General features: G+C 40.7%; 3 protein-coding genes and 1 pseudogene across 8 annotated transcripts; 1 reads left to right on the forward strand and 3 right to left on the reverse strand.

Moving 5' to 3' along the window:
* Positions 1-9,706: 9,706 nt before the first annotated feature.
* Positions 9,707-147,530, reverse strand: LOC121524180 (triple functional domain protein). 6 transcript variants are annotated; one of them, XM_041809452.1, is made up of 63 exons: positions 147,196-147,530; positions 115,063-115,113; positions 90,448-90,522; positions 84,152-84,266; positions 82,374-82,566; positions 76,655-76,759; positions 76,121-76,317; positions 73,516-73,768; positions 72,685-72,807; positions 72,002-72,193; positions 67,066-67,197; positions 66,232-66,462; positions 65,439-65,561; positions 62,599-62,790; positions 62,137-62,306; positions 55,504-55,678; positions 55,217-55,412; positions 54,375-54,541; positions 53,209-53,328; positions 52,925-53,116; positions 52,663-52,812; positions 52,462-52,576; positions 50,371-50,486; positions 50,138-50,260; positions 49,856-50,050; positions 49,652-49,767; positions 47,190-47,256; positions 46,951-47,060; positions 46,747-46,816; positions 46,441-46,530; positions 46,265-46,357; positions 46,068-46,179; positions 45,759-45,949; positions 43,698-43,799; positions 42,600-42,629; positions 40,410-40,552; positions 40,224-40,323; positions 39,888-40,131; positions 39,669-39,776; positions 39,165-39,358; positions 38,913-39,083; positions 30,525-30,620; positions 30,194-30,342; positions 30,037-30,103; positions 26,200-26,303; positions 26,046-26,115; positions 25,873-25,962; positions 25,682-25,774; positions 25,416-25,466; positions 25,249-25,326; positions 24,895-25,086; positions 21,968-22,148; positions 21,606-21,854; positions 21,000-21,508; positions 19,954-20,201; positions 18,007-18,148; positions 17,873-17,900; positions 17,592-17,754; positions 16,739-16,860; positions 16,574-16,652; positions 15,295-15,495; positions 14,938-15,076; positions 9,707-12,224 (listed from the first exon to the last, which is right to left on the reverse strand). In XM_041809452.1, exons 1-63 carry the CDS (start codon positions 147,263-147,265, stop codon positions 11,670-11,672), a joined length of 9,318 nt encoding a protein of 3,105 aa, XP_041665386.1. In that variant the 5' UTR covers positions 147,266-147,530; the 3' UTR covers positions 9,707-11,669. The 6 variants fall into 6 exon arrangements, with proteins under 6 accessions (XP_041665386.1, XP_041665385.1, XP_041665384.1 ...); XM_041809451.1 differs by having other exon boundaries at positions 18,007-18,145; positions 21,606-21,872; XM_041809450.1 differs by having other exon boundaries at positions 21,606-21,872.
* A 23,976-nt stretch (positions 147,531-171,506) lies between these two features.
* Positions 171,507-173,590, reverse strand: LOC121524214 (annotated as a pseudogene).
* An 8,947-nt stretch (positions 173,591-182,537) lies between these two features.
* LOC121524215 (interaptin-like) lies at positions 182,538-187,136 on the reverse strand. The gene has a single exon (XM_041809490.1). It carries the CDS (start codon positions 187,134-187,136, stop codon positions 182,538-182,540), a length of 4,599 nt encoding a protein of 1,532 aa, XP_041665424.1.
* A 12,555-nt stretch (positions 187,137-199,691) lies between these two features.
* c16h5orf49 (chromosome 16 C5orf49 homolog) lies at positions 199,692-205,515 on the forward strand. Its single transcript, XM_041809846.1, has 3 exons — positions 199,692-199,908; positions 201,036-201,152; positions 205,261-205,515. The coding sequence occupies exons 1-3, from the start codon at positions 199,807-199,809 to the stop codon at positions 205,438-205,440; spliced, it is 399 nt and encodes a 132-aa protein (XP_041665780.1). The 5' UTR covers positions 199,692-199,806; the 3' UTR covers positions 205,441-205,515.
* Positions 205,516-206,502: the final 987 nt, after the last annotated feature.

Raw genomic sequence — 206,502 nt, forward strand, 5'->3', positions numbered from 1 at the left:
AGTACAGGTGATGCATCATTTCCAGATGTTTCATGCAGCTGTACGGGAATTCTCCAGCCTCAGTGGTGAACAGCAGGTTTTGATGTCGGTCACAATCAAACACATGAGGAATTAATTATTCAAAAGCCATTTTGCAGCAATCTGACGGGAAATAAGCGCTACTAGCTTTAAAGGAAGCCACGCCCACACCAACAGTAGCCTCAGTTAACCAGCATGCCTTGCAGCCATTAGGCGTTTAGTCAGGAATGGACAGGAGGGTTGGCATTCAAATCATTAAACAATGGAAACTAAGTGGCAACTGTGGGGAATAAAAATGATTATTATTTCTGATATTGAACTGAATGCAAAGGTTTTGGGCTGTTGGTTGGACTAAAAGAGTTGGTGTATTTCCTGGCAGATCCATTTCCTGCTTGAAACCAAACTAAAACTTGGGAGAAATTCTTGTTATTCTTCATTCTTTTTTCATTTTTGGCAGAAAATGGAAAAAGCAGGAAAATGAGCCATTTTATAGGGTATTTTTTTCATTTTCTAAAAAAAAAACAATTAAAACACAAGTATCAAAATGGGGCTCCAAGTTTTCTTTTTTTTCAATTCCTGTATTTTGTTGTCTTGTTTTGATGATATACTTGAGGAAAAGGTATGGAAAGGTGAGCATTTCAAAATAAAAGCCTCCATGTCAAACACGAGCCATCTACAGTGTTTTACAGTAAGATAATGGGCCAAACTGAACAATGTATAATCAATGATGTCAATTAGAAATGTATTGGAAACATATAGAATAATTAGAACAATAAGCTGAGGCTCTTGTTTTGACATGGAGGCTTTTATTTTGAAATGCTCACCTTTCCCAATGGGTCACATGAGTATTTCATTAAAACAAGAAAACAAAATCATGGAATTGAAAAAAAAATTTGAGCCCTTTTTTGACATTTTGTTGTTCAAAATGAAAAAACATGAACATGATTTTTGAGTCAGGTTTCAACCAGGAAATGGATCTGCCAAAATACCCTGACACTGAAAGGATAAAGAAGCAATAAAATTGGTTTTATAATGTGGAAATTTTGGAATGTTTTTCCAATATCCTATCATTTTGTAGACCCAACATTCAGTTCACAACAACATTAAGTTCAGGCCTGCCTAGCTAGTGCAGCCATGTAACAATCGGCCTGTGTTTCACTGAATTAAGTGTCCATTTGGAATGCATTTGGGAACATGGAACTGCAGCGGACACGGGGGCAATTTTCAGCAGTGAGGGCTGTCAATAAACGGTTTTAGCTTTAGTGCCCCCTGGTGGCAGCAGAAAAAATGTCCCTCAGAGCCTTCAAGTATAAGTCATTATCTGTAGCAATGTCCAAAGGAAAGGTCAGTCTCTTCCTGTCAGGTGACCAGCAAATGAAAAACGTGCGACAAAGCAGCTGCTTCTCCCACACTCTCAGCCATCCTCACCTTAACTCCCTCTCATCCCGGGTCTGCAGGAGGCCGTCAGACTCCCTGCCAGGCTCAACCAAATCACGTGACTAACAAGCTGTGTGCTCCACCAATCAAGTCTCTGGAGTCAGCATGGACTCTCCAGGGACTGGATAATGCTTGAACCCCCACCCCCTTTCTCACCTGCGTCCAGCCTGTAAGCTATGACCCTGTGAATGGCCAGACTGTTAAATTCAAGACTGCTAAGTCTGCTGGTTAACATAATGCCTTCTCATTACCAGGTCAAATGGGTGCTCCGTTTGTGAGTTTAGAGGAGACAGGGCTTTAGCTGGAGGTATCCCAGTATTCCCGTTTCTCTGCTGAGGGTTTTTCCTGTTTGTCAGAGAGGGACACAAAACCACAATAAGGTTGGTCTGTGGGGACAAACCACCGTCCTCTATTTCCCCCTCCATTTAAATCACTGTGTTGCAATGCAATCCTACACACACGCCCACGTATATGAGTATACCCAGTGGTGTAGTGCAGGGTAGACTTGTTTTTATGTCTCTGTCTCTGATTGGCTAGTTCTTTTTATGAGCTTCGTGGGATGGATTGCTAAAAATGTGGGGTGTAAATTTAGAGCACTGGTTCTAAACCTTTTCAGCCCGCGACCCCCAAAATTAAGGTTCCAGAGACCGGGGACCCCCACTGGACCTGAAGGTGGTTGAACACAGCCATGCATATTCAGAGAACAGTCATGTGCAGACAAGGCCGTCCATGAGGGGGATAAAGGGGAGAGCTTTCTGGCACCCAACCCAACTGGACAGTTGGTCAGCAAAATGTTATGATGTCATTTAGTAGACACTTTTACCCAAAGTGACGTATGTCTGAGAGCAAGAACAACAAAAAAAAATCATTGTCAAGTTCAGCAGTGATATCCATATATGTAACCTGAAAAAATAACCACTCTTACCAAAGAAACAAATATCTTTTTTGATAATTTGTGTAGTAAATAGCCTCTGAAAAATGTAAATCCCTTTGTTAAAAAATAATTAGAATGGGTTAAAAATGCTAAAATGGGTTAATAATGGCAAAAAATGGTGGAAAAGGTGGTAACATTGGATTTTAAAAGTAGCACAAATGGGTTAGAAGTGGCAAACATGAGATAAAAATGGCAAAAAAAAAAAAAAATAGAAAAAAGGCAAAAATGGGCTAAAGTGGTAAAAATGGGCATAAATAGTGGTAAAATAGAGTTTAAAAAGTGGCTGTTATGGCTTTAAATTGGCAAAAATGTGTAAATTTGGTGAGTGGGATGAAAAAATGATAGAAACTGGCAATAAAGGGTTAACTGAGAAAGAGAAAATAGGCAGATAGTGGCAGAAACTGGTTAAACTATCAAAAATGGCATACCAGGCAGTGAAATGTGGTTAAAATGGGACAAATTGATGTAAAAAGTGGGAAAAAGGGGTTAATAGTGGAAATAATGGGTCAACCATTAGTGTTAAGTGTCAAGAATTGGTTCAGAAGGCAAAACAGGCAGAAAAAAAGTGGTGGAAAAGGTTTAAAATTGACAAAAACAGGTGTTAAAAGGCAAAAATGTGTTAACATTGGTGGGAAAAAAATGATGAAAAGGGGTTACAATTTGGCTGAATCAGTGTAGAGTGGCAGCAGTGTAATTTAAAAATATTCTTAGTTTTTGTAGAGCATTTGGAGACCCCCTCTTAGTGTCTTGTGACCTCAAATGGGGTCCCGACCCCAAGGTTGAGAACCACTGCTCTAGAGTATACCAACTTCTGCAGGCCCACTACACCACTGTGTATAGCGATATACAGCATCATTGTTGTCGAAGTATGTGAAGCTATGGAGAAAACGTAGATCTAACACTGTACCTAGGTCACAGATCACTATATATGGGGTGTTATGCTTTTGCTCATAACTCCGTATAAAATGAAGAATGATTTATTTTGTCCTTTTTTCCATTATTTGATTGTGTGTATATTGACATTATAGTGTATTTTCTTTGGTTTGCCACAAAATGACCTTTTATATATACATATATATATAAAAAGAATATACCACATTATATACAGTATTAAATTAAGCTGTTTTTTATTTTTAAAGAATCAAACTGGATTTTTGGCATGTGTCAAATTTCTGAACATCACTTTTGTGTATAAGCTGACAGGCTGACAGTCTTGAACGTGCCAGTGTCCAATTCTAATGCCAAGCACCATCCTGAATATCCCCTCGCTGTTTATCTATCACGCCTGACTCCACTCACTGACTCTCAGTTACAAAACTCTAGTATTAACCTTACACACACACACACACACACACACACACACCTACTGAGAGCACACCAATGCTTCATCCTTGGGGATATTCTTAGCAGCTATTTTACAGCTTTTACTAAAGTAGTGCAATGATATGCTGTAGCTCACACATTCATCATGTCCATTTACTCTGGTTAAAGGTGCATAACAAAGTTTTTTACATTCTTACTGAAGCCTCTTCTTGCAGCAGGTGCCTCTTGTTTAGGACTAGTCCTTAGCTGCCATCCGTCCACTCACATACAGTTATAGCAGTAACCCTACTGGAACTAAACCCTAACATCAGGTCAACATGGCAGACCCATCGACATTGATGACTCACGGTGTAGGCTGAGGCGTTCGTTGTTGTTGGATCTATTTTGGGTTAAAGTCATCATAAGCTGAAGTTTAAAAAATCAGGGAAAGACAAAAAGAGAAAATGAGCAGTCATCATTTTACAGAGAACCCCGTTGTGCTTTGCTTTATTCTGTCTGCACGGCTCTTGGATCTACATTTTATCCTGTTCAGGTATTTTTGTACAAATAAGGGACTGATATATTCTCTGTTTATTGGAAGTTAGAATAAAAGACAACGTTGCTATAAACCAAGTTTGGCTGTCTGACTGCTTTTTTCTGTACCATCTTCACTCACTCGGTTGGTTGGTTTAGTTCTGTTGTCTTAAACGTTTTCTGACTTTATTTCTTTTCTTACCCTTTTTTAGACTGGCCTCTTTATCACTTTCTGGTAAACCATTAAGCCTGATTCACTGACCGCTCTAGGAGAAAATGGATCCTAAAACCTTTGTACACAATTTTAAGGAGATTTTTCATACACCCAAGTTTTTTTTTTTTTTTTTTTAATCTGTGATTTGTTCTTGGCTATGACTAAAATCTAAGAACACTAGAGCAGTGTTTTGAACCTTTTCTTGGCCAAGGCACACCTGAAGTTAAGCCAGAATTATAAGGGCACACCATATTCATATGGATATAAAATAGACTCTTTAGATAATGTTACAGTCTGGGCCGCCCATAGGGGGGACTCTCTGAGCCCCAGACAGCTGGGGGAATAATAAACACTTATCAAAGCAACAAAAAGTTGTATTGTATTTATTGGTGCTTTGGTGGGATACAGCTTACTTAACAATGTAATCCTCTAAAAAGAGAATTACCTTGTAGCACCACATTATGTAATAATATCACATTATGTAATAATGTAATACATTTAATTCATAATGTAATAATGCCACTAAGCGGTTAGGGTTAGGGCAAGGTAGTAGGGTATACCCTGGAGCCCACCTTAAGTCCTAGGGTTAAGGTTAGGTGTTTAGTCTAGAGCCCTGAAGGGGGGTTAGGTTTAGGCATAAGTCACTAAGCGGTTAGAGTTAGGGCAAGGTAGTTGGGTAGGGCATACCTTGGAGCCAACACTAAGTCCTATGGTTAGGGTTATAACATAATGTGGCTCTACAGACCTTTTTATTGGTAATGTTGAGAATGTGGACGAGCAGACTGGGCTAGATGATGAGGAAAGTACTGCTGACTTCATAGCTAGGCCATAATGTGCACAGACATCAGGATGCTCGGAAATAAAGCACAATTTCAGACATCTTTAATTAAGAAGGACTGAAAAGAGACAGCACATGGGTGAAAAGTGGCAAAAATGGTTAGAAGTGATTAAAAAATGTGGAAAAATAGAGGAAAAAAGTGGCCACGCATTGGCAAAAATGGGTTTAAAGTGAAAGTGAAAAAATGTTGCAAAACTTGGCAGAAAGTAGCAATTTGGGTTGACATCGGTTGGATTGGGGTAAAAATGGGTAAAAATTGGCAGATTAGGGTAAAAAAAGGGTTAAAATTGGCAGATTGGGGTTAAAAAGGGTTAAAATTGGCAGATTAGGGTAAAAATAGGTTAAAAATGGCAGATTAGGGTAAAAAGTGTTAAAAATAGCAGATTAGGGGGGAAAAAAAAGGTTAAAAGTGGCAAAGAGGCAAAAATGGGCCACAATTGGCAAAAAAGGGGGAAAGACAGAAAATGAGTCAAATGCAACTAAAAGAAGTAGCAAAAAGCAGCAAAAATGGCTTAAAGATGTCAAAGAATTGGCAAAAATTGTTAGTAAAAGTGTTTAAATTGGTTAAAAGGAGTATGAATAAAGAATTTCAACATCAATCAACCACACTTTTCAACCCTATTATGAAGGAACTGTTAGCCAGGACGCTAGCACCAGTGCTACTGATCCAGCATAAATGCACTGATATCAATCACCAATCACAGCTGGGGACAGACCCAGAGGGACCCATTCTCTGGGTTTATCAGGGTCCATTCTCTGGGTTTATCAGGGGCCATTCTCTGGATTTATCAGGGGCCATTCTCTGGATTTATCAGGGGCCATTCTCTGGATTTATCAGGGGCCCATTCTCTGGGTTTTTCAGGTTCCATTCTCTGGGTTTATCAGGGGCCATTCTCTGGGTTTATCAGGGGCCATTCTCTGGATTTATCAGGGGCCCATTCTCTGGGTTTTTCAGGTTCCATTCTCTGGGTTTATCAGGGGCCATTCTCTGGGTTTATCAGGGGCCATTCTCTGGATTTATCAGGGGCCCATTCTCTGGGTTTTTCAGGTTCCATTCTCTGGGTTTATCAGGGGCCATTCTCTGGGTTTATCAGGGCCCATTCTCTGGGTTTATCAGGGGCCATTCTCTGGGTTTATCAGGGTCCATTCTCTGGGTTTATCAGGGACCCATTCTCTGGGTTTATCAGGGGCCGTTCTCTGGGTTTATCAGGGTCCCTTCTCTGGGTTTATCAGGGGCCACTCTCTGGGTTTATCAGGGTCCCTTCTCTGGGTTTATCAGGGGCCACTCTCTGGGTTTATCAGGGTCCCTTCTCTGGGTTTATCAGGGGCCACTCTCTGGGTTTATCAGGGTCCCTTCTCTGGGTTTATCAGGGTCCATTCTCTGGGTTTATCAGGTCCACTCTCTGGGTTCATCAGGGCCCATTCTCTGGGTTTATCGGGGTCCACTCTCTGGGTTTATCAGGGGCCACTCTCTGGGTTTATCAGGGTCCATTCTCTGGGTTTATCAGGTCCACTCTCTGGGTTCATCAGGGCCCATTCTCTGGGTTTATCGGGGTCCATTCTCTGGGTTTATCAGGGTCCATTCTCTGGGTTTATCAGGGGCCATTCTCTGGGTTTATCAGGTCCACTCTCTGGGTTCATCAGGGCCCATTCTCTGGGTTTATCGGGGTCCATTCTCTGGGTTAATCGTGGCCTATTCTCTGGGTTTATCAGGGGGCATTCTCTGGGTTTATCAGGGTCCCTTCTCTGGGTTTAACAGGGTCCATTCTCTGGGTTTATCAGGGCCCATTCTCTGGGTTTATCAGGGGCCGTTCTCTGGGTTTAACAGGGTCCATTCTCTGGGTTTGTCAGGGTCCATTCTCTGGGTTTATCAGGGCCCATTCTCTGGGTTTATCAGGGGCCGTTCTCTGGGTTTATCAGGGCCCATTCTCTGGGTTTGTCAGGGTCCATTCTCTGGGTTTATCAGGGCCCATTCTCTGGGTTCATCAGGGTCCATTCTCTTGGTTTGTCAGGGTCCATTCTCTGGGTTCATCAGGGTCCATTCTCTTGGTTTATCAGGGGCCATTCTCTGGTTTTATCGGGGCCCATTCACTGGGTTTATCAGGGGCCATTCTCTGGGTTCATCAGGGTCCATTCTCTTGGTTTATCAGGGGCCATTCTCTGGTTTTATCGGGGCCCATTCACTGGGTTTATCAGGGGCCATTCTCTGGGTTTATCAGGGGCCAATAAAAAAAATTTATTCCACAATAAAAATGATATCATAAGTCTGTATGTTATTATAAAAATACAGGACAAGCACCATGTTTTAGAAACCCTAAAGTAATATGCTCACACTGGTATTTCATTCCATTTCCCATGATAGGAGTAAAATGGTTGTTTTGGAGAGATTGTAGGAAACTAAAATGAGGAGGGTCCTGGAGGATGAGAGGATGGAGGAGAGAGGAGGCTCCTGGAGGAGGATATGATGGAGGAGAGAGGAGGCTCCTAGAGGATGAGAGGATGGAGGAGAGAGGAGGCTCCTGGAGGATGAGAGGATGGAGGAGAGAGGAGGCTCCTTGAGGATGAGAGGATGGAGGAGAGAGGAGGCTCCTTGAGGATGAGAGGATGGAGGAGAGAGGAGGCTCCTGGAGGAGGATACGATGGAGGAGAGAGGAGGCTCCTAGAGGATGAGAGGATGGAGGAGAGAGGAGGCTCCTGGAGGATGAGAGGATGGAGGAGAGAGGAGGCTCCTGGAGGATGAGAGGATGGAGGAGAGAGGAGGCTCCTTGAGGATGAGAGGATGGAGGAGAGAGGAGGCTCCTGGGGGAGCTCAGCATGGGGAAACCGGAAGCCTATTAACCAATGGCGTAATGTGATGTGATGTGTGACTGTTGTCTTATTCCCACAGCTCTGATCTCTTTACATAAAATCCTTCAACAAAAATAGATAATAAACAGACTTATGCAGTTAAAAACTTTATACAGGATGATCTAATCTGACAGAATTATGGCCTCACTAAAGCAGGAGTTTGTTTATTGTTCCTTTCCTACTGAACATCAGTATAAACTCACTGTGGAGGATTACTGATCAGATTACAAGAATGTGAGAGAGCGTCAGTTATCAGCTGATTACTGTAGGCTCCATAGATGAGGATATTAACGATGACTGAGTTTATCAACCAAAGTAATTCCACTGATAATCTGATATTAAAAATAAAGAATGCTTTTCTTAAGGCATTTTGTGACTAATTTTTATAGCGAGTCATCTAAAAGATTTACTGATTATTTTAAACAAGGGTCTGTTTGAGGTTTGGACTATGAGGTGAATCAGCTGATCATTTGTGCTGTTTGAAGATTTTTCTGCAGCTATTATGATACGATGGTTATGGTTAATGGACTTCTCTAGTCATCAGACTACTCAAAGCGCTTTTACACCACAGGTCACACCTACCCAATCACACCACACACTCCACATTCACACACTGAAGGCAACGGTTGCTATGGAGACCATCAGTATGAGCTAACCCCATTCGAATACATCCATACCCAATTACGCACCGCCGAAGAAGCAGTGGGAGCAACCTGGGGTGTCTGAGGACAAATCTGCCTACTGAGCCAGTCGCCCCATTACCCACAACTCCTGCACTCAGTGATGATGGTTGCAGGACCATCTCATCAACAACTAGCCTTTCTTCATGTAGCTATGATTAAAGGGGACATATTTTACCCTTTTAAGACAAGTTTATATTGATCTCAGAGCTCCCCAAAACATGCCTGTGAAGTTTGTTGCTGAAAAAACACTTTAGTATTGAATTTCTGCATGTTGAAAAACTCCTCTGTTTCAGCCCTGCTCAGAACCAGCTGTTTCTGTGTCTGTAAATGTTAATGAGCTGTCTGACTCCGCCCCTGACCACACCCCTATCGGGAAATGGATGTGGCACTCCTGATGTTACAATGTTCACATGTCTATCCAAAGTTATGGACCTGACTGGGATTTGAACCATAAATCTCCAAGACCAGAGTCAGCAGGGTAACCCACTGAGCTATCAGCATCTCAGCTGGCATCTGAGAGGAAGACCAGGAGAGGAGGGCGGAACTTTCCTCCAAGTGTGGAGGGCCAACCAAACCTGGGGGCGGGGCTCACTCCCCACATGAAATCATGAGGGGAAATCTGAGAACGCTTGTTCAGCACACATTTTCTGAAAGGTGGAGAAAGAGAGAGTGGGAAGAGAATGGTTTTTTTTGGTATCTGAGGGGATTGTGGACAGGCCAGGGGCACATATTTCTAATAGAAAAGCCTGAAAAAGTGATTTTTGCATAATATGTCCGGTCAACATCACTCTGTGGGAAAGACTGTATGGCTGCTCATATCATTAGAAACAAACAAAAAATTAAGAAGCGAAATGTTAAACAGGATACATGATTTCATTGTTTAATTTTCAAATAGCTGATGGCAGAATGAGAATATTTACAAGAGAAAATATGATCTGTACAAAGAAATATACATGCAGATAGAAAACATAAAAACAAACATGAAACAAATGAAATTAGAAACAAACATGACAAAAAAGACAATGATAAAAACCCTAAACTGAGGTATACAGTCCGAGTGTCCTTGTTTTTCATGGCCTCATATCTCTAATAAATACAGATATCAGAGGAGCTGCTCCTCTGAATGTACTGGATAAAAGAGTTTTTCTCTAACCGTAACTTAAATCTACAGAGAAGAGAACTAGTCAGGCTGGAACCCATTGGTTAGTCTCTGTTTCAGGGTAGTTTTATTTTCTTTTTACGCAAAAGGAATTCATTGATAAATATTTTGGCAACAAGTATCTGTACATAACATTAAAACACCATTTACTAAATGATGTCCAAACCCTCAAACTCATTTAATCTAATGGAACTGTCTTCCTTTTTTTATAAAGAAGTGTCTCCCACCTTCCTCCAGTTTTGAGTTTAACTAGTGTAAACAATCATGTCACATGGTCATAGATCGCCTAACTCAACCACGATCACAATTCAACAGTTCATTAAGTACTAGAAAGCTAGCGCCACTTTGGTGTACCAATTCTACAAAGGCATACAGTACAAAAAGTGTTAATTTGATCAAAGGATTGTAGGTGTGACCTCTGACCTGGCCGGGCCTGGAGGTCGCCTGGAACACTCAAAGAGCAAATAAACACAAACTACCAGCAGTGCTTGCAGTACCAAGTACATGCTTTTCTCTAGATTTATTACAGATACAACAGATGTCTTCATAAATAGTTGCATAAAATGTTAAAGCCGCAACATTGCACATGATAATCAAACGTAACATACAATGAGTGCATTTTACAGTCGTTTGTCTTCCGCTCTCCGAAATTCACTCCCGTATATTTGGCAGTCACTGCTGCCACAGAAGTTGGGACAGTCTGGTCTCCTGCCATCCAGAAGCAGGAGTCCCATGTGAATATCAGAGGACAGAAGGCAGAAGTCTATTTACAAGGTAAGGCTTAAACATCTCATATCTGCGCAACACAAGTTTGTTCTAGAAAAAGCAAACAATGGATGTCTTGTCTCTTCTCAGAGTGGACAGTGCAGCATTGTTACTCGCAACATGGTCATCATGGTATCTTAGATAAGGTACATTATAGAAGCGCTGCCATCAAAAAGCTCTGATCCATGTAGAAATGTCTCCATAAAGTTACTGCTTCCTGCTTATGTGTCTACACAGTCCAAAGTAGCACAGCAACTTTTAAATGATGAGCATTTTCTACAGTTATTTTTTTCCTTGGAAACATAGAGACAGACTTTTCCTTTTACATTGTTTCTATAAGAAAGGGCTGCTTCTCAAAAGTCTTTGAGTTACAGTTTCTGTGTAAAAGAGCAAAAAGAAAACATAATCTAGCAACAAGTGGGAGGGCAGTGAGCTCTCAGCACGCTCACCAAGCATCGTTGGCATCACTTTGTCCTGAAAGCTCTGTGCCTGTGCAGTGGTGTCAAGGCTCAATCGATCAGCTCTTAATGATCAGCTTTAACTCTTGAAAGGAAAATAAATTACTTCATTATGTTTTTATATATATTTTTGTTCACTTAACTACAAAATCTCTTATGAGTTGAAACCAGCAAGCAGCAGTAGACAAGGGCATCCAATAATTTACGTGATTGGTGAGAACTCTGTTCTCTAGGGCTCTGATTGGCTTAGGACCTGAACAGGTCTCAATTTAATCTGGGGAGAGGACTACTGAAGGGAAATCAGCATTCTGTGAAGGAGGATAGAATCAGCATTCAGTCTTTTTATCTTAACCATTAACTAACTCCTTTCTAGAGGAACCTGCAGTCCCTACAGCCTCAGCTCTGACAACAAACTGTGAAGGATGTCCCACTTTTCCTCTTTCAGATGGGCAGTAGGAGTTGAATTTGTGCATCCTTTCCTTAAGCTTGGGACTGAAGGCGACTTTGGATGAAGCTCCTGACTCCTCCCATGGCCCGGGCATCAGTCTGATGTTTCCTCCTGTCTATGAAGGAGATGAGGCGGGAGGTATCCAGGCAGCCCTCTGCTCTGGCCCTGCCGTCAGCCGTACCGGCCTGCAGCCACGGCTCCTGGAGGCAGAGCCCAGCCGGGGACCTCTTGCCCGGGTCGGTCCTCAGGAGCAGACAGATGAAGTCTCGAGCTGCCTGGCTAACGCCCTGGAAGTAATCCCTGGGGAAGCTGAAGTCTAACTGGCAGATGTTCAGGCAGGTCTCCTCCGCGCTCTCATCGAGGAAGGGGGAGGCACCGCTCAGCAGCACGTAGGTCACCACGCCCAGACTCCACATGTCAGAGGTCACCGACACGGGCTCTCCAAGGACCAACTCTGGAGATGCAAACTCAGGGCTGCCCAGCAAAGGGTGAACGTGGTGGGCGCTGTTGAGCAGGACAGCATCACCAAAGTCTGCGAGCTTGACCCTCGGCTGGCCGTTATAACTAGACACGAGCAAGTTCTCAGGCTGGAAGAGAAGGAATGAAGGATTAGTGTTGTCGCTGTTATTACAGCTATGCATATTTGTTCTTCACACGCAGCAACTCTAACTCTGTGGATAACTTCACTATGGCAGAGAGGCGCAGCAGGCAGCAGCTGCATGCTAGAGACCGCAGGATTGTTTCAAGAGAGAGAGATGGAGAGAACTACATATTTTGTCTCATTGTTTTTCAACAAGTTATAAAGATATTATCAGAGCTGAAGAATTTAACTTCGCACAGCTCCACTATGACCTCGTTCTAATGGATCCCAGTCCAGTCCACATTTCTGACCAGTTTCAAGCAAAGTTAGGCTTTATCTATGAGAGGTTTATTTGGTTTGGGAAATAAAGCTTCTTCTCTCAATTGAGCCACAAACTGGATCTCACAGGATAACAAACACCTTTCATCCTCCGTGTGTAAAGGAGAGTCTGACAAATACGTGGACAAGTGTGTGCCAGGGTTAATAACACGGCTGATTTAACCTCTCTTATTATAAAATTATAATGCTAAATTTTATAATAAGAAACTATGATCTTGATCGCTGACGTTTGAATGGAACATCGTTCATTAATCCTATGGCGAATTCACCTCCAGCTCTCATCAGAGGGTTAAAATTGCTCTCGTCATGGTTAAAAAAAACTTTTAACTGAGCATTTCATCCTGCTCTAGACACAGGTTGTCCTGTGACAGGAGAGCTTGTTTGGTGAAGCAGCCATCCAGAATTACGCTGAGAGATGGCACAGTTCATGGCGCATAAAGGAGTGCCACAGGGATTCAGATATGGACACGCAGAGGAATGACTGTAGGGGCTCATACGAGTTAAAAAGTCGGGTTTGCATTCAGCAGAAGTGCTTGGAACTCTGATCAGGCTCAAGATTATGTGCTGGAGCGATAACTCTCTGCTATGGACCGCTTTCTCTCTCTTCTCTGTGCTCTGTATAGTTAACGTAGCTGCTGATCCCAGGTCAGGTGAAATAACTCCAATGTCAGATCAGATATCGTATAAATCTGTTGCTATTTTACAGCCTAAATAACAACACTTATGTATCATGAGTCATCAACACGTATAAAATCATCAATGGTGTGATGACGTCAGTGTGTGATGTATCCGTGCCCAGGCCTGGATGTGTTGAGCAGTGTGAGAGTGGGCCAAAGGGGGGACAGGGGAGGGGGTGAAATGGGCTTCAGCATGGTTAGAATACAGCACGGTACGGATGGCCAAGTGTGAGTGCACCCTTAGCCTGGACTGAGCCTCAGATATTGAACACTTCTGGCTCATTCTCTATTCAGGGTTCAGTGGATTTATTTTATGTTTTGAATATCTAAGACAAGCTAAACACAACTTTAAAGTTGATTTGTTTTTTATTCTAATTATACTGCACTGAGTGGATTTGCTAATTATTTTGTGACTAGGTTATCAAACTCACACTCAGGTATCACACCATTTAGAGAAGAGTTGTGAGATTTACACCGCGTTCCAAATTGTTATGCTAATGATATTTTCTTCTGATTTTCTCTGACATCACCTTCACTATTCTTGCATCCATTGAACTTGTGAGTTTTTGGAGAGTTTCTGCTTGAATTTCTTTGCAGGATGTCAGAATATCCTCCCAGAGCTGCTGTTTTGATGTGAACTGCCTCCCACCCTCATAGATCTTTAGCTTGAGGATGCTCCAAAGGTTCTCAACAGGGTTAAAGGTCAGGGGAGGATGGGGGCCACACCATGAGTTTCTCTCCTTTTATGCAAACATGACCCTGCCCAATCCTTGCTGACATCACAGCCTTGTTGGGACACAGTGGCCATCCACCAACCATCCACTACTCCTCCATCTGGACCATCCAGGGTTGCACGGCACTCATCAGTCAACAAGACTGTTTGAAAATGAGTCTTCATGTATTTCTGGGCCCACTGCAACCGTTTCTGCTTGTGGGCATTGGTTGGGGGGGGCTGAATAGTAGGTTTATACACGACTGCAAGCCTCTGGAGGATCCTACACCTTGAGGTTGGTGGGACTCCAGAGGCACCAGCAGCTCCAAATACCTGTTTGCTGCTTTGTAATGGCATTTTAGCAGCTGCTCTCTTAATCTGATGAATTTGTCTGTCAGAAACCTTCCTCATTATGTCTTTATCTGCACGAACCTGTCTGTGCTCTGAATCAACCTCAAATTTCTTCACAGTACGATGATCACGCTTCATTTTTTGTGAAATATCTAATGTTTTCATTTCTTGTCCAAGGCATTACACTATTTGAGTCTTTTCAGCAAAAAGAGCCTTTTTCTTTCCTATATTGCTGAAACCTGTGGCCTGCTTAATAATGTGGAACAGGGCATTTTGAGGTTTTATATTTAAAAAAAAAACTGTTATCATTATGAAGTTTGTTCACAAACATTTGAATTATGCTCTAACAGCTGATGACTTGAAAAATATTCTGTCATTTGCATAAATATTCAGGAAAATCAGAGAAAAATATCAGTTGCATAATAATTTGGAACGCGGTGTAGTTTGAGAAATAAGAATTATTGCAGTTATCTTGTATATTTAATTTATTGATTGAGCTCTATAATATAGGCAAATTTAAGTATTGGTAGTTACTCAGTATTTTTAAAAGTCTGTTTGGGGTTGCAGGCCAAAAACGCTGAGAAGAACGACCCTAACATTAGGCACAGTAATAAACACAGCACCAAAGTGAAAGTACTCACTTTTACATCCAAATGTACTATCCTTCTGTTGTGCAGGTAATGTAAAGCCTCTAAAACATCCCGAAGGTAGCACGCCACTTTCTCCTCTGTCAGATTCCCCCAGCTCACGATGTAGTCCAGCAGACGCCCTTGGTGAGCCCTGAAACACAAACATCACAGGCTGTCAGCTTTATATATCTCTTTATATCCTGACACATTCATACTGATAGTATGATGCTATGATATTATGTCTCTCTGTAAATCCACGGTGCACTTCAGTGGCAGCTCAACATCTACATACAGACAACACAATGCTGGCTCTGCTGATCCTGTTTATGCCTCTGTTACATCCATGTAGAGTCTGATCTCAGAACTCACATCTCCATGACGAGGGCATAGCTGACGGGGGTCTCATACGTTTCTATCAGACAGATTATATGGGGATGTTGGAGTCTCATGTGCACATTGAGTTCCTGAGTCACCCTGTCCCTCCTCATCAGCTTCTTGTTCACATGTTTGACGGCCAGCGTTCGTTTGGTGCCTCGCAGGTCGCAACACTTCACAACAGAAAAACGACCCCTGGAGAAAGAAAGGGGAAGGTCATTCGGAGGTCACATGCATGGTGGATAAACACAGATTTCTTTCTTTCCAGACTTTTATTTTTCTGCTTTTACTATGTTTTAGCCATTTAATGAGTGAAATACATTTAAAATTGACTAGACTAAACGTCAAATAATAACTGTCGGGTCAGATCCACCAATGAACAAAGCTGCTTTCTGCACATTTTGAAGCTGTGCAAATGGAAAAAAAGATTGCATCTTATCCACAGATCATGCACAAAGGGGAAATCCACACTAAATGCACACAGAGTTTACAAAAGTGCACAGCCAGGCAAACAGCACCCTCTGCCAATGCAGGCATGAAAATTAGTAAATATTATACAAATTGTCACAAAATTCCTCTTCTTATGTCGAGAAGTGCCACAGACAGTAAAAGCTATGCAGTTTAACACCAAAAAAAACCCAGGTATTATAACAGTACTGCTGATACACATGGTAAAAAATTCTGGACATTCACATTAATAACCTGATAAAATATCGATTTAGGCAGCAGGAAGTTTAACACCGTACAGAATGACTTCTCTCAGCTGTAACTGATTTCCAAACATATTAGTTTGTCTGATGATAATGTGTTTTATGTAATATTATAAGGTCAACACAGGCACAAGTGTGTGTTCACTATGCTTTCCTTAATTCCCAGTCTGAGTCGCTCTTATTAATCTTATTTCATAATCCAACACGTGTTGCCCTGCACTTCTCTGTATGAAAGAGTTCTCGCTCTGAAATTTATATTTTTCAGTTTTTCTGTCTTATTCTGCCTCTGTAACGTCGCTCATCTACGTGCACAGCCATGCACTGAATGCTCTGCTTGGAAACCTCGTGGTCGTGTCAGCACCAACATATGATCAAAGAAAGGTTTTTTGTGAATCCGGTGCAAAAACGGAGCTACTAGCAGGCGCACATGTCGAGCAAATCCTTGTGCTGTTAGTGCAGCGTAATAATTCTAAGTGCATCTGCCCCTCAGTTTTTCATTTCATAACCAAACAGCAACATTGGTGCATTCTTAGGTTTGTTGGGGTGTGAGTTAAGTCCCTTACCTGCCCAGTTCATTCACCTCAGCGTAGTCAGACTCAAAGTTGTCCTTCCAGCTCACTCTGATCCCGTCACTGGACACGGCTGTAAAAAAGGACACAGTTAAGGTCTAAACCAAGCACCTGCATCGCCTTGTGTCCTGAGGCTGTGAATGTTATTTGCTCACTTACCCAACACTCTGAGGCTAGCTGATGACGCTACGCTGCCCAGCTCGTTTGTGGCAACACAAGTGTAAACACCATCATCCTCAGAGGCTACACCGATAATCCGCAGAGTTGCTTCACCCGTATCACTGAAATAAAGAGACGCACGCTCATTTTATACGCTGATCTTTAAAACTGACTGCCTTCTTTATAGATTTGTCTTTATGGGTAGAATTCCACTGGTGGCAGAATGCTAGCTAGCAGATGGTCAGCTCACAAAATAAAATGACGAACCACCTGAATGACATCTCCAAATACTTCGATTGTTTGGCAGCAGAAGAGAAGCTGAAATCTAACCCTTAGCTATGGGGGTGTCACTGTCAGCTCCATGGTTCTACCATCTTACTTATGTAACATTTTCATATTCTGTATGGAACCAAGGCGTTTAGATCCAAGGAAAATCTCAACGCAAACAACCATTTCATTATATTTAATTTTTAAAATGAACCTGTATGTCTGCTTTTACTTCAGAGGGTGTCATAGATGATGTTAGAAATGAAAATCTGAATTTTTTACTCTTCTTATATTGATATTTGACACCAAAACAAGATATTTTTTTCTCTTATACAGAGTTCTGCTCTGTTCTCTGTGTTTCTCTTCACTTGCTTCCACCTCTGTGTACATGCAACGGCTGCGATGTTATTGTAATGTGTACTCCAAATGGGTGTTGGCAAAACACAGCCAAGAGTCTAATGACGAATGTGACAGATGAAATACCAAAAAGCCAATCTAAAACATCTAAAACGCAGCTTGACAGCACAATAAAAAATACACCCAACACAAAAGTCAACTGTGGTCAAATGTGACCATGTCTGTTTACCTGTAGGCGATACTGAAGTGCCCGTTGTTGGTGAGGTTGCTCTGGTTGGGTCCCTTCCATGTGACAGCTGCCCGTGGTCGACCACAGACCTTACACCTGAGCGTGACACTCTCTCCGCTGTCACATGTCACATCACTCAGAGGTACAAGGAACTCTGGGGGAACTGAATAAGGGAGGAAAAAGAGTTTTAATCCTGTAAATGATCAGCGGAAATAAAAACCAGCTGTTTTTAAATTGTTCTTAATGTTCCCAATAACAGAAACTCACAAATCAACACTCACCATCGTAGATGTAGTTCGGGTTTAGAAGCTGAAAAAAAGGAAAGAAGTTAAGCTCAAAGATGATGCCGTGGTGCAGAAGCTCTTTCAGTAGAGGATTATTTTCTGAAAGTTCAGCCTTTTCCGTTAAAACTCACCTTTACAGAAACTTTATTAGCTAGGCCATCTCTGGACTTCCTGTAACCATTTTCCAGTTTGCTCTCTTTTTTTGCCTCCTTCTCCTTTTTCTCAGATTTTTTACGGATTCGCAGGGATGTGTGCCAGGATGACGATTTTCTACTAGGACGAAAAAATGTGCAAAATCAAATCAAAGTGGATTTTGACAAAAACAACTTGCTAACAGCAAGCTACCAAATCAGACTGACAACAAATGATGTTTTTATGCAGTTAAAATAACAGTTCAGGGGGAAAGCCCTTTCCAACACTGATCTGGATAAAGCTTAGATATACACTATTTTGCCAAAAGTATTTGCTCATTGACTGGCATATGAACTTCAGTGACATCTCATTCTTAATCCATAGGGTTTAATATGACATCGGTCCACCCTTTGCAGCTATAACAGCTTCAACTCTTCTGGGAAGGCTTTCCAAAAGGTTTAGGAGTGTGTTTATGGGAATTTTTTACCATTCTTCCAAAAGCACATTTGTGAGGTTATACACTGATGTTGGACCAGAAGGCCTGGCTCTCAGTCTCCACTCTAATTCATCCCAAAGGTGTTCAGTGGGGTTGAGGTCAGGACTCTGTGCAGGCCAGTCAAGTTGATCCACACCAAACTCTCTCATCCATGTCTTTATGGACCTTGCTTTGTGCACTGGTGCACAGTCATGTTGGAACAGGAAGGGGCCATCCCCAAACTGTTCCCACAAAGTTGGGAGCATGGAATTGTCCAGAATCTCTTGGTATGCTGAAGCATTCAGAGTTCCTTTGACTGGAACTAAGGGGCCAAGCCCAGCTCCTGAAAAACAAGCCCACACCATAATCCCCCCTCCACCAAACTTTACACTTGGCACAGTGCAGTCAGACAAGTACCATTCTCCTGGCAACCACCAAACCCAGACTGGTCCATCAGATTGCCAGATGGAGAAGCGTGATTGGTCACTCCAGAGAAGGCGTCTCCACTGCTCTAGAGTCCAGTGGCGGTGTGCTTTACACCACTGCATCCGACGCTTTGCATTGCACTTGGTGATGTATGGCTTGGATGCAGCGGTTACCATGGAAACCCATTCCATGAAGCTCTCTGCCACTGTTCTTGAGCTAATCTGAAGGCCACATGAAGTTTGGAGGTCTGTAGCCATTGACTCTGCAGAAAGTTGGCCACCTCTGCGCACTATGACCTCAGCATCCTTTGACCCCGCTCCGTCATTTTACGTGGCCTACCACTTGGTGGCTGAGTTGCTGTGGTTCCCCATGGCTTCCACTTTGTTATAATACCACTGACAGTTGACTGTGGAATATTTAGGAGCCAGGAAATTTCACCACTGGACTTGTTGCACAGGTGGCATCCTATCACAGTACCACGCTGGAATTCACTGAGCTCCTGAGAGCGAGCCATTCTTTCACTAATGTTTGTAGAAACAGTCTGCATGCCTAGGTGATGATTTTATACACCTGTGGAAGTGATTGGAATGCCTGATTTATATTATTTGAATGTGTGAGTGAATACTTTTGGCAATATAGTGTAGGGGACACTCAATGGTGTAATCAATCAGCAGTATCGATCAACATGATGATTTAATGATCAACGTTTTTATATAAACAATACATAGTCACATCTATTGAGCCTTTATCCTGTTTGGATAATTCATGTTTCATGTCTGCTGCCATCAAAGTATCAGGTAGAGAACAGCAAGCAGGACACATGTAGCAAAGACACGCTATTGTTCTAAGGTTCAGCAGTTCATCATGAGAAATGGCACTTTATAAGAAATACGATTTGTATTTTCATAACAAGAAGTAAACTGTTTTGTTACTTGTGAGGCAGAGATCAGTAGTTAAACTTTCAGATCATATTTAGCTGTTAAAACACAGCGATTTTAGTACCATAGTTAAAACATTATATCTTACATTATTTAACAGTTCTTACTTGATGGTTCCCTCAGGACAATCGGGAACGACGGCTGAGGTGTGTCCAAGCACAAAGCCGGGGATCCAGCCCTCGGCGGCGGGGCCCTGCTCGGTAGCTGCCCTGAACACCAGGAACATGTTTTGCTGGTTGCTGGCCAAGATCTGGACCACCTCCCCCTGAATTACGCTGATTTCATCCTCCTTCACGGCCATGTAGTCCTGGGTCACCAACATGGTGGATACGCTACTGCTGCTGCTACTTTCACTCTGTGGACAAATAATAGATATGTAAAAATCATAAGTACCCATTAGCATTAGCACTGTTTCTTTTAAATCAATATAAAATCTTAACATGCACATATGTTTCGTTATTCTTTAACTTACTACTATGACCAAACATTGAATATAATTTACTAAAGATAGAGAATGTCGAGGCAAAGACTTTGATTAACATCTTCCTGATTAAGTCAAGAATAAAGTACAAGAAAGACAAAAAACTGCATTTTTATGTCCTTCTTGGGAAAAAAGAACAGAGTGAAGAGAGACAGGAAAAAAGATCGAGAATCTCTTTTCACTCATCTTTGCTCTGCAGCTCAAGTCAAAGACAAGAAACGTTAGACTGAATGAGAGGATCTCTAACAAGTACGTTTGTAGGTAAACCACAAACGTGAGAGGTTAGTTGCAGGAACGCACATTTCAGTAACACACCATGAAGACAGCAGGAAGTGAAGGACGGCCAAAAGGAAGTCAAGGGTTAGTATAAGCTTTGTCAGAATCAGAAATGTAGAGGCAGCCTTGAAAGAGTTGATTTAGGTCCACTAATCAGCTTTTGAGTCTGAAAACATGTTGAAAGGGAATTTATTTGCTAGAGATTGTCTTCAGGAATGAGCTAAAGCCAGAGATGATGTTGGAGAGCAGTGAAGGTTGTCAGAGATGTGTAGTAGGGGACAGATTAGTAGAGCTGGCTGCAGCAGGACAGAGGACAGCAGGCAGACGGGACGGACCAGGCCTCCCTCTGCCTTGGTGTTAGTTGGTGCTACACTGGGCAGCAGGTAGAAGTCTTACCCCGTTACTCTGGGTGGACTGGATGGACTGCTCACTGGCCGATGAGCACGTACTCATGCGGTCGGCTTCCTTGCTGTGCGTGGAGTGTCTGTGGGATTGGCTCCCAGATCCAGAGCCAGTCTGGATCTGGTTTGAGTTCTGACGGACCGGAGACTCTCCTGCCTCCCCCGGGAAAGTGAATGAGCCAGGCCGGCTGGCCGGAGAGCCCGGCATGGAGCTCCAGAATCCAGATCCAGACTTGTGGCCTGGACTGGGAGGGGGAGGAGGAAGGCCGTCTTTGCCAAAGGCAGGCATGGCCACGGGGGCTGCCATGGGGGACACGGCTCCAGGCCGTGGTTTGGAAGTGGGTGTGGAGGGCAGGGGCCCTACAGTGGCACGGGGAATTGGGACTACAGTGCTGGCAGGGGTTGGGGCCTGTGCTTGGTCCTCTGGGATCTGGAAAGGGCGCTTGCCCTTTGGGCTACCCCCTGGAGGCAGTAGGGAAGGGGTAACAGGACGAGGGGATGAACCTGGATCACAAGTGAGCAAAACTCAAAACTCAATCACTCATTCAATTTGGCTTTTCAAAACACTTATCATCAAAAAAGACAAACAGACGTGTCATACCTGACATCTTGCTGGGGCCATCGGCCTCGGCCCCTGGGTGGTGGCGTAGGGGTTGGGGCAGACGGGAGGGCTGGGGAATCCTGGAGGGACGACGGGACCCACCCTGGGGTGCTGAAGGTACAGTATTACCATGGGAGTTTCCACCACCAACTCCAAGAGGAGCACCAGAGCCACTGCTGCCTCCAGCTGGAGCTCCATGACTGGGCACACAGGACCCCCCGCTGGCCCCCACGTGGTTCCTCTGGTATTCTATTGGTGAGGTTAGAGCTGTGATAAGGTACACAAGAGACGAGGGCGTCCATATTGCAAATGATTTCTTCTCTGAGACACACCCACTAGTGTGTGATTGTAGGTGACCCTACCGTTGAGGAAATTGCGCTGGCTCTCAAGTATCTGGCCAATCTGAAGGGTCCAGACCTCACGAACCCCTGGGTGTGAGGAGTGCAGCACAAAGGACTCCAAGGTGCCGTTTGCTGACCGAGAAGTGAGCATGAACTTGCAGGGATCTCCTTCTACATTCTCCTCTAGACCCAAACAGCTCACCTGTAGAAGGGCAAACCAAAGGGTGGATAATGACTTATTATAAACCGCTGTTTAAGGTCAGCACTGAGCTTTAATGTTGTGTTAGTAAAGGTATATTATTTCTTTTCAGTTATAGTGTCATAACATTATCCCCAAACATGCCACTTAAGATTTAACCAAAAACTTCAAATAGTAATGGATAAACATTTTAGTCTTTTTTTTTTTTTTTTTTTTTTTTTTTTTTTTTACAACCCGCCTCAAAAAAGTTGGGATGCTGCTTGGGGCATAACAAATGTAAGATACAACAGGGAACGCCTCGACCCTGTATCAAGATCAAGAATCAAGAATCAAGAATGGTAAAGCCTCACGTTCAAAACTCTGGAGACAGGTCTCCAAAACTAGAGATCAGTTTTATTTACAGAATCTACAAGTACCAGTGTTAGTGCTGGCAGTAGGGCCAGCTAAATGACTGCAGTCTCTGGCAAAAAGAGAAAAACTAGCATGCATTATCAGCTGTTGCAAAATTAGAATACGCAAGACAGAGTTCCTGATAAATGGCTTGAGTATGGGAAATAGAATTAAATCATACAATCATGATTTAATCATTGGACTTTAAGTCTAATTTTATCATAGGCCTGCCCAAAGTGAGAAACTATGTGATTTGAAACAACATTTTTAATTTTACATGACAAAATTTAGTGTTATAAAGTAATAATATAGTATCAGGAATAGCTTTAGCTCATGTTTTAGCTGCACGTTTCTTCCATATCTAAAATAAACTCTAAATAATTCCAAAAAGCTTTTATAATTTGACCAATAAATCTGCAAAAAACAAATCTGAGGTCAGCTCATCTGACTAGATAACAGTGTGAGAGCTTCCACACACAAGCCTCTGGTCAAGTGTGTTTCATGTCTGCATAAAATTCTCTTCTGATTTAATTCAAAACACTTTATTTGTCACTGGTGGGCAATTCAAAGGCACAGAGAGCAGCAACATGGACAGAAACACAACATCCAAAACACAACATGTGCAAACTGCACAAACTAAAATAAAATAAAAAGGTATGGGAAGTATTGCCCGATGACGCTTAGCACTCAAGTGCCATGTGCAGCCAGGACAGGAGGAAAACTGTCTATTGTGGGACAGAGCATCAATGTGATGCTGGAGTAAAGAGAGGTTAGAGTTCAGGAGCTGAACTGCTGTGGGGACAAAAAAAACTTCTTTCGCTCATATTTTTTACTGAACTAAAAAATCACTAGATATCTGCATTTTAAGTCATTTGAGTTTAAAAACTCACCAAGAGGATGCCATGTAACTGATTTTCCAGACTGGCAGTATGTTTTGCTGTTGCACGTGCCACTATGGCACGCACTGTCACAGCTTTCACACCAGACACGAGTTTGCTGCGTGTTGACTTAGTCTCCCTACTGACGAAGCTCTGTCATTCCTCCTAAGTTTTACCTCAACTAACCTCCCTACAAGTGACTGCAATCAGTGTATAGCGGAAGTGTGCCGGTAGCTTTACAAAATAAAATCATTATGTACCAAGGGAGACTCACCTAAGGAATGCTAAAGTGGGCTTTTACTTTGAAAAGCACAAACCAGAAGTGTTTTCGTACTGTGTTTATCTTTACCTGCAACATTTTGAATCGTGTGGAAACAGAAAGCTTCATAAATAGTAGAAGTTTGGGGAACAACTTTATTAAACATCTGGTTCATCAAGAAACAGATTTCAAACATATTCTACCGATGTCGGCGTACAAACAGTACTGTGTGGAAGTTTTAGGCATGTAGAGCGCTAACGGTTCTTCACAGTCCTGATGTTCCACAAACCTGGGCTGAAGAGAGGAGGGAGGGCGGCCAGAGTCAATGTCCACACATTTGACATGTACGTGTGTCGCTCGGCAGCCAAGGTCGAGCTTAACAGCATTTCTTTGCACCCTGGTAATACACCCAGCATCCATCAACAGTTTTCAGGTGCCTAGAACATACACACGACAACCAGGGGGGTGTGGCCACCCTCCTACCTGCCCTAACAGGACCCTAGGCTATGTTTAAGTGCCACATCTACCCATAACTCCACCCTAAAGCTGTAGTTTTTGTTTTGTTTTCATCAGATTATTTTCCCATGCCCCAAAGACATCCAGAGCATGGCCTGGGTTGTGTCAATCCTCCTTCCCACCCCCATGGGGCCCTCAGGTGGGCGTACTCGCTGTTACATGACAACAAGACTGATCATGCAGGGTTCATTTTAAAGCTTTTGATTCAGATTTCTGCAGTATGTTTGTTGTAAAAGCTCATATATAATATATAATGATGGTTTTATTAGCATTGCACAGCAATAATTGGGCAGTATCATCAAGCCTCCTCCTATCCACTGTACTGATACACATAAAAGGAAAATACATACAAATAAGGTTTTTCTGATCTAGAAGACTTTACTATGGCTAAAAATAAACTTTAATAGCGACTGTGGTTTTGTCCATGTATTTACATGAAAACCTTCTTGGTTGTCATGTAAATAGTTAGTTGTTGTAAATAGTTGCAAAACTTATTTTTTAAGTATTTCTTTAATGTTATTTGATCCTACCTTTTTAGATGTAAATCTACTGCTCTACTGATCATCTAATTCTTGTTCACAGGCTTTAGTTTGTCCACCAGAGGGAGCTAAAGACATTGTAATTGACTGCTATCTACACACCCTTATTTCCACTGATAATGCAGCAGCACTCATCCTTGCTCCACATACTCCTGCACATGTGTTACCTTGATGCTGTGCTTGTAGAGAAAGCCTGGTGAGGAGAAACCTTTCTTTTTGTCCAGGGGTTCGCTAAAGATAACCAGCTGCTCAAACAGAAACACTCTCCTCTCCTTCATCCGGCCGAGCAGGCTGCCCTCGGGGTCGGACACCATGAACGTGTCTTGCAACAAAAGGCGGCCCTGAGCCACGATCTTCCCCTGAAGAAGAAGAAAACAGATGAAGGACGAAAGAAGGATGGCATTAGGAGAAAAATCTACTGATATTAGAGTTTCTGTAAACAAGCAAAGCGTGCTGTGAAGAGTGTGTTTAGCTGATGAGTGTACTGGCTCGCTCATTTACAATGCAGTGTGATTTCTTACATCAAATCCCTGAAGCCGGCCAACATTCATCATATCGTTACACCTTTTTGGCACGATGCACATGACCTCCACTGCCTTCTGCAAGAATCAGAAATGACCAGAGGGTTAATGCTACAGCTCCAAATGTCTTTTTTAAGGAATTCAGAAGCATGTTATCATCATCTCACCTCCAGCTCCACAGACTCCTGCCCAGCCTTTTTAGAGTGTTTCAGGAAATCCTGTGACAGGAAAAACAACCAGCTTAACTTTCTACACTTTTCTATATCTATGCAAGTTATGAGTAGTTATTATTTTCATATGAAGAAAGCAAATACAGTGATGTTTTCTGAATTAGCATGCCATTATAGTTGTTCAGATGGTAAGACTAAAATAAAGGGGGTGTTAGCAGCAGTCAAAGTTCTGAGACCCCTTGCTGTCAAGTACACAGGCCAACCTTTAGCAGCAGCTGGTACTTCATGATCCTCTGGACTGGCTTAATGAGCAGGTCTGTGATCTGTAGCCGGTGTCCCAGCCGCTGCTTCAGGTCCTACAATGTTCAAAGGTCAGAGTCACTTAAAAGGCCGATTCTTAAAATAAGATTTGTAGTATCTGATGGGGGAGATCTTAAAAATGATAGCCTCATACTTCAAAGTATGTGTCGATGTACTCTGAGACGATGTGCTCTGACTTAGGCTTGTTCTGACAGTACACCACATACATGTTGAGTCTCCGTTCCTGCATAATAAGAACACGATTATAACAGGATCTGATGTAGGCAAATTCCTACAGAGAAGAAGCTGGTATAACTACGGACAAACCTGCTTGAGAAAGAGCGGCCCCAGTCTGTCAGGGTCTTCTAGACATTTCTCCAACTCCCCTAGAAAGAAACTGAGCAAGACAAAAAACAAAGATTAAAGTTCAGAGACCAGTCGATCTAAACAGGACGTACCCTGTGATTTTTTTCCCACATACTCTTTGTGCCAGTCGTAGATCTGGTGGATGTTCCCAAAAACGATTTTGTCTTTTCCTTTCATGTCATCAGGGACACCCTCCTCCTTCATCCGGCACATGTAGCCCTTATGATTGAGACACAAATACAAATAAACACAAATGTACAACAGCAACTTTTGAAATTCAGCAAATTCATATTAATACAGTTGTGAAATTTTATAATACATAAATAAATCAGGTGTACCATGAAAACTACTCCGCTAGACTCCACAGTCAGTAACTCACCATGTGAAAACAGAACTTTAAAAATGTTTGCAAAAAAAAAAAATCACATTAACATCAGTATTCAGAGCTTTTGCAACAACTCAGTAAATGTAGCTCAGGTTGTTCATGTCTCTTGATCATTGCTGAGATGTTAACACCTTTACTGAAGTACACCTGTGGTAAATTCAGTTGATAGGACATTATCTGGAAAGGCACAGCCATAGAGCCCAGATCAGTGGAGGGCTGCAGTGACATCTGTCCTCCTGGAACTGTGTCCCATCTCCACACAGGATCTCTAGAGGTGCAACAGATCTGTGCCTGTCAACAGTCTTGTCTCTGAGCTCTGCAGGCAGTTCCTTTGACCTTGTGCCTTGGTTTTTGCTCTGAGGCCTTCTATAGAGAGGTGTGAGCCTTCAGAATCATGTCCAATTGGTTTAATTTAGCAAAGGTGGACTCCAGGGAAGGTGTAGAAACATCTTAGCAATGATCAGAGAACTGGGAGGAACTGGAGCTAGATTTAGTGTTTTGATTAACCTATGTCAAAGCGATATTTCAATGATTCATTTGAATAAATTTGCAAAAACTTCTACAATGCCTTTTCACTTTGCCATTATGGGGAACTAATGATTAATGAGAATAAAAAGTTAGTTTTTTTTTCGACTGAAGCATCAGGCTGCAACAAAACAAAACTGACAATATGCAGATGACACCGCACTTCTGGGCCTTCTCACGGACATTCACTCCAGAAATATCAGAACTCAACCCTGCAGTTTAATCAGTGGTGCAAACAAAACCATCTCCACCTGAACCTTAATAAAACAAAAGAAATAGTCTTCGGGACTCACACACACCAACATCCAACCATCAATCGTTTTTTTCAATTAATTCGTATTTTTTTTTGTTAGGACGAACAAAAACATAGAAATCTAGATTTTCCGATATTCCTCCACGCTCGTCTTTCTCTCCCCCTGGGACACCCGTCGTTTACACCCTCCCCCTCCATCACCACAGAGACGCACACACAACAGCACGGCTACCGGCGCAAATGCTGAGTGTAAATGCATACTTTCGTCTGCTGTTTGGACCTGGTTAAGGTTTGCATCTTTGGACAGTGATAAAACACTACTTCCAGCAATTCCCTCACAATAAAAGTCTGGAGATGTTGATATTTATTGAGGGCTTTTATTGTGAACGCCCCAATAGAAAATAAGCTGTAGTCAACTGTGGCAGCGTTACAGAAGTGAAACCGAAAACTATAGGAGCAATAGCACAATATTGAACATACAGAGATTTTCAAAAAAATCTTTTTTTTTGTCCCTGTTATGCTGAGACATGAATTCTGTATGCCATCACAAGTTTCTGCAAATAATGGCACCCTTCTGTGTTGATGTAAACAAATCTCCTTGCAGTAAAAAGTGCATTTTTTAGACCAAATTACAACTTGCTCTTACCCAAGAGGAAAATTCAGTCGGTATTTGTTACCTTTTTTTCATAAAATAAAACATGCTTTTATTATTTTTGGTCATTTGTGTGTGTTTTTAAACAAGGATAAGAAAAAATCGTTTAAAATTGTGAATCGAATTTTTAAAAAGAAAATCGGGGATTAGATTTTTAGGCCATATTGCCCAGGCTTGCCTTCTACTCTATAAAAGCATTGTTCAACCTGTTCTCATGTACTGATCCACATGCTTTTACAATATGCTCACAATCAAAAACCAGAATGTCCTCACAAAAACAACCAATATTGCCTCAAAGCTTATCGGCCTCCTGACTCCCAGTCTCACTCAGTTAAACACCAAAGCCACTGGATGCATCACAAACGCAATAACACAAGATCACACCCACCCACTCCACCAGTACTTTACATTACTGCCTTCTGGATGCAGATACAGGACATTCAGATACAACAGAGCTCGGCTTAAAAACACTGATTTGGAATTGGAATTCACTGCTGGAAGCGAATGCTATGTGTTCTTCTTCTAATGCGTTCTTATACCTGTATGTACAGAATCTGTGTAAAAGAATTTCCCAGAAGGGACAATAAACTAACCAACAAAGGGAAGGGGGTATGAATACTCTTTAATGGACTATACAGACAAATATAATCATACTTTAAGGATCTCTAAAGCCTGTTTTATACTTAAAAATCAAATCTACGGTGTAGCAACACTGTAGGGGGCTACGCCATTGTGAGCACTACATGCTTGAGGATTGGTGTGGCTGAGCAATACTTCCCTCAAACACTAGTTTCTAAACCAGTTCCAGGTTCTGCCACCATATTTCCTGCTTGACTGCACACAGGAAAGCATGGCATCTTAAACCAAACATATTAAATAGGAGCTAGAAGTAATAAATAATGAGCAGCAGTTGATTATACTGCAGTTACTGCATAGAATAAAAAAGAGGGGACACTGACAGAGATGGAAAATGCTGCTAAATCAGCTGAGGGAGAGGACAGGGAATTTTGTTCATCCAATGAGAGAGATGTGGATACCAGCAAGACAGTGTGACTGGTTGTACTGTCGCCTGCAGCCATTTATCTCACTGTAGAGTTCACAGGGACTGGCAGATACCCAGCAGACAATCAGAAGGCTTGTTCTCTGTGTTGTTTTCATATGTAGTTACATTTTTGAGGAGTTTCACATTAGCTATGTCAGGGGTGTCAAACATAATCACAGCAGGGGCCGGATTCTGGATTAAGGTTGAACCCGAGAGCCTAAGAGAGTCAGCATTTAACCATAAACTGTCATTCTCATTTTGACCAGCAATTAATTACAGGGGGAAAAATGAGCACTTATGATAAATGATTTTGAGATAAAACAGAAGTCAAAATGATAAGTTAAGTCAAACTTATTTGTTCAAAAGGTCAAAACACAAAAATTAAAAGTTAAAAATGTTTTTAAAAGATAACTGTATGAGAGATAAAGTCAAAATCATGAGTTTTAGAGGTCAAAATATGAGTCAGATTTGTAATTTGTGGGTCTAAAAGGTCAGAATATGGCCTTAAAAGTCAAAGTTAGGATTTAGGAAGGTCAAAACATGACATAAAATGTGAAATTATGTGTTTAAAGAGGTCAAAATATGACTTAAATTTTAAAATTGTGAATTTCAAAGGTCAAAAATTACATAAAAAGTCAAAATTATGAGTTGAAAAGTTAAAATATTACATTAAAAGTCACAGTCATAAGCTTAAGTCATAATTGTGAGGTGCAAAATTGAAAATATGACATGAAATCAAAAATAATTTTGTTTGCAACATTTATGACTTTTTGTAATTATTTGTACTCTTCACTTAAAAAAAAGACTTAACAAGGATATTTTGAATCATCGGGTAAGTTTACATTTTTGTACTGGAAGAAATCTGCAGACCTTAAACCGCTGGACCAGTCTTAATAGGAATATGGCGGGCTGAGTGTAACTGTACTAGGGGCCAGATTTGGCCCCCGGGCCTTGAGTTTGACACCCCTGAGCTACGTGAATATGCCTCTGAGTAGGGTTCAGGGCTATGGGTATAGATATGAAGAGGAATTAATCAGGCTAACAAGAATGTAGTGATGTACTACCAAACAAGCAGCTCCTAACACATCCACTCACCTCCACCACCAGGCCCAGGTCTCTGACGTAATCTCTCTCCGTCTCCACCAAATCCAGCAGAATGTAACTAACACAATAAAGAAAAACGTTACGTGAAAACACAAGAGTAAAGTCATCAAGATTTTCCAAACATATCTTTGAGATGAAGCGGACATACTGTCTTTTCTTGAGGATGCTGGTCCTGCGTTCATCCATCTCTTCCATCGGGGAGGAGGAGGAGAGGAGGGAGTTATCAGAGGGGTTGAAGGAAGGAGAACTGCTGTCTCCCTGCTCTACAGACAGTGAGCTTGGTCTGTCCTCTAAAGCCTGCACCAGAGAAAAGCAACACATTAAACTGAGCATGTGCATGACGAGCACGTGGTTAGAAGCTGTGAGAATGCAGTGAAACACTTCAGATGTTTTAACTGCACCCATGTCTTTGAAGTACACTCTTTATACCCATCAAAGCAAAAGCTCTACATCAGTTTCAGAGGGTTTCTGTCTCCTACCATCTTGCTTTTGACCAGCTCCTCGATGGCGCTCACCAACTCAGCAGCACTGGGTGTCTCTGAACTGGACGGCCGGACGGACAGACGAGAAGAGGTCTGGATGGTAACAGAGATTAGAGGAGTGAGGAGGAAGGAGAGCATTAGAGGTGGATCCATGCTTAGATCAGACAAGAACTTCTGAGCTGGGTCAGCTTTTAGCACAGTTTTTAAAGTAGGGCTGTCAAAAGATTAACAGTTTTAACTGCGATTAATCTCAGGATTTCTCTGGTCAATTCTGATTAATCAAACCCTTTTGATCACATCCTAAAATTCCATTATTTTGCATTTAAATCTGTTTTGTGTCATGTTGGATTTTTCTAGTGTCTTAAATGAAGGGTAACTGACTTCCATTTTCAATCAGACCTGCGTTTATGGGTAACATGAACTCAACAAGGACTCAACGATCTGGGAAAATTATCTTATTGTGAATTTTTGACCCAATATTGGGATTTAATATGTCACTATTTCTTAAGTTCCTCGCCTCCTGTATTCTAACAAAAACAAGCTATTATTTATTCTATATTATAACCAACACAATATCAAATCAAACTAGAAAAGCACTCGGAGAGCACAGACCTCCACCATTAGCCCTACCTCCCAATAGTGAAGAATCCTTTAAAAACTTCCTGGATCCAGACAGTGATCCGGATCACTCACAAAATCTAATCACTTCTTCCTTATGCCATTTCTGACATTTAATGAAAATTTCATCAAAATGTGTCCACAACTTTTTGAGTCATGTTGCAAACAAACAAACTAACTAACCAATGAACGAACCCACCCGATCACATAACCTCCTTGGCGGAGGTAACTAGGGCTGAACAATTTTGAAAAATATCTAACTGTTATGATTTCAACTTATTTTGCTAATTAGATATGAACCGTTGCATTAAAGGGAATGATAATTTTTATGAAATTCTCATATAAAAAAGAAAAAATCAGAAAAATTAAGAAAATAGGATTTTTTTTTTACACTTTTCTAAAAAATATGGCAATAAAGTGATTGCATGACATTTAATGCATAACATCTCTGCTGCAAAAAAGTTTGAGTTCAACTGGTATTTCGACACAAATTTCAGGTAAAAGAAATATTGCACCCTCTGTGATTTGAAAATTGCTGCAGGCCATTTTAGGATTTCATCTAATTTGCGATTAATTGCCCAGGCCTGAACTCAACCACAGAAAAAAAGGAGGTTGTTATGAACTGAAAAGGAAATATGTGAACAGTAAAAAAGTATATATTTGATGAATCTGCTGATTTCTGACTCGTCCACTGAGATTTTTTAAACTGAAATTAAATATTCTTCTAGGGCTGGGCAATTAATCGATAATTAGATTCAACAGCAATATCCCCAGCTGTAATTTTCAAATCGTAGAAGCTGCAATATTTCTTTAACCTGAAATTTGAGTCAAAATACCGGTTTAAAACTTTCTTTTGCAGCAGAGATGTTATACATTACATACCATGCAATCATTCAAGATCCATCTTTTTTAGAATAGACGACAAAAAAATCCTACTTTCTTCATTTTTGTTCATTTTTCTGATTAAATATGATGAGGATGACATTACAATGATCATTCCCTTTAATACAATAATTCATATCCAATCTGCAATATGAGTCAAAATCATCACAGCTAGGTATTTTTTTCAAAATTATTCAGCCCTAGTTTAATCTAATATTGTGTTGTTATAATATACCATGATTTATTGCTTATGTTTGTTGGAAAATACATAAGATCAGGAGCTTAAGGAATAATTGCATATCAAATTGCAAAAAAATTGAAATAAGATTATTTATTATTTATTTATTATTATGTTCCCAAATCATTCAGCCTTATATTCTACTAATTTGACGTCACTGTAGCTGCAGGGAGATGTTGATGTTGCTAAACCAAAGCTTGTTGAAGATGAAAATAAAGCATGCAAAACATATTAGTGCACTAATTGTAGATCGTAGTTAATTGCATGTAATGCATTTTCCCTTGACAGCCCTAATTTAAAGTTTTCAGACAATAGTTGTCATTGATACAATCTCATTTAAAAAGACCTTTGAATTAATCTTTTTACAACAGCTTTTTAAAATGTCTTAAATACTGAATAAATCATTTATTTTCTATGGTACTTTAAAGTTTCAGGGATTAAACCCTGTGTGTGTGGACCTATATGTAATACGTTGGAAACAATGGAAAGCAAAAGATATCGCTTCATATAAGTTTATGGTTTAAAGCATGGGTGTCAAACTCAAGGCCCGGGGGCCAAATCCGGCCTGTGGAACAGTTAAATCCGGCCCACAAGATGATCTCATATTTCTAACTGTCCCATCAGTCTGAGGTCTGCAGATTTACTCAAGCATAAAAATGTGAACTTATCCTGATGATTTAAGATATCCTTGTTAATATATCTATAGATATAGATATCCTTTCACAAAATCTGAAAAAGTAAGGAGTAAAAATATTTAGATAAGAAGTCAGGGATGTGGGAAAAATAATCAATTTGTGTTTTAATTTCACATTTTTAATTTAGCATCTCACAATTAGGACTCAAACTTAAGATTCTGACTTTTTATTTCATACTTTGAGCATTTCAACTCATAATTTTGACTTCTCATATAATATTTTGAGCTATAAGATTCATAATTCTGATTTTTTAATTCATATTTTGACCTTTTAAACCAATTATTTTGTATTTTACCTTGTACTTTTAACTCCAAACTTTGACTTCATAATCTCATAGTTTGACCTTTTAGACTCACAATTTGAAATGTGGAATCATATTTTGACTTTTAATTTCATGATTACAAATTTATTTCATATTTTGATAAGCTCATGATTTTGACTTTCTAATATATTTGCCATTAAAAAACAGTATTTTTCATTTTCATGTTTTGATCTTTTTGACCTAATAAATGTACTTTTCTCAGATTGTGAGCCTTTAAACTTAACTTTTTAATTTTTAAATGTCAAAATCATTTACCATCAGTGCTAAGTTTTTATTTCATATTTAATCACTGGTGAAATGAGGTTGACAGTTTCTGGTTAAAAAGGTGACCCTGTTAGGCCCTCAGGTTAGACCTGAATCCAGAATCCGGCCCCTGCTGTGATTGAGTCTGACACCCCTGGTTTAAAGTCATGCCTAAGATCAAAATTAGCTTGTGAAGCTTAAATCTTTAGTAGTTTTATCAAAGTGAAATGTTTCATTTTCCTTGTTTGCATGAATAATGACTCAGTGAAAAGTGTTAAATGTTCAATGCTTTAATTTGAAGCGAAATCCCAAAGATGTTTCCAGTAGAAAACCCCAGTGCTTGGGATTTCTGATCTTAAGGTTGAAAGAAAGAGAAAAGATTAAGTAAATGAGATTAACTCTAAAAAATGAAAAATAAAAGAGAATTGTGGTTGAATGAAGATATGAGAAAAAGCAATCAGAAGATGATGGAGATGGGAGTTCTGGGGAGAAAAAGAAACTGTATGGAGAATGTTTCTCTCTGAGATGATGGTGTACAGCCTTAGAAATAAAAGGATGCTAAGTGAAAAGGAAAGAAAGAGGTCATTGAGTATGTGTATATACAGTCGAGGAGACTCTCACCCTTGCTGTGCTGTGCTTCAAGACTTTCCCCAATTAGGAATCTGGGTGAGGCTGTGTGCCCTTCTGGCCTCGCCAGCGTTTTGAGATGCCAATTACTCGCATGGTTAATGAGGTTAACGCACAGAGGGTAAAAGGGAGATGAGGACGAGCGAGCAGGGCGGGTGAGGGAGGGGGTTGGAGGATGATGGGAACAAGGGGGGCTTTTGAATTTTCACCTCAGTGTGGGCTCAGATTTAGAGTATTGTCCAGGGGAGCTGCCTGCTCAGCTGTAGAGAATCTAACAGACTTCACCTTCTGTATTCATACCGACACTTTTTTAAGCAACCGACCTTTTCCTTCTATGACAAACATGCTGAAAAAGTTTGGTGTTATTCCAACAGGCTCAAGGCATTTCAAAACAAAAAGTGGATGTAAATGAGCTATTTTAGAAATCTGATCTGCACTTACACTTGCAGAGAGCACCATAAGATTTCACTCCAGATGGAGGAAAGACCCACATGCACCCTCTTCCTTTTCTCTACATTTTCATGTAGCGCCCTTATAAAGATGCAAGGGGTTTGATGTAGAGACAGGGCAGAAAGCGCTGGTCAGTTTTAAGGAAATAAAAATGTGGAAAGAGGAAAATATTAACTCTTAAAGAAACACTGGAAGGTTTAGTGAGAGCTTAAATAATAAAAAAGTTAGGAAGAGTGACTTGTAGAGTTCTTAAAGGGTCGTTTACGAAGAAGAAACTCAAGTCTAAAGCTGCTAACTTAATTTCTGCTGAATTTACAGACTGATGTAAAAACTAAAGAAAAAGCCTGTAGCAGGGAGCATTTAAAGCTGAGAAGAGGGAAAATAGAGAGGTTTGAAGAACTGACTGAGGTAAAAGACAGAAGGGGGAAGAACGGGGCATTTCAGATGGAGAGGTATGGAAACTGAGACAAAGCAAAGACAGGACATAAATCAAGGTAATGCTACAGAATGGCAAACAGTAAACAATACAACCAGGAAACAAAACAAAAGAGAAACAGAAATTAGTGTCAGAGGAGCCTCCGCTTTTATCGAGGAGGAGACTTGACGTGCCTGAAATGTGTCATTGCTTTTCTGCTTTAGAACAGAAGAAAAAATTTGATGCAACATGCCGAGATAAAATGTTATGCAGAACGGAAACTAAAGAGTCACTTAAAACCGTGTCAGGAAATGCCCTTTTGGAGAGAAGTGAAGGACTGAAATGAGAGAAAAGTAACCTACGAGAACTAAAAACACAACATCAATGAGAGGGAAAAGAACCAGTGAAGAAAGGTATCATCTAACTGGAATCAGATCATCTTAGCTCATGGTGTTGGCTTGTTCCTCTTTCTAAAAATACACAATAAATGTCTGATAACTTCTGCAGTATAACCTCAAACTGTGAGCAGTCTTGATGGTTCAGTTTAAGGCTTTGATTTTAAAAACAAATACCTAGAGCTAGAGCTAGTAGAAGCATTGCTGTTTTAGACATTCACGTAAGCAGAAAACACTGCACATGCCAACACTGTACGTTTCTACAGAAACAGGAACAATGCACTATGTCAGCAGTTCAATGAAGTAGGAACAAGTAGTGCCGTCCTCTAGAGCAGGGGTTTTCAACCTTTTCAGCCCACAACCCCCAAAATTAAGGTTCCAGAGACTGGGGACCCCCACTGTACCTAAGGGTGGTTGAACACAGCCATGCACAATTAAGAACAGTCATGTGCAGACAAGGTGGTCCATGAGGGGGGTAAAGGGGAGAGCTTTCTGGCACCCAACCCAACTGGAGGCCCATGGAGGTCAGCAAAATGTTATGATGTCATTTAGCAGACACTTTTATCCAAAGTGACGTACGTTTGAGAGCAAGAACAAAAAAAAAAAAAAATAGTCGACTGTAAAGTTAAGCAGTGATATCCATATTTTGTATTTAACCTGAAAAAATAACCACTCTTATCAAAAAAACAAAAATCTTTTTTGATCATTTGTGTGGTAAATAGCCTCTAAAAAATGTAAATCTCTTTGTTAAAAAATTACTAAAATGGGTTAAAAATGCTACAACGGTTTAATAATGGCAAAAAATGGTGGAAAAGGTGGTGACATTGGATTTCAAAAGTAGCACAAATGGGTTAGAAGTGGCAAAAATTAGATAAAAATGGCAAAAAAAAAAACCCAGAAAGAAAGGCAAGAATGGGTTAAAGTGGTAAAAATAGACATAAATGGTGGTAAAATGGAGTTAAAAAGTGGCTGTTAAGGCTTTAAATTGGCAAAAATGGTTGGAAATTTGGTGAAATGGGATGAAAAAATGATATAAACTGGCAATAAAGGTTTAACTGAGAAAGAGAAAATTGGCAGATAATGGCAGAAATTGGTTAAACTACCAAAATTGGCAGATCAGGCAGTGAAATGTGGTTAAAATGGGAAAAATTGTGTGTAAAAAGTAGAAAAAAGGGGTTAATAGTGGCCATAATGGGTCAACCATTAGTTTTAAGTGTCAAGAATTAGTTCAGAAGGCAAAACAGGCAGAAAAAAAGGAAAAAGTTTAAAATTGACAAAAACAGGTGTTAAAAGGCAAAATTTTATTAAAATTGGTGGGAAAAAATGATGAAAAGGGGTTACAATTTGGCTGAATCTGTGTAGACTGGCAGCAGTGTAATTTAAAAATATTCTTAGTTTTTTTTAGGGCTTTTGGAGACCCCCTCTCAGTGTCTCACAACCCCAGATGGGGTCCCAACTCCAAGGCTGAGAACCACTGCTCTAGAGCCGTGGTTCAGAAGTAGTAGGTCAGGAGCCAAAAGTGGGTTAAGGAGGTGCTGTCGGTTGGCCATGATTGTATGTCTGAGAAAAACAATGTGGCAAAAAGTCTACTACATACAGAAGCCTGAAGTGGACATGTATACGTATTATTTTAGCTTTGTTTTGATTTATAAAAGATCAATTTTAGTTGTGTCTTTAGATTTCAACATATTTAACTCATTTTCTTCTAATAGCAAAGCTGTTTCTCATGATAATGACTTAATTTCTCCAATTCCCATTGCTGTGACAACATGCAAATCAAAATGTACATGTTATCATGGGAGACAGGGTGTAATGATGAGCTTTTTAACACGTTGGTTTGGTCCTGTCTTCTGTTGTCAGTAATAGCATGAACAGGTAGTAGTTGGCCAGACTGGGAAGAAACGGTTAGGAAATCAGAACAGGCCAACTGAACTGGAGTTGGTGCACCAGTAGTGCTGAGGCTAGCCCAGCAGAGAACCACTACTCTAGAGCAGTGGTTCTCAAATGGTGTGGCAAGGCACACTGGTGTGCTTAAAGGCAAGTCTAGGTTTGCCCAAAATGTTATTACTACAACTTTATGGCAAGTACTGTACCCAGACCTGCCCACAGAGCTGGCTGGACACCTGAAAGACCCCAGATAATGGGACCCACCCAGTTGGGATTTATTGATGATATCAGTGCATGTGAGTTGGATCAGTAGCATTGGTGCTAGCATCCTAGCTAACAGTTACCTCAAAGCGTGGCAAGCTATTATTGGGTTGAAATTGGTGTTGAAATTATCAATTCATGCTATTTCTAACCAAGTCAACCAATTTTTCCACCAATTTTTGCCACTTCTTTTGACAACTTAAACCATTTTGCTTCGGGTTTTTTTTTAGCATTTTTGCCACTTCAATTTGCTACTTCAGATCCATTTCTGCCACATTTAACCCACTTTTGCTACCCTTTTGCTACTTTTCGCCCCATTTTGTTCTTGTTTGGCCATTTTTCCCTATCACTTTTAACCCCTTTTTACCACCTTTTAGCAACTTTAACCCCTTTTCCACTTTTTTGCCACTTGTAATCTATTTATGCCACCTTTTTGGTCATTTTAGCCCAATTTTGCCTTTGTTTGACCACTTTTTGCCGAATTTTGCCCTTTTTTTCCTTTTAACAGGTCTTTACCACCTTTTTACAACATTTAACCATTTTAGGCCACTCGTAACCCATTTCTGCCACTATTTTGACATTTTCAACAAGTTTTTGCCAGTTTCAACCCATTGTTTGCTTACTTTTTTTTTAACCAATTTTTGACCATTTCTGACTTTGTTTTGCCACTTTTTTGCCCAATTTTGCCATCTCCATGATCCCACAGTTGGCTGGGCTCCAGAAAGCTCTCCCCTTTATCTCCCCTTATAGGCCATCTTGACTGTAACATAATCAAAAACTCTATTTTGTATCGATTTAAATATGGTGTGCATTGAGATTCTGGCTTAACCTTAGGTGTACCTTGGGCAAAAAAAATTGGAGAACTACCGCTCTAGAGTCTCTTTGAAAGCTAAAACAGCCAGCTAATGACAAAACACTTTGTATAGAAGCAGGAAAATCAGGGGGTAACAGTTCAAGGGTTTTAAAATCCTAAAATTCTGAAAAACAAATGTCTTGTATGAATCTATGAGAAGGTCTAACAGTCAAATAACCCTATTGTTCACCTTTCAACAAAGGCATAAAAGCCATCAAAACATAAAAATGACAACTATTTTCCATTTTAATGAATACCCTCATAAAGGTCATGCTTATAAAGAGATTCTTCCTGGCAAACCCTAAAAACAGGATATAACTTGGTTCTTTTCTGTCTGAAATAAATAAACAGATGCAGCTTTTCAGCTGGTATCAGTTCTGAGTACAGTCCCCATCACAAATTATACACTCAGTTTTCTAAAAGTCCCATCTCCCTGACTCTGTCCCATTTCTTTGACCCCTCTCTTCTGCTCCCACTGCTATCCCCTCCCTCTCCTCACCTTGTCGTCCTGTGAGTCCGGCTGCAGCAGGCTGTGCTGCTGGATGGCCATGGGTGGAGGCAGAGGTACCGAATCTGCCCCCTCCTCTCCCTCCTCCTCTCCACAGCTCTGCATCCCTGAAGAACTGGATTTGGACAACGTGCCGCTGGACAAGCCTTCATTACGAACCCTCTGCAACACACAAGGGGGGAATAACGTGAACGACATCCCACAAAACAACTATATCAAGAGTGTATGTTTTAAAGTTCCCACCTCCTCCAAAGTTTCATCCTGAGGAGTAGCAGCACTGTCGTCTGAGTCTTTCTGGGACCCAATTGTCATCTCTCCGCTCTTCCTGATGTCACGGCTCTTCTTGTGCTTGTGGGCCAGCTTCTTCACGTGTCCGTCTGCCTTTCCGCTGCTTAGCCGACGCACTGGGCTGGTGAGCCACTTCCGCAGGGTGTTACCTTAGAAACCATCCAAACACAACAAATTCAGTTTGCCCCTTTATGGAGGATTATTTAAGCACTAAAGAAACAAAGAAAAGTAAACCTCCGTTAACCTTTTAGTTTGAATACTCAATAAATCATCAGCATAGAGCAAAATCACATGATTTTGTTCTAATAGACATGGCAGAAAGACAACCTACTCCAAACATAGTTCTCTATTTTTCGGACACTGCTCTGATGTTACTTGCTGTTTTTAAGTTTTTCTGGGAATTTCGAGAGCAGAGATACAACACAAAGTTTGGGCAACTATGCACGTGAGTGACTGTACCTGGTCTTTTAGGCCCCGGGGAAGTGTGGGAGCCAAGGCCATGGCCAGGCTGGAGAGTGGCAGATGATCCTGGCATGATTGAGTCATTGCTGCATACCGACAGAGTATCTGTGGAGATAAAGTGAGTTTTATAGTACATTTGCTCATCAAACCATTTGAAGATTTTTCAGCTTTAGTTCGTAAAATTCCCTAAACTGATTAGCGGCGGAAGGGATGCACCTTTGTGGTTGAAGATGCCCTCCATCTCCATGGATGACCTGGAGTGGGCAATGCAGAGCATGGAGCAGGGCACCAGGCCCTCCATGGCAGGGGAGCGGTCTGTGGTCCTGACCAGGCACCAGTCAGGTCTGTCGTGGCAGCGCTCCAATACCTCCACTGTCTGGCAGCGCCGCACCGACAGCTCGTTGCTGTTGCTGGCCACAAAGTCATGGATCACGACCGTCAGCTCACAGCCACCGGAAAGCTGAAGGAGCAAAGATTATTCTGTGAGCTTAGCTCTTCTCGTAACATGTGAGGACATCATTTCTGATCACCAGTGTGTCTGTGCAGGCTGACCTTGTCGCTGTCCAGTGTGTTCTGTGAAGTCCTGGATGCCAGAGAGATGGTGTCTGGTTGACTGCTTCCTTCACCCTGACTGTCCAGGTCTTCGCCATCCCTGAAACACAGAAGATCAATAAAAGCTCAGAGTTTGAGCCAAAGTAATTGGGTAGGACATCCTGTAGTAGTAGGTGTCTCACTTACCTTCGCCCCTTGTGGTGCTTGGCTGTGGTCGCCTTGGGAATATGAATGGGCTCCTTCAGCGCTCCTCTCAGGTGAATGGTGCGCTCCTGAATGACCTCCCTGATGTGTTTGATCCAGTCCTGCTTGTTCTCTATGCTTGACGCCTGTAATAAATAAATCATGGAACAAGTTCAAGAAGTCAAAAGATGTCCAGAAATCAACTTTCCTTGGAATTCTTGTTTCACTCTGTGCATTTCACACAAGTCTGAATGTACTTCTCGTCATCTCTTTTCAACTGAAACCATGTTTTCTGATAACTGCATTTTGTATGAGACCATTTCAGCAGCGTCCTGCAGCGTCCTGTATCAGCTGCATCACCAAAGCCCTGTCCAAAGAAACTCAACACTAGGGGTGTGTATTCGCAAGAATCTGACATGCATATCCTGATACAGGGGTGCCGATATCAATATATTGTGATACTATGAGCAGGGCGATATATTGCGATATTTATATATATTTGTATGTATATGGGTGTATATGTGTGTTACATATACAGTATATATATATATATATATATATATATATACACACACACACACACACACACACACACACACACACACACACAGTTCTTAACAAATTTATTAGACCACCTGTCATATTTGTCTCAGAGACCATCCAGCATCATGAAGTGCTTTGTGGACTCTTTCATTTTCACTGAGCTCTCCACGTTTTACCATTTTGAACAGGAATGAGGAATTTCAAACTGAATTCACCCAAATTTGAGCCGGCTCACTGGGCTTCTCTGAGAAGTCCGAAATAATCAAGCACAACATTCGAACACTAAAACTCGTTTTTCTGTTCAGGAATGACAGTAAATAACTATAATTTGACATATTAATCAAAAAATATTAATGTGCTTTACTATTTTTTCAGTTTTTTTGTAAAGCAGTAACTTTAAAAATTAATGGATAACAATAAAAACTATATTTTAGCATTAAAAATATCATTTGGGTTAAAGAGCTTCTACACATTGGTGTATTAACCATTGCAGAAACTTAAAAAATGATTTTGGTAATTACCAATGCTGTTAATTTAGGGCAGCTGTGGCATAAACCTTACTTTGGGTGGAGGTCTAATAAATTTGTTAAGCATTGTATATATATAACAACTATGCCATTTTAAGTTAACATGGAATATAACAGAATTAATCTATTAATAAAAATGTATTAAATTTATGTGAATAGTATATAAATAAAAAATAGTGCATTATAAAATACATGTTCCTGTATGAAATCTGAAGAAGAGGATTTTTCCCATTTGTTTTAGTAAATTAAAATGCTTTCAGGATTTTTATGAGAAAATTATAAAAATAAATCAATATAGATAAATATATATCAATTTAGAGTAAATGTACTCAAATCTTTTATATTTCAGAGATACCAGCTTGTATGTCTTTGCCTAATGACAAGGTGCTTGTGGAGGAAGACTGATCCTCATGTCCAGCTCTTGGACTGATGGCGTGAGGAGGGCATTATGTGACGGGCCAGTGTTTTGATCATATTACGGAAGCCGTCATTACTAACGTTCACTACACGGCGCAGGTCCTTACAAGTAAAACAGAGTATTGACTGTAATTAAGAGTAAAAACCAGCGGTAGCTTCAGCAGGCTTCTTTCACGTTACCTGTTAGCCGCTAAGCTATCGCTATGTTGTCAGGTCTGTCTTGTTGTCTGAGTACCGTCTTTAATGTTTTGGAAGCCAAACTAAGTCCACATATCCGCTATGAATGCAGCAGAAGCATCACTGCTGGTTAGGCACGAGCAACCGGCTAGCTTGGTAAGACAATGTGGCTGCTGTGTAGAATAAGGTGTTGGATGACTTAACTACAGTATTCAGACTTCTCTTCTCACTTGTTCATCATTTTTCACAGGCTCTAAATTGCACCACGAAGTGTTTGGCTATTGCATCCAACTGTTTCCCACCTATCCCTTGCCAGCTGTTAGAACAGGTAGTCAGGAATCACTGCCCAAGAAAAGTTCTCACTCTAGTCTTTCAGCCTCGTAACTCAGGCATTTTGATCTCCTTTGGATCAGATGAACAACAGAAATGTGAGCCACTGTTCAAGAAGAAGAGAGAGGATAAGAGGTGCGTGTTCTTCAGACTTGTGGGAAGTGGCTGAGGGCTGTGTTGTAGGATAGTTTGTACTCACCATCGCTCCATGTTTGGATCCCTGACTTAGCTTTGAATTTGAAATATAAAATAGAAAATTTCACTGGTTTTGTTTAAGAAGATGTACATGACATTTTTATGCTGACAGAATAGTTTGACATGAATAAACATACAACACTGATAATCTGCCTCAACCGCAGGCCAATTCAATGTTAAGCATGTTGTAATGGATGCTAAGTGTGTGACAGGGTGTGTGTATCTGTGAGAGAGCATGTGTAGTTATTCCAGAGACACACTTCATTTACAATACACTCACTGCAGGACTGGTGGTTAGTTTGCTAGTTGACGTGTTCTACAATTGTAGTGCTCACAGTTAAAAGTGTTAGGATTCATGCTGTTCCAACTGCTGACTCAAATTCTAATCCATCTGTGACAGTTTTTCAACAGGAAAACACAAGATGTTTCAACACGGGGACTAGAAAAATCCGCCCGTAGACCCAAGTGAAAGGCTGTCATGCTTTAATTCTGCAGCAACATTAAAAAGTTTGTTTTCCTGGTAGAGAAACGTGGCTACTTGTCCCTTCAATAAAGTGGCTCACAGCCAGGACGGGAGATTGTGGGCGTCAAGGGGTTGAATCAGTGTCAGCAGCGTTGGTGGAAGCATGTCAGCCCACAGAGAGAATTAGAGATACAAACATCCACAAAAAAACACAGCCCCAGAAATACAAATGTGCTTGTGTTTGTTAACAGATGGAATAAAGCAGAAACAGAGGCTGGCAGGGAGAGACAGACAGAAGACGGAGGGAAAGAAGAAAGACAGAGTTGGAAGTTTTTGGCCACCTTGAAGCTGCTCATGCAATCAAACAAAACATCAGAGGGAAAAGTGTGAGAGAAGAAAAGTGGAAGAGGTTAAGTATAAAGACAACTGGGTTAGACCGATATTGAGGTTTTCCCACAATAAGCCGTATTTGATCAGGTGTTCATCCAACATTCTAGCATAGATTTGTTTCTGTTAATGATTTACCTATGATTTAAATGCCACAACATTTAATGTTACCACAGTACTTGTTTTTAAAACCTATATCAGTCAAACCCAAAGTTAGATTAAGAGGGAGCAGAGTAAAGGAATGGATTTTACCTTGAGTACAATCTTATTGTCAGACGTTGGAGTGCGGCCCACCCATAGAGCGAACTTACAGGGGTCTCCTTCAACATGCTCCGTCACCCCCAACTCTGATGTCTAGAAGAACGGAAGAATAAAGAGGACAATTAATTAACTCAGCTTTAAGGTTCACTCTGTGGCTGTGGATCAATGTCTGTAAGAATTACTCATCATGAACTGGGACTCCCTGAGACACACCAGACTGGCTTCAGGAATCATTTCAGTGGTCAAGTAAGATTCACTTGTTTGCATAACTGTTGTAGTTAAAGATAGGAAGCAGTAAAGGTCTTTGCATACAGAGTCTTAGTTTTTATTTATCACTAATCAGGAAAAAAGACATCACACACTCTGAATGTGGCAAAATTTTGTTTTTTTACTGTGATGGGAAATATCAGTGAGGATGAGCCTCCCTCTGGATCCACCTGTCCTGACACAGAGCTTCATACAGCACCAGCTCGCACGTCACAGCTGTGTCAGGTTGGAGAGAAGGAGAGCAGCTTCTAATTCAGTCCCTGTTAGGTGGCTGTGAGAATAAACGCATGCCTTATCTCTAACATTTCCATGGTCGATATCCACATCATACACGGGCAAACCACGGGGTTTAAAGTGAGGTTATGGTGCAATAGAGAGAGAGAGAGAGCAGAGCTGAGCAAGCGGGAGAGAAGGAAGCAGCAGACGCTGTTTTGAATCATCCATAACCACCCTCTTCTTATTTTTTACCTCGTACAGTAAAAGTATATTTTCTCTTTTTTACCTCCTCCATTCATTACCTCTGCCAAGGACGTTATGTGATCGGCAGGGTTTGTTAGTTTGTTAGCAATGTAACTCAAAAAGTTATGGACGGATTTTGATGATGTTTTCAGGAAATGTCAGAAATGGCATAAGGAAGAAGTGATTAGATTTTGGGAGTGATCCGGATCACCGTCCAGGTGCTCTCTGTGTGCTTTTCTAGTTTCATAATGTGTTCATTCTTCTCCTTCTTCTACTATTATAAATGTGGCTGCTACTGTTATTATTATGATTATTATCATCATCATTCTTATTATTATTATTAATAATATCAATATCATTCTTATTATCATTATTATATTACTATTATAATTGTTATTATTATTGTCATCATTATTATTGCTAATATTATTATTGTTATTATCATTATTAACATTATTATTATCATTATTATTATTATTGTTATCATCATCATTATCATTATTATTGTTATCATCATCATTATTATTATTATTATTATTGTTATCGCTATTATTTTGTTGTTTGGTTTATTCATAAATTCATGTAAGGTATTTGTGCTTTATGTATTTCTTTGTTAAATTTTGTCCTTTCTACTTTTATTGCATTTTATTTGGTTTTTATTTTTGTGTTTTATTTTATTTTCCATTATAATTTTTGTCCCCACATATTAATGAACATAACTCTCAAATTTCACAAGTTATGCTTCTGAAAATCTCTGCTTTAGGGCTCCAGTAGACTGTACTGCTGTCTTAACTATGCATACCTTGATGTAGTTTTATTTATTTTTTACCAATATTATATTTCCATTCCCCATGACCCCCCAGCGGGATGAGCGATATAGAAAATGGACGGATGTGTATATATACACATTTTTGTACTATTATTTTTCATCATTATCAATATTAATGCATATTTTTAACCCCCCACCCCCATGCACACTTGCATATCACTCGTCTGTCTTGTTATTTCTTACAATAAAAATAAAAATCAATCACCATCTCAATGACTTAGACTGATACAAAAATTTTAGTAAAACTGATTAAAATGACGGCTGAAAGTTTTGGCATCAGTGAGCAAACATGGTTAGAACAACACAAGACTGGTTTTCTTTTTCACCGTGCAAAAAATTGAGACAAATAAATGGACTCAGTGTGCAAAGGCCTTTAGAGTTGATTAAAAAAAGCCAACATAGGCACCCTCAAATCAGAGATCTTCTCCGAAACGGGTTGGTTTAGTAAAAACTGTTTTAGTTAAATATCCCTTCACACATCAAAAAAATACACTTACGAAGAGTTTGCTCTTATAGATGTATTTGCTCCTGCCGTTCGAGTCTTTGACCTCCTTGCTGAAGACAAGAGACATTTCAAAGAGGAAGAGGTGGCGCTCGCGACCCTTCCGGATCAGAGTTTTGGGATCCCAAACCTGGAATGACTCCTGGAGGATGAGTTCACCCTGGGACTCGATGTTTTCATCAAAACCTGGAAGAATGGGATAAAGGTATGAGAAATATGAAACAAAATAAGCATTTTTCTATTAAGATTTCTCACAAAGGGAAGAGTAAAAGATACAGGAGCTTAAACAACAGCAGTGTGTCACCTTCCAGCATAGACAGGTGCATGGCATCATTGGCTCTCTTAGGAACGCTGAGCATCACCTCCAGGCCATCTTTGATTTCACCTTTACCTTCTTCACAGCACGTTAGCAGCTCCTAAACAAACACACGCAGAAACCATGACAACAAGAACATGTAGGCGCAGCCACCTGAGCGGTGAGACTGAGTTTTTATGCGTCACCTTCAGCAGGAGCTGATACTTGGTTATTCTCTGCACAGGCTTGATCAGGTAGGAAGAGATGGAGTTGGCCAGTCGGTGTCTCTGCTGAATTTCCTGCAAAGAGAGGAGCAGTCATGTGATCAGAAAATGAAAATGAACTGAATCATTTCACTTTAACTGCTGCAGGCAATACTCACATCAAAGTAGTTCCCAGCATGCTCTAAGATGAGCTGGGTGGAGTCAGGTTTGTTCTTACAGTAGTTCACATACATCTGGAACTTGTCAGCCTAGATGAAGAGAGAAAGTTCTTCCAATGAATGTGATCAGAACTTTTTAGGTTGATTTTTACAGCTAAGAGGCAAACAGTCAAGATTAGCTAATACGTATGATATTGTTTGCCAATTTCAAAAAACTCGGGAATGAAAATGTTCATCCTTAAAGTAAGGTAAAAGTTAAATGGAAGGCTGGAAACATAGCTAAAGCTGCTCAACAATCACACTTACCCATGTGACAAAGCAATGACCCACATCCTCTGGGAGCTGCTCGTATTTCTCCAACTCTTTGAGAAAGATGCTGAAAAAACAAAGAATGAGAAATCACAATCCATAGAAACAGTAACACAGTAAGTGAGGATCTGACCTGGCTGCTGGGTACCAACTGGTCTAATTTAAATAACAATAAAAAGAGAAACAAAAGCGGTGTCTTACTTATGATGGAATTCATAAAGGTCCTGCATGTTGCCAAAGATGATGTGCTCCTTGTTGATGATTCCAGGAGGAATCTCTTCCACGCCGCTGGTCATCTCCCACAGGTAGGTCTTTGGGCAGGAAGGAATACCAGATTAAACAACAGAGCTATTAAACATTTTCAAACATTGTGTGGAAAGTTGTTGCACGACTCTGGCATGAAACAGGTTAAAAGTGGTGGGTTGGAAAGTTGGACTTACATCCATGCACTCCCGCAGGTCTCGCACGTAGGCTTTTTCTGTCTGAATCAGCTCTGCCATGATGAACCTAGACTCACACAGAGACACACACACAACACACACAATTAGCAATAGTCTTACAGTCTTCATCCACAGAATGATTTATCCCCAAGTCAATGGCTCATTTTCAGCCTTTCTACTCCATTTGTTGTACTGAATAATGAACGAGTCACAGGCTGTAAAACATGCTCATAAAACCAGCCGTGAAAAACTGAAATCATGCTCTGGATTTACGCTGCTTGTGTGAAATGATGCTGCCTCCTTTTCCTGAGTATGACACGTAGATTCATTTGCTTCATTTTGGACTGTTGTGTATGCAGGTGTTCTGGCGCTGCTAATGTGGAGAGGACATTAAATCCTCCATTTTTTCTAACACTAAATTCACTGTCTCACACAGAACCTCCCTCAACTACTGCACAAGTCTGCATCCATGTTGACGGGGACCCTAATGGGTGCAGAAACTGAACCTGTGACCTCCTTATGACAGCCCATCATGGTTACCATTAAACTGCTCTGCAGTGCAGTTTAGGCACTGAGCCGATGATTTAATTACTCATCCTGTGGGGTGATAAAACATCTTTCCAGCAGGGGGGGATCCAGTGAAAGTGCTGACTTGCTACTATGTTTTAGTCTGTAGGAACAGTGTGTGCAGCTTTAGCTAAGCAGGCCAAACTTTAATGAATCCTCGTCTGAATATGGCGAATAATAGCACATTGAGAAGAGAACTGATTCTCTTAAGCTTCTCTTAAGAGCTGTTCTCCACACTAGAGGGACCTTGTTTTAATAGTTCCTGTTCTCTTCAGTGGAAAGTGTTATACACTAGGGCTGGGCAATTAATTGCAAATTAGATTAAATTGCAATTGCCTGCTGCAATTTTCAAATCGCAGAAGGTGCAATATTTCTTTTACCAGTAATGTGTCAAAATACCAGTTTAACCCTTAGAGCTCACAACATCTTGGTAACGTTTGAACCATATGTTGTAGGCACTTAATTGTTTTTTTTCATCTGAAAGCTCTTCATTGTGCCTTTCTGATTATGTCCTCCATGCATTTGTAGCTCTTACAGAACATTTTCTAGTGAGCCCTGAACTGGGCTGACTTTCTGGGGTCTCTGAGGACGGTGTTGTTGTAAATAACAACATGGGACAAGTTTAAAAAAACATTGATAACTTTGAACCATAAGTAACTCTTTTTTCTTCTGAAACTTGACTTTCTCACTGTCCTCGATGTCTCTGTAGCCCTAAACGCCGCCGTTCTAGCGAGCCTGGAACTTCTGTGACTTTTTGGGGTCTTTAAACCCACATTGTTAGATCCGATAATAAGCGTCTTTTTATCCATTTTTAATCCATTTTCAATCACTTACTTTGGCTTTCTGCCCAGGGCATCGCCATGTTGTTTACCGCAATGCATTGTGGGAGTTGCAGTTGAATAGTTGCTGCTTTGAGGAATGGGACAAATGAATCTAACTGCAAAAAGGTGCACAGACTTTCCTATGTATATCTCTAGATAGTTTAAGAAATGTTAGTCACAGAATGTTTATTTTTTCACTGTTGTGTCCCCAAGAGATGGAGAACAAGTCCGCAAAGAAAAGGCTCAGTCACTGATGTTTACTGTATGTTATAAATAAAAATTTGAGTTTCAAATTAAGATTTTCTTTTTTCTTTTGTCTTTCAAGTCCAGTAACTTTTTAAAAAATCAAGTGACATTACTGTAGTAGATATATTCTTAAAGCCCACGTTGTCCTGAAAAAAAGCATGTTTATATGCTTAAAAGCTTGACTGTACACCACAGGGTTGATGTTTTACAAGATTTTTAAAACAAAAAGTCCAGACGAGACATGATTGTGAAAAAAATAGCTGTGAGCTCTAAGGGTTAATAAATCAATTTTTTGCAGCAGCAGACATTTTAAGCACATTATGCAAACATTCAAGTGTCATTTTTTATAATGGTTTACAAAAATCCTCCTTTTCGTGTTTTATGTATGTTTTTCTTCATCAAAATGAGTGACATAAAAATGATAATGCCCTTAAACAAAGCAAATGACATTACATTTGCAATATGAGCAAAAATAGTTAGCTCATTCTGTCTGAAACATATGAAGCCTAGTGTTACTTCACAAAAGTCATACCCCATACCAATCAGCTGGTAGCCAGCCTCACCTCCTCCACCCAGCCTCCTCCTTTATAGGTTAAAATAACACTCCCATATTCAGATTCATGCTACTATGGATTCATTGCTTCAGAATTAATTTCATTGTGTTCAATGCACATGGTCTTATTTATGAAATTATTTATAGCTTGAATTTGTTGAAAAATAGATAAGATTAACCCAAGAATAATCGCATATTAAATCGCAATAAAAAATCGCAATAAGATTATTTTTGCAAATTGTTCAGCCCTATTATACACAGAAGCAGTGACATACTCTTTTCTGCGTGCTGACTTGCGTTTCTCCTCGTTCAGCTCATGAGCAGCATCACGCAGCTTGACCTCTGACCCCGGTGCTGTGGCTGGGATGATGTCCAGCTGAAGATCCTTACTCTGCCACAGACAGATTTAAAGATTAAGACAGAGAAGGTGGCAATGTGAGTTAGCTTCTGCACCATATCGAAACCACATGAGCACTCACAGCCTTGTTAGAGTCGGAGGAGATCCCCAGGGCTTTCTCCAGGCTGCAGCGGTACTTGTCCATGCGTAGCGAGAAGTCTCTGTAGCGTTTATCTACAGCAGTCACCCATTTTTTGATCTCCCCAGCGTGACTGTGGCCTTTCTCACAGAAACCGTCCGCCAGCTGGATCAGAAGCTTCACGCGTTCCTTAGTTTGCTGTAGAAGAGGGGAAGAGAGTGTTAAATGTACACACATCACACATTTAGTGATATGTTGTGAACGTATAGCGTGTGTGTGACCAACCTTGGCTGTGATGTGGAAGTCTTCATGCTCCTTCAGCAGTTCCTGTGTGTGATGGATACTGGAGCCGGTGGAGGTGTGTGTGGACAGGTAAAACTCGCCGGTGTCATGAATCCACTCCAGAGCCTGAAAACATGGCATACATGTGTTTACGTGTGTGGTTTTATCATCCTAGCTGCATCAATGCTTTTACAGCCGTTATCCTTCACTACTCTTTGATTCTGAGTTTCACTCACCTGTTTGGCACTGCGCTCAAACACCACATACTGCTGACACTGGTCCAGCCGTCGTTTCCTCATGGTCCAGAAGTGGAGAACGCGGTTTTCTCTCTGGAGCAGCTCATTGAGGATGTCTTTAGAAAACAAAGAAGATATGAAGATAACGCCCATGGGGATACATCCCTGTCCACACAGAGCTTTGTTACAGAGCTTTTCTGACTTTAAATACGGGCTGTCAGCATGAATGCATTCCTCTCCATTAACTGAGGCCCATACTAAGGGCATATTCTATTAATCACAAGCTTAACTGTTCCTTGGTTAAGCCACTGCAACATCTCCCTGCAGCCACAGTGATGTAAAATTAGTCCACCACTGCTCCTTAAATGTTTACTTCACTTAAAACTAGCACTGAACGATTTGGGAAAATAATCTGATTGCGATTTTTTCCCCCCAATATTGCAATTGCAATTTGATATGCGTTCCTCATCTTTCGTATTTTCCAATAAACACAAGCCGTAAATAATTCTATATTATAATCAACACAATATTAGACTAAACCAGGATTAAACAATTTAGGAAAAGAAAGCTGTAATTGTGTTGCTCTAAAGACTGAAACTAAGGACATTTATCTCTAACTTTGCTTTCTTCTAGTTAGTTTTTTAAACCCAGAATTAAGTCTTAGTTCATTTTTGTTTTTCTGTAAATTTTAGTCTTTGTTTAAGTTAAATTAAATGATTTTACATTTTAGTTGTAGTTATTTAGTTACTTTTAGTTAACTGTAATAACTTTGGTTTGTACCACACACCCAGGCTAGTTTTGGTCCGACTGAGGCTCACAGACAGTCAGAGCATTCAGAAAGTATTCAGACCCCTTTCATTTCTTTAGTTTCATTATGCTGCAGTATGATGCTATAATCATTCAAACTATTCTTTTATTCTCATGAATCTACACTCAGTGCCCCACAATGACAAAGTGAAAAATGATTTTAAGAAATATTAGCAAATATATGAGGAAAAAAAGACAAAAGAAATATCAAAGATCTGGTCTTAATGGCAGAGACACTTGAACCCCCTTGAGTTTGTAAAAAAAAATCCACATGAAAGGTGGGTGGGCTTTCATGTGTTTTGCACTGAGGAGAGTCTTCCATCGAGCCACTCTACCTAAAGCTCAGACCAGTGGAGAGCTGCAGTGATGGTTGTCCTTCTGGAACTTTGACCCATCTCCACGCAGGATATCTGCAGCTCAGTCAGAGTGACCATCAGGTTCTTGGTCTCCTCTCTTACTAAGGCCCTTCTCCCTGATTGCTCAGTTTGGCCAGGTGACTGGCTCTTGGAGGAATCCTGGTTGTGCCAAACTTCGTCCATGTGAGAATTGTGGAGGCCACTGTGCTCTCAGGAACCTTCAGAGCAGCAGAACTCTTTTGTAGCCTTCCCCAGATCTGTGCCTTGCAGCAATCTTGTCTCTGCAGCTCTGCAGCTCCTTGGCCTCAACGCTTGGTTTTTGTTCTGATGCTCAGCTGTGAGGCATTCTAATAAGAGTGTGTGCTGCTTCAAATCATGTCCAATCAACTGAACTGACCACATGTTAAAAGATCCAGAGAAATGTGAGGTACCTGAGCTACAGTTCCAGTGGTGTAGCATCAGACTGCAACATAACACCACTGAAAAAGTGAAGGGGTCTGAATATTTTCTAAATGCACTGCATGCAAAAATACATATGTCCCTAATTGCATTATCTAGGTTTGTTATTTTGAGAAATTTGACTTGGTACATTTTCAGTCAGATGAACATCTTACCGTTTATTCTAAAAGCTCAGTTTCAGTTGGACTAACACGATACACTGACTTTTCTTGACTGTATATAAACATAGTGGATATCTCATTTCTTTAACCTTAGTATTTTAACTACTGCTCCATAATTTTTACATTATTTTCACAGTTTTATCCATTTCTGTAATCCATAATTTTTCACATCACATGTCCACCTGCTTCTCTGACTTGTAGCCAATCATTTCAACCCTTGGATGCCAATAATTACTGTTCGTGTATTTCTCTTTGCAGTGTTAAAGTACAATAGTTTTTTAGTGCACACTGTTCTTTCTAATACTTACTTTTAACCTGTTGTTCTGGCGCTTTCACGTGGCTTAGCATCCCCGGCATATTTACGCTGTTCCTGTGCATGTACTTGAGGAAGACGTCTGCGTTTCTCCTGGCCAGAGTGCAGGCCTGGTGGACGGTAAACAAACACACTGAGATCAGAAATATAAATTCATATCATGATTAGGGTGTGTCTTTATTTTCTCATACATTACCTTAAGGAAGGCTTCTTTCTGCTCCAGATGTTTACTGATCATTGGCGTGACATGGTCAGTTTCACAGTTGGGTCCCAGTTTGTCAGCTCCTCCACACCAGTCCTCCTCTCTCTTATACTCCTGCTCCAGGCTCTCCAAAACACTGCAGACCTGTTGGCACGGTTATTTTTAGACTGTTGTCTGGAAAAACTGAGGTAAACTCTTTTTAATCAAAGAAATATTTGAGTTATGAAACAGAGCACTCTTCTGGGGGGTCTCCTACCTGTTCAGAGGTCTTGTAAAAGGCCACTGAGGCATTAACTAGCTTGAGTCGGTCCTCCATTTTCAGCATAAGCTGCTGCCAGTGGGAGGCCACGCTCTCTGCACAGTCTCTGATCAGGTCCATATCATAATGGTTTGCCTGGAGCAGAGCCTCTGCCTTCTGCTGAACCTGCAGGGCATTCTGGTGGGTTTTCTGTTGAAAGACAGAGGAGTGTGACTTTAACTAAGTAGAGTTTCAGACTTTAGACAGAAAACTCATTTACCAGGCTGAACAAACACTCTCACCTCAATGGCATGTTGAAACTGCTCATGTTCTCTCTGCAGTTGTTCAGCCTCCTGCAGGGAGCTGGCTGTTATTAGACCAGCGTTCAACATTGACTCGCCGTTACGTATCCAACCAAGAACCTGAGAGTAAAAAAACAAAAAATACTGCAGTGTTAGGATTGCATGCCCCTGATCCAACAGTTTCAGACCTCTGCATGCTCTAGTGCAGGGGTGTCAAAGTCAACCACAGCAGGGGCCGAAATCTGAATTTAAGGTCTAACCTGAGGGCCTAACAGGGTCAACATTTAACCAGAAAATGTAAACCTTATTTTCACAGGTAATTCAAAGGTTTAAAGGTTAAAATCTGAGATAAAAAGTCAAAATATAAGTTAAAAAGTTCAGAACACAAAATCAGAAGTCAAAACAATGTTTTCAAAAGCAAAATATATGAGATAGAAAGTAAAAATCTCAAGTTCAAAGGTTAAAATATGAGATACAAAACAAAATTTTAAGTTTAAAAGGTCGAAATATGGGATTACAAATCAAAATTAGGGGTTGAAAAGGTCACAATATGAGACAAAAAAAACAAAATTTTGACTTTAAAAGGCTGAGATATGACATAAATAATTAAGACTGTAAATCTAAAAGGTAAAAATATGAGATGAAATTCTAAATTGTGAGTTTAAAAAGTCAAAATATGGGATTAAAAATCGAAGCTAGGACTTTAAAAGTGCAAAATATGAGATTAAATTTGAAATCATGTTCTTGAAATTTTAAAATTGGAATCTAAAAGTTCACAATATGAAATAAAAAGTCTAAATGCTAAGTTTAAGTCAGAATTTTCAGATGCACATTGAAAATATTAAATGAAAACACAAATTAATTTCTCTCCCTCATTCCTTATTTTCTACCTCATTATTGCTACTCTTTACTTCTTCACATTTTTATGACTCAAAGGATATTTTAAATCTTCAAGGTTAATTTTCATTTCTATACTGGAGGAAATCTGCAGACCTCAGACCTGCGGGCCAGGTCTAATCAAAATATGATGTGATCCTGCGGGCCGGGTATAACTGCACCACGGGCCGGATTTGGCCCCAAGGCCTTGAGTTTGACACTCCTGCTGTAGTGGCGAATTCTCCGCCTGCAGATGGCGCCTTTAGCAGACATGTAGCTGCAGGCTCTACCTGTTTGACTTCAGCCTGTAGATGTCTCAGCTGGACACACTGCTCCAGGTGTCTGCGGTGCTGCTCAGCAGCCAAGTCCAGCTCTTGCTGCTTCTCATGGAGAAATTCAAGCAGGTCCTGAACCCGTGTTGCCATGTCAACATCTCTGTCACACAGCAGCTCCACGCCTGGAGGCAAAAACACTGAGGTTAACTTTGAATGGCTACAGAAGAAGCTGTAATGTCGTTTAAAACTGTCGCTCTGACACTAAGATTCAATTCTTCCTCCTTCTGAAAGTCTAAAACATTAATCAAACTCATGTTTGTCATTTAAGAAATACCTGTATCTATTTGATAACTTCGATGTTTCAATACACGTGACATGATGTAACAATACTTTGTGCTGCTTTAGAGAGCACCTATTAGCATGTGAGATCACAGGTGAGTTATTATAGTTTGTGAGTGGGTGCCTCTTATCACAAACACTGACCGAATCTGACCCACGACTCCTACACAGTATCAATATTAAACTAATGCAGCCAGCCAGCAGAGAAATCTGTAGAGCAACAGGAGCTGAATTCTGCTTTAACTCTTCACTGAATGATGTCTAATATCTGCTATGGTAGCAAGGTAACAGTCAAATATCTCTTCACTTCTACTTCAAAGCATTTCAGATATAATAGCTTATAATAGCCGGGTTCCAAGTAGGACAGATATCGAAGAGTCAACTGTTGGGAGATTTTCCTATTATTGAAGATGTTTGAGAACCTTGGAGCATTTGAAGAAAGTCAACAACAAAAACAAAGGGAAACGACAAGGATTCATCAACAGTTACCACAGGCAGTGTCTGATTAGCAGACTCACCTGAGGCCTGGACTTCATTGACGTACTGCAGCAGCTCCTGCCCCTGATGGATGACATCAAACGTGAGGTTATTCATGGTCAGGGCCTTGTCAGCGTGGTGCTGCAGTCTTTGCTCCGCCACTGTTAAGTCCTCCGTGTCAAAATCGTTCATCTGACCCGTCAACTCCTCGTTCCAAGACTCCAGGTCAGAGATGATCTGAGGGGGGCGGAGAGTAAAAATCAACATGTAAGATACAAATACAGCCCGTATATTCAACAACCATGGTCCTCCATCCAAACAGACTCACATCAATGGCATCCCTCTCAAAGATACGGAGCTGCAGGAAGAGCTCCAGTTTGATCTTCCTCTCCTGGAAGAGCTCCTCCATCTGGGCCTGGGCCTCATCCAGCTGCTGCAGGACGCTCTCAATGTGGTTAATGGAGCTGTTGTGGGGCGTCTTGTTGCTTGAGATGGCCGAGTCCCTAGAACCGAAGCAGTGAACACAAGCAGTGAGTGGTGAGAGGCCGTATACGAAGACACAGTTGGGCATGCCACCATGAAAACGACTGAATATTGCTGCATTGCTCTTGTTCATAAAGCAAATCTGAAGACTGACTCAGCTTTTTAATTTATTTTAAATACTTGTACATTTTTTAAACCTGTGTTTTGCGTCAGATACAAATAGTTTGTTCTTTTCTTGGAAAAAAAATTCATAGAGTAAAATTATGTCAAAATCTGATTTAAAATGTTATAAAAAGCCACAAAAGAAATAAATAAATTAAATAAAAGTGTATATCTGTTAATATATATTCATAATATTAGAATATATTAATAAAAAATGTATACATAATAATACAAATGAATAATAATACAAAAATGAAAATTAAATATACAAGAAACACACTGTTAAGACAGAATTACAGACTATCGACTACTTTTTCTTTCGTTCTTTTTCTTTCCCTCCCCCTCTTCATCTCTCACTGTCCCTCATGTACCACCTGAATATCTCTCGTCTGTCATGTTATTTCTCACCAACAAAAAAATTAATAAAAAGCCACAAAATTATTTTATGAGCAGTTCAGAAAATGTGAACGTCTTTGGATCAGTGGTAGTCAGTTGATTCTCAAGGTTGGAGGTTTGATCTTTTTAGTCTTATAACTTTATCATCTATTTAGCGTAGGTTAAGTCATTGGCTTATCCTTATTTATAAGGCTTTATTAAACCTGCTTCCATCTTACTTGTGTGATTTTAATCATGTGAAAAGGTCTGGAAGCTACAGTCTTCGCTTTGCGAATCAGTCATGGGATTTTGTTTTGCTCTCTGTGCCCAAAGGTCCGTGTTGAACTGGGTAAAAGGAGTTTCAAGTTTGCTGCTCCTGCAGCCTGGAATCTCCTGCAGGAAAGTTTTGGGGAGCTGGATTCTTTAAATTGTTTTAAAAGTAGAACGAAGGCATTGGAGGAAGATGCATCAGGTTGTAGATGTTTTGACTGATGACTCCTGGTTGGTTGATCTGTGTTTTGTGGTGTTTTTATGTTTAGGCTGAACAATTTTGAGAAATAATCTTATTGCGATGTTTACCCCCAATATTGCAATTGCAATTTCATATGTGACTATTCCCTAACTTTCTTTTATAGATAAACTAGGGCCAAACAATTCATTAAAAGTGTCTGATTCTGATGATTTTGACTCGTACTGCAAATTGGATATGAATTATTGCATTGAAGGTTTTTTGTCATTCTTACATCCATTAAGAAAAAAGTACAAAAATGAAGAAGGTAGGATGTTTTTGTAGACTATTCTAAAAAATGACATCTGAAAGATTGCACAATATGTCATGCATAAAATCTGTTGTAATAAATAAATAAATAAAAGTGCTATTTTGACACAAAATTTCAGGTCAAAGAAATATTGCAACTTCTGCAATCTGAAAATTGCAGCAGGCGATTTAATCTAATTTTTGATTAATTGCCCAGCCCTAATTGTGAAGCTGCCTGTCTTGGCCAGGACAGTCTTGTAAATGAGATTCGTAATCACTAACTGGCTTATCTGGTTAAATAAATTATAGCTAATCAGTCTATTCTAAATGTTCAATGATTTTGCTGTACAGTGATTTCTCCTCATCTTTAAAGTTACAATTTTTATTTTATTTTATTTAACCTTTATTCAACCAGGAGAAAACCTTACTGAGATTAAAAAACTCTTATACAGATTAGCAACACAGAAAAAACAAAATCTAAACAAAGACAGCAATGCAGACAATCACATCAATCTTCCTGGGAATATTTTACCAAGAATGCAAGCTACAATAATTTTAGCAGTTGTTTCACACCTTTCAAAATGTGTGAAAGGTGGGAGAATTAATAAGAGTCAAAGTGAAGCAGTTTATATAGATCCTGACTCTTAAATCTGACATGCATGATGCACAAAGCAGCAGAGATATTACTGAGAGTCTAACATGACTCGGCAGTGACAGAGGAGGTCAGACATATCCTGATTGGCTTTAAGTTGATTTATCAGTTTGACCGATGCACTTCCTACACTCGAATGCACATTCGTTCTCACATGTGTTCACACAGTTTCGCTCACGCAGGCAAAAGGTGTAGACTCACAGTTGCCTCCTGGGGAGAGCGCAACACAATTATACACACGCTTATAAAATCAGAATTATGTAAGAATTTACTTCAGAGCCAATACACCAGGGAGAGAGGGATGGAGAGAACGAGAGAAGCTGAGTGAGGAAGGGAGAACAAAGGGGGTGGATGAAGAGGGACTGGAACATCCTCTGTATTAAAATAGAGTTAGACAATGACAGTCATCCACCTCTCCAACACCTCCCGTCCTCTCAGCAGTCTATTTTGGTTTTATGCAGCTTTTGGACCAAATTACACAATCTGAATTTTCCACTGCAAATGTTTACATATTCATAAGAATTTCTATTTCCAAAACAACCCTTGACTAAATAAACCTGCCAGAGCTTTATTGAAAAGAGACCAGAACAGGGCCATTATGTAAGTGGACCTCTAAAAGCGTTTGCTTTGTTTTTTATTGTTACTAATTGGCTCAGTGGATTACTGCATTATTGCTGAGCATAGCATGTGCCCTGCACACTTGTTTTCTTCACTGCTGCTCCTTCCTTGGCATTTAAACTGAGAGGTCAAAGGATGCTTAGGCTCAGTGCATTGGTTTCACTTTGAAGCTCTGGAATAAACCAATTTTAACTGAAATTTAGGATTGTTTCATCTCACTGTAACAGGTTTCTTTTCATGTTAAATCAAAAAGTTTCCATTAAGTTAGATATTTTGGTTCCAGTTTAACACTTAGAGCAGTGGTTCTCTAATGGTGTGGCAAGGCACACTGGAGTGGAGGAGCTGGGGTGGAGGAGGGTTGTAAACAGTGGCTTGGAAAGGGAGCAGCAAAGCATAGCCAGGTCAGAGCTGTTTAAATATGGCAGCATGAGTGCAATTAGCCACTAAAGTGCTTAAAAGCAAATCAGCTGGCCATCAGCTGATGAGGGCTTGCTTGAGATCAGCTGATCTCAATTACATAGCAGTGCCTGAACTAACACGACACACTCGTTTTACTGTAACATGTTTTAAATAGGCAATTTTGCATGGATATGGATTTGGTGTGCCTTGACATTTTGGCTTGATCTAATGCGTGCCTTGGGCAAAAAAGGTTGAAAACCACTGATTTAGAGAGCTTTTGAGCAATGACAGAAAGGGTTAGAAGAAAACTGTCACTGAGTGTCCACTTGTTGTAATACTGTACAGCAGGGGTTCTCAACCTTTTCAGCCCGTGACCCCCAAAATAAAGACACCAGAGACCGGGGACCCCCACTGTACATGAAGATGATTTGAACAGCCATGCATATTCAAGAATGCTGTGAAAACCATATTTTATATTTGGACTGAATAATAACCACTCTTATCAAAGAAACACATATCTTTATTTATTCATTTGTGTAGTGAATAACCGTCTTTAAATGAAAATAACTTTTGTTAAAAACGAAATTTAAATGGGTTAAAAATTGCTCACATTGGTTAATAATTGCAAAAACTGGTGGAAAACATGGTGAAATTAGATTTCTAAAGAATATATTTGGGTTAAAGTGTTAAAAACAGGCACATAAAGTGGTAAGGGGATTAAAAAGTGGCTGAAATGGCTTTTAAGTGCAAAACATTGGTGGAAATTAGGTGGAATAGGATGAAAATTTGATATAAACTGGCAAAAATGGTTAACTGTTTAAAATGGGCAAAAAAGGGTTGTAAAAAGTAATTGATAGAGGCAATTATGGGGCAACAGGGGAAACAATAGGCAGAAAGTGGCAAGAATTGGTTTAGAAGTGACAAAAACAGGCAAAAAAAGTGATGGAAAGGGTTTAAAAATGGACAAAAATAGGTTTGAAGTGGCAAAAATGTTCTAAAATTGGCAAACTTGGTGTTAAAAAGTGATGAAAAATGGGTTAACATTTGGTAAAGTTGGTTTCAAGTGGCAACAGGGTTACTTTAAAAATATTGTTAGTTTTTTAAGGCATCTGGTGACCCCCTCTCAGTGACTTGAGACTCCCAAGGGGGTCTAAACCCCAAGGTTGAGAACCACTGCTATACAGTACATGGTCTGTCAGGGAGAAGGGCTGGGCAGCTTTTGATCATGACAATGCAGAGTTTAGTTTGTTCTTGAGTCAGAGAGGACGTGTGTAGCGTAGCGAAATGCCTACATGCATTCTTTAGTTATCACATTCAGGCAGAGAATGACCTCCTTTACCTTGACCTTTAACCTCCAAAATCTAATGTAGTCACCCTTGAGTGACGAGTACGATAGCCAATGCAAAGTTGTCAAAAAGAGCTGTGCAGTGTGACTACATGAAGGCTGACCGTAGGAGCCACATCAAAGTTTGCATTATATAAATTTGGAATTTTTTCACTCTTTGTTTGCTTTTAACGACATATCTTGGCTGGATCCCAAGTCGCTTATAGATCCTCGGTCCTACGGATTCGCTTGAACCGGAAGTAGTTTCCGATATGCCATCTTGACGGCCGTGCCAAAGCCCTTAGAGGGTTTTAAGACTCAAGCCATAAGACCGAGGACTGAGATTTGAAGACCGATGAGCAAAGACACATGAGAGCAGGCTTCCCGGAACTCTTTTTACTCAGAGGCCCGCCCCCTTATTGGATATCTCTCTCTGATTGGACGCTGCTACACAGTGGATGTCAGTGAAGCTTTACAGCACCAGAGATAAATAATGGAGGAGAAACAGAGTTTATAACAGACGATAAACGGACTCTAAACAGAATATAAACATCAGAAGTTTTAAAAGGCTCAATAACTGATGGGCTGGGATTTTCTAAAGTGTTTAAAATAAGAATTTACAGTGAAATATTGAGAATATATTTAATAAAATCAATAATAAAGAGTGAATCAGTGGAGTTTAGTATTTGATTCGTTTTGTGATTCACCTTCAAACATGTTAAAAAATGATAAAATCAACAGAATCAGATATAAATCCTCCCTTTCCACCAAACACTGACATCATTTAGACATTTTTTTTTTTTTACATTCGGTCCATCATAGCATTAATTTTGACAGAAGATAGTCATAGAAAATTGAGCCACGTTTAGTCTGTCTGATTTAGTCCAAATTTAGCCCAATAATAGTTGTGTAATATATGACAATATCACAGCCACGTCTTTATAGAGACATCTTTTCAACGACATGAAAATTACTGCATTTCACCCTTCACTTTTCAGTTAAATCTACACGTTGTTTACACAAAGTGGAAACATTTTTAATGTCTTTGCGACTATTTTTTGCCGGGTGTCTATTTAGTAATTTCTATTTATAGATCATGAAGAGAATTAAAATCAGACAGCAGCAGACTGTCTGTCAGGAAGAAACACGTTTAAATCATCGCAGGGTTAAAAGTGTCTATCAGTCTGATAGTGAGCGTCAGGTTTGATCATTAACCCTCACACTGAATAATTATGATAATAAATAATTCTGTAATATAGCATTTGCTGGTAGAAAGAGTCCGCATGGTTTTTGATATTTAAAAAAATAGTAACAAAGACATTATAAAATGTCTAAACAACGTCTAGATTTAATAGAAAAGTGAAAAGTGAAAAGATGTCATTTTCAGCTCGTTGTAAAGATGTCTCTATAAAGATGTCGCTGTATGGTCATATTTTTAACGACTATTATTAGGCTAAATTTGGACTAAATGAGATGGACAGAAAAATTTAATAATTTTCTTTGACTATCTTCTGTCTAAATTCAGGGTTATGATGGACCGAATGTAGAAAAAAATCCTCTAAATGAAGTTGGTGTTTAGTGGGAAAGGGAGGATTTATATCTGATTCTGTTGATTTTATGAGCTTTAACATGTTTGATGTTTGTGGGTGAATCAGAAAACGAATCAAATATTAAACTCCATACTGATTCACTCTTTATTATTGATTTTATTAAATATATTCTCAATATCCCACTATAAATCCTTATTTCAAACACTCTGAAATCCCAGCCCATCAGTTGTTGAGCCTTTAAAACTTCTAATGTTTACTGCAGGTTTCTCTTCATGCAGGTGTTTTCTGATCCCACAGTGAGACCAAACACTGTAAATGTGGATATTTGTTTAGAATAAATACAGGACAGATTATGCAGACACAGCTGTTTATGCCTCCTGACAGCTGATTGATGATCAGCCGGCATCGTCATCATACACTGACGTTGCTTCACGTGACGCTGCAGAGGTAAGGACATCCCATGGACCGTTAATCATCGGTCTTATGGCTTCAGTCTTCCCTTTCGATTCCTTGGTCTGTCCATGAGTCTTTGGTGGGTGGAACTAAGACTCAAGGAAAAGACTCACGCCAAAGACTCAAGCCTTATAACTAGAGATGTGAGACGCACCCCTTGTCTCTGTAGTCAGATTTATTGTCCTTACCTGAGCTGCTGGATCAGATCCTCCCCCTCTTTGATGACATTGACGGTGACCTGTAGCGTGGTCTGCTGCTGCTGTCCGAAGCGTTTAATCAGATCCTGTACAGCTTCCACCGACTCGGCGTAGACGTCGTCCAGCAGCTCTTTCTGAAGCTCCTCCAGCCATGTCCACAGCTACAGAAGAACATTTATCAGCATGGCACAGTAAAGTCCTCTCAGTATAGTGGACAAAGAGGGACCGGATCAGTTACTACCATCTATTCTGAAACTTTCACCGAAACCTGACAAGAATGCTAAACTCATCTTTAAAGCTTCCTTTTCTGGAAGTGTGACCTAAATAATGCCCCCAGACGAAAAAAACATGATATCTACGTGGACACCGGGGAGAAGAAAACAAAGAAAACACACTGAACTCATCTACACAAACAAACAACCCACCATCCTCTTCAGCGCTACGTCATCCTACCTCTTTGACATGCGTGTGGAAGGCGACAGACATGTCCAGCAAGACTTTGCGCTGCTCCACGCGGCGGACAAAGTCTTGAATCCTGTCTTCTAGCTGGTGCGCGGCCTGGTAGATCTCTTCTGGGTCGCACTCCCCTGTCTGGGCCAGCTGCTCGGCCGCCTCCAGCAGCTTGTCTGCATTGGTGTAGGTATTCTACAGCGAGGTAACAGACAGAGCAAACGAGGGTGTCATTCAGCCTTCTGAAACATATTTGTCAGAAGAGCTTAGAAAAACAAAAGCACAGGCAGAGAGAAAAACGACAAACAGGATATGCACGCAGCATACTCAGTGATTAGAGTCTGATAGTAGAGCTGCAGAGATGAATAGTGAGAGGAAATACAGACAGAGTGGGTGAAGGTGAAATAAAGAGGAAGAGAAAGATGCTACAGAAACAAATGGAAACAATTATGTAAAAAATTGATAGGCTGATATTAATATTCCTGGCAAGCTGACATTCTGAGTAAATATCCTACACAATATTTGTGTTCAAAATTAGTAAATTTATTCTGTAAAAAACACAAACAGTGCTGTACAAAACTCATTAATAAGCAAGGAGCTATATTTTAGTACATGTAGACCCATAAACAACACGGGACATGCACACAAACGCCATGTTAATTATTAATGCAGTATGTTAGATGGTTTGTGGCTCTTTTAAATATCTATTTTTTGGGGGCTTTTTAATGCCTTTATTTGACAGAGAAAGGACAGTGGATAGATTTGGAAACAGGGAAGAGAGTGGGGAGAGACATGCGGTAAAGGGCCAAAGGCCGGATTTGAACCCGGGCCGCCAGCGTACATGGGTAGCGCCGTAAACCACTCGTCCATCTGCACTCCCCAATTTGTGGCTTTTTTTATGTCTTAATTTGAAATATTATTCCCTCACTAATAAGTTTGTTTCCTACACTTATACTAAAGGCTGTAATTGTCAACCTTTTATTTTTTGTCCACATATTTCCATTGCCCTTATTTGCAACTTTGCAAATTTTTTTGAATCAATTCCTGCTTTTTTTAACCAATGTTTTGCCACTTCTTTTTGCAAATTTTTGCCTATTTTATCATAATTTTTGCAATTTTCCCCCTTCCTTGCCATATTTATTTGCCACCTTTCACCCATTTAAGCTGCCCTCTGCCATTAAATGCCACTTTTTATCCATTTTTGCTACTCGTTTAAGCTTTTTGCCCATTTTAGTCACTTTTCACTCATTCTTTTGCCAAGTTTTTGCAGATTTTTGACCATTTTTGACACATGTAACTAATTTCTCTGCACTCTCTACCCATTTTTGCCACTTTTCAATCAGTTTTTGCCATTTTGTGCCTATTTTGTCCCTTTTCACTCATTTTTTCCCCTTTTTTGACAATTTTTGCTTCTTTTTAACTTATTTTAGTTGCCCTTTAACCCATTTTTCATCACTTAGATTGGGACTCTTGCAAAGGTATTTTCTAAGAATTTGGCTCTTAAGTTACGCAGGGTTGAGCAACACTGACCTAGACAGTAGCCGTCTATTACATGCAGCGCAACTGAAGCGAAATACATCCCTTTGAGTTAGAGTTTGATTTAGATGTAATCATTCATAAACAGTGAAACAAAGTGCAGTTCAGCTACCTTACATTGTGTTTCAGAGGAAATGTGCACATCATTCAGATATGATGTGAAACTAGAAACTCATGAGTTCATGGTGAGCTGGCTGGTATTTTTAGGTGACTTCAGTGTAAACAGCTGCACCAATTTTCAAAAGCAAGACGGTGTGTTTTTCTGAACAGCAGCTGCAGTAGCCAAAACATGCAAGCTGCTGGTTTAAGTGGCATAAATGAACAGACTGAATTCAATATAGTGGGCTAAACTTCATCTGTCATACAGTTCTCTCTACCTAAAGGTCGCAGTTATTATCACACTAGAGCTTGTTTGTTAAATTTAGCTTATCAGTTTATCTTAAACTGGTACAAAATGCCACAGGCTGCTTCTGAGAAAGTTTTTTTTTATTTTGAATCTCAGACAAGAACATCCATGTTCTGAAAATACTAAATTCTAAAATGAATATTCAGCACATAAGTGAAGGCTGTACAGCTGTTTTAGGAGAGAAAACCTCCCTATCAACACATGGGCACGCTGGCTGAGACCAGTGATACTCAACGTGTGGCTCTTTTGTGATGATTTGTGGCTCTTTTAAGTCTTAATTTCAAATATTATTCCCCAGGAAACCTCAAACTATGGAAACTTTGGCCTCAGAAATGATCCATTAACCAGTTTGTTTTCTACACTTATATAGCAGGCTTTAATTGTCGACTTTTAATTTTGTCTGTATATTTCCATCGCCCTTATTTGCAGTTTTTTGCCCCCTTTCCCCCTTTGTGCCACTATGAATCCACTGTTGTCCAGTTTTGCCCTTTTCACCAGTTTTGCCTCTTTTATCCTGCTTTTTGCAAATTTGCCATTTTCGCCCATTTAAGCTGCCTTTGCCCTTAAATGACACTTTTTTTTCCCATCTTTGCATAATTTTGCCACTTTTTTGTCCATTTTAGTCACTTGTCAACCATTTTGTTTTTGCTGCCTTTTGACCATTTTTGCCTCCTTTAATTCATTTTTTTTGTCACTTCTCATCCATTTCAGCCACTTTTCTCCCCATTTTTGTCACTTTTCACCCAGTTTGACACTTTTTTGCTGTTTTTTCTTATTTTTATTGCCAACCCATTTTCACCACTTTGATTGTGGCTTTTGCAAAGGTATTTTTCAACAATTTGGCTCTTTGGTTGAGCGGGGTTGAGTAACACTGGCTCAGACAAATAGAAACAGAACATACCTGTGCCACTTCCTCAAAGTCCTCATGCCGTTTCTGTAAAGCTCGGGCTCGATGGAGGGACTTTCCCACACCTGTGTGTTTGCTGAGGAAGGCCTCGCCGTGGTTTTCTATCCAATCTAGCACCTGAACAAAAGACCACACATTTCATGATGTCAGCCAAGCAGATCAACCACAGGGGGGCGCTGTAAGGTGTTTGATAACAACTGTTGATGACCACTGAAGAGGAATGACAGAAATGGTGATCAGTATTTTACTAGGCGTCTACACAGAGCTCTTCTCTGTTCACACTCAGGGTCCGACTGTGTGTCCTTCATAGTGTTAACAGATGAACAGCATCTGCATGGACACATGACCCAATTCAGTTGCCATAGCAACAGCTGCCTGCGATTTTTGTTTGCATGCAACTTCAGGATCCTATTGGACCATATTACCATCAGGCACATTCATATGACTTTTTCATGCCTTCATTCTGCAGAGAAAATATCTTTATTTCAGAGATTTCTCCAATTTTCCTTTCCACTGAAAGGCATGATGACTAAAAAAGCAAGGTCCCAGCACAGTCAAGGACATTTGATAGGAAACATTGCTGATGCTAATATCAAACCCTCTATTAAGAGGAGCGTTTTTCTTACCAGTGCACTACCCTACAATTTTCTAATTACTAACTCACCCTCAAATTATACAGAAACAAAAGGAAGCCACGTTTGTCCATAAAGACTATATTTAAAACAACATGTGCATGCATATGAACCAAAGTAAAAACGTGTATGTTTGTATTAAAGTTCACGTTTACCTGCTGCACATCCTGTTGAAATACACAAAGCTGCAGACGCTGGTGCAGGCGGACTTTGCGGTGCTGCCAGATGTTTTCCAGCTGTCTCTGATGATGCAGCACCTCATGGATAATGTCCAAGACATGGTGCACTGCTTTGGAGTAGTTTGCCGACGCTGTCAGTGAGTCGGCACTGCCTGGGGTCAAAGGTCGCTGCAGCTTGTCTAACAGGGCTTTGCCATCTTGGCTCACCTGTGGTACAGTTTGAATATGAAATATGGTGATAATGCATTACTAAGTCATGACAGTTTAAATACAACCAGCGTCAAAATGCAAACTATCAGTGAACTGTGAACACAGCTGCACCTGTAATTTGACATATGGATACTTAAAAAGGACGAATGGTAAATAAAAGGGCCAAAAAACCGAGCTGGTGATACTGAGAGGGTATTTAACGTGCTGTAGCTTCTGTAGCGATGTAGCTTTGACTTCTTAAATTGACTGCTGCAAAAATAGCCTTCCATATAAATTAAATTTGAGAAACAGAGTTTTCCTGTTAAGAAGTCAGCTGAAAAAAGCTTTCATGTGGACCTTATCTAAAATGCTGTTGGAGTGAATGGGCATTAACTTAATTTAAAGTTAATTTTACACCAACACAGAAGAGCTTCTAAACATACTGCATGTGAATAACCCTCTCGTTACAGAGAAAAGCATCTTAAAGGTTTACTGAAGCAAAATTCTGTTGGACTGATGAATCATTTCATTTTTAAAGAAAAGGACTGGTTGGAAACTATTCACGCTTATGTGGCCACCATATGGCTTAAGGGTTAAACAGGTGGATAAAAGTGACATTACCTCAGAGTAAGCAGCAGTGATGTGTTCATAGAGGCCTTGGTGGTGATGGATGGCATCTTCAAGGTCTTGCAGCTCAGAAGGCAAATCTACCTCCCCACATGCTTTGCACCACGAGTCCACATTACCCATGTACTGCAGGGGGAGAAATGCATGCATCGATTTACATGAAGCATTCACTAGACACGGTGTGAGACACTGATGCTCCTCTTTGGAGTCACATGTTAGTCAGACGCACCAGACTGCAGCAGAAAATGCCTGAGGAGCATTTCTTTTCTCATTACTTAGCTTAAACACGCAGAAACTTCCTTTAAGGATTGCTAGAAGATCTTAGAGTTTCTCAGAAAAATTATCCATGGCTGACTTTTCTGTTTATTGGCCTGTGCTTACTTCCTAAAGTTGCTGTGGTCCACCGTGGAAGAAGGAAAACAAACAGCAAAAGTGCCTTTCAGGAAACTTCAAATGCAGTGATCCCGTTATTCCCTTTAAAACCCGTCTCCCATGATAGTTGCATTACAGGAGTAGAGAGAAGAGTGAAAACGGGCCTCTTATTATACACGGGGCAGGAAAGGTTGGAGTGGAAAATAAAGCTGTTTCTATTTCAGCTAACAAACATGAAAGGCTGCTCTGAAGATGGCAATATTCCAGGTCGGAAAAGTCGTACCACCCATGTTCCCTAGTTGGGATTTTGTTAATGTGCTCTTTCAGACCATGAATCATTCCATAGTGCCACAGCTAATGAGCTCAGACGAAAATAACACCAGATAACAAACACTTCCCTTACATTCTGAATATGTCTATGTAAATATATGTTAATTTAATGTATATGTACGACTGCAGATTTAATGAGGCCAAATGGGCATTTTAAACCTGAGCTGGAGTATGCATTCATGTCCCTGCACAGTTATTAGAATAGTGAAGGTCAACACATCTGCGTTACATAATGTGAGTTTCACTGAGCCTACATTCAACTGAACTTGACTTAAAGGTGGTTTTTAAAGATTTATCTTGGGATTTTTGTGCCTTTATTGATAGATACATTCGACAACAGGGCTGACAGAGTTTGGGAGAGACATACGGGAACAGATTCAAACCCAGGCCACCCTACACGAGGCGCGCCTTAAACCATTAGGCCAGTAGTGCCCAAGGTGGGCAGTGGGCCCCCCAGGGAGGGTGCGAGGTCATGTTGGGGGGTTGCAGCAAGGCAGGGCTAAAAAGCACCAGCTGATGACTTGAGCCCTGCAGAATAGGAGCAATTCATTGATGCCACCTCAAATTCAACAACGCCATTGAGAGCCTTGGCAAAACTCTTTTCTTTTGCAGCATCCTACCTGTGTGGAATAGTTGTTTTTTTCTGCTGTTGCTTCAATTAAGACAAAAAAAACAAAGCTGGGCTTTGAAAACGGCCTGAGATTGTCTCTCACAGCAGGATCCAAGACTCAAGAGATCTGCAGCAGCAAAAAAGCCCACAGTAGTCACTGAAACTATTGCAGGACTTATAAATCTCAAAGATGTTTAAGTTTGTATTTAAAGCAAACTGTTCATCTTCAGAGAATCCGAATTTTAAAACTTAAATTTTTAGGTTTTATGTTGTGGTAAATTCTAAAAAAAAAAAGGAATATGCATGCAAAAGCTGTGAATGTTATTGTGTTTGTCTTTAAATTACATGTTTTTACATGTTGATATACAGGTACATCTCAAAAAATTAGAATACCATGAAAAAGTTCAATATTTTGTTGTCACTCATTTCAGAAAGAAAAACCCATATATATAGACTCATTACACATAGAGTGAAATATTTCAAGCCTTTATTTCTTGAAATGTTGATGATTATGGCTTATCGATAATAAAAACCCAAAATTCAGTGTCTCAGAAAATTAAAGTATTGTAAAAAAAGTTCAATATTGGAAAGTCATGGTGTCACACCCTTATCAGCTGATGAACCTGCAAAGGTTTCCTGAGCCTTTAAATGGTCTCTCAGTCTGGGTCAGTAGGATCCACAATCATGGGAAAGACTGCAGACTGGACAGATGTCCAGAAGACAGTCATTGACACCCTCCACAAGGAGGGTAAGCCACAAAAGGTCGTTGCTAAAGAAGCTGCTTGTTCACAGAGTGCTGTATCCAAGCACATTCATAGAAAGTAGAGTGGAAGGAAAAAGTTTGGTAGAAAGGTGCACCAGCATAAGGGAGAACCGCAGCCTTGAGAGGATTGTCAAGCAAAATCCATTCAAGAATTTGGGGGAACTTCACAAGGAGTGGACTGAGGCTGGAGTCAGAGCATCAAGAGCCACTACCAGAATCCACGTTGCTTGAAGTCCAGTGTGAAGTTTCCATAGTCAGTGATGATTTGGGCTGCCATGGCATCTGCTGGTGTTGGTCCACTGTGTTTTCTGAAGTCCACAGTCCACGCAACCATCTACCAGGACATTTTAGAGACCTTCATGCTTCCTTCTGCTGACAAGCACCATGGAGATGCTGATTTCATTTTCCAGCAGGACTTGGCACCTGCCCACACTGCCAAAGGTACCAAAAGCTGCTTCAATGACCATGGTGTTACTGTGCTTGATTCTGACCTGAACCCCATAGAGAATCTATGGAAGATGAGAGACACCAGACCCAACAATGCAGATGACCTGAAGGCCGCTATCAAAGCAACCTGGGCTTCCATTACACCTGAGCAGTGCCACAGGCTGATCGCCTCCATGCCACGCTGCATTGATGCAGTAATTCATGCAAAAGGAGACCCAACCAAGTATTGAGGGCATAGAAATGAACATACCTTTCAGAAGCCTGACATTTCTCTTTAAAATATCCTTTTTTTATTGATCTTATGAAATATTCTAATTTTCTGAGACACTGATTTTTGGGTTTTTATTATATGTAAGCCATAATCATCAACATTTCAAGAAATAAAGGCTTGAAATATTTCACTCTATGTATAATGAGTCTATTTAATCTATGCGTTTCACTTTCTGAAATGAGTGACAACAAATATTGAACTTTTTCATGATATTCTAATTTTTGAGATGTACCTGTATACAGTGAAGAGAAAAATATTTTCATCTGCCAATGGAGGACTCCACAAAAAAGTCTGGGTATCACTGTAATGGGCCATCAACACCCCAGCTATTAAAGGAGTATTTTTGAACAACAGGAAATACATTTTGCCACTATTTATCACATATTTTTTGTCCAATCAATTAGGTGAAACAGAATGAATTGGTTAAAATAAAATATTGCCAAGAAATTAGAGTAAAGGAAAGTGTGTCTCTGGCAAATCACCCTGTTTTAAATTTGACTGTTTCTGTTATAAAAACTAAGACCCATAAAAATAGCTTTAAAAAAACAGATTTTTAATTTTCACCCCATTTAAAGTCAAAACTGAAAGGCTCCTTTTTAAAAATGCAGCTCAGAAACTCCTGTCCTGTTTCACAGCTAATCACAAAGATGGTAAACGTCACAACAAAAATCATAACAACGTGAAAATTCAACTGTTTTCCACTAAGGCTGGGCGATTAATCGCAAATTAGATTAAACTGCAATATGGCCTGCTGCAATTTTCAAATCGCAGAGGGTGCAATATTTGTTTTACCTGAAATTTCTGTCAAAAAAACAGTTTAAAAATGTTTTTTTTGCAGCAGAGACATTATGCATAACCTATCCTGCAATCATTCTCGTGGCATATTTTTTAAATAGTCTGCAAAAAATCCTTTTTGTATGTTTTTCTTGTTAAATATGAGAATTATACAAAATTCCCTTTAATACAACAGGTTATATCCAATTTGCAAAATGAGTCTAAATCATCACAATTAGATATTTTTCCAAAATTGTCCAGCCCTTGTTTAATCTATTATGTTGGCTATAGTTAGAATGAACTATTTGTTTTTGTTGGAAAATACATGAGATAAGGAACTTAAGAAATAATCGAGTATTTTATTGTAATATTGAGTGCAAAAAAACACAAATTAGATTATTTTCCCAAATCATTCAGCCCTATATTCCACTTTTTTATTTACTTGCAAACTCTTCTGAGCCTGTTTGTAAACAATAACCTTAACAAATAATTAAAAAATACAACTAGCATCTTGTGATAAGCATGTTTTGCAGTATTTCTCGCTTCATAGTTTTATCAGATGGGCCGTCCATGCATTATGGATATGGCTAATACCAAAGGGGTCTGGGGCTTTGGCCAGCAGAGGTGGAAAAAGTTCCAGACTACTGCACTCAAGTAAAGAAAAGTAAGTCATTTAAAATTTACTCAAAATACTGAGTAGCTACTTTTGATAGCCAAGGGGCTTTCGCAGGGAAATATGAGCTGTCCTTAATGTGCAATAACAGGAAAACATGGACCTCCAATCAGGTGACCAAAGCTAAAGTACAATGCAGCAGCTGGTTTAGGAAGAAATATGGAATCATTCTCTTGCTGTTTGAATGTACTGACCATGTGTTGTTAAAGCCAAACGACAAGTCATTTTCATGTTGGCAGAAAGCTTGAACCTCCTTGCTGTGGCTTTTAGTGTTTATTTTTTTATTCAGTACTCGGTGTTTTTTAAAATGGAATGAATAATTCACTCAAAATATACTTAAGAAAAAATAATCAAAAAAGGACAGGAACACAGTGCTCTGAGTTACTCCCCACCCCTGATGGCCGGTATCAGGTTGGTCATGAGCCAATGACAGGGCAGACACATACAAGATTCAGCCAACCTTAAACTCACACCTACTGGCAATATATCAACACTGATTATCTTAATGGCTCGTTTGTGGTCAGCTGGAGGAAGCCCAGCACCCAGAAGGAGCCCGTGCATGCATGAAGACACGATGTAAACTCCACACAGACCTGGGGGTTTGACCTGAGAACCTTCTTGCTGTGAGACAACTATCAGGCAGCCTCAAGATTAGCCAAAAAGATTAGCCAAAAAAATCTTCTGACTCACCTGGTCACATTTTTGATGGAAGCTGGCTGACATCTCCAGTAACGTGCTGCGCTCATCCAAAGCTGCTGCGAAAGCCTTCCACTCCTTCTCCAGCTGACCTGAGATCTGTTTGATCTGTTGGGAGGCGTAGTGACCTGACTCCAGGAGCCGGTTGCCGACTGACATGATGCGGTTGATGTTTACATACACGTTCTGGACAACAAAAGAAAGATATGTTTAAGAAAAAGGAGTGTGGGTTTCTAAATCGCCAGGCATTGGGTGAAGAAAAAAGTTGAGGGGAAAGAAAAAGCATGAGGGGAGATGAAGTACTGAAAAAGAAAAAGGGACTGAGACTGAGGTGAGAGCTGTTGAATGAGCGTCATCGTTTCTCATCTGAGTGCTCTAGCGGCTCGATTGATTCCTCCTCTAAACAGTTTTATAATGGTTACATAAGGCCGATTGTGGATAAAGAATAGGATTATTCAATACCTAGTTGTGTTGCTGCTTACCCGCGGAAAATGTGCAAGTGCACAAAAGCAGAGGCTGCTCCAAACAAACAGTCAAACACAGTAGTAGAGGTTGATGCTAAATGCAATAACTACATGATTATACAGTGTAGGGCACGGACCTGTTAGTCCAAGTGGGCGTACAAGTATTACCTCCTGCTGCGAAGGAGTGTGCATGTGTTCAGATGTGTGTCTTACCATGCAGTTCATAGCAAAGTGGTTGTGCTGGGTTTGCAGCTCAACGGCGTGGGGGTGGTTGTTGCCAATCTCTGTATAGCCTGCCAGGAACAAACCCTTGTTGTGCATGATCCAGTCAAACATCTGAGCCATGGAGGATGACAGGAGAGACAGAAAAAAATATATAAGCCATCCAAATGAAAACATACACATAAGGTACACGTTCAGTGACAACTTTCACAGATCATTGCAAGGGAAGGTAAAAACAAACAGCTGGCACTTGGCCGATGTGGAGAGACCTGAGTGTGTTTATGTACTGCTGCAGCGGGCAGATACTTGTCATCTTTCCAGGCCAGTATACAGAGACATGGACCGCCTCTATTAAGAGTATCCTCTCTATCCTCTCAGGCTCTCCAAGAGAACAACTCGTGGCCTATGGTGTCCTAGCAACAAGCTCCTACTACTGCAGCGTATCCAAGACTGCAGCTCTCCCTGATGCTGCAACCTGCTATTTTATTCTCCTCGCTCAAACATGGATCTCTGAATTTCTCTCCCTGTCTCTTTTCACTTTGTGCTGCAGCTGTCATCACCTGAGCTGTCAGGGTGGCAGCAGAGGAGGTTGCTTAGTGCCTGCAGAAGCTCTGAGTAGTATCCATTGGAGGGGGAAGCATTAACGTCAAGGTGTGAAAAATAACAGGTTTATTATCACTAATCAATGCTTCTCTGTGGCTCTCATAATGATATTGCTCATATTGGCAGTTGCATGCCCCACAGTGTTCACCAGCTGTGCTCATAGATTATCGCTACATCACTCCTCATGCTTAATGACCCCGACACCAGCCACCGACCGACCTTCTCTGCATCCTGTTCGAACAGGCGGAGCTGGAAGCACTGGTCCAGCTGAAGCTTGCGGACGTGCCAGGCCTGTTGGAGGTGCTGTCTGGTGGAGTGCAGTTTGTCCAGCAGCTGGGTGATCCTCGGCACCAGTCCCTGGGTGTCGGCATTACAAACCCCACTGCTGCTACTGCTGCTGCCTCCGCTGCCACCGCCGCTGCTGCCGTTGCGGTTGGAGAAGGACTCGCTGCTTTGGATTCTCTGAAGCAACCTGGAGATGGATTTGATACGTGTTTGAATGGCAAGGCGGGATTACTCATGCTTGTGATCTGCTGTGTTTATTTGTCTCACTAAAAAGACTCAGTGTTTGTGTGAAATGGATACTTCTGCTGATGTGTTAAATAACACATCAACAGAAGTAAAATAACAATTCCATTCATAATGTTACATTTTATGGACAAGACTTGTATTATATTTAGATTCAAGGACATTTAGCAGTTCAGTGAGGGCTAGGATTTACTCAGTCAGGACTATTACAGGAACACCGTCCCGCTCATTAAAATATGCAAAGAGGGCTGAGTATTAAGGGGGAATAAAAAAGGAAATTATTTTGCTTTTTCTTATGCAAGTACACTCAAAAATGTCAGAATGGTTTAAAAGCCCTTCCTAGTGTCAGTGTAACTCAGTGGATACACAGAGGCAGTGTCTCTGCTGACTTTGATCCTCAGGCCTTTGGTGAATGTCATCCCCAGTTTACCTTCCCATATTTTACTACTAGGGCTGGGCAATTGATTCCAAATTAGTTTAAATTGCAACACGGCCTGCTGCAATTTATATATTTCTTTAACTTGAAATTAGGGCTGTTAACATTAACACGTTAACGTTTGTAATCAATCTTGAAACCTTAATGCATTAAAAAAATAATATTGCATTTTAATCATATGACTAGGTTTGACCACAACTTGCTCCCGTAGTCCTCCAGCGTGGATATTTCCGTGCCTGGGGGTGAAGAGGTGAGAGGGTCAGACACAGCCAGCAGTGATGAGAGAGGAGACAGACCCAGGTCTGATTCACGGTGATTTTCTTTTTAAAAAGCTGGAGAATGTTAGTGAAGATAAAACCAAAACTGTGGGTACATGCTGCAGTGATGAACTGTCTTTACAGTGAAGCACAACGAGTCTGAAGTTCCACCTTCAGGTAAAGCACATCTGTGCTAATGTTAGCAAAGACGCTAACAACAACACGGGATCACGCCATGGTCGTACCACTCTGTTCAGCTGCTTCAGGACAGTTTTCTTCTTCAGCTGCTCAGATAAATGATGGAAAGTGCTCCAGAACTCTGAGACAGTCCTGTTTGTGAACAATATTAATCCAGTGTAGAAATCCACGCTGGAATCGGCAAAATTGAACTTAATTAGCGAACTTTACCAGCTGAAGACGGAAATATGATGCGTTCAGGTAACCTCAGTAAATTAGATGACTGTACTCTATGTGTTTTGGTGTGTTCAAATGTTACATAAAAATGGGAAAATGTAGTTTTTGATGAGAAACTTCAAAAAATCCAGTGTGAATCTGTGTTTATATTTGAGGGATCTACAATAGATGTGGCAGACTGAATCACAGCTTTCTAACTCAAGCTCTACTCAGCTAAGACCACTTTAGTTTAAATATTTGCCCTTATTTTGTCTTTCCACCAAACTATAAAAAGTATTGATAGTGGTATTGATAAGGACTCAGATCAGCACATTAATGTGCTGTACATAGAATTAAAAGAATAAAAATAAAACACTTGACAATAACAACCTTTAAAAATTTAAAAACATAAAAATGTACTTAAACTATTAAAAAAATGCTGTGATTAATCATGATTAATCACAAGATAGTGATGTGATTTACTTTTATTTTTTTTAACTGAGTAACGGCACTAGTGAAAATACCAGTTTAATATTTTTTTTGCAGCAGATTTTATACACATAATGCAAATATGCATGGTTTTGCAGAATAAAATTTCCTGCTTAACTACTGTACATGCTTTTCTATTTAAAATGAGATTGACATAAAAATTACAATCCCCTTCAATAAAGCAATTGACATCAAATTTGCAATATGAGCCAAAAGAAATCACAATAGATATTCGTTTTAAGTCGTTTGTCCCTAGTATATAATTTCTAATTATTGTGTACATCATTATTTAGAATGATTCATTGCTTGTATTTATTGAAAAATATAAAGTGAGTAACCTAAAAATAGTTGCATTTTAAATTGCAAGTGCAAAAATCGCACTTACTTTATTTTGCAAATCGTTCTGCCCTATTTACTACTGTCACATTGATAAAAGGCAAAGGCCAAAAATAAAGCACGAAACCTGATTTTCTCTCCATCCCTCTTTACAAGATGTTGCTTTTTCTTCACATCTACCTGTAAAACTGCTTCGGTACCCCCCTGATGTGGCAAATTAAGTACTCAAGATTAAACTGAATTAAGGCTTTTAAGAAGTGTACTACTGCAATAATTTAAGCAGAAGTTCATTAAACACAAACAGGAAATGATCTAATAACGCGTAATGGATGGTGGATGTTGTCACTAAATCTAAAATAAATCCAAACAAAGTGTGTGTGCTCACCTCTGCCCCTCTGTGTCCAGCTCCTCTATCGGAGCTTTGATGACTTTCTTCTTCAGCGTGGCGTGTTCTTCTATCATCCGCCGCGCTCCTTCCAGGTCTTGGGGAAAGTCTTTTCTTGAAACAGTTTCTTGCATCTCCTCCAGTCGAGCCAACATCTGGGTGGCGTGACCAGAGAACTCCTCAAACGCCACACGCACCTGAACAACAACACATCAGAACATCTCAGCTATGAGGCAGTGCTTTCCACTGGATAATAGGTGGAGCATGACTATGTTCAAAATACTCAGACTGAATGATGCACACTAGATGTAATAAGGTTCCATTTTTCCCTGCTTCCGCTGCAGCTTCAAACACCACACCATCAGCTACTCTCCACTTTAATACCATGCATCCACTTGGTTTCTTGCCCTGTTCTCTGCTCACTGAATAAAGCACTTCTGCATTTAAAGTCAGCAAGGCTTGGAGGGATTTACACATAGTTTTTTCTGACCAGACTATTTGGTTTAAGTGGCAGGATGAGTGCACCGCTCTCACCTCTATCCATTCTTCGTGGTTGTAGTCCAAGCTGCCATCAAAGTCCGACGTCAGCTGGGAGGGGTCGACAACCTTCGTGAGGCCCTCTAGCGACACCATGGTGGTCTGGTGGGATAAAGAACAAGTGCTTTAAGGGAGTTTATTGGCCTTCAAGTGTATTTTCATCGGCCCTTTTTCTCTCACCACATTTTTCCCTTGCAATGAAAACACAATGTCAATACCAAAGGATGGGTTGTATATCATTTCTGATGAAAGCATGGCTACACATACTTCCCTTTAGCAAAGCCACATACTGTGTAAACAAGATGATATATTACTGTAAAACTAAAGCACACTTTTTGACACAACTTCATCATATTGCTAACTTAGCACACCGCAGCTTCACTTTATCAGTGGCGCAAAAATAACACCTTAGCATCAACTGTCCTATCACCATTAAAACAGTCGGTGTGTTAACATGCAGTTAGATTAAGTTGAATTGGATTTTTCCAAATACTCAGAAACGTGTTAGTCCGACTGAAAGAGAACTAAATCTAATATCTTGAAGTCGGACTAGCACACCTAAATGATGAAGATGGAGATCCACTCGTGCTTAAACCTCTATTGGACCCAAACTGGACTGGGTGCTCTGCACATTCAATGGCTTTCACCTGGAAGTGGAACAGCATTTAGACTGAGCAGAGCAGATATGGGGATAATATGCATCGCATTAGTGCCAGAAGTAAAACAGAAGGCACAACATGCAGTAAATTTGTTTGTTTTTGCCATTTTAAACACAAGTGGTTAGCTGCTTGCTTGCTTTTTTAGCAAGGTCAGCCGTAATAATTTCATTGCTAAAGTACGACTAAAAAATGGAGAAATGTTGGAGCCGAGGCTAAAAGTCTGACATTTTCTTTCTCCGGGTCCACAATCTGATAGAAAACATACACTTAAACCTTACACACTGAGTTTTCTGCATTTTATTTGTATTAACTGTAAAAATCCATAGAATGTTGCAATGGTTTCATACTTTAAAGGAAAAAAAAGCAGTGAAAGTGGTTCTGGGGCTTCCAGTGGGTGTGTCCATCCTGACAGAGATCTTCACATGGCATAAGGTGGTGCCTCGTGTCAATGTCAGAGATGGAGCGCAACTTTTCAATTCAGTCTTTGTTACACGGCTGTGAGTTTGCATTTTGGCCTTTATTTAAGATGATTAATGGTTGATATCCACATAATACATCTGTAAAGATACGGCGTTTAAAGTGAGGTTTCAATGCGAAGAGAGAGAGAGCGATAAGAGAGCTGCAGCCATAGTTCTGACTAATAAACCCCTCACTGAAATGTCCTGGATGCATGCAAAAAATGAAAAATACAGGAATGAAAATTTGGTCAGTGTGCACTGATAATTTCGTCGACTAAAACTATGACTAAAAATGTTCAACAGCCTTTTTTTCTATGACAAAAACTAGACTGAGACTAATAAAATAGATCTGTTGTGACTAAAACTGCCTAAAACTATGTTTACTTTTCGTCAAGATGACTAAAACTAGACTAAAATGTAGTTTAGTTTTCATCTCACATTCAAAATCCATGATATTTCAAGAGATTAAAACGTTTCTGCTCAGAGCTGCAGTCAGATCTCTGCTCCTGTGTGTTTGTCTGTCAATTCATTCCAGGTTGACATGACAGGTAGGGTACACCTCCACTGGGATTTTCAAAGTAAAAGCCCTATCAGTTTGTTTCTGTGGTCAGATGACTCTCTTTTCATACGGTATTTTAATTCTGAAGTGTTTCTGGAACGGTTCCTCGGTTGTTGCAGTAACATGCAAAGTTGCTTCGGTGTTCAACTTTCCTTTCGTTTCTAATCGATGTAAATGTTTAAAAACATCGGATTATAAGAACCAGTCCAGGGTGTACACCGCCTCTTGCCCAATGACAGCTGGGATAGGCTCCAGCCCCCCGCAACCCCCAACGTAAAAAGCAATATAGAACATGGCTGGATGAATAATTATATCCTCCTGAGACCCTGCGTGCACAATAGCGGACATCATTGCAATTTGACTTGCCTAAAAAAACGGTAACAATTTCTGCTATTTGAACTTTAGATGGAATTTTTCAATGATTTTTCATAAAAGTTTAAAGTTATTTGCTTGGAATATCTGAGGAATTAATACCGGATACTTTTATGGTAGTTTTAGTAATTTATTTGGAAAATTTGGAAATTTTGATTGGAAAGGTGTGGAGGGGATATTCTTTGAAATTTTCCTGAATTTTTATTGAACTTTTAGGGAATTTGCTTGAATTATGGAGGGAACATGTTTGGATTTTTTCCTTGGAAATGTAGGTGGAACTTATTTGTAAATTTCTGTTAATTTGATTAGATATTTTTGGGCAATTTTCTAGATTTTTTCAGGAATTTTCTTTGTGTAACTTCATTTAAATATTTAGGCCTTTTCAGAAAAGTTAGTTGAAACATCTGGGGAATATTTGAGGAGATTTGGGGGAATTTTGAAAGAATTTTAAAATTTTACAGAAATTTGTGGTAATTTAGGGGATATTTTTTATTTTTTGAGAATCTCTCTTATTTTAAAGGGAATTTTTTCCAGGATTTCCAGAACTTTTATTCAAAATTTAGTTATAGCCAGGTATCAGGTCCATTATCAGAAAAAGGACTTTATTGTATGTCTCTGAATGACTGATACCATTTCTTACTGACTGAACAATCTCCTATCAACTGGCCAAAACACAGTCATAATGTACACACAATTTTAAAAACTTATTTTCTTCGAGTGTTACCCTGTAAGGTAAGCCTGTTGCCCTCATTTGCAGACATAATTTTTTGGTAAAAACCTTCCTGTTTAAAGACAAGACTTAATACTAGTCAGACCACCCGACTGATTAATCAGAAATGGGTGAAACTAAAAATGCATTCCGAATAAAAGCTCAGGTCTCAGGAGGATATCTTATTATGAGAAAAATGTCATCTCCATCTTGTTCTCTGCTCAGAATCTCAGTCTGAGACTAAAAACTCAACAGTTTGCTGACAAACTGTCTTTAGATGTGAGAGGGTCTCAGATGTCAGACTTTTGAGAGTCTTTTAAGAGTTTTAGCAAAGTCCTCTGGTGTAAGCCTGGCATAAAAACTGCATTATGATCTAAAAACTAAGATGAAGACTTATTTCTCTGCCAAAATTAACACTGGCCTGAACGAGGACCGACAGTAGCTAGCTAAACGTTCCTAACTAGCATATCAGAGTCAGAATCAGTTTCCTCCTTAGTGCTTACAGACCAGGACAAAGACAGTAGTGAAATATCCTAAGAGATCCCTAGTTTGACTTAACAGTGCAGGTAACTGATGCACATTAAAAATGTATTTTAGACTCCTGATGTCATATAATATGTTTTTAAAAATCTCTCTGACCACCTGTGGCCCTCCCTCACTCTATAGTGAAGTGTAACTTGATGCTGTCCACACAACAGCTGCATAATACAATATCAATTTCAGAGAAACAGTAAGGAAATGTCTCTCTGCTTGGTCTCAGTACCTCTGTTTTTCTGCAAAGCCACCTCCGCACAACACCCCCACACACATGGCTAGAGATGGATGGAGACAGAACGATAGCTAGATAGCTGTGTAGGCCAAACAAAGTAGAAATGAAACGTTGTCCTTGGGTAAAAAGCACAGTGGCCCTGCACAGGGGAAAGGACTGTTACTGCTATGTTTGCTATTGTTGGTCAAGTTAATTGATTTGTACTCCTCAATAGTGAGAGGGGTTGGTGGTCAGGGCTACTGAGGAGCATTTACTCCCAACACAGAAGCAAACGATTCATCAACAGTAGAGTCAAGGCTGAAGCCAGCTCTCTATCTGGATCGCTGCTTCCTTTCTCCACCTAAATCCTAGCTAGGAGTGCAGTTAGAGATGTATCCTACACAAACAAAATCCACTGACTCCAACATGGTGTAACACACTTCCCTCATTAACAATCAATACTGTGTGTTAAATATTTGAAAAGACTTGCTTACTCTGACATGTAAGTCACAAAAATCCTGGGATTAAACGTAGAGTATAAAGTCAACAAGGCAGGGACGATAAAAATCCGCACGGCTCTGCTGCATGGCAGGACAGCTTGTACAGAACTGTAACCTGCCCTGTGGCATCTGCCTATTCCTCTCTCAGATCATCAATACGGTGTCATCAGACCTGTGTGTACAGCCATGTGAGCAATCAGTGCTACTTCCACTCCACTGCTTCAGAAACACACGTCGCAGAAATCCAAGCACAGGCTGTACAGAGAGTCAGGAGTTTGCATGATATGGGTTTATAACGACGCACGGCCTCGTGTCTGAAACAGAGCCGCTCATCATTACCACAGTCAGCAGCGGCCCTTAAAGACAGATCAGACACAAGGAGGGAAGTTGTTATCAAGTCCTCATTAGAGAGCATTAAGTAATCCAGTTTCTAATCACATAAAGCATCACTGATTAGACCAGTGATACTCAACGCGTGGCTCTTGAGCCACATGTGGCTCTTTTGGGATGATTTGTGGCTCTTTAATGTCTTAGTTTGAAATATGATTCCCCCAGAAAACCTTCAAAAAGGGAAACTTTGACATGAGAAATTATCCATTGCAAGTCTCTTCAATCAGTTTGTTTCCCACACCCATACAGTAGGCTTCATTTGTCAAACTTGATTGTCAACCTATATTTTCTGTAGATTTCCATTGCCCTTATTTGCTATTTTTGCCCCTTTTATCAATTTTTTGCCCATTTTTAAACAATTTATACTGTTTTTAGCCCATTTTACCCCTTTTTGTGCCACTTTTCACCCATTTAAGCTGACTTTTGCCATTAAATACCAAGTTTTTCCATTTTGCCACTCTCTGCTAATTTTTCCCAGCTTTTTGCTAATTTCGCAGATATATTTTTTTTCCCATTACTTGTCCTGATTTTTGCTGCTCTTTGACCATTTTTACCACCTCTAACTAATTTTTTGTCCCTATTCACTCATTTTTACAGCTTTTGCCACCTTGAACCTATTTTCATTGCCACGTCAACTCATTTTTGCCACTCTTCACCACTTAGATTGTGGCTCTTGCAAATGTATTTTTCTAAGATTTGGCTCATTGGTTGAGATGGGCTGAGTAACACTGGATTAGACCATACAGCCTTATTTTCACACTTGCTCTAGCTTGTAAGAGTGTGCTGGGGCACAGCTATGTGTCAATTTAAAAACAAGACACAGTCTGGGCATAAAAATAAATCCATTCTAGTGGATTTGTCATTAAATAAGCCATGATAATGTGCTCTGATGCTCAACAGTTGGCATTACAAATACTGGTACTCGTGATCTGCAGGCAGGAGACGCACACATCCAAAACAGTGGGGAGGAAAATAATGAAATGCGCCGACAATGAGCAGCTCAGCTGACGGCAAATTAGAGGAAATGTGGTTCACTTTAGTTCTACACTTATTCTTTAAAATAGAAAATATCAATCTGAGGCACTTGACAGAGAATCCTGATAGAATTACATAAATGACATGTAGCCTCAAATCTGAACTGCAGCAGTTTGAATCATCTACAGTTCTAACTTTTCATGCTCTGTGATATAAGAAAACTTAAAATAAAATATACTCTGGCTCACTCTGGCATTTGGAATGAAATGATCACAGAAATATTTTGAAAATAATTGAAAATAAATAAACGACTGCGTGGTACAGAATCTGAAGGTTTTCTTCCTACCTCAAACTCGAACTTGGAGCTGCCAAAATTGGTCCTCTGCTTCTGCCAGAAGTTGTCTGGTTTGATGATGAGGGCGACGTGGATGCAGGATGGGAAGGACTCCTGCAGGATCTTCAGCAGAGGCTTGATGCTATCCCACTTGGAGCCGCGCATATCAACGATGACCGTGAAGCCATGTTTACACACCTCCTCGCTAGGATGGATGGAGGTCGGTGAGAGTGGGAGGAATTAAAGAGGCGAGAGGGAGGGGAGGATGTGAGGGAGGGAGGGGCGGAGAGGGATTGGAAAGAGGATAATCCAGAGAGAGAGGAGACAGATGACAGGCGTGGGAAAGGATGAGAGAGGGATGGAGGGAAAAGATGAGAGGAAAAGGAGATGAAGATTGAAGAAGAAAAGGGATCAAAAATGAATCAAAACAAACAGAAAGATGACGCACTTTCTATACAGTGAGAAACCTACGCAGCAAACACGCATCCCCCACAACCACCCACGCACCCACCCACGCACAAACCTGTGACGAATGAGTCACATATGTAGTTCATAATGATAAAAATACAAATCAGCACATTTTTGCATCAGCAGCCTGATCTCCTGGTGAGGCTGACTTTAATATCGCATCACCTGAAATACATCTGCTGCACACCTGAAACTCAAATCTGCTCAATTATGTAAGATTTCACAAAAATACCTTGTTTCATTTGGAACATTTCACACTAACATCCACAAAACTGTTTACAACACACTCTTTTACTTCAACCTTTGCTCCTGTTGTGCATTTAAGATCCTCCATCTGGTTCGTCATTTATTAAACAGCTAATGGTACTGGGAAAAATATCCATCATTGCATGTTTAAAACCTCCATCCTTATCCAAACTCTCTCTCCCTCTGTAACAGGCTGGCTGTCAATGGAGAGCCGGTGTACAGCTGTCTGCAGATGTTGCCTCTCCAAAAATAGAACACCAATGCTCACCAAAAATCAACACTGTGTAGGAGCTAATAAAGATGCAAAGCATGGCATGATGATGAGCGTCTTAAAATATTAGACAGTAAATAAATATATATAACTAAAAGTAAATGTACTCTAATTGAACCATGCAAAGATGATGTGGTGGCTGAAATGGAGCAGAGTGTAGACAGACTCAGGATGGATGGATTAGGGCAGATGGAAGGATGAGACATGTGCCAGATTAAAGAGACAGAGAAGTAAACAGAGAGCTGGAACAGAGAGATGTTCTACCTTTAAGCGAGGAGCTTCTGGTAACTACGGCTGCTGCTGCACTGCCTCGGCTACTGCGACACTTTGTTTTGCTTTCACACACGGAGAACTGCTCACTCCCTCGCTCGCACACACCTCCTCACACATGCGCTCTCCTTCTCTGTCAGTTTTAACCCCCCCCTCCCCTCCCTCTCCCCACTGCTTTCTCTCTATCGATGCCTTCCTCCTCCCCTCGTTTGTTTGCTGTCATACATCTCCCTCTTAGCTTAGGCTTTCCCTCTCTGTCTCAGCATCTTACCATGTCACTAAAACTGGTTTTTGGCAGCAAAGAAGCTGCGGCAAGCTAACTGCTCTTGAATTATTTCTCTCTCTAGTCCTCCCTCGCCCCATCACATGCTCATCTCCACTCTCTCACGTGTCTAACGGAGGCCCGTCCACTTGCTACGGGTGTTGGCTTGGTTTTGTGTCATTGCTTCCCCTTCCCTTCAGATAGATAGCACGCATGCACAAGCGGAGAGTGTGGAGCGTACACTAACAGAGCGGATGTATAAAAGGGTCTTACCTGGGGATGCCAGCCAGGTAGGCGATCAGCCTCCTCAGGTCGTCGGTTCGTATTCTATCGTGGTTGCTGCGTGATGGAAATGTTAACACCGGACCTCCACGTCTGTCTCTGCCACCTGAGGCAAAACAAAATATGCAGCGCACAAAGGCGTGCACACAAGAACACAAAGAGTCAGAGGAAAGCTGGAACATGACAGATCACATTTTAGTAGCTATGTAAACTTCACAACACTGACAGCAACATCAAACCAATCATTTTATTCCTACAGCATCATGCAGCACTTAAAAACAACCCTCCTTATAGCATTTCTATTATTTTACATCAATATAACTGGAGTTATCACAGCAACAAGTGAGATAATCCAGAAAATGACTGATTGGCTGAATAAATATAAGACACTCAGCTGCTAAATTGAACCGCCTAGCAACAGATTGACAATCGATTTTTCTGCCTTCTTAACAAAAAGAAAACACTAGTGAGAAAGAAACAAGCCCATTACATAATTAAGACAATAACATTTAGAGAAAATCATTTTAGATCGAAATAGACGATGAAGAATATTTCTTATTAAACACTAAATCCTGTGTTAAAGGGGACATATTATGCAAGAATCACTTTTTCAGGCTTTTCTAACAAAAACATGTGCCCCTGGCCTGTCCACAATCCCCTCCAGAACCAGAAAAATCCCTCCCCCCACTTTTCAGAAAAAGCCGTTCTCAGACTTTCCCCTCATGATGCCATGTGGGGAGTCAGCCCCACCCCCAGTTTCAGTTGGCCCTCCCCGCTAGGAAGAAAGTTTCGCCCTCATTAAGCCACATCCATTTCCTGAGAGGGGCGGAGTCAGACAGCTCTGTAACATTTAAAGCCACAGACACAGAAACAGCTGGTTCTGAGCAGGGCTGAAACAGAGGGGTTTTTAGACATGCAAACATCCAATACTGGAGTGTTTTTTCACCAACAAACTTCACAGGCATGTTTTAGGGACCTCTGAGACCGATATAAGCTTGTCTAAAAAGGGTAAAATATGTCCCCTTTAAGATTATCTCTGGTCTATGCAAAATCGTTCATATGCTCCCAACATAAAAATGAATGATTTGTTCCTTATAATATTCTACCAGTCTTCATTTTACCCATCTGTTCTATTAGTTCACAGATTTTCTGCTTTTATAGTCTAGCACAGTGATGGAAAACTGGTAGAAGCTGCATGTAGCCGCCTCCTCCCTCAGTGTGGCCAACAGGTCGATTTAAAAATCAATGAACTGTAAACATGAGGAAAGCATGATCAGATCTGCCATGAAAATATGAAGATTTTCTAGAACTATCTTCGATCACTTTTATATGTTTGGTCCTTTGTGAGAAATTACAGACACGGTGTCTATAAAAAGTATTCAACCTCTTTGATGTTTTTCCCTTTTAGTGATTTTACAAATCAAACATGGCTGATATAATTTGGGGGTTTGTTTTGACAAAAAAATACCCAACGACCCCTTAATGTCAATGTGAAAACAGATTTCTGTGAAGTAATGTCAATTAAATAAAAATATTTCACGTAAAACAAGTGACTACATAAATATTCACCCCCTTTAAAGTGACTGACCTAATTCAACAGAGGTGCTAGTAGTCTCAGTTAGTGAAAGGGGGATCACCCGAGTGCAGTAACTATATCTCAGTGACTGTGGTATAAACACACCTTGTCACTGGTTATCCGTATTCATGGCTATCATTACACCATGAAGTCAAAAGAACACTCCAAGCAACTCAGAGAAAAGGTTATGGACAAGTATGAGTCAGGGGATGGATACAAAAAAAATTCCAAGTCTCTGAACATCCTCCAGAGTTCAGTTAGATCATCATGAAGAAATGAAGGAATAAGTCACATGTGTAAATCTGCCTAGATCAGACCGTCTTCACAAACTGAGTGGGCGTGCAAGAAGAAGACTAGTGAGAGAGGCCACCAAGACACCTATGACTACTCTGAAGGAGCTCCAAGCTTCAGCAGCTGAGATGGAGAGACTCTGCAGACAACAACTGTTGGCCGGGTTCTTCACCAGTCAGAGCTTTATGGGAGAGTGGCAAAGAGAAAGACACTGATGAAGAAAACTCAGATTCATGGTAACAGCATCATGCTGTGGGGATGCTTCTCAGCAGCCGGCCCTGGAGGGCTTGTAAAAGTAGAGGGTAAAATAATATTGCAAAATATATGAAAATCCTGGAGGGCAATCTTATTCAGTCAAACTACAGACTGGGAGAAGACGCATTTTCTAGTAAGTCAATGACCTGAAGCATCCAGAGAAAGCTACACAGAAATGGTTTAAAGACAACAAGGAGAGTATTGTAGAGTGGCCGAGTCAAAGCCCAGACCTCAATCCAACAGAGAATTTTGCGGCTGGACTTAGAAAAAGGGCTGCTCACACCTGATCCCTGTGTAACCTGACAGAGCTTGAGCAGTTTAGTAAAGAAGTATGGAGTAAAATTTCCGTGTCCAGATGTTTGATCCTGACTGAGACCTAACCACACAGACTCAGAGCTGTGACTGCAGACAGAGGTGGCTCTACTAAATACTGACCTGAAGAGGGGATATGTATGCAGTCACTTATGTAACCTTACATATTCTTATTTAATTGTTTTGTAATCTGTTTTCACTTTGACATTAAAGAGGTACTTTTTGTATTTGTTTGTCAAATAGTCAAATTATATCGACCATGGTTGATTTATGAAGAGGTGTAAGGCTTTGTCTGAGGTTGTCAGAATTAGATTAGCAAATATTAACTAAAAACACTAATTGAATAGGTTGTAAAAAGGTCTACTAGTGAGAGTAGCATAAGTAGGCCTATTTTTTTTTTTAGAGTTTCAGCAACGAAACAACTAACACTGATATGGAGGGGGCTTTGAGGAAAAAAGTTGGGAAGCAGTGCTTTAGAACATTATTATTGTGTCATTTTAATTGGTGGCTGCTGTTTACATATTTATAACAATGAGACTGGTGTATGAATAATGAAAATCTGGTTTTATAACCAGGATATTCCGCTTTAGTTCTGACCGGCTGCAGAAGCCGAGCGCTGCTCTGCTCACGTGCTAACTCATAAACACAGGCTGACTGCACTCAGCACACAAATTAGTAAGTTCAGTCGGGCTGCTGTGTGCCTGTGGGCCCGGCCCGGCTGCTCCGAGAGGAAAATCAAACGCTCACGTGGCAAACAGGCCAACATGAGTGAGGGCAAACATGGATGTTTTATTAAGGGGCCAGATTCAGGATAATAGGCTTAGCTCATTTACCCTCCTTCACCAATGGTCCATCCTCTGCCTCCCTCCCTCCTTTATTTCAAAGCCAATTACTCCACAAGCGTCTACTATGGGATGCAGCAGCAGAGAGTAAGTCATCTCCATGGCAACATGGCCCTGCCTCTCTCTCTTTCCCCCTGAAATTCAGTGTTTGTCTGAGTCATGGCTCTCATCAGTGTGTTACTTCATATAACCTTCTCTGCACACAGGAGGAACTACAGAGGAGTTAGCATACATTAATAATCTGCCGTTTGGTCCGCATAGATAAATGTAATGATAGAACATTCTCTCTCTCACATATGCATGGGCTGAATAATGTTTTGTGTGTTTTACAAATAATCCTGCTGGATGTTCTTGGCAGTCATCATCTCAAGCTCGGCCTCCTGTGAGTTTTCCTGGCAGGGCTCAGTGTGTGTGTTCTACCCACCAGTGTGTGTGTTTGAGTGTGTATTTGAGTGTAGATGTGTGTGTGTCAGACATGGCCATACTTTCCTAGTAAGAGACAAAGACAGCAGTTGTTTTCTATTCTCTATTTCTGCTGATATTTAACAGTCAAGGGATGCTAGTGTGTGTTATGAACCATTGTCTAAAGTAACCACATTAACTCAGGTTACTGTAATTGAGAAGCTTTTTGTGTGTGCTTGTTCTTTGAGTAGTTTTTAAAATCAGTAATTTCATTTTAAGGGAAACTTTACTACATTTTAAACAGCATCAGTTAAAAAAGGTAAAACTGCAATTTCAAGTCGACTCTACAACTGTCAAGGTGAAATGAAGCTGGACGGGCTGTGGTAAACATCAGATGAATTGCCATTGAAAAGTCTTACAGTTTAAGTCAGATCTAATGTCTCCAAAAAGCTATAATAAGAATAATAAGAATACGATGAGACCTGGCAGGCCGGGTGTAACTGTACCATGGGCCGGATTTGGCCCCCGGCCTTGAGTTTGACACCCCTGTAGTGTATTGCTGTGGGTTTTTTTGTATTTTGTATTCTTCTTTAGTGTCGAAGTGAGTCCTCTGTTCGTCCCATGTCCTTGTGATTGAGTGTGCTGTCTGTCATGTGTGTGGATCTTTGTCATAGGTGGTGCTGGGCAGTGAGCAAGAGGCTGATTGGTCGGCAGTATTTTAAATACGGAGGCCTGCAGTTGATGGTGGCACCCCTGACAGCAGCATCTTTGTTTGTTTCCATCCTCCAAAACATTGAATTATTGATAACTGTGATTTTGTTAGTGTTTTGGTTTGGGACTCGTTGACTTTAGCTCTGATCTTGTTTTCAATCATGATTTTGGATTATTTTTATTTTTTAGTGCTATATCAACTCTTTAGTTTGCATCCGGCTTTTTGTTTGAACTTATTAAGAGTAATCTGTTAAATCTGAATTATTATAAATACATTTTCTTAAATTTGTACTCTGACCCTGACTGTGAGTTTGGGGACTGGGAATAAGCATTCTTCAACAAATTATTATGTTATGTGCCTTCCCCCTAGACGAGTGAGTAAAATAGAAAGGATTTTTTGTAGACAATTCTAAAAAAAAAAAAAAAAAACACCTGAATGATTGCGTGAAATGTCATGCATAACATCTTTGCTGCAAAAAAAAGTTAAAAACTGGTATTTTGACACAAATTTCAGGTCAAAGAAATATTGCACCTTTTGCGATTTATAAACTACAGCAGGCCATATTGTGATTTAATTTCATTTTTGATTAACTGCCCAGCCCTAGTCCTGACTCCTCTTGGAATGGAGGGGTAGGGTGCTAGGCTAGGACTACATGGAACTTCTAATGGAGAATTCCAGAGGCAGACTCCAAACTAAGTCTTAAGGGAATTTCACAGAATGCTTTGCAAATCATCAGTAAGGTATGAGAATTATATAATAAAGACAATTTAATGTTGTTTAAATGCATTATGGTCCTTTTGATTATTACCTCTGCCAAGGAGATTATGTGATCGGATGTCAAGTCAAAAAGTTGTGGACAGATTTTGATGAAATTTTCAGGAAATGTCAGAAATGGCATAAGGAAGAACTGATTAGATTTTGGGACTGAGCCGGATCACCGTCTGGATCGAGGAATTTTTTAAAGGATTCTGTACTATTGGGAGATAGGGCTAATGGTGGAGGTCTGCGCTGTTACCACTTTACACCAGGAGATGGCGGACATGAGTAACTTTAATCCCAGCAGCATTTTGGGGTTTGTTTCTATTCAAAGTTTCGGAGTTTACAGAGTTTGAAAGACGCACGCCTGGTCAAGGAGATGAGTCAGAGCCTAGCAGAGAGAAAGAAGGCGAATTGCGAGGATACTCACAATGCTGGGAGGAATAGAGAATATTCACCCTCTGCCATGACTTCTAGTCGTCCAGTGAGATCATGGGTGCACCTGTTGGCACCCGTAGTGAAGCCAGTAGGGTTAGGGTTACCCCTAACCCCTAAGCCAACAGATCCAGGGATTGTTTTAAGGATTCTTCACTATTGGGAGATAGGGCTAAGGGTGGAGGTCTGCACTCTCTGAGTGCTTTTCTAGTTTTGAACAATCATTTAATAAAGGTTCAAAGTAGAAATGTCTGGTATTGTTGCATCTGTTTATGTAAATGCCATCAACTCTTTTTTAGCATAACGGTTAAAATCCTATTTTACTTTTTAACCCTTTCAGATAAAAACATAACTACTCAGTGTGTGAGTAAACACGAGTGCAATATTCTTGAACTCTTTCCACCCGTGATATGTAGTCCATGTGTGCATGTTGTGTAAGTGTGCCAAGAAGAGTCGAGGGTGAAGAGTCTGGGCCTCAGTCTGACCCCATGAGAATTTACAGGTCAAGTATAGGGCTCATAATTATGTTCATAGGGAGTGTGTGCGTATTAAAGAGTCAGAGCTAAAGAGAAAAAGCAGAGTACCTGCAGGCTGTGCATATATGCAAAGTAAGGTTTATACTTCACGTTCCATTAGCCACGTCTACCATGATTAGACAGTCTGGGGTCACAGACAAGAGAAACACAAGAAGCATGCATAATCTTACCAGACAGAAAGGCAACTTTTTCTTTGAGGATGGGGAGAACCTCCATAGCTCTCATTTCCTCATTTCTCCTGAAACCTGCGAGGAAAAAGAGAGAAGTGTGAATGAAAGGATAAGTGAAGGTTTGTCTCCCACTTCTGTTCCAGTGGATCAGCGGTGATTTGTTTTCAGAGGGCAGATTATTCGGAACAACACAGAGTTTGTCGCCTTGTAATCTGGGTTTAAGAAGAGTCCACAGAGATTGAGTCTTGTTTCAGATTGGTTGCATCATGAGGAAACAGTAGGAAGCTCAAACACCAAAACACACATATCTGCAATAAAAGCCGTCAGATACAAACCAGGAGGAAGCAGAGCAGCTGTAGCTAGAGTAACAGTAGTGGGGAGACAGTGAGGCCAAACAGAGGGGAAGTTAAGGAGAAACAAAGAGCTGTTGTAGTTCTCGCTGTAGCCGAGGTGAAACAGGGTAAAGCAACATCAAACACCATAGGCCACTCCAGCTCGGGTAAAAACTAAACACAGCCGGTGAGTTTCTAATAGTACCAGCAGGTGATCATCGTGTCAGAGTGTAAACAACAACAGTACGAGCAGAGGATGGGGAGGATTCATCTGATCCATACTCCTTATAAATCCAGGTCCACCACCATTCCTAAGTTCATACTAAAGACCAAACAACCACACATTCTTAACTGGAGAGATATCAGCCGAGCAGCGCCGAGTTCAAGGTCAAAAAGGTCATAATTACATCTATTACATAACGTTAAAAACATGTCCTCAATTTAACACATTTACATTTTTATTTACATTCCTTAATAGCAGTTTGGCTGAGCTGCCCTTCAACACTTCATAACATGACCTGTCGGCAGCTTAACTCTTATTTCTCTGATTTTAACTCAAATTTCATATCTAACTAACATTTAAGGACTGTGGAGTTGTAGCTGTGCCTCAACTCTGAGTGAGCGACGGGAAACTTTGAGCTCATAAAAATACACTGTGCCAGCACACTGATCGTATTCTGAGGAAAAATTAAACAGGAAAGAAAAATGTTCAGGATGAGCCGATAATCTGCTCTGTGCTCAGTTTCATTCTAAACCCTTCCTCTGTGCGCTGGCATGTTAGCTCCAACCGTCTCTCCCCTACGTCCACGCTCCACCTCCCCTGTGCACAGCGTCACAAAGTCAACCAATCAGAGAACTCGCAGGGCGTTAAACTGTGATTGGCTGCTTCGGCTCCAATTGGATTGCAGCATCCCGGAGGTATGTCTAACCAACGAGGAAGAAAAAGGAGGGACACACATTTTTTCTTTACCACCTTATTCCTGTGAATGTGGGTGGAACTTCCCGTGCAGTAAAGAGCTAAAACGCCATTCTTCCAGTGGCTGACTAAAGGGAGTTAGTGTCAACAGAAGAAATCATTCACTGTTGTAAATATGGCTTCATTTTTGTTAAATCAAACATCGAACTAAATGTTATTGTAAGCTGAGAGTTATAAATGATATTTTCTGTAATGCTCAGTAGCTGTCGCTCCGTTTGTGGAACAAATAATGTGACAAAGTTAAATATCTCTTTAACATCAGTGTTTTAGTCTTAATGCATCAGAGATTGATTCTTTGAGTTATTACTCATTCTGAATACAAAATTTAAGAGTTACCAAACTGAAGAGCTGACAACTTGAGCCGTGGACAGTAATATCAGTATAATTCCCACATTGTAAGAGGGATTAGTTGGTGAAATAGGAATTTCAGCAACTCCGCAGACTAAAGAGAGAAATGTTATCTGACGCTGGTGTCCAAAGTCCTTTAAAGAAACGTGATAATCTGTTACTATACTGATACAAAGCTAATAAAGTTAGCTAAAAATGTTTCTCTGGTTTAGCTGAGGTCATAAAAATATTATCCTGTTTGAGGTGTAAGAGATGAAGCTTACATATTTTTATCTCCAAATCGCTCTGATAATCACGTTTAGCATCTTGTTTCTATGCTAAATCCTGTTTAGACAGAAAGGACTAGAAGTTGCGCCCACCTTTCATGCAAAGCATCATGGGGGCTAGAATAAGGTGAATATTGTAAATATTACAATCCTGGCTGCTAACTACACATTTCTTCTCACACTGCACACGTTTGTGCTCTGGTCTTGCTTTGGAAGCGTTTCTCACTGAAGGTTTGAGCAGATGTAGAGGATAACTGTCCTGCACCGTGAGAGCGTGCTACTAGAGCAGCCACAGACAACAGAAGGTACTGCGGTGGCGGTTTAACGTGATGTGCTGACTGCTGACTTTCTTGCTTTACCACATTGTTCTGCATCTCTCGTAACAGTATGACATTCAATTTAGTCTGGAACACAAACTAAAGATACTTCCATAAAACAACTTCAGGACAAAGAGTGACCTTCTCAAAGCGCCTGATCGCTGGTTCCCTGCCACCCCCCCTCACTTACAGTTAAAAAATAAATAAATAAAAGCAGAGCCTTACAATTCAATTTCATTCTAACCTCTAAATAGGAATGATAGAAGGTTTCACATACATTTTTACACAATTTTATCTCCATATCCTTAAACAATAGGCAAGGCATGTTACCATTATATTAACGATCATTAGGGCTGAACAATTTGGGAAAATAATCTAATTGTGACTTTTTTCTCCCAATATTGTGAATTGATATGTGATTACGTCTCAAGTTCCTCATGTTATGTGTTTTCTATTATACAAAAGCAAAAAATAACTCTGTATTATAACACAATGTCAGATTAAACAAGGCCTGATGAATTTTGAAAAAATGATCTAATTGAGATGATTATGACTTGTTTTGCAAATTGGACATGGATTTTGTCTCAAAGGGAGTGATTTTTTATGTCATTCATAAGAAAAAAGTACAAAAAGATTTTTTTGTAGACTATTCGTAAAAAAATGGCAATAGAATAATTGCATGGTATGTCATGCATAATGTCTCTGCTGCAAAAAAAGTTTTTAACTGGAATTCTGACACAAATTTCAGGTTAAGGAAATATTGCCCCTTCTGTGATTTGCAGGCCATATTGCAATTGAATCTAATTTTCGATTAATTCCCAGCCCTAGTAATTATGTTAAAGAACAGAACTTCAGAGCAGACAAAGTCTTCTGCCTCCCTGAAATCTTTGTTAACCACCAGACAGGAAACCGAGCCTCACAGCCATTAGAATTCAGCCCCTGTTTAACACACACACACATTTCCTTACAAACTTCTATTAAAACTGATCCAATAGTTTTTGGACCAACTGGCACACAAACACAACACCCTAGAGAGAAACAGCACCAGCATGGTTTATGAATATTACCCAGCAGCAACGTCTGCAGATGAAAAATGAAATCAAACTGAAAACTACAGGACTCTTAGTGTAAGCTGGTTGTTACAGTCCCAGAAGACCTTTCAACACCCTCCCCCCAGTCAAATTAATCATTTTGAAAGCAGAACTAAACATGTTTACAAAATTAAAACATAAAAAGTCAACTAAAATATATGCCACACCTCATGTGTTCATGGATTTATGCCGTACAGGGCCATGATTTTAGAACTCATCCTTCTGACTGTGAACGATTTGCAACAATAATTGAACTGTGATTTTTTTTTTTTTTTTGAATCAAATATGCAATTATTTTTAGGTTCCTCTTCTTATGTATTGTTCAACAAAAACAAGCAATAAATGACTCTATACTACAAGCAGCACAGTATTATATTAGGGCTGAATGATTTGCAGAAATAATCTAATTGCAATTTTTCCCCCAATATTGCGATTTAACATGCGATTATTCTTAGGTCAATCCTTAGTATTTTTCGACAAATTCAAGCAATAAATAATTCCAGAAATAAGACCATGTGCATTCAAAACAATGAAATTATTTCAGAAGCAATAAATCCATATTAGCATGATTCTGAATATGGGGGTGTAACAAGCTTTAAGCTATGAAGGAGGCAGCTGGGGTGGAGGTGAGGCTGGCTACCAGCTGATCACAGCTGGTAGCCAGCTGTCCTGACTTTCATGAAGTAATGCTAGGCTTCATCAGTTTTATTTAGAATGAACTATTTTTGCTAATATTGCAAATGTGATTTCATTTGCTTTGTTTAAGGGCATTAGAATTTTTATGTCACTCATTTTTACTAAGAAAAACATACAAACACAAAAAGGAGGATTTTTGTAAACCATTATAAAAAATGACACTTTAATGTTTGCATAATGTGTATAAAATCACTGCTGCTGCAAAAAAGATTTATTAAACTGGTATTTTGATACATTTCAGGATAAGGAAATACAGCAGGGTCTGTGATTTGAAAACTGCAGTGGGCTGCATTCATTTTATCTAATTAGCGATGAATTGCCCAGCCCTAGTGCTGACCATGTTAAATTTACATTATCATGAGAAGGCTGAGAGGAAGACTGTAGTAGCAGTCCGGCAGGAGGATTCATGCCAGCCTCATTCTCTGATGTTCAGCTGTTTAGTTTGACCAGAGGTTCCAATATGGCGACTGCTAAACTCAGTTTCATGAGCCGATGGATGACGCTGCTCAGACTATGTCCATGTTGTATACAGTTTGTGTCTATTAGTATTACCCTGGTTAAAAGCTCTTTTAAACAGCACTCATCCTTAGTGCTAATTCTGTGGCATGTTTTTATTTTCTATCTTGAGTTTTGTCTTCACCTTAGTCAGAAATTGTGGCTCAGAGATCTATTTAAAAGACACTGGAAGAGGATCCAAAAGCAGTGTGAGTAAAAATGAACACAAATGAAATATCTTTAACCACTTTGGCTCTGTCTGCCTTCTTCTACACTACTAATCCCTGACACTTGCCTCTAAAGAGGTGTCTGCTAGTGTTTGCTCATATTCAGGGATGAATCACAACAGCAGCATGAAGTGAGGAGCTTGATTACTTTAACATTTCTTAATGCCAGCTCACTGATAAATGCAGCTCAGGAAAATATACTGTTAGCGAGCACAGGGACTGGCGTGTTTGACAGACGGGTTTGGAATAAATGTAAGAAGCAGTAGATGGCTAGCTTGAGAATTGGTGCACCAAAAAAGCCCCAGAGCAATAATCTCAACTATAAATTGACAGCCTATAAATGTCAAGCTTGATCTCCTGGGTGTGATTGTGCCAAACGTCCCCCTGCTGTACCGCTAATATTCTGCCAGGAGTGAATGGATGGCTGCCAGGGGATGTTCACCTAGTGAAAACCTGTTCAAACAACTCCTGTATATAGACACACAACTCCCTAAAGTGATTAAACTCACATCTCAACACACACAGGTGGATAAATGAAGTCGGAGCTGTCCTTCAGGCAGAGCAGAGGTCTGCTGTCTGTGACTGATGACACAGAAGACTTTTCAACCTACAACCCAAAAGGCTCTCTTTTCTATTGCTCTGGCTGTCTTTGAAAATCTGCCAGCCAGCCAGCCAGCTGGTGGCTTTATTTTCTGTTTGTCCTCAACCTTGGTGAGAGGATGGCGAGCATTCTGTTGTCTTTAGTGAGGCTGAAGAGATGCACAGGAAGTCATTTTTGCTGCAAGTTTGACAAAAAGAAAACTAGTGATGCCTCGATGACATTTTTACTGCTCGTTCTAACAGTGTTTACTTATGAGTAAGATCAGTCAGAATGATCCAACCAACCAACCAACCATCCAACCAACCATCCATCCAACCAACCAACCAACCAACCATCCAACCATCCATCCATCCAACCAACCAACCAACCAACCATCCAACCATCCATCCATCCAACCAACCAACCACCCATCCAACCATCCATCCATCCAACCAACCAACCAACCAACCATCCAACCAACCATCCAACCACCCATCCATCCAACCAACCAACCAACCATCCATCCATCCAACCAACCATCCGACCACCCATCCATCCAACCAACCAACCAACCAACCATCCAACCAACCATCCAACCACCCATCCATCCAACCAACCAACCAACCAACCAACCATCCAACCAACCATCCATCCATCCAACCAACCATCCGACCACCCATCCATCCAACCAACCATCCGACCACCCATCCATCCAACCAACCAACCAACCAACCATCCAACCAACCATCCGACCGACCATCCATCCATCCAAAATCCATCCATCCATCAATCCATCATCCAATCATCCATCCATAATTCCTTCCAACCATCCATCCATCCATCCAACCATCCATCCATCCAACCAACCATCAATCCATCCATCCAACCAACCATCTATCCATCCAACCATCCATCCATCCATCCATCCATCTATCCACCCATCCATCCAACCAACCATCCATCCACCCATCCCTTTATCCATCCATCCATCCATCCACCCATCCATCCATCTAACCATCCATCCATCCATCCACCCATCCAACCAACCAACCAACCATCCATCCATCCATCCATCCAACCAACCAACCCACCAACCATCCATCAATCCATCCATCCACCCATCCATCCAACCAACCAACTAACCAACCAACCAACCAACCGACCAACCAACCAACCATCCATCCATCCATCCATCCTTCTATCCATCCATCCATCCATCTTCTTTTAGGGCTGGGAAATTAATTGCAAATTAGATTAAATCGCAGTTTCTTAATATGACCATTTCTTAAACATGACATATGTCAAAACAGCAGTTTAATACATTCTTTTTTTTGAAGCAGCTTTACAAGCTTCACCTCCTCCACCCCAGCCTCCTCCTTTGTAGCTTAAAGCTTGTTGCACCCTCATATTCAGATTCATGCTGCTATGGATTAACCGCTTCTGAAACAGTTTCTTTTTTAATACACATTGTCATTAATATGTCCATCCTTATGAGGGTTTTTATGGTTAAAAAAGACTAGGCTACACAGTGTAACAGATGGGTACAGTTTCTCCATGGAATTTAGAGACTTTTTGGTAAAAATGAGCCAAAAAAACACTCTTGACTCAAATATATGCACTATTGAAAACTTTTGAAGCATTTTATTATTTACCAAAAAGGCTTGGTGTTTTTGTCACTATTTGGCACCGCAGGCATTAGCTGCTGGTTACTGCTGCTTCTCCTGTAGTCAAAACAGTGACAAAAACAGAATGTGTTTCTGGGTAGAAAATAAAACGCTTAAAAAACTTTTGATAGTATGTCCATTAGAGCCAGTAATGTTTAGTGGCCTGTTTTTATTAAAAGCCCATCTGTTCTGCTGTTCAGCCTAACGTCCCAGTACAACCAGCGAGTCCTTCTTAAAGGAGCAGTGCTCAGTGAAATCACAGAAGACTGCTACATACCTCATATGACTCAACTTCAAAAATACCGAAATATCCCTTTAAATCAGGGAGTAGGGGAGGGAAGAGAAAGGAAAAGAGCGCATGTATACGCCATAGAGGGAAAGGGGAAAAAGGAAAATAAACTTTGCTCCTCAGCTAACTTATTAAAAGTTTAAGAACAATTTTTCAACTATAAATCAGTGACAGGGAACACTGATCTTTAAGAGAGTCGGCTGCTGATCAGTTGGGGCATCTCTATCCCGAGCAGTAAAAAGAGGCTGTTATTGAAGGATGCACTGTGGAGAAGAGAGGCCCATGTATTACATAATGATTATACTGTAAAGAGAACGCTATCCCTGCTAGCTTTCTACTATTGTTATGATGCAGAGCCACACAAACACTCAGACACACACACACTCCTCTCAGCCACTCGCAGTGTATTGTTCTCAAGCCTCAGATCTCAGCATGGTGCCGTAATTGTGACTGTATGCTAATGAGGATGCTAATTATTCTCCGCCAACAGAGGAGATGGATGAGAATCAGGACTTGTCTCTATTTTTACTCTTTCCTCCTCTCATTTGTCTCCCAACTACCCTTAGGGTGCCACAAAATACAAATTAACATGATCAACTACATTTCCCACTGCGCCCCTGAAGAGAGAGTGTATTTCTTTATAGATGATGTATGACAGGAGGAGAATGCAGACGGAGGGCTTTAGCTGGGTCTGGATCTCTTATAGACAATCATTATGGTAAAATCAGCACTGTCCAATCAGTCTAAATAAATGGTTTTATCAGTCATACCTGTATCAACAGTTATTTTTTTTAGTTTTTCTTGCCATTAGCATTAGTTGGCCAAGCACACAAAGAGAGAGAGGGAGAGAGAGAGAGAAGTCCCTATAGACCATAAACAAACTGATTTTTTTGAATATCACTAATGTAGCAGCAACCAGCACACATTCTTCTGTTTTGAAAACAATTTAAACCAATAACAAAAGCTGAAAAGCTCATCATCTTCTATCTGCTATCTTGTTTTTTATGGTTCTTGGCTGCAGGGCCAAAAGTATTCTGGTTTTCATTTTAAACAAATCATATGAAGTATTTTTTTCTTTCTTTTCTGAAGATGTTTTTTGGGGTCTTTAACCTTTATTTAGACAAGACAGCTGAGGACAGACAGGAAACATGAGGGGCGGGGCATGTTCCAGGAACCGATCCTACGACCAGTGCGCTGAGGAGCAGCCTCCGTACATGGGTGCCTGCTCCACCCACTGAGCCAAACCGGCGCCCATATTCAGCATTTGTTTTCAGTGAATTTGCTGCACAAACACATCCAGATAAAAGTTTCCAAGCACCAACCTCTGGTCTCCATAAATAAAGCCGATGCAATCTTTGTTTTTAAGACTTGTTAAATGCATGAATGAGATGAAGATTAGGCGCATGCTGCTCTCCAGGCTTGCATGTGCACGCTCACCAGAACTACCTTTTTCAAGACTTTACATTTTGAGTTCTACAAGTCACCAATGTGCATGCACTGTAAAATCCAATAGTTATCCCAACTCAGAAAAATAAGTTGAAGTAACTAATTTTCAAAAATGTGTACTTCTTACAAAGTTATATTGAGTACCACTAGATTACAGGGTAGAAAAATCATCCATACTCCTGTTTTGAGTGCTGCCAACTAAAAAGAATCAAGAAAAGCCAAAGATGGGTTTCAAACCTGCTGCCTAACACCCACAGGCCAGTAGGTGGCAGTAACTACATGGAGTTAGGACTGGGGGATAAAGAAGAAGAAGAACTGCATTTGTTTAAAAACTGGAAAAAAGAAGATACCCTACGTGTGTTTGAGCTTGCACAGAAGCCAAGCTGAAGTTTGCCCACGCTTTGGCAACACAAGCAGCTTGTATTTTTACCTCAGAGGAAGCTTTTATTTTTGACGACAGACCACAGTGGAAGTTGTTTAGCAGGTAACAAGTATTTCTTTATTAATTGTTTCAACTGAGAGCAGTGAGCTTTTAACATGGCTTTTTAAGTAAAGAACAATTGCACCTCAGTTCAAATAACTAAAATTCCTTTGTGTAGAGTACTTAGATAAGGAAGTTATCAGTGCTCAAGGTTTAGCACAGACTACACTATAAACCCGGATTTTGTTTCTACTTAAACTTTTTAGCAATCATTACTTATTCTTTTATGTTTTGTCAAAAAACGTTGACATTACTAAATGAAATTAGTCGTTTGTACTACTCAGCTGAAAGATGCAATGCAATGATCATGTTAAGCTGAGATATCTTAGTATGTTTAGCTCTTTAAGGGGAGGGGCTATTTCAGAATTTTCAAGAACCATGGGTGAGACTGTCAGTGCATCTGTTGGCACCTGCAGGCAATGCTTCCATCATGACTTCCACACGTGGCGAAGCCAATGCTTTGCCTCACCGTGTCTCCATCCCACCAGGGAGGGAGTAATGGGCCGATCTGGATCACCGTCTGGATCCTGTAATGTTTATAAAGGACTACTGACTATTGGGAGATGGGGCTAATGGTGGAAGTCTGCTTTTTCTGAGTGCTTTTCTGATTGTGTTGAGCAGTCATGGGGAATGGCTCCCAGACAAGTTGAATGAGTTTGACAAGCTCTAACACAGGAGGTGTGAGCAGCTCTTATTTATTCTGAACCACAGATACAGTCACATACAGATAGGGTGGTCTGCAACATTGACCCCCTCACTCATGGTGTCACACGTCAAAAAACATTTCTCACTAAAACATGAACTAATAGACTCTACTCTACACAAAGGAATTTCAGTTATTTGAACTGAAGTGCAATTGTTTTTTTACATAAAAAGCCTGAAGTACAATGCAAAAATCTCTATTTTACTCTACTAGGGTCATAAAGTTAAAGTTACTTGTTTTTTTTTCAAGGCAATTGGTGTGCATGATTTTTCTAAGTAAGGTTAACAACTTGGATTTTACAGTGTATACGGAAGGTCGGCGTTGATTCCAGTAAAGCTTTTGTTTGTAATCTTTTCAATATGATTTAATTTTCTGAAGTCCATGTGACTTATCTTCATTGAGTTTCTGTCAACTTTATTGAAGTGGATTACACTTAGATACATTAAGTGTCGTTTATTACTAATGTGAAGTAATGCCCACTTGTTTGGTGGAATATATCAAGTTAATTTGACTCAAAGAATTTTAGTTGTAATAGCTTGATTTGAAGTTAACCATACTGAGATACTTTCAGTGCTCACGACTTTAAAAGAGGTACAGCTTACTCAGATATAATCATTTCACTCTACTTGACACAATTAAGTTCTTTTATTTACTTTCCCAAGGTAATTGGTTTACTAAATTCTCTTAAGTAAACTTAACTTGTTAGAATTTACAGTGTGGGCACATGGCAAAAGCTTAAAAATATGACAATTATTGTTGACCAGTTGCATAAACTCATCACCCTCTGCACACCTGGCTCAGAGACTAATACTTGCAAGAACAGAGTACACATATTCATGGTCACAATATAATATCGTTCATCCCTATAGCTCAGTTTAGTATGACGTTTGCTTCTGCAGAAAAGAGAAGTTTTCCTTAAAGCGTCAGCTCTGCAGTGGTCAGTACCTGATGTTTTATAATCTCTGTCTGAGCAGCCATCAAACATGAGACTGATCAGAGCAAATAAACGCATGTGGACAAAATGACAAGCAGAGAAGCACTGTGTGTGCGTGCGTGTGTGAAGGGTGTGTGTGTGAAAGAGGGAGGGTGAGCACACAGAAGGCACTTTGTGGCTCTGCATCAGTCCACTACTGTGCACTCTAATAAAACTGTCACTAGTTTGAGCTTCTGCAAAGATACACTGCAGCCTCAATAAACCTCCAAACACAGACACACTCAGACACAGCCAAACAAGACCTCTAACTTAGAAATAAAACCACATCTAAAAAAGCATCCTCCTTTTTCAGACTGTCAAAACTCAGTGATTATGTGGAAGGATCTGTCATCCCTCTTCTGTTCTTTATGCTCTTTCTTTGCCTTCAGTCGTTCCACATCCTAAAAAAGAAAATGCAGAAATGCAGTGAAGGTGTTGCCATCAGTAAAATGTATTATGGCGTTTGTACAATGGTCATGTGTCTCATGGGTAACTGGATGCTGGTGTATAATTGCTTCTCTAAATGTAATTCCTGCATGACAGATGTGATCTAGATCACCGACACTTACCTGCTGATAAATGAGAGAATCTGGGAGGATCAAAACATGTTGACCTAATTTCCATAAAAAGTGTGATTAATAAGAGTGAAAACACATCCTCCTCCAGCACTGAAGTTTCTGCTGGGTTCAAGTATTTTGTTCATCTTTGGTCAAACTGAAAGGCAAGTTTAGACACTCAGACACATTCTGTACCCTGAGCTCTGCAGTGCTTAGGCACTGGAAAGTGGCACAGCTGCTAAATATAGAGTAGCCGGGTCACACTCTCTCCCATGCACACACACACACACACCCACACCCACCCACACACACACGCTGGGTAAGGATGGGTTTGTGGATTTTTGATCAGCTAAAAACAAACAGAGAAAAAGAAAATAAGAAAACATGAACACACTGAGAAGAGAGTGGTTTTGTTGGGCTGAAAGAAAAGACTGTGTAAGAGACGTGTCATAATTAAAGGGATATTCTGGTGTAATTGAAGTTTGATAAGATTCTCAGTCAGTATGATACGCTTACTTTATGAAATTAGTGTCAGATGTCAAAGTGAAAAACTGAGCTGAATTAACTAGTTTTAGAGTCTGTTGTTGTCTGACTGAACCCTCAGACCCAAACAGCTGAGCGCTTACACGGGGGCAGAAGAGTTGGTAGCTGAAGCTAGCACTGCTGAACACAGAGGCTTTCTGGGTAAAAAATAAATCCCCTAAAAAAATTCAAGATAGCGTGCAACTGAGCCGGCATCGACTTTTGGCCCATTTTTACCTTAAACTCACTAAATTATGCAGAGAAACTGCACCCATCTGTAGTGCTGTATAGCCTAGCTTCCCCAAGCACGTCATGCTTAAAGGGGCAACACACGCTGAAATCATGGCCGACTAACGCCACTATGACTGCCAAGTACCTTAGAGCAGGGGTTCTCAACCTTTTCAGCCTGCGACCCCCAAAATAAAGATCCAGAGACCGGGGACCCCCGCTGTACCTGAAGGTGGCTGAACACAGCCATGCACAATCAAGAATAGTCGTGTGTACACAAGCCTGTCCATAAGGGGGGATATATGGGAGAGCTTTGTGTCGCCCAGCCAAACTGGGGCCCATGGAGGTCAGCAAAAACCATGGTCCACTGTAAAGTTAAACTGTGATATCCATACTTCATATCTGAGCTGAAAAACCCCTCTAATCAAAGAAACTAATACATGTTTTCAATTATTTGTGTAGTTAAAAGCCTTCTTAACAATGTGTTTCTTTAAAAAAAAAAAAAAAAGGATTAAAATAGTTTTAAAAAAATGCTAAAATGGGTTGAAAATGCCCAAGAAATGGTGGAAAAGCTGGTGAAGTTGGATTTTGAAAGTAGCAGAAATGGGTTAGAGGTGGCAAAAATTAAATAAAAAAGGCAAAGTGGCAAAAATTGGCATAAATATAAGAGGAGTTAAAATGTGGCTTACATGGATTTAAATTGGCAAAAATGGGTGGAAATTTAGTGAAATGGGATGAAAAATTGATATAAACTGGCAAAAAATTGTTAAGTGGGAAAGAAAAAATAGGCAGATATTTGCAGAAATTGGTTAAACCAGCAAAAATGAGCATATCAAATAGTGAAATCGGGTCAACAGAGGCAAGCATTGGTTTAGAAGTGGAAAAACAGGCAGAAAAAAGTGTCGGAAAGAATTTAAAACTGACAAAAATAGGTGTTAAATGGTAAAAATGTGTAAATCTGGTGGGAAAAATGATAAAAAAGGGGTAAAATTTTTGACAAAATTGGTGAAAAGTGGTACCAGCGTGATTTAAAAAAATATTCTCAGGTTTGTAGGGCATCTGGATACCCTCAGTGTCTGGTGGAGAAGGTTGATACTTTATAAGGCTCACCGGTGTGGATCCAGGAGTAAAAATCCCATCCATGTTCTCCACAGCAGATCAGATTATTAGCCGTACTGTCACAAGTATCTGAGTTAGAATGACCAAAGGCTACTGAGAGGGGAAAGACGATAGATGCTCCTGTACAAGACAACAGCCCAAAAGAAATCAACCCTAGTCAAGAAAAACGTTTATTCATGATCTCAGCCAAAAAATACTACAATACCCACAATCCTCAAGGTCACAGCAACATCCCCAGTTACCATGGAAACGTCTAACCAGCCTGGGAATGATTGACCTCTGCTACTGGTGATAACAACAGGTGCTGCCAGAGTGTAAAGGCATAAATACTGAAACTAAGATATACATTTCAAAAGTGAACCCTACAATAAAAATAAATGTAGAAAAAGGGGAAATTAATGGATGGGAGTTTTCAAAGCTGTCACGAACAAATAAAAGAAATGGCAATGGATAGTTCCTTCCTCCTTGTTTAGAAGTACGTACAGTCTTGTTGTTGAACGCCGCTTTATGCAGAATCAAATGTTTTTAGTCATGAGTGCTCAGGCAGCTTCATAGCTTTGTTCATGCATTAAAAGCTGTAATAAGGATTTCTGAAATGTCTGTGGGAAAATTGAGTGGTGAATTTCACTCCCAGAACCAGAGCTGCAAAACAAGTGTCCAGGCACTAGGGCTGAATGATTTTGGAAAATTATCTAATTGCGATTTTTTTCTCTGATATTGCTATTGTGATTTTATATGTGATAATTCCTCAGCTATCTTTCATTCCTAAACAAGGGCTAAACAATTCTTTAAAATATCTAATTCTGATGATTTTGACTCGTATTGCAAATTTGTTAAGACTTTTCATTCTCATATTTATTTGATTTATTTGGAGACTATTCTAAAAATGTCACCTGATTGATTGCATATGTCATGCTTAACATCTCTGCTGCAAAAAAGAAGTTTAAAACTGCTATTTTGACACAAATTTCCAGTAAAAAAAATTGAAAATTGCGATTTAATCTACTTTCCGATTAATTGCCCAGCCCTTCCAGCTACTGCTGAGCTCTACATATATACAACCAAACTTCCACAAAGCAGAGATTTCCCTTTAAGTAGACAGAGAGAGTGAGGAGGACGTTTGCATGCTCTCTCCCTTTTCTGTTGCTTTTATTCCAAGCATTTTGAGTTTTTCTGATTTTTGTGTCATGTTTGTTTTCATCTAAGTATGATGGTAGTTTATTTACTCCACACAAGGTTTAAAGAATGACTAGATGATTGTTTAGCTCAGGCTGTAGAGCAGACAGCCATGTACAGACGCTACAGTCTCCTCAGTTCTTCGACCAATCCTGATGCTTGCTGGTTGGTGGTCATTCCCCACTCTCTCTTCTGACATGTCCAGTCACTCTAAATCTTTCCTATCCAAATAAAAGCACATCCCACTAAAACTAAGGCTGACAACACACTTCAGGATTTTAAGCCCATTTTGAGGCCAGTTTTGCCTCCTCTTACAATCGTGGCGGCGTCTGAGTGAATAATCCTTATGTGTGTGATGTCACCGCGGTTATTTTACTGCTCTGAATCATAGATTAACCCCTTAAAGCCTGAAAACACAAAATATAGCAAGAAAATTCTCATTTTTAAAAAAAATGAAATGATACTTTAACCTTCTACTGTAATCCAAAAAAAAGAAAACCTTTCATAAAATGTAAAATATATTTTTTGTGTCACATTTGATAGATTAGGCATTTTGGCAAAATGACGTTTAATTGATGTTACAGTCAAGGTGAAAAAACATGGTAAAAATTGGGTGAAAAGTTGTCAAATAAAGCGGAAATGGACAAAAATTGGTAAAAAAAAAAAAAAAAAAAAAGTGGCCAAACAAATGGCAAAAATAGGTTACAAGTTATCTAAAAGGGTTAAATGTTGGAAAAGGTGGTAAAAATGGGTTGAAAGTGATAAAAAAGGCCAAATTGGCGAAAAGGTGGCAAAATAAATTACAAGTGGAGGGAAAATGGTAAAAAAAGGGTTAAAGTTGCTACAAGGCAGTAAAAAGGGGTTAAAAGTGATGCAAAAAGTGACCAAACAATGCAATTTGGCAAAAAAGTGGCAAAAAAGGCAGCAAAAATGGATTAAATGTGGCAAAAAGTTCCAAAAAAAAGTGGCAAAATGGGCCAAAATTAGTAATAAGAAGTGGCAAAAATGCATAAAACAAAGGAGCAAAATGGTTTAAGGTGTCAAAAGAAGTGGTGAAAATGGTAGAAAAATTGGTGACCTTGGTTAAAAATTGCATGAATAAATAATTTCACAAACATCAGTTTCAACCCAATAATAGCCTGCCATGCTTTTCAGCTCTTAATGAGGTCACTGTTAGCCAGGATGCTAGCACCAGTGCTACTGATCCAACACACATACACTGATGTCATCAATAAATCCCAACTGGGGCGGTCCCATTCTCTGAGGGGTTTTCAGGGGTCCAGCTCTGTGGGCAGGCCTGGGTACAGTCTGCATAAAGTTATAGTAATAACCTATGGTACAAATTCCCACGCCACACCTAGACTTGCCTGAAGGCACACTAGTGCGCCTTGCCACACCATTAGAGAACCACTGGATTAGATAGAAGTATCATAAAAGTATCAAGTCTGATACGATAGGCTTTAAAGGGTTAAACTCGTAGTGTACTTTCACTGTTCACAAACATAAACACAGCTGTACATTCATTTCAGCCAGGATTTTATCCTGATTGTCTTCCTTGTCTGATGTTTTTTGCTGTGACGAGTAGATGCCAGGATCAGTTTACTGTGGAGGGACAGTGAGAGGGTATCCACAGACGTCCCTGTTGGCTTTTCCCTCTGAAGTCATGTGACTCTCAGCAGCAGCATGGTCTTCTGCTGCTGTCGCCTCTGCTTCAAGGTTCAGGTGTTGTGCATTCAGAGACGTTATTCTGCATACCTTGGTTGTACTGAATGGTTGTTTGAGTTACTGTTGCCTTTCTATCATCTTGAGCCAGTCTGCCCATTCTCCTCTGACCTCTGACCTCTGACATCAACACTCAAATATTAAAATACTCCAACCACTAACAGCCATGCCACGTTCAAAGTCACTTGCGTCTCCTTTCTGATGCTCGGTTTGAACTTCAACCAGTCCCTCTGACCATGTCTACATGCCTTAATGCACTAAGTTGCTGCCATGTGATTGGCTGGTTAGCTATTTGAGTTAGCAAGCAATTGTACAGGTGTACCTAATAAAGTGGCCAGTCAGTGTGCACGTCGTATCTCACCAGTTTGACAGCTTTGCTCATTTCTGGTTGGTGGGGCTGTTAGACTTATTTATGATGTTTGACCAGGAGTCTACGGGGGGTGTTCATTTTCAAACTGACAAAACCCTTCACATGATCCTCCATCGGACCTTTTCATTGGACAATACAGCCATGAAGCATCACAGTCTAAACTGACTACTGAAGCAGAGCAGAGGAAAATCTCTGCCCCTCTGTTTCAGGAATCACAAGAATCAGCCAAGAAGCAACGTAAGTGTGCTGGCAGAATCACTACAGGGGTAAGAAAGGCCGTCATCCCATGGTAGATGTATCATTTCTATCCCCTCATCCACGCCAGAAGTGAAACTGTACCTGTCAGATCGATGAGGGCGGAGCCAGTCTGGGCATACCGCCAGTCGTGATTTGTAGCCCAGCAAGTCATGCTTAAAAATCTTTCCACAAAAATCGAAAGAATCCATAAATTGCTGTGTAACTGACTTTGTTTCCTGATAGGAAATGGAGTCTGCTGCTACCAGCAGCAAATGATAGAGTGACGGGTCAGAGTGCTGAAGGGATCCCAGTCCACTGTGGGCAGAGTGCGAGCATCTGAGGCTTATCCTGGGATTCCTGAGGGAAGATATTCCAATCCAGTAGACGACCAAAACCACCCATTTTGTTGTGTCGTCTACATACCCGCACGGAAAAGCTGGTGCAAATCTTTCCAAACAGAAACACAGCATTTGCTGTGGACTGTCTGTCTCGGAGGACACCATAGACTGTGGATGCCCTGAGTCAATAAACATCTCATGTGGCATTAGGTGAGCTGTTAATCTGTCTGTCTTTGGAAAGGCAGATTCCTGGAGGTAATCCTCGATGTGTAGGAGGGGCAGCAATTATAATATGCCAGCGCTGCATTTACTTACTCAGAGAAGCTGCTTAGCATGAGAAGGAAGACTGATCAGGAAAGCCCTGACAGGGCAAGAGAGGCTCTAACACTAAATCAGTCGCCCCCCTGCCCCCATATCAGACTGTGGTCATGCTCGGTAGCCTTCACATCCCTGTGCCTTTGTGTTAGGGCTGGGAAAAATATGAAGTTGAAGGTGCTTGCACACCTACGGCCCATTAGCTCTGATCTGATTCAGATGATAAACTGACACACTGTTGAATATTTCCCGTTGCTTGTTTTGTGTTCCCACAGCAGAATAATGACGTGATCCAAAGGACACATCACACCTTATATCTCTGCTTTTCTCACGTAGGAAAACTAACACCATGCATGTTTCCCCATTAGCCTGTGTCATAGTTAAAGGTGTCCTCAAGTTAACCAGTGTTAAATGGTGCTCATCAGAAATGGTGACAAGTTTTCATCTAATAGTTTTGATATTATCATTAAAATAATAAACAAAAGGGCATTAGTGAGGACTCTTTCCAGGTTATTATGCATCCTCTGTAATAACAGCCATCACAGACACAGGTAGCTGGTGATTGTGAGCAAATAAAAAATATCTAAATGCATCGATGACGCGTTAACTTCGGCCTTGTCTATATGAAAACGATATATTTCTGTTTCGTTTTGAAAACTTTTTCCATAAACACGGGATCATTTCAGGAAATGTCTGCTTAAGCACTGAACCACTGAAAACAACTGAAATGCTGCAGTACAGGGGTCATCAAGTTCATTTGTTCAAGGGCCAGCTCATGTCTATGCAGACACTGTGAGGGCTGGCAGGTTAAATTCACTAAATGGGAGAAACATTTGTCTAAATTATTGTCTTTTCTTTGAAATGTACTTTATTTTTAAGCCTTTAGCAGTGAACCCAGTCCCTATTTACACAGTTAAATCCCTATACTGCAGCGAGCCACAAGGGGGCGACTGAGATATTTAATCACATATTTCTGGGGTTGTCATGTAGTCTGATGCCAATATGCTGCATCCTCATCGGTGAAAAACACATGAAGGATAAAGATACTTTTTATAAATTCTCAGCAGGGGAAAATAAACTCTCAACGAGGATATATATGCCGGTTAAAAATATGCACGCGTTTCTTTATCGCCAGATTAGTCTGACATCATTAACAGTTCTGTCATCAGTTTTAAAGCCTTCACTCACAGTCGTCGCCGCTGCTAGTGCAGGGGTGTCAAAGTCAACCACAGTCTGAGGCCCCGTCCATACGGAGACGAATTCAGGCGTATGCGCAAAAGTTTTTTGTCGTATCGGTGTTTCATCCACACGGAAATGCCGTTTTGGGTGACTGTAAACGATACTTTTTGAAAACGGGTCCCAGAGTGCATAAATCCATAACCGACTACCGTCTCGTCTCCATGTGGACGGCTATCTGCATCTTTCTTGAAATGAATACGTCACACACAGCGTAGCTCCCTTAAGGCGCCTGTGTGGGTTCGGTCAAAAAAATTATAGCGGACTACACGGTTGTGTCTGTGCTGCAGAAGCTACTGAGCTTGTTATGGCTTTACAGCAAAATCTGATGCTCCTTTACCACCACCACGAAACGCACACACCTGATGTTCTTAAATTCAATGCGCAGAACAACCGGAAGAGCAACTAGAAGAAAGTTTGTGTCAGTTTTCTGTGATGTTGTTCTTCTCTTTTGGTCCATTTCCATGACAGCAATACAGCGCCACGCACAGGCTTGGCACATGCACTACAGCGTTTTCAGTCGTTTCCAGTGGTTTCATGCTTATGCGGATATTTCCTGAAATGATCCCGTCTTTACGGAAAACTTTTTAAAATGAAAAGGCAATATATCATTTTCATCTCCATGTGGACATGCTATGAGTTTAGGTCCAACCTGAGGGCCTAACATTTAACATTTAACATCAGCATTTAACCATAAACTGTCAACCTTCATTTCACTGGTGATTTATTAAGGGGGAGAAAACCCGATTATAAATGATAAAGACAAAGTCAAAATTAAAGGTTTAAAGGCTTAAATCTGACATAAAAGTCAAAATATTAGTTTAAAAGGACAGAACACAAAATCAAAAGTCAAAATAATGTTTTCAAAAGGCAAATATATGAGATAGAAAATCATGCGTTTAAAGGTAAAAATATGAGATAAAATACAAAATCATGAGTTTTAGGTTGAAATATGGGATTACAAATCAAAATTAGGAGTTGAAAGGTCAAAATATCAGATAAAAACTAAATTTTGAGTTTAAAAGGTCGAGATATAACTTAATGTTTAAGATTGTGAATCTAAAAGGTCAAAATATGAGATGAATTTCTAAATGGCAAGTTTAAAAAGTGAATTTATGGGATTAATAGTCAAAGTTAGGAGTTCAAAAGTACAAAATATGAGATTGAATTTGAAATCGTGATCTTGAAATTAAAATTGGAATCTTAAAGTTAATCTGAGATAAAAAGTCAAAATGTTAAGTTTAAGTCAGAATTTTCTGATGCACATTAAAAAATATTATATGGAAACACAAATTAATTTCCTTATTTTCTATCTCATTATTTTTACTTTTTGACATTTTTATGACTCAAAGGATATTTTAAATCTTCATTTCTATACTGGAGGAAATCTGCAGACCTCAGACCTGCGGGCCAGTTCTAAATAAATATGATGTGATCCTGCGGCTGGGTAAAACTGCATCATGGGCCACATTTGGCCCCCGGGCCTTGAGTTTGACACCCCTGACTTACACTCCAAGGTCAGTATCTCCATCTGTTATCCTGTTGTTATCCTGAGTTACCATGCTTAGCTCTCAGCAGATTTTTGGAGCATTCAGTATCTTTGAGATTAATCTGGAGAATTGTTTGGACTTTATCTGTCGTAGTTTTGGGTTGTTGACATGAACAAACATTTGCATCCACACATACTGACAAGAGTATTTAAATCTTGAGAAATATTCCTGTACATACATGTAGACCAGATAAAAATGGTGCAATTAATCCCAAGTTAACTATGAAAGTTGTGAGTTTATGTTTAATTCTATTTAATTTATTAGATATTAGAGGATCTGGAGGTTGTTACCTTGACGATGAATCTCCAAAAATAAACAGCTAAGCATTATTTTCTCGTATATCCAGCAGATAAAACAAAACCTGGATGGACTTTTCCTGATGGCAGTATTTCCTGTGTCAGTGGTTCTATGTGAAGTGGTCGTCAGTGAAGTGCAGTGACCAATGATAAAGCTGCACCCTTAAGTGAGAAAGGGCATGGGACGGGAAGGAAATGCCAGGAATGTCCATCACCCTTTGCTGTGTAGAGACAACACAGTCAGGTCATCATTCCAGGTCAGGACTGATACCGAGTCGTGTGTCTGTGTCAGATCATGTCAACACTCCACACACACCTCAGAGGCTTGAGACTTGTGAGGGCCTCCCAGAGGTCAAGTGGGCATTAGGCTGGCTGATAGAACAAAGCAGTTTACTCCACAACACCAATACCAGAGCACCCTAGAGATATTCTGACAAATAGCTCAGGGAGGGGTCAGAGTCTGTGTGTTTCTGTGATTAAAAAAAAGACAGAGAATGTAACAGCTGCCTGGACCAGGACAGATGGGACGGGTGGTACGGTCAGTCAGGGAAGGGAGGGGAGACGTTGCCTGCATACCACCAAACTAGCACAGCATCTCCCATGTCTGCTTAAAGCAGGCGTGATTTCATAACGGCTCCCCGGCAGCTCACAGCGGTTCTAAACCAGCTGTTATTGGTGCAGAGAAACCAGAGCTGTGCACATGTGTGTGCATCTCTGCATAACTGTGGACTTCCCACATATGCAGCGTGCCAGAGATTCCTTGTCGAGGGATGTGTAGAAATGGCAGGAATTCCATGAGGGTGAGGGAGTGGACGGGAATAAGAAATCCATGACCTGGACCCCTGACCTAAATCCTGATCACAGATGCTCAGAAAACTACAAACACGTGCACTTTTATTTGACTATGCTTGTTTTCTTTATGACTTTTTTACTGTGAGAAACTCTTAAATGGAATTAATTTGATTTGACTGGATGATGCATGAAACAGCTTTTATTTTTCCCAGGATCTTCATCTTATGTCTGAGGCATGTCTACACCACAACAACTCTGCAGCAGAGAGACTGCCATACTGTCAGAATTCAACATTTTACTCTGATAAACACCTGAAATAGTCAATGGTGAATGGACTTGGGCTTGTCTAGCACTTTTCTAGTCATGTGACTATTCATAGGGTTTTTACACCAGCGGTTAAACTTTCCCATCCACTTCACATTTACACACTGATGGAGAAGGCTGCTATGTAAGTGTCCCAACTTTTTTTTGGAAACGGGGTTGTTTCAATTAAACAATATGTGCAAATTTTCTGCCACTTGTTCTGATTTACTTAAAAAAAACATTAACAAAAAAAAGATAAAAGCGTAAATAAAAAATAAATCTGTAAATAAATCTGTAAATAAATATGTGAATGAATAATACATTAATACATAAATAAATAAATACATAAATTACCAAATAAATTTGTAAATAAATAAATACATAAATAAATGAAAAATAAGTAAATAAATAAATGCACAAATAAATAAATACATAAATAAATAGATAAATACATGAATGAATAAATACATAAATCAATAAATTAGTAAAAAAGAACTAAATAAATAAATATGTAGATTAAATAAATAAATGTGAAAATAAATAAATACATAAATAAAGAGATAAATATGTAAATAAATAAACAATTTCTGAAATAAATGCGTAAATAAATAAATAAATTAATAAATCAATATGTAAATAAATAAATTAATAAATGAATGAATATGTAAATAAATAAAATAATTAATAAATCAATATGTAAATAAATTAATTAATAAATGAATGAATATGTAAATAAATAAAATAATTAATAAATCAATATGTAAATAAATAAATACTGATAGTTGTAGGGTAAAATTCTGCCCAGCACTAATGAAATGATTTGGTTCAAGATGCCTGATCTATCAGGACCCAGCAGGGGAAAGATGCAAAGTGAGAAGAGTTGTGTATGTAGTGTGTGTAGGTGTGTGTGTGTGTGTGTGTGTGTGCACTTATTTCATGCTCCATTGAAAAGCCGGCCCTGTCGCTGAATACAGGGTATCATTGTCTAGAAACACCAAGCTAACAGAAAGGCGATTACACAGCACAGCCCGGCTGTTTGTTTCCATTCCCCTGTGCTCAGACTCTCCATGTCTTGCCCCATTTTCCTCTTCTTGTCCCCAAATCAGAGTTTTGGCCCCTGGAAAAAAAAAGTACACCATATTTCCTTTACCTCCGCCTCTTTCTGTTCTCTCCATCCGTCCAGACCTCTAATAGCAGGGTAGGCTAACCGAGCGAGAAACAGGCCAGGGTTACCCCAGCGACCCAAACACAGCAGGGGAGGAGGGGAGAGGAAGGGGGAAGAAGTAAGACACAAAAAGGGAAGAGAAAAAAGAGAGCTTGTTTTATTGCCAAGAGATCATTGGCCCGGACCTTTTAATGCCAACTGATCTCATTCTGACAAACCGTGACGGGACAGAAAAAAACACTGCTGGCAGCACTGAGACTGATGAATAAAAATCTGATATAACTATGAATTGTATTTCAATCCATGTCTTCAGTGTTTTCATATTTTCTCATTCTTAGGGACAAATGGAGAGAAGAGTTAGAAACTTAAGCTGCTCTCACCCGCTGCAGTTCTGCGGCTCAGCCTGCACAAATCAAATCCAACTTGCACAAATACGCCATCTGCAGGTGACTATGATATGACACCCCTGCTTGTGTTGTGCAATTGATTACTGAAGATTTACACAAACTCAATTCACTTATCGTGGAGTAGTTCTACATTTTATCACTGCCAAGAGGACAGAAGGGAGGGAGAAAAGAAGTGGAGACAGTGATGGAAGTGCACAAACCCACAGCATTCCCTCTTTGCGAAGCACTCCTCAGCACATCTGTCAAGGTCCAAAGGAATTAACATTATTGCATAACAGCACTGGCCCCTCTCCCTAAGAAACTAAGTGTTCAGCTGCCCAGTCAGACCAGTGGCTCAGAGGCCCGGGCAAGCAGATGGAAAAGCTTAATCCTGCAGCCACCCCAGAAACCAGGAAGTGATTACTGCTCTGACAGTGTTCATAGACAGGCTGACCAGTAACAACGAGGCCAAGTATTGTCTACATATAATTGCATTCATGTTTTTTTTATCATCTTTTCCTGCAGGCACTAGAGCTGTCTCCTGCTGAGCCCGCGGGCATCAGAGTAACCTGCCAACTCACTGTCCTCCTTTATATCTAGGGTTTGAGGCTTGAGATTTTTCAAGGCCAACTATGCCGACCATTTTTGACTGAAGCTGCAGGAAGGCCGTTATTTTTTTACATTTACTTATTACACTAGATTATATTAAAAAGTCCCACTCTGTGACAACAGTCATCTCTATTTACAGATTTAGCATCAACAGATATCTGCATCAAACTGCAGCTTACAAACCATCCTAAAGCCATCAAACTTCAGCCACAAATCTGCTCTACACACTGTGGGAACAGCCAATCAGCAGACATATACCTGCATGGAGAAGGAAGTCCCGCCTGGAACATAAATGTCTAGCTTGGTCTTAACTGGTTTAACAGAATCAGAAAGAAGAACAAATATGCCTGACATGAAAAATCCTAACTGAACAGCAAACACGTCAGCAGAAACAATCTGAACATGAAAAACTAAAACTAAATAAAAAGGCTGGCCCAAAAAGACAGAATGAAAGGTTCAGTCATCATCCATCTCAACTCATCATGGAGAGCCGACTGTCGCCACGGAGACGAGGGCTAGACACAGGTAGCCAATCAAAGGCTGGGGAACAGGGTGTGCAATGGCAGGGGGAGAGGAGATGTGAGAAATAATGATGACAATGACCTGTCTTTGTCACTGGGAACACTAAAATATTAATCTTGTGTGAGGAGATGTGTGAATGTGAATCTGTGTGTCATTTCCACAGTATCAAAAAACACACTCCTCTCTGACATCACTCCACACATGAACAAAAACATGACAAAAAATTATAATGGGGTTATTTCATCCTGCAGCACACAGTGTGTCTGGGTTCGTTTACGGTTGTCTTACCTGCTATCTGGCTTGATACGTCCCCTTTTGGCTCCTTTGGGAGGGATCCATCTGTAGGGACAAAAAAAAAGGAAGTTATATCACCTGTTATATCACATGATTAATACGAATCTACACCAAGCCACTCTTTACAAGAGCGAAAAATATTTGTGAGACACTGTTATAGAATATGTGGATGATAATTAGGCCTGAACGATTTGCAAAACAATCTAATTACAATTTCTGTCCCAAATACTGCGATGTAATATGTGATTATTCTTGGGTCAATCTTTTGTATGTTTCGACAAATTCAAGCAATAAATAATTCCAGAAATAAGACCATGTGTACTGAAAACAATTAAATTATTTCCGAAGCAATTAATCCATAGTAGCATGAATCTGAATATGAGGTGCAACAAGCTTTAGGCTATGAAGGAGGAGGCTGGGGTGGAGGAAGTGAAGCTAGGCTCCATCAGTTTTATTTAGAATGAGCTAACTATTTTTGCTCTTTTTGCAAATGTAGTGTCATTTGCTTTGTTTAAGGACATTATCATTTTTATATCACTCATTTTGATTAAGAAAAACATACAGAAAACACAAAAAGGAGGATTTTTGTCAACAATTACAAAAAAATGACACTTGAATGTTTGCATAATGTGCATAAAATCTCTGCCACTGCAAAAAAAAAAAAAAGATTTATTAATCTAATGGTCGTATTTTGACACATTTCAAGTTAAAGAAATATTGCAATTTCTGCTATTTGAAAATTGCAGCAGGCCATATCGCGATTTAATCTAATATGTGATTAATTACCCAGCCCTAATGATAACGCACAGGCAAATATCATTTCAATGGCAAGAAAGGATAGAAAACACAGCTTTAAAGATAAACCAGTACATGAGCAGTGTGCTGCTATAAGCTAAACAGGATATGAAATAGTGTAGGGCTGGGAATATAGTGCATTTTTCTGAGATATATCAATTTATTTTTAACAGGATCCAGGTCAAGACAATATTGTTTATATCCATAAAACAGTTTTTGTTGATGTTGAGGTTTAAAAAAGATGTTAGACTAAATGCTAAAAGTGGAAAACACTAAAATAATTCACCTCCTGATGACAAGAGAATTCATTTAAAAATCTTTATTGTTAATGAGATTATATTTACTTAAATTAGAAGCTTTTTTTCATACATTTTTTGTTTGTTTGTTTGCAGTTTATTGTCTGATCATGTACAGTCCTTTGCAGAGCTTTTGGACATGTTTGGGCATAGGTGTGGGGAGTAAGCCCCCCGAGGGAACCATCGGTTGGTAAGAAGGATCGACACAACCCTGGCAGCGCTCTGGATGTCCTTGCACATCACCAGGGGCATTAACCTTGCAAAGCAGATGGATACGCCCATTTCCTTGTTTTTCACTGGCGAATCCATCTTGTTAAGCTCCCATCTGAACCGTCTGAGCCCGGTTAGAAAGTGACAGGACCAATCAGTGATGAGGGGCGGGACTTTCAGGCACAGCAGAGTCGTGATGTAAACAAGCAGCAGCAAGAGGCCGGTGATATTATGGCGGAAGAGATTAGCTTGGATGCTGTTTAAGCCTAAGTTTTATCAGAGCATGACAACAATTCTTCGTTAAAAGAAGAACGAAGAACAGCAGTGAGTTGTTTTCTTTTCAAAAACCACAAAAGTCGAGTACTGACATGTCTATAGTCACCATGTTTCGTGTTACTCCCCGTAGCTGTGCACGCGCACCTCAATAGCTGGCAGCTGCTACGTCACATGTTTTGTTGCTCTTATTGACAGAGATGTGACAGAACGTTCATCCAATCACACTCCTAGTTTTTTTTTTAAAGCCTCTGCCTTTTCTCAAACGTTTCCTATTGAAGCTTTCCCAGATGGATGTGTGAAACACATCCATCTGGCGTGTCAGGTTACAGGGGCATGGGAAAATGTTGAAAAAACGTCCCTCACTATTAGGGCAGAGTAAGGGGTGGATGTGACAAGTGAGCATGGCCTAGGGGACTGTCCAGGTAGTAGGGCTGCCACGGGCCCCTTTAAGTGCAAATGTGAACCTCCCAAGGGCTTGAAAACCTATTTCCTGGGGTGAAAAGGCCCGGATAAAAGTGAATCCGTCAAGCTTGACCTTGGCTGTCGAGCAACACGTGTGCCGGCGTTGTAGAGCTCGACTCTGCCCCCCCAGCCACAGGTTGAGGTACATCAGGCCCCGTGGTGAATCCTTAGAGTCCTACATACCTAAAACATATGCACAGCACTGTACATGTTTATATTATGTAGCTGTTCAGTAGAGTATATGTGACATTTGGTCTGTTGAACTGGATTTAGAACTGACAAAAAAGCCCTTGCAGAAACATGGTCAGGGTTTGTGACTAGGTAAAGTCTGGTTTCAACTTTTAAACGATACCCTACCTTCACTACGGCCTTCACATGCGGCCTATGCTTTTGAGTATTTCATTTCACTGCTGTGTCTGTGCTGCTGGGAATTACAACGCCTAAACTAAAGTGCTAAAGTTTTAGTACTTCAGATTGGAGAAAAACAATGTTAACAGATGCATTATTGCAAACAGAATATGCAGTCATGATGCTCCTGCTGGCACTGATGTTGGCAGCTACCATTCAGATTTCAGCTTTAGTAGGAAGCCAACTAACTCTGCTGCAGACTTGCCCTACCCTCAGCACCCTCAGCAGCTCTGAAGACCAAGCAACCACAAACCAATCTCAGCGTAGAATTAAAAAAACAGGATGTTAAATGGTGTCAGAAACCCAGCAAACATTCTTCTAACTGGATATAAATCTACTAACGTAATCACGCAGGCTGGCTGTAGAATAGGCAGAATGTATGAATGAGTTTGTGCAGCTCAAATCTGATTCAATAGCCCTACCTCAGCTGAAGTATTTTTCCCTTTTTCCCTATTTTTTTACACTTTATAACAGGGTCAAGCTCTAAAGCTGTAGGTCTGAACAACAGCTGAGTTAGTTGAATTATTTACACTTGACAGAAATTTGTGTTTTTGTTTTATTTCAAGCACTTTCAAGCAGAGAACCAGCCTGAATCCCTGTTGTTCAGTTAGGAGAATCAATTTTAAAATGAAAGTATGAGCTCAGTCAAACTGTTAAAACGCCACTTTTTGTTTTGTGCATGATAAAGCTTGCTGTCTATAGAGTGCTGCTAGTAGCTCTCTAATGGCAGATCAAACCTGGTTTTAATGGTAATATAAAAAACATTCTGCAGATAGTTTATCTTTGAAATAGAAAACTCATTCACTGTGGTATCAAATGTTGTTTGTCTCGTTTCATTTCTGTTTCTAAAACAAAAGATTGTCATAATTAGAGGAACAGATAGGTTCTGTGTGTATATGAGTCCTTGTATCTTCTAAAATGACTTTGGAGATATCAGGTATAGCAAGAATCCAGTACCACTGATCCCTAACTGATGCCTGTTGTCATGTATTTGAAGGGGTGTTTGGTAGATTATTTCTTTGTTGTAACAATGCTTCTTGGCAATAATTCTTATACTGCTGTAAAGCCTGTTTATTACCCTTTAAATGGTGCCACATTTGTAAAGAACATGCATCTGTGGGATGAGCAGCAGAGCTGAGCCACAACAGCCTGGCTCCTCCCCCTCATAGTGGTCACCAGCCTGGCTCCTCCCCCTCACAGTGGTCACCAGCCTGGTCACACACTGCTGTGGGATGGCATCCCATTCTTCCACCAGCATTAGTCACCAGTGTGGTTGTGTTGGTCACTCTGGCACCAACAGCACGCCCAAGCTGATCCCACAAGTGTTCAGTGGGGTTGAGGTCAGGACTACTGGCAGGTCATCCCATCCTCTCCACTCCCAGATCCTGGAGGTAGCCTCTGATAAACCCCGCTCTGTGGGGGCGAGTGTTGTCATCTTGGAGGATAGAGTTCAGTCCCAGACTGAGAAGATATTAAACTGACACACCAGATGGATTTGTTTCACACATCCATCTGGTAAACCTCTCATAGATGGCGTTTAGGAAAGGGCAGAGCCTTTGAAAAAAACTCAGAGGGTGATTGGATGAACGTTCTGTCCGTCTCATTTTTACGGGCCAATAAGAGCAACAAAACACGTGACATCGTCATCGTGCTACTAAGGAATAAACTCCATAGAGGACTGCATAACGTGAACCATGGTGACTGTAGACATGTAAGTACTCGACTTTTGTCGTTTTTGAAAAGAAAACAACTCACTGCTGTTCTTTGTTCATCTTTTAAAAAAGAAATGTCATCAAGTTCTGATAAAACTGGCGCTTTAGCAGCATCCACGCTAATCTCTTCCACCATTACTGCAGCGGCCTCTTGTTGCTGCTTGCTTATATCACGACTCTGCTGGGCCTGAAAGCACTGCCCCTTGTCACTGATTGGTCCTGTCACTTTCTAACTGGGCCCAAACGGTTCAGACGGGAGCTTTGCAAGATGGATTCACCAGTGAGAAACACGGAAACAGGCGTATCCATCTGCTTTGCAAGGTTAAGAAGATATAGGATTACCACTGGTTCCAGAATCTCTCTGCATTGAGGTTTCCTCCAATAATGAGAATCAGGCATCTGATCGTCAGAACCTGGGGGTACCAGAAGCCCAAAACAAGAGAACATTTGACACATTTTTCTTGGGAACATCCCACATACACATACACATACTTTCTAGGTATAAGATTATTGCCAAGAAGCATTATTTCAACAAGGAAACAATCTACCAAACACAAATTTCCTTACTTTTTGTGCCAAGCTTAAATCATACTTTCAACAAAGGACTCTTGCCCTGAAGACTTCTAATTTTACAATTATTTGTATCAAAGTCTAACCAAACTGCAACCAGTTTCATTCTTTATAACAAACAGTAATCTCTGTGAAATGGTGGCAGTGTAGTTCTATTTAGACACCGCGATTTTTTTGGTGTTGGGGGGTCTCGGTTACATTCATATAGCCACAACAGAGCGCACCACAGTGCTGCTGTGGTAGAACAAGGACTAGCAGTGTGTGTATGGGATCCATTATGACACCAAGTTAGCTGATGAGAGCTCTGAGACTCTCAGAATCAATTTCCTCCATTAGTAGTAGGCTGATTGAAAAATGCCTAACATTAGCTTGGAACATAAAGATAGGTATTAACATCTTATTAGTCACAGGAAATACAGGCTTTCTACTAGAAACATTCCAGAAATGGGATCATACCAGTCCCTCTGGAGTGAAATAAAGAGCTGCTGTTGTCTCAGTCCTTTATTATTATTCATAAGAATAATGCACAAAAATAATACCACCAACTTGGTATTTTTCCTTGCTGTCAAACAAAATGTTCTGCTTGCACTTGACCAGTGAATGCAGGAGTCATCTTCTAATCACCCTATACCTCATGACCGAGGCTCAGTGGTTTCTCAGCCAATACAACAAGAGGCCCATTGATCCAGCCTATAGGCTGTGTGAGAGAGCTGCTGTGGCTGAGGGGAAGTTACAGTCACTGTCATGTGCCGTCAACATGTAAACAGGCTGGTGGACGCTCCGCTGGCTGACTAACGCACACATGCTCCCCCTGTTCTGACTCAGGCGTCTCCCTCCTGTTTAACCATACAGAGAGCTGCAGAGAGGCAGAAAGAGGCTGCTGGGTTTACTCTCTATAGGGTCTGTGCTGTCAAATGTCTGGATATACAGACTGAGACTGAGACTGAGATTAGTATAGCAACACAATATTTAAGCTGCAAGTATGCAGAATATCCGTGGTACATTTGCAGTACCTCTTAGAGCAATTGTTCTCAACCTTTTCAGCTCATGACCCCCCAAAACAAAGGAGCCAGAGACCGGGGACCCCCACTGTACCTGAAGGTGGACGAACACAGCCATGCACAATTAAGAAGAGTCATGTGCAGACAAGGACGCCAATAAAGGGGGCTAGATGGGAGAGCTTTCTGGGACCCAGCCAAACTGGGGGACCATGGAGATCAGCAAAACCATGGTCCATTATAAAGTTAAGCTGCAATATCCATATCCAGATTCAACCTGGAAATAAAAACACTGTCATTTGTGTAGTAAATAGCCTTCTAAAAATGTATATCCCTTTTGTTGAAAAAAATAATCAGTGGGTTAAAAAATGCTAAAATTGGTGAATAATGGCAAAAAATGGTGGCGACAATTGATTCTAAAAGTAGCAGAAATGGGTTAGAAGTGGCAAAAGTTTGATAAAAATGGCAGAAATAGGAATACATAGTGGTATAAGGGAGTTAAAAGGTGGCTGAAATGGCTTTAAAGTTGCAAAAATGGGTGAAAATTAGGTGATATGAGATGAAAAAATGATATAAACTGGCAAAAAAGGGTTAAGTGAGAAAGAAAAAAATAGGCAGATACTGGCAGAAATTGGTTTAACTAGTGAAATGTAGTTAAATCTAAAAAAACTGGGTATAAAAACTGGTAAAGGGGGTTAGTAGTGGTAATAGTGGGTGAATAGAGGCAACATTAGGCTTATGTGGCAAGAATTACTGTAGAAGTGGCAAAAACAGGCAAAAAGTGGTAGAAAGGGTTTAAAATGGACAAAGTAGGTGTTAAATGGTAAAAATGTGTGGTGGGAAAAAAAAATCATGAAAAGGGGTTAAAATTTGGTAAAACTGCCGGGACCAGCCCCCAGGGTACCACAAAAAATAAATTCCAAGTGGGAATTATAATGTGGGCCATTTGTTATTTATGTTTTAGAAATTTCTGCGGGCCAATTACAAATGGGCCAACGGCTGCATTTGGCCCCAGGATCACAGTTTGAACACCAATGGTTTAAATGGATATTTGTCCCTAATTTAAAGCTACTCCCTTAAATGTTTTAATTTTATTACCAGAAGGTGAGGGCACAAATGGACAGACGGGTCTGTAAATGATGGGAGCTGGTCCAGACAGAATAGCACGGCTTTTAACGTCAGTTTAGCTAGAATTTTTGCTCCAGTTCAAAAGATAACCACGGACAGTGAAAACATGTGTTTCCAAGAAGTATTTTCCTTTCTAAAGGGCCTTGAGCAAGAACCTTCACTCCTTGCTTCTTATGTAACAGGTCATGACTTCTGCTCTTCCCAGGCAGGAGATGAGAGTTTCCCCTTCAAGGAGTATCCAGCTGCTCAGCCAACCCATGACCTGATGATCCTCCACACTGAAACATTCCTTAATATAAGCTGCTGAAGTAAAAGAGAAACCTGATTAAGCAATATGTTGCTAGTGGCATTTTTGCCTTATTAAACATATAGCAGCAGGACTCATAAAACTACACAAGAGCAAACTTGCTGGAGTAACTGCCACAGCTCATAGGAAAGCTGTGTACCTGGGAACAGCAAATGAATGGAGTCAGGGAGAAAAGAAGGCTGACAGAAAGTCCAAACACCCACATGCTTCACATTTTTGCAATGCCAAAGATGTCCACTTAAGCCACAGTGTGTAACGATGTAATACCAGACTACAGTAGTGGTTGGCCACATCTTATCACCATCTAAACAATAAGAGCTGCAGCCAAGCCAGGAGTCAAACACACATGAGCAAAAAGGGAATAAATATGTGTGTGAGGCAAGAGAGGCCAAGATACACACCAATCATTGCAGTCATGACAGAGGCTTTTCCTCTGTGGCAGTTAAAGCAGAGTTGAGTCGACCTCACAGCACACATGTACGCTGAGCTTTAGTGAAGAGCAAAGTAGGAGAAATACAAGACCTAAGCTTTTCAAAGCTATCTGGACAAAGTCAAAAGGAGCACAAACACACATCAACTGTTGAGAGGCAAAAACACTTCCCTTAAAACCTCCAGACTTCCATCTCTTAGAGACACACAAAGAGTCAGATAAGGGAACTCACCGAGACCCAAACGCCATTAAACTCTGGCTATACGCTCTATCTTCAATGAGCTCCCCTCCACAGACAACTCTCTCTTGTCCCGACACACACAACGTCTGCCTACGAGTCTACATTCAGACAAGACCACCCTTTCTTTGGGCCCCTGCCTTTCCCTTCTCGGCAGGCACACTCATCGTTTGACTCACACACAGAAAGGAAAAGACCCTCTTTCATTTAAAAATACCTATTGTCTGGCTCACACCAGCTAGAATGAAGTGTGAGGCACAAAAACAATGAGCAATACCCTGCTGTCAAAGCTGTCTTGGAAAGTGAAGCGGAAGATACGGCTGTGGGGGTTTAGCAAACATTTAAATGTCAAGAGTCATGGACAGCACACTTAACAATAAATACCTGTGGGATCGCCCACCTGAGAGACATTTCACCTGGAATATAGGCGGTGAAATATTAACTGAGGATACATGATGTCAACCTGTGGACTCAGAGCTGACGGCTTACGGCTGGTTGGTTGATCTGTCGGTTGGTTGCGTGTGTGAGCTTCAGAAACCCACAAACTAGAGGAGAATTACAAGTTTTAAGGTTAACACGGGGCTTTCTCTGCATTTCTCCTCCACTCAAAGCTGTAGGATCAGTGTATTGAAGCGCAGACCCTCTATAGCAGGGGTGTCAAACTCAATCACAGCAGGGGCTGGATTCTGGATTCAGGTCCAACCTGGGGCCGAACAGGGTCAACATGTAACCATAAACTGTCAACCTCATTTCACCAGTTATAAAATATGAAAAAACAGCACTGATGATAAACCATTTAGAAATCCAAAAAGTAAAAATGATAAGTTTAAAGGCGCAAATCTAAAATGAAAATTCCAAATTATTAGTTCAAAAGATCAGAACATGATATTAAAAATAGAAAAATAAAGTTTTTTAAAGAGCAAATATATCAGGAGAAAGTTAAAATCTTTAGTTTGAAAGGTCAAAATATGAGGTCAAATTTAAAATAACAAGTTTAAAAAACAAAATATGACTTAAAAGTTTAAATTGCGAGTCTGACTGGTCCAAATATTGCATTAAAAAGCCAAAATTAGGAGTTGAAAATGTCAAAATATGAGCTAGAATTCAAAATGATGACTTAAAAAGTTAAAAATATGACTTAAATTCAAAGTTAGGAGTGTAAAAGGTCAAAATATGACATGAAAAGTAAAAGATATTCATTCAAAATGTCAAAATATGAGAATAAAATTGAAATCATTTTTTTGAAAGTCAAAATATGGGATTAAAAAGCCAAAGTGAGGAGTTGAAAAGGTCAAAATAAGACTTAAAATTTAAAATTGGGAACTTAAAAGATAAAAATTTGATATATAAAGTCTGAGATGCAAAGGTCAACGTATGAAATGAAAAGTCAAAATCATAAGTTTGAGTTGCAATCTTCAGATGCAAAATTGAAAATATGAAATAAAACACAAATTCTTCAGTGTTTATGGCTTAACGAGGATATTTTAAATAATCAAGTTGAAGTTTACATTATTATACTGGTGGAAATCTGCAGACCTCATACTGGTGGGACAGTTAGAATACAATGATATGATCTTGTGGGCCGGATATAATCGTTCCACAGGCCGGATTTGGCCCCCAGACCTTGAGTTTGACACCCCTGCTCTATATGCACACACGTTTCTCTGCACGCGGGCTGGTTAGCGGGCTACGTTTACTTAATTGATACTTCAGTAACATCATTTAGTTAAATGATGAAACCTCAGCGTATCACTGTACAGGAATTATCGATCAGTATTGGTGATTAGTGGATTTAAAACATGATCAAAGCTCATGGCACCCACAGATGCCCTTTAACCTCTTAACCCCTAGCAGGACCAAATTCGGTTCTGCTCACCTTGATCCAAACAAACTTGCTCTGTGCGCTCTATTTTTACCCCAAAATAGTCATGTTACACATCAAATTAGACAGAAGAAGCTCAGCTACAAGCCCCAATAAACCATTTTTACCTACACTACATCCAACTCAAAAAGGACTCAAATCCATGACCAAGTATCAAAGTGGCCGTAGTGCTACGTAGCTAGAAACTTCCGCCCCCTATGGGATGGTGTCTGGTACTACAGACACACTATTGGGGCTTTTCCTTTACATGGCGCTGCACAGCTTGACTTGGCACGGCAGCCCAGCGCAGCAGGGGGTTTGCTTTTCCACCACAGCCGAGCTACCCGTTTGAGGGCGCGTCTAGAGCTGATGACGCTGTGTTTTGAGCCCTCCTCGTTCTCTACGCTGTCTGGTCTGACTTTACATGGCTTAAAAGCAAAAATCAAACTGCAGCTGATCTTTTTCCTTTATCTCCCTCCCTCTCTCTCTCTATCCAGGTTTAATAAACAAACAATAATTCACGCTCATCATCAAAAGGAGAGGATTTTCCTGCATTTAAGTTAAAGAACAGTCTCCTTATTGTTGATTTGTGGGTCTATAGAGCAGAGCAGAAAATGAACACAATCATAGTTTTGGATTGGGCAGTGAGAACGGCATGCTTTACTAGCGCCAGTTAATGAATTAAAGACGGACTCCATCATGGGGGAAAAGTTTCAAAGACCTCCAGCGTTTTCTTTCTTAAAAGTCTAAAATTGTCTATAAGAAGGGAACAGGGTCAAACTTTGGTTATTAGTGGGTGTATCTCTGGATCTGTGCCTGGTCCTTCTTGATCTCACTTGTCTGTGTGAGAAGTCGTGTGCAGATCCGACCGTAGTATGAGCACAAAAATCTCAAGTTCTGGTCTTGTGTCATAAATATTTAAGTCATAGAGTGAACGCTGACACCGCTGTAACAGAGTTATGGACAGCTGGAGCAGCGGCAGGGATAAAACATTTCTCCCCGTGGGGGGAAATTGATCATGGAAGGGTTATCAGTAGCAGAGGGGGGAAATCCCCCAGCAAATCAGACCCTGCAAAGCGCTTCAACGCCAACGCGGTGCGTTTGAAGGTGGGGCTGGCCTGCTTTGGCCCTACTCATGAGCAGGTGGTTAATACTCTAGTATCAGCAGCTGAGAAGGCTCTGTCTGTGTGAGAGGCTGATTGAATTGCCTTCCTCTGAGTCTTAGGTGCATTAATATTGTGAATTATATGAAACTGACATGCAGCACATTTGGCTGTCAGCTGGGAAAAACCACGTCAGCATGTCAGGAGTTGTGGTTGCTGATACGGGTCAGTCATCCTTCACTCCAAGCAGACTCTGTCATGAGACATGTTAGATAAAATATCAGTCCAGTGTTGAAATCTGTGCTTAAACCGGCAATTTCAGTTCAATATGAAACAGCATTGCTCTTTTCTCTTTTGTACCATTCTGCTGAAGAAAGTCGAAGCATGCTGTTGGCTAAAGAAGGATAACTTTGGGAGTCTTTTATCAGGATATACTTCCACCTGAATGAGGTCCAACAAAGATGACTGACCAACCATTACAGCAGACGCTATAGCAAACACACCGGCGTTAGCATCAGTACTTGTTTGGAAGCTCTACATCGGGGGCCAGAATTTAGGTCTAACCTGAAGGCCCAACAGGGTCCACATTTAACCAGAAACCGTCATCATCATATCATCAGTAATGAATTTAGGAAAAAATAAACTAAGCACTGATGATATGATGATTTTGAGATTTAAAAAGTCTAAATGATAAGTTTCAAGGCTCAAAATCTGAGATAAAAAGTCAAACTTATAAGATCAAAAGGTCAGAACATGAAATTAAAAGTCAAAAAAGTTTTTAAAAGGCAATTACATGAGAAAAAATCAAAATCATGAGATTTAACGTACAAAATATGAGATAGAATACAAAATAGTATGTCTAAACTTCAAAATATGAGATCAAAAAAGTCAAATCATAAGTTTTAAAGGTCAAAATATGAGATCAAATTGTAAATCATAGGTTTTATCAGTCAAAATATGAGGAAAAAAAGTCAAAATCATGAGTTTTTAGGGTCAAAATATGAAAGAAAGTTGTAAATCACGGGTTTCATCAGTCAAAATATGAGATAAAATTCAAAATACATTTTACAATTTAAAATATCAGATAAAAAGTCAAAATAATAACTTTTAAAGCCAAATATAAGATAAAATTCAAAATGATAAGTTGCAAAGGTCAAAATACAAAATAAAACTGGAAATCATAAGCTTAATCAGTCAAAATGCATATGAGATAAAATTCAAAATAAGATGTTTTAAAGTTCAAATTATGAGATTAAAATGGAAATCATGAGTTTTATCAGCCAAAATATGATTAAGAGATTCAAAATCATGAGTTTGAAGGGTCAAAATATAAGATAAAATCAGAGTACACTATATATTATATATACCATATATATTTATAGTAATATATATGGTATATATAATATATAGTAATAATTCCTTCTACTCTTTACTTTTTCACATTTTTATGACTTAAGGATATTTTAAATATTTATGGAGAAGTTTACATTTTCATACTGGAGGAAATCTGCAGACCTCAAACTGGGCCAGTTATAATAAAAATATTAATGGTCTTGTGGGCCGGGTATAATTTACACTCCTGCTACACATCATGAGGCACTGGGGCATCCCTGAAACAGGCCAGTCCAAAAATATCACCTGTGCCCACCCATGATCTAGGGCTGAACGATTTGCAAAAATAATCTAATTGCTATTTTCTTCCCCAATATGGCGTTTGTGATTTAATATACAATTTTTTTAGGTTCCATCATATATATTTTTCAATAAATAATAGTAATAAATCATTCTAAATTATAATGTACACAATTTTATAAAAATTTTTAACAAATATCATATTGTGATTATTTGGCTCATATAGCAAATTTGATGTCAATTGCTATATTGAAGGAGATAATCATTTTAATGCCAATCTTATTTCATATAACAAAAACATATACATTAGTAAAGTAGGAATTTTTATTCTGAATAATGTGAATGTTTGCATTATGTGCATACAGTCTCTGCTGCAAAAAAAAACAGTAGTAAACTTGTATTCTGACACATTTAAAGTTAAGGAAAAATTACAACTTTTGTGATTTGTAAATTGCAGCAGGCCATATTGCCATTTAATCTAATTTGTAAATAATTGCCCGGCCCACCCATGATCTCAGGTGTCAAATGGACCTTCTTAAACCTGGGACCTTCTAAAACCAGTTCTTAGCCTCTGCTTGAGATACAAAAAGGCCACAGACTGTGATGTTTACAGTGGATCAGTTTCTCTCGTATTGGCCCGTATGAAGATAGAAAAAGGGTGAAAAGTCGACAGAGGAGAATACTGAAAAAAGAAAAAAGTGAACAGGATGGGGAGGGCAACAGTGAGATAGCAGTTTTGAATGCACTGGAGACAAAAAAGGAGTACAATGGTCTTTCAGGACTTGTCCTAGTTTGGTTCACTTTCTCTGTCTCTTTCTACTCTCAAAATAGGAGCAGAGAGCATTCTGGCAAATCTTTTTACACTGCTCCTAATCAATTGAAAGCAGATTCAACTCTTTAACTGACCTCTTTTATGAATCAAACCACTCTGTTGACACGGGTTGGCAATCACATCTCCACTTCTCTCTTCATTATCTTTCCAAGGTCTCCCTCTCACCCTGTCTTTGAATAGCGCGCCTCTTTCTTCTTTTCCAACTGCGTTAAACACACTTTCCTCTAAAGTACAATCAAATCGTTCACTTACTCCACTGCTTATTGTTTATGCTCCTCTTGCAGGAATGCATAAAAATGGTTATCTGCTCATGTGATTTCATGGCCACTTGCAGTCTGCACAGCCCGCCTCCCCTACAACTCAACGTACCTCCTGTTTTCCCCTCCTTCTCCATCTTCTCTCCATTTCTCCCCGCGCCCCCTCGACTCTTCTCCCTCTCACGTTCCAGCTTGTTTGACGAAGACAGAGGTGGGGAGGCAAACTTTTCCCGAGCTCACACCAATTAGCTATCACGCCAGAGAAATTAGCGAACATGAGCCTAGCAGATGAGAGGGAAAAGTGGGACAAGCTCCTTTTTATAAACACACACAGAGAGGCGAGAGGTTTGCATGTGTGTGTGTGTGTGTGTGTGTGTGTGTGTCAACTGCATGTGTGTTTCAGCTGTTCCTTCAAGGGAAGTACAACAAGCCAAAAACTCAGACATGTACACGTCTGACAAACTGCAGTGACTCCAAATTCTACATACTTAGAGAAAAATAACTTTTTGACATGATTATGTAGCTTCAAAGATGTCTTCATTTAATAAAGCAAAACCACCAGCCAAGCCCACTGCTACTTGATTTCCCTCTTTTCACAACTCAGTTCCTAATTGTATTTTTAATACAGGCTCAGAAAACTGAGCTGAAATTACAGTTTTAGTTTAGTTTGTTGCTGTTGTCTCTGTCGAAGCCTGCATGCCCAAGCAGCTGATCAGGAAATGACGACACGCTGTGATGAAAGAACAGGTATGTTGCATCACAAAATAGTGCCACCCCTGGGATTTTTGTGTCAGCGGACCATACGTGGTCATCTGAATGAGATGAAGCGCTATGGCAGGAGACCGAGGAGAACCCCACTGCTGACAAAGAGACATAAAAAAGCCAGACTGGAGTTTGCAAAAATGTACCTGAGTAAGCCTCAATCCTTCTGGGAGAACATTTTGTGGACAGATGAGACTAAGGTAGAGCTTTTTGGAAAAGCTCATCATTCCACTGTTTACAGAAAACAGAATGAGGCCTACAAAGAAAAGAACACAGTACCTACAGTCAAACATGGTGGAGGTTCAAGGATGTTTTGGGGTTGTTTTGCTGCCTCTGGCACTGGGTGCCTTGACTGTGTGCAAGAAATCATGAAATCTGGAGACTATCAAAAGATTTTGGGCCGCAATGTAGGGCCTGGTGTCAGAGGTCATAGGTGTTCCAGCAGGACAATGACCCCAAACATACCTCAAAAAGCACCAAGAAATGGTTGGAGACAAAGTCGGGCTCTAATAGGAAGTGACTGGTTTCAGTTATTTTTTCCCAAGGGTGTGCAACCAAATATTAAGTTGAGGGTGCCAACAATGTTTTGCTTTGTGTGAAATTATGTCAATTTTGTTTTTTTCTTCTGCTTTTTTGTGTTGTTCCAATGCCTATAAAGGAAATAAATGTGTGTCTACCAAAAACATTTGTGATTGCAACAGTTTCTGGGAGGAATGGTGTTCTTTCTGGAAAGATTCCAGGGGTGCCAATACTTTCATCCATGGCTGTATGTAAAACGCTCTCTTCAAATTTGTTCGCTAATGTTAAAACGTCTTCTTTCTATGAAATGTGCCACTATTTAAGCCCCAATATTAAATGTCATCTGAAGCATCCAGGCTTCAGTACCCACCTTAGCTCCCAGTTTTGCTACTATAATGCTACAGATGTCACCATTTAAGTAATGCATGTAGTTTTTCCCTTATAATTAGATCAAATCATACTCAGTAGAAGTATTTATAGTTGTATTTAAAGAAGCCAACTAATGAGAACAATCAACCATACAAGTCAGAGTTAGGGTCATAAGAAGTTTCCACAAAGACACAGTTGAGCTACCTTAAGCGTTCAGCTGAGGCTCTGGCTATAATGTGAGATATGACTGGCAGCTTTGCATCTGATTTTAGCATAAATGCAAAATAAGCACATTTACAAAAAAAATGCACAGCCATTTCATGTGTTTATGTGCGTAGTGTACATGGCATATACATCCATGATCTTGCTCTAAACCTACATTTGATAACACACACAAACACACACAGACACCAAGTAATCCCAGAGAATAAACACCAGATTAGACTAGGTCAGCGTGTGTAATCCAATGAACTCTCACCTCTTACATGCCTAATGCTATTAGAGCTGACACATCACACACACCCACACAGACACACTTGTACTGCCACCACAGAGCTCTGCTCTCTAACATCACATATAGATTCTTGTTTAAGGAAGCAGATTTGTTGTTCAAACAGTTCTTGGCCAGTCTGTTTTCCTACATGCTCCATACCCTCTGTGAGAGGATCTGCAATCTGCTCCCTATATTATTTATATCATGCTCACTGCTATCAAAAGCTTTATTTGTTACAGTGATTGGCCATCATGAACACCAATGGCATCTTTATAAAACCATCTCTGTACCCCTGTGTCATGATGTTTCAGCATAACTAAATAGAAATGATGCATTTTATTTATCACACTCCCTTAACCCCTCCCTCCTTATTGGTACGCTCTTCCAGGCTTCTCTTCACATGTAGGACACATGAAGAGCGAGGCCAAGCGTGTTGATGAGCAGCTGACTAGCAGGGAAGTGAACATTAGTCCCTCTGAAATGCAATCTGGTGCTTGTTGTTCAGGGTTAGGGTTGTATTACCGTGCTACACCTCAGACTTGACGCTGACATCATGCACGCTCTGGGCTAACGAACTTCTACACTGCTGCCATTCATTGGACTTCATGTTTTTTAATGGCTTTGCTTACGGGGCTCTGATTGAAAAATTACAGTGTTTAGTCGAGCCAGACATCTGTGGGCTAAGTTTTCCAACCACTTCTGCTGCGTGGACCCCAGTCAGTGAGGTCAAATGTTTTTTTTTTTCACTCCTTGTCTGTTACCATGGTAGTTCAAAAAATTCTTTATTTGCATTTGCAAAAGAAATATAATAAAATACAATAAATTATCTAATTAAAGTGTGATTCCAAGAAGCTTATAGTTTTGGTTTTCTGCTACATTCCTGTTTTTCCACTAGTTCCCTCTCTCAGCTACCATAGGATTGTTTACAAGGCTGCTGGTTTAATGCAAAAGCTCTCTAACCTCACTGTGCAATACTTCATAGCAGACAGATAGTTAGCAACTAGCTGCTAAAAGCAGAGGAGCATTTCAAAGAAAGAAGAGGCCACTCTTTTCTACTTACATTGTTTGGAAAGACAGAAACACATATCACGCTGACAGAGTCTATCACTCAGAGAATATCCCGCTCACGTTTAAGTAAAAGCTCTGACTGACTGTTTAGTCTGACATGAGAAGCTTTAACGCTGTCTTTGCTGTGATTTCTCTTCCTGTTCCCAGTCTGAAAGTGGGACAGGTTCCAAAAGGTAGGCCACATTAGGTCATAGTTTCTGTCACATGTAGTGTCACTGAATTTCTGCAAGGTGATCTGTCAACAAACTGGATGTTTGCTTCCATGCCAGCATGGACTCTTATTTTATAAAGCATGCTACAGGATGCAAAAAGGTCCATACCATTACCATCTCATTGTCATCACTGACTGACAGATTTGTGTGAAATCTAAACATTTACCACATCTCTGGTCAAACTGCACACACGATGATTCAAACAAAAGGGAAATAGCCCCGTTCCTCCCACTGACAGTGACCTCAGAGCAGTTTGCGGGGGTTTTTGGCGTGCTCTGCTTTCTGTAGTCTGCCTTGAAAATTGAATGTTCCTGCACCTGTTACCTGTGCGGGTACACTGTTACCTGAAATGAGGTAAATAATGTGTTTAAACAACTACTCATGGGAAAAGCAGAGCATCTTAACCAATTTACTGTTATATTTCAGTTTTTTCCTCAAATTCTCCCTTTGAGTGTTATCCAGGACATGAGGGTCTGTCCTGCTAATGGGTCCAAAGTGCCGGTGTTGCTGGTCTTGTGTTCGCTGATGTATTTGTGCTTCATTTAAGGGCCTTTCAAACTAAAACACCACTTTTTAATGCCACAATAAAGGAAGCAGTCCAAGCAGAAGATGTTTTCCTCCTAGTATTGAAGCTTAATCTCCTGGCCTTTTAAAAAAGCTTTTTACCCAACCATCCATTCGCTCTTGATTGAAGCTGCACAGCTTAATAAAAGGCTGGAACCTCATAACCATCTTCATTCCCTCCAGCTGGCTTTTTCATGACACACACTCCTCTCTGTTGCACAATAGTGCCGTCATTAGAGATGTACTTGCATGCATGTACGACTACAGAAAGGCAAATCACTGCTGCTGTTCTGGTAGTACAGTAGACTCTATAAAGAAGGGGAGAGGAGTGGATGGAGAAGGAAGGAATGGCAAACTGGGAAAGCATGAGTTTGAAGACAACAGTGGCCATCTATCACAGAAACCCCTGTAATTCATACCACATGGTGTCTGAGTGTCAAAAAGGGCCATTATCAGTCGAAATTTGCCACGTTGCTATGTCTGACTAAACCCTGCTCTGCTATTAAGTCCAATATTAAGCCACTAGAATGTAAAAACACGTAAATTATGAGAAATACTGATGTGTTTGCTCTCCCAGAATTAGCCCGGACTTTTCTAGTGAAACACTGAACCTTCTTCCTCCCACTACTAATTACAGTACCAAATTTACATCTCCCAATAAACCATCAGCCTAACGCCGGGAACCTCCTTTAGTAGAATCTTAAAGGTTTGTACCTTACAGTGGCATAGTAAGACTAGAATTTAACTTTAGTGGCCCAGAATAGATCTTAAGACTGAAATAATTCAGTACTGTAATTAGCAAAGCATTGGTTTAATGTTAATTTACAACCATCCATCCATCTACTTCTGCTTACCTGGGGTTGGGTCACGGAGGCAGCGAGCTAAGCAAGTCAACCCAGACATCTCTATTCCCAACAACATTTTCCAACTCTTCCAGGGGGATTCCAAGGCGTTCCCAGGCGAGATGAGATATATAATCCCTCCGGCAAGTTCTGGGTCTTCCCCGAGGTCTCCTTCCATTTGAACGTTCCTCGAAGACCTCCACAGGGAGGTGACCAGGAGGCATCCTAATAAGATGTCTGAACCACTTCAACTGGCTCCTTTCGATGCAAAGGAGCGTCGGCTCTACTTCAAGATCCCTCCGGATGTCCGAGCTCCTCACCCTATCTCTAAAGCCGGGTGTACACTGTGCCATTTTCCTGCGATTCAAGCACGAATTTTGAGTTGCACGACTCACTCTGAAGTCAGCCTATTTTCAGTCAGATCGGGCGTCGTTTGTCCTGCTGTTGACAGGGGGGTACGATGGCCGACCACAGCCCAACTACGACCCCATGACCTGCTCCCGACTGGTCAGGAGGATTTCTGGCATGTGTGATATTTTGGTCGTACGACTCCAGACACTTCACAGAAAGCAGAAACGCGAACAGAATAAACAACTTTGGGGGATTGTTTTCCTTTGTTAGCTGTCAGACAATGTACTAAATTACCATGACAATGGCTAGAATGACTTTCTGATGCACCCCAGTCATGATAAAGTAAATAAACCAGCAGGAAATATTCCTACTCGCAGACCTGCAGCTGACACAGAAGTGATGCTGTTTGTGTGTGTGAGACAGAGAGAGGTAGCTGGAGAGAGAGAGAGAGAGAATATGACTGGGGAGTCACTTCACCCTGAGTGTGTGAGACTTTTTAAAAAGAAAACTCTGCAGGTTTCTGTTACAGTCGGTCCTGACTTCAGTCACACAGTGTGAGCACTCAGGTCGTGCGTCATAAGCGATTCAGTCGTACAGTATGAGATGACATCCTGCCACAGCTGTCGTATGGTCAGCTTGAAATCGCACAGTGTACATCCGGGTTAAGGCTGAGTCCAAACACTAGGGCTGTAGTCAACCAAAGAAAAACTTGGTTGACCAAAACTGCACCCAGGCACCAATTAATCGATTGGTCATTCAGGTTAAAAAATTTGGGGACATTGGGGACTAATTCAATCCATCCAGGCTCCTCACTGCACCTGCTTGGTACTCTAAATGATCCCTAAACAAACGTAACAAGCCTTTGGAAGCATTAATATATCTCTTTGGCTCATCACGTCTTACTATATAATATAATTAATTGAGAGACGATCAGTACGCACCTGCCTTTGACCTCCGTGATCCCGGCGCGGTAACTCTTTAAACTCATACAGCCTACAAAATAACCTCAGATCATCGTTTTTCATTCGTTTGTAATGGTAACTAATAACAGGATCACTCGATCCAGCCCGCACTGTGTCATTTATCAGCATAAAGCAAGCAGCATGCAGCGTTTATTTACGGAGGTGAGAGGAAAAAAGTTTGCTCGTTGGGACTTAATGACCAGCAGACATCGCCTTTTATCCTCTCCTTTCTGTGTGGCTGTAAGAGAACCTGACGCTAACGTGAACACTTTAAGGAGATTATAAAAAACAAGATGATAATACGCAGCCTATTTACCGACAGGTGAATTAAACTGACTGCAGGAGTTGATGCAGTGAGGGAGGGCAGAGCAGAGAGACTCAGCAGCACCACTTTAATACAAACAGCCTGCAACTTTGTGACGAGTTGATGTGTTGTTTCTGGGTGTTAGTGCTGTAAAATGTCAGAAAATATCCCACTCTGGTAGCTTTATGTGCTTCTCTACCTGTAATTTGAATAGCTGCATTGCTCCTGTTCCCAGCAGCACGTCTCCCTCTCAGCTGCTCACACGCTTTTGCCCCCAGACCAGCATTCGGGGGGGGGGTCTCCAACCAGAGTGATCTTGGTCGACCTAAAGCTTTCCGATCAATTAATCGACCAATCGAATTGAAGCTGTCAGCTCTACCAGACACCCTCCTGAGGAATCTTATTTCGATCACTGGAACCCGCGATATTGTTCTTTCGGTCATTACCCAGAGTTCATCACCACAGGTGAGGGGTGGGACACAGAATGACCGGTAACCTGAGAGTTTTTAATTTCGTGTTAGCTCCCTCTTTAGCAAGGCAGTGCAGTAGAACGTCTGCAACACTGCAGATGCTGCAACAATCCGCCTGTCCATCTGGATTTATAACAACATGGCTCATTTCTAAGATCGAAGCAAAACCATTTGGTGTTCACACTGGTTAACCAGATTCACATTAGCACAATTTAAAACACCGTGGTTTATCATATCTGAGCAACACCAGGGGTTTCTGTTGTCACTCTCAAGAGAGGGGCCGGTAGAGATGCACCGCTGATGAAAATTAGAGCTGACGCTGATACTGATGTTTAAAATAACAATTCAGCAGATACTGATGTCGTTATCATTCTTCTGTTGGTGTAATTCTACTTGTCATCAACATTTTCTCTCATGTTTGACTATGAAAACATCAGAATTTGTCCAACAGGTCACTTTTCCTGATACCTGATTTAGCAGCTTAATATAGATGCCAGGACACAACAGATTATCATAGATTACTGATATTCAATCATGCCACATAAGCTGGCCAACACAGATGTTAAACCGATGCATCTGTGCGTCCCTCTTATTCTTAGCCTAGCCTGTAAACTGAACCAAATCAAAGTGACACCTAGCTTGATGCTATCAGAGATAATCTGCCTAATAGATGCTACGCTATGATAGTTTTACAGAAAAGGGGCACGCAACGAAGCTCTACATCCTCCAAAAAATATAGAGCTGACCAGAAGGACCAGAGTTATTCAAGGCAGACGAAACCTACTGGGAAAAAAAGGATCGCTCGCATCATTCTTAGTGTTGCAGCAGCAGGATGACTACAACACTACAGAGTAAAAGTAACACCTTAGGTTATAGAGACAGCCAAACTGTCACCTAAACACCACTAATTGTGAGTGACGCATTTATATTCAATCCCCAACTAACTCAACGTTTCATCAGGTCAACTAACCACCACTGACAACTGAACAATCTGAGAAAAAACACTGGCAGATTTTTTTCTTGTAATATTGCAATGTCTTAATAAAACAGGAAATTACTGAGATAGATGAAGTGCCATTAAATATACACTAATTCAATTTTTAACCAACAACAATAATAATACGAGTTTTTCATATGAGTGTTTGAATAATTTTTGGATTTCAAACAGTGCACACACAGAATAAAAATAAATAAATGAATACATAAATAAAGGTGGATGGAGCAGCTCGTTTTCTCTTGCACACAAACCTTTACCAGGTTGCTCTTAAATGTCCTTAAGCATTTGTTTGGACATTGAAAGTTATGATTATCTGACCAGAGCAGCCAAACATGACATGAGAGCTGGCTGTCCAGCTGCTGTGATTCTGGCACACTGCGATGGTGAGAGGACTTGAGCTTGTATGGCGTTTTCCTGATGACTTAGAGTGCTTCTGCACCACACAGGTCACACCTACCAATTCACACATTCCATATTCATACACTGATGGCAAAGGTTGCTATGAAGAATTGGCCATCAGTATTAGCAAACACATCCATACCCGTTTATGTGCCACCGGTGAAGCAGGGGGAGCAAGCTGGGGATAAGTGTCTTCACAAGGACACATCGACATGTGACTGCAGGAGGCGGGGATCAAACCCTCTGACTGGGAGACAGCAGACTCTACCTACTGAACCACAGTCGCCCCTTGTTCTTAACAAGCACCAGAACAAAGTGCTGCTGCTAGTGGGAGTGCTCTCACTACAGATCAGCCTTACATATTTGAGCATCTTGCCGATGTCATGCCAAATGGCGGTAATGTCCTCTGTAGCCTGGGCTCAGTTCTCTGATGGTGACAGACTTTAACCTAGATCAGTCATGTAAACAAGAAAACCTGCAGTTTTGGTTTACATCCAACACAGAGACGTGTTTCAGGTCATATGACAAACACTGCATATCATGCAATGTGACTACTGCACACACTGCCATCATGGTTGTAAAATGATATAACATAAAGCCACAAATGTAGGATTACTCAGTGGCAACATTAACTGACAGCAGTTACCCTGCATGTTTTCCTTAGAAGACAATAGGGCTGAACGATTTCCAGAAATAATCTAATTGTGATTTTTTTCCCCCAATATTGCGATTTAACATGGGATTATTCTAAGGGTCAATCTTAAGTATTTTTCGACAAATTCAAGCAATAAATATTCCATAAATTAGACCATATGCATTCAAAACAATTACATTATTTCAGAAGTAATTCATCCATTGTAGCATGAATCTGAATATGAGGGTGCAACAAGCTTTAAGCTATAAAGGAGGAGGCTGGGGTGGAGGAGGTGAGGCTGGCTACCAGCTGTTCACAGCTGGGATCTGACTTTGGTAAAGTAATGCTGGGATCATCAGTTTTAGATAGAAGGAGCTAACTATTTTTGCTCATATTGCAAATGTGATGTTTAAGGGCATTATCATTTTTAAGAAAAACATACATAAAACACAAAAAGGAGGATTTTTGTAAACCATTATAAAAAAAAATGACACTTGAATGTTTGCATAATGTGGATAAAATCAATATTAAACTGGTATTTTGACAAGTTTCAAGTAAAAGAAACATTGCAACTTCTGCGATTTGTAAATTGCAGCAGGCCATATTGCGATTTAATCTAATTTGCGATGAATTGCCCAGCCCTAGAAGACAAAATAGTTTTCTAAAAGGTTTCCATCTAAGTGTTGCTGTTAAATCTCTGGTTGTGCTAGAATAATTTGGACAATGTTGCAAATCAATATGCAGAACTACTATGGCAATAGTGAATTATAACTTATTGTTAGCCCCATCATCATCATCATGTTTACATAGGTCTCTGAGTTATATACAGTGCTTAACAAATGTATAAGACCACCCTAACCCTAACCAAAGTAAGGTTTATGCCACAGCTGCCCTAAATTAACAGCATTGGTAATTACCAAAATCATTTTTATGTTTCTGCAATGGTTAATACACTAATATGTAGAAGCTCTTTAACCCAAATGATATTTTTAATGCTGAAATATAATTATTATTGTTATCCATGAATTTTCAAATTTACTGATTTACAAAAAAACTGAAAAAATAGTAAAGCACATTATTATGTCTTGATTAATATGTCAAATTATAGTTATTTACTGTCATTCCTGAACAGAAAAATTAGTTTTTGTGGTTAAATGTTATGTTTGATTAATTTCTGACTTCTCAGAGAAGCCCAGTGAGCCGGCTCAAATTTGGGTGAATTCAGTTTGAAATTCCTCATTCCTGTTCAAAATGGTAAAATGTGGAGAGCTCAGTGAAAATGAAAGAGTCTGCATTAAAGCGCTTCATGATGCTGGATGGTCTCTGAGACAAATATGACAGGTGGTCTAATAAATTTGTTAAGCACTGTATATTTATTTGACTTTTTGCAAAGATGCTTCTTAATACAGCTCCACAAACCAGGATAGCAGTTCTCTCTGAATAGCTGCTGTCAGGGTGGAATCAGCTGCATTTTAGTTTTGGCTCAGCTCCCTTTAAACCTAACCTTGCAAGGCAGAAGGATATGCCCGTTTCCTTGTTTCTTACTGGTGAAATCATCTCGCAAAGCTTCCGTCTGAACCGTTTGGGCCTGGTTTGAAAGTGAGAGGACCAATCAGCGACGAGGGGCTGCGAGTGGATGCAGCTAAAGCGTCAGTTTCTATATTATGTCTATGTGTCTACAGTCGCCATTATTTGCATTATGCAGTTCTCTAAGGAGTTTATTCCTCGGTAGCTGCATGCACACCTTGGTAGCAGCAACGACGTCATGTGTTTTGTTGCTCTGATTGGCCCCTAAAGATATGACAGACAGAACATTCATCCAATCACCCTCCAAGTTTTTTCAAAGGCTCTGCACTTTCCCAAACGCTGGATATCTAAGGTTTTCCAGATGGATGTGTGAAACACATCCATCTTGCGTGTCAGGTTACTTTAAAACTAAAAGAGCATAAAGGTACCCTGTAGCATTTGTTGATGTTAATCTGTGTCACCTTAAACGCGGTTGAGTCCCAGTCTAGCTGTGCCTGAGCTGAGTCCTGTGTGGTTGTAGTGAAGCATCTGCTGGCTGTTTCTTTATGATTTCAGATGCTGAAAAAAGCAGGATCTTAAAGAGAGGGGTAAAACAAAGTGACAACAAAGCTAGCCTTCAATAATTCAGTTGCATTGATCAGTGATGCACCAATCCTCTGTTTACATCTTGCCCATAAACACAGGATGATAAAAGAAATCTGCTTTGTACTGCATTAGGCTTTAGCATCTGCTCTGTGTCTGACTTGGCAGGTTTAAGCCTGCAGGAAACCTTTACTGAGGGACCTCAATCAGTCTCCATCTCCTGGATCAATATCCATTAGTCTCAGACTGCATGTGTGTGTATTTGTGTGTGTGTGCGAGCAGACCTCATCCTGGGTGAATGGGTCTGAGTCATAAATGCTTGCTCTGGATCAGATTTCTCTCTCTCTCCTGCTTGTCTGTTTCACTCACTTTCTTACATACACTGATGCTCATTCAAACATACAGACCAACCTTGTGAACGGGGTGTTGCAGCCTCTAAACACTCATTCATAACCGCCGCCGCGCTCTGTGGTTGGCAGAGTTTTTCCCCGACATGAACAATACCCAACAGTACCGACAACTAATAACGATATGAAATCAGCGCTAAATCAGCCTCTTAGTCATGAGTGTAGCCAAATATGTGTTTGGGTCGGAATAACTTGATGATTGACAACCTGCCACAACAAAACTCCCCTCTGAGGCCTAGGTATTAATTCCAGTCTGGAAGACAGGGTACAGAGACGGGGGAAAGCTCATTTTTTTCTGAGGTTGTCATTTTGTATCAGGATGGAGAGGCCCAACACGATACAACAAGAATGAGGGAGGGTGGAAACGGGCTTTGGCGAATGAACTCTTAGACAGCAGGCAAACACACAGCAAGGGGGAGAAAGCATGGAGGGAGGACATGGGAGAGACAAAGACACTGAATGCCAAAGGATGGAAAAAGAGATGAGAAAGAAGCTGGGGATTGAGAGGGGGGGGAGCGTAGCCTGTGGCAAGACACTCAAACCTGTGCATGTCACAACAAGATTCCCAGATATGCTCAGAGGAAGTTCAGAGAAAAACAAAGAGGAGGGGAGCCTGAACATGACACTCAACCCTTCCAACTTCAGCTTATTGTAAAAGGGCTATCTCAGGCTGATATTGGTTTCACTACTGGTTTCACAGCTTAATAACCAACCGTTAACCAGGATAGCCAATAACCACACTCGCTGGCTCAGAGAACCAGGCATTCTGCTCTGAGGAGTACATCTAAGGGCTCCAGTTGTTTGAAGACAAAGGTTATCTGTGTATTTATGTCCACAGTTACCATTATCAACTCTTTCAGGAGACTGTTGTTGCAAATCTTTGTGCACTAACATCAGCACATTAGCTAGACACTCTAAGGCAGTGTTACTCAAGCAAAGAGCCAAACTGTGGAAAAATACCTTTGCAAGAGCCACAATCTAAGCGGTGAAAAGTGGGTGAAAATAAGTCAAAGCTGGTGAAAAAGGTCAAAAAGCTGCAAAAAGGGGCCAAAAATGGGTGAACAGGGGTAAAATAGACAGAAAATGGCTAAAACTGGGTGAAAAATGACAAAAAATGTGGAGAAAAAGTGGCAGACATGGGTGAGACATGACAAAAATGACTTACAGGTGGCAATAATGGTAAAAAAGTGGCAAAAACATGTCAAAAATGAGGGTAAAATGACCAAAGTTGGCAAAAAGCAGCAAAACAGTGGCCACAAATGGGTGAATAGGAGTAAAATAGGCAGAAAATGGCAAAAACTGGCTGAAAATGACAAAAAAAAAAATGTGTAGGAAAGTGGCAGAAATGGGTGATGTGACAAAAACACAAAAATTGACTTACAGGGGGCAATAATGGAAAAAAAATAAATTAAAAAAAGCTGCAAAAACATGACAAAAATGAGTGAAAAATTACTTAAGTTGGCAAAAAGCAGCAAAAAAGGTTGAGGAAAATGGGAAAAAATGACATGTAATGGCAAGGGGCACCTTAAATGGGCAAAAAAAGAAAAAACACTATTTGCGAAAAGCAGGATAAAAGTGGCAAAAACTGGTGAAAAGGGACAAAAATGGGACTAAAAGTGGCAAAAAAGGGCATTTTAACGGGTAAAGGGGGATATAAACTGGCAAAAAATGACTAGCAGAGGCAGAAAAAGTCAGAAACTGGCAAAAATTGCAAATCAAGTTGTGAAATGTGGCTTAAAAAGTGGTAAATAGTAGCAAAAAATGTGTCAACAGAGCCAACAACAGGCAGAGTTGCAAGACATGGTTTCGAAGTGGCAAAAACAGGCAGAAAAAAATGGTGGAAATGGTTCAAATGGGTTTTAAGTTGCACAAATGTGTTAAAATTGGCAAAACTGGTGTAAAGTGGCAACAGTGTTTTCAAAAGTGTTCTCAGTTTTTTTAAGGCATCTGGAGACCCTTTTTAAGGCTGCGTTCACACTGCAGGCCTTAACGCTCAATTCTGATCTTTCCCCAGATCTGATTTTTTTGTTTGCCTGTTCACACCTTCCAAAAGAATGGCTACGTGTCTGACTGAGAAGCACATATGAAAGTGGCCTGAATCTGATTCGAAAAGGTCAGATTCAATGTGACTTGTGCTGTTCTCACAGTCAGAAAAAAATCAGATACGAGTCACATGTGAGCAAAGAAAATCAGATTCAGGTCACTTTTGACTGCAGTGTGAACGTAGCCGAAGTGTCTCGTGACCCCCAATGGGGTCCTGACCCCAACGTTGAGCACCCCTGTATTGAAGGATGCACAGATGCATTGGTGTAACACTGGATTTGGCCGATAGCGGCCATGATGACAGACACCGGCCCACCAGCACATATACTGTGCCACTACTTATGTTAACAGACATTTATGTGTTGAGTACAATCAGTTTAGGACTGGCGTCTAGTACCATAGACTGCTGACTGAGAGTAAAAGGTTTCTTTTATTGGGCAGAAGTATTCATCTGTTCTTGTGGTTGAAAATGAGAGAGAATTGTAGCATTGATGTGGTTTTACTGCAAAAGATGTAACAGCAAAAACATCAGCATCAGTATCAACAAATGGCTGAACTCTTCTTTTCACCTCTGAGACCCTGCATGCACATATGAGCACACTGGCTCTCCTACAACGCAGTAATCCTTAAATCTACTATTTTTGAGATAATTGATCAGAATGTCCTTTGGAGTTTAAGGAATGTGCTTGAAATGTTGGGATAATTTGTTTTTGGAGAATTTGCTTTGAAATTATCAAGTATTTTCAAGGAAATTTAGGGGATATGTTTGTATATTTTGGAGGATTTCATTGGAAGATTTGGGGGAATTGCTTTAGACTGTTTTGGCATCTTTATGGGGAATTTGGGAAATTTCTTAGTATATGTTTTGGAATTAGACTGGGAATTTAGTAGATTTAACCAAAGAAATACTTGCTCGACTAAAATCGCTCCAGATCATCATTTAATCGATTGGTCGTGGGACGGACCAAAAAAAAAAAAAAAAACCCTTCTTATTTCTACATCAAACTTATCACTGACAATGTAGTCAGTGCATTTAGGTGGTAATCAAAATTCAACATGAACCCAAAATGATCTTAAAAATCATACAATTTTTGCAGTATAACCACATTATGTTGTAATTAAATAATAATCATTTTTAACAAAATGTTGCCACAATGCTGACTTTTTTGACATGCTGTCGATGATCAGGAAACAGAGTATAAAAGCGTGCTTCACAGGCTTTGATGGGAGGGTCCTCGTGATGTTGTTTTGACTTTTTGGGTATTTAACCTGTAGTTAATTACCCATAAAGGCACGAGTAAATTATATTTGAATAGTTACATTCATAGTTATTTTTTAACGTAAACTATATTTTGTAACACTAGATAACTGAAAAAAATAAAAACACATGACGTCTCCCTTCTCACCCCTGCAAAAAAATGGATTCTTCCAAATAAAGTAGTACGTGTGATTGTTCCACCAGTTGGATTTTGGTCGAACGTGAGGTCATGGGCCAATTAATCGACCAATCGACTGGAGGCTGACAGCCCTAGAATTTAGGCGTAGGAATTGTCATTTGACATTTTCAGGATTGTTTATGTGAATTTCAGTAAATCTGTTTAGACATTTGGATGTTTCTGCTGTTTGGTGGAATTTTGGAGAACATATCTGTAAAAAGTTTAGAATTTGCTTGAAATTTTTCAGAAATTTGAATGGATTTTCCACGGCTTTATGATAAAGTGTCACTGAATGATTCAAGGACCATGTACAGAAATTATGGGATGCTTTAAAAATATGTCAAGTTTTCTTCACATAAATTGAAGGTAATGTCTTTGAAATTTGAGCGATTTTGGCGGATTTTGGAAAGGAAAATTTTCGAGAAATTCCTGTTCAAAGATTAGGCCGATGTTTTCACTTATCAGACCCTATGTTTCCCAAATAAGTGGGAGAAACTTAAAGTGGTTTCCAAACAAAAGCTCAGGTCTCGTTACACATACACAGACACCATTCTCCAAAAAAGGTAAACATGAACAATTAACAAATAGAATTTTAAAAATCCATTCAATTCCATTTTTATTCGGTAAGCTTTGGATCCTTCCCATATGATGATTCAGGTGTAGTGTGGCCTGAAATCTTAAAGATAATACATTGGCCATTATAAGTAAAATATTCTGTATTTCCATGTTCGCCAGCCTTAAAAGAAACTGCTTTATATTTATATTCACAACTATTTATCTTCTAACTTATTCTTTAAAAAAAATAACACTAATTATGTTCGATTGAGTGCTGCAGTTATAAAAAGGGATCTATTTTTAGTCTACAAACTTTAAACTGAAGCATATGGTCTTAAAGTAACAGTTTATATTATTTCTTACCAGTGTTGTTTTTGTAGCATCAGTTTGCATCAATAATGAATCAGAATGGCTGCAGCTAAACACCAGCAGTAACAGTAAGGTACAGGATGCCTCTCATCATTGTCTCTCAGAGAAAGCTGCCAAATTAGCTCAACAGTGTGCTTATCATCTCACCAGACCCAAAACCACGGGGGCCGCAGGCTTGATGTCAACACTTGGAAATCTAGCCCTTGTTTACATCCCTCTAACTGTATCTTAAAATCCAAAATCTCCACAGTGTCACACGTGACAATGTGATGGAGCACACTGAGATGTGATTAGCTTTTCTTTTCCACAGCTTCATATTTGAGCATCACACATGAACATATCACCACGAGCGAGAAACTTTCCACCAACACTACATTAACAGACACAAAGCCACCGGCTCATTGGGAAACTTGTCTTAGAAAATAAGAGCAGTAAGCTGGCACAGTCAGTGGAGTTACTGATGGCACTGGCAGACATGACATCAGCCACTGAATTTCATTTATTTTTACAGTCGGTGAAAATAGCTTTAGGGTTATCTGGCAGATGAGCTTTATCATGCCAAGGTCTGAAAAACCAACAGGCATTTGACCATCAGAGCTGAACGATTTGCAAAATTAATCTAATTGCGATTTTTTTTCCCAAATATTGCAATTTAACATGTGGTTATTCTTGGGTTAATCTTGTGTATTTTTCGACAAATTCAAACAATAAATTGTCACTTTTTTGTCACTTCTCACCAATTTTTGCCACTTTTCACTCCGTTTCTGCCATTTTATACATTTTTGGCCATTGACACCCTTTCAGACACCCTTTTTGCTGCTTTTTGCTCATTTTAATCACTTTTCACTCATTTTTTTGCTGTGTAACAACCACTTTTCGACCATTTTTTCCACCTGTAACTCATTTTTTGTCACTTTTCATCCATTCTGACCACTTTCTGCCCTTTTCTACACCAAAATGTTGCCACTCTATGCCTATTTTGGTCATTTTCACCTGTTTTTGCAAGCTTTTTTATGCTTTTAGATTAAGAAAAACATATAAAACACAAAATGAGGATTTCTGTAAAGCATTAAAAAAAATGACACCTGGATGTTTGTATAACGTGCATAAAATCTCTGCCACTTCAAAAAAATTGATTTATTAAACTGGTATTTTCCACACATTTCAAGTTAAAGAAATATTGCAACTTCTGCGATTTTAAATTTGCAGTAGGCCATGCTGCCATTTAATGTAATTTGCGATTAATTGCCCAGCCCTATTGACCATGATTCCTCATTTCTTTAAACTGTATATCCAGAAGCTTATGTTAGAATATAATACTCATCTTTGTCATACTCACATTTAAAAATGTTAATTAGGAGGAGTAAATGACTGATTTGAAATGATTCATCTTTACATATGGCTTTTCTTATGCAAATTCTGCGAGATAAAATAAATGTATGATGTATTATCCGAACCCTTGAAGCTCATAAAATTCAGTTTATGAGCCTTTGTTGCAGCCTCTGATATCATGTAGGCCCGCGTTAGGACTTTTGGTCACAGTGCTTACAGATTAATTAGCCTGCCAGGCTAATGTTACAGTATTAACAACCAAACGGACAGCACCAAATCAAGCCCAAAAGTGCCGGTGTGGTTGTTATGAAGAAATCCCGGTAACTTGTATCAACACGGTTTACCACAGGCAGCAGATGCTGGTATTGATAACAGCCAGCCCTTTGGCCTGATAGCTGCTTCACAGCTAGCTTACCCTGCACAGTGCACACCCAGGCTGTATATGCCACGCCGTGTATTGTTTACATTGCTGGAAAAGCTTTGCTGATATTACAGAGCACAGAAAATCACCAAATTAGAGTAAATTGGATGATGGGTTTTAAACGGACGCACGTCACGTTGCCGTGAACTCCAATTATCAATAAGCTGTAAAGATACACGCCAGCTTTGTCAGCTCACAAGCTAGCTAGCTATGCTAAACTGGCTAGCATTTGTTAGCCAAGCAGCAGACAGGATTCACCAAATCAGGATTCAATAGCTCACATGCTAATACTGAAAGCTAATGTTCCAAACTAGTTAGTTAGCACGAGACATCCATTATCGGACAGCAGTGACCTGATTCTTTTGGTCAACCTTAACTGTCAGTACAATGCGTTTAGTCTAATCTAATACATTTGAAAACACGTAAGCTATGTATGGCAACCTATTAAATTCAGTTGTTTCGATCTAGAGGAAGGCGGACAACACATCTTTTTGGTTCTTCTGTTATCATTTCTAAAGAGTATTTACTGGGTCAAAAACACTTGTCATTTCTCATTGTGCGACAGACAGTACTCCAAGTGAGTTTGAGTATGGTAGAATAATGGTTAAAATATACATTTAAAAAGTTTAAAAAATAGGACACGAAAGAAAACCAGCCATGCTCTGCTAAATACATCAGAGGTGTCCGAGGATGGAACTCAGGCGTTTAGCACATCAGCTAACGTTACTAGGCTACAAAGTCCGGATGGACTGAGGTGAAATGTTTATTAGTGAAATTTATCCGAGAAACCTTATTTCAGACATTTAGCAACTGTTCTGACTACTGCTATTGTCTTTACACGTCAGTCATGATATTTATCTACTCGAGCCTCCCCTGTCCCTCCCTGTCTGAGCCCCCCAAACAGTCAACATAAACGGGAACAATGTCCCCGGTCCAAAGGGAGCAGCTCTCAGTTGGGCTAAACCCGAACACTCTTGCTCATTTATGGGCTTACCGGTCTTAAAGAACGCCGCTATGTCGCTGGCGTCCTTCGTTGTCTCCTCCGCTCCTTCCCCGGAGCTCATGGCTGCCACAGTCCGAACCTTGGGCTCAGTATCTCCCAGGTAGATCCCACCAAAAAACGTCAGAAAGGCGCAACAAAATCACTTCTGTCTCGAAAAATAACGTCATGAAAGACACGGAGACGGTTGTGGTGACTCGTAGACGTTAGCTGTGCCATCTGCAGACCTCCATCTTGGGGTAACGTAATTGGAAACGATCAGCCGGGGGCACCGGGTTCCTCCTCGGAGTGGAGCCGAGGGGAGTGTGGCTGTAGCGGGGAGGAGGGGCGGGAGGGGCCGGGTCGCTGCTCGGTGAATCTCCGTAAGCTTTCGGAAATGAGTAGACGGTGGGTCATCAAGGAACGACGGTGGCAAGCGTGTGTTAGAGTGGGACCGACTTACACTGTTGGGCTCGTCTAACCGAAGACAAGTAAAAACTAACGACCGGAGCAAAGCGACGAAGACGGATTTATTAATCTGAATAAATTATCAGAAGGCTTAAAAATGAAGGGAAAGCTTTGGCTGTCACCTTTATGTGACTCACTGTCGGCGAAGGAAATAATAAGATTTGGATATCTAACAAAATACGTGTTATGCATTTCATTAACTTTTTTTTATGACGTTGCTATAAAAAGTATTTGAATGTGTAGTTAAACAAAAACGTAGGGAGGGGCTCGAGGATTTGTAGTAGTCTACCGGATACAATCCAAACAGAAGAGGTCAGATGTTTTGATTGAGGTTTTAACCTTTGTGAGCTGAGCTGAGTCACTGCTGCCACCTGCTGGTGGAAGTTAAAGTCAGGTATGCTGTAGTAGTCTTTGCAGTACAGTTGCAAGTTAAAGTCAGGTATGCTGTAGTAGTCTTTGCAGTACTGGTGGAAGTTAAAGTCAGGTATGCTGTGGTAGTCTTTGTAGTACTGGTGGAAGTTAAAGTCAGGTATGCTGTAGTAGTCTTTGTAGTACTGGTGGAAGTTAAAGTCAGGTATGCTGTAGTAGTCTTTGTAGTACTGGTGGAAGTTAAAGTCAGGTATGCTGTAGTAGTCTTTGTAGTACTGGTGGAAGTTAAAGTCAGGTATGCTGTAGTAGTCTTTGTAGTACTGGTGGAAGTTAAAGTCAGGTATGCTGTAGTAGTCTTTGCAGTACTGGTGGAAGTTAAAGTCAGGTATGCTGTAGTAGTCTTTGCAGTACTGGTGGAAGTTAAAGTCAGGTATGCTGTAGTAGTCTTTGCAGTACTGGTGGAAGTTAAAGTCAGGTATGCTGTAGTAGTCTTTGCAGTACTGGTGGAAGTTAAAGTCAGGTATGCTGTAGTAGTCTTTGCAGTACTGGTGGAAGTTAAAGTCAGGTATGCTGTAGTAGTCTTTGCAGTACTGGTGGAAGTTAAAGTCAGGTATGCTGTGGTAGTCTTTGCAGTACTGGTGAAAGTTAAAGTCAGGTATGCTGTGGTAGTCTTTGTAGTACTGGTGGAAGTTAAAGTCAGGTATGCTGTAGTAGTCTTTGTAGTACTGGTGGAAGTTAAAGTCAGGTATGCTGTAGTAGTCTTTGTAGTACTGGTGGAAGTTAAAGTCAGGTATGCTGTAGTAGTCTTTGTAGTACTGGTGGAAGTTAAAGTCAGGTATGCTGTGGTAGTCTTTGCAGTACTGGTGGAAGTTAAAGTCAGGTATGCTGTAGTAGTCTTTGCAGTACTGGTGGAAGTTAAAGTCAGGTATGCTGTAGTAGTCTTTGTAGTACTGGTGGAAGTTAAAGTCAGGTATGCTGTAGTAGTCCTTGTAGTAAAGTTGGAAGTTAAAGTCAGGTATGCTGTAGTAGTCTTTGTAGTACTGGTGGAAGTTAAAGTCAGGTATGCTGTAGTAGTCTTTGCAGTACAGTTGCAAGTTAAAGTCAGGTATGCTGTAGTAGTCTTTGTAGTACTGGTGGAAGTTAAAGTCAGGTATGCTGTAGTAGTCTTTGCAGTACTGGTGGAAGTTAAAGTCAGGTATGCTGTAGTAGTCTTTGCAGTACTGGTGGAAGTTAAAGTCAGGTATGCTGTAGTAGTCTTTGCAGTACTGGTGGAAGTTAAAGTCAGGTATGCTGTAGTAGTCTTTGTAGTACTGGTGGAAGTTAAAGTCAGGTATGCTGTAGTAGTCTTTGCAGTACTGGTGGAAGTTAAAGTCAGGTATGCTGTAGTAGTCTTTGCAGTACTGGTGGAAGTTAAAGTCAGGTATGCTGTAGTAGTCTTTGCAGTACTGGTGGAAGTTAAAGTCAGGTATGCTGTAGTAGTCTTTGCAGTACTGGTGGAAGTTAAAGTCAGGTATGCTGTAGTAGTCTTTGCAGTACTGGTGGAAGTTAAAGTCAGGTATGCTGTAGTAGTCTTTGCAGTACTGGTGGAAGTTAAAGTCAGGTATGCTGTAGTAGTCTTTGCAGTACTGGTGGAAGTTAAAGTCAGGTATGCTGTAGTAGTCTTTGCAGTACAGTTGGAAGTTAAAGTCAGGTATGCTGTAGTAGTCTTTGCAGTACTGGTGGAAGTTAAAGTCAGGTATGCTGTAGTTGTCTTTGCAGTACTGGTGGAAGTTAAAGTCAGGTATGCTGTAGTAGTCTTTGCAGTACTGGTGGAAGTTAAAGTCAGGTATGCTGTAGTAGTCTTTGCAGTACTGGTGGAAGTTAAAGTCAGGTATGCTGTAGTAGTCTTTGTGGTACAGTTGAAAGTTCAAGTCAGGTATGCTGTAGTAGTCTTTGCAGTACAGTTGGAAGTTAAAGTCAGGTATGCTGTAGTAGTCTTTGCAGTACTGGTGGAAGTTAAAGTCAGGTATGCTGTAGTAGTCTTTGCAGTACTGGTGGAAGTTAAAGTCAGGTATGCTGTAGTAGTCTTTGCAGTACTGGTGGAAGTTAAAGTCAGGTATGCTGTAGTAGTCTTTGCAGTACTGGTGGAAGTTAAAGTCAGGTATGCTGTAGTAGTCTTTGCAGTACTGGTGGAAGTTAAAGTCAGGTATGCTGTAGTAGTCTTTGCAGTACTGGTGGAAGTTAAAGTCAGGTATGCTGTAGTCGTCTTTGTAGTACAGTTGGAAGTTAAAGTCAGGTATGCTGTAGTAGTCTTTGCAGTACTGGTGGAAGTTAAAGTCAGGTATGCTGTAGTAGTCTTTGCAGTACTGGTGGAAGTTAAAGTCAGGTATGCTGTAGTAGTCTTTGCAGTACTGGTGGAAGTTAAAGTCAGGTATGCTGTAGTAGTCTTTGCAGTACTGGTGGAAGTTAAAGTCAGGTATGCTTTAGTAGTCTTTGCAGTACTGGTGGAAGTTAAAGTCAGGTATGCTGTAGTAGTCTTTGCAGTACTGGTTGAAGTTAAAGTCAGGTATGCTGTAGTTGTCTTTGCAGTACTGGTGGAAGTTAAAGTCAGGTATGCTGTAGTAGTCTTTGCAGTACTGGTGGAAGTTAAAGTCAGGTATGCTGTAGTAGTCTTTGCAGTACTGGTGGAAGTTAAAGTCAGGTATGCTGTAGTAGTCTTTGCAGTACTGGTGGAAGTTAAAGTCAGGTATGCTGTAGTAGTCTTTGTAGTACTGGTGGAAGTTAAAGCTAGGAATGCTGTAGTAGTCTTTGCAGTTCTGGTGGAAGTTAAAGTCAGGTATGCTGTAGTAGTCTTTGCAGTACTGGTGGAAGTTAAAGTCAGGTATGCTGTAGTAGTCTTTGCAGTACTGGTGGAAGTTAAAGTCAGGTATGCTGTAGTAGTCTTTGCAGTACTGGTGGAAGTTAAAGTCAGGTATGCTGTAGTAGTCTTTGCAGTACAGTTGGAAGTTAAAGTCAGGTATGCTGTAGTAGTCTTTGCAGTACTGGTGGAAGTTAAAGTCAGGTATGCTGTAGTAGTCTTTGCAGTACTGGTGGAAGTTAAAGTCAGGTATGCTGTAGTAGTCTTTGCAGTACTGGTGGAAGTTAAAGTCAGGTATGCTGTAGTAGTCTTTGCAGTACTGGTGGAAGTTAAAGTCAGGTATGCTGTAGTAGTCTTTGCAGTACTGGTGGAAGTTAAAGTCAGGTATGCTGTAGTAGTCTTTGCAGTACTGGTGGAAGTTAAAGTCAGGTATGCTGTAGTAGTCTTTGTGGTACAGTTGAAAGTTCAAGTCAGGTATGCTGTAGTAGTCTTTGCAGTACAGTTGGAAGTTAAAGTCAGGTATGCTGTAGTAGTCTTTGCAGTACTGGTGGAAGTTAAAGTCAGGTATGCTGTAGTAGTCTTTGCAGTACTGGTGGAAGTTAAAGTCAGGTATGCTGTAGTAGTCTTTGTAGTACTGGTGGAAGTTAAAGCTAGGAATGCTGTAGTAGTCTTTGCAGTTCTGGTGGAAGTTAAAGTCAGGTATGCTGTAGTAGTCTTTGCAGTACAGTTGGAAGTTAAAGTCAGGTATGCTGTAGTAGTCTTTGCAGTACAGTTGGAAGTTAAAGTCAGGTATGCTGTAGTAGTCTTTGCAGTACTGGTGGAAGTTAAAGTTAGGTATGCTGTAGTAGTCTTTGCAGTACTGGTGGAAGTTAAAGTCAGGTATGCTGTAGTAGTCTTTGCAGTACTGGTGAAAGTTAGAGTTAGGTATGCTGTAGTAGTCTTTGCAGTACTGGTGGAAGTTAGAGTCAGGTATGCTGTAGTAGTCTTTGCAGTACTGGTGGAAGTTAAAGTCAGGTATGCTGTAGTAGTCTTTGCAGTACTGGTGGAAGTTAAAGTCAGGTATGCTGTAGTAGTCTTTGCAGTACTGGTGGAAGTTAAAGTCAGGTATGCTGTAGTAGTCTTTGCAGTACTGGTGGAAGTTAAAGTCAGGTATGCTGTAGTAGTCTTTGCAGTACTGGTGGAAGTTAAAGTCAGGTATGCTGTAGTAGTCTTTGCAGTACTGGTGGAAGTTAAAGTCAGGTATGCTGTAGTAGTCTTTGCAGTACTGGTGGAAGTTAAAGTCAGGTATGCTGTAGTAGTCTTTGCAGTACTGGTGGAAGTTAAAGTCAGGTATGCTGTAGTAGTCTTTGCAGTACTGGTGGAAGTTAAAGTCAGGTATGCTGTAGTAGTCTTTGCAGTACTGGTGGAAGTTAAAGTCAGGTATGCTGTAGTAGTCTTTGCAGTACTGGTGGAAGTTAAAGTCAGGTATGCTGTAGTAGTCTTTGTGGTACAGTTGAAAGTTCAAGTCAGGTATGCTGTAGTAGTCTTTGCAGTACAGTTGGAAGTTAAAGTCAGGTATGCTGTAGTAGTCTTTGCAGTACTGGTGGAAGTTAAAGTCAGGTATGCTGTAGTAGTCTTTGCAGTACTGGTGGAAGTTAAAGTCAGGTATGCTGTAGTAGTCTTTGTAGTACTGGTGGAAGTTAAAGCTAGGAATGCTGTAGTAGTCTTTGCAGTTCTGGTGGAAGTTAAAGTCAGGTATGCTGTAGTAGTCTTTGCAGTACAGTTGGAAGTTAAAGTCAGGTATGCTGTAGTAGTCTTTGCAGTACAGTTGGAAGTTAAAGTCAGGTATGCTGTAGTAGTCTTTGCAGTACTGGTGGAAGTTAAAGTCAGGTATGCTGTAGTAGTCTTTGCAGTACTGGTGGAAGTTAAAGTCAGGTATGCTTTAGTAGTCTTTGCAGTACTGGTGAAAGTTAGAGTCAGGTATGCTGTAGTAGTCTTTGTAGTACTGGTGGAAGTTAAAGTCAGGTATGCTGTAGTAGTCTTTGCAGTACAGTTGGAAGTTAAAGTCAGGTATGCTGTAGTAGTCTTTGCAGTACTGGTGGAAGTTAAAGTCAGGTATGCTGTAGTAGTCTTTGCAGTACTGGTGGAAGTTAAAGTCAGGTATGCTGTAGTTGTCTTTGCAGTACTGGTGGAAGTTAAAGTCAGGTATGCTGTAGTAGTCTTTGCAGTACTGGTGGAAGTTAAAGTCAGGTATGCTGTAGTAGTCTTTGCAGTACTGGTGGAAGTTAAAGTCAGGTATGCTGTAGTAGTCTTTGCAGTACTGGTGGAAGTTAAAGTCAGGTATGCTGTAGTAGTCTTTGCAGTACTGGTGGAAGTTAAAGTCAGGTATGCTGTAGTAGTCTTTGCAGTACTGGTGGAAGTTAAAGTCAGGTATGCTGTAGTAGTCTTTGCAGTACTGGTGGAAGTTAAAGTCAGGTATGCTGTAGTAGTCTTTGCAGTACTGGTGGAAGTTAAAGTCAGGTATGCTGTAGTAGTCTTTGCAGTACTGGTGGAAGTTAAAGTCAGGTATGCTGTAGTAGTCTTTGCAGTACTGGTGGAAGTTAAAGTCAGGTATGCTGTAGTAGTCTTTGCAGTACTGGTGGAAGTTAAAGTCAGGTATGCTGTAGTAGTCTTTTGCAGTACTGGTGGAAGTTAAAGTCAGGTATGCTGTAGTAGTCTTTGCAGTACTGGTGGAAGTTAAAGTCAGGTATGCTGTAGTAGTCTTTGCAGTACTGGTGGAAGTTAAAGTCAGGTATGCTGTAGTAGTCTTTGCAGTACTGGTGGAAGTTAAAGTCAGGTATGCTGTAGTAGTCTTTGCAGTACAGTTGGAAGTTAAAGTCAGGTATGCTGTAGTAGTCTTTGCAGTACTGGTGGAAGTTAAAGTCAGGTATGCTGTAGTAGTCTTTGCAGTACTGGTGGAAGTTAAAGTCAGGTATGCTGTAGTAGTCTTTGCAGTACTGGTGGAAGTTAAAGTCAGGTATGCTGTAGTAGTCTTTGCAGTACTGGTGGAAGTTAAAGTCAGGTATGCTGTAGTAGTCTTTGCAGTACTGGTGGAAGTTAAAGTCAGGTATGCTGTAGTAGTCTTTGCAGTACTGGTGGAAGTTAAAGTCAGGTATGCTGTAGTAGTCTTTGCAGTACTGGTGGAAGTTAAAGTCAGGTATGCTGTAGTAGTCTTTGTAGTACTGGTGGAAGTTAAAGCTAGGAATGCTGTAGTAGTCTTTGCAGTTCTGGTGGAAGTTAAAGTCAGGTATGCTGTAGTAGTCTTTGCAGTACTGGTGGAAGTTAAAGTCAGGTATGCTTTAGTAGTCTTTGCAGTACTGGTGGAAGTTAAAGTCAGGTATGCTGTAGTAGTCTTTGTAGTACTGGTGGAAGTTAAAGCTAGGAATGCTGTAGTAGTCTTTGCAGTACAGTTGGAAGTTAAAGTCAGGTATGCTGTAGTAGTCTTTGCAGTACTGGTGGAAGTTAAAGTCAGGTATGCTGTAGTAGTCTTTGTAGTACTGGTGGAAGTTAAAGCTAGGAATGCTGTAGTAGTCTTTGCAGTTCTGGTGGAAGTTAAAGTCAGGTATGCTGTAGTAGTCTTTGCAGTACTGGTGGAAGTTAAAGTCAGGAATGCTGTAGTAGTCTTTGCAGTTCTGGTGGAAGTTAAAGTCAGGTATGCCGTAGTTGTCTTTGCAGTACTGGTGGAAGTTAAAGTCAGGTATGCTGTAGTAGTCTTTGCAGTACTGGTGAAAGTTAAAGTCAGGTATGCTGTAGTCGTCTTTGCAGTACCGGTGGAAGTTAAAGTCAGGTATGCTGTAGTCGTCTTTGTGGTACAGTTGAAAGTTCAAGTCAGGTATGCTGTAGTAGTCTTTGCAGTACAGTTGGAAGTTAAAGTCAGGTATGCTGTAGTAGTCTTTGCAGTACTGGTGGAAGTTAAAGTCAGGTATGCTGTAGTAGTCTTTGCAGTACTGGTGGAAGTTAAAGTCAGGTATGCTGTAGTAGTCTTTGCAGTACTGGTGGAAGTTAAAGTCAGGTATTTAGTCTTTTATTTAGTTTCAGGTATGCTTTAGTAGTTGCAGGTATGTTTTTACCAAGTTAGAGTCAGGTATGCTGTAGTAGTCTTTAGTACTGGTGGAAGTTAAAGTATGCTGTAGTAGTCTTTGCAGTACAGTTGGAAGTTAAAGTCAGGTATGCTGTTAGTCTTATCTTATCTTATCTTAGGTATTTAGTAGTCTTTGCTTATTTTATCTAAGTCTTGCTTAGTAGTCTTGCAATTTAGTCTTATGCTGTATGTTAGTCTTTTCTGGTGGAAGCTGTAGTAGTCTTTGCAGTACTGGTTGAAGTTAAAGTCAGGTATGCTGTAGTTGTCTTTGCAGTACTGGTGGAAGTTAAAGTCAGGTATGCTGTAGTAGTCTTTGCAGTACTGGTGGAAGTTATAGTCAGGTATGCTGTAGTAGTCTTTGCAGTACTGGTGGAAGTTAAAGTCAGGTATGCTGTAGTAGTCTTTGCAGTACTGGTGGAAGTTAAAGTCAGGTATGCTGTAGTAGTCTTTGTAGTACTGGTGGAAGTTAAAGCTAGGAATGCTGTAGTAGTCTTTGCAGTTCTGGTGGAAGTTAAAGTCAGGTATGCTGTAGTAGTCTTTGCAGTACTGGTGGAAGTTAAAGTCAGGTATGCTTTAGTAGTCTTTGCAGTACTGGTGGAAGTTAAAGTCAGGTATGCTGTAGTAGTCTTTGTAGTACTGGTGGAAGTTAAAGCTAGGAATGCTGTAGTAGTCTTTGCAGTACAGTTGGAAGTTAAAGTCAGGTATGCTGTAGTAGTCTTTGCAGTACTGGTGGAAGTTAAAGTCAGGTATGCTGTAGTAGTCTTTGTAGTACTGGTGGAAGTTAAAGCTAGGAATGCTGTAGTAGTCTTTGCAGTTCTGGTGGAAGTTAAAGTCAGGTATGCTGTAGTAGTCTTTGCAGTACTGGTGGAAGTTAAAGTCAGGTATGCTGTAGTAGTCTTTGCAGTACTGGTGGAAGTTAAAGTCAGGTATGCTGTAGTAGTCTTTGCAGTACTGGTGGAAGTTAAAGTCAGGTATGCTGTAGTAGTCTTTGTGGTACAGTTGAAAGTTCAAGTCAGGTATGCTGTAGTAGTCTTTGCAGTACAGTTGGAAGTTAAAGTCAGGTATGCTGTAGTAGTCTTTGCAGTACTGGTGGAAGTTAAAGTCAGGTATGCTGTAGTAGTCTTTGCAGTTCTTATGCTGTAGTAGTCTTTGCAGTACAGTTGGAAGTTAAAGTCAGGTATGCTGTAGTAGTCTTTGCAGTACAGTTGGAAGTTAAAGTCAGGTATGCTGTAGTAGTCTTTGCAGTACTGGTGGAAGTTAAAGTTAGGTATGCTGTAGTAGTCTTTGCAGTACTGGTGGAAGTTAAAGTCAGGTATGCTGTAGTAGTCTTTGCAGTACTGGTGAAAGTTAGAGTTAGGTATGCTGTAGTAGTCTTTGCAGTACTGGTGGAAGTTAGAGTCAGGTATGCTGTAGTAGTCTTTGCAGTACAGTTGGAAGTTAAAGTCAGGTATGCTGTAGTAGTCTTTGCAGTACTGGTGGAAGTTAAAGTCAGGTATGCTGTAGTAGTCTTTGCAGTACTGGTGGAAGTTAAAGTCAGGTATGCTGTAGTTGTCTTTGCAGTACTGGTGGAAGTTAAAGTCAGGTATGCTGTAGTAGTCTTTGCAGTACTGGTGGAAGTTAAAGTCAGGTATGCTGTAGTAGTCTGTGCAGTACTGGTGGAAGTTAAAGTCAGGTATGCTGTAGTAGTCTTTGCAGTACTGGTGGAAGTTAAAGTCAGGTATGCTGTAGTAGTCTTTGCAGTACTGGTGGAAGTTAAAGTCAGGTATGCTGTAGTAGTCTTTGCAGTACTGGTGGAAGTTAAAGTCAGGTATGCTGTAGTAGTCTTTGCAGTACTGGTGGAAGTTAAAGTCAGGTATGCTGTAGTAGTCTTTGCAGTACTGGTGGAAGTTAAAGTCAGGTATGCTGTAGTAGTCTTTGCAGTACTGGTGGAAGTTAAAGTCAGGTATGCTGTATTAGTCTTTGTAGTACTGGTGGAAGTTAAAGTCAGGTATGCTGTAGTTGTCTTTGCAGTACTGGTGGAAGTTAAAGTCAGGTATGCTGTAGTAGTCTTTGCAGTACTGGTGGAAGTTAAAGTCAGGTATGCTGTAGTAGTCTTTGCAGTACCGGTGGAAGTTAAAGTCAGGTATGCTGTAGTAGTCTTTGCAGTACTGGTGGAAGTTAGAGTCAGGTATGCTGTAGTAGTCTTTGCAGTACCGGTGGAAGTTAAAGTCAGGTATGCTGTAGTAGTCTTTGCAGTACTGGTGGAAGTTAGAGTCAGGTATGCTGTAGTAGTCTTTGCAGTACTGGTGGAAGTTAGAGTCATGTATGCTGTAGTAGTCTTTGCAGTACTGGTGGAAGTTAAAGTCAGGTATGCTGTAGTAGTCTTTGCAGTACTGGTGGAAGTTAAAGTCAGGTATGCTGTAGTAGTCTTTGCAGTACAGTTGGAAGTTAAAGTCAGATATGCTGTAGTAGTCTTTGCAGTACTGGTGGAAGTTAAAGTCAGATATGCTGTAGTAGTCTTTGCAGTACAGTTGGAAGTTAAAGTCAGATATGCTGTAGTAGTCTTTGCAGTACTGTTATAGTGTGACGGGAAACTTGTGTTCGTGAAACGAAAGCCAATATTTAGTATCAGGTTTAACCCCACCTTTTCTCATCGCTACATTTTTGGCTCTCACATAAACCGTGTTGGCTTCAGATGCAGTGTTCCATAAATACTTTTTCTATACTCACAGTTCACTTACTTTTTTTTGTTTTTTATATTTTTTTATGTTATAGAATAGAATTTTATATTATTTTATATTCTACATTCTATTATATTATAATATAGTGTACTATTTTATATTCTTATATTTTTTGCACCTCAACCTGATAATCATATTCATTCTACAATAATGACTACACTGTTATCTGTACATCTTGTATTACTTATAATCTTGCTTCTCCCAGGGGCGTAGCAAAGGGTGGTAAAAGGGTACTGATTGCCCAGGCTCACAGTAGGGAGGGGCCCTTAAGAAGCCTGCAATGAAAAAGGTGTTTTTATTTATTTTTCCTTAGCATTTAGTGTCATTAATGAATCAAAAGTGACTAAATGAATCAGTCAAGAGACTGAAATTAGTATCAAATACAGTAAAACACAATACTGGGGGCCCTGCTCCTCCCTTAAAAATGTCCAAATGGTGTGGTCCGGTGCTGCAGAATAATACAAGCAAATTTAGTAAAAATATTGCTCATAAATGGGGAAATTATGGTTCAAAAGTACATTAAGATGCAGATATATTTCTAAAAATGAGGCAACATTTGCTGCTTGGCTAGCCAGTTATGGGGGGCCCTGAGTAATATTCTTTCTGGGGGCCCTAAATCCCTTGCAACGCCCCTGGCTCCTCCATACTGCACATGTAACATACCATTCTGTTTGACCTCTTTTGCACTACCTCATGTTCATGGCATAACACTTCTCTACATAATTTGCTGCCTGCAGGTTCCCATGTCACTTAACGCAAACATATGTCACTTTGTTTACTTTTTCTTGCAACAAATGTTAATTGTATATTCATACTGTCCCTTATTTAATTATTTATTTAGCTTTTATTTAGTTTCATTGTTTAATTCTATGATATTTTTACCACCTGTTGTGATGCTGCAGTGCCAGAATGGGGATCAATAAAGTTTTATCTTATCTTATTTTATCTTATCTTATCTTATCTTATTTTATCTTATTTTATCTAATCTTATCATATCTTAATTTATCTTATCTTATGTTATCTTTTCTTACATTATCTTATCTTAAGATATCTAATCTTATCTTAATTTATCTTATCTTATGTTATCTCATGTAATCTTATGTTATCTTGTTATCTTAAGTTATCTTATCTTAAGTAATCTTATGTCATCTAATCTTATCTTTTCTTACATTATCTTATCTTTTGTTATCCTATCTTATGTTATCTTATCTTTTCTTACATTATCTTATCTTGTTATCTTATCTCATGATATCTTATCTTTTCTTACATTATCTTATCCTTTGTTGAGAACAGAAATCTCCAGCAATACTTGTAGTTAAATGAACAACTTAATTAGACTGATGCGTTTCGGCCTAGCCTTCATCAGGGTCATCAAGAACCACATTGCAAGCAGCATTTAAATAGGGTAGTGTGGAAACAGAAAAAAATGTGAAAAAAAGTGAAAAAAAATTCAAAATGTTACTAAATTACATAATTTAAACCAATAAAAAACAGCCACATATATAAATCAGCCAACGGGGTTACTCCATGCCGTTAGAGCATAATTCAGATTTTATTGAACAAACCATTCAATAATAACCTTTTTTTTTTTAAATAAAAAAACAAACAAACAAAAAAAAAAAACAAAACAAAGATTACTATGGAAGGCACAGTTCTTCTTTTTGTACCATGGAAGAAAGTGGTCAGTCAGAAACTGTCTATACTTTACTGAGGTCATTTTCACACCTTCAGGGACCCTAAAGGGGCCTGTGGCCTGCTTAATGATACTTAAAGGGTCACTTTTTAGTAAAAAAGTGACCCTTTAATATCTCATCAGTGTCTCTAAGATGTGTGTTTTTCTTGCTGGTTAAACAAAAATCTCTCTTCCTCACTACTTCAGACAAACTGACCCTCAAAAAAATCACACAAATCACTCTGCATGATTTCTATTTTTGGGACATTTTTATCATTACGGACATAAATATAAAGTTTGGACTCTGAGAGTGAAGGAAAGAAAAAAATAAGATAGACTTTAATGTCCCCGTAGAGAAATGTATCCTGGACTCTGTCCCACAGTTACAAAATCAATAAATACATACATAAAGATCATACAGAACACATAACATTGTATGCAGTGGCATCCTGGCATATTGCAAAACCTCTTGGCACATCTTACATCACCTGTTGTTCAGAAATTTAATGGACATGGGCACAAATGACTGTTTGTAATGGTTCAGCCTGGTCTGAGGGACCCTAAATCTTCTTCCTGAGGGTAAGAGCTGAAACTCAGAGTGGAGAATGTGGGTCGCATCAGAAACAATTTTCTGTGCCTGTCTAACAACAGACTGCTCATACAGTGTTTGGAGAGATGGGTGCTTTTTGACACCCATAATTTTCGTAGCAGTCTGCACGAGACGAGTGATCTGTGATTTTAACTGAACAGATAAATGACCATACCAGGCTGTTATTCCATATCTGATGATGCCTTTAAGGACAGCAGAATAAAACACAACATTAGCTTCTGCTGAACTCCAAATACTCAAAGTCTGCGTAAAAAATACTTTCGCTGTTGCAGTCTTGAGCACAGGCTGTCAACATGGGTCCTCCAGCTGAGCGTGTTGTCAGTATGAACCCCCAGGTACTTGTAAGAGCAGACCTGTGTGATGGGTTCACTGTGGATGACTGCAGGCTGGTGATCACCCACACTCCTGGGATCAAACACCATCTCCTCAGTTTTTTTTAACATTAAGCAAAAGGTAATTATTGTCACACCACTGGACAAATCTCTCAATTTCAGAGTGCTAAACAGAGGGGCTGCTATCTCTTCTCGTTAGGCTGAGGACAGCGGTATCATCTGAGAATTCAGCGATGTAGTTCTCTGGATGGATTCTTTTGCAGTCATTAGAAACGTGTTGTTGTTCTATAATTTACCGAGGAAATTTGCGTGACTTTATGTTAGTTTCAATCAACTTTGAACAGTCTGAGCATGAGCTTTTACATGTTTGGCTTAAAACTGTGAAAAAAAATGGGTAAAAGGCGAAGTAAGTTAAGAGTATTCTCATAGAGCAGTATGTAATGCACAGAAAAAAACACTTTTTGATTAGTTTAAGTTTGTTTAAGTTTGACACAAAAATAGGCCATGTCACATCAACCACCCTTATCCTCTTATTTTTGTTAATCTACACTCAGAACCACATGATGACAAAGTGACAACAGAATAAAAGAAAAAAACTGCAAATAAACTAAGATTAAAAAACCTGAAATATCACATTAACATAAATATTCAGATCCTTTGCAACAGCACTGTAATTGTAGTTCAGGTTCCTGCCATGTCTGTGGATCATGGATCGTGTTTCTGCACCTTGACTGGAGTCCACCTGTGCCAAATAAAACTGACTGGACATGATTTGGAAAGGCACACAGCTCTCTATAGAAGCCGACGATGATACCAGAGCAAGAACCACGAGGTCAAACGAGCTGCAGAGCTCAGAGACAGGATTGCACAGAGGGCTAGGGGAAGGCTACAGAAACATTTGAAGACTTCATTGGCAAAAACAGATAACTCTGTTTTTTACATGTGGCTTCTGAGCCACATGAAAGATGGCCGACATACATCCGATCCATACCGGAAGTCTCAACCGGAAGTCCGTACGTCTAAGGTTAGGCTTAGGCATTAAAACCCGAGTGGTTAGGTTCAGGGTAAGGCAGTGGGGAAGGTGATATATTTGAGATCCAGCACCAAGGTGTGAAAAAGACTGACAAACGCTGGCAGCTGAGTCCAACACGAAGAAGAAACTTCCGCTTGGGACTCCCCGCATGGATTGGATGTATAGCGACGCCCATGTCGGCCATCTTGACTGAAGTTGGGTCCCTCTCCCAAATTCTGTTTCACTTTTTTTATTATGGGCACTGAGTGTAGATTAATGAGGGATTTTTTTAAATTGAAGCATCAGGCTGCAGAATAACAAAAATGAAATACGTTCTAAATGCACTGTATATGTGGCTTCTATATCTGCTGTAAACACTAGCACATCTGCTAATATCAGTGATACACTTTAAAGCATTTATCCTGTCAGTAACACCATACACCGCTCACATATTTATATGAAAAATAGCAGGAACTCTCTTTATTTGAGGTCGTATAACTCACTGTAGACCTTCTAATAAGAACATTTTCTGTTTGTTTAAACTAGATCCCATGACTTTCTGATAACTGTGTTATTTTAAGATGAGACAGGATTATACCTTATTAATCCTGGGGCTGAAATTCAGACATCACAGAAACACAGAGACAAAAACAGAAAGTAGGTAAAAGCAATCAGATTACAATAAAAATAAAAATTAATAGGATGATCATAGCAGTACCTTTATAAAAGAAAAATAATATTAATTTGTATTCTGACTGTTGTCTGGTAAAGCCATTGATTAGTAATCAAGTACAAAATCCTTGATCACTGTTTATGTAACCTAACATGGGCCTTCTTTCCTGGTGCTGTTTTTAAAAAATGATTTATTTCCTGGATTTGCATTTAGAATTCAGATTGGAGAGGCCTGATCCCTTTGAAAAATACAAAATTAAGATTATAAAATGTATTTTGTTGACATTTGAGAAGTCTGGACACTCAGTATGATATATCTGGTGAGGCTCTGTGATGTAGTTCTGGACATGTCCAGCAGGGGGGAGGCTGAGCCTTGTGATCAACTGGCTTGATTAACAAGGAGGAAAACAGTTCTAGGTACTGTAAGATCAATATTTCTTTTCTTCCCTTTCTCTCCATGTGCATATATACAGTGCTTAACAAATGTATTAGACCTCCACCCAAAGTAGGGTTTCTGCCACAGCTGCCCTAAATGAACAGCATTGGTAATTACCAAAATCATTTTTGATGTTTCTGCGATGGTTAATACACCAATATGAAGCTCTTTAACCCGAATGATATTTTTAATGCTAAAATAGAATTATTATTGTTATCCATGTTATCCAATATTTCTTGATTAATATGTCAAATTATAGTTATTTACTGTCATTCCTGAAGAGAAAAATTAATTTTAGTGGTTGAATGTTATGCTTGATTAATTTCTGACTTCTCAGAGAAGCCCAGTAAGCTGGCTCAAATTTGGGTGAATTCAGTTTGAAATTCCTCATTCCTGTTCAAAATGGTAAAAAATGGAGGGCTCAGTGAAAATGAAAGAGTCTACATTAAAGCACTTCATGATGCTGGATGGTCTCTGAGACAAACAGGGAAAGACATAAAGTGTCTCACAGTGTGGTCAAGTCTGCTTTGGAGTCAGTCGCCCAGACTGGTACTTAAAAAATGCGCCAAGGAAGAGGCAGGAAACCAAAGTTAACTGGAGCAGATGTCAGACAGCTCAAGATCTGAAGTACTAGAGACAGAAGGAAGAGCACTGCTGATCTTCAGGCAGAGATGAATGCTTCTAGATCAGAGTCTGAGAAAGTCTCCAGAATGACCATAAGCAGACGACTGAGGGAACAAGGCTTAAAAGGAAGAACAGCTGCTAAGAAGCCATTATTGAGGCCTGCAAACATACAGAAAGGCCTCAGATTTACCAGGGAGCACAAACACTGGACTGTTGATGACTGAAGAAGGTACTCTGGACGGACCAGTCCAAGTTTGAACTCTTGGGTCAGCATCGCCGTGTTTATGTCTGCAGAAAAGCTGGAGAAGGCTTTGATGCCAGCTGCATGTCACCCACAGTGAAACACGGTGGAGAGTCCATTATGGTGTGGGGTTCTATTTGTGGATAAGGCGTGGGCAAATGAGTGAAAATGGACATCTTAGTGCATCATGGAATCCCTTCTGGACTGAATCTGATTGGTCGTGGGTTCATATACCAACAAGACGATGACCCCAAGCAGACTTCAAAGCTGTGCAGAGACTATGGAGTACTGGAACTGATGGACTGGCCAAGTCAAAGTCCAGATTTGAATCCTATTGAACAAATTTGGGATTTAGTGGATTTAAAGATTGATGGCACAAAAGTTTCATCTAAAGCAAGTCTGTTGGAACAGCTAGAAACTATCTGGAGCTCAATAACAAAAGAGACTGTGGAAAAGTCCATAAAAACAACGGCAGCAAGAATGCAAGCTGTTATCAAGGCCAAAGGAGGCCATACAAGATATGAAGTCTTTGGGTTATTATGTGTGAAAGAGGACTATTTAGTTGTTTCAGTTTGTTATTTGCCAAATAAATAATAATAACATTTTTAGTTTTAAACAAGTTTTTGAAAGATTTCTAAAATATTTATGTTTTCTTGTTTTATGGCAGGTGGTCGAATACATTTGTTATGCACTGTATATATTAGTGGAAACATTCAGAGATTTGTAGTTATTGGTACTGACAGAAAGTATAGTAATGTTGGTGTTTGTCAAATTTGAGTGTAATTTTCAGCCATAATTCTGTTTTTTACTTCTTAATGCCCCCAATAGTATTTACTTAATAAAAATTAGAAATAGAAGGAACTATCTGAAGTTTGTGAATCTGCCTCTTTAGGACTGCACGTGTGTTTTTATGGCTTTTTCATGAAGGTGACTCCTGCTGTAACAAAACAGTCGTGTGTTCTGACTCTGTTGTTCAAATCTGATTGGTCTGCAGTGATACCCTTTCACCACCATTAATTTTTCCCTCTGAACATAGACACATTCTTATGATATATCATAGAGTTTTATGAGTGAGTTGAAGTGCTCAATCATCAAAAACATGAAGCCATGTTAAAGAAATATCAAACAGAGAACGAGGAACTGTCCCTTTAATAACATGGGGCCAGTGAATGGCTGACCCCTGCCTTCAGGTGGTTTCAGTCCCACAGTGATGCCTGCCTAATAGTAATATATCCCTGTAAATGTCAGCAGTAATTACTCCTGTGCTCTGAGGAATCCTCAAAAGTGAAAGACAGCAGGCGTGGATGATTCTTGTCTGTCTTTGTCTACATCGTACTGTCATTGTTGCTGGAAACCTCTTAAACGGTATCACACAGCTGTTGCCAGCTATAACTAAACCTACCATACCAAAGCAGTTCTAGTTCCACTATGTGTGTGTTTTTTGGATGTGTGTTGCGTTGTGTTGGTGCGGCCTGATCTCAACCAACTCACGGCACAGCAAGAGATGTCCTCCTGGTGGCCGTCCCCTGCTGCTTTGTCGTAATTACGTGGAAGGAGAGAACAATAACAGCAGGTGGGAGTCCTGGGACAGGCTGTCACACCGACATGCACACGCGTATGTGTCACACCATGCCACAGCTGAAATCCTCTCAATGGGAAACGCTACATGGTTCTAACTGGACCTTATATTATAACACTATACACCGCGTTCCACATTATTAAGCAAATGATGTTTTTCTTTGATTTTCCGAAATATTAATGCAAATGACAGTCAGAGTATTTTTCAGGTCATCAGCCATTAGAGTATAATTTAAATGTTTTTGAACAAACTTCATGATGATAACCATTATTATTTAAAAATAAAAACCTCAAAATGCACTGTTCCACATTATTATACAAAACAGTGTTTTCAAAGATTTTATAGGTTGTAAAGAAGTGAAAATGCTCTTTCATTGAATCTGCAGCATCAGGAGGTCATATTTACTGAAATCAAAGCTATTCCAATCAAAAACATCTTAACAGGCCAAGTTCCATGTTAACATAGGAGCCCTTCTCTGATATCACCTTCACTATTCTTGCATCCATTGAACTTGTGAGTTTTTGGAGAGTTTCTGCTTGAATTTCTTTGCAGGATGTCAGAATATCCTCCCAGAGCTGCTGTTTTGATGTGAACTGCCTCCCACCCTCATAGATCTTTAGCTTGAGGATGCTCCAAAGGTTCTCAGTAGGGTTAAAGGTCAGGGGAGGATGGGGGCCACACCATGAGTTTCTCTCCTTTTATGCCCATAGCAGCCAATGACACAGAGGGATTCTTTGCAGCATGAAATAGAGCATTGTCATGTATGAAGATCATTTTGCTACAGAAGGCACGGTTCTTCTTTTTGTACCATGGAAGAAAGTGGTCAGTCAGAAACTCTATATAGTTTGCTGAGGTCATTTTCACACCTTCAGGGACCCTAAAGGGGCCTACCAGCTCTCTCCTCATGAATCTGGCCCAAACATGACTCCGCCCCCTCCTTGTTGACGTCACATGGTGGCCATCCACCAACCATCCACTACTCCTCCATCTGGACCATCCAGGGTTGCACGGCACTCATCAGTCAACAAGACTGTTTGAAAATGAGTCTTCATGTATTTCTGGGCCCACTGCAACCATTTCTGCTTGTGAGCATTGGTTAAGGGGGGGCTGAATAGTAGGTTTATACACAACTGCAAGCCTCTGCATGACCCCATCTGTGCTCTGAATCAGCCACAAATTTCTTCATAGTACGCTGATCATGATTAATTTTTCGTGAAATATGTAATGTTTTCATTCCTTGTCCAAGACATTGCACTATTTGACACTTTTCAGCAGCAGAGATCCTTTTTCTTTCCCATATTGCTGAAACCTCTGGCCTGCTTAATAATGTGGAACAGTGCATTTTGAGGTTTTAATTTAAAAAAAAAAAAACGGTTATCATTATGAAGTTTGTTCAAAAACATTTGGATTATGCTCTAATGGCTGATGACCTGAAAAATATTCTGTCATTTGCATATATATTTTGGAAAATAGAAAAATGTTGTTTGCTTAATAATGTGGAAAGCGGTGTACACTTCCAACACAGAAGGCCCATTCTTCTTCACTGTAATTATTAAGCCAACCCAGACAGCTGCATCAGAAAGTTGATGCCACTCTAATGTAGAGTAAAGTCACCAGAGAAGCCTAGCTTTGCATGAAGGCTTACACTAGGGGGAAACACTACTGTGCTCCACTGGCTCACTACCTCTCTCTAATGTTGTTCATTTCAAAAGCTAAGAATAAAAATGGTGTAGTTTTGTGGGAAGTGGTTTTCTAGGTCTTTGCAGAGGAAACTCATTTCAGCTGCCTGTATCCATGATCTCGTTTTTTCGGTCACTACCCACCGCTCATGACCATAGGTGAGGGTGGGAACGTAGATCGACCGGTAAATCGAGAGCTTCGCCTTTCGACTCAGCTCTTCCTTCACCACAACAGACCGATGCAGAGACCGCATCACTGCCGATGCTGCACCGATCTGCCTGTCGATCTCCCGTTCCATTCTTCCCTCACTTGTGAACAAGACTCCGAGATACTTGAACTCCTCCACTTGGGGCAGGATCTCATTCCCAACCTGGAGAGGGCATTCCACCCTTTCTTCACTGAGGACCATGGCCTCACATTTGGAGGTGCTGATTCTCATCCCAGCCGCTTCACACTCGGTTGCAAACTGTTCCAGTGAGAGCTGTAGGTCATGGCTTGATGAAGCCAACAGAACCACATCATCCAAAAAAAGCAGAGACCCAATCCCTAGGCCACCAAACCGTACGCCCTCAACGCCCTGGCTGTGCCTAGAAATTCTGTCCATGAAAGTTATGAATGAAAAAGAAGAAACAGGCTGCTAAATTTAAGTATTCTAACTGATATAGGCCTCATCCGTTAGGGATGTCTCTCATGAGGCAGAGAGAGTTTTTTTGTTTATGTTTGTTGTTTTTTTCTCTTAACTTTTATTACTTTTTCATTTTCTAATATTAATATTTTTTGTGTCTATGTGGGGGGTATACTTGTGTGTGTGTGGTTTTGCATATGGGTGGCAGTATGTGAGAATATGTGTGCATGGGCATGTCGGGATCTACCAGGAAGATGGGTTAAGCTTATCAAATGTGACCGAAGCCAGATAAAGTTCCTGCAAGTCGGCATTCCGGTGGTTGAGAAAAATGGATACAAAGTCGTTTTCTTCAAAATGATCATTTTTCGTTTTTTTCTCATTTTATGTGAGTCCAACATTTAAACTATTCATTCGATGAAAAAAGTAACACAAATGTGATATTTAAAAGCGTTAATTTTGTGTTTAAAAATGCCCTCTTTTTGTAGTTTCAGCGGGGAGATTGAGGGGAGGGGAAAGCGAAACTGCTGGGTGATAATTGGCCACTCAGTCTGCCATCGTCCCCATGTTCGCCCATTGAGATGGACAATAACAAACACCGCATGGCTCAAACTCCAACCCCCGTCGGCACGTAACTACAGCTGTTTCAAGTTATCACCTTTATCAGCAAGCCTCAGGATGAACCTGCAGCGAAGAAAAGTAGAAGACACGATGAAGAAGCAGCAAGAATTATCAACAGACTTGGGAAAACTTCAGGATCACTCGACAGTGAAAGTTTGATGAAGGCGGATTTTCTGTGGGAATATTTTGATGAGTGTCACCAGTCCGATTCAGAAGCTTGGTTTGGGTGGACTTTATGTAAATGTGGCTCTATTGTTCACGTCCATCATCCGGCCTGCCTGAAGGTAGGAGAAGTCCTGAAACTTTGAGCCTGGTTTTCTCTGAACAAACAGGAACTAGAAGTTAACATTCAAATGAGCATATCTTTGTGAAATATCCTCAGATTAAGGTGTATGATACATCATTTGAAAGCTTGGAATCTACGTTTTCATAATGTGTAAAAAACTCAAAAATGACCTTGGATGACTTGCAGGAGTTTTTACCACTTTTGGTCACAAATGATCATCTACTGCACTGTAAATTAAATGGTGGGGCATAGTTTAAAAATTAACAGTTGGAATATCAAGGTGTAAACCACCCAATAAAAAGGAAAAAAATATATTAAATTTTCTCAAAAAAGAAAAAAAAGATATTGCTCTGCTTCAAGAGACTCATCCGAACAAATTGGAACACTTAAAAAATTACAAAAAGATTGGGTAGGCCAAGTATATTCGTCGTCGTTCTCCTCCAAAAGAAGAGGTGTTGCAATTCTTATTCGAAAAGGTTTACCTCTAAAGGTTGAAACTGTGCAGTCCGACTCAAATGGCTGTTATGTATTGATCAAAGGCAACTTGTATGGTGAAAGTATTATGATATTAAATGTTTATGCTCCACCTAAATCACCACCTAGTTTTTTTGCTATGCTTGCTGAACTAGTTTCTGTATTTCAATCCTAAATGTCATAATAGGAGGTGACTGGACCTGCATATTAGATCCAAACCTTGATAAATCTTCTCAAACAAAATTTACTAATAAAAGTTCTAAATGTCTTAATCAATTAATCAATGATATGGGCTGGGTTGATATTTGGCGTCTAAAAACTCTTGGTGTTAGAGATTTTACATTTTTTTCAAACCCTCACAACTCATATTCTCGATTGGATTATTTTCTAATTCCACGCATTTTAGTATCTGTTATCATTGATTGCAAAATAGGTTCAAATCATATTTCGGATCGTGCCCCTGTTACACTAGATATAAATATACAAAACCCGGTTCGCAAATTTAGATGGCAGTGTAACAGAGGTGTTTTATCTGATCCAAAATTTTGCCAATATATGAGAAGAACTATCCAAGTTTCTGGAAATCAATGATAATGGTACAGTCAACCCTACAGTGCTCTGGGAGACTACAAAAGCATATTTGAGAGGTCTGATCATATCACATTGTAGTGCAAGAAAAAAGAAAACTATCATGGAACAAACATATTTTTAGAGAATGAACTAAAAGTGTGTGAACAACGGCATAAACAACACCCAACACAGGAAAATTATAAAAAAGTTACGGTTGCCAAAGCGGCCCTTAGCACTTTGTTATCTCAGCAGGCAGAGAAAGGATTATTTTCACAAAAGCAAAAATTATACGAGTATAGTAATAAACCTGGTCCCCTTTTATCTAAGCTCCTCAATTACCATAAAGGTAATACCACCATTGCTTGCCTCAAAGGTCCCAATGGTGAGAGGCAATTTACATCAGAGGAGACCAATACCCTTTTTTATAATTATTACCAATCACTGTATAAGTCAGAATTACAGGTGGATGATGTTCAAGTTGAATCTTTTCTAAAGAGCATAAATCTCAGTCTCAGACATTATAGAGGCAATAGAAAATCTGCCTTCAGGGAAAGCTGCTGCTTTAGACGGATTTCCAGCAGAGGTATACAAATCATTTAAAGATCTTTTAGCTCCACTTTTGTATCATATGTTTTTGCATTCACTCTCCATATAAAAGTTACCCAACTCGATTCAAACAGCTGCCATAACACTTATTCCAAAACAAGGTAAAGATCCTGAGGATCCATCTTCATATAGACCAATAAGTTTACAAAGTATAGAAAACAAAATCCTGGCTAAAGTATTAGCAAAGAGGCCAGAACTTGTCTTAAGTACTATTATCAAACCAGATCAAACAAGGATTGTGCAAGGCCATTATTCACACACCAATGTAAAATGTCTTTTGGGTATCATACAGTATGCAAAGTATAAGCAGTTGGATGCCATGGTCATTTAGTGGATGCCGAGTAGGCATTTGACCGTTTAGAGTGGCGATTTATGTTTAAAATGATGGAAAATTTTGGACTTGGTGATTTTTTTATGCAGTGGGTGAAGTTACTTTACACTTCTCCTAAAGCAGTGGTCTTGTCAAATGGAATAGCATCTAATCCCTTTACTTTGTGTAATAACCTGATAAATATCAGTATTATTATTTATATTATTTTCTTAATGAAAGCACAAGAATGCCTGATTGTATTTTCAGTTGTCATATTGAAATGATGTAAAACTAATAGAGCTTTAAGAAGGCATAGATAATTATTTTTGTTTGAACGGCATTAATAATTTACTGGTAAAATACTTTCATTTCATGTGTTTAAATATTCTGTAAAAAAGGTTTAAAAATACTTCTGCTAGGTGGTGTTTACGTTAGTGAGTTAATGACCTGGAAGTGTTAGTTCATGTGACCTTGTACAGGGAGACAAGAAGCAGGAAGTGAAAAAAAGCACGCAGAGAAGAACGTGGCGCAGCGGAGCTGTTGACTTGGAGGAGAGTTGTTACAGACTTTGCCTCAGTTATCCCGTTTTACCCTCCTGTTTGGACTGTGAACTGTTGCCAGTTGCTGCGCTGTGTTTCGCGTGTGTTTTGTGACTGTTTACTGCCGACAGAGTGTGAGCTTTGCAGCTAACAAAGGAAGTTAGCTGTTAGCGTGGCCGCCGCCATCAGAGAGAGAGACAGGACTGCCGATCCTTCCCCTGTGCCGGACAACGGAGACCGCGGGCGTGAGGAGCTTCAGCGGGTGTGTCGCAGATGCCAAGGCTGGTGAAAAGGACGTCATCTTCCCTCTTGACTGGTGTGTGTGTGTTTACCTGGCTGTCCATCGCTGCCGTGCTGCTGAGACTGAGGAATACATGAGGGATTTCTGCTCGGTTGGAGTTGTTTCCATTCCACAAAACGGAGGTAAAACGTAAGGGTTGTGCTACAACCCAGGTTTTACGAGTGAAGAACGAGAGTTCTTACTCATGCTACCAAGCTGACATCGGCAGCGCTGCTGAATAAATTTATTTAAAAAACCTTAACACCACCCAAGTTACGTCTTGGCCTGAATGGCAGGTGATTGGCTCAACGCCATGACGCGTCTTGGCCCGCCTTAAGGCTATAAGGGGGCCGCACACCTGCCAACATCATTCGCAGCAGCTTTTCAGCCCGCGTCCGCACACGGGACAGCAAGGCTGAAATAGTAAGAACTCTCGTTCTTCACTCGTAAAACCTGGGTTGTAGCACAACCCTCACGTTTTACTTCATTTCAAACTTGGTTCTTACTCATGATACAACGTATACCACCATCCTTGCTGGCCATGAGAGGACCCAGCTACGTACAGCCCTCTTGACCCGTGGACAAGGCAACATGGGAACCATGGCGACTCAATGTTATCCATAACAAAAGCGCATAGCCCCTACCAGTAATTGCCACTGCCAAAACGTTTAATGTCTGGCTGCAGACAGTACAACGTGCGCAAATGACGCGTTTGCCACATCCAGACTATAATATCTCACAAAAGTGTGCGGAGTTGACCATGAAGCAGCCGCACACACGTCTTCTAGAGACACACCACGTAAAAGCGCCCATGAGGTAGAAACACCCTGAGTGGAATGTGCCTTCAGATCCTCTGGGGGATCCTTCCCCACAGAGGAATAGGCTAATTCTATAGCTTCCACTATCCATCGAGACAGCCGCTCGTTGGATAAAGCTCTACCTCGGGACTGAGACCCGTAGCACACAAAAAGCTGGTGAGAAAGGCGCAGCGGGTGCGTCCTCTCCAAGAGCGCACGGCACAGTCTGTGCAAGCGCTCCTCTTCTGCTGAAGCGAATGGAGGGGGGTAAAATGCCCCCAGATCCACCAGCATAGTCTTAAACCCAACCTCAATGTGCTTTGGCTGATAAGCTGGGTTAGGCAGCAGCATGACGCGCCGCTTATCAGCTGAAAAAATCAGACATGATGGCTACACCGAAAATGCAGTCAAATCACTGACTCTCTTTGCTGTGGACAGGGCTTATAATAATGCTGTCTTCAAGGACAGATACTTTAAATCAATCATTTCAATGGGTTCAAACGGGGGGCACCGAGAGCCCTTCCAGCACCGTAACCAACTCCCATCTGAGAAACACACGTCTAACGGGCGGACGTAGACGGCGAGCACCCTTCATAAACCGAGATGCTAAAGAGTGGCACCCCACAGACTTTCCTTCTATATCTACATGGCAGGCCGAAATCACAGCCAAGTAGACTTTTAGGGAAGAAGGAGATAAACCTTTTTCTAGCAAGCCCTGTAAGAAACACAGAATAGTCCCTATACCACAGTATATGGGATCTTCATTACGTTCCGCGCACCAGCGCGTAAAAGCTTGCCATCTATACGCATACAGAGAACGGGTAGATGGAGCCCTGGAACTCTGTATCGTCTCTAACACTGCTAAAGGTAAACCTTCACCTAACAGGCGTTCCTGTTCAGGACCCAAGCCACCAACCTCCACTTGTGCAGCGAGGGGTGGAAAATCTCTCCTCTCGCCTGAGATAGGAGATCATCGCCATCGCGCATAGGTCGGCGAACCACGTCTGTGATGGCCAATGAGGCGTTACCAAGATGACCTGCAGCCTGGCTTCCCTCACTCTGTCCAGAACCTGTTGGATAAGTGGAATTGGGGGAAAGGCTACAGTCTTTTTCTTGGCCAAGGGTGTGCCAACGCGTCGTGCCCTAAAGGTGGGTCGTCGTTGTGAATGGAGAACCACAGCGGGCAGTGCGTTGCGAGCCGCGATGCGAACACATCGATGCGTGCGCGGCCAAACCGAGTCCAAATCTCCTCCACCACCTGAGGGTGCAGGCTCCACTCTGCTGGGTGAGGACCACCCCTCGAAAGGAGGTCTGCTCCCCGATTCAGCCGGCCTTGTATGTGTGCTGCTGACAGGGACAGTAAGTGTTTTTGCGCCCACAAGTGCACCTGCGTTGCCACTTGGTTCAGGGCTGGAGAGCGGACACCCCCTTGTCTGTTTATGTATGATACTGTGGCAGTGTTGTCCGAGCTTATCAACACATGTCGACCCTCTATCTTTTCCATAAAGCATACTAGAGCCTGGCGGACTGCTTCCAACTCTAGTACATTTATGTGGCACTTTTCCTGCACTGCCCATGGCCCATTTGTCGCACGGCCGTCGCACACCACGCCCCATCCCCACAAAGATGCGTCGGTCTTTATGACCACCCTGAGAGACACCAGTCCCATCTGGACACCGGCTGTCAGCCATCGCTGGCTGGTCCAGACTGTCAGTGTTTGACGACACTGCTGCGTAATCACCAGCCTGTGGTGACGGTCTGTCACTGGATTTACGTGCTGGCTGATGAACCAGCGTTGAAGAGGTCACATGCGCAGCAAACCAGGTGGAATAACTGATGATGCTGCAGCCATCAGACCCAACATCACCATACACTGACGCGCTGAGACTGTGTGACTCTGACACAGAGTCCGTGCTGTCCTTTGAATACACAGCTGTCTGTCCAGAGACAGGCATGCCCGCATCGACCGGGAATTCAATTCCAGACCCAAAAAGGTTGTCACCTGTTTGGGTACCAGGGAACTTTTCTTCCAATTTATTGAGAAACCCAGTTCTAGAAGGTGGTTTGTCACAGCTTTGGTGTGCGTAATGGCCATGCTCCTCGACTCTGCCGCTATGAGCGCGTCGTCGAGATAACAATAAATTCTTATTCCCTTCACGCGCAGGGGTGCCAATGCTGCGTTCATGCAAACGGTGAACGTCCGAGGGCTCAGAGAGAGGCCGAAAGGGAGTACACAAAACTCGTAAGCTTTCCCTTGAAAAACGAATCTCAGATATTTTCTGTGTCTTTCCACCACGGGGATATGAAAAAACGTGTCTTTCAGGTCCACCGATGTGAAATAGTCTGACCGTCTGATCGCTTTGAATAGATGGCATTGCGTCAACATACAGAACGGCATCCTTCTCAGAGACTTGTTCAGATTTCTCACATCTAAAATGGGGCGTTTCGACCCATCCTTCTTTGGGATCAGGAAGTATCTGTGGTAGCAACCCGAATTGCACTCTGTCTCCCTCACCGGGCGTATGGCCCCTTTCTCTAGGAGGGTGGATATCTCCTGTGATAAAACTGGGGCAAGATGGGTCTGCACCGTTGACTGAATGACACCCGTGAAGCAAGGCGGCCTGCGAACAAACTGCAACGCGTAGCCCCTTTGCAGAGTGTTGAGAACCCACGGAGAGGGGTGACAAAGCCGTTTCCATGTTAAGACTCTGTTGGACAATGCTGGTCTCTCGCCAAAAGAGGGCAGCATTGTCCTTTCTTTGAGGTCGACCCGCGGAGGCGAAACGGCAGACAGCGGGTCTGCTGCTGTCTGGCTCTCTGTCTGAGGGTTTATATTCTTTGTTGACATTAGGCAAGGGCCTGGCCATAAGATTGGCTTCAGGCCCTGACTTTCCTGCCCTTGCCATATGTCTAACTGTCCCGGCCCTATGCTGGGCTTCGGGCTCATTTGTTTCTGTTCTATACATGTATGTAATTGTCCCGGCCTTATACTGGGCTTCGGGATCATTTGAGTGCTTTCTGTAACCATGGCTCTTGTAGAGCTGAGTGGACAGATGTGATCGGGGAGGGAGTGTAGGGGGGAAATGTGAGGGCGTGTGCTTGGGGACTGAGTGTGCCGAGCGGTTTTCACTGGCAAGAGACACTGCAGCACTAACTTTCTCTTTAATACACCTGGCTGCTGTGGGACTGTGCGACCTAACAGCAGAGGGCCATATATTTTCCCCTCTCCCCCACAGGTGGTAACTAGGTCCTGCGCGGCTTTCTTCCTCTGCTCGCCTGGCTGGGCTGCTGCTGTTGCTGGCGCAGAGGGTATGGGAGCCAGCTCCGCGGAGCGGAGCGCTGGGCGGTCTGGTTCACCTCCGTCTGGTGAGGGCTTTCCCGGGACCGGGAGGAGCTCGCGGAGCGCTGGCCCGGGCGATATTTCTGACTGGGTTGGGCAGGACGAGAACGGTCCGCTAATGATGGCTCACGGGAGCAGCGAGGCATCAGAGATTTAAAAGCCACTGAATCCTTTTGTTGTCGTTCAAATTTGTGCGCGATATCTTGTATCGCAGGACCAAATAAGCCTGTAGTGGAAACAGGGGCATTCAGGAGCCTCTTTTTCTCCCAGTCGGACATCTGGGTGAGATTAAGCCACAAATGACGATGGGTGACCACCGAGAACCCCATAATTCTTCCGGCGTCCTGAGCGGCACATGAAATCATACACAGGGAGAAGTCGGTAGCCTTTCTGAGCTTCGTGTAGGTCTCCGCAGTGGCTTTACCCTCCAGGTCACATAGGAGGTAGGCCTGGTAAGCTTGCAGGATGGCCAGGTTGTTAGTCATGGCCGCCACCTGCCCTGCTGCTTTGTAGGATTTCTCCGCCAGAGAGGCTGTAAGCTGGCAAGCCTTGGAGGGAAGCTGGGGTTTGCGGGAAGAAGAAGAGAGCTGGGCGGCCACAGACTCCTCCAGAGGTGGCATATTCTGGTAACCCAACTCCTGAGACAACGGAGGACCATCCTGAAAAAGCTTGAATGGGGGCTCTAGTTTGGTGCGGCACACCCCATGAGAGCCTTACCTGTTGCTTTATGTCCTCACAACATGGCATCTGCTTTGGTGGGAGAGCTGGCTACATCGCTGAGCTCTGAAAAATGCTCCACTGAGCATAGAGGCGGGGCACGCTGGGGGGTCTGGCCATGGGATCCCCAGTTTAGCCAACGCTCAGCCATCACCTCCATAAATTCTTTGTGGAAGGGGTCCTTAGACCCAGACCCCACGGAGCTTCCGTCATGACCGGGTATCTCCTCTTCGGCAGGGCCCTCACTGGTGACATCTCCATCCTCCTCACCATACTCTTCCTCTCCTGAAATGGAAGCCCATTCACCGGTATGAAATTCGGCAGGGCCCTCACTGGTGACATCTCCATCCTCCTCACCATACTCTTCTTCTCCTGAAATGGAAGCCCATTCACCGGTATGAAATTCAACAAGCTCCCCGTGCTGCGAAGCTTCCTCGACCGGAGGGGAGAGCTGGTCTGCAGGTGCATCAGAGGGATGGAGGGGCGGGAAGTCAGAATCCGTCCACGGGCCAGCAGGCTCCGAGAGAGCTGTGCTGTCCGTGGCGGGACGAAATAGCTGAGCTCGATGATGGAGCGTGGGGAGCGGGAGCCGGGGGCACTTGAGGCAGAAAAAGGGGTCGCTCAAAGACAGCTCGGCATGTTCCTGTCCCAGACAGAAGACACATTTCTCGTGTCCGTCCTTCCCCGTCATGTGCCTCCCGCACTGAGAGCAGCGCTTCTTCGTAGCGTCCGCCATGCTAACCTAACGACTCGTAGCCCTACGTAAGTTGACTAACTGGTGGAGTGGCTATCGAAAGCTAACTCTGACCAACTGTGGCGTGCTGAAGAAGGTCACTTGTATAAGATCCAAGGTGAATTTTCGTCGCTCAACGAAGGCTAGGCCGTCTGTGCTGGAGTAGTTAAGACGAAAAACCAGCTAGCAAGTATCCAGAGAAAGTGGTGTAACCAGGTAAGCAGCGGGCTGAATAAGCTCGAATGATGTTGGCAGGTGCGCAGCGCCCTTATAGCCTTAAGGCGGGCCAAGACGCGTCATGGCGTTGAGCCAATTCTGCCATTCAGGCCAAGACGTAACTTGGGTGGTGTTAAGGTTTTTTAAATAAATTTATTCAGCAGCGCTGCCGATGTCAGCTTGGTAGCATGAGTAAGAACTCGAGTTCGAAATGAAGTAAAACTGTCTTGTTCTCCATGAGCTCCAACATGAAAGCGCGCCAACGAAACTAAATGCAAGCTTGCTAAAATAAACAGTTAAAAGAGTGCACTCAGGTTAAAACAGACTGAAATCTTTTCTAAACTACCTAGGGTGGGTTTATTTTCTTTATTTTGGTGGTTTTCTTTTTCTAAAGTTGTGCATCTCATGTGTAAGATTTTAAATTCTGTTAATAACACATGCAAAACTGAGACACTGTGTTGTGTTGTTTATTGCTACATGCTTCAAAGGTACTAAGGTGACATATTTTGTTTACATTACATCAAGGTAATTTACCTAGTTTACCTGGTAGCCTCTAAATAATATTTCTTCAGGAAAGTGAGAATCATACTTGACCCTAGACAGTTAATTTACATTGAGGTGTCTCTTTCACCACTAGACAGTTTTTGAGTTTAAAGGGTACATACTTTAGTCTTTTGGGTACATAAGGTGTGTTATATTTAGCAAGCCTGTGGTGAAAGGGTTACATTTGGAAAGAGGAACACGTCAGGGCTGTCCCTTGTCCCCGCTTTTATTTGCAATAGTAATTGAACCCCTTGCTGAGGCAATAAGGACTCATCATTATATCTGCGGCATTAACAGTGGAAAATCTGAGCATGTTATTTCTTTGTATGCAGACGATGTTTTACTTTTTCTTTAGAATCCCAAAAAATCTATCCCATATGTTCTGGAAATCATTCAGACATTTGGTGTGCACTGAGGACATAAAGTCAATATGAGTAAGTCATCAGCCTTACCACTTGGTGGCTGCCAGAGTCTGAGTGATCCAATCCTAAATCAGTTTAAACTTTCCCTAAATGGCTTTAAGTATCTTGGTATCAATGTTTAATATAACTTAGATGAACCTGCTAAAGTCAATTTAACACCTGTTATAAAACAAGTAAAGTTAGACCTTCTTAAATGGACACCATTACCCTTATCTCTGTTGGGGCGTATAGCAGTTGTCAAAATGAATATACTTTCACGGATTTTGTACCCCATGCAAATGATACCTCCTGCTATACCAAAAACTATATTTAAAGATTTACATAGAAGAGTAGCTAAATTCATTTGGAATAACCGCCGCCCCAAAATGAGATTAGAAAAACTACAGCTGCCTGTAAAAGCTGGAGGCCTTGCTGTGCCATATTTTCAGTGTTATTATTTTGCAGTACAGCTAAGAATTTATCTGAGTGGGTTGTACAAGATACTGGAAATTTTAATTTAGAACTGGAATCTTTAGGATGTAATCCGCAACTTCTTTCAAAAGTACCCTTTCCACAAGCTTGCAACCACAGTTACAATTAAAAAATAATTTTATAGTTAGCAACATTTTAAACACGTGGAATATGATTAAGAAGGAATTTTCAATTTGTCCAAAATACTCACTTCTAGCTGCTATAGCTGATGATCCCAATTTTCTTCCATCTGGTATGGATGCTGGTTTCAAGGAATTGGAGAAATATGGAATTAGCATCATTGATGATTTATATGAAGGCAATAATATTTGATCATTTAGTCAGTTACAAGATAAATTCAAATTGCCAAACGATAATTTTTTCTAAGATATTTACAAATTCGAAATTTTCTGAATTCAATCTCACAATACAAACAAGGTGTAGGGCCTCATTATCTTGAAAAATTACTTTTTCAAATTAATTTACAGAAAATCTCATCAATTTACAGCCAGCTTTTCATGTTGAGTGGTTTAACCACCCAGAACAGCAAGGGATCTTGGGAGCATGATCTAGGTATTAAAATCACAAATAAACAATGGAATACAATCATGCTCAACTCCAAAAAAATATGTTGTAGCTATAAATCAAACGAAATTCAATTTAAAATAATACATAAACTACAAACTACCCCTTACCAAAGGAGCAAGTACGATCAGAACTGTTCAGCTTTATGTAAACAATGTAAACATCGAGTGGGTACTTATGTCCATTTAATGTGGTTGTGTCCAAAGACAAAGACATATTGGTAGGAAGTGTGTGAAATCATTTCGAAAATCATAAAAATGACTGTAAAGCCCTGTCCTCTACAATGCATCTTGGGGCTACCTATCACAGATGAAAAATTAAGACAATATTCAAAATTAATATCATTACTATTATAATGTGCAAGACTAACAATTGTACAACATTGGCTGGATGACATGGAACCACTTATTTCTGACTGGTTTAGTAATATTCTGCAAATGTTTCCAATGGAAAGATAAATTTATATCTTAAAAGGAACATCAATATTTTTTTCAAAATTTGGGACCCCGTGCTTAATTACTTTGGAGTGGACTCAGCTAAAACTATAATGAAAGGCTTCACCATTATATGATATGACATAATGCACTTGTTAGAACAGTGTTGATCCCAAAGCGTGCCTGTGTGTGTGTGTGTATGGGTGGGGTTGAATGGGTACGATTAGAAATACGAACGATGAGGGTGAATGTGAGGGATGGGGGGTGGTGGTGGTGGGGGGGGGGGTGTAGTTTTTTTTTGTATATTTAATTTGTTTTCTTGATGCAGGATGATGATTATTATTTATTATGTTTGTGGAGTGACATCTTAATGCACCTGTATATGAATGAAAACTAAATAAAATGACAGAAAGAAAGAAAGTTATGAACAGAACCAGTGATAAAGGACAGCCCTGGCGGAGTCCAACACACACCGAAAACGAGTCTGACTTACTTCCGGCAATGCGGACCAAGCTCTGATATGGTCACACAGGGACCGAATAGCCCTTATCAGGGGGTCCGGTACCCCATACTCCCAGAGCACCCTCCACAGGATTCCTCGCAGGACACCGTCGAATGCCTTCTCCAGGTCAACAAAGCACATGTAGACCTGTTGGGCAAACTCCCATGCACCACATTGCTACTCCTGAATCTGATGATCGACTATCTGATGGACCCTCCTCTCAAGGACCCCCAAATAGACCTTACCGGGGAGGCTGAGAAGTGTGATACCCCTATAATTGGAACACAGCCTCCGGTCCCCCTTCTTAAAGAGGGGAACCACCACCCCAGTCTGCCAGTCCAGGGGCACTGTCCCTGATGTCCATGCAATGTCACAACGGTGTGCCAGTCAAGACAGCCCTACAACATCCAGAGCCTTGAGGAACTTAATGCGGCTCTCATCCACCCCTGGGGCCCTGCCACCGAGGAGCTTTTTGACCACCTCTGCAACCTCAGCCTCAGAGATAGAAGAGCCCACACCTGAGCCCCCAGACTCTGCTTCCTCATTGGAAGGTGTGTCGATGGGATTGAGGAGGTCTTCGAAGTATGCCTTCCACCAACCCACAACGTCCCGAGTTGAGGTCAACAGCACGCCATCCCCACCATACAAAGTGTTGACAGCGCACTGCTTCCCCCTCCTGAGACGCTGGATGGTGGTCCAGAATCTTCTTGAAGCCGTATGAAAGTCGTTCTCCATGGCCTCTCTGAACTCCTCCCACGTCCGAGTTTTTGCCTTAGCAACCTCTGAAGCTGCAAACCGCTTGGCCTGCCGGTGTCTGTCAGCTGCCTCTGGAGTCCCACAGGCCAAAAAGGCCCGATAAGACTTTTTCTTCAGCTTGACGGCGTCCCTCACCACCGGTGTCCACCAGTGGGTTCGGGGGTTACTGCCACGACAGGCATTGACCACCTTACGGCTACAGCTCCTATCAGCTGCCTCGACAATAGATGCATGGAACACGGCCTCAATGTCCCCCGCCTCCCCTGGGACGTGGTTGAAGCTCTGTTGGAGGTGAGAGTTGAAGCGCCTTCTGACAGGGGACTCTGCCAGACGTTCCCAGCAGACCCTCACAATATGTTTGGGCCTGCCAGGTCTGACCAGCATCCTCCCCCACCAGCGGAGCCAACTCACAACCAAGTGGTGATCGGTTGACAACTCTGCCCCTCTCTTAACCCAGGTGTCCAGGACATGTGGCCGCAAGTCTGATGATATGACTACAAAGTTGATCATCGAACTGCGACCTAGGGTGTCCTGGTGCCAAGTGCACATGTGGACACCCTTATGCCTGAACATGTTGTTTGTTATAGAAATTCCATGATGAGCACAAAAGTCCAGCAACAGAACACCACTCGGGTTCAGATCGGGGGGCCGTTTCTTCCAATCACCCCCTTCCAAGTCTCACTGCCATTGCCCACGTGAGCACTGAAGTCTCACAGCAGGACGAGGGAGTCCCCAGAAGGAGTGCTCTCCGGCACCCCATCCAGCAACTTCATAAAGGGTAGGTATTCTGTGCTGCTGTTTGGTGCATACGCACAAACAACAGTCAGGCGGAGGGAGACTACTGCCTACCCAAAGGTGGAGGGAGGCTACCCTCTCGTCCACCGGGGTAAACCCCAATGTACGGGCTGCCAGCCCTGGGGCAAGCAGTATGCGCCTTGTGGATGAAATTTTTCTCTGTTGCTGCTGGTGAACAAAAGAAATATTAGACAGTCTGCTGGCCAACAAAAAAGGTTTAACATTATAAGGTAAATCACATGTACAGCGGTCAGTAAGCATTAAGACAGACAGACAGACAGAGAGAGAGAAAGAAGCACTGGGAGATGAGCATCTTTATCCAAGAGCAATGTCCCTCCCCAAGATGTTTGACACCCCTAAAATATTCTTCTTGCTCCCTCTGTCTGCTGAGACCCCCACCAGGACTGGGCCTCGTCTAGACACAAAGGGACCTTTTGGTTCACACCTGGAAGAGGGTTTCACACCTTTCACACCTGGGCCAGCCAGCCTTTGTTGTTCTCTCTTTACATATGCAGTAAGGTTGACACCTATCGTGTCTGTGAGAGGATATGCATCAGAGAAAGAGTGGTGGAGGGTGTTCAGACAAAGGAAGTTAAAACTTGCTACAACAGCCTCTCACCAAGGGCAACTCCAGAGTGGAAAAGAGTCCAACCCCTCTCAAGAGTACTAGTTCCAGAGCCCAAACTGTGTGTCGAGGTGAGACCAACTATATCTAGCCAGTACCACTCAAACTCACGCACAAGCTCAGGTTCCTTCCCCACCAGAGAGGTGACATTCCATGCCCCCAGAGCCAGCCACTGCAGCCGAGGATCGGATCGCCAAGATCCATGCCTTCAGCCGCCCACAGCTCACACCACACCCGACCTCTATGGCCCCTCCTATGGGTGGTGAGTCCATGGGAGGGGGGACCCACGCTGCCTCTTCGGGGTGTGCCCGGCCAGGCCCCATGGGTGCAGGCCCAGCCACCAGGTGCTCGCCATCGAGCCCCACTTCCAGGCCTGTCTCCAGGAGGGGGCCCCAGTGACCCACATCTGGGCAAGGGAGATCTGATTCTTTCCTGCCGTTCTGCCATAAGAGGTTTTTGAGCTGCACTTCGTCTGGTCCCTCACCTAGGACCTGTTTGCCTTGGGAGACCCTACCAGGGGCTTGAAGCCTCCGACAACATAGCTCCTAGGATCATTGAGACACGCAAACCCCTCCACCACGTTAAGGTGGCAGCTCAGGGAGGGGATTTCATGAATTATTTATTTATTTATTTATTACCAATTTTAAATTATTAATGACACATTTAATTAATTATTTAATAACACATGAATTTAATTATTTAATAATTATATTTTTATTTGTATATTTGTTGATTTTTTTCCAATATTAAATAATATGGTGTAGGGGTGCAGGTGAGGATGCGCTCAGCGGAGACTGCTGTCTGTGAGAAGCATATCATGTCTGCGCTTGAGGTCATTGTGATCATAACGCAGCTTTCGATATGTGTTAGTCATGCTGAGATTCTTCTTCTCCAGCTCCAGGCACTGACTCTTCAGCCTGCGTATCTCCTCCTTGTTTTCATCCAGTTCAAACTGCTGCCTGGTGAGCCTGAGCTCCACATCTCCAGACGGGTTGAATGACTGAATGTAGGGTGTGTGCATCTGGAGGTTGGTGAACATGAAGCTGGAGTTCTTCGCCCTTAGAGCCTCAGTCAGTCTCTGATTCTCCTCCTGATAGGAGATGTTCTTACTCAGAGCTTCCTGTAGCTCCAGTCGCTGTTTGAAATGCGCGGTTCTTTCGTCCTCGAGGTCAGAGACGACTTCATCCACTCTCTGCTGCAGCTCAAAGTTACACCTCCTCTCTTCTCTGAGTTCACCTTTGAGCGCCGCCATTCTCGCTGCGCTCTCAACCTGCGAAGCCTTGAACTCTTCAATCTTGGTTTGGAGGTTGCTGATGGTGAGCCCATTGTCAGACGTGATCTTGTTCTTGGCTTCATAGCGTTCATAGAGATGGCAGAACATGGACTTCAATTTGCTGAACTTGGTCCTGATGTCTTTGTTTTCCTCCAACAATGTCCTCGTGTCCTGACACTCCAAGGACTCAGTAGTGTGTCTCCGCTGGTTCTGGAGGTCTGCCTTTACACCGTCTCTATCCTGCTTTTGTAAAAACATACGATCAAAGTGCATCCTTTCATCGTTCAGGGCAGACTGATAGATTTTTTCAGCAGTAATACTCCTGTCTAAAGCCCGGGATTTTTCATCAAGTTCCTTCTCTAGAAGTCTGATCTTCTCCATCGCATTAGCCAACTCACTTTCTCCATGGCTCTGTAGTCGTTTTTTGGCGAGCTGTGCAAGTTGAAGTTCATCGCTCAGTCTTTGGATTTCAGAACAGCTTTTGGCTTGTTCTCTCCTTAGGTCTGACACCATGTTTTCCAAGTCTTCTGATTTCTGGATGTACATCCTACATTGGGAGACGGCAGCCTCATAGTCCCTCTGAAGTGAACTGTTTTTGTCTTGTTCTCTTTTCAGGTTTGAGGCCAACTGTTCCACTTTCTCCTGCAGTGAGGAAACCATTGTCTCCAGTTCTGTGGCCTTCTGTAAATCCCTCTGACCGCAAGAGACTGCGACCTCACAGTCCCTCTGAACAGCAGTATATTTTACCTGTTCTCTCCTGAGGTCTGATGCCAACTGTTCGACTTTCTCCTGCAGTGAGGAAACCAGGTCCCCTGACTTCTGTAAATCCTTCTGACCCTGGGAGACGGCAGCCTCATAGTCCCTCTGAAGAGAACTGTTTTTGTGTTGTTCGGTTCTGAGGTCTAAAGCAAACTGTTCGACTTCCCTCTGCAGTGAGGAAACCAGGTCCCCTGACTTCTGTAAATCCTTCTGACCCTGGAAGACAGCAGCCTCATAGTCCCTCTGAAGAGAACTGTTTTTGTGTTGTTCGGTTCTGAGGTCTGATGCCAACTGTTCGACTTCCCTCTGCAGTGAAGAAACCAGGTCCCCTGACTTCTGTAAATCCTTCTGACCCTGGAAGACAGCAGCCTCATAGTCCCTCTGAAGAGAACTGTTTTTGTGTTGTTCGGTTCTGAGGTCTGATGCCAACTGTTCGACCTTCTCCTGCAGTGAGGAAACCAGGTCCCCTGACTTCTGTAAATCCCTCTGACCCTGGAAGACAGCAGCCTCATAGTCCCTCTGAAGAGAACTGTTTTTGTGTTGTTCGGTTCTGAGGTCTGATTCCAACTGTTCGACTCCCCTCTGCAGTGAGGAAACCAGGTCCCCTGACTTCTGTAAATCCCTCTGACCCTGGAAGACAGCAGCCTCATAGTCCCTCTGAAGAGAACTGTTTTTGTGTTGTTCGGTTCTGAGGTCTGATGCCAACTGTTCGACCTTCTCCTGCAGTGAGGAAACCAGGTCCCCTGACTTCTGTAAATCCTTCTGACCCTGGAAAACAGCAGCCTCATAGTCCCTCTGAAGAGAACTGTTTTTGTGTTGTTCGGTTCTGAGGTCTGATGCCAACTGTTCGACTTCCCTCTGCAGTGAGGAAACCAGGTCCCCTGACTTCTGTAAATCCTTCTGACCCTGGGAGACAGCAGCCTCATAGTCCCTCTGAAGAGAACTGTTTTTGTGTTGTTCGGTTCTGAGGTCTGATGCCAACTGTTCGACCTTCTCCTGCAGTGAGGAAACCAGGTCCCCTGACTTCTGTAAATCCTTCTGACCCTGGAAAACAGCAGCCTCATAGTCCCTCTGAAGAGAACTGTTTTTTCCTCGTTCGGTTCTGAGGTCTGATGCCAACTGTTCAACTTTCTCCTGCAGTGAGGAAACCAGGTCCCCTGACTTCTGTAAATCCTTCTGACCCTGGGAGACAGCAGCCTCATAGTCCCTCTGAAGAGAACTGTTTTTGTGTTGTTCGGTTCTGAGGTCTGATGCCAACTGTTCGACTTCCCTCTGCAGTGAGGAAACCAGGTCCCCTGACTTCTGTAAATCCTTCTGACCCTGGGAGACGGCAGCCTCATAGTCCCTCTGAAGAGAACTGTTTTTGTGTTGTTCGGTTCTGAGGTCTAAAGCAAACTGTTCGACTTCCCTCTGCAGTGAGGAAACCAGGTCCCCTGACTTCTGTAAATCCTTCTGACCCTGGAAGACAGCAGCCTCATAGTCCCTCTGAAGAGAACTGTTTTTGTGTTGTTCGGTTCTGAGGTCTGAAGCCAACTGTTCGACTTCCCTCTGCAGTGAGGAAACCAGGCCCACTGAATTCTGTAAATCCTTCTGACCCTGGGAGACAGCAGCCTCATAGTCCCTCTGAAGAGAACTGTTTTTGTGTTGTTCGGTTCTGAGGTCTGATGCCAACTGTTCTACTTCCCTCTGCAGTGAGGAAACCAGGTCCCCTGACTTCTGTAAATCCCTCTGACCCTGGGAGACAGCAGCCTCATAGTCCCTCTGAAGAGAACTGTTTTTGTGTTGTTCGGTTCTGAGGTCTGATTCCAACTGTTCGACTCCCCTCTGCAGTGAGGAAACCAGGTCCCCTGACTTCTGTAAATCCCTCTGACCCTGGAAGACAGCAGCCTCATAGTCCCTCTGAAGAGAACTGTTTTTGTGTTGTTCGGTTCTGAGGTCTGATGCCAACTGTTCGACTTTCTCCTGCAGTGAGGAAACCAGGTCCCCTGACTTCTGTAAATCCCTCTGACCCTGGGAGACAGCAGCCTCATAGTCCCTCTGAAGAGAACTGTTTTTGTGTTGTTCGGTTCTGAGGTCTGATGCCAACTGTTCGACCTTCTCCTGCAGTGAGGAAACCAGGTCCCCTGACTTCTGTAAATCCTTCTGACCCTGGAAGACAGCAGCCTCATAGTCCCTCTGAAGAGAACTGTTTTTGTGTTGTTCGGTTCTGAGGTCTGATGCCAACTGTTCGACCTTCTCCTGCAGTGAGGAAACCAGGTCCCCTGACTTCTGTAAATCCTTCTGACCCTGGAAGACAGCAGCCTCATAGTCCCTCTGAAGAGAACTGTTTTTGTGTTGTTCGGTTCTGAGGTTTGATGCCATCTGTTCGACCTTCTCCTGCAGTGAGGAAACCAGGTCCCCTGACTTCTGTAAATCCCTCTGACCCTGGGAGACAGCAGCCTCATAGTCCCTCTGAAGAGAACTGTTTTTGTGTTGTTCGGTTCTGAGGTCTGATGCCAACTGTTCGACTCCCCTCTGCAGTGAGGAAACCAGGTCCCCTGACTTCTGTAAATCCCTCTGACCCTGGAAGACAGCAGCCTCATAGTCCCTCTGAAGAGAACTGTTTTTGTGTTGTTCGGTTCTGAGGTCTGATGCCAACTGTTCGACTTTGTCCTGCAGAGCAGAAACCATCTGGTTTCCATCCTCCACTGTAGTCTGTAGCGCCTGAATAACGACGTTCAGAGATTTTACTTCCTGCTCTCTTTCCTCCTGTTCCTCTGCAAGGCGGCTCATCAGTGCCTCGATTTCAGGATTTACTTGCCTGTACTGTTTTAAATTGATAATTTCAAGGTGCAGGGATTGGATTATCTCATCTTTCTTGAGACGCTCCGCCTCCTGCATGGCAAGGCACTCCTTCAGTGCCATTACTCCAGCCACGTCCCAGGATCCTTCCTCTTCTCTCTGCTTTTTGATCACTTCAGCAGAATTTCTGAGCTCCTCAATCAGCTTGTCTTTGTCTTTGACTTCCACAGCTGATTCTCTGATGATTTTAACATAGCTCTGGAGCCCTTCCTTTGACTCTTCAGGATCGGTATTCGACGTCATTTGTCGAACGCCACTGTCATGGAGGCTGTCCTCGCCATCTTCCCCCTGTTCCGTATCTTGAGGATCATCTTCTCTGATCAGCTGCTCCAACGTCTCAGATTTGTACATCTGTGATTCGTTGAAGGATCTGCAGTCTTGGCTGGAGGAGAAGTGCTGCTCTTCGGCCTCCTCCAAGATATGGTCCTCTTCCTCTTCAAACTCTTCAGTCTCCTCCAGGATCACACTCATACTCCTCCACACAAACTCCTGATCCGATGTGTCCTCCATAATCCCATTCCATTTTTTATTCATAAATTTATCAAGTTCATCAAATTGATCAAGTGAATGAGAATAGAAATCTAAATCAGAATCGTAATCGTCCTCTTGTTTTAAATCCTGAGGTGTCTCTTTCTCATTTGCACTCCCTCCTTGACCCTCCTCCTCCTCCTGCTCCAAACTCCAGGCACCTTCCTCCTGGGTCTCCTCCACCACAGACTTTACCGTACACTCATCATCAGAATCACTGGCTTGATCCTTATCTAGAATTATGCATGGGGTTGAAAAAAATCCTCTTTCAAAGTTGGCCATTTCCTTAAATGGAAAAACCAGTGGTTATGAATCCTAATTAAAAGAGTTAGGATTTAACCTAACGTGTCCTGGATCAGTGTCAGGACTGTCTATCAGCTGAACGGACATCAGCCCTATTCATAGGTTAGAGGAGATCCAAGCCACTCCATGCCTGTGATGTCACAAAGGAACATTACGGAATTTCCCTCTTAAAGGGCCAGTGCACAAAATTTAAAACCAAACATCAAAGCCATCTGAAGTTTTTTTTTTTTTTTTACAAACTTCATTGAAAATTGTTTACATTACAAAACAAATGTGGCAATATTGACATTTTTACCATTACAAGTATTAAAGGAACAGTGTGAATACTTTGCTGGTGATGAGGTCAACAATACTATTTGACAATATCAACATACAATATAGACAAGTACAAATAAAACAATAATATAAAACAAAAATATAATAGGAAAATAAAAAAATAAAGTGCAAGGGTTTTGAATACATAGCATAATCAAGCGTCAAAAGACAAGGTGGGTAGAATATCACTTAAACGTGCTAGGGATGTTAGCCTGTTCTTAATTATTGTCCATTTCAGTGGGAAAGTCTTTAAGGATGTTGTAGAGCTTTCATGTTTTAGCTCCTTTCAGTAGTTTCAAGGATTTTAGGTATAATTTAAACTCATTCAAGAAGACACACAATTTTGGGGGTGACTTCAAAACCCGACTCTTGTGAATATAGAGTTTAGCAAGACATAAAATCACTTTACAGCAGAGTTCATCATTCTTGTCCGGTAAGAATAAACCAAATGTTAAACCATCTCTGGATATAAAAGCGGGAAATGGTGTAATCTTCTGTTCAATCCATTTGTGAATATCTAACCAAAATGTGTGTATAACGCTGCATGAGAAGAATACATGGTCTGTTGTTTCTATATCATTTTCACATAGTGTGCACAGATTATCATCAATGTTAAATCGTATTCTGAGCAATTCCTTCGAAGGATAGATGCCGTTTAGGATTTTAAAATGTGTTTCCTTTGCTTTGGGTGGTATAGGGAACTTTAAGTACATCTTACGTAATTTGCAGACTGAGTTTTTATCAAACTTGTAAAGGATATCGTTTTTGTTCTGTCTCCCAGGAGATATATTTTCAGTTAGACATAACCTTAAAAAAGATTGTTACATTTGCTGTCGAATAGTAGGATTCCCTTGATAGATGGTAGAGTCAAATGTGGTTGTAAAACTCCATTTGTTACCACATTTTTGAAGAGAAACATGATCTCTTGGGGAATTGCCTTATGCAATTTGATGGAGTCTGACCTGAAGGGGTTGAAGCCATGTTTATAGCAAAATTGTTCATAACTTAAAGGATTCCCATCCAGGTCCAGCAAATCTATAAATGACCATATATTCTCTTCATACAAATCTGCATAGAATAAGGATTTGTTCCTGTGTAGAACATATCTGTTGTTCCACATTATGGTGGTATGTGGCGAAAAGTTGTGCACATATAACATCCTCCAATGTAACAAAACCTGTTTATGAAATTCTGATAGTGAAATCAGTAATTTATCGATCACAAAGTCTGTCATCAGAGGCAGATTCAATCCCCCAATTTTATTGAACAAGTGATTTGGAATACAATACCAGAATGAGTTGCTATGTTTGATCCAGGATTTGATCCAGTTTATTTTGAGAGTTCCATTAAGGCAATCAAAATCAATAACTTTCAGTCCTCCATCCTTTATTTCTTTAATCATGTCACTTTTCTTCATATAATGTGGTTTGTTGCGTCAAATTCAATTTAGTTTGATCTGGTTAATAGGTGTAATTAGTTTATTTGGAATGGCAATAGAGTAGGTTGGATATATACATCTAGATAAACATTTCATCTTCGTAGGATATGTTCAAGCTAGAATTGAAAGATCTCTTTGGAGCCAAGAGTTTAATTTGCTTTTGCATTCCTTCAATTTATCATCAATATTTAAAGACTGGCTCACTTTTTGGTCTTTTGACGGATGAATTCCTAGGTATTATATATTTCTCTTAGCAGTGTATCATGTATCGCTACTAATTCACATTTTTTATATTTAACACTAATCCTGATGCTTTGGAGAAGTTTTGGATTTTATTAATGGCTATAGGTATTTGTTGCTGGTCTCATAAAAATAATGTTGTATCATCTGCTAACTGGCTGATGAGAACATCTGTGCCGAATACATTTAAAGCCTTGATTTCATTGCAGTGTTTCGGATAAATCAATAGCATTTCTGCAGCTAAAATAAACAAATATGGTGAAATAGGACAGCCTTGGGGTATTCCTGCACTAACCTTGAAGGTCAGAGTGGTACAGTTGGGAAGTATGACACAATTACTGATATTCTGAAACAGGCCACTAATAAAACGTCTAAATATAAAACCAAACCCAAAATATTCAAGCACTGCCATTAGAAAGGGGTGCTCCACAGACTCAAAGGCCTTGTAAAAATCTAAAAAAGGATAAATCCAATTTCCACTATTTGGTTGCTATATTCAATAATGTCCATTACTAATCTGATATTATTGTGTATAGACCCGCCTCTTAAAAAGCCAGATTGTGTTTCTGAAATCAGATCCGAAATTCCTTCTTGAAGACGTGCAGTAAAGATATAGGCAAGCAGTTAGTAGTCTGTGTTTCTAAGAGTGATTGGTCTTCTGTTTTCTATAATTCTTGGGTCTTTGCCCGGCTTTGGAATTGCTACAATGATGCCATGTCTCATTGTGGGTGGGAGTGTACAAGTTACTGAAATTTCAGTAAAAGCTTGATGTAGCAGTTCTTGTAAATCCTCCCAGAAATGTTTGTAGAAGGCTCCTGTAAGGCCGTCTGAGCCAGGGGCTTTATCCAGAGCAAGGCTACCAATTACTCCATCTAATTCTGCAATTGTTATTTCATCGTCACATGTTTGTTTAAAGTTATCTTCCACTTTAGGAATAAACTGTTTTATGTCCTTTAAGAAATTCTGGCAGCCTTCTTTAACAAATTTAGAGCTGGCTGTAAAATGTAAAGATTTCTGTGGAGATAATGATTTCATCATTAATTTCAATATGATCAATTATTAGTGAGCTAATATTTTTTTTTTCCTGTCTTTTTTCCCAGGTTACAGGAATATGCTGAATTTCTTTCTCCCTCTTCTATCCACTTGGCTAGAGTGGATCAAGCAGCAACCTCCGGGAGGTGCAAAAGATTTCTATACCGCGACTCTCCACTTGAGGCTGGCTGCAGGAACACCGGAAGTCCCGTCTGCACACACGTTAAAAAGCCGGTTTTGAGACACAAAATAAACTGGTTTACAGCCTGATTCAAAACACCAAACGTGTCTCATTAGCTAGTGTCTTACTGTGCTCCCACTGTACGGGGGTTGAATTTTTTTGTACCACGATCGTTTGGATTATATTTAGGATGAAAGCTGATCTCATTTGATTGACAGATAGCTCGGCAGGCAGAGGCTCCGTTTCTGTCAACCAGAATGCTAGCTAGCAGGCTGACAGGAAGTCGCACTTAGTGGACAGGCCGTTAGGTTGATCCAAAGTTTGGCTGAGACTGCGATTTCAATACGGAAGCATCCACGAATGGGCTTCAAAAGCCGTTTTACTCCGCCTATTGTAAGCAGAAGACTGACGTCACACGGGGTTTGTCCAATTCTTTCTACAGTCTATGGAGTGGATGAAGGCTCCTTCTGCTTTTTGAGTGTACATGTCATCTATTTTCAATTGAAGATTTGCTATGTTCCTCCTATCTTCTTCTGTGGGGTCTGGTTTATTGCAGAAGACATTCAGTTGTTGAATAATGACCTGTTCCCTGTCTATCATGATCTTTCTTGCATTGTTTACTTAATTCAATGGTGAATTTCCATATTTCATATTTGAGAAACTCCCACTTCTTTACAGGTGTTGTGAGTTCTTCAGAATTTTTAATCTCTGTAACAGGGCATTTGATTTTTTTGGCAGTATTTTTCATTTTTGATTAAACTGGCATTAAACTTCCAATATTTATTTGAATGTTTGTATTTTTCGGTCTCAAACGTAAAAGAATAACACTGTGATCAGTAAGTGGAGCAGCAGAAATATCAGAGCTAATTTCATAACATAATAAATGGCTTAACACCAACCAGTAGTCTATTCTTGACTTGCGGGTTGAATAAAACCATGAGTATTTTAATATTCCAGGGTTTAAAGGGATATTTTGGGATTTTTGAAGTTGGGTCATATGAGGTGCTTGACTATAGTAGTAGCATTAGCCTCCGGTGATTTACGTGTATTTTGATCCTGTTATTACGAGCTCAGAGAGAGCTGGCGCATAGCGGCTGTAGATGGGAACGTTTTGTCCGCATAAATTAAGGAGTTTTACGATAAAACGGGCCAAGAAAATAAGTTCGCTCACCTGTGCGCTGTGTCGAAAATGTACGTAGTGCTTCATTTTCAGGTACTAATTTATGATGCAGCTTTTGCCATTTTGTATCCTTCCTCCTCCTAACACTGTTTACATCCGCCAGTCAACTGTATGGGTCTGCTCTGTTCTACAGAAATAATAACACCACCTCAAGCTAAAACAATGATAGCATGAGCGATTTGGACACAAGTGATGATGATGTGCTGTTTACTAGAGGGATATTTTTATGAACCGGAGAACACTGAAGAAGAACTTATACAGATGGATACAGACCGGACTTATAAAGCGGGCTGAAAGAGAGACCAGAGAACCTTCAGTCAAAAGTTTAGAGCTGGAGAGATCCCCAGTTATCTGGTGGTGTAGGTGTGGAAAATGCAAACCCACTCGGAGAGCTACTGTTGTCATGAGTGGGACTTAGTTGCGACACTTCTTCAGGACATTATTGAATCAGAGGATAGCGGCTCACAGACGCCTGCAGTCTGCGTCACACTCCATCCAGAATTCCCTGCCTTACTAAACGCTGGTGTTTTGCGGACCTTCTTCAACTTTTTGAAGATAAATTGGAAAACCAGACCCCGACCAGAAGGGCCGAATGGAAGTTTGTCATCCAGGTAAGTTTATGACTGTCGCCTTTCCCTCTAATGGCTGGTACAAGCTACAGTCGGCACAATTACCTTATGAAAACAATGTGTCAGCTATTGGAGGTGAAAATGCACTAGAATCATATGTCACTCAGGCCCACCCATCTCTGTGAAATACCACATCTTTGGAATTGACTGTAGGGCATCAGGAAGCTGTGCTTCGTGGCTTGGGCTTTGCAATGGAACTGCCTATAAATATGTGAGTGTTTGGCTGTGTGTTTTAAATGTTTATATCGGTAAGTAGTGCTTACCTGAAGTGTAGGTACAGCAGAACTCTTCAACCTATGCTTGTGTTTTGATAGTCCTTTTAAACAGTCCTGCTTGGTAAAATGGGCACTGCAATAAACCTTTCAGTGCAGAAGGCGGGGTGTTTATATCCATATTCAAGCCAAAGTTGGCGAAGACCAACGTCACATAGCAGAATACGGTGAAATCTGTATGGTGTCCAGGAGGTGTGCTTGTTTGAATAGCCTGGATTAATGCAAGTACGCAGCATCTTCTGAATCTGCAAAAAAATGAATTAAAAAACTCACAGCGCGTTATAGTAACTGATGCTTGACCCCGCTAAGAATGCTTTTCTTTTTGTTATGTTTCTTAAGCCCCGCGCATTAATAGAAATAAAAGATATGTCATCTTTTAAGCAGGACATGTAACAAAAAATAAAAGATACACAAAACTAACACAGAATGACCTGAACTGTTGTAGAACAAGTGTGAACTTATTGACTAGTTGTAGGTATTAACTGAATGTAGCAACCCCTGAACATGTGACGTTTTCTATTCAGAAACTCACCTATTTTTAGGATTCATTATCCCAGGCCTTTTGGTTAAGGTGTGACTCTTCATCCCTGAAGTTTCTGCATGATGATCTGTCGAGGATGGTTAGCGTTGTGCTGTCCGAACCGGTGCACAGAGTCCAGGGTGAGGTCCATTCTCTCCTTCCAGTGTGGAGCAATCTTCACGACGATCTCTTTAACGACCCGCCTTGTGTTTTCTTCTTTTTCCTCTCTTAGATCATTTAGCCTTAAATTCCATCTTCTCTTGTATCTTTCCAGATCTGCAGTTTTCATTTCTAATTCTGTGGACCTCTTTTCCAGTTCTGCATTCTTCTTTCTGATCTTTTTCATTTCTTCTTCAAGCTCTTTGTTTTTGGTCTTGCATTCTTTTATTTCACTGCTGTTAACCGCCACTGCTTTGGCAATGCTGGATATCGTAAGCGTGTTATTTTTTAGTTCGTTTTGGAATCCCTTCATCATGATTTGCAGAGCTCCAATAGCAGCCAAGATTTTTGCATTGGTTGAGTCCTCTGCTTTAGGGTCATCAGCTGTTTTTTTGTCGTCTTTCAGCTTTTTCTGTGGCACTGCTGGCTTCGAGGGTGATGTTAAAGCATTTTTAATCCCCTTAGCGTTTGTCTCCATGCTTTCTTCTGCGTGGTAGTCGTGCATTGGAAGAGCCCTCACTTTAGCATTGGCGTTAGCGTTAGTGTTAGCTTTGATGATGTTATGGTTAGCTTTGTGCATGCTGTTGTATTTTGCCCAGGATAATTTCACTTACTGAATTCCGACTGAGTCCCTGAGGTTCGTCCACATTTATAATCAATAATATAGTCTATGTGAGTTATAAGTCCATTTAATTTCCAACTTTTCAGGATTCGCTACTCGGAGCAGATTACAGCGCATCTGTCCCTCCCGCCATCTTGCCCGTAAGTCAAGCCATCTGAAGTTCAAGTAGTTCCTGAACATTATCTTTTAAAGGGCCAGTGTACAAAATTCAAAAGCAACCAAAAGTAACAGCAATATGAAAATACTTATGTTAGTATACTGTGTTAATTTACCGTATTCATACCTCAATCTCAAATGTGCTTCATTAGCATGAACAAGTACATCATGTTGTTGCTAAAGCAGTACAGATAATGCGCGAGTGGCTCGTGCATTGCCCCGAGCCAGTATTGTTCTTCCGTGCATTTCTTTTTTCTTTATCTTGTGGATTAAATTTCACTGCTTACTCCTCCTAGGGCTTTATGAAAACCCCTGCAAATTATACATCAAAACGTGTGGTTTGTTCCCGATCGGTGTGCTTTGACTTTTCTAAGAGATTCGCCATTTTTCGCAAAGTTATTCACAAAAAACTGTGAAAAAAGTCCCATAAGAAATGAATGGAGAGAGGGACGAAGAAACAACAAAAATAGTTTTTTTTTTATTTTTACCACCCCTACTGCTTCGCCATACTTTCACCTACAGAGATCATTCAAACTTTAAAACACAGGTATTTTTGTCCTGTCTTCAGGAATGTCTTTGGTATGGCAATGGGGTTTACGATTTTTGATAGGAGAGTCTTCAAAACTCCTGTGCGTTGACTGAAAATGCTTAAAAATTTCCCTGCTAGAGTGGATGATGTCATCACCCCAGAGGCTGGTAGAGCTGACACATCAACTGAGAATTTTGCAAACAACTACTGACTATGGCCACAAATCTAACACCACACACATAAAATATATATCAAAACGGAGGAAATCTTGTCCCGCTACTGTCAAACCAAGAACCAAAGCCATATCATGCACACTTTTGGCATGAGAGGACCAACTGTCCCAAGTACGGTGACATCTCTCTCATCTGCTGCAATGTTATAGAATCTGAGATTTTGGTCTTCAGACTGAGGAAGATGCCCGTTTTTAGCTCGCACCCCTGGCTTCATTTCTCACACAATCAACATCAAAATAATATCACTGTTAGTTCCAAGCCTGCAGATGCTCACGCTGAAATCCGTTTGATGATAGCATATATGGTGTTCACACACAGAGGAGAAAGAGACTGTGTTCACAGGCAAAATCACCCAAAACGGCTCTCTTCTCTCACAGCTGTAACTGCTCTCTGTGATCACTGATGATGATGTCATTGCTGATTTACACACATACAGCCCTCAGTGAGCTCTGATCATGCAAACACATGGAGCTGTTCCAATAAAGCAGCTCATTTAAACAATGCTTTAACAGGATGGTGGGACACTGTGGGTGGCTTCTCATCCACATACAGTCCCCCATAAAGTCTTTAGCGACGTCAGTCGCCAGAGGCAGCCATGCATATATCCCATATGAAGTGAATGGGAGAGATTGTGTATTTGTGTATGTTAGCATGCGAAGTGCGCATGCATGTGTGTTTATGTGTTGTCTTGACTTTGGTGACGTCAATCAAAATAAGAACCCACAATCCTTTCTCAATAAAAGTTTTTAATGTGTTCAAATGGAGCTAGAAATGATACAATTCATCTCTTCTGCACCTGCTCTCATCAAGACCTTGACAGGAACTGCATGTCTGTATAAAATTCAATTAAAGGACTCTATTTCATAGGGAGGGCCAACACCACCAGGTATATCAAGAAGACAGCTGAAGCTCAGGTGCCAGGTGATCAGCATCAGCCTAATCAGGCCACATGACTAAAACACATGAATGAAGTCTCCTGTCATGTACAGTGTTTCTCAACCATTTCACCGTGTCATTGTGCGGCTACATGCTGCTTCAGCCTGGACTTGGACATGACCTTGTAATGAGAAGTCGGGCTATTGCCAGGAATGACCTTGTGATGAATTATCAAATCAGGCAAGACATTCTGGCTCCAGACTGTTGATGAAATAAGCAGGCTGCATCAGAACAGAAGAGACCTAATATGCTGGTACAGCGTCTTTCCAGGGTTTTTTTATTTTTTCAACTTTATTTGTAAACTACAGAGCCCAGGAGGTGACATGAATGTGTTCATTTTTTTGATATGCGCGCACGATTTAGTATCTCACACAACAGCACATAAACAACATATCAGATGTTAAACTGAGGCATGAAAAACATTAGCTCATTTTGAATTTGATGGCAGCAACACATCAAAAAAAGTAGGGACAGGGCCATGTTTACCATTGTGTAGCATCACCTCTTCTTTTAACAACAGTCTGTAAATGTCTGGAAAGTGAGGAGACCAGATGATAGGAGAGGAATGCTGTCCCATTCTAGCTCCTGGTCTGGATTTCTCCTTCGTTGATGCTCCAAATGTTTTCTACTGGTGAAAGGTCTGGACTGCAGACAGACCAGCACAGGACCAGAACTCAAAGCCATGCTGTTGTGATGGATGTGGTATGTGGTTTAGCATGGTCTTGCTGAGATAGTCAAGGTCTTCCCTGACAGAGACGTTGTCTGGATGGGAGTGTGTGTTGCTCTAAAAGCTCTCTCTGCTTTCCAGCATTGATAGTTCCTCTCCAGATGTTAGAGCTGCCTACGCCATAGGCACTAATGCAACCCCATACCATCAGAGATGCAGGCTTTAGAACTGAGCCAGGAGAACAAGCTGGGTGCTCCCTCTCCTCTATAGTCCAAAGGAAATGGCGTCTATGGTTTCATCTGACCACAGAACAGTTTTCCATGTTTCCTCAGTCCATGTTAAATGAAAAAAAAAATGCAGTGAGTCCAGTACAGAATCATGCCTGGTTTTAATGCAGTGGCCCCTGAGGGCCCCTTCAGCCTTGTCCCTTGCTCACAGAGATTCCTCCAGATTCCCTGAAATTCTTGAAGATATTATGGACTGTAGATGGAGGGAGATTCAATGTCTGCAATTTCACATTGAAGACCATTTTTCTGAAATTGTTTTTCACCGATAAACCTCCACCCATCTTTACTTCTGAGATACTCTGCCTCTCTAAAATGCTCCTTTTATGCCCAGTCTTTTTACTGACCTGTTGCCAGTTAACCCCATCAGTTGCAATATCCTCCTCTGGCTGTTTTATCAGTAGTGACACTTACTTTTCCAGTCTTCTGTTGCCCTGTCCCTACTTTTTTGACATGTGTTGCTGCCAGGGGTGTAGCTAGTGATTTAGGGCCCCAAGGAAGAATATTACACAGGGCCCCCTTCAACCAGCTAGCCAATCAGCAAATGTTGCCTCATTTTTACAAGTATCTCTGCATTTTAATGTGTTTTTGGACCATAATTTCCTCATTTATGGGCAATATTTTTTTCTATATTTACATGTATATTCTGCAGCACTGGACCACACCATTTGGACATTTTTAAGAGACGAGCAGGGGCCCCAGTATTGTGTTTTATCTATTTGATAGTAATTTCAGTCTGTTGACTGATTCATTTGGTCACTTTTGATTCAATAATGACACTAAATGCCAAGGAAAAACAAATAAAAACACCTTTTTCATTGCAGGCTACTTAAGAGCCCCTCCCCACTGTGGGCCTGGGCAATCAACCCCCCCCCCCCCCGTGCTACACCCCTGGGTATACCTAGGCACCTTCTTAGCATTCTGTTTTGGATTTCTTGAACTAATTTGTGTTCTGTTGACACGATTGGCATGAAACTGCACATGGATGTGTATTTTTGCTCATTTTTAATTTTTCAAGCCAAATCATCACATTGGCCTGTTCGGTATTGTGCATTGGAAAAATACTCACGTATATATCACTCACCCATTTAAAGCCATTATAATTGCTTATTTTTTTTGGAAATTTGAAATATCATGTATCACTGTTATCTGTGATGCAACTTTGAATGGGAACCTTAGACTTGAAATTTTTACTAGTAACCACTAGATGGCGCCATTACTCTTTTTGGGCCAAGCGTGTATCCATAGGGCACTTAAAAGACACACATGTACAGGGATTTTCTATAGCGCTGTGAAACAAAGGCATAAAGAAATGAAATAATGATGTCTGTGGGTGTGGATATAGGAATATAAACTTGGGTTTTGAATGCAAGAGAAATTGCATCTCTGAAGCGCCACGCCAGCGTGTTTTGTTGGGGATATGGTGCAGGTCTATGTTCAGTGCTGGGGCTGCCAAACCACATCAACACCTGTTGATCAGAAAATTGATTAATTTATTGATTATTTATTGAAATACTGAAAATTACCAAAGATTTGCTATGTCATGATCAGAAACAAACTGTAATGATAAGTTAAGGGATTGTGTGTTTGATATGCCAACAACAGCAGAGAAAGATATATATATATATATATATATATATATATATATATATATATATATATATATGATAGATATATAGATATATAGATATCTATATCTATATCTATATCTATATATATATAGATATATATACAGTGCTTAACAAATGTATTAGACCACCCTAACCCTAACCAAAGTAAGGTTTATGCCACAGCTTCTAAATTAACAGCATTGGTAATTACCAAAATCATTTTTGATGTTTCTGCAATGGTTAATACACCAATATGTAGAAGCTCTTTAACCCAAATGATATTTTTAATGCTAAAATAGAATTATTATTGTTATCCATGAATTTTCAAATTTACAAATTTACAACAACAAAAAAAAAAACCCTGAAAAAATAGTAAAGCACATTAATATATCTTGATTAATATGTCAAATTATGGTTATTTACTGTCATTCCTGAAGAGAAGAATGAGTTTTAGTGGTTGAATGTTGTGCTTGATTAATTTCTGACTTCTCAGAGAAGTCCAGTGAGCCGGCTTAAATTTGGGTGAATTCAGTTTGAAATTCCTCATTCCTGTTCAAAATGGTAAAACGTGGAGAGCTGACTGAAAATGAAAGAGTCTGCATTAAAGCACTTCATGATGCTGGATGGTCTCTGAGACAAATATGACAGGTGGTCTAATACATTTGTTAAGCACTGTATATATATATATATATATATATATATATATAGTGGAATGTTGATGATAATAATGATAATGATTAGTTGGACATGTTATTGTGCTGTCATAGGACTTAGACCAGCAAGAAATGAGAAATACTGCCGATAATAAAGTCTTGTGATAGTGAGAGCAGCAGTAACTGTGACATAAAGAACACAGATGATGGTGATAAATAAATAAATAATAATTTAAGTTAATAATTTAGGATGGAATGATGGCAATAGTGGTATCTGAGATGAGAAGAAAAGACAAAAACAAGGAGGAAGCATAAAAATAGTACATAGTGAGATGATTTAGAGGAGATGGAGAGGAGAGGAGAAGAAAAGAAAAGTACTTTTAATTATATAAGAAGGAGAGTATGTCTAATTTTACATTATCAAGGCTTACTTCAAATCACACAAATAAATGTAAAAAGATTTGAGGAAAAACAGAGTAACATCCTCAGAATATTGGGGCATGACGCCTGTGAAATGGGTCGTTATATTTGCTGGGTGGGGGTGTCTTAATGCCACTGCTGCTGCTGAAGAGCTCGTGCAGGCAGCATATCGGCCTTTAGCTGGGGTAGGCGGTATCCTAGCAACCAAACACGCAGACTGGGACGTCCTGTTAGATCAGTGTCTGTAGTTTAACATCGGTGCTAGCAAAAAAGATGGACGAATCACTCGAGGCACAACTCAAACAACTCTCTACCGACACTAGCTTCACCCAACCACGCCGGAAAGAAACGTCCTACTTCAACAGAGACCCAAAGGTGAGTGTTGACGGCCATAAGCTAGCCTAGCTGCTAATGAAGCTAGTAAGACATCATAGGTCGTCAGGCTGCAGCCAATACGAAGCTGAAAAAACCTTATTCTCATAGAAGGCTGCTCAAAGGCTGCTGTACAAAACAATAATTACGAGAGGAGTGTTTTTGTGTTCACTCTAAAGCAGGGCTGTCCAAACTTTCATCCACTGAAGGCTGCAATAAAATAAATCTAAGGCTGACTAGGCCACTGTGGTATACAGGTGCTTCTAGAAAAACTAGAATATCATGTAAAAGTTAGTTCATCTGACGAAGGGGTGGTTGCATGAGTGAAAAATGGGTTAATCCAGAGATTTGTAGTAAAAAAATAATAATAATAATAATAATTACAATAGTCCTTCAAAAAGCAATCCAAGGCACAATGCAGGTTTTATATGTAACTAAAAACCCTTTATTTCACATGGTAAAAGACATTTTTTAAAAGCTGACACGTTGTGACCTACTCAGGTCTTCATCACGGATTGCACACCTGTAGAGAGTTACACTAACCAGGGAGAGTGAGGAAGTAAGAGCCCACTGGTTAAAGAGCAGGAGTGTCACTTATCACCAGGAGGAAACAAAGAGCAGTGTGAGGAGAGAAAAGAAGAGAGGAAGTGAATAAAGGGACATTTCCTCCTAAAATTTCTGCAAATGTCAAAATAAAATTTACAAATAAATACAATGGAAATAAATCCAGATTAATTCCCTAAAATTTCCATGTAAATTTGTAAAAATTTCAAAGGACAATTCAATACTCCAAAAGTCCTAATCCAGCTCAAGAAATATACAAATAAATTTCCCAAATTCCCAAGAAAATGCCAAATAAATTCAAAGCAAATATCCTTAAAACCTTCAATGAAACTCTCCAAAATATGCAAACATATCTCGGAAAGTTACTTGAAAATACTTCATAATTTCCAAGTAAATTCTCCTAAATATCAAAATCATTTAAAGCCAATAACTTTAACTTCAATGGACCTTCTGGACGATAATCTCAAAAATTATAATAGCAGAAATTGTTACTTTGTTGTAGGAGAGCAACTGTTTAAATTCATGCTTTAGATAATAAAACCTGCTCACTTTCTGTCCATTACAAGGCTCCGGAGATCTCCACTTATGACCAAGTGTTCCACCAGGCTGAGGGCTATGACATGAAACTGCGCCGGGATGACAGAAAACACGATAAAGGAAGAGGACTGGACATAAATGGAGAGGTAGTATCTGAAACTAAGTCAACATTTTAGTCTCTCAGCTCCTCATGTGAAGGAATTCTTAATGATGCAGCTGAATTATATAGATAAGCAGAAGAAAGTGTTTTTCCTGTCTTTAGTTTATCATTCTTTCAAGTTTAAAGGTTTCGACTTTGCCAATTCCATAAACAAGGGGATAACAGAGGCTTTTTAACCCTCCAGGGTCCCTAAAAAACCCCCACATTTAGGACCCTTGGGACCCACACAGATCCCTTCAGAAAAAAGTGACATGAAAATCATCATTAATATTTTTCCATGTTTAAAGCTTAAATCTTTTTATCAGCTTCAGCCCTAATGAGAACTATAATGTTTTTATTCATTTTTAAATATAATTTACATGCTTATGTCGTTTTTGTCATAATAGCACCTCCTACTTCAACAAGAAAAATGCTAAATATAAATTATACACTGCAGAGTGGAATGATTGTGGTGAGGTTTTAGAGCCTTGTTTGTGTCAGTAAATTATAACAACACTGATTTTGTTGCATTATTATTTTTGAGTACAGGTTTATATCAAAAACTCACACTTGGGACCCTAGGGACCAAAATGGGTCCCTGCAGGAAAAGTGCTGAATAATCATATGAATTAACTTTTTTTTCTCTTTTAAAGCTTGAATCTTTTATTTAGCTTCAGTCCTTATCAGAACTATAATGTTTTTTATTTATTTGTTTAATGTTTAATTTATATTAAAGGACTTGATTGGGCCCTGGAGCCCCCAGGGGGTTTTAAAGAGGCTAACAGACAATTTCAGGCCAGTTTCTCACTTAAAGGCATTTATAAGTAAAAGGCACTGTGCACACTTTAACTTAAGTCTAATATGCATGGCCATAATGATCAGTTTCTCATACTTTAGCTTTTAAATTTACGGACATGAAAATGTAATACATACATTTAGAGTCAACGATCACTTCATAGCTATGTGCTGCCGTTTATATTAACCAGACTGGGGGGATGTATTTAGCCTGCAGCATCTTTTATCACATGTATTTATTATGTTACCTTGAACAGTTGTTGTATATATAGTAAACTGCAAAACTAATGTAATCTGAAGTTAAACCAGAGCATTATAGTTTATTTACACTGTTGCAGTAAATATGTCAGTAGACATTGCCTTACAGCACTTTAACAGCCTACACATTTGACACAGGGCTGTATAAGCACTGACACTATGCTGTTTATAGAGGCCAATAGAAAGTCCTGATTATTTCTGCAACATCTTCAACTAAGAACTTCCTGACAATAAATCTCTTGAGAATCAGTACACAATGAAAATGTGTTCTTAAGAGGTATAGAGCTAAAATGCTCCATATTCATCAGTCTGTTAACATTTTCACTGTGTGCTGGCTGACATACAGTATAGGTCTAAGTGTTATGGCTGCTTTTGATTCCATCTCAGCTCCATAGAGTAATTATTCATGTCAAGAAAACTAGCTGGCTGTGAGTTTCTGGGTCGCTGAAAGCAGAGAGGGTGATGAACAAAGGAAGCACTCACACTGCTGAGCATGTAATTACAGAGAGTTGAGAGGGTGGCCGTCAGCGCTGCTGACAGCTCCTGCTGAATTAGGACGTTTCTGCTCTGGAATCCACATCTGAATATGAATCAAACCTTATTTATTGTAAAAACTATTCACAAGATAACAGCAGGGAGTTATTTTTTATTCATGTTTCCACCGAGGCCTGTGCAAATAAAATCCAGCAGTGGATCTGCAGCAGCCAGAGGCAGGTACTGATTTTTCTGCACATAGTGAGCCTGACCTCCCTGTAGACAGTGACACATTCTGCCCTAAGTTATAATGAGCAACACACTTATGTCAGTCCTCACATAACCTAGCATCATGCTGTAGCTGGTATGGCCAATTACTCTGACTAATTTTGTCTCTGCAGTAACTGTAAACTAGACATAATGGGAATTAAAGAAAAATGAAAGTAAAAATCATCTGTTATCTAACTGCAAGGACCTTCCCTTCAACTAAAACTGTTCATGCTTTTTTCTTTGGTATCAATAGTGAAACGACAGCATTACTATAAACAGTCACAGTATAAAGCACCTGAAGCTGCTGGCCTCCCATCTCTCCCAGCAAAAACCTTGTAAATAAGAGGTCATCAACCACATCTGCACAAGGGCCAGGCTTAGTCTGGACAGAGACTCTGGGGGCCGGACTTTCAAATTAACAAAAATTAGATAAATATTTTTGGTCTGATTAAAATATTATTGTATTAGTATTTGTAATTCTTTTCAAAACACAGGAGATTTTTAGGTATTACAGTGAGATTTATCCCTGTTATCTATAATGCAGCAGGCCACAAAGAGACAGGCCAGCCCGCAGAATTGTCCAGGTCCCTGAAAATCCCCAATAATGGGTCCTCCTCCCCAGTTGTGATTAAGCCCTAATATTCATTCATTTTTTACACTTTTAACCCCTTTCATGACTTCTTTTGGCCATTTCTGCAACATTTCCCGCCCCTAAACTTAATTTGATCATTTTTGCCACTTTTAAAACATATTTTGCCACTTTTATCCATTTTGATACTCTTTAACCCATTTTTGCAACTTTCCTGCCAATTACTGTTCCTGTGTCCCACTCTTCAATCCCTTTTCACCACTTTACCAGGCTATTTTTGCAATATTTTGCCTCTTTAAAACCATTTTCTTTTCTCTAACCCGTTTAAAGTGGGTGTAGTGTGTATCGAAATGAAATCAGTAAAGGTCGATTTAATCATATATTTATATATTCAAAATAATTCATTCCAGATTAATTTGAATAATACTGGGTTAGACGGTAGCCATTTTTTCAAACACCCCATATTCACACTTCCCCTTTTTATCACCACAAAAATGTGTGCTAAAATGCTTCTGAGTGTTCTTAACTAAGAACAAAATCACAGACAAGAAAACTTTGTTGAATATAGGATTTCAGTTTGGTAGCTAACAGCTAGCTAGAACTCCCATATAGATGGATCCATTTAAAACAATGCATGCTGAATACATCAAAATCTGTAAGCCATAATCATCAACATTTCAAGAAATAAAGGCTTGAAATATTTCACTCTGTGTGTAATGAGTTTATTTAATATATAGGTTTCACTTTCTGAAACGAGTGACAAAAAATATTGAACTTTTTCATGATATTCTAACTTTTATAAGATGTACCTGTATCTAATAATATCATTGTTATAATATATAATGTTGTTTTTTGTTTGTGTTTGTTGAACAACACATAAGCTAAGGAACCTTCAAATAATTGCATAATAATTGCAATATTGGGGAAAAAATTGGGATTATATTATTTTTGCAAATTGTTCAGCCCTAATACGCAGCCAGTAGTTTATTTTTTTTTTTTAAAGAAGGGGTGCATTAGTAGAGAGAGAATTACAATGGAAAAATTGAAATAATTGAAACAGCAGATTTATTTTTTGAACTGTATTATTATTATTAAACATTGAAAAAACAATACAGAACATTCCTTGACAACATCATAGAATATGTATGACAGTGAGAAAAATAGCAGGAAAAACAAACACAACACATTGGGGCCTAGAAAGCTGAATAATAATAATGAATGAAAAACAAATAAGTAAATAAATGGACAGTTAAGACATTACAGCACAGTGTGGGGTTCCCCTCAGTTAGAGAGGTATCTTGCTATAGTAGCCACCTCCTCACAAAGACACCCACCTTAATTGTGATTGAGCCGTTAAAGCCTCCATTCCATACACCTCCCTCAGCTTCTGTTTCCACTGTGCCACTGTGGTGGCCAAACAGCTGGTTTATGTCGGTTAGAGGCTCTAAATGTCGGTTTCACTTATTTTTAGATTAATTGCCCAGCTCTATACCCATGTTCAATTCGTCAGAAACATTCTGCCATCATGTGCGGCATATTTGGTTAAAAAAAAGAGTTATGATAACATGAAGATAAATTCAAACCTGTGATTGGCCCATTAAGACTGTTAATGTCAACCAAAGTACCTTGTACATATAGTTATTAGTTAGGGCTCCTGTATCTGGTGTTTTACTCAGAACCCTCAGATTATTGATCTTGCATATCTTTGTCTTGTCTTGTTCGGCCCCAGGAGAAGTCCAGAGTTGTTCCTGTGCGCTCCTCTGCAGAGTACGGCCATCATCCAGTTCCCGCCCTCTTTCAAACAAGCCGAAGGCACAACAGGGTGGCGAGCACTAGAGCGGAATTTTACATGAAGAATGGGATTATCTGGAATGTGGAGGAGGGGTATGGATCCGTGGCTCCCATTTAAATCACTAATATCATGATATTGTAGAGTGCACGTTTCTTTTACTGTGTAACCATCAACATTTCAGCAATGATTAAATCAAATCACTTATTTCATTGGTTTTTATACTTGTTAGCTGGACATGTGTTATTTTAGTTAAAACTGGAGAGAGACCTGAAAGAACAAATCAGAGAAAAAGGCAGTGACATTTCTGAGGAAGAAAAAACGACTTATCTGGCTTTCTAATTTAGATTCCATCAGCATGCATGCCTCTGCAAAGTTCAGATGGTACAGAAAGTCTCTTAACTTCTGAACTTGAATGAACTGTCTTTTGGTGTTGAATATCACATTCCAAATCAAAGCTTTAGTGTTTATTCTTCTCTCTTCAGTAGCTGCTTTTATGAAACGTCCTGAACGATGGAAATAAGCATGCCACCACTGAAGTATTAGGATTTGTTTTCAGAAATTACTGAGAATCCCTTAGAAAAAAAAAAAACATGACCACTTGATCACAGTTAGCTTACATGGCCTGCATTTGATCTTGTTTTGGGTTGTTTTTATGCTACGGTTGAGGACTAAATTATTACCCCCCTATGAAAATGTCAGTTTTTCTCCAATATTTCCTGAGTGCTGTTAAAAAGAGTGGAGAGTTTTTAGCACAGCTTTTCCAAACATTCTAGTTTGATTTTGGACACTTACATTATTTTACTTTACACACAGAAACAAAATTATTTCTCTTAAACCAAAAACTACCAGGGTCATAATTATTAGCCCCCTTTAAAACTGATTTTTAGTCAAGCCATAGCAAAAACCACTGTTGGTCAATGGTGTGCCTTAACTTTGCAATGCTCAAAGTTTCTAAAATCAAGCTAAAACCAGAAGTTATTTCCTGATTTACATGCAGTATGAGCTGCCACTTGTTAAGGCACCATGCCAAAACCAAAAGAACTCCTCGCTATCACAGCGTTTCCACAAGTCAAGAACTGGAGTGAGAGTATTGATCAAGATATTCAATGAGAGCCACACAGTCCAGAACAAGCCTGGAAGAGGTAGGAAGAGAAAGATTTCAAAGACTCTGGAAAGATG

This window comes from Cheilinus undulatus, linkage group 16, assembly GCF_018320785.1.
Source record: "Cheilinus undulatus linkage group 16, ASM1832078v1, whole genome shotgun sequence".
NCBI lineage: Eukaryota > Metazoa > Chordata > Actinopteri > Labriformes > Labridae > Cheilinus > Cheilinus undulatus.

Coding starts and splice junctions, on each gene's coding strand:
- LOC121524180 (XM_041809450.1), bottom strand. CDS start 147,265: ATGAGCTCCGGGGAAGGAGCGGAGGAGACAACGAAGGACGCCAGCGAC. Junction 55,413..55,503: donor TTGAGAGGGATGCCATTGAT/GTGAGTCTGTTT, acceptor CGCCCCCCTCAG/ATCATCTCTGACCTGGAGTC. Junction 22,149..24,894: donor TCTACAAGCACAGCATCAAG/GTAACACATGTG, acceptor GCCCTTCTACAG/GTGAGCTGTTTGGGTCTAGA.
- c16h5orf49 (XM_041809846.1), top strand. CDS start 199,807: ATGGACGAATCACTCGAGGCACAACTCAAACAACTCTCTACCGACACT. Junction 199,909..201,035: donor ACTTCAACAGAGACCCAAAG/GTGAGTGTTGAC, acceptor GTCCATTACAAG/GCTCCGGAGATCTCCACTTA. Junction 201,153..205,260: donor GACTGGACATAAATGGAGAG/GTAGTATCTGAA, acceptor GTTCGGCCCCAG/GAGAAGTCCAGAGTTGTTCC.
- LOC121524215 (XM_041809490.1), bottom strand. CDS start 187,136: ATGGAGGACACATCGGATCAGGAGTTTGTGTGGAGGAGTATGAGTGTG.